The following is a 287,701-nucleotide window of genomic DNA, read 5'->3' as shown; positions in this document are numbered from 1 at the left end:
TATATGTAAAGTAAAGGTAAAAAATAAAAGACATTTTAAACATAAATACAACTTCTTGCGCACTTACTGTCCCAGCACCTTGAAAGGTAATCATTTAAATACATATAAAATGTTATCACTCATACTAGAAACATATTTTTCATGGCTCATCCATTCTATGTTATAATAAATGTGCATTTTAGTTCATGTTCACGTTCACTCAACCCTGTTACCTGAACACATTCACCCCTATAAAATAACTGGAGTACTCCACAAGTCACATGTTCAACAGGAAGTTGCATCATGTGAATTTGTTGATGATCATGTGAAGAAGAAAAGTAGGTTATCACGTTTGTTTTTTTTCTGTATTTCCAGTGATATTGTGATATTGAGTAAAACCGTGTTACCCAAATTATAGATCGAAAGTAAAATATTAATTTGAAAATGCCTTTTAAGTATCAGCATAGCATTAGCATGGATGCTAGTCAACCTACTCAAATTTTGTGTCTTTGCTAATTCTATACTGAAAAACTCAACCCTGGTATTCATTTAAGAGCAAAATGCGGCCAGTATCAACAAAGAAACCTTGTAAAATGAGATATTGTTGCCTGTGATAGAGTAACAGATGTTATATATATAGGTTTCCTTAGATTCCATGTTGAAAAATAAAAATAATTTATTATTATATAAATAAAATTTAATTTGAGAGTTGCAAGGGCTAAATGGCACTGTAGTCATGACAAGACAAAGATATTAAAATGTCCTACTTGGAGAAACAATCGTTTAAGCAATATCTTATGAGCAAGAGTGTTGTTCTACTGTATACCAGCATGGCTGTGATTACCTGCGGCCTTGTGCTGATGTTCAGTACAACAGCACATTTGTTGTATTGCTTTTATACAACAGTTCTATTAATGAGAAACTAATATCAAGTTGACATTTCAGACACAATACGCCCAAATATTTGGTTTACTTTCGCTCCGTCAATGGAAATAGTTCCCAAAGAAGCCATAACTGGATAGAGCATTGCGTGTTGCCATGTCAATGCACAGACTGATTGACAGCCCATAGTATTGTAACCGTAGTAACGGTTTCAGTGTAACAAACTATTGCTAGAGTTGGAATTTTATGTAGCGAACATATACAAGTGGTGTGACACAAACAGTGAGATGTCCAAGTGCTGTTAAACTACATAAATATCAGCACTCTTGAAAAGCCGATCAAATTAGTGGACCGGAACTGACTGTTGTATAAAAACTGTTAAACACATATTTCAATTGATAGATTGAATCAAGAATTATGGAAATAAGGTACAATAAAAAAAAAAATCCACTGTGCCCTACAATGGAAAAACAAAGTAAACACACTAACACTGAAGATGGTGAAAAAATGACCTTAATCTGATCTATGACAGAAAAAAATGAAAATATTGGACTTTGCCTTTCTGTTACAGTACATACTAAGTAAATATTTAGAAAGTCTTTAATGTCCTTATGATATTAGCATTGATGCTTGTTAACCACATTTGTGCATTTACTAATTCTAAGCTAAAAAAGAATTAAAAGACAGTTACTTTCATTTTTATTTAAGAAAAAATTAATTAACAACAACAATAACAAAGAGATTTTAACAAAAAACATTTTGAATGGTTGCAAAATGGTTAAATCTTCATTTCATAAAAGGATTTTCCAAACAACTAAAAAAATTTCAGTTTTATATTAATAAATAATAAATATAACATGATAAATATCACTATATAGTGATTTCTTCAATATCATACCTTTTATTATGCACATAAATGACACAAATGGCATAATATTAAACATCTATTTTACTGTATTCCAGCCTTTATTCATTTGTAACTGCAGCTGATCTAAAGAGACGACATTATAGAGTCTGCTCCCGAGAGTTTGTCTATGTATAAATCTGCAGCAGGCTATCAATTAGCAAAGCATAATGTAGAGATGAAGAGCAATACATCAGCTTCCCTGCTGAGCGTTTTTCTATTCCTGTCTCCTCACTCTGCGCTAGAGTTCCAGGAGCCTGAAGCCACAGCGGGTGTCCCAGCAATTAGTCCCCATGAGATTGAGAAGATCGGGGTAGGTGCCTTACACCTGGATGGACGTCCATTTATTTCTGAAGTGGCGCATGTCATGAAGAAGATGGAGGGTTCTTATGTTTTTGAACTGCGAAAGGTAAAGCGACTAATTGATTTCAGTGTCTGTTTGCAGAACAGACAACATGGCATCAAAAAGCAAAGGCAGTAATTTAGGCTGATGAATGACAACTCCTGTTCGATATTCAGCACACTCATTAGAAACACGTTTTCACGTGCCACCACGTGCAACTCTTTACCTTTCCAAGTCTCTCTCTCTTCCATAGTTTTATATCCAGGAAGCCTATAAACAAATAGCTTGAGTATTGTGATATCATAATGAAAGAGCAGAAAAGGAAACTGGATTGAATTGTTTGCTGAAGCCAACAGTGTGTTTGAACATTGACAGCCATCTGTGAGTGTTCCTTTTCCACTCTGGCTAATGAGCAGCTTGTCTTCAGCGGCCCAGTCCCAGGAGAGACTCTGCAGATGCTGGCCTCAGTACAAACTCCGAAAAAAAAAAAATCCAACAGTCCTTCCAACACACATGCATACAAAATAAACAGCAAGCATACTGCGGAACTGTAGCATCTCCACCCAGGATGAGAGCATGTAAAGATTTGAAGTTGTTGTCAAAAATGGGGGATAGAAGTGGTGTATGGGACTGGATCATGCAGGTATAGAAGGTATACCAGAATGTAGAGCAAGGTGTTAAAGGTGCAATCTGTAATTTTTAAATTTGAACACTTTTTTGTAATATTTGGTGAAGGGTTCCTCATATTGTAGTGGGTTGAAAAAAAAAAAACACCAAAAAAAAAAAAAAATAATAATAATAATCTGCAGCCCCAAATGATGATAATAATTATTTTATTTCATTTTATTTTATTTTATTTTATTGTTGCATGAATCTTGAGATTTGTTCTTTTAGCACACATTTACTTTTTACAGCAGATATTCCTACACTAGAACTAATCAGCATAAAAACATTATTTAAAATAATTATCATTAAAGATGTTTGCATTTCTTATTTACAGACAATCAAGTTTACTTCTTAACTTAATTCTGGTTTAAATCTTAACTTTTCCTAAATTTACACACACACACACACACACACACACATATATATATATGTATGTATGTAATGTATATATATATATATATATATATATATATATATATATATATATATATATATATATATATATATATATGTATGTATGTAATGTGTATATATATATATATATATATATATATATATATATATATATATGAAAACATACACACCCAGTGTATTCCATATCAGCAGACATTTTCAGAATTTTCTAGTCTTTCTTTTTCTGTGATTATGTGAGCTTGGTTTTAGAACTATACAGTATCTCAATCTAATTGCAAAATCACTATATTCATAGGGCACAGTGACAGTTCTCTGTAGCAGGCAGTCAGCCGTTAATTTAGAAAAACTGATAATTCCTGAAGAGCATGAGAGGAACGTGGGTGAGAGTGAGAGAATACTTTACAATAGGACTGCTGCAATCTGTACCACTGATTCAATTATACTGTATGTTTAATTTTGCACAAAGATCACAAGTTAAAAAGTCTATTAAATTGCAAGCTCCCCTGATGCTAAACATATCTATTATCAGCATGTAGGAGGAAATTTGAGAACTTCTCTCCTGAGTGCCTCTTATCCATAATGCACCAGCAGGATCTATTTAAACCCACTCTGTATTCTCGGGTTTATGCTAAATCTGTAGGAATTCTAACAAGCAAGATTTCAGGTTGATTTTAAATTAAGAAAAGGTAATGCCACTTCCATCAGTGTTTACTGTGTATCTTTTCTTGAGCAAAATCTTTCTTAATCATAAATCCCAGGGCTTCATATGCTGAATTAACCTGACTCCATGCAAAATTCATAGAACTTCTGCATGTATGAGAAAATATTATGCATATCTTATAATTATAATTAAGTTAAAATCATTCAATTGTGACATTTTATCTCACATTTGTGTGTTAGTATCTCACAGTTGTGATTTTTTTTTTATCTTGCAGTTGTGTGTTACTGTGACTTCATGCTTCCATTACTCAAAATTATGAGATAAAAGGTCGCACCTGAGTGAAAATAACAAATGAATGATTAAAATTAAAATTACAACTGAATGATAGCAATTGCGAGATAAAAAGAAACAGTTGAGTGATATTAACTCATAACTGTGAGATAAAAAAAATCTTAGTTGAGTGATGTTAACTTGCAGTTACACAATAAAAAAGTTGCAGTTGACTGATATAAACTCGCAATTGTGAGATTAAAAAGTCACAGTTGTGAAATATTATCACACAGATGCAAGATAAAAACAATTGTGTGATATTACGATGCGATTGCAAGAAAAAAGGTCATAGTTAAGTGATATTGACTCGCAATTGCGAGATTAAAAACCCAAAACTGAGTGTTATAGGTCACAATTATGAGACAAAATGTCACAACTGATATTTACTTGCAATTGCGAAATTAAAAAAAAAACACAACTGAGTGATATTAACTCACAAGTGTGAAATAAAAAGTCACAACTGAGTGAGATTAACTTGCAATTACAACATGAGATTAAAAAAAAGTTGTTACTGAGTGATATTAACACGCAATTGTGAGATTAAAAAAAATACTATTGAGTGACATTATGCTGCAATTACGAGTTAATACTTTTTATTTTACAATTGCAACATATCTATTTACATTTACCTTTTTTACATATGTAAAATGTCGCAATTGTGCGATAAATCTGTATAATATTTTCTCATACATGGTGGAAAAGAGCTTCCATACTTCTGACAATCGCAATTGGTTAGATTTAAATCCAAACAAAGTCATAAGAAAAGAAATTGTGCATGTTAATTCTTCCTAATATGCAATCGTTAGAAAAAGATGGCTCTATAATTCATGAAAGAGAACATGTGAAACCATTAACGTACACTTTGCACTGGCATCAAGAGGATTTAAAACCCCATAGCTTCTGTCTCACACCTTCTCACACCTGCTACATTTCCTTATTTGTCTTTCAAAACAAGGAGAAGATGCACAAAATGAGCAATGAAAAAAGCCTTCAAGAAACGGTAACTAATGAGTGCCGAGGGACGGCTTTGTCTTTGAAAGGTGCGGTGAATCCAGAGATGCTTACCCGAGGCTGGCTTGAAGAGCTGATCTCAGTCTGATAAGCCTTGTCTGGATCAATATGGCTGCTGTAAAGGTTAAATGATGCTCAGTAGCATGTTGTTATTGCACTGCGTGATTCAGGGTGAATGATACGGACACTATCTTACAACCACTATTCAGATCTCTTTTGGCTTTATGTCTTGTCTGAAGAGGATCTTGCACTCAATAATTTGTAGGAAGATAATAATACATAAGAATAAATCAAGAATACTCTTTAGACTTAAAGAATTTGTTACAGGTCATAAGGAATAATTCCTGGCAATTCAATTTGTTAGCAATTTCATTAGACTTCATATGATTTTTTTTTTTTTTTTATTCCTACAAATTTGCCTTCCCCATTAAAATTGCCTATTGTTATTTACATTATAGTGCCGTTAAATTCCTGATCCTGATTATTCAGAATAATTGGTTAATTTTCTTTAACAGCAGCTCTGACAGCAATTCTGGCTGTAATTCAAACCACAGGTGTATATTAATATATGCACTCATTGTTGTTCTATAGCAACAACTTACACAAGGGCTTGTATAGCAGATTTAAAAAATGTGTGTAATTATGTGTAAAGTTTTCTGTGAGAAGGTGTTTAACATTTTTGGAAGGAGTCTTCAGTGTCAGTGCTTCGGGTTTCTTGGTAACATGAGTGTTTTTTTTATCTTATTAACATCAGAAGATGAAATCAAAATAAATAAATAACAATACAATTTTTAAAAACAATAAAAAAAAAAAGGCAAACAATCTGGGGGTATAAGAGGAATAAAGGTGGCAGCAGTAACTCCAGTTAATGAAGCCACATCACACCACTTTGTTGCTGATTATTTTTCTATAACAACGAGTGTTTTAATCCTTACTTGATTAATTTTAAAGCAATGCCACTGGGTATTGCTCTTTCCAGTGTGCACATTGTTATTTCCCAATGTATCTTTAGTGTATAACATGGCCTTATCTTCTACTATATGGTACCACTGTACTTAAGAGCACCGTTAATGATGCAAGTTCATGACAACTACATAAGACTGTGTACAAATTGACATGAACCTTTGCAAACATTTATAAACACTATTCCAATATATTCCAGCTGTCACATAAAGACTGCTTTTGTCAGTTTTGATGTTAAATTGACATACAGTAATACTTGAGTCATTAAGAATGTGTTATGACTCTTTATACGACAGCACAAATTAATTCTCGAATCAGAAGGTGTGCATTCATTTTCTATAAGAGCACAGCTCTGACAGTAGTTCTAACATAAATGATTAATGCGCTCGTTCTTATCATTTCTATGGTAACAGCTTGTTCACAGGGACTTATATGGCAGACAATAATACACAGAGCTTTCTGTTAGAAGACGTTTGTGTACCATGTATGGAAGGAGTCCCCAGTGTCAGTGTTTTGTAGCAATTAGTAAGTTTCCCAACACAGGAAAGTCTTCAGGACAGAGGTCAGCTGACAACCTGGGTGTTTTTGTCTTATAAATGACGTTTTTAGCTGCTATAACGTAAGTGATAACAGGAACTAACTTGTCTTGGGGACATTCCATAAGATTAAATGCAACTATAAACAGTTTAATAGTACAGTGTATCATTTAGTGATAAATTAAAAATTGTAATTGTTGGCAGTAAGTAGAATCACATGCTTAAGACCTTGCTGTTATACAAAAATAATTTGTATTATTATTCATACAATAATAAATTAATAAAAAATTTATTCAAGATGTGCCGTTATTGAAAAATAATCACATTGAGGTGGTAACAGTATCTTCACTTGGTGTGTGGCTGCATCACACCATTATGAAATCAAATCATAATTTGCATTTGCGTTTAAAACTGCATACATTTATTTATGAGAAAATCAGTTCGTAATTTTTTCCAAGCAGCTTGAGGGAGTTTTTCACTCACTTCCTTTTAAGTCTGCAGGTAAAATCCAGCCCTGATTCCTCGGCAGTCTCAGTGATTTCTTTTTTTAAAGTCAGAAAAGTGGTCTATTACTTAAAATGATCCATAACAATTCTGTGACATTTAATTTAAAGAATGCTCTTCTAATGACATACTGATACAGTAGGCCTAAAATAGGCATTTCAGACAATTTATATAAGAAATGTATCGTGGCTACGGCCTTTGCACTGTATTCTACATGTAATGTTTGTGTCAGTACTCATGAAGGGCATATATAAGTGTCGTGCAATTTTTTGAACCCTGCACTGCAGTAACTTTCCTAAGTCGTATTTTATACCATGTTTATATCGTATAGACAGACTCGGTGTAGCTTCAACTTCCTGCTTGTTGCTGACATCTGCTTCTGTTGTTGTGGTGCTTGTCTCTTCTTGCCTTGAGGATTAGCAACACCCTGAATTACATAAGTGAGCTAATGAGCAACACACTCCCACACACTTGATACACAAACCCGCACTAGGATCCCTGCGGAGGCAGTGAGAGAGAGAGGGAAAGACAGAGAGAGCACTGAACACACTGGGAATACAAAATCAAGCCATTTGGAGAAACCTCAGAAGCAATCCTGCATATTAGATGATAAATAGCTGACATTGTTGGAATAGAAGATGCCATAGCTGTGTATTAATATTGTAACTGCCTGAAAAACCTTTAATGTGTTCTTCTGATATTATGCAGCCAAATCAAATTCAGGGCTATCCAGCTTTAAGTTTATGAAAGCAAGTGTAATAAATCTACATATTTATTCATTTGGGGCATGAATACACCCTGTACAGGATGCCAAACCATGGCAGGCCTCTCTCTCACACACACACAGACACATACACACACACATATCAACAAGAAAGGTTCTATAATATTCTCAGTGGCGGCTCATCCATAGTGGCAGGTGAGGCAGAGCTCCATCATACATATCAGGTTCATCAAAAGTCCTCATTAACAACTCCATGCAATTTAAATTCCACTGAAATACTCAGCTCACTGCTCCATTTACCACCATAGAGTTATTATTGTACCTAGTAGTCAAAAATGGGAAATAAAACTAGCAGTAATAGAGGCCCACTGGGGCAGGAATCACACTGCTCCATGCTCGGGGGAGAAGCAGTGGACAGGAGAGTTAATGACAGTGTTGCTGGGGTTGTGGTTTTTAAGCCAAATTGGGCAAGTTTAAAAAAATACTCCATTACCACCAAGATCTTGTATTATAGCAAATAATCTGAAATTAAATCTAAAAAATTTGCACAAACAAAGGCAAAGTGTAAGTGCAGACAGTGTGTATACAATGGATAGAACCATTTCGATTGTAAGATATATTGCAAAGATTGGAATAGGGAAAGGGAAATGTGTGTGCACCACAGTGACCTTGTGTACCGTGCAAAGGCTGAGAAAAAAGAAGCAAAACGTGTGTCCCATTTCCAATGACCATATTTTTGGAGGTTAGTTTCAGGTCTTTTGTGTGGTTTTGCAGATGTATTTGAGCTGTTTGATTGTATCCTGGATGACTGTATGGAGATATGGCTATGTCGTTATTAATGTTGGCCTGTCCCATCACAATGTAATGGTCATAAGCTGATGCGGAATAATCTTTTCTATCAATATTTGACATGGATTTGATGAAATCACAGTGAAAAAAAATCATGCCATGTGATATAATCATAATTTCAGGACTTCTGAAAGCAATGGAAAGTATTGAGGCAGCATAATGTAGTACATTATGGGTCATATACACTAGTAGAAGTACTATTTACTGCCATTTTAGTGAGAATTTGCGGCGATCTTTGCGGCTAAATTTTGCATGAAATTAAACACATTCACCTTGCCTAATAAACATAAAGCCAATACAGTAAAAGTATTAAAATAAAAGGTTGGGTATAAGATAGGATTTGCCTACAACATGAATTTTAAGGAGTGTACAACAGAGGAAAACATTAGTAAATATAGCCCTGCATCTATAACCAGACGTTCGGTTTAACCAGTGAAACCATTAAAGTCTATTGCACCATTTGGAAACTATGCAAACCAATTCCGTTACATTTATTTTCTCACTCTAATTTCATTAAAATATGGCATGAAATTTGTTCTCACACAATAATGCCATTGGTCATACATTCATAAAAATGACAGAGTTAGTAGTTATTAGTTATTACAATAGGTCGTTTCATGAATCTCTGCCCGGTATTGTGTGTTTTGAGAACCTCCTAGGCTTGTGTGATATAATGATTTAATCTTGTCTACACAGTATTATACTGCTTAAATTGTCACTGACGTTTACTCTGACCTGCCAACCTTCACACATTTTGTGTAATAGCTCTGAAAATTTAAAATTGTAGTACAGCAGTATGAGTTATCACACAAAAATACAGCAAAAGAGCAGTCTAAAACAGGAGTTAAGCCAATCGACGTATGAATCTGGAATATTTTGTGTAGGTGTTTTGAACTCTCCAAGATTAACTGACACCTGCCTGGAAGCACCTATCTCACATGCTCTAGACAGGACTCGTTGAGTGCCTCTGTTTTCTGTCAACATAAATGGAGAATGATTTGAGTTCATCAATATATGAAATAAGATCTACTAATGTTTGTTTGACTTTGCTAACATTAGACAAGTACATATTTAACATATACCTAACCATATTTATTATGGATGCTAATAAAAAAAAAAAAGTCAGCCAAAAATTGGAAAAGAGCAAGACAAAATTAAGAAAATTTTGAGGTAAAAAAGATTAAATAGGTTGTAGATTAAATACAATGAAGTGAGAAATGGAACATTTTACAAATAATGTTAAAGGTAATGATAATTAGAAAGTGATTAAATATGTTCAGATGCAGATTGAACAGCAGCTAATGACATAGACATTAGACAGCTGATTTGTAAAAGGATTATATCAGAAATGTACTGTTATTTTGTCTTTACTGTTTACTGTGCATTAAAGCAGAATCAACTAAAAATCCACCATCCAGATGAATTTCCAATATTGCCACTGCCACCAAGCAGTTCCTGACTGCACAGTTAGTAATATTATTATTGTTCCCTACTGTACTTTCCATAAACCTGAAATGGTGTAGATACTCTTGTTTTCTTGAAGCTTTCGCTTCTGGATGGTTCAATCGTTAATTATGTTTCTTGTTCTTATGGTAAATAAAAACAAAGCAAGGAGAAATCAACATGGCACAAGCCTACCTAATGTAAGAAAACCTTAATCAAACAAGTCCAAGACCAAGAGGGATTGAGTCGGAGACAAGTCCAAGACCTTAACAGGTGGCTGAGCTTGAGTTAAGACTAAGACCAGGAAAATGTCAGTTCAAGTCAAAACCATTTATACTATACCATGATATAAAATTTTGGTCCTACTACCCACTACTAGCATTATGGCACTTTTAGTATCTGTGCATTGAAGTTCTTACTGAGAATATTCTTTTGCAGTCCTATGGAAATCTCAGAGTCTCCATGCTAAGCCTTTAAAATAGTACGCATTTCAGTTGAAAGAACTGCTTGTGTGATATCTGTTGTCACATGGGGCTTAGTATTTGTAATGACAGTATAATAATTTACAGATGAATGTCAAATATTTAGAATTGCTTGCTAATTAAAATGTGTTCTTGAGTCCTTATCATTGCTATGTAAACCTCTACTGTGAACAACAGTGGGTTTCTATTAACGAAAAAAAAAAAGAGAAACAAAGAATGAAAAGAAAAACATTTGCTTCAATTTGTTAATTGTTTTTCGTGTGTGTATATTTCAGGGAAACTTTATCACAACTGCCTTCTAATTAACAAACATCAGACACATTAGTCTTGCATAGGTAGCAGTTATTAATTAGTGGTCTAAGATGCAGTTAAATTAAAGATGCACGCCCCAATTTACCAACTGACTTCCTCTAATCCTGCAAGATTTGTGAGGGATTTGGTGTACCGCAGAAAGCCAGGCGATCAGGGTGATGAGGTACTAATTAAGCTCTCACTAAAGGCTGCATTCTAGAAGGAACTTATCAAGGATGGCTTTACTGTTGCAATGCATCCTGGGAGGTCATCTCAGAGCCATGGGCACAGTGCTGATCTCCTGCATGGCCTGAAAAAAAAAGATAAACACCCCACATCTAAGTCCCGAAACAGCTACAGATTCAGCTAATTACTGACAGTTAAAGACATTGTGTGCTTGTGAGGGATGATGGATAAAAGAAAGCACCAAGAAGATAGGCAGAATTCTGTCCAGAGAATGATGTGCTCCTGAAACAATCATCAAAGAAACTGCATTTGTGCTGTATTGTGTGAGTACGAATCTTTCATAGACATGCCAAAATGTGTACAGTGCCTTGCATAAGTATTCACCACTCTCACGAACTTTTCCACATTTTGTAGTTTACAAACAAGAACTGAAATGGACTTAATTGGGATTATATGTCATGAATCTATCAAAATCAACTGTGGATGGAGAGGAGGCACGTTGAACAAGCAGGTAACGCGTGGACATTCTCCTGGGAGAGGTAAAGGAAACTAATGACCAGTCTTTGGGTGCAGCGGACATGATCGATCTGCCTCTGGATGGAGCAAATGCCAATAATACAGGAGAGCCTGCTGAAAATACACATAAGTACACTGGCAGTAATAAGACACAGGCGAGAATCATCACATGTTGCCTGCCATTCAACGTGCTGGTCAACTCACCTCCTTTCCGTCTGCAGCTGACGCTCGACCACACCCCTGCTGCCACATTTTCAAATAAAATGAAAAGTAAAACTTGTGATTGCTTATGTATTCACTCCCATTGCTGTGAAACCTAAATTGGTTCCCATCAAGAGTAACATAATTAGTTGAATTTCTCACGATCTCAATATAAATCGCCTAATCCTGGAAGGCCCCAGAGTTTGTTGCCCAAAAACCAAGGAACTATCCAAACAAGGCAAGGACATAGTTCTGGAAAAGTGTCAATCAAGGTTCGATTATAAAAAAAATATCCCAAAATTTGAACATCTCACAGAGCATGATTAATTCCATTATTAAAAATGGAAAGAATATGGCACAACTTCAACTCTGCCTAGAGGATTCATCCACCAAAAGTCAGTGACTGGGTAAGGAAGGCATCAGTCATACAAGCAACCAAGTGAAGCTGGAGAGATCCACAGCTCAGATAGGAGAAGCTGTTCACAGCACAACCATAGCCCAGACACTCCACAAAGCTGGGCTTTACAGAAGAGTGTCGAGAAGAGAGTCATTATTGGGAAAAAAAAGCCACATGAAATCCTGTGTTGGTGACTTAGCAAACATGTGGGAAAAGGTTCTGTGGTTGGATAAGACCAAATTTGAGCCTTCTGGCCTGCAACACTGCTCTTCACGCTGAGAAAACCATCCCCACAGCGAAGCATGGTAGTGACATCATTGAGAATCTGTGGCAAGACTTGAAAATTGCTGTTCACTAACCATCTCCATCCAGGTTGACAGAGCTACAGCAATCTTGCCAAGAGGAACGATCACATATTTGGATCCAGACCTGCAAAGCTGATATAGAAATATTCCAGAAGACTTGCAAATGTAATTGCAGGCAAAGGGGGTTCTACCCTCCACTAACAAATTTTTGTTTAATTAAGCTTTGTGACACAAGAAATATATATTTCACACTTTCAAATGTTAGACACAGTGAGTAAATCAAATGGTAAAAATCACAATTAAGTCATTTTTAATTTATAGCTTGCTAGGTTGGGACAAGAGACATCATGACTTACAACACTGTAGGTATAATCCTTCTCAATGATGGTTAGGAAATGATATCTGCTGTTAGACCATTTAGAATTTTGAACCTATCCAAAAATGTGCTTCTCTTTAACAATAATTCCATTTAATCTAATATCAATCATAGATTTTATAGATAATTTCTGTTATTATCAGTCTAGGTCCATGATTAAACAAAGGAATGACCTTGAGCCAATGCATTTCACTTGTGCCTTTATGTTCCTCCTAGGTACTTTGTATATGTCCATGGTCAAAGCTGTGTGTATTTATAAGAACAAAGTTAAGCATAGAATCATTCCATACACACAATTTACACACTTATAAGTGCATATGCACCACTGATAAATGAGAGCTCAGGTCTATTTTAATCACACGATACCCCATTTTCCAACACGACCCATTAGTAAGTAGTACACCTCCAGGTCCCCAACTGATAATTAAAAAAATAGCTTCTCAGCTATTCTGCTAGAAGTGTATAACAGGATTTATTACATTCTTAATCACAAAGTATGCATGTCAGTTCTCACCATCCCCCAACCCCATGATTCCCTTAATCTACAAATAGTACACAAAAGCATATAGAATAGATAGAATGGGGTCGTGTGTGCATGTGCTCTGAGGTCTGGGCTGTTTTATATCTTCAGTGCAACCAAGCGTGGAGTGTTGCAAATCTCAAAGGGACCTGTGGTGAATGTTATATCTGCCTGTGTATGAATCAAGAGAGACTGAGCAAGAGAGTTAGCATAGTTAAGAAGAAGACGATGCTACACATGAGGGTGGAATTAGAGCAAAGGCGGACCAAAGGGTCCAAAAATCCAAAATCCAAAAGTCCAAAAAAGAGTCCATTACCAGTCTCTGTTATCATATCAGATTTCTTGTTAGTCAAATTTGGCATTAAATATTGAATTCTTCTTTACTAACATAGAATAATTAATAATTAAGTCAAAAGTAGTACTATATATAAAAAACCAATACCACATATTTAAACAACAGCACTGTTGAATTCTCTAATTTGATTGGTCAGAAGATGTCGAATTTTCTATAATTCTGATATTATTGTTTCTATATTGTTTACATTTTTGGAAGGAGCCTTTGGAACAGTCAGATATATATACAGTCAGGTCCATAAATATTGGGACAGTGACACAGTTTTGGTAATTTTGCCTCTTTATACCACCACAGTGGATTTGAAATGAAGCAATCAAGATGTGACTGAAGCGTAGACTTTCAGCTTTAATTCAAGGGGTTTAACAAAAATACTGCATTAACCGTTTAGGAATTACAGCCATTTTTTACAGAGTTCCTCCATTTTCACAGGCTCAAAAGTAATGGGACAATTGACTGATAAGCAGTTTCATGGCCAGCTGTGGCCTGCTTCCTCCTTATATCATGATAAATTAAGGAGATAAAAGATCTGGAGCTGATTCCAAGTGTTGAATTTGCATTTGGTAGCTGTTCATGGGAACTCTCAATATGCCGTCCAAAGAGGTGTTGATGCAAGTGAAGGAGGCCATCATTAGGCTGAAAAACCAAAACAGACCTATCAGAGAGATAGCAGAAACTTTAGGAGGGCCAAATCAACAATTTGGTACATTCTTAAAAAGAAGGAATGCACTGGCGAGCTCAGCAACACCAAAAGGCCTGGGAGACCACAGAAAACAACTAAAGTGGATGATTGCAGAATTCTTTTCTTATTGAAGAACAACCCCTTCACAACATCTAGCCAAGTCAGGAACACTCTGGAGGAGGTAGGCCTATCATTGTCAAAGTCTACAATCAAGAGCCACCTTCATGAATGTAAATACAGACGGTTTACCTCAAGATGCAAACCACTGGTAACACTCAAGAACACAAAGGCCAGATTAGACTTTGCTAAAAAACCTCTAAAAAAAGCCTGACCAGTTCTGATGCAAGATTAACTTGTACCAGAATGATGGGAAGAGAAAAGTATGGAGAAGGAAAGGAAGGGCTCATGATCCAAAGCATACCACATCATCCGTCAAACATGTGGAGGCAGTGTTATGGCATGGGCATGTTTGGCTGCCAATGGAACTGGGTCACTGGGGTTTATTGATAATGTGACTGTTGATAGAAGTAGCAGGATGAATTCTGAAGTGTACAGAGCTATACTTTCTGCTCAGATTCAGTCAAATGCTGCAAAACTGATAGGACAGCGCTTCACAGTACAGATGGATAACAACCCAAAACATACTGTGAAAGCAGCCCAAGAGCTTGGAAATTAAATGTTCTTAAATGGCCGAGTCAGTCACCTGACCTCAACCCATCTGAGCTGCTTTTCACTTACTGAAGACAAATCTGAAGGCAGAATGACCCACAAACAAGCAGCAACTGAAGATGGCTGCAGTAAAGACCTGGCAAATCATCTCAAGGGAGGAAACTCAGCATTTGTTGATGTCCATGGGGTCCAGACTTCAGGTAGTCATTGACTGCAAAGGATTTACCTCCAAGTAATAAAAATAATCCTAATATTTATGATTATATTAGTTTGTCCCATTACTTTTGAGCCTGTGAAAATGGAGGAACTCTGTAAAAAATGGCTGTAATTCCTAAACGGTTAATGCAGTATTTTTGTTAAACCCCTTGAATTAAAGCTGAAAGTCTACGCTTCAGTCACATCTTGACTGCTTCATTTCAAATCCACTGTGGTGGTATAAAGAGGCAAAATTACCAAAACTGTGTCACTGTCCCAATATTTATGGACCTGAACATATATATATATATATATATATATATATATATATATATATATATATATATAATGGACGTTTCATAACATTAAATGTAACTATAACTAAAAATAGCTAAACATTCTGACATTCATTCATTGATAATAAAAAAATTGCTAGCGTTGGCATAATCGCTGTGGTATAAGAGGAATAAAACTTTTTGGGATGTGTGTTTGCAGGAAAATAATCAACTATGGGGTTTAATCAAAACACCCCATTGTTGATTATTTTCCTTTAACAGCATACCCCCAATTGTTTTGTTTTTTTTATGGTCGTTAGTCATTATTGTGTAACAACACCATCAATTATCACTACAGCTGTGTTGAAATTAGTTCCCTAATTAATATATAATGCATTACTTGGGGTGTTTTTTGCCTTTAGACAGTCCAAGCAGGTCAAGTCTTTAAATGATCAAAGGGCACAGCTAAATAAATGCTTGAAAGCATGAACACATCATTGAGACTCACATGCCAGCACCAGCAATTAGCTTTCAGACACAAAACATGAAAGTCCATGTCAAAAGAAGTGCACAAAGCAAACACAAACATGTGTATCAACTTTTTAAGCCAACTACGATTCTGCAAGACATCCTCTCTGTGGCATGGCCATGATCAACAAATGAATGGCCAAAAAAAAAAAAAAAGTCAATTAGTACAAATTTATAGACATTTTCTAAAATGTCTTTGCTTAGAAAATGGCAGCTTTGTAGTTCAAAAAAAAAAAAACAGAGTGTTTTTTTTCATCGGCAGTTGCTTAAATCCTAAAATGAGTACTGCAATCTTCTGGCACAGGCGCACTGTAATGCTTTAAAAACAATTTACCAACTGTCATCGCTGTAATTACAGTAACTAATTACCTTCCTCTGCAAACAAATAGCTTAACGTAATGCTTGGGCCCAATCAATTTTTTTTTTTAAGAAATGCAAAATTCCCAAAGCCAAAAGGGTAGCTTTTTTTTTTTTTTTTTTTTTTGGCAAACCTGAAAAGGAGTCCAGGGAAATAACGCACTTTGTTTTATCCACGCATAATTCCCTGGGAATATCATATCATAAATATTTGCATTCAGTTCTTATCAGGACATTTGCATTTGCCTCTTATCAGTCGGCAAGCCAGGCGCTGGCAGATAGCGAGAACGGCTTCCACGCCATACACCCGTTTCTAATGAGTCACGTCCCGAGCTGATAGCACGTTTTGGCTAGAACTTTATCACCAGAACTAGGAGGTCATTTTCTCCGAGAGTTGGCTCATCACAGAACAGCGTTTTTACTATTTTCTCACTCATCTGACATGTTTAAAAAATGTATTTTAAAAAAAATCATGCTTTTTTTTCAACCAAAGTTACATAGTATTTGTGATACATAGGCCAGCGATGATTAGCATTGCGTCATGATTTTATTTTAGTAAGTTTGCTTTTTTTTTTTTATCAGCACATTATTCCTTGGAAGAAAGTGAAAGAGGAGAGACGAATGGAAAGTCTGAGAAAGGAGAAACAAGAGGCATATCTCAGAAGCATGAACAGGAAAAAGCACCATCCATGCTCGCTTTACTTAGCATACACGTGCAACAGTTTCTGGAGGGGGAAATTAAAGTAATAGTTTGATAACATTTTCAAAAAGGTATTCCACAATAACAATTTCATGGTGCATTGCCGGGTGTAATTATAAATCTGCAATTTTTTTTCTCCAGGACGGCCGGGAGAACACTATGGAGGTCAAGTGAAGAATCCTAGTCAAACGCTCGTCTCATTAGTGCAATCTGTTTTTTATCTGTTAATTATTTCCTTGCAAACTGCTGCGCTGGCTGAGGAACTCATCTTTTGCACCCCAATCATCTTCCCCTCAATAAAAAGGTGCTCTTGCAAATATATATTTATATTTGCATTAATTACAGTGCAATGTGACAAAACATTACGTAGTCTTTTGATGTCACGTAATCAAAAGACTCACAAAAGGGGCCATTTTTCCATTTTTCATATTTACTGGACTTTGTATTTTATTGTCAGTTTTCTAAAATTAAATGCAAAGGATGAATTTACAGTGCATACTTGAGTAAATATGTAAATTTGTCTAAAATGTACAGCACAACAAAAAATGAATATGAGGTACATTTGTACTATAAGAAAGAAAAATTACCACACACCCCTTCTGATACAAATTATGCTTAATTAAAATGCTTAATTCTGCTGTATGTGGTTGATATCACTATTGAATTCTCTCACAGTCTCAATTTATTGATGTCAGTCTTTAAATTTTTGAAATGCAGTGCATAGAAAAGGCTAATCCTGCCTCTGTTAAAAAGCTGCTGAAGGATGGAGTGTTGCAGAGGCGCTTCAGCTCGCCGTGCCGGCCGTCTGCTGATCTACGGCGAGGCCAAACCACCTCAACTGTGTTATTGTCTCTGAATCTTATCTCTGACTATGTTTAAACAGCGAAGCCAAGAAATTCCAGCCCCGGTCCCTCCATCTAGATCATCGCTACAATGAATCACCTCATTTGTCCCATCCTGTTTGGGAAATAAGGTTTGAATCAGGCTGCTTACAGTAAAAGGAAAGAAGGTTTATTTTACACCAAATGGTGGATTAAATCTCTCTGATTAGCCCTTTTTTTATTCGCAGATACTTTTAGCACCAAAGTTCACCTAAAGCAAAGTCGGCGCAAAGCAAAAGTAGCCAGAAAGTAAACAGAATGTATGTCTTTAACGTCCTGTGTCCTTTCCCCTTCAGTGAATTGTCTTTCCCTGGGTGAATTATATTCACTTTTGGTCTGAATTCGGCTTTAGCTGAAAAAGTAGAAAAGTTTTCAGCTGTCTCCTGTAGGTCAAAAAATCTAAAATGCTATAATTAACCATAAATGCTGGCACTTCTGTACTATTTTTACCTCCCTTTATCACACAAATCCACATCAGAACTAACTTGTATCCACCACATACTTGTTAGTTAGCTTGCTAATAACTCATTTACACAATCATAGCCCAATGATAGCTAGCTTGCTTTTGAACTTGGCTACCTATTGTAGTTTCCTAATATTAGCTAGCTTTCTAGCAATGTTGTCTATTGGTTCAGGCAATAGCTAGCTTGATTGATTAACACTTGGTGTTATATACTATTACAGCCTAATGTTATACTGGTTTTTAGATAACTTAGTTTCACTACATTCAAAAGTCAAGCTACTGGTAATCTTAACTAAGCTAACTGGCTACAAAATGCAATGCAGCATTTAGTTAGCTGGCTAGCTAAGGATGTGGATGAATAAAGATGTATCAGTTCTGTCAAGCATGTACATGCATAAAGGTGTTTAAGGGTGCGAATAGGTGCAATTTTTAACATAAAAATAAATTAATAAATAAAAATAAAACATAAAAATCAAATAGTGCATCTCCTATCTGTTTACAACAAAATAATGTATTTGTACTTAGTTCCTAGATCCTAGTAGTTACATTTTGCTTTGGACCTTTACTAGGAGAATATTGGTGCACTCCATATTATACAACTACAGTTCTCATTTATTAATAGGTTTTATTAATATTTAATAATAAATGGGCTTTGTCGTAATTCATTACCCCTTACTTTGCATCCATAAGAGAGCATCTCTGTCAGACCATGTGGGGAAGGTGCATCATTGCCCTTTCTCTCAGAGGGGTTCCTCTGGCCTCCGTGACTCGTACAACTGCTCAAGCACCGGTCGCTTCATTCATCAGTGGCCATTGGCCTGCTGAGCTCACATGCTGAGATGGTGGCTGTCCATTTGGATAGGAGCTCCAGAAACAAGGACGGGAGATGCCATTTTTCAAACATGAATTTTACAGAAATTGCCCTAGCAAAAGTGTATTTGATTTTGATGGTCTTTGCCTCCAGAGTCACAATACGACACCCTTTGGGATTATAGAAAAAGTGAGTAGAGCCAAGATGTGGGAGTTTGGCCTGATACACGTCTCCCTAATATTTTGTATCTCCAGAACGCAGAGTTAACAGGATATTCTTATGCTCCCCAACTACTGATCAGCCTTTCTGCTAATAAGCAAATGTGAAATGCTGAAAGAAAGAACCTCCTCTGTACTATTACAATGTGGAAATATATTGGAAAGACATTATTGAACCAATGTGATCAAAACAAATGCATAGTACACATGAGGGGAAACAAGCAACACAGGTTTTTGCTTTTATTTGTGTTTGCATCCCACCTGTATGTCATGTTATAAGCATAACCCCAAAGACCATTCACTCCACCACCAGCTTTACTGCTCAGTAATTTAATTATAGATGAATCCAATGGTAAACAGCCTAAATATTACTTTATGGTAAACCATTCTTGCATCAACAATTCAGATATTTAGTGATAACATATATATATATATATATATATATATATATATATATATATATATATATATATATATATATATATGATATATTGTATTTGGTGATACATTAGGTCGGGATGCAATATGTGTTTATATATAAAACTATATCACAATATCAAATTGAATCTAGTAATGGAAAGTTAGCTAGCTATGCACTAAGCTAATGTGGGTGAACTACGCAGATTCTAGATGGCAGGGCTTTGTGTACTTGGGACGGGAGACAGGGTCAGAAATTCAATAAATCAGGGCTTGAGAGTGGCGCAACAGATTAGCGCTCAACCTATCATCCGGAGAGCAAGAGTTCAAACACAGATTTTGAATCCCAATAATGCCAATGCCAAAGCCATGCTGTTTGCCCTGTCAATCACAGCAAGGCTAGGCAATTGTGGAACATCTGTGAGAACATGTATGCTGAAAAGGGTGGACAGTGCTTTCCTCGTTGTGTGTTACACTGCCCTGTGATGCAGCATGAGCAGCAGTTTGAAAAGACGTAGTTGGTTCACTTTATTAGTCCATGTCTGGAATCAGAGTGCAATTTATGCTTGAACTTATCTTTCAATTCCTCAAGTTAATGCATTTAATGCAAAACTTCAAGTCTTATTGCCTAGATTGGATAGGTGAGAAAAATCTACACTGTCTTAATTGGTAAGTTGTACCAAGTTGTACCATCCAAGAATGACAGTTTGGCAATTTTGAATTCACAACCTTCACAACCATCAGTAGCCCAAAGCCTTAACTACTGAGCCACACCATAACATAAAATGATTTGTACCATAGAGAACCTGGTACACTTTTATTTACCATGTAGTTGGGCCTGGTACACATCTACGTTCTTCTACCCCATCACTGATTACTTATAATGCAAGCAAACAAATGTAATATTTAGAAAAGTCCCTTTTAAGATGAGTTTAAGTTGTCGAGACCCCTTGATAACCTCAACCAAGACTACATAAACATTCCATATCTCTCTAATGCATGTGGTAAATAATTCCCCAGTGGTAGGTGGTGATGTCTGAATGAATGCAGAATAACTGTTACAGAAATAAAAGGTCAATTAATGTTTTAATTGAATCTTGATAAACTTACTTGAGTTGGCACTTTGATAATAGCTTGCAACCTGTCTTCTGATTTAAGTGTTATCAGTATCAGAACTATAAACCATTATGCCCCAGCAGCCCCTGCTCTCATTCCTACACATAAAATGAACTGATGGAGTGTTTCAAGTGGGGAAATAGTGCATGACATAAAGCAGGGATGGGTTTGGGTGGAGCCACACCGATTAAGTGATTGGAAGTGATCTTGAGTCGCCTGAGTGCTTTCTTCAATCCGGCAGATAGCATCGTTCCGAGACTTTATCTCCCTTCTTGAACTTCTTTTAAACATCTTCCCCCACTGACATCCTCTTTGTTATAAACCGTCTTCCTCCTTTGGCATCCACTTTCATTACTGAGGATTATCTTCAACATCTTCCTCTGTCACTGTTCTGAATGTGTGGCAGGAGTGGTTTAGATTGGACTGTTAGATCTGTCCTCACCTTCCATAGGCCAAACACAGCACAGGAAATACCAAAATATGTATTTATAGTTGAAATAAATAAATTTGACTACGTGGGAGTGGTATGCACTATGGAAAAAGGGGTTGAATGAAGTAGCCTAGTCAGTGATGTAGGGACTAGTCAGGAATGATGGAAAAAAACAGACTCGATTTTCCATATTTTCCTCCTTTCACCTACCCGAAGGAATTCCTTTCCACATGTCTTTTAAAGCTAAATAAACACTGAAATAAAATAAAATCCTTGCACCGTGCCAAAGTGAATTCCATCATGACCATTGCTGTGTGAATGAGCACTTCCTGTGCTGCAGGTTGCACTTCATTACCCAATCCCACACAGCTAGTATAAAGTGGTGTATGCCAGCCTACAGGGCGGATGTTACAGAGGCCAGAGTTGAAAAAACCTCCCAGACGCTGTTGTAGACATACGATCCACTGTTCATATGTATGAGGAGTATAAGGAGTATATGGAGGACACCGCTGACGGACATGAGCTTCCATGCTGCGCACTCTGTCTCACAATCAACAATTTCAAGATTCAAGATTCAATTCAAAGAACTTTATTAATCCCAGGGGGAAATTGCTTAATTTTGAGCCACCAGCTCATCCACATGAGAGCATTTAAGATTTGGTTCTTCCTTAAATAGATTTATTAATTTGCACATTTATTGCCCCAATTTATTTATTTTTGTCATTAATAAATTTAACCTAAAATTGCAATGAAGCTGAAAATGTAATTTGTAACTTGTGTAGGGCTGTTAATTAAGTGCAGTTTGATGCATTCTTTTCCTGTTGTTTATTAAAATTTAACTGCAATAATTTGAAATACAACAACAGTAATAATAATAATAATAATAATAATAATAATAATAACACTGTCCTGAATCAGTGTTATTGACCTGTTTAACTTTAATTATGGAAAAGACAACTAGTTGATTTTTTTTTTTGAATAACTTGTAGACTAGTAAAAAATTAATAGTATGTAGAGATCCCAATGGACATCACATAAACAGCACAGCAGGCTTTTCTTCCCCCAGCAAACTGCAATCCCACAGCAAATATCCCAACCATTCATTCAAACGGAGAAGAGCACGCTGGGGACTTATTTGCATACACTGTATGAAGTGGGGGAAAAAGGGGGTGTCTCAGATGGGCTTTTGATTGATGAGGAAAGAGATGCATAGCGATTTTATTAGACCTGGCTGACATGTGCTTTGTGGAATTTAAAGCAAACAGAGCTTTGTATTAATGCACAGTGAGAAATCTGAACCCTCTCTGCCTTGCCATTGGATCTACTGAGACAGAGAAAGAGAAAGTGATGAAGGAAATCTTAAAAAAAAAAGTCACAAATGTTCAAGAATAGCATATACAGTAAATATGACACTATTAATAAATTAGGTTCAAGGTTCAAGGTTCTTTATTTGTCACATACATATTACATACATGTGATGTAATGTAGTATGTTTTTCCTTAGTGCCTCGTCCCACAGTGCAATAATGATACATAATAAAAACAGAATATAATAAAATAAAATCTAGTAGACTAATTAATGCTATTGCCCCTTCCAAGCCCAGGAATTTTTTATGTTGGAAAGTATGGCATCTTAATCTGAGACATTGCTTGTTTTTTTTTTTTTCATTTTTAAATTGTATCTTGTGTTTATGTCGCTATCTATTTTTTTAGTCCACATTTTCTAACCTCTGATTGTATGCTTAAAGGTGAGTGCTTGTGTTTAAAGGTGGTGGCCTGAATGCTATTCAGAACCCCCTGTGAACTACTCCAAAACAAATTGACATCCTCAGAGGTGATGAAGTACATGGAGGTGATTTGCATGATCTGAATGGGACATCCAGAAAACCATGCACGTGCATAACCCGACTCTGAATACGAGTAACTTTCCCAGAGTAAATATTGATTTATGGTGCTGACACTTTCTGCATAATCACAGTTTCAGTTTCAGGATCCCAGTTTCTGTCACAGAATGACTTTCACTCAGAGATCATTATCATTTTTAAACTACAGATGACTTGCATAGAATTCAATATTGACAGCAAAAAAAGTAATTATACTGGATTATTTTATCTACTGACTCCACATGATGGTTACATTTTGGAGACTAATTCCAAATTGTGGAATTAGAAGTTTGACTTTGCACTGGGGAGGTCACAAAGTGCACCCCGTTTATCAGTTTCCTCCTCCAACTGATTTAGCGCCACAGAAATCCCCTGATCAAGTGCTGCTAATGCTGTGCTCCCTTGATATCACAAAGCCATATTAATTCCAAACTCTTACTGACCTTCAAGAAACAAAACCCGGAATATCAACCGCTGAGCCCGATGATATCTCTGCCGTCTTTTCCGCCCGCAGCCATATTACACAGTGTCTTCAGAGCGCTAAATGTAATCGCAACATTCGTCAAGCAGGTTAAGAGGGAGCTGAGAAAATGAATACACACATCTTTTTTCCTGAAATTTACACGCAGCACATTTCACAGCTGTTTTAATAACCCATCTAAGACCCACGATCTAATCGGCAGGAGCAGCATGAGTAATTAAAGCTGAAATTAATTACTGCCTGTGCTGATATTCTAATAACCGCTTTGGAAGGGGCTTGGAAGGAAGTTGATATTATGTCACCCGCATTTTATCTCCTGCACTGGTGTGCGATTGTCTGTACTTTCAGATTATTCATGTAGCCAGGACGAGCTGAGGAAATGGAAGATAACGAGAGAAGGAAAGAGAACTTTTCTCCCCTCCACCTCCTCCAACTCTCTCCCTCTGACCACGGTGCCCCTCTTGACAGCTCTCAGCTCCCTCTCGCGCTCGTCCCTCCCCCTCTTTCTTTTAACATTCCTTTATCGTGACAGTGTTTATAGAGAGATAGTGCCGAAGCAGCCTAGGCCTTCGGACTGCTTTTGATGGAAATTAGACAATCGTTCATTAGCGAGGGAGATAATGCCTTTCCCTCCCCTCCACTGCTGTCGCCCTGCACTCCCTTTGGGATCTCATTTAACACAGGCAAAAGCTCTCCTTGGTGGAAGTGACTCCAGAGCTTGGGTCCCTCGTTTGAGACAATAACACTGGAAATGTCAGCCTAAGTAGAGAGGAGCAGTGTAGTCAAACTCAGTCTAATAATCAGAGCTGGATCCATGGCCTCTCTGTGTCTTCAGGTTCATCAACATGGTCCCATGATTGGAAATTGGAAATGTTAATTCAATTTGTTAGAATATCTTCCTTGGTATGATATCCAGTAAAACTGCTCTTTCTTGTTGGGATTCTTAATCTAATTATGTTTTATTGAGTTCCATATTGTCAGCAAACAATGGCTTATCATTTTAAGATGGCACATGGCCTTTGACTAAATATGGCTAAACTCTAGGTTTACTGTTGGTTTAACTTGTTCAGGTCTTGTTTTTTGTAGACTCCAAATTCGCATATATGTAAAAATGCAAAGATGCAAGAATTAGTGCAATGAACGGATGGTTAAGATGAGCAAAGCAGACGCAGGAATTTATTGCATTAAATAAAATATATAGAACATGACAGGGTGTGCTGTTGTAGGGAAAAAGATCAATGACATTGAGTTACTGTTAATAATTTTCCAATAACAGCACGTCCCAAACGTGTCATGGCACATGTTTCCTTTTAAACCACAACAATCGGCCAACAATTAGAATTTTCTTTCCTAAAGAACATACTTTTTTTTCACTATTTATTCTTACATTTAATATTGTGAAATGGCCACAAAACAAGTTCATTCGTGTTATCACTTATGCTATAGCAGCTATAAGCAATCATTCCCAATGTACACTTGACAGAAAAAAATGTAATTTGTCAAGTTTCTGAGAAACCACAGAATCTTCTGTCCTGAAGAAAAAATAAATAAATAAACACCTTCTGTCCAATCTGATTCAAGAATGTATAATTTTTTTTATGTAAAACTTCATTTAAGATCAGGCTGATCAAGTGTTCTGTTATATAGTATTGTTTGCAGCCAGATATGAATAAGCTCTAAGCTAGATGCTAGATAGAATTTTTTAAAATAAGAGTGTGTTGATTAAGTTTTTGAGCTTGTCTATTACTATGTACTAAAACTAATATAGTAACAATCTTCGTATTGACACTATTTCCAAACCCCACATCATTAACACCATTAATGAGGAATTTCTTTATGAAATTGTCAGGTTTTTATGACTTCCTTGGTTTTCAAGTGGTAGAAAACCTCAGCCATTCAGTTACTTCTAAAAAAAAAACCCTCTCTCAAAAGTCTGAAAGTTTTCCCACAAACAGCTACTTTCCTTCATCTTTTCTAAGGCGATTTTGACATCCAGAAGATCAAGTGTTTTTGGAGAGAGACAGAAAGGAAGAGGGAGAAAGATAGTAGACTGGGAGATGAGGGCTTAGAATTGAGGCTGGATCAGAGAGAGATGAACACAGTCACTGGAGAATGGCCTGCCCTTTTCCTCTCTCTTTCTCTCTCTCTTTCTCTCTCTCTCTCTCTCTCTCTCTCTCTCTCTCTCTCCCTCTCTCTCTCTCCCTCTCTTGATCACACATTCTGCAGAAAAGTTTTGTGTGCATTAACACAAGCTTGTCAGAACTTGGCAAACCTTCCTGAAGACATTCAGCCATGTCCTGTATGAAACTTGAGATCTTAACTGGCCAGTCTTTGACCTTCAGGACCAAAAGGAATGGCAAAGAAAAGGAGAGATGGTGTGTAAAATGCTGAGTGACACATGTCATTTGTTGAGGGAAACTGTCATAAAAAAGAAAAGTATCAAAGAAAGTCATATAAGGAAAGATAAAATGCCTGAGCTCATGGTTCAAAAACCATCTGGATAGACCATCTGGTGGAAACTGAAACTCTGAAAAATCATAAAAATCTAGATATTAGCTTTAATACTATGTCTTGAGTAAAAGATGTTGCATTTGATGGCATCCATTCAGAAGCTTGGGCTTGTTTAAACATTTTAAATATCATGAGATGTTCAGCAAAGCATAATTTTTGGAGGGATTGCAGAAAAGAGTAGGAATGAATTTTGGAGTTTATCATGAAAATGTGTCTCTATCTCAGATTATCCTCACATCTAGTGTAGGCCTTTTAATGATTCTGTAATCTGAAATCATCTAGATGAATACAAAAAGGACTTTGAGAACCCTTGAGGAGCCCATTTCTCTAAGGGTCATATTCAGCATTGGTAACTTAACTGCAAAAGAAAAGTAAATATTTATGTAGGGAAAGTTCCTGGTATTCAGAGACAGGTTAAGCACAAGCTTAAGTGTCAATTAACAATATGGTTTCCACTCTCAGCTTATAAAATAGCTCTTGATCCAGCACATCCTATTAGTGTGCATTATGTTGGGCACTGACAGTTAATTGCGCACACAATTTAATGAAGCCACGAGATACTAAATTGAGGTCATGAAATCATAATGTCTTTTATCACACTTTTTATGAGTTGTTTTGAGATGTTGAATTACTAAAATAACACCAATGGTTTTGTTAACATGTCCACAGTTTGAAGGATAAGCTGACCAAGCAATACTCAATACTGGCCTCAAGTGGCATTTCATCATATTTTGAGTGTATTTTCAGCCCAAAACATACATTTCAGCATGACATATGGTGGTTATTCAAGCTGACAGACAATGGCCCTGGACATAATACTGCTCCACAAGCAAACTGATGGGCTTAAGTCCAAGGACATAATCGCACATAACTGAGACATTCCTCTGTTTTACGCAAACTACATCCATATTCGTAAGTCTTGCGTAACAGCGTGATTCTGTGGCTACGACTGAGGTCTGAATACTGATGTGTTGTTGTGTCCATTCTCACTTTCCCAATGACTTTTATTGGCGCATGAACTGTGCCCATTGAGCTCATCCAGTGCCAAAACTGCTGGTGCATGCTGGGTAATGGAGGCTCCCTGCTGTGGCTCCACCTTTGCTGTGGCCAGGTTCTGGCCCCCCATTTGTTACCCGCTCAACGAGGTGACTGAAGCCTCCTTGCCTGTCACTGATGGGACAGATGGAGAGGGCACAGAATGTTCTGGAGAGGCGCTGGTAATTAGGGACCAGCAGTGGAGCAGCTTTGGTCAGAGCTGTTTTTCCGTCATAACTGTTTGGCAGTGGGAGGGGGGTACTTTGCCCTCAGGCATTGTTCTTCCTGGAAAGTATGTGCCATGTCCGGCCCAGGCACAGCTCTATTTTTTTTAATCCACAAATGTGTGTCATTATGATATGACATTTTCACGGACCGTCTGCCTTACCCAGCTTGACTCCAGTGTTCCACGTTTGTGGCTGTTTTTTTTTCCGGCTAAAATGAAAGAGATGGATTGAGTTGATTTTGCCACAGAAGACTCCTCCACATGCCTCCGACAGGGAGACAGGATTTAAAATCATCTTTTTGTTTTTATGTTTACAAAGACCAGTCTTTTTTATACTCATTTTTATTTCACCTTGTTTGACTTTTATATTACACAAATCTTATTTCATATAGGAAAGATCATTTGTAATATTGTTCTGTAAATTGAAGTGCATAATGGCATAAGGATTGAGCCGGGATTTGACAAAGAGTCTAGACTGGGGTCCAATCATTTCATGACCAATTTGTATGAATGTGAATAAATGATTTCAATGTGGATGGATTTGGAAAGCTAACTCTACCCCTAACATTAATGAGTCATTTGAATTGTTTCAATTAGCAAGCATGTGACAGTTATAGTTTTAGCTATGCTTTTTGATCAGCATTTTGATCAGCATTTGAATTACACAGAAAGCTCCTGTGGTCAACAATGGACCAAAATGTCCATAGATGTGACATCACACCGTTATGCTTTCTACAATTAGGACTTGTTTCAGTTATAGAGTAGCATCACTGCACATCAGCGAGCGAGCGCTAATTTGCAGTATCCTGGTTGCTTTAATGTTTGATGTTGATTGTCCTGTTAGATTTAACATTTTACGTTAGTGTATCATTTTGTTATGTCTTTATCTGTTGCATTGTGTTTTGTTTTTCTGTTTTTAGTTGTGATCTCAGGTTGTTTTTTTCCTTTAGTTGCCAGTAATGTGGCTGACCCGCTAGCCTGTTACTATGCCGCAAGTGTGAGTTGCCAATAAAAAGAGCAAACGTGCAACTTTAACAATGCTTCATGGCCGTGATTCGTCTGTGCCAATGCCATGAGTTTGACATTGAACAGCCAGGGGTCTTTTATTTATCAAATCGTTGCTAAGCTGTCTAGCCTCTTGTGACATTTTTGACATGGAGTTTCTATGAATGTTCTCCCTGTGTCCACATGGGTTTCCTCCAGGTTGTCCGCTTTTCTCCCACCTTCTAACACATAGTTACCCCTAGGTGTGAATGAGTGTGTGAATGTGTGTATGGAGCCCTGCAATGATCTGGCATGTTTTCAGGGTTAAGATCTGTAATTATTGTGACCTTGACCATGTTAAAGTGATTACTGAAGATATATAACTTAATCTACATATGGAAAAAAAACATTATGGCCAAATTTGAATTCATTCCAGGTTTACAATTGGAAATGAGTTGTCACTGATTAATTCAGTCAGTTCTGTTCTATTGACTGAATTTATTGTATTAATTTCTTTTTATTCGATCATATAAAATTTTTAAAAACGAGGTTTTAGACATCTTTAGGTAAAATAACTGTATTTACTGCTGTGTTAATTAAACTGGCACCTTAAACAATGTGATCTTTGCAGGCAGAAATCCAAGGAAACGTTACTAAGTAAATTTAATTTAGTAAATTAAATTAAAATTACCAAATTTATTAAATTTAAAAAAGTAAATTAAAATTCATAAAAACCCTTTATGCTTACTTAAAACTTCAACAATAAAAATTTTCATTTTGTTTTGGTAAAATTTATTTATAGTTCAGAAAAACTGCCAATAACAAAAAATGTTGTCGGTTTTTTTTTTTTTTTTTTTTTTTGTGTGTGTGTCTTCCAGAATTTAGCCACAGTGATATCCGATGGGTTTATTCAGATTGCAGCACATTTAATATGGACATGGAATCAAACCTGATAGAATGATCCTAGGTTCTTCTGCTACTCACAGTCAGGCCAGGGAGCTACTTCATTTCTCCCAGTGATTAATTACTTTGTCATCCATCAATCTAAAACAGCATGAAATAGCTAGAGAGAGAGAGAGAGAGAGAGAGAGAGAGAGAGGAGCAGGCTGCAGAATGCAGTTGAAATTATAGCACTGCAATGCCCATAGGGCTCATATTAATGAGGGTGCTAGGAAAGTTAACAATTCACATTAAATCCTAATGCATTCTTTAATTAATTAAGTGCTCGTCTATAAACATGCCATTCCGAATCTGGGCTAACAATGGCGTATTAACGATTTATGTTTCAGGCATAACATATTTAAATGTCATTAATATGTTAACAGCATGATAAACATGTGTTCAGCCTCTATTAGCATTAATAGGTGGTGTCTTGAGTAGCGAAGTAATAATTAAGGATGGCAACAATAGCAGATTTCAAAAGCAAATAATAGATTTTTAGGCCATTTTGGCCAAACTTATAAATATATTCTTTATTTTAATGGCTAATTAGATAACAGATAATAACCCTTACAACTGCAACAGCAGAATATCGCATGTGAAAATAAATTAATCATGAAAACCAACATATCATCTGAAAAATCATGTGAAAATAATCATAAAAAATTAATAATAATTTCATGCAAATATAAATGAATTTGGCATAAAGAAAATAATGCATAAAATAAATTAATCATGTGACAAAAAACTTCAAAATAAATGTTTCATCTGTTAAAAATATCACATGGAAATAAATGAGTTGCATCTAAGAATTACATGTGGAAAAATTAATTATTTGAAAAAAAAAAAATCGTGAAAATAAATCATGCGAAAATAAACGAATCGTGAAAACAAAAGAATCATGTGACAAATTATTTGTGGAAAAAAAGAATTATGTGGGAAAAAAATCACATGAAAATAAATGAATCCTATGTAATAATAATAATAATAATAATAATAATAATAATAATAATAATAATAATAATAATAATAATTACATGCAAAAATAAATGAATCAGGTGTAATATTAAATTTAAAAAATCACACGTGGAAAGAATAACGTGAACATAAATGAATCATATGTAAACATATCACGTGACAATAAAAACACGTGAAAATGTGTGAAACGTAATATGGTAATATGTGCAGCGTGTAAAAATCGCATAATCATGTGAGTTTTCTGCATGGGCTTGATTACATCTTCAAGACTGTTATGAGTGAGTGCACTGTATATAGTATAACACTGTATACACATATACGAATGAACATATTGTAAATCTGTAGATATTGTAGTTTAACACATTGATTCTTCAGTAAAAGGTCAGTGTCAGATCACAGACAACAAAGCGGCCTACGCCACCCGGTTGGTCTCATAGTATAAGCAATAATTGTTCATTAACATTTCAGAAGGACATAGTTCAAAGTTACTGAAGGACAGAGTGGATCTGAAATAAGGGTCAGTGCCTCCATGATGTTCATTTCCCACCTACAGCTCAGATTGATCAGCGAGGCTGAGCCAGAACGCTTCTGCACGCGCTCAGTAGGAGTCTGGGGCTTTGACGGGAGCGCTAATCTCTAAGGTGCATTGCCAAAGTACAGAGGAATGAGAAATCAAACGCGGGGAAAAAAAGTTTTAGGGGGAAATTATTTATGGAAAAAACATCCTCGTAAAATTTTGATAAGCCATGTGATGTCATTCCAGTTTTATTCCAATGTGATCGGCTTTATGAAGGATAACATGATAGAGACTTTGGTTGCTTCTCGTTTGAGGCTAATCTCTGTGGAATTATTCTTCTGGGTTCAATTCACAAGAATCATTTATGCAGATCCAGCTGTACGGCTTGGAAGAGTTATTTGGGCAAAATTCTGAAACATTTTCTTGAAATCAGTATAGACTCAGATACAATATTAATTATTGGAATAAATTCAAACATCCAGGAAAAAATCATTAACTTTTCTTTTTTTTTTTTTTTTTAGATATTATCATCCTCTGATAGAAAAGTAGTTTCACTAGTCACACTTTAATGACATGCATCATCTCTAAAACACAAACAAAATGATAAACGAGTTTCTCTTAGTAGGCTTCTCAGCATGATCCAGTTTGAGTCAGAATATTCATGCATGAGAAATTGAAAAATCTGTCTAGTCCTGATTCAACATGAAGGTTGAATTTGGCTTAGAGAGTTTATAGGGGAGGATTCTGGGTAATAGTTTTCTGACACTTTTTCTGACCCAAGCTATAGTCATATTCTTTATTCTAATCAATATTATAATGAGATCATGTGAATAATGTGTTCAATAAAACCACATTTCCTGTTGACATGTAAAAATAAAGGTCAGATACAGATGCAGATGAACATTAAGCGCTTTAGTTAATGTTCACATCAAACATCAAAATAGAAAAAAATGAAAAATGGGAAAAATGCGATCTCAGTGACTTTGATCGTGGTGTGGTTGTTGGTGCCAAACAGTGCTGGTTTGAGTATTTCCAGAACTGCTGGGTTAAAATCTCCTGAGATTTTAATACACAACAGGCTAAAGAGTTTACACACGATGGTGCAAAAATCCAAAACCCCTAGCGAGCGGCAATTCTGAGGGTGGATACACTTTGTTGATGAGAGAGGTCAGAGGACAATGGCTAGACTGGTTTGAGCTGATAGAAAGGCTACAGTAACTCAAATAATCACTCTTTACAACCGTGGTGAGCAGAAAAGCATCTCAGAATGCACAAAACATTGAACAATGAGGTGGACGAGCTGCATCGGATTACATCGGGGTCCAATCTGAGTGGGCACAGGCTCACAGAAACTGGACACTTGACTATTGGAAAAGGAGCAGATGTCATTTGCAAGAACCAGAATCTTCACCTTCTTTTTCTTCATGAATTTGTGTTTCATGCATTGTCTTTCATTCAATATGTTGAATTATGCGCAAAGAATTATTTGCCAGAGTTCTGAGAAAAGCTATAACCCCAAAACGCCGCTTTCACCCTGGCCTGAACTATTCTTAGCTTCTGGCCGTGAGAGACTCAGTCAGCTGTAAGAGCAATGAAGTTTACTCATGAAGTCCATGGCCTCTGCTCTCGAGCCGTCCTCTTCCTCCTCTTCCCCCCTCTTCCTCTTCTTCCTCCTCTTCTGCTGTGCTGTGCAGAGGGAGGTCCTGCTTTCCCCGGCCGCCTGTGGGACCTGCTCCTTGGGCTTTTCATCAGCTGCCGCTTCTCGCCCGGCATGCAGTAATTTCATGGCTCATTGCAGGCGCTGAAAACCTTTGAAACTGCAAATGTTAACTTTTGCCTGGCCCCGAGCCATTTAGGAAGCGATTAATTCGGCAAACAGAAGCGAGTCGGCTTTCTCCTCCCGAGCCAGCGCATCCTACCCATGCTCCTCTTCGATCTGGATTTGCATTGGCAAGATAGAAGTGTAATGACGGCTCCTGTTAATTGTGAGGGTTTTTTTTTTCCCTTTTGCTTAAAGGTGGATGTTAGTAGTTCTATAAGCAGGAGGAGGAGGAGGAGGAGGAGGGGGGAGAAGATGGAGCGAGGAAGTCATGTAAAGTGCAAAACATGGGCAGTTGACTTTCTCCAAATGGTTTTTGGAATGTGAATCATATGAGCTGCCTTTATTGAACAGTTAATTAGCAGTGATGAGAAGGGCTACTTTAAAAATGCACTCGAAAAGAAGGAACTCGGCTACATCAAAGCTTTCTTTCAGAGAAATGTTGTTACACTACCAGCTTTATAACAAGAGTACCAGAGTATATAATAAAAAATAAAAGTAAAAAATATCATCCAACAAACAGTTTGGTTTTGTAATAACAACATGTTTGTTATTAAATAATAATAATAATAATAATAATAATAATAATTATTATTATTATTATTATTAGTAGTAGTAGTAGTAGTAGTAGTAAAAATAACAATAATAACAAAAACAAGAACAATAATAATAATTATTATTATTATTAGCATTTGTTTATTTATTAATTTATTTATTTATTTGATTATTTATAATTTTTCAGAATTATTTTTAATCACGCACTTAACAAAATCATTGGCAGGAGGATTACGTCCATAAGAATTCCACCTTGCTGACTTACAGTTTAAAAGAGAAAGGTTTTTTCTTTCAGTTTCATACAGTGTGAGAGGTATGTTTACAATGTCTTCTCAGCTCCCTCCAATGCAACGACCTTCAATTCCATTACTTGAAATCTCTCAGGAAACTGGAATCAGTGATAAACATCCCTCTGACCTCAACATGGACTAGCGATTGCACTCATTCATTTACAATCATGCAAAAATACTTCAATTGACTTTCCAACCAAACAGCATGTACAGTATATAACTATATAACTATAAATACACGCACCAGTCACTTTAATAGGAACACTGGTACACCTGCTTATTCGTGTTTCAAATCAGTTCTGTCTGTTGATAAGAGAGGTCAGAGTAGAATGACCAGACTGGTTCAAGCTGACAAGAAGGCTACGGTAACTCAAATAACCACTCTTTACAACCGTGGTGAGCAGAAAAGCAGCCAAGAACAGGAATCTGAGGCTACAGTAGGCAAAGGCTCACTGAAACTGGACAGTTGACAACTGGAATAAAAGACATTAACTGAAGCTCTAAACCTGTATCTGAACTAAATAAATAAAATGAAATAAATAAATGTTTATCAGCATTTATTAAAAAGTGCCACATATCAGTCATTACCTCTCTAAACCACACCCCCAAGTGCGACAACAGTATAATTCAGAGAGCATTGCTGTATATTCAGACAATGAAATGCATTAATAAGATGTAAAAAGTCCTTCGGGCAAGCAACCAATATTGCTCTACATTAATAAAGTCAAGAGAGTGCCATTGTTTCTGTAATTAGTGGCTGGTGCTGTAAATGAAGTGTCAGTATTGAAGCACTTCTGTCAACAAACACTTGGTTTATGTCCAACCACAATTGTTCTGTTGTCAAGACTGTATTACACTCCTCAGTGTGTGAAATGTTACATTCCACTTTATTATAATGTGTGACTCTTAACCCTTCTGCACACACACACTCATGATGTAACTTCATTTGTAATAACTCATTGCTTTATTTACATTGTTTAATAAATACAGCTATAGTTCTTTCCAGACCATGAGAATATTTTCTAGTATTTCTAATGTCCAGGTGCTAGTTTCCATGTTTCTGGTCTAGTCCCCTGTTTTGCTTGTTTCCTGTTTCTATTTCAAGGCATGCTTCCTCTGGCTTTGACTAGAGGATTCTGTCTGTATGTTTGGATTTACAAGCATTGAATTTGGATTATTGGATTGGATTGTGGATTTGGGTTGTGTTCAACATTGATAAAGTATCTCGTTGCCACATTATAATACACCATATGGCCAAAAGTTTGTGAACACCTGATCATCACATCATCATATGTGCTTGATGAACATCTCATTCCAGATTTAGTCCCCCTTTGTTCTTATAATAACCTCCACTTTTCTAGGAGGGTGGAGGTCAGTGCTCTGTGCAGGACACTTGAGTTCTTCTACTCCAACCTTGGCGTATTATGTCTTCATGGAGCTCGCTTTGTGCACAGGGGTATTGTCATACCGGAACTGGTTTGGGCCTCTTAGTTCCAGTGAAGAGAATTTGTAATGCTATAGCATACAAAGACATTCTATACAATTGTGCTCTTCAAACTTTGTGGCATCAGTTTAAGGAAGAACCACATATAGGTGTGATAGTCAGTTGTCCATATGGTGTATATATAATAAGATAAAGAATAAAATATATATTTTTGTGGCCTGTCCAGTCACTTGCAGCAACTCTGAACAGTAGATACAATTTTTTTAACCCCTGATTAGATACTTCGTATTTGACGTGAAAAAAAAAATGTTGTGCTGGATCAAGTGCTATTTTATAGGGACGGAAGCCATGTTGTTAAATGTAGACAAATTCGCATTGATTAACATCATAATTACAGCTAGGACTATCCATGCAGCAATATCTTGCCAACATACTTCATTCCTGTTAGATGTTTATTAGAGTGTAGGTGAATTTACAGGGTGATAAAGATCTCTGGTGCTCGACCTCAATATCACACAAGAAAAATTGAAAATTCGGGGACAAAATCACATGTAGCTAAGACACGCCTCTGATTTTGGCACACTCTACCCCAAGCATGTAAGTCTGTAGCTATATCTGAGGTCTGAATACATTGTGGATTCATTTCACTTTGTTGCTTTTAGGACAAAACATCTTGAATGGCATCTCTGGTTTTTGAAAGTAAGTGTGTTCATATTAGAAAAAAAGCTTCCTGTTAGAAAAATTGTTAAGCATGCGGGACTTAATGCATCTGAATATCTCTAGTCTAAATTCAGCCTCAGTATGTCTACAATATGCAGTATTTGCCTACTATTAGATTTTTTTTTATTATTTTTGCCTTTTATTTTTATTTGTATATAAACATATCTGTGCAATCTTTGTGTATTTTTAATTCACTTTTTTATGTTGCCCTATATAGCATTTGATGGTTAACTTTTTAAATTTAATTTGTCATTTTTTCCCCTTTAAATCAATATTTGAATCATTTTTATTTAAAAAATGGGTGATAGTACAACTCTGAATATGGCTAACTATTGAAGAATCAATTTAAAATCATCAACTCCTATCACATTTTAAGATATAGTGGTATGAATGGCTAGGCCTATAATATTCCTTCCTTTATAATTCTCTTTCTCTGAGTTTTCTAAACACTTTGTTTGGAGTGATAGAGAATGAGAGGGAAGTGGAGAGCGAGGGAGTGCAGTTAGCCATGTGAGGCACAGAAGGCATAGGATTGGCCCGCCGTCCCCCCCAGCTGTGCACCTGCATTCTGGCACTCTGCAGCACCAAACCTGACGCGAGAGCTAATTCTCCATCGCCAGCTTCATTAATTTCCCTGCACCAGGACATCCACCGTTTTGACAGCATAACATATAGCAGGTTGTGTTCAAAAACCTGGCTTCGCTCGAGACGGTCCAAAAATAGTGCACAAAAAAACTTTTGTTTGGTTTTATTTTTTTTTTAACCTTAGCGGCACTATCATTTCAGGGTTTTGCGAACAGCAACTTATAGATCCTTTGAGGATATGCTTGTTAACAGACACACATTGATGTACAAGTATGTGCACTCCTCCATGTAGTGGCAAGTTTTTCACGGAGCCTCTTCGACTCCCGCAGACAGATTTTAATGGGAGACAAATTTGCATCACAAGACCGTAACGATGCTTGAGTTTGACAAATGAAAGGGCCCATTTGGGATTTGCTGGGATCTGCCTCACTCGTCATAATGAGCAGAAATTCAACCATTAGGATGCAGCCAGCATAACAAACCGTGCACTTCTGCAATACATTTGAATTAGCTGTTTTTCTCTGTACAGCTAATTCTCATCTACTTGTCAGAACATGTCATTCTCATCAATTCTTTTTTTTTTGGTTTTGAAAATATTTGACAGATTGCTCGTTAGTTTTGCTATCGAAAACAATCCAACAATCTGGTTCTTCATCAAGTCACAACTCAAGAAGAATTGTTACTCCAAAAAGGGATATGTGCTACATAAGTGTATGTACTATATTTCTAGTAGGAATAGTAAAAGAGAGTAAAAGAGTGAAAGAGAGGCTATAAGGGTGAGCCATCGTTCCCATTTTAGGAGCTCAATGGTGGGAAATAGGAGGCCAAGTGCATATGACTCACACATGCACTTCCGTTTTGTGTTTTAACAAGCGAGGGCAGCATGTGGGAAACGGCTGTTTCCTTACCTGGCCGGCCAATAAGCACATCTGCATCCGTTGTTAGTGTGGCCATCCAGCAATCTCCACACCATTAATTGCTCTGGAAGCCACTGAAGTCACGGGCTCAGACACCGGCCAGGCGTCCCTGTGCGCCGCATTTCTTCCCTCCTTATCAGAAAGCTCCCACATGTCCTGGCTCTAAGGCTAAAATAAAAAAAAAGCAGATAATATTGTCTTAATTGCATCCCTGCGACAACTACGTCCGACGGCCAAACGCATCAAATTAAATTTCGTCTTGGTCCAGCGGAAGTGGAGTCGAGGTCTTATATTTCCATTGCAGGTACACCGTGTGATAAACAACGGAACGAAAAGAGTAATTACGGGGGAGGAGGGAGGGAGGAATTACATCAGAAATTAAGGAAGTAGTGAAAGGATTGTTCCTTAAATGAGTTTTGAGAAGAGCATTAAAAAAGGCCATTAACGCCGCACCGAGCAGGTGGTACACTTTGCGGACCAAAACGAAGCAAAACAAATGCAAAACAGATGAACAAGGGAATAAAAAAAATCCTAATCATCTGACTTACTTTTTCTCCATTTCTTTATCAGGCATACATCATATTTTCAGGTAATCACATGCCACTCAAAATGGGGCTTCATTTATTTATATTATTGGGCTTTGTTTGATAAATTAACAACATGTCTGCAGGGTATAGTAACGATTCGTATTCGCATTATGATAAAGCATTTGTATTAATACAAAAATTAGCAGCATTATCGCTATGTCAATCTGCAGGCCAGAATGGAAGCCATTAAGGCTACAGGTGGAAGGTGGAGGAGAACAAAAGCAAGTGGTCTTGACGAGAAAGTGTTGAATATGATAATTGTTTGCGCTATGTTTTAAGAAGGCTATTTGCGTGAACATGGAGAGTGTAATGTATTGCACTAGGTAATGATTAAATATCTGCTCCCGTCACTAGATCTGGAGTTCCCAGTGCTAGCAAAGGTCAATCAGGAATGAACCAGTAGCTGAATGGGTACTGCCCTGACTTAGTACCATTGGATAGATCAGCCTTAACCTGTACACTTCAGTAGGTGCCTAAGATACTGACGCGACACTCAGACCCTCCACCTTCCTCTGGCTACATAAGAAGCCATTTTGTGACATGCAGAATTCCATGTAATGACAAAAATTGCCAAATGGAGGTTCTGTTTCATGGGCTCTCGAGTGGCACCATATTGTCACTTTAAATCCAGATGATGGATTTGATCCAGATGATCATCACATGAGGACATCGCATTAAGGAAGTGCAGCTACAGTGATATTTAATAGTAGGAAAAAACAGTCTCAGATCAGGTTTTGCTGAAAAGGAAAAAAACAAGACCTTCTTTTCTTACTCGGCTTTTCGCAGTTACATTCAGTGTCATTAATGAAAGAGTGAGAAATTTGGAAGGAGTGCAAACTCCAGATGTTCAAATTCCAAAATGCAATGCAGCTGTGGATAATGACACAGTTGAGTTATGGCAGAGACTCGACTTGGTTAGTTAGTGATCTACAAGATGACGAGGATGATGGAGCTGATGGTGATATTAGCATAAAAGTTGAAGCTGTAGAAGCTGGTCTGTTTGAGCAGAATGTTGAAATAAGGAGGCGAGACTAAGCCACATAGTCTAAAAGACTAAGCCACATAGTCAAAAAGACTAAAGTGCTAGGCTAAAGCAAGGGCTAAATCCCACTGGCACCACTGTGAGCAGGTAGTCGAATGGCATTGTAGGTAATGTTGGAAACTGTTAACTAAAGTGAAAATAGACCAGTTTAATGTTGAATAAAGAAATAAATAAATAAAAATAAGTCCCAATAAATCTTGGATGCCATTGAAGATCACATTAATTATAATGATTCATTTTCAAGATGTTCAGAGTGAGGGGGCATGGTGGCTTAGTGGTTCACACTGTTGCCTTGCACCTCCGGGGTTGGGGATTTGAATCCTGCCTTGGCATTTCCAAATTGTCCGTAGTGTGTGAATAGGTATGTGTGTGTGTGCAATTGTGCCCAGTGATGGGTTGGCACCCTGTCCAGGGATAAGCAGTACGGAGAATGGATGGATGTTCAGGGTGGAGTTTTCCTTTAACAATCTATTTGAAAAAATTCCAAGAAGTTAACACTCTTCAGTCAGATTGAGAGGGAGACTTTACTCTCTCCAAAAAGCCCAACTATCAATTGTATGCTGAAAATGGGATTTCTAAATTATATTGATATTTTTGTGACTTTAGTGATTGAACATATCCTTATTCCCTAGCAAGATTTTAACAAGTAACGTGATTCTAAATTCATTTGTCAAGACCATGGACATTTTTTCCAGGTTTATTATTTCTCCTGGTTCCAACCTTGCCTTCCTTCCTTTTTTATTTATTCAGGCTAACGATTGGATGACCTGTGAACACGCTCTCCTGTCTAATATTATTTCCATCTCGAGCTGATCTGAGAGCAGCTGATGTCTTTTCATTGATTCTTTTTCCCCCCAAAAAAATTCAGTCTGTAAACTGAATTCTTAGCTTTAATTTAGAATGCTGGTTCAAATCTTTTCCTCTCATCCACTAGGCACCTCAGAGGCATTTCAAATAATTTATTAGGTTGGACTTACAGAAGCAAACTCCTAAGGCAAGAAAAAACAAAAAGCATCACAAAAAAACGCAATAGTAATTAAGAACATTATCAAGGTAAAGGCTAATTAGAGGCCTTCAGAGCGTCTACACTGATGGCTCTGAAAGCAGGGTTAAGCCTTGGAATTTATTTCCCTCTATTTTTGGGAAAATGTATTAACTTTAATATAAACCTACTATTGTTTGGATTTTGAAATTGATTAGACATTTCATTACAGAAATTAATTAAGTAACCTCTTCAGTGATGGAGTGATTAGAGTGATTAACTCATGAAATGCAATGGTATGTAGTATGCTAGGATTTATAGATTTATAGATTTTTTTTGCCTTTTTTCATTATTTTGGGCAGGTGCAGGTTACAATGCTGAATCTGAAAAATAATATCCTAGTGTGAGAGTTGTTAGACTATAAGATAGAGGAAGACGGAATCAAATTAGAATTTTTTTTTATCAATAACTGTTTCTAACTTGTCATATAAGCTTGTTTGAGTTCTTAGAAACATTCCCACATTCGTCTTCATGACAAATCAGTCCAAGAACTGCTATACAGCTCATATAGCAAAGCAAAATCTCCATCCTATCAGTGCGTGTTACAAAGAATGAGTAGTCACATCACCTATTTTTGAGATTCTTTGACCCCATTAAAATCCAGTTACTGGTCATGCTTGTGGTGATATTTTGAGAACAAATGTTTTAAAAAAAAAAAAAGCTTAAAGAAGAAACCTCTCTAGGAGGTCTCACTTGTCAATAATTTAATAAAGCTGTTCAATGTAAAAAAAAAAAAAATCCATTAAATTTACAGTAAGAAATCTGGCAGCTGTGGTAGAACCATTAATAGCGATAGTTATATGCTATTTAAATAGTTCCCCTGTTGTTTTTTTACAATAACATACAAAAAAAAAACAGCTCCACCGTAAATTAGTTATTGGTATGTATGATATTTATTCATGAAAAGTCCACTGACTTGCAAGTAAAGTTTGTATATACAGTCTGGGCTTGTAAAATTGTGGGTAAAAGTTTGTTTAACACATGATGCAATTCCACTGCTACTTTTGAAAGTAGACAGTATTTTATACAGCTAATATTTTATACAGGTTCACAAATTGTTACAGTAAAAATACCAAGATTGGTTTGTATAACCCCCCATTTTCCTATTTACAGTTTTGTTACTGTTATTTTACTGACATTTTTACAGTGTAAATTTTTTCAGACCAAAATGTAACCTAAAAATTCCCCAACAGATTGAAATGCTTCAGATTGCAAACAATTTACAAATAAATCATCCGTTTGTATCCAGTTTGATAAATGAAGCCCACTGTGTGTAGAGATGTTGAGATGTGGGGAGCAAACTACACAGAATTTAGTTTCATTTGTTAATTAACGTATGCATCTTCACTAAGCACGTCCATGCTATCATGCGAAACAGGGCAAATGTAATGCCATACAATCCAAAGTGGGAAGATAGTCGACCAAAGAACTGATTTCGCAGACCTGAAGTCTGAGGTATGTGAAATTGGATGTGTAATGTGTAAAGGAGATGTAAAATAACTGTTCAGGGGGAAAAGACAATGCATCAAACTTCACTCTTCACCTACTTGACCTGTGTCTATTCAGTGGGGGGTCTAGCTGTCACATGACCTGCAAGCCTGAGTGCATTGGCAGAAAAGGGAAGAAGTAAAGCTTATTTCATGAGCCTGGCTATGAAAAGCAAAAAAAAAAAAAACACTTGAAGTGGGCTGCAATGAGAATAATTAAAAGAGAGGTCAAATTATTTATTACATATCAATCTTAGTGGTAGAGGTGGGCGTGGCTTAATTACACTGGTCCAGAATGTGGCATAGTACAGAGCATTCTGGTCAAAGTTTGATACGCTGATATGCATTGTATTCTTGTGACAGACCATGATTCATCGTATAGAAGGTGTATGCGAACTCTATGAAACTGGCTTGACCTTCTCACTGGCACAGAACTTCAAGCGCTCAAACACTGGGCTTTATACATTTTAAAGCATATTACTCTGATTTTTTTTTCCACAGCTACAATGAAATTAATATGAAAAAGTGTGCTGTTATGAGAGCCCGGATATTCCAGTGGGATTCTGAAGGGGTTTGATGGGTTAATCAGTGAAAATCCACTGAAACTAGACTAAAAATAGCTCACCGGGAAATTTCGCTAGAGAAATTGGAAGGAGAATTTCAGTCCTGTTACACGTGCTGCTCTCAAAAAAAAAAAAAAAAAAAAAAAAAAAAAAGTTTTATGATAAATGAAAATGCTACTATAATAAAGATAAAGCATAGAGATTTCGACAAGCTGCTCTGAAGTAGAACAGGGTTACCTTTATCTCTGTTTCTGTCTCTCTCTCTCTCTCTCTCTCTCTCTCTATGTCTGTCTCTTTCTCTCTGTCTCTCTATCTTTCTCTTTCTCGTTGGGTCCAGATCTGCTGTGAAGCCTAACATGGCTGGTGTCCAAGATCATCACGCCTGAGACCACACAGATGAGGTACAGATAAAAGTTCTCTGGGAATTTATGTGTGTGCACGCATGCGTATACACACACACACACACACACACACACACACACACACGTACAATGACTCCTCAGTGAGGATGATTTGTAGAAGGGGGGTGTTGAGGCACCTGCAGTGGTGACATCAGCTCAGCAGAGATCAGGAGCCTGAAGGCCGGTCTGTCTATCTATCTATCTATCTATCTATCTATCTATCTATCTATCTCTGATATAATCATGTATCACCTGCAGCTCTATGTCCTGCCCAAGGAGGCGGATTTCATCTGTCATCTCCGAGTGTATCACAATAATAATAACCACAGATCTCATTGATGAGAGGCCTCCATTTTCTGTGTGTGTGTGTGTGTGTGTGTGTGTGTGAGAGAGAGAGAGAGAGAGAGAGAGAGACTGTGGATCAAATTCAGCTCTTATTACAAAACCCTGACATCTGAAGTCAAGTGGCCCCTCGGATGCTTTTTTTTCTCCACCTGTTCCATGAGTGAGCATGAAGAAAAACCTACTATCACAATCTTTCCCTCAGAGGACGGCAACATCTTCATGTCTTTCAAACATAACATCTATAATACGCACAGCTACGCAAGTTCAGCCCACATATCTGCATTGTCAAGGGAGCGTGCTTTAATTAGAAAGACTAATCAACCTTAATGTCTTCATATTTAAGGAAGAAGACAGGCATGGGTATTGGTTTAGAGACTTGCTCCTCGTTTGTGTGCAGTCATCGCAGTAACAAACCTTGATGTAGACTGCGATGGCCGCCCACGTATCTGCTAATTGCAGGTCTCTACCCTTGAGCAAAATCGCAGTCACTTACACACAAACACACACACACACACACACGCACACTTGCAATTTGTGGATGCTTTAAATGCACTGCTTAGCATTAAGAATGGATGAAGCGTCTTCATATTTCCTCAGGTTTGCTTTATTTTTGGTCCCAAGCTCAAGCATGAGAACTGATGTTCACCTTTTCGCTCACATAAAACATATTTCCTATTTCCTATTCACATTTCCTATAGACAAAGGTCTTGAAAATTGTGCTAGACTGCACTAGTGAGAACTTTTGATTTCAACAATTAAGCATATTATGATCGAACATGCAATAGATTTCAATAATAATTTTTTTAATAATATATTATTATGTAATAAGTCAATATCAATTATTGATTCATTTTCTGTAACTATTTTTTTCTAATACATTATTGTTTCTATAGTAACAGCTTGTAGTAACAGCAATAAATGGACTTTGTTATTGTTATTGTTGTTGTTATCGTTGTTTAGCGATGAAAAACATACAATTGTTGATATGGTGTAGTTTTTTGTAATGAGATGTTTATTTCACATTTATGGAAGGAGTCTCCAGTGTCAGCAATTTTTGTAAGACTCATACGTTTTCATACATGAGAGAGTCTTCAGGAAAGAGGGATTCTCAATTTGCTATTTTTTTATGTCAAAAGAGGAAAAAAGAAAAGCTGATGAAGGAATGACTGTTTATAGCTGCTATAACATAAGCCATAACAGGAATTAACTTCTTTAGTGGACTTTCCACAACAATAAAGGTAACTATAAATGGATAAAAAGTATGCCATTTTTAAATACATTTTAAAGCTGGAAATTGCTGTGGTATATGAGAAAAACACTTTGAGACATGCTGTAATTGGAAAATAATCGACTTTAGGGTAGTAGCAGTGCATGCGCTTCATGTCGGGCTGCATCGCAGCACTCTGTTGTTGATTATTTTCCTGTAACAGCATGTCCTAATGTGTTTTAAAATTATTAGTCATGTTCTAATGAATATGGTATAAATAACAATATAATGCTTAACAGATTTATTTTATTAAATAAATTTTATTTATTTATTGTTATTTTTAGTCAAACAATGTTGTTCAGGAGAGAGATTATGTGTTTCTATTAACAGTTTAAAAATATTTTAATATGTTATTATTTCTTTAATATTAATACATTTTTTTGAGGGAATTTCCCTTAAAAAATGTAATTTACTGTATGTTTCACCCAAGTTCTATTATTGGAATATCCTTACGTGGTGCAGCGTAATTTAAAGAGGACTATAATACATAGTATAAGATTAGGCTCTTTTTAGAAATTTATAGGTACACCTTTTCCTTCTTTCCTTCATTCCTTCCTTCCTTCCCTCCTTCCTTCCTTCCTTCCTTCCTTCCTTTCCAAAGTTTCCATTATTGTTTTCTGTGAAAAAATTCAGTTTAAAATTTTCTGTTTAAAATTCAGTCCAGCACTTTGCATGAAAATTTTGTCATGTAATTGGATTTAAAAAAAAATAAATAAACAAAAACAAGAAGGAAAAAAAAAAAACAGCATTCAGAGCTGTATCCACAGTGACAGACACAACGAGCAGACAATGTGGCTATAGATTCAGATGTCACCTAGCAACATCAGAGGCTAGATGAGCCAATGTGGAAGGTGCCATTAAAAATGTGAGGGCAAGAACTTGGGTGAGAAGTGTAGCAGATGGCCATCAGGCTGGCCAGATGAGGATGAGCTTACTAGCAGACCAATCTTAGCCCCTGAAGGGGTGATCTGCTCTTTACATTATCTTAATGTTCATTAGTGCTTTACAGATGGGCACAGTGGCAGACTGCATATGCGGCATGGTTTGAAGTTGAAGCAGCAGCATGTTTGAATTGGAAAGCGCAAAAATCACAAAGAATGAAGGCATGCAGACTTCTGTGGAAAATTATGTGTAGGCTTCCTGTTCGACTGTTATGCTGGGAAGAGGAAGTGCACTATTTCATTTAACTCTTTCATATATAGCATCCATGTTTATGGACAGTACATTTAAGGCTGTTTTTAGGGGAAAATATAATGCTACTCACCTCCAAATCACTTGAAACCATTAGAGTAATTTAATATAAATCATTATATAGAATCTCTGATACTGGACACTTGATGATTGGAAAAAATTTTGTTTTTCAGTTATCTTCAGCTGTACGGTTTGGGTGAGCTTGTGCCCTGTGTAGCCTCAGATTCCTTTTCTTGGTTGATGGGAGTGGAATCTGTTGTGGTCTCCTGCTGGAGAAGCCAATTTTCCCCTAGGTTTGACATTCTGAGATGCTTTTCTGCTCACCACGGTTGTAAAGAGCGGTAATTACTCTTACTTACTGCAGGCTTCCTGTCAGATTAAACCAATCTTCTGACCTCTCTCATGTATAAGTCGTTTCCGCCTGCAGAACTGCCACTCGCTGGAGGTTTTTTGTTTTTTGCACCATTCTGTGTAAACTCTAGAGACTGTTGTGAGTGAAAATCCCAGGAGATCAGCAGTTTCTAAAATATTCAACACATTTTTTCAACACAGATCACATTTTTTCCCCTTTCTGATGCTTGGTGTGAAGCTCTTGATCTGTATCGTCATGATTTTATGCATATATATGAATTTTTTAAAATAATAAATATAAAAAAATCAACTGTATCATGCAACAGTCCTAAATTGTGTACATTCTGTATTTTTGTACATGTCAAGAATATTGTTATATTATGTTTAAAAATGATATTTTCCATAATTTTGGTCTTCAATACTATAGACCTGAAAACTTTGCAAGTTCATTGGATGTTTTTGTCCATTTTGTTTACTCATGATATTCCTACACATAGCAATTAATTTATTTTTTAATATAACTGATATTTAGATCAGCTCAAAATTCATTTGATATGCAATTCTTTGTTAAAAAAAAAAAAACAGCTTCACAGTTGCAAAAATGATAGTAGTAGTTTTTTGTAACAAATTCATTTGTATTAAGTTTAATGAAATTATTAGAATTTGAAAATTTTTTTAATTGTACTTTTTTATATAAAGTGTATACATTTAGCCAGAAGGTATCTCCATTCAGCTAGGTGACAGCTAAGTGTTGGTCAAACCAAGGATTCGGGGTTTATCTTCTTTTCCTGGAGATGAAGAAGATTTTGGACTGGAGATAGCGGTAGCTGGAGCTTTGTGGTGGAACGGAGCGCGAGAGGCATGGCCTGATGAGTGGAAATCCCCTACTTTCTAATTAATAGAGGTACACAGGGCCAAGGGATGAGGCGGATCAGGAAAATGACATCAGGAGCGAGATAGCATCACTCATTTCTCTGGCCCATTGTGGCCCCACAGGATCATCTGTAATGAATCACTCAAGCATTCGGCAGACACATTTGAATGGTGGTGGAAAAATTCTTTGTCCGGCAGAGAGTTTTTTCGTTTGATAAAGATCTTCACTCTCTATCCGCCACTCGTTTCGTCTTTTCTCCCGCCTTTTCCTCTTCCACTTCTTGGCTTTTTGTCCCAGAGTTTCCTGATCAAACGAAGAATCAAGGTCTTGGCAACAGGTGCAATCTCGGTGTCTTATTTTCTTTTCTTTCCAAGGACACTCACTTTAAAGTTAGGGGCAGATACAGCAAATATAGGCAAAATGCACAATAACGGTTGTTCTGCTTGACACATATCGGGACAGTCACAGTGTTCTGTGATTTTCTTTTTCAAGAAGTTCAATACGCCCCAGAGAACTAAACCCAAGCCAAGAAACGATATCAGACTTTTTTCTATGACAGCCCCTTCCTTTCTTCCCCATTAATTACAGGAAAAACCCAACATTTAAATGTACCTCGTCTTTATTTTCAGACGAACTGAGAAGGGTTCTTTTCTCCCTGCAGTTGCCACTGATCCGTCAGTCTGTCTGGAGATAGAGACACAGATCTAAGACATTTCAGTAGGAGAGTGTGTGATCAAAGAGTTTGCTGCTTGGGTGAAACCTTCAGGACGTGAACAGGGGATCAGTGGGTTTGGAGGAACAAGAGGGGTAATGCTGATGTTCTTTGAAATCTTTGTGCCAAGGCACAGAACTACAGATTTTTAGGATTTTAGAGTAGAATTTCCCAGTCTAATTATTAATTAAATCTAATTTCATTGCCTTTTCAATGGATGAGGTTGGATCTTCACATTTAACCATTAATAGCAGATTCCAATGGGCACTATCCATAACAATTTCTAAACTTGTTTGAAATCTGAAGAATTTATAAACCTCTGATCTTTAAAAGATTTTTAGTCTAGTCCAGGTCTAGTTTATTATTGAATTCTTCATTATAACAAGCAACACTGTATTTTTATGGAATAGTAATAGAATTATCCTTCACAGAATAACACATTAACTATGACAAACATCCCACGTGTAATACTCTATATTTATGAGGTCTAAGTTTTATGTCCATTGGAAGCCATTTTAAGTTGTGTTTTACCATGTTTTGGGAGATTATTTCCACAATTAATAGGTAGATTACTGAGGTAATATAAGCCAGGATCAATTACCAGTTATTTGACTCTATATAGTGTATGTAAAGCTCAGAGGAGAATGGCCAGACTGGTTTAAACGGACAGAAAGGCTCAAGTAACTCAAATAACCACTCTTTAAGACCGTGGTGAGCAGAAAAGCATCTCAGAACACACAACACATTGAACCTTGAAGTGGGTGGGCTACAAGAGCAGAAGACCATTGGGTTCGAATCCTGCCAGCTAACAACAGGAATCGGAGGCTGTAGCCCATCTACCTCAAGACTTGGCAAGTTGTGCATTTTGAGATGCTTTTCTGCTTACCATGGTTGTAAAGAGTGGTTATTTGAGATAATGTAGAATTCCTGTTGCCTCCAGGCAGTCTGACCATTCTTCTCTAACCTCTCTCATCAACAAGATGTTTCAGCCCAAGGGACCATTGGATGGTCACTGGATGTTTTCTGGGTTTTTTTGTACCATTTTGTGTAAACTCTAAAGACTGTTGTGTGTGAAAATCCCAGGAGATCCGCAGTTTCAGAATACAGTCTGGCACCAATAACCATGCTAAGGTCAAAGCCACTGAGATCACATTTTTACTCAATTCTGCTGTTTGATGCGAACATTAACTGAAGCTCTTGACCTGTATCTGCATGATTTTATGCACTGCACCGCTACCACGTAATTGGCTGATTGGATAATTGCATGCATGAGCAGAGGTAGAGTCCATCATATTAAAGCAATCGGTAAGTGTATATAGATGAAGCAAAAGCTGAGTGAAGTACAAAAAGGTTCTGGAGAAACAGGATGTTCTGGACAAAAGTACTTCATCAGCTGTGCAAGCAAAGTGCTTCAGGGGCTGTAGGAGGTTAAAGCAGTTGATGTTTGAAATAGCTGATGAAGTAACAGTTTTGGTCAATACATGACATTCATTCTATGGAGTTGCCCATTGCCACTGAATCATCTCACCCCAGGAACAGAGCAATGGCTCGAAGGTGATCCACAGCCTGCTCTCTTAGTTTCTCTACTATACAGCTGATTGCATCTCTTTTATACATAGCAAAACTTTAACCTATTGATGCATGCTTTCAAAAACATTTTACTCTGGTTACAAGTCCTCCATTTTTGTAATTATATTACGCTATTCAGATTTCAATACCATCTATTATATTCTTGTTACTAGCCTATTCCTCTAATGGCCAAATACTAAATAAATAAATAAATAAATTTGAACAATATACACCAGTTGTGGGTGTTTTTGGAGATGTATATTTACACAGTTTGCTTTGGTCCTGAGATAATTAGTTCAGCAAAAGAACTAGGTTTTTGAAGCTACAGATGCGTTGATTAGCAGTACATACATATAAAAGTCACTTGTAAAAAAAAAAAAAAAAAAAAAAAAAGGACTCAAATCAAATAGGTTTTTAGCAAGTGACTTTTTGTCCACTACTGAATGCAGTGAATTTCTGACTTAAAAATAATAATAAAAAAATGCTATACTCAAATGTTTGGTTAAAGTCTGTGCCTATTAGACACAAATACAATTGTACAGACGCTCCCTTTGTACCTTTAAATATTAATTTGTTTCAGTTTATATCTCATTTATTGACTGGAAAGGAAAATAAACAGCAGATAAAGTGTTGCAAACATTTATTCCTCATACAGAGGGAGAAATAAAAGAAGTCTATCTGAGCGTTTTAGGGAAGGTTGAATACCTTTGGTGCCATTCCTAAGAAAAGTAAGCGGTAAAACGAACAAAGAGGGGTTTTGTTCTGCACTGCTGCTGCAAAGTTTCCCAATTTGTCTCATGGAAATATGAAATAATCCAGCATGCCCCCTTTTTTTATGCCATTCCCATCAACAGAGAGGAAATGAAGGCTGAACAAAGTCGATCTGTCTGTATCACACACGCTCTGAGGGGATTTACTAAGTCAAGCCATGGACATTAGCTTCAAAGTTTGTGGGGGCGATAAATATGAGCTAAATGAATCAGAGTACATTTCAATAACTAGCAGCAAATAAGGGCAAAGCGCATGCATTCCTGTTATAGCTTTGTTTCAATTTTTTTTTCATTTCGGAGTATTTCAATCCTTCCCAAGGGACGTACATCCAAACGTAAGAAGGTTTCCAGACATCTCCCCCCTCTCTCTCTCTCTCTCTCTCTCTCTGTCTTATTTTCCGTCTCTGTCTCTGTCTCTCTCCCAACCCTTATATCCCAATGCAATTATTTAATATACACCCACTCATAGTCTGTCTATGAGATACGAATATAATTGTATGTTACTTTTTAATTACAGGAAAAAATCTAACTTGTAAGATGATGGGCTGGAAGGTGCCACTGCATTGTTATTTCTCTCCCCTTTCTTCCCCCCCTCCTTCATCCCGGTTTTCTGATTGTGCGAGCCGGGCTCCTTTGCTGAGCGATGATAAGCGGAATTTCCATGTTCTCTGCATAATTAATCCATCTCTGCCTCTCCTCATGCCAACTCCTCCGTTATCGCCCTCACATGCCTGAATTGCAAAAGAATCCTCTCTTCAATTGGAACTTATTGATATGCCGGGAAGGAGGGGAAAAAAAAACTGGAAATCCTCAAAATTTTAAGCCACAGATTGGTAAATGGATTAATTTCGCGGCAATCTCCAGCATCTAACGCGGACAGAGACAGGCAATATGAATTGAAAGTGCCTCCTGTTTCTGGAGTTTTAGTCCCAAATGATAGCGTTTATTGGCATGTTTTTTTTTTTTTTCTCCTCCACAGTCAAAAAAAAAAAAATTACCATTCATTTGCATGGCATAAAATACTTTTATATGGTTTGGAAATTCAGAGGAATTTCTTTCAATGCCTGTCGTTTGGCTGCCTGATAACAACTCCTGCCTCGCACATCTGGCAGCTTTTGATACTGGCTGAAAAGAGAGCCTGAATATTTAATATTTTTATCTGTTTTTCATCGATGGTTTCACCATTAGGGCAGGCAGGCCTATTTTGCATGGAGGCAGGCAGATGTAGATTTATTTCTCTGAGCTGTCTACACTTGGCCTATTCTGATGCATTTTCACTCCTTTTGTGTGTTGGGTATGTATGTGTGTGTGTGTGTGTGTGTGTGTGAGAGAGAGAGAGAGAGAGTGTGTGTGTGTGTGTGTGAGAGAGAGAGAGAGAGTGTGTGTGTGTGTGTGTGTGTGTGTGTGTAGGGTTGCCTCTGCATATGCAGTCACTTAAGCAGTCAGTATTATAAGCATAGCACGAGGCAGGCACAGTTACAGAGAAAAAAAACCACACCTGGAAAATCTACAAATACGATATGATGGATATGTTTACAAAAATGTGACTGCAGGATGGACTGAAATATCTGAAATATTCAGCTTTTTAGAAATGTATACCCAAGTGTTTTATCACAGAATGATATGCTATGATGTGGTATGATATGATATGATGTGAAGCCGGACTAACGTCCATTGCAATGCCATTCTATTTCCTGTTTGATGCAGACATTAGAATAAGAGGCACTGATTATTTGGCAGCTCGGCTATGAAATAGGACATTATGACGTTATTGTTGCATCTGTCATGTGCTGCAGTAACTACTGCGACTATGTAATTAAAACGAGGATGCTCCGGACCGTCCCTGGACCCTTGTGATCTAATAATTATAGATTAATCAACTCGATATTTTGTCTATTCCATTTTTCCCCCTCCCTTGGCAGTCGAAAAGTGAAGATATGGCATAAATTGGATGCAGCTGTATTTCAAGACAATTAATCTGTCAAAACCTGGTGTGCGAACACTATGCACTCAGCATCCATATGCCATGGCCGGGTGATATTGATCGTATATTATTCGCACAAAGCCAAATTGAACAACGCCTCCAAATGATGTTGCCATGCATACATAAATTACCAGGGGAGTATATTACACCCGGTGCCCATGATAGGGAATAACATATAATAACAAGGCATAAAAGGTATTGTCTTGTGTTCTTATAATATTGTCTGTGCTCAGGGGGAAAAGACTTACTGCAGGAATAGAATGGGAGAAAGAGGTGATGGTGTAGATTAGACTGATTAGATTTGACAATGTTAGACTAATAATAATAATAATAATAACAATGATAATAATAATGATAATAGCTGAGCTTTTCTATTCTGCAGGATGCCCCATAAACAGCTGACTAGCCAGCAAAATGCATAATAAACTTATTTTATATTAGAGAAGCATTATACAGTATAAAGAGATATGGCATGTATCTTTGAAATATCCAAATAACTGGAGATTAAGTCCACCTCATTTTACACTGAGAGTAATAGGATAAAAATAAAACTAATTCACATTATTAGTAGAGGAGAAATTAGTCCCTGTCACATTCCATGAGTGTCTTATTTGCACACACATACACACCTCTCATGAGAAGCAACCTCAAGCATATGAATGGGTTTTGGGTGTCTGTTTCCATCAGGATTGTTTGTATTGCTAGTAACTCAGATTAAAAAGTAAGAATGTGTATTTTAAAGTATTCTTACAGCAGAAATAGAAACAATATGGCCTGGGGTAAAGGGACGTCCATTGTAAAATGAATATGAGTATTAGTGTCAACTGTTTCTGCCATCAAGAGCGTCTCAAAGCATGTGTAAATTTCAAATAATATTCTTTATATTGGTAGAATTAGAAGTTGTGTGTTATAGAAAACATTGTACAATAATATTACATAAAATGAAGAGATAGGACAAAGCAGAACTGAATATGACTGTTAATTGATCATGTGACACTTCTCATCATACTGTAGTGTATATCTTTAATCCATTTTTTGCTGGTTTGTTATTATTTATATATTGTCACAAAGCTAATTTTACATTTTAAAAGGCCTAGTCATACAAAATAGCTGACAAAATAGTACTTTATAATTACACTATAATTACAGTGGGGTCCAAAAAATCTGAGACCAAACTGAAAAACTGGGATTTTTTTTTTTTTTCATTTAAAATTGGAAATAAACAGAAGGTTTTAGAATTTTGAAATATTTAAAGCAAAGAATGTAAATGTTCAATATCTTGGATATTTCATATTCAAGATTCTGTACTATTTCTAGGTTCATATTTAAATGTAAGCAAATGTGTGATATTGACCATGTTGACTGCGTTGTACAAAAGGTCAGATTTTCCTCATATCTAATCTCTTCTATTGAAGCATGCGTTCAGACGAAACTCTAATGGATTTGATCTAAAAATAGATCATGATGCTTTACACAAACTTGTGGAGTCCATGCCAGCTCGAGTGCACACTGTTATTAAAGCAAATAGGGAACATACCAAATACTAAAAACTCTGAAATTCATGTAAATATATCAAAGATTCTACTTTGACTCCAGTTGTTGTCAGTAATATAATTTGTAATGAAAATTGTTGTATTAAAATAGAAAAGGATGCAAAATACAAGCATTTTCACTAGACTTTTGGATCCCAATGTATACGTAATAGTTTAAACAAAGTATATCATTTTGGCTTGCAAGAATGTAAAAAGGTGTATATTTCCATCAATATTGCTTGTGTTGCTAATACTTGACATAAAATGTATCCTTAACTATATTTTACAGTTAAAATCAATGGGAAAAGATGTCCTGGGCCAATGGGACATGCATTGTAAACTGAATATGAGCAATCCCAGCACCACCAAGCTGCCACTGATGGGTTCTTCAGCTGCTCAGTTGTATTCTGTCTCAATTGGAAGCTATCTGCCAAATGAGTAAAATGTAAATCTGGATGTAAATTATCAACACTTTTTCTGTCCTCCTTTAGTTTATTACAGTCTACAATCCACCAAGAGGATGTGCCTATTCCCATAAACATTGTTGATACTGGCTGAGATGAAGTTACTTGATAGAGTATAATAGAATACTTTTTTTTTCATAACATAAAGAGATAACAACAAAAGGACATTGCTGAGCAGAACTGAATATAAGCTTTGATTGATCAACTGACATTTCGAGTCAATTCAATTCAATTTTATTTGTATAGAGCTTTTAACAATGGACATTGTCACAAAGCAATTTCATGAGCTACTACACTGTACATTCAGGTGTACTTTATTTCGAAAAGCTTATTTTACAGTTTGGTCATTAAATAGTTAATAATAATTTGACAGATACTTGATAAAAAAAAATGCAACAAAACTACAATTTTAGTGTCACATTCCTTCAATATCTTATTTATGTGTCTAGTTCTTTTAATATTATTTATACTGATAGTAATAGAGACAGAGATGAAATATATTCCATACAGTGTTATAGAGCATACAGTGTTGAATATTGAACTGAATATGAGTATTAACTGATCATGTGACATTTCTCATCCTAAAATATTGTACATACAGGTATATCTTTGATCCTTTTTGAGTTGTTGTATTATTTATATACTGTCAAAAAGCCTGTTTTGCATTTTCAGTCATTCTGAGGTTATAGAGTTTGACAAAATAGTTGTTGTTAATTATAACTTGATATTACCTGATGAAGGTATAGTGTCATTATTCAACAAAGCTCTGATTTTATATAATATATTTCATATACATTTCCTAAGCATGTATCTATATTTCTATTAATATTGTCGTACTACAGTGTTCATATGGAAACATCTTTGATCATTTTTTAGTTGATTTATTATTTATATTTTGTCTAAAAGCTACTTTACTGAGATTCTGAGAGGTCATACTGAGAATAATAGATATAGTCGTTAATTATAATGATGCCTAAACTATAATTAGATCAAAGGTATATTAATCATTTTGGTACAAATAGTGTTTAAAGGATAGTCTTTTGAAATATGCAACAAAATTGTAACAATAAAAATTTTAGTGTTTGTCAGATTCTCTCAAAATCCCACTTATACCTGCCATCAGCATGTAAATGGGTTTTGGGTCTCTATTTTCATCAATATTGTTTAGATATTTTGAATCTAATTTATTATCGAGTACATTATACAGCTTTCAATGAGACCTCCATTGTCTTATTGACTGAACATGAGCATTAATTGGTCATGTGACAGGCTTCTTGTTCTATAACAGTGTATTACTCATGCTGGGATTATAAAGGTAGACTAATTAATTACCATTCATTATAATTACACCATAATTAGACCAAATAATTTGCTCATTGTAATTGAATCGCTACTTGACACCATGTAGTTCTTTCCGCTGTTTTAGTTGTAGTTCCTTGTTCGATTAAGAACGTGGTGTGTGGTAGACGAGCGGAGCAGACTGCACATCACACATTGTTACAGATGACATTGATCAGATGGCGACGCGTTCAAGAGAGAAACTTCACACTCCACTCAGATAACACAATCAAATTAACAAACGCATCCATCTGGTACGAGTCACTGAAAAATGACAACATAAAGTGCATACTGAAGTACATTCACTTTTGTTTTATTTTATGTATCAAATGGTTATTTTGGCAGTATGACATCAACATTACCTCCTCTTCGTTTTTATGACGTTTTATATCTCAAAATCATTGCGGAATTTTTAATTTGAGCTTTTAGTAAAGTAATAAAGCATAAATATGAAGGTAAAGTGTTTTGTATTTGCTCCTAGACATTTAAATCTTTCGAAACAACACGCAAAAAAAAGTTAAGAAAGGTTAAGGTTGTTGTTAGGGACAAGGTTATGTTATGATTTCTTTGTACATTTGTATGAAATGATATGAAATCAAGTTCAATATGCAAATTTCAGGAGATCACACCTTACATGTGATTATATGTTTTTCAAGGGATTATGAGAATAATATGTAAAAAAAAAAGTACTATAAAATTACCATTATTTTACTGGCGTTAGAGTTGATCTGTAGCTCAAAGCCTCTACCACTGAGACACCACTTTCCTAAACTAGACTTACATAGAGACATCCATCTCTACCGCTGAATTAACTCGCATGACTAGACGAATTTCAGTGCTTCACTAATACTTCAAGGTTTTTTTATTAGCATATAAACTTAAACTCAAAGGCTTTGTGTTTGTAATCCATCCACTAATTTACAGATGCTGACAAAATGTTTGCCGTTCTCACTCCTGCCAAGAAGTAGTAATGGCAGAAAAACACTTTTTCTTTTCCATTAACGATACTGAAACCCAGCATTAGCCGATATCTATACCCATCTGATATTTTTTCTTTAAAAACTACCAAGCTTTCAAATGTTTTTTCAATTAAATCAATATTCACAGGAAAAAATAAATAGCTAACACACAAACATGTTCACTAACACTTAAAACTAAAGATGGCATGATATCACTTTTTCTTTTCCAATAATGATAATGATACTAAAATCTATCAATACCCATCCAATAGTATTTTCTTTAAAGCTTTTATTTTTTAAATCTGATAAGGTCTTTTGCTCATAATAAAGTATAAATATCTTAACAATTGTCTTTATATGTCAACATTTCCAGTTCCAAAAAAAAAAAAACTTTTTCAAGTCCAATTTCAGTCATTTTTCAAAAACTTTTTCAAGTCCATTTGTTACAGGATTTAATTTTTTTTCCCCTCCAATATCCAAGCAACTATTTTTTTTATTTTTTTTGCTAGTATTGGCCTGATACAGATCCTGGGTATGAGATTAGTATCATCTCTACCTGAAATATTTGCCATCCCACAATGCATTTTGTGTTCTAGTGTTGTACTGTAAACGAATGCACTGCTCTATTTGCCCAATCGTTCATAGTACAATCCTGTAAAAATAATAAAACAGTATTTTGCTGTAGAACACTGTAAATTTATAGCATTTGTTGTACAGCGTGTGATCACAAAGTGCATTTCAACATGTTATGCCCTGAATTTGCCATCATGTAAACAATACGGTCTCATACATGATTAACATTTGTAAAGAAAAAAAAAAGAATTATTCATGTGAGAAAATCAAATGTGAAAATGTGAAACATTCAAAAATAAATGACTCATTTGAATCATATTTGAAAATAAAAACATATGCACTACTACGTGTGAAAAGGTTTGAATGTGTCTTTTTCATGATAAGGTCATGTGACTTTTCTGTAATGGAGGCTCTGTGTCCTAAAAAAGTTAAGAATATTGATAGAGAGAGAGATAGAGAGAGAGAGAGTTCAATGCGATGCTCGCTCTACCATTTAGTGATGGTCTATGTACTGTGGCGCTTTTGGGAATCTCAGACTAGCCAAAATTGCACTTTTTTCTGATTTGATTCCTCTCACTACGAAGACACAGAAAATCCCTTTCTATCCCTTTCTAAAAAGAAAATTATAACTAACACTGGAATTAGCTACTAAGAGCTACATTTTTTTATTAGGACATTTAAACAGAAAGGTTATAACAAGTAGGGATTTGCGAATCTCAAAAGGCAGAAGAGAAACAAGGCGACGGGACTGGATGTGAACGATGAGGAACGGAGAAAAGGAGCAAAGGAGATGAGGAAAAGAGAAGAGGGATGAGTGGTTGTGTGGATGGCCAGCGGGTTGGCACGGCGTGGCGCGGCTTGGCAGGCTGGGTGGCGGAGCGGGCACGCTCTCAGACATCTGTTTGCGCTCGGCTGCTGCCGACGCCATCGGAAAAGGGGGGGAGCTGTCGCAGCCATGACCAGCGGGAACGTGGCACGCCGATAATGCCCTCCTGCAAGCCGATGCCGCTGTGATGCCAGTGCGCCTCTCTGCGTAGTGTACCTTACGTTGGCATGGCACCTCAAAGCAAACCGGGGAGCAAAAGATTGGGAGAGGAGTTCAAGGCGAGCCACAGGGCTCCATTTTAGGACATTTTTTGTTGTTGTTTTGCTCAGTGCTGAAGCTTTGAGTCTTTTTGCTCTCTCTATCTCTATCTCTATTCCTATCTATTTTAATTTATTTTTTTTATTCATCTTCACCATTAGACCTTGAGTTGAGTCTGCCTCAGAGCAGACGGGCAGGCGTGGATGGCCTTGACACGGCCCACTCCTCCAGCTGTCTGTGTGACACCATACACACACACACACACACACACACACACTCATCCTCTCTCTACCTCTGTCCTCACCACCCCTGGATGGACGCCAGTCCCCTAATGCCAGTTGGTGCGCCCATCGTACAGCGTGACAGCAAATGGCAGATCTTCAAGGCATTCTGCTGATGCTGCTCTTAAGCCAGGATGGCAGAGTCTGATTTTCACATGATTGCCTTCTGCGTTGGACGGACAACAACACGCTAATCCTGCCGTTACAACATGATCTCATGCAGAATTTGAAGGATTTATAAAGGGAGCTGGGTAAGGAATCGAACACGCTGTTATAGGAAAATAATCAACTCTTGCATCATTTTCCTATACTGGCATGTTCTGAAATGTTTTATTCCTCTTATACCACAGCATCATGCCAGTGATTACTTATTAAAGAACAACACGTCATACTTTTTATCCATTTATTGTTACGTTTAATGTTGTTGAACATCCACGAAACAGATTAGTTTCCGTTATTGGTTTTGTTATAACAGCTATAAACATTGCATCATTGCATCCCTACCCTCTTGTTGTTCTCTCTTTCTTAAAGCTAATAATAGGAAAATAATATATGAGTTACATAATTTACATAATCGTTACACATTTGAGAAACCGCAAACTTTCCACCGAAGACTTTCTCCATTGCAGAATACATAAAGGAACGACCTTACAGTAAACCTGATACTGTCTGATGTCTTCTTTTTAACATATAGTTACAGAAATCCTCACCAGAGCGACATATAGATGTTCTTTTTTTTATCCATTTATTGTTATGCAGAGCATCTGCCGCACAAGTCCCGGTGTAAGTTGTTACTATAGAAACAATAGCGTATTAGAACTTCATGCAGCCATCTATTGCTGCAATAGGAAATTAATCAACACTTTGTGACCAATCGGATGTGAGAATTTAATAGTGCTTAGATGTATAGGTATAATAAGTCACAAGAAATGCTTTCGGGACCTCTATTTTAAGTATCAGATGGTGTAATGGCACAATACAACGCTTTTACAGCTCATACACAATTTTTAACAGCAAGGGGCTTCGTTCTTTGAAAAACAGAACAGCACGCCTTTAGTAGCAAAGTATCAGAATGAAATTGTGCATGAAACAGAGTCACATTGGATTGGCAGTACTCAAAAATAAACAAACAAATAAAACAAATAGTGCGCCCCCTATTTGTAGCGTGTTAACAAACGCCGTCTTTGTCCTCCAAGCTTTATACTCACGCGTGAAAGTAAAAAACTCCTGCTTGGGTGACATTTTTGTCGTGTACCATCTCAACCAGATGCTCGGTTAACCTTTCTGACAAGCTTTCTAAAAAACAAACAAGCAAACAAACAAACAAACAAATGACGCCCCCTACCTTCAAGTCTAGATAACACCAGCTTTAAATCCGAATACAGACCCAGATACAAATAACTGAAGTGCTAAACAAATACAGATACACTGTTACACCGCTACTGTATTTAAATATGACTTAGCACTACTAATGAATTCATCACTGCAATAAATTCTCCCATGTTTCCCCGTTTGAAATTTCGCCCCCACACACACTGACACTGCAAACACACACTGTATGTTCTTTAGATTACCACAGGAGTGAACTGCATGCTACTGATTTCCCCAGCGATGGGAACAGTATCATGTTAATTATTTCAACCATCTGGTCCAGCCCATGGTACAGGCATCCTCCACCCCAAACAGATTTGTACCTGTCAGGCCCGGTGGCCATGGAAATAAAGTCCAACTCGTCCTGAGGGATTTAACGAGGGGGGTGAAAATGACTCTGGATCTTATACAACTGGACACGGGGCCGATTTAAAGAACAACAATTGGTACTAAATGAACTGAAAATGAATCAGTTGTATTTGATGCAGTGATGAAGAATTATTCTAAACTAACTGGGAGAGAGAGAGAGTGTGTTCAATGTGATGCTCGCTCAACCGTTTAACAGTGATGTTTGTGCTGCGGTGCTTTTTTGGGGAAACTCAGGTTGGAGCTCCCAAAAAAAAAATTTAAATAAAAAATAATGAGAATAATGATGGTGTATTTATTAGAAATAACCTTGAACTCACATGGTAAAAATAAAAATATAAAATAAATTCTAAATATATAAATATAAATACATAATAATATATTTATTATTATTATTATTATTATTATTATTATTATTATTATTAATAATAATAATAACCATAATAATATATTTATATTTTTATTATAATACAAAAATATCAAAAACTTAAAAAGGTTACAGAATGATTTTAAAAATTATATCAATAAAATAAAAATATAAACAAAGTATATAAAAATATAAAAACAATTGCTGACCACACCCCTCATCCTAACATTAACCATTTTCCATAAGAACTACCTTTACACAAAATACCGTAAAGCTTTTCCTGCACCAATATTACCACAACAGCTGTGGATTTTTAATATATTTTTTTATTCTAATTCACCAGCTGTGAAATCCCAATGTTTCCTTTGTCCATATGTGCATCACACCACTATTATAAGACTTACGAAATTATAAAAACTCTTATAGACCATGGATTCATTTCATGCAGCTGTGAAAAACAAAATGCAACAGAATGTTCGGAGATAAACACTGAATAAAACATCTCTGGTTATTTCTGATGCTTTATGAAATTATGTAGCCTTTTACATATGGCTCCTCCGTCTCACCCTGCAATTATATCTCACCCAGCAGAACCCTTTGATTCAATTATTGATTGCTTCAAGAAGACGTGAGTTTTCCTATAGCGAATTTAGAGGCCAGAAATGTGGCTTCTAGCATGTGGTCCGACCTTGAGCGATGGAGAAAAGAGGGCAGGGGGTGAAAAAATATAGCCTGGAGTGAGTTCATTCATTTAGAAGCATTTTATAATATATATCACGGTGCATTTTGATAACTTGAAATAGAAAGATCGTGTCCATCCTGATCTTCTAGTATATATATTTCAGCAGCTATCCATGCAATCTACATACAGTAAAATGGCTGATATTTACCATAAACAGTACTTTGTACATTTCCTCTTTCAGGTGGCTGGGGTACATTTAGAGAAAATAAGCTATACTGAGGCTAATTTGATTCAGAGTTCAGCAAAGATAAGATGTGAGGCTTTTAATTGATATTGCATTTTCAGAAGGTATAGCAGATATGGCTTAAGCTGTGATTTCAGCTGTGACCCAGTACCTCATTTTCAATCTGAAAAGAAAGAAGACATTTTGTGACTTTAATCATATTCCTCCTTTTGTGCTGCTGAATTCTTGAATCTGATTGGTCAATAGGTGTTGATTAATTTTTAATAACTGCGTTCCTAACCTACCCTGACTCATTCACAAGGAATCCACTTATACGGATCTGAGGCTATTACTAAACAAATTCAAAAATGTTTTGTTATATAGCAAAGAAAAACATCTGATGGTTGATATAATGAAGATTTCTGTAAGGAGATGTTTGTTTCACATGTGGAGAAGGAGTCTCCAGTGTCAGTGCTTTGTAAAGTCATCAGGAAATTCTCCAATTTCCTTTTTGTCTTATTACCTTGAAGAAAGAGAGAGAGAGAGAAAAAAGAAATGCTGGTGAGGGAAAGACTGTTTATAGCTACTATAATGTAAGCCATAACACGAACAAACTTGTTTCAAGGATGTTCCATAACATTAAATGTAACTATTAATGGTTAAAAAGTATGACATGTTATTGACTATTAAAACAAAATTGTGACTGCTGGCAAATTGTTGTGGTATAAGAAGAATAAAATACTTCGGGACATGCTGTTATTGGAAAATAACCAACTTGAGGGTAGTAACACTGATTATGATATTGTTGATGATTTGCCTATAACAGCATGTTTCATTCCTTACTTAAACAATGGACTATTGAAGGTGCTGAACATAAAAGCTATTTCAAATCAAGAATGTAGTGAAGAATATATGTAGTGGCCATACGTACAGTATAGATCATGTAGATGTATTATGAAAACTAAAGACAGCTGCTTCAGTGAATGTGTTTTGGGTTTTCCAACCACAGCTGTATTCGGGAGTTTTGTTAGTGAGAAATTTTCATATTGTTAAAAGTCAATCATGGAACAAAAACTTGGATGAATAGTTATGAAAAGTTAAACAAAAGTGCATGGGGTGTGATCATATGATTTTTTTTATGACGTCTGGTTGAATCAAATCCAAAATGCTGCATTCGACTAAACATTTCCAACCTCCCTCCAACTAGGAAAAAATAAAGAAAACACTGCCTTAACTTGGAATTCCTACTTAGAAACTTGGCACGGTCTTCTCATCCCTGAGTTCAGCAAGTGACATCAAATCAGATGGCTGCTCACACTATGAACAGTAAACAAAGTAGCACTTCTATCTAACAAAAGATGAATATTGAGCCATCCATGTTTTTTCTCCACATTGTAGTTTGAACACATGGAGGTTAAAAAAAAAACACAATTCTGTCGAATACAGCAAAAGCTGTTGCTCATTATCGTTGTAAATTTTCTGTGAAAACAAATAGAAAACAGTGAAAAGAAAATGAGAACGACTTTTTAAAAAACAAAGCAATATATAATTTTTGTGCTACAATGCTTTGGGGAAATCTCCGACTTGCAACTAAAATTTGTAGCAATATTTAGGGGGCCAAGCACCCGAAAGTGCATAGGCACCCTATTGTTATTTTGTTATTCTACCTTTTTTCCTTCTTCTTCTTCGACTTCTTCTTCTGGCTAAGGTGTCTGTGGTAGTCCATAGAACTGTTTAGTAAAAAGTTGTGAAATTACACACAGATTGGGAAGGGTCTAAGGAACACTTTGACCAAATTTGGGCCAAGTGCTCCCAACATACTAGCACCACTACTGGGTAAAATTTTGGCCTAAAGTGGAAGTGCATTTGTGTATCTCAGCAATGCATCTATGTATCATGATGAAACTTAGTATCTTCAGGACCATGCCCTGAATGTACCCAAGAAGTTTCATGACTGTGCCACCTTGTGGTCAAGAACTATAAAAACTTTCATTTTTTTCCTTATATCATTTGAAGAATTTGTGCTAAATTCACAGTTCATTTTTCCCATAATTGCCTGGAGTATGCTGAAGTGAATGCACACCAACATCTGAAATTCAAGGGTACTTTCTGTCGACCATCTTGGATTCTGTTAAAACAGTTTTTTTCTTCGCTACTCCTCCTACAAATTTTGTCCAATCATCACCCAATTTGGCATATGTCATCTTCAGAGTAAGCCTCATAAACGGTATTAAAAGATTTTTGATTACTCCAAACAGTTTGTCCATAATGGACCAACGAATCTGACAGCAAAGCCACCAAACAGGAAGTGAGGCTGTATCTCAGCAACGACTTTGTGCGCTGACATAAAACTTGGTAGGCATCTTCAGGACCATGACCTGAGGCTGTGCAACATATTTCGTGCCAGCGTCACCTACTGGTCAAAAGTAACAATAACATGCTAAAAAATGCTTACATCTAACTGCCATTTTTGCTACTCCTAATCCAAATTTTGTCTAGTCTTCACCAATTTTGGCTCACATCATCTTAAGACCTGTCTGAACAACAGCTATCAAAGAATATTGATATTCAAACCGTTTTCCTGTAACGTGCTGGCAAATGCAAAAAACAGAATGTGAGGGTGTATCTCAGCAATGTATCTACTTGTAATCATAAAACTTGATAAGTATGTTCATGACTATGCTGTAAATGTACCCGAGACGTTTCATGACTGTGCCACCTGGTGGTCAAGAACTGTAACAACTTTTCATTTGAAGAGTTTGTGCTAAATTCACAGTTCTTTTTTCCTATAATGTCAGCAACAACCTTGCACACTTACACAAATCTTGGTAGGCATCTTCAGGACCATGCCCTGAGGTCATACATCAAATTTTGAGACGGCGCCACTTATTGGTCGAAAGTTACAATAACATGCCTAAAATGCTTCCATCTAACTGCAATTTTTGTTACTCCTCCTCCAAATTTTGTCCAATCTTCACCAAATTTGGCATCATATTGAGACCTGTCTAGGAAAAAAAGCCCAGACTGATGAGAAAAAACACAAATACCTTAGATGTTTTTAAATTGCAAGAAGAAAAAAAAAATTGGTCATTTCAGTAGCAATCACAACCAAAGGTCAAAGTAGCAAAAGACAACTTCACAGGCTATGGCAGTAGTGGCAGATGCAGCAGCAATGCCACCCTGCTGCCCATTTGTTCATCTAGACCATTCCTCCTACAATCAGAGAATTCCACCACTGTCAGTGGTCAAAGCTTACATATCATGGGCGAACCTACAAATCACTCTCAAATCCTTTTGCCTAAAGTTATGGCTCTGCTTTTCTGTGATTGTTTAGGCGACAATTGTAGCACGTCTGTAATTGGGTGGCTCACCGAGTCTGGGTGCTTGGCCCCCGAAATTGCTGCTTGCAGCTTTAATTAGTTTTAGGTTAGTTCTCCTGCATCCTGTTGTCCTTGGAGTTGGAAAATTCAATTCGATTCAGTTCAATTTCATTTGTCATAGTAGCTTTACAGAAATCCAGATGTAGATTCAGATCCCTAATGAGCAAGCCAGATGGGACAGCGGAGAGGAAAAAAACTCCCTGAGATGACGAGAGGAAGAAACCTTGAGAGGAAGCAGCTTCAACACGGAGGCCATGCTCTTCTGGGTAACACCAGATGATGGTGATATTATAAATTAAGGTGTAGAAGAGTGCACCACTAAATTTTGTATAAATTGTGAATGAGTCCTGGGATGAGCACAGGGCAGTCTTTATGATTACATCAGCAGTTCTTGGGTACAAATCTGCAGTCTCCAGGTGAGATTATCCGCTGAAGCATGGGTGAAACTTGGGTATAAAGTGTTTCTGGGGTTCCAGCACCAAACTCAAGGCAATTCGGTTGAAGATTGAAGTTCAATTTGAAGTTGGACAAACACCAAACTCAAACCACGGACAGCAAACGGAATCTGTTTCTGTTACTTTTAGATCCTGTAGCTAAAAAGAAAAAGAGAAATAGAAAGAGAGAGAGACAGAGAAAAAGAGGCTGAGAGACTTCACCTCATGCCAGCTTGTTATGGGTAGGGGAGGCTGAGGCAGACTGGCGCAAGGCAGATAAAAGCCTTCCTCAAGGTGCAGCACTGTTGACTAGTTTTAACCCCTCGAAATTATGCTGTCGTTTCCCCACTCTGTTCCAAAGTCCCGGAATTGGGTTACAAGATAATTTCACAGGCGACTTGCTCGTCTTACTTGGCAGTTCAACTGGCTAATTGAAGGAGGCGATTTCCAGGCCCTGCCACTGTTTAAGGAATGATACTTAAAATCTGAGTAATGACGATAAAAGGGATTTGCCGTGACGTGGATGTTGCCGGATTTCTTCGACTATATATGAGGCCAAACATGGAGTCTTCAGTCTGTGTGTGTGTGTGTGTGTGTGTGTGGGAGAAACAAAATGAACTTTTTTTGCCAAATTCTTGCAAAAGTTTGGTGTTGCCAGTTTGAGGACCAAAATGGTTTTGCATCATGATGCAGACATTCTAAATGTTAATACGTTATTCATTACACTTCGCTAGCCAACTGTGTATATATATATATATATATATATATATATATATATATATATATATATATATATATACACAGTTGGCTAGCGAAGTCAACTTATATATATATATATATATATATATATATATATATATATATATATATATATATATATATATATATATCTTTAAAATACTCGTAAAACAAATCTCTAAAAACAAATTTGCTTTAATATAATGAAACCTTTCTATAGATGAAATTAGTGACTATAAAGAGCAGTGAACATTAAAAGAAAGAAAGTGTGGCCACATTTTGTTTTTCAAAATCAATTTTCTTAGGTACTCTGTTATGTAGTTTTAAGTTTTATCAGAAAATCATTTGCTTTGAATTCTGAGAACTGCTGTAGCACTTTTGTAGACTTTCATTTATACGTCTCTGTTTTTATCTGAAAAGTGATCAATAATCCGCCTGTTTAATGGCAAAACCTTTGTAACATTTTTTTTTCTTTTGGAAAATGTATTTTTGAAATTATTGCAGATTATTCCAAATGATTTCTAAATTCCAAATTATTTTATTTAGAAATGAATTTGGATCTAAAATGTGTACACATTAATACAGAAGGCAACAACTGAAGATCTAAAACAAAATGTATTTAATTTTGGACAGGATGTTGTACCAGGAAGGACATTCAGACCATCTGAGCAAATTCTTATAACTTTAGTTTTCTCATAAGACCATGCATGTTGTTGTTGTTGTTGTTGTTGTTGTTGCTGTTGTTTTTATTAGGTTAATGGTTCTCAAATGTTTTATAGCCAGGGACCCCTTTTACTATAAAATAAATTCCACAGACCTCCTCAGTAAGGATTTATTTCATGAACATTATTCAAATTTGACAAATAATATTTTTGGAGCCTTTCTATTCCTGATAGAGCAAATTAGATCGATTTTGGTGCTTGGACCCCTAAATATAATAACATTGCTAATGTGGCTTGTGATTTTCACCACTGCAATAAATAAAAATAAATAAATAAATAAATCACAGACCCTATAGCTTTGCTTCACAGACCCCTGGGAGGGGTGAGAACCACTGTTTTAGATAATGGTGATGAAAATATGTAATATGATATAGTTTATGTAAAAATACTGTAACAATAAAAAGGACACTCCATTAGTTATTCACTTAATTATTAATGACTATTAAAGTCCAGTATGAAAATGAAAATATCTTTTCAGCAAAGCTCAAAAATGGAGCCATTGCTCTTCTCACTCATAGATGCAATAAAACACACGTTAGAACGACTCTTACCTTTCATCAGAGCTCTTTTCCTAATCATGTTCCTAAGTAGGAATGACATTTTCCTTTCCTTCCTGTGGATAAACTCTGACAAGTTATTAACAAGTATTTCATACACAGTAAGGTGAGTAAAATCTGTGTCATGATACTTCATAGAAATGTGCACATTTATCTTTAAAAAGAAAAGAAAATATTCTCACAGTGCAAAAGTTCTGAGATTTGGACTGAGGGATCATTGCTGATTTTTCGACTGTTGTAAAAAAAAAAAAAAGTAACACTTTGAATAATTCTTTTCTAGTTCATTCTACAGAAATGGCACTTTTGTAAAGCCAAAATCACCTCCACCGAATGTAATTATAGCACATTTTTATCTATCTATCTATCTATCTATCTATTTAATCATCTATGTCTATTAGTCAGCTGTGTTTTTCAGTCATTACATGGTGCCTTCCCCCTTCTTCTTTTTATGGACAGTGCAAAAGTTTTTATTAAAGTTTTGAATAAATAAATAAATAAATAAATAACAAGTATTCTTTTCTTGATAATTCTCCAATTAATCTGTAATCACATACACCAAACCTAATTTTAGACTATTCATTCAAGTTATTTCTAGATCTGTGCATGCTCTTGAGGTTTATTTATTTATTTATTTGTTTGTTTGTTTGTTCGTTCATATGTTCATTCATTCATTTGTTCACTCGTTTATTTAAACATGTATATTTCTATCAGACAGCTGTGCCTTCTTTCTTCTCCTTTTTATTGACAATGTGAATGCTCTTTATCAAGGTTTTGAATAAATTAACAAAATAATAATTATTATTATTTTCTTGAGGATTCTTTCTTTATTTATTTATTGACACATTTGTTTGCATGTTTGTTTGTTTGTATTAGTCAGCTGTGGTGTTTAGATGTTATATGGTGCCTTCTGCCTAGTCCTTTTTCACTGACAGTGTGAGTGGTGTTCTTAAGGGTTAAACAAACAAACAAACAAACAAACAACAATAATCCATTTCTTGATGACTCTACAGTAATTATGCTTTCTGGACTATCTATCTATCTATCTATCTATCTATCTGTTTGGCTACCTGTCTGTCTAGCTACCTGTCTTATCTATCTATCTATCTATCTATCTATCTGTCTGTCTAAACCTGCACGTGTGTTAGTCAGTTGTGTTTTTTCAGCTGTTATATGGTGCCTTCTGTCTAGCCTTTAGCTCAGTGTGAATGATGTTAATGTTATACATAATAAACAAACAAACAAACAAATAGTCTAACCGTGACAGCAGTTTATCTACAGCTATCAGAATAACTATTTCAAGTCTGCGTGTGACACTTATGTTATAAATAGTGTGTTGGGATAAACGAGCAGTGTGAGAACAGTGAGCAGTGATTTGTTAGCTTTTGAGCAATAAGCAGATGCACCAGCTTCGAACTCGATAATCAACTTGGACCGCACGCGCAGTTAAGTGAAGTTCGCCTACGGTGCCCGGCGAGGCCCAAACCTTATCTTCAAAAACAAAACCGCGAAACGCCTTCACCTCCTCAGTCAGTTCCGGCGAAGCGGCGCACCGTGCAGCCTCACCTCACAGAGAGAGAGAGAGAGAGAGAGAGAGAAAGAAAGAGAGAGAGAGAGAGAGACAGAGAGAGAGAGAGAGGGAGGAGGAGAGGCAAAAGAAGAAACAGTGCGCACAGCACACACACACGCCGTCACTCGTTTCCCCTCCCGCTCTTCTCCAGCGACTCTCCGGCTCTTGGATGCACCGTCGCCCGGCTCTGTGGCACTGTTAGACCCGGCTTCACAGCAGCCATGTCCCGCAGAAAGCAGAGCAACCCGCGGCAAATTAAACGTAAGTGCCTCCTGTTCCTCATGTTTCATAATCCGAGCTCGCTTTATCTGAGACACAAAAGTTGGTTAGATAAAAACGTAAAACAAGAAAAAAACAAAGCGGACAAGTTGCTGAGTGCTGGAGTCGGCAGGTGCAGCTGTGTTGTTGTTGTTGTTGTTGTTTTATTATGATTGATTTGTTTGTTTCTTTTCCTCAGCTATGTGGACTACAGCTGAAAGAGCACACTACACTGCTGCTGAGTAGTGCTGTAGAAATAACACTCTGCGTACTCTTTAGTACAGTAGTGTGCGAGTTCAGCTGATCATGTCACAGTCCAAAAATACAGGCTCCATTTGGTTGTTTTTTTATTTTATTATTTTTTTTAATATACTCTTTTAAAGAGGGATTTATGCTGGACACATTGAGTTGGAAGTGTAGTAGTGGTCACGTGCTGTGGACACTTCTGGAGAAAATGTCATAAAATATATAAATAAATCTATAGTAAGATGAAGAACTGTATCTCTCACACACACACACACACACACACAGAATCATATCATTGAGAGATATCATTTCAACAACCATGATAATAATGGGAATAATTACATTAATAATAATAATAATAATAATAATAATAATAATAATAACAATGATGATAATGATGATAATAATGATGATGATAATAATAATAATAATAATAATGATACACATGTGAATTAATTATGTGTATTATATGATGAATCGGGAATACAACACAAATATAATTAGTGTAATTATTATTAGTATTATTATTTTTGCTATAATGTTTGTTATAGCAATTAAAATTGAACAGTAATAATGTTTTTCCTATTATTATTATTATTATTATTATTATTATTATTATTACATGACAGCCAGATTGTATTCCCAACCCCTCCTGTATTTATTTATTTATTTTTTTGTGTGTATTTCTGGTTGGTTTTGCACTATACAATAAATGTGAAACTATCATTCATGTATTATTTCCATGAATAATATATGAATTTATATTATTTAGCATTTTGTGTCTTAGAGCAATCTTCTGAAACGATCGGAACGATTGCATGAAAATGCATAAACACCGCCGTGAGATGTTCAGATGATTGTTTTTGCAGCGTGGGCAGCTGGTTATGAAAACTAAACTCAGATATTAATGCGATAAGGCTGGATTCAAAATGTCAGACTAGTTTATTTAGGGCGTAGTAATGGACGTAGGTTTGGGATATAGTAACTGATTGGCGAGATTAGTGTAATTAGTGCATGTTGTCATGTGTGATGCAAGGGCCTTGAGGTGTGTGTGGGTGTGTGTGTGTGTGTGTGTGTGGGTGTGTGTGTGTTCTGAATTGTTTTGAGGGACAGGGTAAACTCTCCTGTAGGACTACTTGACTGTCCTCTCCTTGATCGTGTTACAGTAGTCTTGAAAGCTGTGTATCTGTGTGTGTGTGTGTGTGTGTGTAAGTTTGCTTTGTACTGATTAACTTCTGTGTTTGCATTCAGACACGTTTCCAGTCAGAATGGATTCTGTGTACTTATTTGTTTCAACAGTTCATGTAAACGACGTGCGATTTTCTGTGATAACTGCGAGCGATCATGGTTATCATGAGTGTGAAAAAAAGTTCAGGCTTTAATTCCTCATATAGTGAACGTTACATCCGGCTCGATTCACATCTAGAAAATGTTTTTGTTTGGTTTTTTTGTTTGGTCAGCGATACAGTGATTGTATTTGATTGTGCTGTAAATATTGACAGTGTATTTGCAGATTATTAATCTGCAAATATCGCTCATACAACTAGACCGGACGCATAGACACTCTTGCTGACGCTGTTCTTTTGACATGAAGCTTGGTTCTGTACTACTTGCCAGGCATGAGCAGTTTGTAGGAAATCTTTACAGTAACAGCTTAGATTCGGAATAAGAGACGAGCCGCTCGTGTACAGCAAGAACATGCGCTTGCTTTGTAACGTCCATCTAGTCTGTCTTTCTGATACCATTGTAAGCAATTTCACTGTTAAACGCGTTTGGGAAGATGAGGTGTAAAGAATAAAGGGCAGTTTTGTCATGCAGTGATGTATAGTGTGACTAACACACACACACACACACACACACACAGTGTAAGAGGGTCGTACAGCATGCGAAATCTGAAATAAAGAAGGTATAATTTCACAGCAGTGGAAAGTCACCGCTGCAGAATCATCCTGAAGGACAAAAAAAAATAACATAACCCCAACACCCACCTCATCCCGAGCTCCCTCCCTCCTTCCCACAACTTTCAGGCCGCCCGTTATCTAAAATTGTGATTCATGCAGCATTTTAATATTTTGCTTATTCCCATCCCTGGGGCTGCTCTCCGAGCGCCGATAAAAAGGAGATGGCGAAAGAGCGCCATTAATTTGCTCCGATGGCCGGCGCGATAGAAGGCGATAATGGGAAAGATAGGAGCTGCCAGATATACCATCAGAGGCCCCCCGATTATTACCATTAAAATTCCGGGCTGGCAATCTGCAGCCGCCTGATAATTCACCCCTCTCCGTTTCCACCACTTTGGATGATAAGGCAAAAAATAGTCACTCAGCGCTCCTTGATTAGCTTGCCTGGATTTTCCGATAATACCATGATAAATTATGTTTTTTCTTTTTTTCATCGCACCTGTTTTTCGGCATCTGATTTCTTTTCTGTCTCTGACTGTTATACATAATTTATAGAATGGCATTAATTAATAAGAATTATTTGTTTAAATAGACTTTTTCTCTTATTAAAATAGCTGATCTAGTGATCTAATGATCATTTCCCTGTTTTACTGTTTTGTAATAACAAACTGAAAACATAACACAATGGAAAAATATGAATTTTCAAACGTGATCGAATAAAATCACTAGGGAATAAAAATAGTCACCCTACTGTTACCCAAATGCCACATATAAATGCGAGGAAACTTTTCGTTTTAAAGGAAAACACACAGGTTAATCTTTACACCGAATAATTTTCTTCTGAATCTGCTAAGAAGCAGCTTTCACTGATAAAAAGTTCAGCGTAAATCGACGTTTCTCAATTTCTCAAATTCTCAAATTCCCAAATTCCTTCCATCATTTACTAGCCAAAACATAATCGCTAACTGTTAACTTGTGTGTGTTTGTGTGCGTGTGTTTGTGTGCGTGTGTTTGTGTGTCTGTCTGTCTATGTGTTAATGTGCAACATCGCCCCCATCGCTTCCTGTATTGTATTGCAAGTCTTCACAAACACTAATTTGATCAAGTAAACGCATAGCTGGTGCATTAGCTTCTTCGTTACTGTTTTGTTTCAGAATAAGACTGTATCAGATTTGGGATCCAGATGTGTACAGATGTTGTTTTAGCCTGATTTTATGCCAGAAAGCATCAAAAAATTTTTTAAAAAATGTGGATTAATGGAGACTCTGTGTGACACAGATACACCGGGTTCATAGTTTTGTATGGCTTTGTGGAATTAATGATATACAGGAGCAGTGAAGATGGGATTTGTATGGATTTTGTAAAAACGTGCCTGTCTATGGAGCGAAAAGGAAGACAGAGACTTGTAGAGACGATTCAAAACGTCCCATTTTCATCTCGTACGCTGACAGTTAGACGTGTATACGAGGTGGAACGTTACGAGTACCAGCGTATGAAGAATATACATGTACACGTAGATTTACACCACAGCGCTGCCGAATTCTCAACTCTGATTGGTCGATAGTTGTTCGTTTAATTTTCCAAAACCGCAATGCAGATCACAGGTTTATATTAATGCACTTGTTCTAATACGTTATCGTTTCTATAGTAACTGTTATCTCGGCGTAATCTAAGCCTAAACATGAACAGATAGAGAAAACGCTGTCGACAAACAAAAACGTATAATTGTTGCTACATTTATGGAAGGAGTCTCCAGTGTTAGTGAGTTTTCTTGGTGATATGACAAGCTGTGAGAAAAGAGAGGCGTGTAAAGGAACGACTGTTTACAGCTGACGTTCATCAAACATTAAATGTTAGAGAAGGCACGATACCACTTTTTCTTTTCCACTACTGATAATGACACTAAAACTCTGAATATCTGATATCATTTTCTGTAGAAACTACTAAGCTTTAAAATGTTTTTTTTTTTTTTTTTTTTTTTTGTTCCTGAAGCACTTCACAAATCACTTACATTGTAAATATAATATAAAAGTATAAAGTAGAATTATCATCAAATCAATCAATCAAAAAAAACGGTGGAGTCTGTTCGTATTGTAAACATTTCCGGTTTTAAAAGAAATTCCTTTTCCAAATCTAATTGCCGTTTGTTACAGGATTTAACGTATTCTCCAAAATCCAATCCACCGTTTTTTGCTGACATCGACTCGATTTCGATGACAGGCGTCGGACCAGCGCCATCTCTAAGTAAATGTAACTATAAACGGATGAAAAGTACGATGTCATTCGTTAGCATGTAAACAAATATTGTTAGCACTGGTAAATGGTTGTGGAATAAGTGGAAGAAACACTTCAGGAAAGGAAACTAATCATCGTTGGCACGGCAATGTCACGTCCTGTAGTGTTTCATTCCTTACGTAATTGCTCTCAGCGTTCTCTGCTAGTCACAGCTCTTGTTATGTGACATGTTTAACCTTCGAACATTTGACTTACTGACCCAAGTTTTATAGGAAAAAAAGATTAGCAAATTTAGAATTAAATTTCATCATGAAGTCCTGCTCTTTTACTTCGATTCTTATCGATTCTTTGAGCACTTGTTTGGATTAATTACTCATGAGTCATAAGTTAAAAAAAAAAAGTGCTTATCTATCTATCTATCTATCTATCTATCTATCTATCTATCTATCTATCTATCTATCTATCTATCTATCTATCTATCTATCTATCTATCTCTCTATCTATCTATAATTGAATATAACACCGGTCATTTCTCTGCAATCATTCCTTGTTTATTTAATAAACCTTGACTAATAAAGAATTATTTAATTGTCAGTTAATTATTTATTAATGTAATTATTTTTAAATGCTTGGTAATATGGCGATATAAAATCGCTATCATGATAAATTATGCCACGATATCGATGTCACGTTTCGGAGATATTACAAATATTGCGATATCTTTTTAGAACTTTCGAAAAATAATCACAAACTCTCTTTGGAAGCATCTGATTTGTCTCACCTGACTCTCTTAAGTTACAGACTGTAATTCGTTTATTAATTTTTTTTTATTCCCTTTCAGTCTACAGTAATTTATTTTTTGCAGACAACATTTTTTTAATAACTGCAACACTGCTGTTTTGGTGCCATAGTTTAATAGCAAAACTGCATATCGTGATACCTATTGTATATCGTAAAAGTATCGCGATATGATATTTTGATCGTATCGCGGAAGTGTTGTGATTTCTTTTTTTTTTTTTCCCATATTTTATATGTTTTTATATATTTTCCCTTTTTTATATCATTTTTAGATTTAATAAGTGCACACGACGCACTGATAGATCAGACAGTTGAGTAATTAATTGGAAAATAGCTTAGGAGTCAGATTAATATATGATCACATATATTATTCACACACACACACACACACACACACACACACACACACACACACACTGCAGTTCTAAATGTTCTATCACAGTCATTTTACAGAATGCGCAGAATCTCATGCAGCTGATGGAAGATATGGGTGCAGTGCAGTGAAGTAGTGCAGCGCAGTCTGAGCTCCTCCCTCGTGGTAATGGCATGTGTAATAGGCTGTCACTCCGACTTCATAGCGTCCACGCTGTACCGCACGAGCCGATGATGTCACACCGGAGCGCAACCAGGCCTGTCAGCTCACACTCAGATCTCTGCATGGGATTTATCACACACAACTCCCAACACCACTGCCAGAGTGTTGCTGACTCGGCTGCCAACATGTCATTGTATGTGTGTGTGTTTATGGTACTTATTGTAATGGATGGATTCCTATGTCAGAACGGGTCGCATAATAGTGTCAGTCTGTGTGTGTGTGTGTTCATGCAACGTTGCCATGTTCGAAGTGCGTAAAATGACTCGTCCTAATAAATTGGCCAGGATCCTGCAGGACGTATTTGCATTTTTCTATTTTTCCCTCTTCAATTGAACTGACATCAGTTTCAAATCTATCTAGGGCTTTTAAATCTATAAATGATTATTTTCCTGAGTATTTTATGAGTATTTTACAATTTAAATTTATACTCACACTAATGTGATACGTGTATTTATTCGAAGTTTTACTCATTACATAGGTGCGGATGGTACGGCAAAAATATATCACGATTCTCCAAGGCGTTTGTGCTGTACACGATATGTATCACGATGTATAGGTTTACTTGCAAACCTACAGCAGTATAGTAGCTTTGGTGTTGTTAAAAAAAAAAAAAAAAAAAAAAAAAAAGATAAAAAAATGTAAACTTTTTTATTATTAATATAAAAAAAAGTTTTTTGAAAAGGAGAAAAATATTTAATATATTAGAATTAAATATATTTAATATGATACATAAATAATTAGTTATTATATTGTTATTTTATTTATTTAATTAATTTTATTTTTGAATTTTGTAAATAAAAAATGTTAGCATTACATCAGCTGCTTTTAGTGAGTTTATTATTATTTAATAAAAATACCTATTACAATATCCAGAACATCCCAGAAAAGTGTATCGTGACATCATTTTTCATGATATTATGATATTATTTTGTCATATCATAATGTTTGTTGATTGGTTGAGTGTATATATGCTGTGATTGGATGGAGTGACGTGGAGTAACGCGTTAGTAAAAGGTCGTCTCGCTATCTGACCCAGTGGAAAAAACAAGCAAACCCAACATCGTGGAATGAACTACACTAAGTCAATGGGAGAAATGTTTCAGAAAATCACAGATAAATGTTCCACAAGTGCCACATGATGTGTAAAGAGTCACGCACGAAGCGCGCTCCGAAATTTTTTTTTTTTTAACAAATAAACAAGACTGCGAGTGATGCGGGTTGTGCTTTCTGAACATATTTTGCTAATTTTGTGAATTAGCAAATCTCATTTTATTTATTAGTGGACCTGTTTTTATATTTGTGAATGACTCAGTGTTTATTTTATTTGTGGATCTTGTGGAACTATTTATTTGCACCCCCATAGTATTATGTTTTTTTTTTTAAAAATTGAGATTATGAGATGACGTTGCTTTTTTTTAAAAAAAATAAATGTTGCACTTATGTCGCTATAAAATGAAAAGAGATGATGTGAATTGATCAGAACATGAGGTTCTGTGATTAAATTCCCATCTGAACTAACTCAGCATCTGGTCCTCAGAGAAAGCGCCTCGTTTGACCACAGATCGTGCTTAAGTGGTGCTTCCTACACCGACGATGATTCTTCCATCTCGATTTATGTCACACCAAGTGTGCTCGCTCCGTGCCAACTTTCCCAGTGGCATCTGCTGACATCCAGCGCCGGCTCAGCTCTCACTCGGGAAGCGCCGTCTTCCTCCGTGTCTGTGTGCTCGAAAGCCGCCATATTATCCTATGCAAATGAGCTATGCAAATGAGCTATGCAAATGCAAGCGGAGCGATATCAAGACAATTTGTCATTTTTTTATCTCCTCGCCTATTCATTCAAGATTATTTGTTTTTATTGTTATTATTATCGCCGGCCGCCTGCTCTGCAGTGATGGCACGTCCGGTCGGAAAAACTGAACGATCGTGAGCGGTGTATTTCATAGGGGACAGCATCGCGGCACGCAGCGCCAACTGACGCACGTTTCCTGCGCTGGAAAATTTGATGCGTGTTAGAAACATGTCCACAGCGTGCATTTCTCTCGTTCGTTTTCCCAAAAAAAAAGAACAGAGGGTGATGGGCAGCGGGTGCTGCTTTCAAAAGGTGATAGAGGTCACTTCCGGCCATAGTTTCCACTTTATCTTCCTTTTTCCTGAATTCGGCTGTAAAGAATTCTGTGAGTCAAAATCCTCGCACAATATCCTCAGCTCTATTTATAGCCCTGCTTCTATTTGCTCACCATCAATCATCAGACATTTTCATGAGCATCTAACACGTTCATAACATTCATAATGCATTATACATGTTATTTATTTATGGAAATGCATAAATCATTTGTAACGCCGATTGCTATGTAGTGTTTTTAACACATTATAATGCTAGCAGCAAAGAAATTTCAATCGGAATAGTCCATTATTCATTGTTTATTGCTGTATGTCTGTTAATAACAACAGTATACATTCACCATCCTATACACCCAGCCAATCATGTTGCAGCAACAGAATTCATAAAATCATGCAGGTATAGGTCAAGAGCTTCAGGTAATGTTCACATCAAGCATCAGACGTCATCCAGTGAGCAGCAGTTCTGCAGGCAGTAATGCCTTGTTGATGAAAGATAAGAGGAGGATGGTCAGACTGGTTCAAGCTGACAGGAAGGCTACGGTGACTCAAATAGCCACTCTTTACATCCGTAGTGAGCAGAAAAGCAGCCAAGAATGCACAGAACCATGAGGCATATGGAAGAAACAACAACAGAAGCTGTCATCGGGTTTCATTCCTGTCAGCCAAGAACAGGACTCTGAAGCTGTAGTTGGCACAGGTTCACCAAAACTTAACAGATTGGAGAAAAATGTCTTCTGGTCTTCTGGTGTGGTTTAGTCTGCTTTAGTCTGCTTTAACTAAAAAGCAGAAAAGCTTTCAGATCTCTTTGACTGGTTAAACAAAGAGGAGCTGCTTATTATTAGGATTAAATTATTACCTCACTGTTTTTTTTTTTTTTTTTCATTTTTTATTTTTTGCTGTTACTTGGTGTATCAATGTACACTAGGTTTTGTAGTAAACTAGGATTTCTGTTTTGTTTTTTTTTGTTTTTTTCCTCATTGCCTGCTATGATTTTCTTGTTAGCAATGTTGGAACAGATCAATCGTGATTCGGTATCATTACGTATGTGGTATGTGTTTGCTTCCAGAATATACAGGAACGTTTTCAAGCTTCTCTGGTGTCTATGAAGATAGCATTAGCTCAGAGACTAGGAGTCTCAGTCCACTCAGCAGAGTGTTTACAGGCTTCACATAACAACTGACCATGTGAGTTGTAATAGTCATTTCCTCGGCCATAGACTTGGCGGACATTGTTGTTTTGTTCTGGGCTTTGATGTTTTGTTTGGCTGTGACTTTGACGTGTCAGACTGGAACAGAGGAAACTACTGCATTTGCATGTCGCTAGCACCAGCTATGTCTAAGTGTTTAATACCAAACTAGTAAGTCTTTTTTTTTTTCTTTTTTTTAACAATTTATTGCTATTATATTTGTACAAATTCCATGAAATTCTTTGCAGTCCTGTAAAGAAGAAAGCGTCCTACGTCTCTTTCATCTTTTTTCATCATGGCTTTAGCATTATTTCCCACATACAAACCATAAGTATGTGATTGTCAAGATCAGACAACAGGCACAACCGCGTTTAAGAATCCACATTTAAGCGTGTCATATCAGAGATCCGCACCGCGCCGCCGGCACCAATTGACTTTCAGCCTCCCGGTTAACAGCCTCGTCTCGTGCTCCAGCTGATCAATATTGGTATTAATTAATCAGCACTATCGGGCCTTGCGATCTGGTCCAGTGCCTTGTAACATCAGCGAAATATCAATAAGTAGAGTGGACTTCTGCGATCGCCATGGCAACTTCATCTCTCAGGTCAAAGTAAGTTTATCGTATCTTGCGGCAAACTGCTTAGGAATCTAGCTTACACTCCGAGATCATCGATTGCTGTTTTTGTTACGCTCTCATCACCCCATCGTTGTTTTACGAGCTGGGAAAAAGAGATCACGACGGAGATCTAAGTGAGATTTAAATATCGACATTAGAGGAAAGGCCTGGAGTGGAGCTCCGGCTCAAGTACGTCCTTTTAAAACCAGAACAAAGCTCAGATTATTGGAGCGTAATCTCCAAGAAGGCACTCAACTGTGTTTTTTCATGGAATATATGAAAGCGATGTACTGTAGTGCATCTGAGAATATTAATGATGAAGAATGATTTCCTGAATCTGATTTGGTTTGCACACAATTAAGAGTTTTTTTTGTTTCATCTCAGTCCTTCTGGGGCACACATTAAAGGTTCTACACTAAATGGCCAAAGGTTTGTGGACACCTGATCATCCCATTCCAGATTTACTCCCCCTTTGCTGTTATAATACCCTCCACTCTTCCGGGAAGGCTTTCCACTAGATTTTGGAGCGTGGCTGTGGGGATTTGTGAGTATTAGTGAGGTCAGGTACTGATATTGGGTGAGGAGGTCTGGGGTGCAGTCGGTGTTCCAGTTCATCCCAAAGGTGTTCACTGGGGTTGAGGTCAGGGCTCTGTGTAGGACACTCAAGTTCTTCCACACCAACCTTGGAAAACCATGTCTTCATGGACCTCGCTTGTGCAAAGGGTATTGTCATGCTGGAACAGGTTTGGGCCTCTTGGTTCCAGTGAAGGGAAATTGTAATGCTACAGCATACAAAGGCATCCTGTACAATTCTGTGCCAACTTTGTGGGAACAGTTTGGGGAAGAACCACATATGGGTGTGATGCTCAGGTGTCCACATACATTGGCCATATAACGTATGTTGACGTCTAGAGTGTTTCCCTATCAGAACGTAAAACATCTTATGACATCATTCATATGATGTCCTAAGTGCCACAGTTTTTGATACTCAGGTCTGTTGTTTCAGTTTCAGATCTCCTCCCCTTGGATTTCTGCTTTGGGTTCTCCGTTTTCCTCCCAGTACCCAAAAACATGGATGGATTGGCGAATCTAGATTGCCCCAAGGTGTGAATGAGTATGCGCATGATACCCTGTGATAGATTGGCATCCCATCCAAGGTGTATTCCTGCCTTACAGCCAGTATTCCCATGATCCACTATGTCCCTGACCAGGATAAAGCACTTACTAAAGATGAATGAATTGAATGACATTTGAAGAAAATGTATAAACGGTAACTCCGCCCCTAATCTCTAACCTTAACTTTTCCACACGCACTGAATTGTTACAAATTGGGACTTGACTTGGGTTGACATCGTGGCATTTCTTTATTTTTACTTTTGCTCGTTATTATCAGTGTTATTAGTCACCTTGTCCTCAATTTGTATAGAAAGTTACGACATGTGGTGGGGTTACGGGGTGGAGTTAACTTTTCTGATGACCTCATTCAAATGAAACCCAAAAAAAAAGGACTGTATAAAACTTTGTGCTGCATTTGACTAAAGGTTGCAATTTCCGACCTCTGACTTTTGTTTCATCAAAACAAAACAAAACAAAACAAAAAAACACCGCAGCTTCTAATTCCTACTTGCAAACGGTCTCCTCAATCCTGAGTTCAGCAAGTGACAGCAAATTAACAGCATGAGCAGTGAACAAAGCACTAGCACTTCTTCATACAACATACAGACATATTCGCTTGTTAAATCTATTACACTGACTATGCAGATCACTGGAGGCGTCTGTGGTCCATGGAATATGACATAGTTCTGACTTCCGAGGTCTGTTTTTTTTGTGCAAAAATAAAAACATACAGAAAATTAATGTTCTCCTAAAATGCTAGTTGACTTTGGGATTATTGCAAAAACATGTTTGAAGCTTCACTCTTTAGAGGTGCTAATGTTCATACATAGAACACAGATTTTGAAAAATGAAAATATTATCATATTATTATTAAATCATTTGAATTTCAGAGTTGTTAAAGTCTTGGATGTTTAAGAGTGAATTTAGCTTCTCTGAACACTTTCATTCATATGAACTCCAACAAAAATCATTCCTGTTTGTTAGAATTGTGGGTGATTTGGCGAAAGATTGCGGTGTCTACGAACTTACCGAATAAATGAATTTAATATGAGCAGTTTAGTCAGTTTAAGCTCATTTTTGCAAATGTCACTGGTGCTCTTGTGATATTCTCCAACTGTATCCTTAGCGAAGATTTGTGCTTGCAAGTTTAAGTCGTTACTCTTCATCCAAGCTGTTGATAGATTAAAGAGGCATGTAGCATATTCACGAGACGGAAAACATCCTGTATAGTCTGACTGTGTGACTTCTGAATTAGCAGTCTCGCCATAATTTAGCTTTATTTCTCAAATGGAGTTAAAACGTCGATGAGTAACTGCAGAAATGAAACCACGGTGAATAATGTATGAAAACTCACCATGTGATGACACCAGAGCAAATCTCGTTCTCTTTTCTCTTGCTGTCTGTCTCCGACATCATCATATTCCTCGTCATCCTTAGAGGAAGAGAGAGGAACACTTTTTTTTTTTTTCCCCTCCCGCTGCTCCTCTGCCTCGGGGACACACTCGCCTCGTTTAACATTGCAAGTTTGGCCCCAGCCGAATGGAGAGAGAGTGAAAGGGGGCCAGTGCATAAGCGCGTGCGCACACACACGCACACACACACACACACACACACACACACACACATGCAATTCAATCATTACACTTGCACATCCCCTTTCACCTTGCCCAGGCTGTGCAGATATGACTCAATTAAGCGTGTTTGGTTAGCCTACAATGCTTGCGGTCACAGTGAAAGTGTGTGTGTATGTGCGTGTGAGCATATGTGTGTGTTTATCAACCATTTTTATCAACCAGAATCTTCGCATGTAATGAATATGGATAATGGGTCATGGGCTGATTTAGCTCACGGCTCCACCTGCCTAAATACACACCATGCTTATTCTCTCTCTCTCTCTCTCTCTCTCACACACACACACACACACACACACACACACACACACACACACACACACACACACACTCTGTTTCATCCATACTTTTACATTTAATAGCACATATGTTTCCATCCAAATGTTACATTTCCATAAAAATTATTAGCCTTACTATTTTTAATAGTATATATATTTAATAGTATAATCATATATTTATTAAATCCTTCTAGAGTGATTAGGAGGTTTTGTCACATTCTTTTAAGATGTAGAAAGAACTTGAAATCCGATTAGGAAATTTGTGTCATTATTGAACATGAAACAGGTAGGAGTTATTGCATCGTAAAGTAAAGGAGCCAATCAGGTGCCAGTATGCAAATGCAGGACATGCAACTCTGCTATACCAGGTGTGTATGCGTGGTTGGATGGGGCGTTTAGAGAACGCAGATTGCCAAAGTGATGTAATAAAATGAAAATTCTTGGTTGAAACCAAAAGTGAAATTCAAGGCTCTCTGTAATAAAAAAAAAAAAACTGTAACTGCAGTTACTATTTTCAAACACTTTTACTCTTTCAGCCAAAAAGTTAAAGTGTGATTTTTAGGGCTAAAACACAGTGACGAAAAAAAGGACAAAAGGGCAAAAAGTATTTGCATCAAAACATTATTGTATTTAATAGTAAAAAAAAAAAAAAATCCTAAAAATGCTCTCTTATGTTCAAATTCAAACATTACTGTATTTAATAGTGAAAAAAAATCTTAAAAAAGCTCAATATGTTATTTAATAAATTTCACATTAAATGAAAGCGAGCTTGAAACCCCCACTCTGCTGCAGCGTGTGAAGTTTTGCTCTTTACAGAGTTTTGAACAAATCCATAATGTTTAAGACATTACCCTGATGATGACGCTGCGAAAATGATATTAAAATGGAAAAAGCATGAAACCCTCTCTATCGAAAAAAGAAAAAAAAACCCATAGGTGCTGTAGGAGGATTAAACGACAAGCCTCTCAGCTTGATTTGTACATAAGACTGCATCTTAACACCAGGCTGGAAAATTCCACATGACAAAGCAAGTAAATAAACCAACGTTTTACGTCAGGAAGGTTAGCAGAGCTGTACACACTTCAGAACGGGGATTTAGGAATGTTTTGCCAGATCATTTCACTAACACTTCGGGATAAATAAGGACTAGCACACGTGCTGGTGTAGGAAAATCATCAAGGACTGGGAGATGCATCTTTGAGTTTACTTTTTTTTTCAATCACAGCATGTCCGCGTATACCACAAAGATTTTATTTTAGTTCTAGTAAACACTAGTGAATACTTTTTATCCGTTTATAGCTACGTTAAACTTTGTGTTGTGGAACTTTCATGGAGTTAGCATTTAACTTTAAACAGTCGCTCCCTCACCAGCCTCTATCGTTTTTTTGCGATTTGAGAAACCGCAAATCCCTTTGTCCAATCAAAGTTACAGCTTTACCTCACTGACACTGGAGACTCCTTCCAGGAAATTTGAAATTTTCACCAAACAATTACGGACTTTTTAAATCCGTTTTTAATAACACATTAACGTAAACCCGTGATTTGCATTACAGTTGGAACTATTGTCAGAGCTGCTGTTATAGAAAATAAATCAACGCCTTCTGACCAATCAGGTTTGAGAATTTAAACTTTATTTATTTACAAAAATATAAGCGACAGTAAATCAATTTCTGTTCTACATACTGTCTATCCATAGATCATTTTAGTTTATTTACCTCACGGCTTATTCAATCTGATTTTATCACAACAAAGGACTTCATTTGGATCATTCACTTTCAATATTTTATCCCTAAACGAAAGTGTTTATTTGAATATGAAGCTTTTGCGAGTGTGCTGTGCTGAGTAGTGACGTTCATGTTGTTATGCATCATCAAGATATACTTCGCTGTATATCTGAAAAATGCTTACAATGCATTGCACTGTAAATTACAAAGAATAATGAGTGCAGTCAGAATGATTTATGAATCATAGGAAGTGTTCACAGGACCTGAAAGTTGTATGAAGTTGCAAGTTTTTTTTTTTTTTTTTTTTTTTTCCGAAGAAGTTCTTCCTTAAGCCACGGGAAGAGCAGAACAACTGGGTCAGGTGATAAGAAGGAAGAGCTGCAAAAGCCTGGCGATAAAAAACGCTAAGGCCTGACTGATTGATGCTTGGTTCTCCCCTTCATCACACACACACACACACACACACACATACAGACGTTTGACAGTTCTTTCGGGATCTGATGATGCTCAGATTGAAGCGGAGAGGAAACGAAGCAAATAAGAAGGACACGAAGGTCACAGACGTCTATCTTCCTCCCTCGATTTTTCTCTCGCCGTCACTCAGGGAGCAGACTGTGGCAATGCGCACCGCCGAACAGGTTACAGTGCCAGCAGATGTTTTACAACATCAGCCATATTTCATTTCCCCTGGTCGCACGTGTACGGAGGTTGGTTGTGGAAGCGTTCTGTGTGTGCTTTGATTTTACCTCCTGATAAGTCTACATATTCTGAAGGCACATCATCCTCATAGGACTGGGAAATATCATATCATGATATAAGATTGATGTCATGATAAATTGTGATTTTTTTTTTTAGATTTTTCTTTTAATAGTAAAGACAAACTCTGATTGGAAGCAGCTGATTTTATGTTAAAATTTTGTACCTTTAAAATTGTAAAACATTTGTAAAATTGAATTCATTCTTTTTGTTCTCCGATATCAGCATGCTCTTTTTTTTTTTTTCTTTCTTTTTTTTTTTTTTTTTTTTTTGAAGAAAATGCACAAATATAATACCAAGGATTGGTATCAGTCTGATATTCCCAACAAAATTTTGAAAAAAATTTAAAAGAGCTCTCTGATATCAGACAACAAAAAGAATGAATCCAATCCGACCCTGTAACAAATGGAAACGATTGGTATTAGGTTTGGAATTTTTATTTATTTATTTTTTTTTTTGAAATGGAAATGTTTGCATACATATACATGGACTTGATTGGTTTTTTTTTAATTGATTTTTGTTATATTTATAATTTATTATATTTAATTTATTATAATTTTTTATATTTGCAGTGTAAATGACTTTTGTGTGAAAGCTTATGGTTTTTCGCTCTGTATTTTTTTCCCAGGATTTTTTAAAAGCTTCAGTTAAAAAAATAATTGTCCAATCAGATTCGAGCATTCAGCAGCACTGCGGTATAAATTATCACATACGTGTTATTTCTGCACCTGAACGTAGAATGCAAGTGTCAGCTTGGTTACTTAAAAAAAAAAAACAAACACGATGTCAATGTTATGAATTATTATCAGTTATTGCTTTGATATTGATTGTACCGAAAATTCAAAAATGTGCTCCGTACCATTTCCCTGAAGATGATTTTGTCACACAATACATTTCTTAAATGTAATGTTTTGCAATCATTCAGTTCGAAAAACCGTATAGTGCAAGAAAAATACTTTATCGACACACAGAACTTTGTTCTCATCCTTCGCCTTGAGTTGTCAATTTAACAGATAGAATAAAAGAAGCAAATTATCGCAAGGCAGCAGCTCAGAAGTCCCTCTTTTCTCTAAGTGGAACATATTAAATGGCCGCATCATCTGGTTTTTAGCACCTTAGAATCAAAATCTATTCAAAAGGCGCCATTATCTCAGAGAAAGACAGTATCCAGCGTCGTTCTCCCAGACGTGAATTGGACTTTATCATTAAAGAAAAAAAAAAAAAACCTTTCTTCACAGAGTTAGTCAATCAAAGAAAGTTTGATAGAGAAACGTTTGTAAAAGTGTCTTAAGGTGTTCGTCATTATGGCTGCCGAGGTCAACGATGAGCTACGCTCGTGAAAGCGACGCAGTGAATAGACCGGAAATTAGCGACTTGTAGAACGGTGCACTTTCCTCTGGATCATCTTCCCAAATGTACCCTCATATGATTGCAGCTCTGTTTGGATATGAACACGTCTATCTTTGTTTAAAGTGGCGTTTCATCTCCACAGCTTATTCTCCGAGCTTATCAGACTTCTCGCCTTGCTCGCTGTTTTCTTTTGCGACAATGCAATTTTTAAAAAAAATTTCGCCCATATTTATATGCTTTAGGATTCTGTTTCTGAGATTGCGTCTCCGAATTGAAGTTCAAAGCCTCTTCAGTTCACTTATGAGATATGGTGTGACTGAGAGAATGGCCCTTTGTTCTTTGACAGTCTTTGAGAAGTGTTGTATGTGTGTGGAGTTTTTTTTTTTTTAATCGATTTCTTGATATGCAATGTGCTAATCCAACTCCAGGAAAGAACACCAGAGCGATGCTGGTACGTAAACAATGGTTCATTCAAGGAAATGTTGGATTATTGACGCTCTTGGCAGTGACAAAGTTGTTTATTCGTGGCTCTCAGTCTGAAAAAGGGTTTTAAAAAGAAAATAATACTACAGTAAAAAAAAAAAAGTTAGCAGTAGCGTGAATTATCAGTGTTGCAGTGAAGTTTGTTGTAATGTTTCGTAATGTTGTGTGTGCATTTTGGAAGCACATTTGGCCAATTTCTGCTCGAAGAAAAATATCTGCCACTAACAGAATTAGGCTGAAACATTAAAGAAAGGGATTGCATTAAAAAAAAAAAACAGCTAGCTACAGCTAACTTCCACCATTTTACATATTTATCATATCATAAGAGAAGCTGCAGCAGAGCTTTGTGTCTAAATGTATATAGTGCGTTTGTTCTGACATCAGTTCTGCCTGTAAGGCAAATTACATTTGAAAACAGTCACATGATCATTATTAATGAAAAACTGATTAAAAACTAAAAAGGAAAGTGATTTTATGTTGTTGTTGTTTTGACAAGGTATTAAAGGTAGCCTCAAAGTTTTGATATCAAATGTAACATCACAAGTTTGTGTTAAAGCTCCAAGTAAACTCGATACACTCTAAACTTAACCACGTTTTGTTTTTTGTGTTTTTCCTCTCCCTAACATTGATCAGCGTAGCAGCAGTCAGTTTCCTGAGTCCAGGATCCTAGCACAGCACGTTTAGCTTTGTAAGGAAGGCCTGAGCAAAAGCCTAGCTCCAGGCCTTTTCCACACTCACTGGATTAGAAGTGGCCTGCTTTTGCAGAAAAGAAACACACACACACACACACATATATGAGTATGTACACACTTGGACACACACCGGTGTGAAATCAGCTGCCCGCTCCGCCTAAGACTAAAACCTCACTGCGGCCATCTGTGAAATCCTCCTGCTCTGTGTCTAAGTGGAGCTTAGATATCAATAATAGAGAGAGAAAGAGAGAGGGAGAGAGAGGGAGAGAGAGGGAGAGGGAGAGAGTTTTGGGGACATAGACTAAGCCTGTGAATTTGTCCATTTTTAGGTTCATGTGTAGGAGTGTTTATAGACTGGAAGCAACGTTACGTCAACAAGAACCGTTTCTTTTACATTATTAACTAACACTAATACAGCTAATGCTAATACTAGTACTAGTACAGCGAATCAGTGTTTTAGCTCATGGAAAATGAAAATTTTATAGGAAAATTTATTACATACAGTCCATTTTATTAGGTACACTTGTACAAACTGCTCATTCTCGCAAATAATCCAGTCAGCCAATCATATGGCAGCAGATATGCAAAATCACCTTGTTGATGAGAGAGGTCAGAGGAGAAGATTGGTTCGAGCTGAAAGGAAGGCTACAGTAAATCAAATAATCACTCTTTACAACCGTGGTGAGCAGAAAAGCATCTCAGAACGCACAATATGCCAAACCTTGACGTGGAAGCGAGGATATAGTTGGCACAGGCTCACTGAAACTGGTCAGTTTTCTTTTTTTTTAGCTTTTTTTTCTAGTCTTTTATCTGTGGTACCATATGATTGGATAATTGCATACATGAGCAGATGTACAGGTGTTCCTAAAATAATGGTCAGTAAGTCATATTCGATTTGTTTCTGCACATCAGAGTGCCGTCAGAGGTTAATAGGGACTTAATAAGGATCAAATTTTTATGATAAATGTACCAGAAAAGTTTTTTTTTTTTTTTTATGTGATTCAATTTTAATTCACAATTCAATTGAATTTTATTTGTATAATGCTTTTAACAATGGCCATTGTCAGTGTTTTACAGAATTATATGAATTCATGACATAATTATCTGAATTCGTGACAGTTTTAAACTTATAAATTTATAAATTTATTCTTGATGACCAAGCCAGAGGTGACAATGGCAAGGAAGAGGAACCAGACTCAAAAGGGAAGCCATCTCCATCTTTGTGGCAACGAGGAGTGCAATCACAAATAACTTCCACTTATAACCGTGTATGCCATAGAAGAACAATTTTTGGTTTCCTAAAGAACCTTTTGATTGATGGATCTTTAAGCATTTTCGCTAGTGCCACAGAGAATCCCATCATAAATGTTATGATTTTGTAGTAGCATTTAACAAAAATGGTTGAGCGAATCATAGAGAGAAAGGATCTTTGGGGAGTTGAGAACAGTTCCTCTGTAGTGTTGCTCTAAGGAACCATTTCTGCCACCGAGGTTTGTAAATATTACAATAGATTTTGGAATAGAAGACATGATTTCAGAGATGAGGAGCAGGTTATGAGTTTAAGAATTGGATTGGATCTACTGACTATTGGGCTAGTTTTCTGAAGTAGACCTGGCAACCCTATGTGTACATTAACCTTTAAGCTCATTACCTTAGAGGAAATCTTTTGGATAATTTTTTTTTTTGTTTTTTTTTTTTGTTTGTTTTTTTTTAAGGAATGTAGGAATACATGATAGTTTTGACATTGTGGGAATGATTTTGGGGTAACCAACCAAACGTTCCCACAATGTCAAAACTGTTTGAATTCCTGTGGTTTCGTGGTGACAAAGAGCTAAATACAATCCCTCAAGCTCACACACACACACACACACACACACACACACTCTTGAAAGCATTCATTCACTTCAGCCAAGCTGTCTGTTTCTTTCTGATTCATGATTCAGTGAAGCACTGCAAGTCGATTCACTGAATCCGAACAGATTTTTTTTTTTTTCGCTGTTGTATAATGAACTGCACACAAGAATCAGTTAATGAGAGTATCTCATAATGATGAATAATTAATGCTGTCATAATAACAGCATTTCTCCTATTTCATTTAAAATGGTGGAATTTAATGAAGCGAATTAAATGAAATTTGATTTTATCACAGAGATATCATTATGTGATCTCTTGTGGTTGTTTTTATTTTTTTATTATTTTTTTTTTTAAAGGAGAGGCTTACTTGGGATCTAGAAAAAAAATATTGTTTTCTAATAAAGCTAACTCTCAGCTCACGCAGCTCCAAATTTGAAAGTCAATGCTAGCTCCTAGCTGAATGCTCAAGTGGACAAATTGGTCTCTCTCAATCAGTAAATGACGAACTTCATCCCCTCCGCTCTTCCTCCTCTCTCTCTCTCTCTCTCTCTCTATCTATCTATCTCTCTCTCTTTCCCTCTCTCTCTTTTTGGTTTTTGGGGTCGAGGCACGAGAATAATGTCTGGTGATTGTGCAGTGCTTCGAAGGGCCAGTGCATCATCTCCATGGTCGCCTCGCTCATCAGCGATGGAGCGTTGATTGCTTTTTGATACCCCTCCAACATGGACTGGCTCCTGCATACATTAGCCAATTACATCGCCGGCTGCAGTTTGCAAGTGGGTGTATGTAACACACACCCTTTCTCCTTAGCACAGAACTGATTCAGAGCAGCCTGTCAGTTCTCTGTGTCTGTGTGTGTGTGTGTGTGTGGTTGCGGCCTTGTTCAGTAACCCACATAGCAGAAACGATTCCACACACACTCATTTTTACTGCGGCGTCTCGTAGACTGAGCGTTCAACGATACATTCATACATAATTTAAGTATGTAGTAAAATACAATCTCAAGTAGCTACAGTTATTTCCGAAATAATGTACAATATTCTGGTAAAAACTGCATGCTTTTTTGTGTTTTCAGTCAGTGGAATCCATACGATCCAAATTCTAAGAAATGTTAAGGACGATTAAGGTTGCAGTGCAGGATGAGGATGATTAGCATCACTTTACATCCTCGTGTTGTCTCAAGGATTTTTTTCCTTGCCCCTATTGTGCCTGGTTTGCTCATTAGGGATGTAGATCTACATCCAGATTTCTGTAAAGTTCTCTAGAGTTTACGCAGAATGGTGCTGAAAACAAAAAATATCCAATGAGTGTCAGTTCTGCATGCAGAAACGCCCAATTGAGAGGTCAGAGGAGAATAGCCAAACTGGTTCGAGCTGAGAGGAAGGTTAGGGTAACTCAAATAACAACACTTTGCAACCGTGGTGAGCAGAAAAGCATCTCAGAACGCATTACATGTTGAATCTTGAGGCTTCAAGAGCAGTCAAGAGAAATCTGAGACTGTTCAGGCGAAGAACAGGGGGGAAAAAATCTTCACCTGTCCTGTTCAGCTGATTGGATAATTACACGAATGAGCAGGTAAGTTTAACTCGCACACTTTCTCTTGCTCATTGGCTTGTTCTTAATGGTTGATGATGTCACTCAACCTATCACCTATTCCCTTTAGCCAACCTTAAAGAGCTGCAACATTATCACTCCTGTTTGGAGGTAGGAAATTCTGCATTTTGAGAAATTCATCGATAGCGCACTTGGGTCCTGTAAAAATTTGGAATCACGCCATCAGCTCTAACATGAATGGCTGACCAATGGGAGGCTGAGATTGCTCATGAATACAGATACATTCGGGATTTCTCACTGAGTCCACTATGCAAACGAGCTTCTTAGAGATGATAGGTGTGGCTCAGGGGAGCTGATTTAGTTAATGAAGCTTCACAAACGAGTCAACAATATCAGATTGTGTTAGTAACCCCAAAGCAGGACTTTACAGAGTGTCACCCTTGCAGATTCATAAGGATCAGAATCTTTTGTTTGGCGAGTACAAGGAGTTCGTCTTGGTGTTGAATATTCACCAATATAAAAACTGACAAAATTAAAGTTTAATTGTCTTGCTACTTCATTAGTATAAACACATTAGGGTTCCTCTTGCTTGTTTTGGTTGCTTGAATTGATTATTTAAAAAAAAAAAAAAAAAAACATTTATCTGGACACAGTTTCCCAAAGACGCCATAATGTTAAGATCATAGTAACTGATACAGAGAGAGAGAGAGAGAGAGAGAGTTTGTGATGCTCTCTCTACCATTTAACAGTGACCTTTTGCTGTAATGCTTCTGGGAAATTCAACCCTAAACAACAAAAAGTTTCTTTTATTGTATTAAAATTTAGAGCTTTTATAGAGCTTTCTGTAGGTTATTCACAACTCATAACTGGTTTATTCAATACCCGTGCAATAATTATTCTACTTTATATAATATATTTAATATTTAATAAATATAATTAATATAAATATATTAAATATATAATATACTTAATATATAAGTATGTTTGTGTAACACCTTCTATACTTCTATACAACGACTGGATGGGGAAAAAATAGTGTGCAGCAAAGAAGAAGCTTAACTAGAAATCACACTCTGTTTCTCTGTCTAATCTTGACATTGATCATAATTCCAATAAAATGTTTTTCCCAACTTTTTTTTTTTTTTTTTTTCTTCATAGAACTAGACCAAGTCCAGAAAAGACTTCCAGTGGCATTTCTGTGGTCATACTTTACTGAATATCATTTCAGATAAGAATGTAATCCTTTCGGCTAGATGATGTATATTGACCAGCATCTTTTTCTTATCAATAATAGCGCACAGGGCTGGAGAGCTTTAAAGTAGTGTGGGTTTGTGTGTGTGTGTGTGTGTGTGTGTGTGTGTGTGTGTGTGTGTGTGTGTGTGTGTGTGTGGTGTTTAGTTCTGATCAGTCGACATGAGCCTTACACACTCTATAGGATTAACCTGAACCAAACTTAATATCTTCTGTAAGTGTATTATCACAACTCAGAATGTTAGAGCGAGTTTTCAGTAGTGTCTTTTTTTTTTTTTTTTTTCTTAGATAACCTGTTTGGAATTGTATCTCCTTCTTCTTTTTTTTCTCTGCAGCCTTTGATTTGTGAGTGTTTACAGTATGAAGTCTAAGCCTGAAGCTGTTTGGATGGGGCAGAGATTATCAAATAAAAAGAAAAGGCAGAAATCCAAGACTGGCTTTTATAGATTTGGCCTCCTCTGATGTCTGATTTTGTGATTTTTTTTCTTTTTGCAAAAGTGAAAGTCACCCTTACATTCAACCTTTATTTAACTAAGAAATAAACCAATGGGGTGTGTTGTTCTAGGAAAATAATCAACAGCATAGTGGTACCGAATTGTTTAATTCCTCTTACACTACAGCAGTTTGCAATACTTAAGACTTTTTATCTGTTTACGGCTGTGTTTAATGTCATGGAACGTCCATGAAGCATGCTAGTGTGTGTTATCTCTTTGTTATAGCAGCTATAAACACTCGTTCTCTCAGCAGTCTCTCTTTTTTCTTTCTTTTAAAGTTAATAAGACAAAAATAAATTAAATTACAGAGAAGCTGCAAAGCCTGCTACCCAGAGCACTTTCTCATGTCGGAAACCTTTAAGCTAGAACTGTTACACACCACTGACACTGGAGACTCCTTCCAAAAATGCTAAATAAACATCTCATCAGAAAAAGTCACCATATTACCAATTACACTTTAAAAAAATTATTTAGTTTTTATGATGAATAGTTTTTATGATAACTTTACACCAAGTCCCTGTGTAAGTTGTTGCTATAGAAACAATAGCATATTGGAACAAGCATATTAATATAAACTACTGTCTTGAGCTGTGCTGTGATGGAAAATTAATCAACACTCTCTGACTAATCAGAATCAAGCATTTTGTGGTATAATTGAGCAAATAACATATATTCCAATAAATCTATATTGTTCTCATTTTATGTTCATAAAAATACATTATTTAACATGGAGAAGGAACGTTAAATAATTGTAAACTTTTAACAGATTTAAAGGTTTCATCCATGGCCAGGAGTCAAGAGAGCAAAATTGGCTGTGCTGTCTGGGTGGGAGAGATGGTGTACTCTCTCTCTCTCTCTCTCTCTCTCTCTCTCTCTCTCTCTCTCTCTCTCTCTCTCTCTCTCTCTCTCTCCCCTCTGTCATTCACAGCGACACTAGCCAATCGTAGGTGTCCATGAGCTTCTGTATGTTGAAGAGGGCAGACAGGGCTTTCCTCCTAGTCTGTTACACTGCCCTGTGATGCAGCATGAGCAGCAGTTTGAAAAGATGTGTTTGACTGGAATTCATGTGTCTCAGAGGAAGCACATGATAGCCTTCATCCTCAAACCTTGGTAGCTGTCGTGTGATAGGTGAAAGCTGGCTGGTGGGTGGGAATTGACCATGACCAAATTAGGGGGAAAATCTGTTAGTTTGTCATTATAAATAAAAAAAAAAATGTGATGTGTCCATGATATGTTATAAAAGTTTGTGATATTATTATTATTATTATTATTATTATTAAATTTCTTGTGCTCATTTCAATTTTTAATCCCTACTGCTTTTACACAAACTCCAGTTGCCTGAAACAGAGCTGCGGCTTTTTAATAAGAATAAAAAGGAGACTGTCATTTTCTGTTCGAGAAGATGTTGTTCATGTTCTGGCTGCACAGGCCAGATTGAATCGAGCGCTTTTCAAAGCAGCAGTCCCTGAGGCTTTCTCTCTGCATCCGCACTCCGTCTCAATCTGTGTGAAGACATTAGCGACACCGTGCCTCCTCATGCGAAACCGTGTTTGCTTGACTAGCAGTTTCAGTTAACTTATTGCTACAAGACATCTGGCTAATCTCTCAAAATCAAGAAAAGCTCCTGAGCAGTTTATTTAATGAGCATCAACATAAATTGGACACATGCGTTTGAGTGCACCAGACCAAGACGAACACGCGAAGAAAGAAATGTTATGGAGCTGAACACAGCTGAATTAGTTGTTGTTGTAGATGCTTTAAACTCAGAGGTAGAATTTCTTTAGCACAACATGATGCACTGAATATTGAGCTTTTGTGTTCGGCACACTAAGGAGGATTTTTTAAACCAAAAGTTACTAACTATAATATTAAAAGCTTTTTCTGATAAACCTGAAAACAATAGTAAAATATTTTAAAAGTAATTTTTTTTTTACTTTGAATCAAATCAATTTCTACCAGTCAGTTCGTAATCATTTTTTAATTAGAAATAAATCTCAGAAAAGTGCCCTGTCACATAATTTATTATAACATCAATATAAGTATTTTATTTTTTTTTAACTTTTACTAAAAGTGAAACAATAATAAAAGGGTGTTTTTTGTTTCTTGTTTCTTTTCTTTTTTTAAATTGGATTTAATATTTAATATTTTTTTTAAAGAATTTGAATATATTCCAGAAAAGCACAAATATTATTATATACATATATTTGTATATAATAATAATAATTATTATTATTATCATCATCCTCCTCATCATCATTATTATTATTATTATATTCAAATAGTTTGTTATTGTATCAATATGAGTACAAGTATTTTTTAATGGGATTCAACATTTCTAATAAACCTGGGGAAAAAATTAAATAATGAAAAATTATTTAAGTACAAAATTTTAACATCAAATCAATTCTTCCTTTCAGTGTGTAATCATTTAAAAAATATATATGGCATAATTTACCATTGATCTAAGTATCTAAGCTCTAAATTTTTTTAAACAATACTTAAAAGCTTATTTTTAATGCGGTTCAATTTCTCTAATAAATCTGCAGATGTCCTCTCTGCCACTCTGTCACACTATCACCATTATCTCTTCCCAAAGTGCAGTGCAAAGCGTTTTTGCGAGGCGATTTCTAAGAACTTTGCTAAGTAGTGCACAGTAACTCCCCTGCTAGCATCACATCATGCTCGACAGAAAATGCTAGTTAGACTCAAATATCTTTTATGCATGGTGTGAAAACAAAACAGCACATCCTGTAGCCAAAACATCAGCTAACAACTTGCTGACTTTCTGTTGATTAGAAACTTTGTTCGAAGAGAATGCATTCATAAACTCCCTCTTATCTAGCACTCAGCTAGCAAATTAGTTCACCATACGTTATTACATTACACTAGCTACCACTTTTTAGCCTAGTCGATTTCCAGGCAACCAAAACGTGTGCACATGAGAGAGATAGCTAAAGAATTTATGATTTGTCCACCCCTCAAGGGAGTCCCGTTTCAGCTAAAACGCTCCTGATCATTCCGGGCTGGCCGTTTATCACATGACTATATCATCTGGTCGTTTTTTGGGTTCTTTTGGAAGGATGTGTTAAGATCAGTGCTGTTTCACACACTGGGTCAGTTTTAGTCAAATGTGAATGTGTGTGTGTGTGTGTGTGTGTGTGTGAAAGTGACTCTATCTTATAAAAAAAGGGGACAAGACAGATGTCTGAGTCGAGAGAGAGGTTCTGCTGATGTGTCATGTCACCCCTAACACACAAAAGGAAGCTGAGGATGAAGCTAAATTATGCCCTGAAAACTATTTTTAACCTTGTTGTTTGTCAGTATTTAGCTTTAGATCCATGACAAAAAAAAAAAAAATCCATAATCTGAATTGCTTGGATTGCTCAACTTCTAGTTCTTCTCCAAACATCTTCTTTATATATAGCATATTTTTATTTTCTGCTTTCTTTCACTACAAATTTTCATATGAGAGGAATGCCAAAGCTTGCTACAGCATCACTTACGAAAGGTGAATTTTTTGTTTAGATGTACAAAATAGAGCCCTAGATATGCTACATACCTCGCTGCAAACATCCCCTGCTTTTAAAGATCATTCTTACTTCAAGATGAGCAAATTAAATATTTTTTCCTTCCCTGTCACATTTAATTTTTATCTTATAGAAAAGTATTACTCCAACATCACGTGAATATCATTTACGTTAGTTAATTACGCTACATAACATACATGTTAAATAATCCGTTATGTACTGTAGGTTACGTAAGTTTAAGTAAGTTGTTTCTTTGTAATAAAATAATGGATCAGGTGACCCTACACTGAATGAATAGAACTTAATTCAAATAAGTTAATCAAATTAATAGCGAAATGTAGTAAGCAAAGGTAGCTAGGTAAAGTTTGCGGAGAAAATTAGCCAACTTATGTGTCGTAACTTACGTTTTTACACGGATACTTAGGAGGGTGTAAATTTCAATCTTTAATTTCAATTCTTAAGACTTCTGAATGATTCAGTATTTGACAATACCACTGAATCTGATATGATACAATGCAATTTTGATTCATAAGGCAACGATTCGATATTTGCTGATACCACTGAATCTGCTAGGACACAATATGATTTCGATTCATAAGACAATTATTTGATATTTGATATACCACTGAATCTGATATGATGTGATTTCGATTCTTAAGGTAATGATTCAATATTTGATAATATCACTAAATCTGCTATGATATGATACAATCCAGTGCCATTTAGTAGCCTTTTGATTCATATGTGACCATCTTTGTTCAGAATCTGATGTAGGCCTAACGTTAATTAGAAGGACCATTTTAAAAGTATCAGAGTGATGGGAAATCAGCAAATCATCTCGCTATCATCTATTTACATCTATTTACATTGGTTTAAAATCGGAATTATTTTGTACACATCAGTTGTCTTTCTTTTTTATTAGAATCAGTTTACGAATGTTGCCTCGATTCATTTCAATTGTTGCTATTTAAGTCGATTCATCGATCCAAATCATCCGATCGTTACGCATCCAGATACTTAAACACGAAACGTTTCATTAACACCACTGCTACCATTATTCTGAATTTACCACATTTTAAACGTTTAGATCTGTGGTGTTGTCCAGCTAATTTACTTTCTCCATGGTTTTCAATCACTCCTAATTGAAATGTAAGTCTGGTCATGTGACGTGTTTGAAAGAGCAGGACAGTCCTTTTTTTCCCATCATGTCGGTTTCATAAACATCTCCAGCCGTCGAATTGGAGTAATTCCCTGAACTCCATGTTCAGCCCCAGCGTTTACACACAGCCCATCCCTCTGGATCAGCTCGTCCCGTTGTCACGCTCTGCCATTGTTCCAGCGCTCGGTAAAGAGAGAAGGAGGGGGGAGAGAGTGACATTATCCTTGCCGTCTTTGATGGCGTCTCGTGTTTTGACGCTGGGTAATCTGCCTGCCTAATCTCCTGAGCTGATAGAAATAAACAAACGAGAGCAGAGGGAAAAAAAAGTGCATGAGCTGAACAGAGGGAGGATTATGGTAATTTGGTAGGATAAGTAGAGGTGTTTAAAACATGCCTGTTTTAATAAGGAAGACAGACGCCTAGGGAGTACACGTCTTTGCTTGAAATTGTTATTTCCGAATGTATGTTTGGATATTTTATTAATATTCTGACATGTTTTGGTAAGGTTAAAGCAAAAATTCCCATTTTGGCATTTCAGATGCCACCAGGTTCTCCTGTGAGGCAGGGTCACAAAAAAAAAAAAAAACGGATGACAATTTTCCTAAACTTGATTCTCCATCCAATTTTTTCTGGAAACTCGGGAAAATCAATTACGAGGCTGTGGCCGAAATGAAAGCAGAGGCACCGTGCGACTTAAAAGTGCGCCTTTGACTGGATGCATTACAAAGGAAAAAATGATATCGCCGCATACCTGAACCTCCGAAGGCTGACGCTTTGAAACGGTCCAGGCTGGCACGTTCGGCGGGCGACGACGGCGCAGCCCGCGGGTCCGAACGCTCCTGGGCCCCGGCCCATCTGCTGGGCGCTCCGAAGCCATGCCATCCGAAGAAAGACCTATGGGCTTGGCAGCACATGTGGGCACACGGTATTGAACGCAGCCCAGCTACCCAATCTACATGACTACGCTTCTAACCAAATAGCTTTGAAATTTTTTTTTTCCTCCATTTGTTATTTCTGCATTTTTGCATTTAAAAAAGTTTTTAGAAACCTGATTTTTTTTTCCTGCTTTCTCAAGGCTATGAACATCATTACTGCAAAAACCGGCTCCAGAAGCCAAGTTCTGTTTTTTTTTTTTTTTTTCCCAACACAAAGCAGAGTGAGACGATACAAAACTTAAAAGCTGTCTCTCATCCGGACTGCTTTAGTCGCTGGAGGGAGAGACAGAGGGCACAGGGGTAGTCTTTCAACCTCATTCTTGTGAGGCCAGAGAGCTCGGCCTCCTTTCTCACCCACAGGTAGAAGTCTCCTTCTGCCAGGACATATCTTTTGTCTTCCATTATCTTTAATTTTTTTTTTTCCGGATTATTCGAAACGCTTGGATTTCTCGCCCTTCCTCCGTCTTTCTCTCTCACCTTTACTTCAGCAGCTCTTTTGATATCCATTTAGATTGGAGCTTCATTTGAAAAGGCTCAGACAATGGAGTGACTTCTAATTAAGAGCAGCAGCATCTGGCCTCTGGCACGCTATCCCGTTGTTCCATCTATTTTGCTGGGGAGAATTCATTTGTTTCTTAATTAAGAAAAACACCAATAGCGTGAAAAATCTGCTTATGTTACCTGAATCCTAATTAGTTAAATAGTGGAAGAGAAGAGTTGAGGGCTATTAAAAAAAAGAAAAACATTCCAGTAGCCCTAGAAATGAACTCAGCCCTGATAAATATGAACTAACTAGCCTCGCATAAATCGACAGTCGCGAGCAGCGAGTGCGCCGTCATTATGGCTAAGACAATATGCAAACTATCTTCAAAGAAATCAAATTGCTGGAATGTTTTCATTTGCATGTATTAACCATTAACATAATGAGGAGAAGTGACATTGGACCCGGATTGCGTGTCTGTTTGGATTGATAACTCTGCCGCATCTGGGGGGGAAAGAAGAGAGCGGATGCTAGTCAACTCGGTGTTGAACTGTCAGAGTGAGTGTGTGTGAGTGTGAGTGTGTGTGTGTGTGTGTGTGTGGAGCCTTGAAACCAAACCTGCAGCAGTGTTGAAATGGTGCCATCTCTTCCCAACAGCTATCCCCAAACAGGAAGCGACTACCAAAAGGGGGAACATGGGACCTCTAGACAGACAGACACACACACACACACACACACATATATATATATACACACACACATGTATATACCCACACAAAAAGACTTATCTGTTCTATAGTGTGGCCCACATTGCACCGAAGTGGGCGTGCAGCCAAAATGACTATGGTTTATGTAGCGCACACCGAACTGCCTTAATATTCGAAACCATTTTCCCTCGTGCCGCGTGCTGTTGCAGGCAGGATCAGCCTCCGAGGTCAAATGATTCAATTAAGTGTCTGTTTATGACTGATACCAAAGCCGGGTGGCGTCTCCTACTTATCACCTTTTTTGCAGATCGGTGTTGTCCCAGAATGCCACGCGAGAGATTTGCCGAGGCTGTAATTAAAATGGCACGGAGACATATTTGACGTAGGGGCTAACAAGCAGGAGACAAATATGATGGGGAGGCTAAGAAGGAGGAGGAAGGGCTGCGGGATCGAAAATAGCAACACTGCTGTCAGCCAATTAGAGAGGAATGAAGTTTGAGGGTGTGCACCAGAGCTATTCAGCTACAATTTGTAAAGTTATATAGAATTTCAGATAAGCAACTAACATGAGCAAATGGTGACACCAGGTACCTTTTAATGCGATGTTTTGTTTCGTGCTGGCACTTCACGGTAACACTACTGACTAGAGGCATAGACTCTGAACAGATGAGATGCTTCTATTTTAAATTTGACAGCAGAATACATACATAGCCTACACAAGCCCTGCTGGCAGTTTCCTAATTAGACAAGCAAACAAAGTATGAAAGTCTAAAGCTAATGTTTCTAGCCTTGTAGCTAGTCTCTGGTCTGATGAGATGACTTCAGCTAAATAATTTACATAAATGCATGTGATTGGATGAACCGCAAAACAGAGACTCTGCTACTGAAGCGGAGCTGGTTAATGTTTTCAGAAAATGGCTGAAAAATGCTTCTGCTGAAATATGCCGCATTTGATGAGAGATCGTAACCCATCTCAACCTCTGTAACTCCTTGTAACTCCTACTCGGGAACTCGGGATGGGCCCCAGAGCTCAGCAAGTGACATCTAATCAACATGGTTGCACTGCAAGAACAGTAAACACTTTACCTTTAAATGAGCTTTTCTGTATGTACTTGCTACGTATTTGCATTAGATCAATCAACATACAGAATGTTTGCTTGTTAAAGCTGTAACCCCGGCTATACGGTTCGCTGTTCTGAGGAAGAAAATATACATGACTCATCACAGTTAGCTGGCTAGCTTGTTGCTAACAAAAGACAAACATGGAGGTGTCCATGTTTTGTTTTTCCCACTTTGTAGCTCTAACGAGGTAACAGAGGTCGAAAAAATGACATAATTCCAAGTTCCGACTTCCCACTTCAGAGGTAAGTTGAACGCAGCAATGCTTTGAAATACCGGCATTTGACGACCCCTGGCGTATAGGATACAGCTTACAGGGTGCGGGTGTCAGTACATGAAGGAACTTTAGGGCCTAGTGGTGGTACACCCCTGAGATATACCAACCATAGTAGATGCTTCCTCATGCGAACAGCTTCGTCCCACATCTTTGTTGTGGTATTCCCAAGCTCTTCAGCATGACCAAAAGGTTTACCTTGCTCAAAATCGACAATCTTGATGAATGAACGTTTGGGATTTTTCACTCAAGTCATTTTGAAGCTAACTGCAGTGCCATGTCGCGGTTCATGGTGGCTAACAGGCTAAGCGAGGGCTGGGCACAGTGTGTGGCACTGTGCTGCTGTTGGTGCCCAAAGCTGGCCTCCTGCTGTGACTGCATTTGATGCCTGACTGGCAGCAGGAACTGGCACATGTTCCTTGTGTCTCATGGCAACAGTACCTTTCACCGACAGAGCTGGAAACATGTGACTTTATCAAAAGGAGAAAAAAAAAACTCAAAATAATGTATGGCAATGAAAGCAGCAATGAGAAAAGGGAGAAACAACGTTGTCACTGTTTTCGTCTGAATGTTTTCCATATATCTGTGGAGGAAAAAAAAAAAAGCAAAATCGTAAACCAGTTGATTGGAATAATGAGGGAATCTCGTCTCTGTCTCTTTTATTTGCTCTCTCCTGAATCGAGTCTTAGCCGTCTGATACGTGAATATTAAAGGGTGGTTCGAGCTCATCTGCAAATGTGATTTGCACATATCACGCTCCCGCAGTCGTCGCGGCTTCTTCATCGCAAAGCTTTTCCGAAACAGAGTTTGTGGAAGGGGGTTGGGGGAGGCACGTTTTGGGGGGGGCGGTGTCTATGATGCACATATGGCTTTGCTGTTGATGTATTCCAGCCTTGACCTAATTTAAATCCCTGCCAACCAGCTCATATGCATACCATACGTTTGCGAAATTAAAGAGCACAAACCTGGCATCTCCTCACCGAGACAGGTATAAACAGCGCTGTTGTCACAACGCACCGGCAGTAAATACGATAATCGGGGCGCAAAAAATAATTTGGCCATCATTTTGATGCCTGGGATGCCTCTGGGGAACGCCCCGCCGGAGGAGGATGCCCATTCGCATGCCGCACACGGAGAGATATAATTACGGCTGCCCGTCTTTGTTCCTGCCCGGCTTGCTCGAACCGCGCTAGTAATTTGCTTGTAATACGGAGGTGTTTTGTAAAAGGGAGGGTGTGATATTTAGGTTGGAGTATTCTCAGTGGGACTGAGCGATACGATTGTAATGGACGCTTTTGTCCCAGAGCTGTGTGCTGTAACAAATATAGCAAGGCATACTGTGAAGCATGCAAATGCAACAGTGGTACTTAGATTATTAATGCCATTATTGGAAATAATAATAATAATAATAATAATAATAACAATAGAATAATAAGCTTGTATTAAAAATATGTACACAATTAAAAACAGCAACAATAACATCATCATTATTATTATTATTATTGTTGTTATTATTATTATTGTTATTATTATTATTATTTAATCAGCTGGTTATTATTAATAAGAGTATGTTTGTTATATTAATTGCCCTGCTGATGGTACTTGACATAAAAAGCTGACATAGAGCACCAGCACAGTGGTGAAGTGGATTAGGTTATAATCTTTCGTGCACTGAAGTGCAGCTAAAGGTGTTGAGTAGGTAACAGTATAGCTCCTTGAGTGCGTGTGTGTGTGTGTGTGTGTGTGTGTGTGTGTGTGTGTGTGCTGTCAGGTTGAGGTAGAAGCTGTCAGGTTGAGGTAGAAGCAGGATTGCCATCTCTGGAGGACTCTTTTGACAGAGGCCCTCTCCCCTCTGCTCTGTCGAAAGGTCAGTGCTCCATCAGTGCTTCTTCTCTCTTACTGCTACACACACACACACACACGAACGAACGAGAGGGGGACTGTTGCATTTCACTTTAAATCCCCAACCTAAATCAAGTTTTAATAATCATTGCACTGTTTAATCAGTAGTTATATCCCAGTGTGCCGTGTACTGTATGAAAGGTAATAAAGCGGAATTTCTCCCAGGCTACATGCCTTTCTAATCATCTGCTTCACTCATTTATCCTTAAAGTAACTTCATTCCGGTTCATTTATGTACACAGTGAATCTTTCTTTCACACACTGAAATCTGTTTTGGCAAAGTGAATTGAGTTAGCCGTGAGGAAGGCGAACACAATGTGATTGTTCAGTTTAGACTGAAAGTTCAGTTAGCAGCCATCAGACTTGTGTATCTCATGGTATCAGTGTGCTTCCGTCTTTTCTGAGCTGTTTCTGTAATCATTTTTATCATTGATCCATATATCTCTTGACTGTCTGTGAAAATGTTCTAATCTCTGTCTAGTAACTAAATCTAGAGATGGCACGATACCACGTTTTCTTTTCCCATACTGATACCGATACCCAAACCTTGAGTATCAGCCGATACCGATACCCATCTGATATTGTTTTCTTTAAAAACTACTACACTGCAAAAAAAAAAATGTCATCTAAGCTGTGAAAATATCTTGAATATAGTCAAATTTGTCCAGTATTTCTTATTATGCGATTACAATAAAGCAAATATAAGGTCATTAAACCTATTTCTGGACATCATTACTTTCAAGCTTGTGGTTTTCTTAATAAAACAGATAATTTTGCTTCTTGTCAGAAATAAATGATTAAAATGATTAAAATGATCTGCCAATAGAACAAGACTATTTCCTGCTTAAAATGAGTACAAATGGCTTGAAATAGGTTTAATCTTATATTTGGTTTACTGTAATCTTATAAAAGGAAATACTAGATAAATATGACGATATTCAAGGTATTGCACTGGATAAGATGTCATTTTTTTTGCAGTGTAAGCGTTAAACTCTTTCACACAAAAATCGCTTACTTTGTAAGAATAAATGTAATAAAAATCAATCCTAAAGATAAAAGAATAAAACAGTCAAGTATCTTTATATGTAAATAATACATTTCTTTTTTCAAATCCAATTCCAATCTTCGCCATCTGTTACAGGATCTGATATCTGATATGTTTTCTCTGATATCCAATCCATATCCACACTGAGTATCGGACTGTTCCTTCTCTACTTAAAACTGCTTCCATTAGTTCCATTAATACATGTATAATATATAATATATAATACTTACTTATTGTATGATGGAACATATTTTACAATAAATATGAAAATATATTTTATATTACCACCCCAAGTCAATTTTTCCCAAAAAACAAATAAAAAGAAAAAACTGATTGAAATCCATTATAAAAATTCTTCAGGGTTATTGTAGGAGCTGAGTTAGTTAGCTTTTAGTATGACTATGTATAATATTAAAAAAAAAAGTTTAAAAAAGCATTATAAAATCCCCAGCTTGATGTGTCATGTAATATTAAAAAGGCCATGTCTTTATTCCAGTCTATTAGCTCGCAGTAATTTCTGAACTACACACTTCACCATATTGCTGAGTTTAACAGTTATAACTGAACTTATTAGCTAACGCTTTAAAGGTTCCATTAACTAGCATTTTCTGGATAATTTAACATCATCAATCCATCAACTACAGAATTACTAAACTATAAGTGACTTCAACAACGTCATTATTGTTTGTATTTATTACATTTTGATATAATAAAATACACGCACTCACCAATATCATCCATCAGTGATAATGTGCGCAATAAGAAATAATTCATTAAGGTTTAACAGGAACTAGCATGTTTAGTGGGCATTCCACAACATTAACGGGTAACAATAAATGGATAAAAAGTATGACGTGCTGTTAAAATAACAAATAAAAAATTGTAATTGTTGACAAATTTCTGCCAAGACTTCATAGGAAAATAATCAACACACCACCCCAATCACTGATCATTTTTCTATAACCTCATGCCCTCATATGTTTTATTCATTACTTACATTAATGTTACTGAACTAAACTTTGTTTACTGCAGATGTTTAGACAGATGTCTGTTAATAATACTTTGCTACTTTTGTTGTATGTATTGTTTATTAATTCTGAAGTTTGTAAATAATGTTATTTGAGGTAATGTTAATGTAAAGCGTTACCCTTTATTATAAAAAAAAAAAAAATCCAGCACAATCGCTTTCACTCGTTAGATTTGTTATGAATATTTCGTGTCACGCATTAAGTCGGATTTAAGAATCTACTCTAAAACTTTACAATCAAGTAATAACACGGTGAAACTCTGACTATGCCGACTCTGTCAGAACTCTGATCTGTCGCTGGAAGTTCCATGAGGTCAGATCAAGAATGAAGAAAGAAAGCAAGTGAGAGAGAGAGAGAAAGAGAGATGAATCCCCCCATCCCTGTGTCACACTTTGAAAGGACAGCACTTTGAATGTCATTCGACAATTTCCTTTTAATTAGAACCAATTTACAGAAAGATGCCCAGTAGCTAATCTTTACAGGATAATTAACTTCTATTTTCTTTACTTTTAATTAAAAAGTGGAAAAGATTTCTCCGATCCATAAAGAATCACTCTTTTGAAATGTTCATCAGACTTTGGCGCTTTCTCTTTGCCAGGGGTAATATTTAGATCTTATCCATATCCTCTGTTCCCTCCGACTCAGACGACTCCGCTTCTTTTTTTTTTTTTTTTTTTTTTTTTGGCAAAGGGGGGTATTAAGAAGCGGAACTATCAATAGTAGAAATAAGAAGCGGAGAAGCAAATTAGAATTGAATTAAAGAGGAATTTATTGCGAAAGAAACTCGGAAGCGAAATTGCCGTGTCAGATATATCCCTAATGGAAGAATAATATACTGTATGCTACAGGGTGTCCCAAAAGTCTCTATACATGGGGGACTATGTTCGCCAGCAGCATGTCAGATGTGACTTCGTCAGTGGATGTTCGACGCCATGTTTCCCGTTAAAGTCCATCGCAACCTTGCGACAGCTTCCCGATTCACCCATGAGAATGATTTCAGTACGTTCTTCTTTTGTCAAATGCATTCTGAAAGGCTAGCTGAAAGAAAAAAGAACATAATATATACTAAATATGAAACATTTTGGAAGACATTTTGCTAAAAAGGAGTGGTTGATATGACACTAATCATAATCTGAAACTCTTATTAATATGAAATTTGATTGTATAGTGTTGTAAGAGGACGAGTGAGGATTAACCTGTGTTTAATCGGGATTAATACAAGCGAAGTGGCGTAAATGTGACACGGAAGATTTCATTTTTTTAATCATTAAAGCTATAATCAGTGATTTTGGAATGTTTCATCCAAAGCCATGCCCAAAATGCTAAATCGGAAAATAGACACACCTCCTTGTCCTGATTCGTGGAAATTTTGGTGGATCACATCATTTCCTGTTTACAAAGCTGTCAAATATTATAAAACATAAACAATAGTCAAAATCACCGATCACACCATTAACACCCACCATCTTGAACAGTTTTTTTTCTTTCCATAAATGATTCAAAGTAAGCTTTTCAGTAGGTTCTGAACAACAAACAATCATACTGATGGTCCAAATTGGCTCTCAAGTGAGAGCAGGAGCTAATAAGAGCTCGCACCTGAGCTTCGGAGAGCATGGACGCTGTTGAACATTTGGAGGACGACCCCGGGCCTTTAATAGACGCCTGCGACTGCCAGTTTGGGTGGCAGCGCACGCGTGTGTGTGTGTGTGTGTGTGTGTGTGCAGAAAGTAAAAGCAATGCAGGACATAGAGAGCCTGGCATCTGCCGAGGCCCAAAGGCACGCTCAGAGGAGCCTCCAGATTTTTAATGACCTAGTGAAATGCCAGCCGCGCTTTCATGCCACTCCAATTTGGAGGCGCTGGACATGGAAAGCACACACATGCGTCTTTAATACACACATGGACGCTGGACAAATTGTGAGTTTGGAAACTCCAAGCACATCAGAGTTTGCTGTGTGCGCGCATGTTTGTGTGTGTGCGTGCGTGTTTGTGTTTTTGTGTGTGTGTGTGTGTGTGTGTGTGTGCATGATTCGCTACAGTAATTCTAATGATCTGTTGTTTGTGATGATGACCTGCATTAGCAGTTAAATCTTTTAATCAGGGATCTTTGCCTTTAATGGACGCATCCAGCAAACATGACCTAATTAAGATTTAACTCTGCATTTTTGCCTTCATTAACCGTTAGTATAATGATGAAAACTCACAAATACACACATGCACGCACCCCTATCACACACACACACAATCACACACACAATCACACACTTCCACTCATTTTCGATTAACAGAGACATTTAGGGCAATGTTTCTGTAGAACTGAATGTTTCACATAATTATTTAATTTAATTTAATGTATGCTGAATTATATAGTTTATAATGTTATATAATAATTGTTGTACATTCAATAATAATAATTAAAAATATAATATAATAAATCCTATATACTGTACATTTTTAAATGTATTTGTTTATTTGGAATTGTGCTACACTGCATATCAAATTAATTTATTTGATTCCTGCCATTCATGAGATTTCAGCTGTTATTTCCTAGAGAGTCGTTCGCCCTTGTATAAGTGTGTGTGTGTGTGTGTGTGTGTGTGTGCGAGATTTTACACACAGGTTTCTAAAACATTGTGTTGCTTGTAAGTACCCAAGCGCAGGAACGCAGCCATTTCTAATCGCCAGAATTACATTGCTTAGCAACCAGAAGATCAAGTTAAACAATACGAGCGCTTATTCTCAGGCCTGGACTGCGCACACACACACACACACACACACACACACACACACACACACACACACATGGGCAAACCAGATTCAGCCTCATCAGCTGTCAGCTCCACAGATGGCCTTTTACTTTGGCCTGCTGTCGTAACATTAGCTTCACATTTCTTTAATCACTGCGCAGAAGTGGATGAACAGACAAACAATAAAAATACAAATGAAATACAACGGAAAGGTTCTGAAAGTCGGAACAGCTTCACTTTAACGTATAAATCCTGGGTTATGTGTTTTATTGTAGCGATGTGGACCGAGTTTAGGATTGGATCGGTGATGATGTGTAGTGTGGATTTATCCTGAGCTTCTGGAGGCAGTCGAGCTCTGAGAAGTGGCGAGAGGAGGAAGAGCCAATCCTCTTTTCCTCCAGTCTTCCTTTTCTTCAGTGGAAAGGAAGAAAGGCTGGAGAAATGCAGGAATTCTAGGAGCTTGAGTGTTCGAAACAAAATCCTATTCTCCATTCCTATTTTCCTCCAGTCCTGACGTGCACCTTTCATCCAGTTCTTTCCTCCAGTCCTCTTTTTTTTCTCCAGTCTGCTTTTCCTCCAGTCCTCTTTCTTTCTTTCCACTGGAAGATAGGAAGGTTGGATTCCGTGAGCTCCTTTTCTCCAGTACTACTTACCTCTATTATTTCTTACCTCCTCTCCTTCTTTGTGTCAGTCCTTCTTTCTGTCAGTCCTTTTTTCCATTCCTTCTTTCACCGGTCTTCTTTTCCTCTATTTTGCCTTTGTGCCATTCCTTTTTTTTCTCCATTCCTTCTTTCCTCTAGTCTTCCTTGTCTCCAGAACTTCTTTCCTGAGCACTGAATGGAGGAATGGAGAAAAGGAGGAATGGAGAAAAGAAAAAATGAAGGAACGGATGCTGTCTTGAACTTCCTAGAATCCAGTATTCCTTTCCTTTATTCCTCCTTTTCTGTAATCCTCCAAACCTCTCCTCTTTTTTTTTCCCTTAATTCCTTCTTTCTGATGGTCTTGATTTCCTCCATTCCTTCTGTCCTCCAATACTTGTTTTCTCCAAGCCTTGATAGTTTTTTTTGTTTGTTTTTTTTTGTTACAAATTTTATACATTTTCTAAGAATGTCTAAAATTACCTACCTTGATAGGGTTGATAAGTATTCTTTACTTCCTAAAGAGACTCTACTTTAAACCTTTTCTGTAGGGGATTCACTCAGAGAGGGTTTTCATTTTCGTCTCTTCACGGGGATCTTTTGTACTTTCTTTTGGTACACGCTTGAATGTTAGCACTTACACCAATCTTCCACAAGCTGTTTGTCTGTTCCTCTGTTGTAGGGTCATAAATAAAACCTTTAAGGGTTCCCCCAGAGGCACAAACAAGAACTACACACAAAGGTTGGAGTAAGTGCTAATATTCTTTAACAAAGCCTTTAACAAAGCCAAGGTACCAAAAGGAAGTAGGATGTTTATGGAATATTAATGAAAAAAAAAAAACAGCATGACAAGGTACATATTAGTGTTTTAGAACGGAAACAAATCTTGGCTGAAATGTGTATTTGGTGTGTGATTGTATGGAGGACTGCAGTATGTGTGTGTGTGTGTGTGTGTGTGTGCATATGCGCCAACCTGGACCTTCTAACACCATGCCAGTCTCTGCCTTGGCACAAAAGGATCCTGGAACGACTGATGCCAGGTCGAACGTCCCTATAGGCATGCGAGGAGCATTTCGCATTCATGTTGGGTCTCAGGTGCTGGGCACGCATTTCACTCCCCTCTGGCCAAGCTCGCTCCCGATTTCAATAGCATGGAGAGATTAAAATAATAATAATAAAATAAAAAAGCAGCGTAGGTGGGAGCGAAACGATTTTTTCCGCTCGTAGAGATCGGTCTCTTTGTTCCGTCCGATTCAATTATTTCCGCCCTAATTAGGGGACGTAACAGAGACCTGGTTTGAGACGACGACACCACTGTGCCTCCTGCTGATAAAGTGCACTATCGCCATCAAACCACCGACCACATACACACACCTTCCACAAACCTGCATCATACATTCTGCTCTAGTTTTAATTTGATATCATTTAGACGTTGTGCTGTCTGCTGTGGAAGTTATCAGTGAAGTAATATATCTGTAATGAATTTAAATACGATGCCTGCCATTTCCCAAAGAGCAAGCGTTAACCATTATGACTCTTTGAAAAGGATTTCCGGAAATTTCCGGTTCTGCAATGATTTTTCCAGCATGAAACTTGTCAGGAATTTAAAAGTCCCAATCTACTTTCACGATTAGCTTCTTCCTCTTAAAGGAAAACTCCACACTGAGCGACTCTTCATATTTAACACGTGATCTTCAGTATCGTCCAATATTTCTTTTATAATAAAGTTAATGTTTTTCATTTAAACTTATTTCATTGACCCGTTGGTTTGTTTTAATTTTGGTTAACAGTTTCCTACATGCTGGTAGTGGTGCCAGTGGGATTTAGCCCTAAAGCGAGTGATGCAGCAGCACTTTAGTCTTTTAGTCTGTCAAACTCTCTCACCTCCTCATCTGTACACTCGGCTCAAACAGATCAGCTTGTAAAGTTATAACCTTCGTTCTAGTACGCCGTCCACAGCTGTAGATCACTAGCTAGCTGAACTCTGCTGTGCAACTTGTGTATCTATTGCATACTGGAAATTTTGAGTACAACGTTTGCTCTACATTATATCTACTTTGGATTTCTTATTAATATAACGTGGAACGTCGCTGGAAAATGGTAGAATACAGCACCAAGCACCACATTATCCCCGGAATTGCTAAACACATCAGAAATATTTGAATATAAACACATTTAATGTGTTTCAGAGTAGAGTTATCATTAAGTTATCATGTACTTTCTACCAGCTGAATAAAACCGAGTGATGCTGGGCTTTTCAGCTGGAAGATTTCTGAATGATTATCATTTTGTACTGTTTTCTTCGTAGTGATTGATGGCAGTTAATTTTTTTGTTAATTACACTGTGCTTGCAGACGTGCCATCATAAATGACAGTACGGCTAATTTTAAGCCAAATGCAGTAGTTGTAGAGCTTCAGTACAGATTTGACAGCATTCGAACCAATAACAGTGGCAAAATTCATGCCCCAGAAAAGGAGGGGTCTGGTCTTATCCAGAAAAGGCCGAGGTGCCTCCAGGTTTTCAGTCCAACCGAGCCAACCATGAGCCACACCTACTAACTGATTGAAGGCCAAGATCAGCCAGTTAAACCATGGATGTCCAATCTTATCCTTTGAGTATAAGATCCATCCATCCCTTAAAAATAGAAAACAGTCCCTAAATGATTTGCGAAGCTTTCCTACACTCATTACAACTGCTATCGTTGAAATGGAGATGCCATCATCAGTCATTAGTGTTAAAACAAGGATTATGATCACTGTTACATTCAGGAAGGTCTAGCTTGTGATTCCACATGTGTGCACACACACACACCTGGCATCAGGAGAATCTGCAAAGAAATGACTTTCGGATCATGTACTGTGGCAACAGTAAACTCAGTTGAGCTCTCAAGGAGATCCAAGGATCACCAGTCCTCCCATTGTGTGCTACCTAACACCTCACACTAAAAAAAAAATCCTTCCCTGGCTGAGTGTGACATTCAGAAAAGATGTAGGTTAGAAGGTGTGAAATTATTGCAGGCGTGTCCATGCTGTGTAGGAAGGCTCTTAAATATTAACTTATCAACACCTAAAAGAGTGTCACTATGACATTTAATGTTCTGGTAAATCTGTTTCATATCTTCAAATTGATTATCAGCAGTCGCAGTATTGCTGAAGTGAATTTTACTAGGTTTGACATCTGCACCTCGCTCAGCTTCACAAACCCATTCCCTTCCACAAGCTGTGTGTGTGTGTGTGTGTGTGTGTGTGTGTGTGTGTGTGTGTGCGCGTATGTGGTTAGACACATTTTCCCTCTACCCTGACAACCAGGTCGAGCTTCAGTGATCCTCGCTTCGATACGATTCCTGATGCTTATCGACAGCTTTAGCATATTGAGACGTAGCGAGCCCTCTCTCTTCATCCTTACCTTCCTGCGATTCAGGAATGGCCCGGGCTGCGATACGATCACAAACCCAGCATCCTAATTTAAAGTGGCGCACTCCAGCGCTACGCAGCATGTCTACTGGAGATCGCCACACTAATTCTTTTCATGTAAGCCCAGTTCCTGTGCACTACAAAGGGATCATTAATGAAAAGAGCAGGGTGATTTTTTTTTTTTCTTTTTTCTTCACCGTGCCTCTCGTTCAGGAAGAAAGTGCACACTCTCGGAGGGGTTTGAACCACAATAATTACTCGATTAAGTAGAGCATGTGGCAGTAGAACAAACAGAAATGAACTCTGGGGACACGTGTGTTGTGAGAGACCTTTGACCTCACTTCATTTGTAAGAGAAAATGTTCAGATGTAGCAAGGAGTGATTACTGTGAAAGGGAAGTGATGATTCATCGATTCTGAATGAAATAAGAAAAGGCATGACTTCTGTGCTTCATTCAGGGTGAAGGAGGTGTGGTCTCTGTGCTTCAGTCAGGGTGAAGGAGGTGTGGCCTCTGCTTTAGTCAGGGTGAAGGAGGTGTGGCCTCTATACTTTAGTCAGGGTGAAGGAGGTGTGGCCTCTGTGCTTCAGTGAGGGTGAAAGAGGTGTGGCCTCTATACTTCAGTGAGGGTGAAAGAGGTGTGGCCTCTGCTTTAGTCAGGGTGAAGGAGGTGTGGCCTCTATACTTTAGTCAGGGTGAAGGAGGTGTGGCCTCTGTACTTCAGTGAGGGTGAAAGAGGTGTGGCCTCTGCTTTAGTCAGGGTGAAGGAGGTGTCGCCTCTATACTTTAGTCAGGGTGAAGGAGGTGTGGCCTCTGTACTTCAGTGAGGGTGAAAGAGGTGTGGCCTCTGCTTTAGTCAGGGTGAAGGAGGTGTGGCCTCTGTACTTTAGTCAGAGTGAAGGAGGTGTGGCCTCTTTGCCTGTGAATCCCAATAAAGTAGGCGTGGCCTCTGTGCTTTAGTATTGAACCTTTGGTACGTGTACATGAGATGAGATGATCATATAAACACACACACACACACACACACACACACACTGGCAGTCATGCTGAAAATGTGCAACACAAAAGATATTTTTTTCTTTTGGGGGCAGAAACATTATATATTCAAATGCACTATGATATTTTTTTTTCTTCCCTCTGCCTTAATACAACTCAGGTAGCCGTAATTCCATCAGAACAGGATTGCTGCAAAACAGTAATATGCAAATACAGAAATGTACGGCTACAAGCAAAACGCTAAATCATTTAGATTTAGAGAAATAATATTGCACATAGGGGGGAAAAAATTAATCACACAGAAAAGTGTCTCCTTTCAGATTGCAGCGCTGTATTACCCAAAGGCATGGTATGTAAATGGAAAAATCAACATTGTACCCTGTGATAAGGTGAACAAATTAATAAAAGTATTTTCTTCCCCGTTGCTGTGCTAATGTTGGTGTGAAAAGTCAGGAGGCAGCGAGCGAAAAACTTTCCCTCAGACACATTGTTCCGGCGTTTAGAGTATCGGCACTGGGTTCAAAGCTGTTTTTTTTTTTTTATGCCGTGAGCTGCCGTGAGTTTCTGCTCATGCATACACACGTTAGAGTCATGTAATTTAGGTGCGTGTGTTTGAAGCTTAAATTTAGGTACAAGCAGGTTGCACTCATGCGTACACATATTAAATATTTTGTAAGTGTATGTGCATGTTCATGTGAGAGTGTGATTAAATTGTGTTGAAGAAATGGTACAGTGTAAAATCAGATGTACACAATTCCCTTCATAATCCAAATTTAGTAAAGATACTTTGTTTTCTGGCAAGTCTATCTCACCTAAAATAGACCACCTCATAAAAGTTCCACCTCAAATTCTGTTCACATTGATTTCTTCAGTAATTTCATGCACACACACACACACACACACACACACACTTGCTGATGTATTTTAGGACACAGTTTGACTTACTGAACAAAAATCCACCATGTAACTACGTTTTTTTGGATGGAATCTCGGACAAGTTAAATCACTTTTTCCTTGACACACAGGTCATTCCTCCTTCTAGGTCCATTCAAAAAGAGGACTTTGGGCTTTGCAGTTTCGTGGTAACATCACAAATTGTGTTGTTATTATTATTATTATTATTATTATTATTATTATTATTATTATTATTATTGTTGTTATTTTTATTTATTTATATATTTATTGTCTTAGTAACCTCAAGAGAGAATACACCAGAGCCTAGTGAGGGAACGACTGTTTATATTTGTTAAAGCAAAAACCGGAGCTAACTTGTTTTACTGACAATCCACAACATTAAATGTATAAACAGTTAAAAATATATATATCATTAATTATTAAATTAGAATTGGGAATGGTTGTCAAATTTCTGTAACATGAGGAATAAAACACTTCAGCACATGCTGTTATGGGAAAGGGTGGTAACAATAACTCCACTTCATGACACACCAGCTTGGTTCTGATTATTTTCCTACAACAGCACACACCCAAGTGTTTTATTTCTCATATAGTATAGTTCCATTTTGAGCTCAGTTTCTTCAATTTTTTGATTTTGTACTCAAATCCCATTTAGTAGATACAAACTATTGCTGCTATTTTACTGAGTAATAAATGAAAGCAGATTTAAAATAAAGATAAAAATCTTAGCCTGTATTTATGGAAAAGATTTGGGGTGGCCTAGACTTCTATTAATAATCAGTGAAAAACTAAAGAAGTAAATATCGGACATTTTAACTAATCGACTACGTTTGGGTTGAGTCTAAATTTTTAAATGTGATTATTATTTTCTTTAATATGGATATTTAAAAATGTGTGTGCCTCTGTAGTTATAAGCAGGTTGTGCACATGCATGTGCACATTAAGCTACAGTAGCGCGTGTGTGTGTGTGTGTGTGTGTGTGTGTGTGTGTGTGTGTGTGTGAGTCATCAGCTGCAGGCACGATGAGATGAACCATGTGTGATGTAGCTCCACTGCAGTTGCTACTCAACCACAATGCTGTTATGCTTGATTTGGATTAAAAAATATATAGCTTCAGCTGCTTCAGTACTTTCTATTTTTAATACTGAATCACTTTTGTGGTTTGGTAAAGATTCATGTAGCTTCATCATTAGGATTAGTTTAATGTCTGCACTATTTTAGCAGGAAATATATAAAAGTGTTAGCCTTTAGTGGTATATCTGAATAAAATATTTACCTTATAACCAGAGCAAGAGACCCTGATTTATGATATAGCAAGCTATTACCAAATTTTAGCAATAATCCTGAATCCTACAGTACACATGCTGGTCCTAATGAAGCTAATCGTTGGAATGTAGCTGGAGTTTTGTAGTGTGGTTTAAAAAAAATGGAGATTTACTAATCGTTTCTTCACAGAGAGTGTATGAAGAGTGTGTGACCGTTCTCTGCGTGTGTTTAGGTCCCCTCGACGATGGTCTGGAAGAGGAAGAGGAGGAATGTGTGTCCGAGGGGAACGAGCTTGCGGCTAAAGAAGAGTTCTCAGCTGAGGAGAACTTCACGACGGACTTTGAGACAGAAAACCTCGGCTGCGAGGACATGGAGTACTTCTGCGCTAAAGGTCAGAGAGTAAAAAAGTGCTGAGTCAGAGTCGGATTTTAAAGGGAGCATGTTATCATTTTATGGAATGCTAGTTGGAAGGAGTTAGGATCATTTGTTGTGCGGATGACTGTTAGAGGGAAAGGTTTTAGTTATTTTTCACCTAAAAATGCTAAAGAGTGTAAAAGTGAAAGATTACTATTGCAGACCAGTTATCATTCTGTTCATTTTTAGGATTAGTGGTTAGCGACATAGACTTAGTCCCATACTGTCCATATTCCTGAGAGAACTCTACTTAAGTCTTTTTTTTTTAATCTGCACTTTCCTTGACTTTTTTTTGCCTAATTCTTTTGACTGTTACTACATTTCAAAAGAAAAATCTCTACATTTTCTCTACAAGTCTATAATATTATCTGCTTACTGCTACATACTGTACAGGTTTTAGCTATTATCATTCAGCTAGTTTGTAATGACAGATTTATTATCATGCTAACTAACATTTGAGAGAATGAAAATAAGAAACAAGGAATGTTGGAAAACATTAGCTAATCCTATCTATGAAATCCAAATTTTATGAGATATTTGAAGTTAATATTACCTCTCACATTGATCTGTGTGCTGCTACATACGAGGTTTGTCTGTTAGCATTCAGTTGGTATTGACAGAGTTATCATGCTAGCTAATGTTGGAAGATTGAAGATGTTGTTAGTCAGCCTTAGCTAATGTCTACTCAAGTTCCTTGGTGAAAGGGACACTAATTTACCATCAGTAACAGATATCTTTTTTTTGTTCTGTGAATTTTCTTGTACTTTTACTCATACTTTTGAATAAATTGAAGCACAAGAAAAGAGAACTGGAAAAATACCAGGGATAGAAAATGCAGACTGAAGTAGATACAACGTAACAAAAGCAAGGGAATTTAAAAATGAAAAATTAACAAGCCTACTATGATTTGAGAAACTCTGAAATAAACATCTAATCTGAGTCTAGTATGTTGTTGTTCTTCATCTTTCTTAGGATATTTCCAGCATATTGCTGCATGAATAGACCTAGTTTAAATTACATTAATCTCTACAATCTCTGCTCTTTTGAGGACAAATCAACTCTGAATGCAGCCTAGTGAGATTAATTGTGACGCATATTTTGGTCAAGTGAAAGTTTCATTCCAAATTTGTGCTAAAAATGTAACAAAATTGTAAGAAATCATAGTTTTATTACCAAGATTATGTTCAAGCCAGTTTGACCTAAGATGATTTTGGGGTATATTTCCATTTAATTGCTAAACATTAAGATAAAATTAAGTATTTTTAAAAATTAAATCAATTTTAAAAATAAATAAAATCTGGTATGAATGGATGAATATGATGATATCACTATATCGATATCATTATAAATTATATCAGTTTCACTTTTCTGCAATATTTTTGGGTATTGAGATAATATTTTGTAATTTTTTTGTTTGTTTTGTACTGTTTTAAAATGGTAAAATATTAACAATTTTACAGATTTTTTCCCCTTCTTTTCAGTGCTGGTTTATTTTTGTAGACATTAAATAGAAGTAGATAGAATCATCAGACTCATTTGAAAAGGTTTATTTTTAAATAGTGTTTTGCTATCAGTTTTTTTTTTTTTTTTAGCAAACCAATGGTTTTCCGAGTGGCTCAATAGAAAAGCGCCTGTCCTATTGTACAGAGATTGCGGGTCATCCATGGCTGAGAGTCCAAGAGAGCAAAATTGGCTGTGCTTTCTGGGTGGGAGAGATGAAATACTCTCCCTTCCCTATAAATCACAGAGACACTAGCTAATCATGGGCATCTGTGAGTTCATGTATGCAGAAGAGGGCAGATAGCACATTCCTCCGTGTGTGTTACGCCGCCCTGTGACGCAGCGTGATCAGCAGTTTTAAAGATGCAGTTGGCTGGCTTCACGTATCTCAGAGGAAGCACATGAGAGTCTTCACACTCCCAGATTGGTAGCTGTCGTATGATAGGGGAGACCTAACTGTTGAGTGGGAATTGACCAAGGGGGAAAAAAGTAAACCTAAATATCGATTCTTCAAATATGGTGATATGATATATTTTGTCATATTATCCATCTCTAGTGAATAGGATACCATTTCATCCATTACTTACTTACACTGTATGTAAGTAAAGGACACTAGTCAAGGCCACTGCTCTCCAACATCGGGTCATTTCTTTTTTGGCTTGTTTTGGAAGGACTTTTGGACCAAAGTCCGGGCATACACACTTCTGACAGAACCTCTGTGTCCAAGTGTGTAGCCAAAGGGTATGATATCTAATCCCTGTATCTGAGGACAGTCAGAAAGCTGGCTATCCCTTACATCTTACTGTAGCCAGCTTCTGCCATGAGGTTTTGGGGAATGTTGCTAAACTTCCATCAAATGCACCATGGCTATGCACACACATAAAAACAAAGGCAGCCAATCAGTTCACTTGTTCTTTGAACTCTGTTTCAATTAGGCTGCCGTTCTTTTCCTTCTATTTATTTCGTTTTTGGTCACATCATACCACCAAAGCTTGCTTGAAGTTACAGAGCTGTCAACCAGACAACCCCCTCCACACACACACACACGCACACACACACACGCACACACGCACACACATACACCTACTCTCCACCCCAGGTGTACCCGACTTCACTCGCCACCCATCACCAGGAATTTGACTTTTTAATCAGCAGCTTGTGCTTTGAATCAGCCCTGGCCTTCAAAAGACGAGTGTTTTTTTGAATTACGCTTCTGTCACGCTGTTTTAAAAACCATTGTGCCTAGTGGGATTTTTACACAGGGCATGTCTTTGAAAAACATTATCCTTTTATGTTTTCTGTTAGCTATGCACACTAATAATCGTTTCCCTTTGTTGTTAAAGAGAAAGAAAACAGCAGGTAAGTGGGGGAATGTTAATAGTGATGACATTGCCATTGTTTAATTTCAAGGTTAAATAAGGTTTGTGTTTTTGTGCCTGTAATTTAACGTCAAAGAGGCATTGGAAATTTGGCAATAATACTAAATACAAAAATAATCATATGTACTGGGCATAAAACAAGTCTAATTAACAAATAATTAGCAAAAAAGAAACAAAAAACATACTTGCGCATCAGAGTTAATGTACATTTTCAAAGTATTTATTTATTCATTTTAAGGCTTAATTTTCAGTAAATATACTGAACCTATGCAGTTCAGGGATAGACAAATAATAAATTCCTGGCGTTCTCTCTCTCCCCTGTCAATCACTGCGACACTAGAGCTCATGTATGCGGAAGAGGGCGGATAGCGCTTTCTACCGAGTGTGCTGTGATGCAGCATGTGCAGCAATTTGTAAAGATATGGTTGGCTGGCTTCACATGTCTCAGAGGAAGCTTGTGATAGCTTTTACCCTCCCCGGTTGGAGGTTGTCATATGATAGCTGGTGGGTGGGAATTGGCAGGTGACCAAATTGGGCAGAAAAATGGGGGAAAAGAAAAGAAAAACTCCAAACAAACAATAAAAACGACCAGGAAATTATGAAAAGAAACACTGGACTTGATGTCTAAATGTTTACAGTGGACATGATGAAGTAGGTTTATAGGAACACTGCAAAAGGCATGGTTTCATTACAGAGGAAAGCTAGTGTAAGAAAGTCCATTATTCTTGAATTTACTGTAAGTAGCAAAGACCCACATCATAACATTTTTTTAAACTGACTTCAGAGTGTGTCACATTTAGCTTTTGATAGCTCCTTTTTCTTGCATGAGGTTTAACAAAAATCTTTAACTTTCGAATGGCTGTGCACAAACTGTAACCAGCACTGGCCGAAAGTTCTAACTATTCCATTTAGCAGGTACTTAAGTAATCTTGGCCTTGTCATAGTCCGACCACGTACGTCAGATTTCCCAGTTCTTCTCCTATCTTCTCTAATTCTATAAGCCCCCCATTTTCCTATCGCAGTTCTCTAATTCTCCAAATGTCCCCTCCTTATTTAGTAAGAAGTGCATGCTCATCAGGTGTAGCCATTTTTTCCTCTTGATCCTCTTCTCTATTAGATCTCTTTTAAAAGTCATTTAGCCCTGAGTCGAAATGGCTTAAATATACCCCACTTATGCCAGAGCGGCGAGAATTAAAAGCGAACGCAATCCCAGCATTAAACGGTTTACGCGTGTTATTCCACCCTTATATGAAGACAGAAGAAGGGCCCTCTTGATTAAGTGAACCCTCTCCAAAGTGACGGCGTGTTGTAATTAGTGCTGAATTGAACGTCTCCTTTCAATAGGAGCCACTCTTCCCTGGGCCTTTATCAGTCCCAGTGACTGTAGAGGAGAATAAGGTCTCCAGTGAGCAAGCTTCCATCGAGCTCTTAACAGAGTAACTGAGAATCTGTGTAGACCCAAAATGGGCTTGTCATGGGGAAACCTAAACCCTCAAAAGTTTCAGTGCATAATAGGTCTTAAAAGCTCGAAGTCCAAAGAACGAAGCTGTCAAGTTCATTAGCATAGCCACGCTCTTATTAGTGCTGCAAAGTCGCAAAGCCTCTTATAGTTATGAAAGGTCAAGAAATTGAATGGCTCTAGAGGTTCCTTAACGTGTTAAGGTGGAAAGGGGTGGACTTCAGGAAAACTGTTGCACCTTGAAGCACTTGACTTGGCTTGACTAAAAAACTGTGACCTTTTTCCTGGTCAGTGGTGCCTTATTTTCTATGGCTTACCACACAAGCAAAAGAAACTGTATAGTGGACAAGTAGACGTAGTATTGATATGTTATTATATATAGCTGACATTATTCTAAGTAAGTACAAGTAATTGTCATATTTACTAGTCTACTTGTTGGAATACATGCTCCAAATGAGACTATTAAAACTTGATGAATCACAAGTTTACAACATGACCATGCTGCTTGAAATTCCATCACAAAAGTTATAAGGCCCAGAAAAGTGGTCATGAACCTAATTCTGTGTCTCTAGGAAAGAACTAATCCAAAATCGAACAAGGAAAAAGAGGAAGTAGGCATAAGAGAAAGGAAACATCTGCAGCAGTTGATATGGAACTGAAGATCTAAAACAGTAATGGTGAATCAGCGCATAGACATCTAAGACATCATGTAGGGTCAGCCGTCAGGGCGCTGTTTATATCATAAAAGGCAGTGTTATCCAGAATTCCCCTCGGAGCTCTAATAAACACTATTTTCTAGTTTGGCTTCCTTTTAAGGCACTATAGGTAAATAGGGTAATTTTTTAAAACAATAGATATCACAATTACTTTTTGCCTGTTGAATGTTGGTATTCTTACAAGTATGTTTTACCTTTTTAAATGTATATATGCAAATGAGGCTTTATTTAATTAAGTACACAGAAATTTATATACCTAATAACACCGAATGGATGATGTTAGAATTAAAGTATTAAGTTTATTGTGAAGATGCTCTCGGGAGAAATTTTTGTACAGAACAGTTTGTTCAAAATTATTTTCTTTGGTATTTTCATGATTAAAACAACATTCACTGTTACATATTTTATGCAGTTTTTTGGTATAAAATCAAACCTTCAAAAAACCTTCAAAGCCTCCAAAGTTGCTAAGTTTCACATAACACAGTGGTGGACAAAAATGGTGAATCAAACATTTATCTGTAGAATTTTATATTTTACTGTTAATAATCACTTAAGGAGAAGACATGTTGTAGATGCAATTTATCCAAAAATCTAAGAAAAATGATTGATATGAACAAAATCTGTTTCCACCTGTGGTGTCTTGCCTTTACATTTACAAGACGGCAAACGACAGTGTCTCTTGGCATTGCTAACACTGCCCCCAAAATATCATAATAAGGAGTATAAATCTATCTCAAAAAAGTAAAGCCAGCACATCAGTCATCACCTTTTCCAAGCAGCATTTGTACAAAGGAGAGAGACTGTGGAGAGCTCCTTTCCGAGTGACCACTTTAACTATCTGGAGAGTGTTTCGGCTCCAGTGGAGCCACTGCGTAGTCATGTACCATGAAATGGTCGAGGGGCTCCAGTCAATGGCTTCACACGTAATGGTATTGAAACAGCATAGTTCGGTGTGAAATGAAGTGTCTGCCACTGAATAGATTGAGCTGAGCAAAGGGATGTGAATAAACATGAGATGGAGAGCAGGGACCAATTGAGACAGCCATACACAGACACCAGAAGGAGAGGGAAAATGGGGAAAAAAAGGGACCCGAATACTCCATAGACATGACCTTGCCTTTCCTTTGATGATTAACGAACCTGTCTTCAAATAAGGACCTGGCTGGGCATGGTCGATTCCATGTTTATGGACAGTGAAAGGTGCAACAAGACACCAAGTTGGACATCAGAATTTACAATCTCTTGTCACATCCTTGTCTATAATTTTAAAATGGTGTTTTATTTCCTGGATGTCATCTTTTTTATAGCAACTGTGAAATTTCACCTTCCTTCTATAGATGAGTGGAAAACCACAAAAGTCAGACAGATTCCCGATCCATCAGTTTCACAGAGTACAACTGACTTAAAAGGAATTATGTCTTGGTTGAGTTCAGCTGCATCAGACCAAAAATTCTCAAGTAGAAGCTTTTTGGCATTAGGATCAAGCCTGACAATAAACCTGGTTCTCAAGAAGACTTGGCTGCTTGAGTTATTTTAGTTAGGCAATTATAGTCAACCAATATGCAAAGAAGGGGTCACTCCAAAGCTTATGCCAAACACTGGTCCCATGGTTCTCAAAGTGTTGTCCAGGAACTCCCAAAGGTCTGTGAATTATATCCAGGGGGTCTACATATTTTAAATTTGGTGGTGGAAATCACAACCCACTATTATCATAATTAATAATATTGCAATAGTTATTAGCTTATTTGACTGGTCACTTGAAATGAATTGGTTTAATCAAAACCTCAAGAACTCGGCAATAAAAATGGAGAATTCAGGGAGACAAAAATGCCAATAAGTAACCAAAATATTATTGTACATATTTAATTCTAGAGCCTAATATTTGAATAGTTGTATAATGTTCTTAAAATAAAAATGTATTGAGCAGGTCCATGGATTTATTTTCTTTTTTTTTTTTAAAGTTAACATGCTTTAAGTTAAAGGGGTCCCATGATCCAAACCTCTGTTAGACAACAAAAGAAACACTTCAAGGTGTCGTGAAAGAAACTGCAAGACTTTGTAAGGAAACATTTAAACAAACACAGATTGACCTGATGGTCTATTAGAGGAAAGGTCCAGCAAGGACCAAATGGTTCTATAGCACCATGAGCTGATTTTATAACAAATTCAAACAAACAAGTGTGATGTGGTTGGACATTGTTCAATTCCATACAAAATAACTTGTAAGAAAACTTGTATGTGATTTGGTATAACTTTGCCTCTACTCCTAAGCTGTTAATACTACCAGAGCCAGGTCTTTTTGCACATTTTCCCTCACACCACCAGAATCTCTCCAACCTTCGGCTTTTGGTAACCAGCAAACAAAGAGTTGAAATCATTTACTCTTTGTTTATGCTATTTCCGAGCTAATTAGGATCATGCCTACCAGACAGATCCCTTCAGCACCTTCTTCCAATAGCAGATGTTAACAAAGAGCAGACAAAAGTAGAGATCCGAGCATGTGGTGGTTGGAAATTTGTGTGAAATACAGTTTGCCAAGCCATCACTTGGAGTTGGAGGAGGAAATTAATCATTAATGTTTGTTAAGAATGGCAATCTAAATGAGACAGATCTCTGTGCTCCCAGGCTGCATCTCGAGGAAAGAGATCGAGCAGGCTGAGCCCAAAACCCAACAGAACTGGCAGAGTCTGTAATGACAGTGAATTTATAGCTCTCTAAGGAGACAGAAACAAGATCTTTCACTAATTGTTTCTCTCCACCAGGGTGTTTGGTAAGATTTTGCAGGGTTTTCAGTGCCTCTTTTGCTTTTTTTTTTTTTTTATCCAGTGATGGCATTTGAAATTTGTTTGGGATCAGTTCAGCAGAGACGTGTGCACCAAAATTTAGCTAAGGGTGAAATGTGAGTTGGAGGACTAGTTGGGTTGATTTGAATTCCAAGATTCTGAAGTTTTGTAGTTTCTATCCATGATCACCATTGTTGGAATAGAAAAAGAATGATGATGAAGAAGAAGCCTCAAGTAATGACCCCCTGGTAATTGAGACATTAGGAGAAACTGTCAATATTTAATTGCATCTTTCCTTGAAAAGTGACCCTACCATTACTGCATTCATTGTAGCCATGGACATTATGAGAGGAATCTCTCTTTCTCAACATCTGTCTGCCTCAGTTTGTTCCGGATTAGGAGGCTCAGATCTCCTTAAAATCTGCGGATTGACATTTTCAAGGGCTGCGCTGGTGGAGGCAGTGCTGAGAGGGAGGTGGGGGGGAAGCCAATATGACTTTGTTTCTACCTTGCTGGAGGAGGCATTTGTGTAAATCGCCTGTAAGCTTATTGACCTGTGTAACATTATGCTGGGGAGAATGTCCGATTCGCATGGACAAGCACACACAATCATGACATTCTCTGTCTTCTATTGTTTGGCCTCCTTTATTCATACACTCCTACTGTAGGCAAACAGCACTCATCTTTTTTGCAAATGGACTTCTAGCTGAAATGAGTACTTCTATCTATAAGGCACCAAACAATACCGCTTCTGCTCAAAGCTCTCCATGGCTTTTCAACATTTAAGAAGTTGACTTGATGCCAACAAGGTTGCAGATTCTTCTTAGCCTTCTATGTTTAGCAGTCTATTAAATTAGTACATCTGCACCGTCTTCCCAAGCCAACTCCTACTATATTCTAGGAAACCCTCATCAAGCCAGGCGACATTGTTCTCTCAGAGGTTGCCGTTCAGCGATTGTGTTTAAAATGCATTGCAAACAGCGCTAGATAGAAGGCAGAAAATCCTTAATCACCTCTTAATTAAGGAATCATCTTGTAGCTTCATTTCCTGCGCAGTAATTAAACAGTTGCAATACGTTTCGTTACAGGGCTTACATGTTCGCCCCAGATCAAGGTAGTGCTTTTAATGTTATCTCCTTGGCTTTCTCTTTCTCTCACTTGCTCTCTCTCCCCCTCTTCCCTCTCTTGCTGCTTAGTAGAGGAACTGTTGATACTTGCCTTTGTTATCCTCATCATTATACATGAGGAGTATGTGAAGGAGGTAATCTGGGCCTGACAGTACAAATAGTCATGGGGAGTAATAGGAAAGGAATGGGAAAAAAGAATGAAGCTGTGGCCTGAGTAGGAGCTTGCATAAGAGAAATCTAGGTCACAGTGACCTCGTGTTCAGTAACTAGGACATCACTGCGCACTTCTCGTGCCTGGCAGTCCAGAGCCAGCCAGGAAGACGCGATCCTTTTTGGCCGCGTTTACTCGCAGCCTTTGAAGTGAGCCGTGTCTTAACTGGCTTACGGCCAGCATGGCGAGGGACTTCGATCTGTAGATTAACCCGTCCGAACGGGCTCATATTTTAATGCTGAGCACCACCAAGGCCGTTCCAGAGTGTTAGAAAGGTCACTTCCACATCCTGTGCCATTCCACTGCTCCACAGCAAGAGAGAGGAAACATGAGGGGCTAGCGTGAAAGAGATCTTCATTACGAAACAGCACTGTTAAAGGAGATGAGCAGGCTTTCTTATCAGCAGTGACAGTCGATCTGGTTTCCTTCTGCTGTAAATCTTATCAGTTGTTGTTATACAGAAAATCTCGGCTGGAGACGCATCTGCTTCCAGTGGGGGTTTTTGTCCATGGATGATCACATAAACATGCAGTTTTTTTTTTACAAGATACAAAAAAGTATAGTTACAAGTAGCTAAACGACTAATGTAACCCAAATCAAAACAATTAACTAGATTTCAAAAAGGATGTAGTTTTATATTCATTATGTGGTTAACTGTTTTGACCAAACAGTAAAGCATGGTGATCAAAACTATTTGCTTTATTGACCTCTTCTTACATTTGGTGTAAGCTTTATTATTGTTAGAGATTATTCATATGATTAGGGTGCTATCTTTCTAAGGGAATATTTTCTGAATGTTTCTATGTAAGCAATATTTATGGAAGTGTTTCTTGATGAAATCACCTTCATAAGCCAAACGTCTTTCATGTCATGCCCAGACAGTGAAGTGTGGTGTATGCTGTGATAGTGTGGCTTGGTTCAACCATGAAGAACCCTGAATTTGAACCCTAATTTAAGGAACTATGGTGCATTTGACTAGAGGTCGTAACTTGTAATTCCATATCTCCAAGAAAATTCCAAAGACTCAACTCAAAATCCCCACTTTGGAACTCAGGGTGGTCTTCTCAACTACAAGTTCCTCTGAGTGCAGAGAGTGATGTCAAATCAACATGTCTGCCAACAGCATCAGACGTAAACAAAGTAGCACTTCTTACCTTTAAATGAATTCACTGTATATCCAAGTATTTGCTTTAACACAACCCCCCCAACCAACACACACACACACACACACACACACATACTTTGTATCTCGAATGCACAGAGGTTGAAAATGACGTCATTCCGAGCTCCCACTTCCCATTTCTGGAGTAAGTCAAACGCAGCAATAGATCCACAAAAGCCCTTGATGTGCTTGGAGATCCTCCTTATTTCACAATGACTTAATGAATCATTAATTACTATTCTTATGTGAAAGTTCTCTCATATAACTATAAAAAATACTTGTTGTTAAATGTTTATTAGATAACTTGACCCAGGTACAAAAACTGAACACAGACCAAACATCAAGGTAAATAAAAATAACTTCTTGGATTTTAGTGACTGCTTTTCCTCCTATGGTATTTCATCTGTACCGGAAAGCTTCTCTTAATCACTGGCCTAAGGTTGGCTGATGTACAGTCACTTTAAAGATATGGAGGATGGAGCTAGAACTCAACGTGCCCCCACTTAGAAAGGGACCGTAGCCAGAACAGCCATGTGGGGGAGGTTCTGCTTTCAGATACAGCATATGGCTAGAGCGATAAAGAGAGAAAAATCAGCCATACATCTGTTTTTTAATCTCATCTTTACCCATCATTGCATATCATTTTTTCTTTTTTTGGAAGAGGCAGAAAAAGTTGCTAAGGAGGAAAATTGCTCAAACTATTTTTGTCCTGTTATCACTTACATTATAGTAGCTATAAACAGTTGTTCTCTTACTTTCTCTAGAAGTCAAAAATGCTGCTTTGTTACCGAGAAACAAATTGCGGGAAAAAAAAAGCCCTGATGATTTTCCTGTGGTGGAAAACTTAAATTACAAATTTAGCTCTGTTACACAGCACTGACACTAGAGACTCCTTCCACAAATGCTAAAACATCTTCTTCTAGAAAAGAAATCACCATATAAACAAATACATGTTTTTCTTTCTTAAAGAAGGTTTTTTAATCCATTTATTATTAGCCTTAGATTATGTGTAGCGTCCACCATGTAATCCCTGTGAATCAGCTGTTACTATAGAAATGCTAACATATTAGAACAAGCACATTAATAATAATAAAAAGCCGGTGATTTGAATTACAGCCAGCACTACTATCAGAGTTGCTGTTATACATCAGTACTTTCTGACCAATCAGATTTGAGACTTGGTGTAACTAAAATATATGGCATTACAGCAAACGAGTATTAACTGAATAAGATGAATGAGGTTTTGATACATGACGAAAATAAAACTATTCACACTTTCATGAACCGTTCGCAGGAATACATAATGTTGCTGCATTAGATGTTTGCTAATGATTTTGTAATAGTAGATATCAGTCCTGGGTTTTAGGAAACAGTGATGCGTAATCATATAGCTAAATCTCATCACCCCATGGCAAGCATTGTAACAATGAATCTAAGTGGCAGTCTCTAGCTTGCTTTGGGCTGCTCAACACCTGCATGCCAACACACAGGAGCGCACACACATACACACACACACACACACACTCAGATCAAACAGTAATAAATAGTCAGTTCTTTCTCCACACCTTCCCATATCCTCCTATACCAGTGGGGTTTCCTTTCTCCTGCTCTCTCCTGGGATCGCCATACAGTCACACAGCCACGAAACATATTCACTGAGTCACTGGAGATGTCCAAAGCTCTTCTGTAAGAACAATAGACTATTTTAAGCTAGAAGACACATTAGCGTGGGTCCCTCAGATATTTTGGAATGCTTCAGTGTGCGGTATAAGAGTAAACGGAGTTCATTATTTACGTAAGGAATATTATATAAGGAACACTTGAGGGGCATGCGTTACTATCCTAAAATGGATTATTTTCTTATAACAGCATGTTCCGAAATGGTTTATTCTTCTTTTTCATTTATTAATGAAAATTAACGAAAAGTGACACTTTTTTTTCACCCATTTATAGTCATCTATAATGTTGCTGAACATCTGCAAAACAAGATTGTCACTTATAGCAGCTATAAACATCCCCTCATTGTCCCCTCAGCAGCCTTTTTTCTTTCTAGAAGTGACGTCATGCTTGGCATGTTACAAAGAAACCAGAACACACAAAGTCCTCTGTCCTGTGGAAAACGTACTGACTGTTACAAAGCACTGACACTTGAGACTCTGTCCATAAATATAAAATAAACACCTCCTTACACAATAGTTATAATCCAATGATTATATGCTTTCTTTGTTAAATAACACATTTGTTTATCTGTTTATTATTAAACTTATAACATGTAGATCTTCTGCCATACCAGTTTGTGTGAATGACCTGCTACTATAGAAACAATAATGTATTAGAACAAATGCATTAATGTAAAAGTGTGATCTAAATTGCAGCCAGAGCTTCTGTAAGAGCTGTGGTTATTTGAGATCAGATTTGCGAATAGACCATCAGTGTAACTCAGTTGGTACATTGGTCAAGAGTATTGAAAATTAAGAAAAATCAAATTACTGAGCTGAAATTGAAATTAATATACCTATATATGTGCATATTTAGATTTGATTTGCTTAATTGTTTTAAATTAGTGTGAGGTTTCTTTTTTTAACAATAACGCATTCTAACATGCTTCTAATAAGTCGTTGATTTTTACTTAATTAGTTCATTATTATTAAGAAGATTTACAAAAGTGTTTTTTTTTTCCTCAGAAATTAGACATTTCTTAGAGAATTGCATTTTCAGAACTAATTTCCGAATGAATAACATTATTTAGTAATGAACTTTTCAGAATGTACTATGTATTACCTGTATTATCTCTACTTTAACCTGAGAGCATCCAACCATATGTTCAAAAATATACATAGAGGAAATCAAAGGGTGGGCATACTTTTTTATTTTATTTATTTATTTATTTATTTTAACTAACATCTGTGAGTGAAACACGAAAAACATTTCTTGAACTATTGTAACCCTTAGCTCTACCTAAATATGACAAAATTAGTTTTGTCCTCATTTCAGTTGAGTATCTAATGCTTCAGGTGAATCATGGATTCTAGTTAATTAATACATGGTTAATTACCATGTCTATTATCTTAATAGCCCTTCAGAAATGTTTCAATAGCTGTAAAAGGAAATACATGTAACGTACTGTCTCTTTTCATATTCTAGGTGAAGAGACCAGCAACAGAGAGATAGGGGATACAGACATGGAAGGACAGAATGACAAGACCAGACCTCCCCCTCTGGAAACAGAAGAGTGGGACGGTCCAAGTAAGTGTCCTGAAGAGAAATGATGTGAATTTTGCAAATCATGTAGTATGTGCAGTGAAATCATACAGAGAATTGTTATGATACTGAAGAATTCATACTGATACCAATTTCAGTCCCAATGCCAATATGATCCTTGATCGAATTTTTTAAAAGTTATATATTTAATAATAAAATATTTTTGTGTCATATACTGCACACATCTATTGGTAAAAGACATCCCACTGTACATTAAACAGTACTCTAACCTGGCTTGCTATTAATTTTCTATTGCAGTAGCTATGCTAGCATCAACTAAGACACTCTTTTTTTTAATCTTAACATCACAACATTGACTCAGAATTAAACAAAACAAGTGAACAAACCCAAAGCATGCAGGCTTGAAGGTCTCGGATCATTTCGCTCTCGCTATCTGGCAAGGTTTGGATGACATCAGATTGTCCCTGGCCTTCCTTCAAGCATTTAGCCCATTAGCTAACGGCTAGTAATCACTTGTAAGCAGCCCATTATGACACAGTTTAAATGAATCCATCTGGGATCAGGGGATTTAAGCCATTCAATAGCAGGGCATCTAAAGATATCCTTGACAAGGTAAAACTCTTCAGCAGAAGCTTTTAATGAGCGCTAAAATTAGCCATCTTCAGCTGCACTCATATAACTCATATAAGCCTTGCTATTGTTGCACCTTTTAGATAAATTAAAGGAAAAACCAATATGAAGTGTCTTAGTAAGGTGTTGGACCATCACCAAAACAGTTTCAATACAACTCAACATACATTCTACAAGTCTCTGGAACCAAAAAAACAAAGGTATTTAGATGATGGTCACTCCAAAATCTTTCATAGGTGTTCAGTTAGGTTGGGATCTGAATACTGTGAAGGCCATAGCATATCGTTTTTCTCCAAATCAAATAATTCAGTGAGCCCTCATTCCCTGTAGATGGGGCCGGGGTCATCCTAGAAGAAACCACGCCCATCTGGATGTTTCATCACAGGATAAAGGTGATCATCCAGAAAAACTTTGTATTGATTTGCAGCAGCGCTTCACACTAAGGGGACAAGTAGAGCCAAACCATGCCAGCAAAATAAATAAATGCCCCCCAACACCATTTTTTCCCCTTTAATTTGTCCCTATGTGTACATGATTATAAAAAGGTCTTTAGCAATTCAAGGCTAGTTGAGAATAATTAATCTTGCAACTAATCTTGAAAACAATTTCACAGAATTTTGACTGTATGAACATTGATCTACCTTTAGTAAAATGACTCTTTTCGTATGCCCAGGTGGCTAAATGGAGAGAGGTCTGTAGAAATTCTGACACTAAATGCTCCAGTGATCCAACAAGCGTCCTAAATTGGACTAAATTGCATTTTGAGAGAACCTTGTATAGACCATTGGAATGATGGACTTAAATTAACTTATTATCGCCAATGAATTATAAGAGAAGTTAGCAGGGTTGAATGGAACGGATTAAATGGCTTTGCTCCAAAGCTTTATTGCATGTGTGTGCTTTCACATGGACTGTGCTTCCCCAACAGAAAGCTTACGCACACACAAAAACATATTTATCGTTTCTTCTTGAAGAATCTCATTTTACCATGCAGATTTTCCCCCCTTACTTTCTCAGAGGGTTTGAAGAAAAAAATAGTTCTATCTTGTTTTTTTCCCCCCTCTCTATCTTCTTAAAAGTCACTTCATCAAAGTGATGGATAATGCATCGAACAAGATAGCAACAGCAGCAATTATTGCTCGCCAGTGGCGTCACATTGCTGGTCGCACCAAATATGATTCGCCTTTTAATGCATATGACCTCCAGAATTTATTGCAGGTATATACAGTTATAAAAGGAAAAAAAGTGGATTTCGGCAAGTTGGTGCTGGGAAGCCCCCTGGGGTGTGTATTTTACGCTGACAGTGAATCAGTGTTATCAGCCCCCATCAGATAATGCATTTATCATTAAATTTCACATTTGCATTTCAATCTGAGGAAGGAAATGAGCATTGGCAGCACACGATAAGAGCACAGGCGACGGCTGGTAATAAAGCATCACTCCGATCATGCGTCAGGCTAGGCTGAGGGGGTCAGGCCCACAACTACAGAGGCCAGCGAGAGGAAAGAGAAAAAGGAAGAATCATCACGTCCAGAGCAGGGCAACTGCAAAAACTAGTTTTTCAAAGAAAGACAGATGGATGGGGTGGGTGGGAGTTGGGTAGGTACTACAGAAATATGGAAATATGGAGAGTAGAAGCATAGAACAGTTGATTTAGCCTCTTACATACATTTTGATGTTTAAGTACGGAAGGAGCAGATGGAAATATGGCATAGTTTGAAGCTAGAAAAAAGGGCAGGAAAGTAAAATTGAAATAGTAAACTGCCACATCCAGGTAAGAACTGCGAAAACAACTGTGATTAGCAGATTTCATGTCTAGGCTATTCGTTTTTTTATTCGTAGCTGCCTGGTGGATAAATAGGCTCAACAAACAGAAAAAACAAAACAAAACAAAACCCCTTACTCCTTACTGACCTTTGCAAAACAAACATCTTCTTTTGATATGTAGCCTGTGTTTAAACAATGCGTTTAATGGTGATTCGATTCTCAGTGCTGTAACTATAGCTTAAACTCCTCATTCCAAATCCAACAGCATGCTGCACTACACAAATCAGTCGACAGTAAATCGGTTTTTGCTACGCGGATTAAGAAACATACATCATTGACAGACGACCATTTCAGAATCAGGAACATGCAGGTATGAGGAAATCGAGCAAAATAAAGTGCAGTGCAAAGCCATCATATAACTCCTGTCAGCATTTCAACAGTTCCATTGTGGTTAAACATAGCATGAGAAAATAAAGACACTAGCTAAACTCAAATAGCAAACAGTAACAAAATTATAATAATAATAATAATGTTTTACATCTAAGGCAAAACATGGCATCTTGTAGGTGAAACAACTTACTGACATTTGTTTTAGGGTGGAAAAACCTTGATCATATATCCATTTGTTTCCCTTAATCTGCATTAATGCACTTAACTAGCTAACTAGCTCGCCATATGTTACTACATTACACTAGCGGTCACTTTTTGGGCTAGTCAGTTAGGTTTCCTGGTACTGGGTAGCATGTTGGAGGTTACACGTGCCCAGTGCGATATGTCCACCCCTGGGTAGATCACTTTTGCACTGGTGCAGTTGAATCCAAGTTTACTTGTAGTGTAACTCAGTCCTCCATTTTTAGGTGGCCCTGAGAATCCCTTTGTAGACCTTTTACTTCGTAGACCTTTTACTCTCAACCAAATGTACCAATATCTCAGTGCAAATAGCCTCAAGTATGAAAACATCCTAAGCCTAGGCTTAATCTCTGTTTGGAAAACCTACTCAGGCACTATAACATACTGGCCTTGCTTTACAAAATAGCAGAATCCTAAGATGACAGCTTTATTATCAATTTGAACCTTGTCTCTGGCAGTTAGGATAACTGTTACACTGTTATATTTTTCAAAAAGTGGGCCCAGTGTCTGCAAGCAGCTGTACTGACTGTTATCACAGCCACAGGGCCAGAGAGTTATTTTAAACTAATTTGTCAAATTCGTTTCAATTTGGACACGATTATTTCGCTGATAGTGCAGATGCTTGTCCACATTACTGATAACCTTGTCGCATTACCCTGATAAGATCTCGTCTGCATACCCACAACACAGCAGCCCCCCTTTTCATCTGCAAACATTAGTGCCACAGACCAGCGGAGGATGTTACCTGCCCACAGTTTTGGTGAGAATAGAATGGAAATGAGACTTTCTATTGTTCCCCAACAGAAAATGGCCCTTTCTGCATAGAGGAAATTTCAGAAAATGACAAAATTGTCTTTCACACAGGAGTACAGTGTATGGGCATTCATCTCGGTGCGTAATAACCAAATTTACTTGCACATCGCGTCTCTGCTGAAAGAACATTTCCCCCTTTTCATCTTTCCTATTGTGCTGAAAAAGTCAGATGAGCATGTTATAATTTGAATAAAGTGGAAAATCAGACAATCAAATATGAACATCTGAAATGACATGACTTCCTGTGCAAAGCGATTAAAAGCAAATTTATTTAGTTTGAGACAGTCTATCCTGTTATCACTTCCTTTTGTGAGCATTCAGATCCCAGCGAGCTTCAGTTCCTTTTGTTATTCCTTGGCTTAAGTTAGACCAGGTGCGATTACGATCGGCAAAAGATAATTCTTAATCACTTTCCAGAAGGCTATCTGAATGGGATGTATAATGGCCATTACATCTAAAAGAGGGAGGCTTTCTTAATGAAGTGACTTTGACCAAGTCCACCTGCTGTGAAGAATCCATTAAAACCCACACTGCAATTTGTCTTTGGTACTAAAAAACAACCAAAGCCTCTCATCGCTCTAATTGAACTTCTTCTATAATCACTTTATCATTATGAATGTTGTCTTTTCTACTTTGCTTTGAATTCTTCAGGGTTCTATTCCAGTGTTCTTTCAAAAATTACTTCTGTTGTGAAACCATGTAAGATACGGTTCCAAAGGGAATGCTGTTGCTTTGAGAACATCCCTATTATGCGATGTAGACTCGTAGAACACCCACTTAGCTCTCGCCGAAGATGTTAGCTTATCTACTTGCCGATCTCACACTCTATTTCGCCTTGTTATGGATGTTTGCAGATTCATGTATATTGGTGGCGATAGCTTGTACAGCAATTTGCTAATTATCATGGACTTCTTTGATACATATCTTGACATACTCCTCAAGGCAGAAATAAAGTGGGGAAGGGGAGGGTGGTAATGAACTGCTGATCATGCTAATCTCCAATGAAAAGCCTTGAAAGTCAAGTACAGTACAGAAATTACACTAATAAGTTCTCACTATTAAAAAAATATCACTTTGGTCAACGGACTTCCCATTGTAAAGTAACAACGGCACATTTAAGGTGCATTCACAAGCTCTTGCTTGCTGAAGTTGCTTGAATTTCAGAGTTCCTGGTTTGACCCTGAGCTTGGGTTACTGACTGTGTGGAGTGTCACATGGATACCCCATGTCCAAGTGGATTTCCTCTAGGTTCTCCAGTTTCCTCCCACCTGTAGGGATGGAATGGCTCTGCTAAATTGATGCTTGTAGTGAATGAGTGTGTTTGCATGGTGCCCTCCAATGGACTGGCATCCCGCTTTATGTCCAGTGGTCCGGGGATAGGCCCAGATAAACAAGATAAAGTGGCTACTGAAGATGAATGAATGAAAATCTATTGTCAAATCAAATGAGTGCATATGAGTCCATGAGGGCAAAACAAGACTAATTGAGAGAGAATAAAGCATGGTACACTCTCATTGTACCATGCAATAGGATTTGGCCCTTTATGAACAGTTGGATTTAGAAAAATGGCTTTTCTATGTTTTATTCTCCTAAAAATTAATTTTGAATGGTCAAGGTATCTGGATCATCCAGCAAGCATTGAGTAACCCACACCTAGAGCTTATCACCCCGCAGCCAGATCTCTGAGCCTTACAAACCTCTGAGTTGATGAATTTGTGGCCCATAGAGTCTGTCGGGTCTGGCCTGACTCATCTGTATGTGCCAACTGGGCACTAGCCATTGGCTTTGGCCTGGTAGAGAGAAAAAAGAGCCAGGGAGTATCCTTGGATTTGCATCCAGTCGCTTAGCTCCTACCAATCAGGAAGCATCTACCACACCAAAAAAAATCCCCCCACTTCATGCAGTTCTCCAATAAGTCTAGACCACAACGGCCTGACCCCTCATCACATACATGCAACAATAGCCACCTCAGCTTTTAACACACACACGTCCTGCTAAGTGAATTTGTGGAGCAGATGGCAGCGATGGTTGCACCAGGTGCCTCCACAATTGTTTGCGTTCACCTCACTTCTATTTATATCACGCCGAAAACAGCCGGGCATAAATATTTGCAGAGAGCCGCTGGGACCTTTGATTTTCGAAAGGATGATCCATGCGCCAGTTGCTTCATCCTACCCCAGCAACAAACAGATGGCACTTAGTGGGTCGATGCCTCTAGCATGTAATTCATGTTGAGATTTTGGGAGATGACATGATGGGGCAGGAGGACTAGTAGACCTTCCTTTAATTGCGTAGTTCCTCTCTAGAATACAGCTAAACCAGCAAGTTGCCAGTTGTCTCAAGTTGTCGCTAGTCAGTTTTGAGTCTATCTGTAAGATTTTCCAAGGGACTGCTGTCAACAGATGGAATTAAGCAAGCAACTTCAAGGATCTCTCTAGATACCTCTTCAAGATACATCTGCTCCGTGACCAAAGAAACCAAGAGCCTGGGAAGATTTTCTTTTTTTTCATCCCCCATTCTCGATTTGGCTATTTTTCCCCCTCTAATTATTCGCAAAAGTCTGTTAAGTCAGGGTGTCGTCAGAGGGGAACGTGTGGCCCAGATGCAGATTAGAGACTCCTGGAGATGAGGGTGTAAAAAAGGATTTAATGGTAGGATGGATTAGAGAAATCCTTGTAACAATGTTAAATAATTATAGTTCCAGCTGAGATCAAAGCGCCATTGATTGAACCCCTCAAGCCTTTAGCACGTAGAGAGAGTGAGGGACGGAGAGCGACGTGGAGGAGGGGGAAGACGAGGAGAGCGAGAGAGCGCAAAAAAGTCTTGGAAAGCAAAGATTGGTAAAGTGCCGATCAGCCTGGTCGAGATCCGCAGTGAGAGGCCCGATGATAATGCCACAACTCATAAGCGAAGGTTGTCAGAGCCGCTTCCACTGATACCTAAAGCGTTTTAAGGCGACTTATAGACAGGGATTTATAGCCAGGGATTTTAATGTATGCAAAGCGGCAAGTCGGAATGTAGGCTTTCGCTCTGAACTTGTTTATTTCCTGTGTAATCAGGAAGCAGTGACATGGCTCACTGCCACTCATTCACCCAGTGAGAGCGTCTCCTTCATAGCATTCTGTCATCTTTATTTGAAGCTTTTTTGGCTACTCATGTGAGGATAGCATTTATTGTGCCAGTTTAGAGTACCATGACAAAAGAGTATAGTATTTACTGTGAATCAGCATACTGTACATGATATAATGATGCAAAATGCCTTCTGAATTATAATATTCTCAGGTGGTCTTAAGTGCAACATGCAGTAAGCAAAAGTACAACTAATTATGAACAAAAAACGGGATAAAATAAATGCCTTTGAATGCCTGTATATGAACTTGCATCGTATACTTTTTACTCATTCTTCTATAAAGAATAACAGGTACTTCTTTCTCAAGAATATTTTTTAGAGGAACGCACACGCTCAAAATATGGCACAGTGTCTGACTGGGGCAATGAAATATGCAACAAGAGATTAGACAAATCACTCGGCTCGCCGTCTTAAAGTGCCCTGATTCAAATTTAGCCACTGATCCGATACACTAAGAGGCTTTAAGAGAAAACTTCATGCTTGTTAGTTACAGAAGCAATCTGAAATACAGCTAATGCACTCTGAAGGCACTAAACGCAGCCGCAATTATAATCGAAACAAAGGTGCCACTATTCTACTTCATCACAAAGCAGTGCATTAAGATACAGTGTGAGTGTGAGTAGCGAACTTTGAAAGCTATTTATAACTAAGGAACTCTGTAGCACTCGGACTAGTTTTGTTAGCTTTGTACTAGACCAAATAGTGCAATGTTACGTCTGTCTTGATTTTTGTTGTCAACAAGGTAACATGTGATTAGTTCAAGAGAAACCTTCTACTGCTAAATATGATAGAGATATTTAACACAGTCAGGTATCTTAAGGGATTTCTGCAGGAGGTTTTTGTACTAGGTGATTAGCATCTGGCTAATACTATAGAGACCTCACATGTTTTTCTCATGCTGTGGCTGTTTGAAGATTGGAGACTGGTTGACGTTGTAATGGGATGAAGGTTTATAGTGTGTGCTTAGCAAACATGTAGAGATAGAGCACGGGTGGACACAATAGCCTGGCCTCCTACATAGACAAGTAGATTTAAAAAAAAATATATATCAGAAAAAGGAAAACCTTACTCTTTACCGACTTTTGCAAACCAAATAGACACTAACAAAACTCAGGTAACATCTTTTAAATGCAATGCATGGACAGAACACCACATCTTATAGCTGCAATTTCGGCCAACGACTTGCTACCTTAAAAACGTTGTTAGAATAGGATAAACTGATACATTTATCTGTTTCCTAAGTCTATATTAATGCACTTAACTAGCTAACTAGCTGATCATATCTTATTACAGTATGTTAGCTATCACATTTTATTCCAATTTTTGGAGAACAAAAACATGGGACTGGGCGGCATACTTTAGCTTTTTCTTACCTGGTGAGCTAGCTAATGCTAATATATATTTATAATATATATTTGTTCCCTGCATAGCGAAACGTTTTTACGAGAAGATAAATAAAAACAGGGTAAGGTAAACTTAGCAATGCTAATTTAGCAAAAACCTGAAATTATAATCTAATTCACTTTATTTCAAAGGAAATTCTGTGCTGTATTTTTGAAATTAAAATGATAGATGCAAATAGAATGCAATTATAAAATACAATTCAAGTGTACAACCTTAACCCTTGAAACTCCCAAGAGCCTTTTGGTGGGTCTAGACTTATATATTCCTCACTCTTGTAGCTATATGACGTTCAAGTATTTTTATTATAGTTGCTGGATAATTCATAGTATTTATTGAATACTATGTTTTAGGATGAATAACTGAATAATGATTGAATAAACATGGGGCTTTAAGGCAGGCCCTGTCAAGTGGATATGGACCTAGCCAAGAATTTCAGCGGACCAAACTGAGCAGTTGAAAAATACTGTAGCAGAACCGATCAAAAAATGGATTTTGATTCGTATTTTGATAGATTTTTTAAATTCATGTGCTCTCTCTGGTCTGACCAGTGAAGTTTCAACATGGCTTGTTAAAAAAAAAAAGACATCTACTTCATCAAGAGAATGAGAAGTATGTTTTTACTCTCTGCTTCTAGTCATCTCATCTGTTCAGTGTCCAAGGCTCTAGTGAAAAGTGTTAAAAATTGTGAAGTTCCAGTGTGAAATATTACAAACCCTAACCATATCAATGGCTATGAAGTAATCCCTAATGGTAAAGCGTTAAAAGGTAATGGTTGTCACCATTCAGTGATGTTAGTTGCTTATCTGGATATTTGGAAGCAAGGAATTTTTACCTGGATCTTCACACATTTTAGGAATACTGTAGAGTTTTTCAACTTGATGTTTATCCACGACAATGATGATTACCATAGACAAGAATTTGTCAATTCATAATGATATTTAATCTAGATGTGTTGCATTTAACATATGTCTAATTGTAACTCCTTCACTCCACCCAACTTCATCTATGGGAATTTAAAAAAATGGATGGGGAGATAAGGGGAAATTTGAGGACGAATGGAAGAAACACATTGAAGGAATTTCTTTGTGGCTTTTCTAAAGGATGCTTTAGCCGCAGAGTGAATAAACATATTGGGTTATTAATCACCGTTACTATCTTTAACATCTAAATGACAATTGATAATAATAGCAATAATAATCAACAATAAGGAGTAATAACGGTAGACGTGGTAAAGAAGTGTGTGTGTGTGTGTGTGTGTGTTGCGGTATTCAATTATGCAGTTTCCATTGGCATATTAATCATCTTTTCACCAAACACGCCGGTGTTAATTAAAGCAAAGCGCGGATAAAGACGTGTTGCCGGATCATCACTCTGTTTATCACTGCTCACACAGCCGCAGTTAAGTAAATTCAGCCCGCAAGAGGAATTTCAATGCCTTGTCCCACCATGTTTGGTAATCTGCATATGCGTGTGTATGTGTGTTATTGAATGAAAGAGAAAGAACAGATTTTTTGTGAGCACATACAGCTACCTGCTGTGCTGGACGAGTCTGTAAGTAGCCGAGAGAGAATGAACATGGGACTAAAAGCAAAAACGAGAGACAGAGCATGAGCATGTTAGTAATTTTTGCATAGTCTAGTGGCAGATCTGGAAAGAGAAGTCCAGCCCACTGGCAGAAAGACGAATTGTGCCGTAATTAGTAGCAAAAGACCGATGAGGCGTCCTGCTTTATCACTCGAGAGAGAGAGAAATGGCTCTGAACCTAAGTGTGTGACTCAGCCTGCCTGCTGTCAGAATAAACACAATCTGAAATAGATATTCAGCTTATTGTTTATCTATTTATCCTCATTTATACAAGCAGAATTCCCACAAATACACTGCAGGGAAGACATCTTTTCCTGTTCACTGATATTCAACTTTTGGGAATTCTATTTAGGTGAATTGAGATGAATGGTTTTGGTATTGGTTTAGAAATAGCTACGGCACTCAAGTACTTACAAAAGCAGCACAATAAATGTATGAATGCATGGAGGTTTAATTTTTCAATCCAGCAAATTTATCAACTGGATTTTACATCCAGTACAATACAACAAAAAGAAAAAACCTTCTGAATGGTTACAGTCGCATAAAGTGGTTTGATTGGTTGTGAATTTAGGGGTGGGGCAGTGGCACAGTGTGGAGGATTGGTGTCCATTATTCTTGGAAAAAGCCATACCATCAGCTAGCTAACTACACATAACTGCTGACACAACTGAGCAAAATAAAGTACAGTGCGAGTTTTGAAGTGTAAAGTTATAGTAGAGTCTTATGACTTTACTACTACTTGTAAAATGTTCGGTGACTAATAATCTGAAGACACTAAACTCGAGTTGAGAGAACAGCCAAAATGTTAGCCAAATACTTGCTGCTATAATGCTTTGTTAAGGATATAAATTAGATCAGTATATACTTGTATAGAGCCATCGCGAGATTAAACTGCTTCTGCCCGGGAATTAAAGTCTTGAGCTGTGGAAAATGACCAGAATGCATTTCCCTAGTAGCTGGGCATGGTGGCCATCTTGGCACCTCTCCTGAGCAGTTAGTTTCAGTTATTTGCCATCGTGTACAGATCGACAAAATGACGTTCCAAACACGGATTTGAAATGGCTGTTACAATGTGATGGAAACGTTGTAAATAATGTCTAACGTTATTTTCAGGTTATAGTGACAAAATCCAACAGCCAGTGTTCTTAATGCTTAAAGTTTCCTGATCAGGAAGTGTCAAAGTTATTTCTTCTGTTTTCATATAAATAATTGGTTAATGATATAGCATTATTTTTCACAATATTGAAGGTATGACATTTTTGACTGTATTTTATGGTATTTTATTTTCAAAAGCAACTGAGGTCTACCTTTTCGAATATCCTCCGTAATCGCTTGCCTAGCTAGTTCTTAAATAAGCAAAAAGATTACTAACACTATCGAGATTCTATACTATCTATTTTTTTTAACCAAGGCGTGTCCTCACGTTTGTAAACTTACAGGTTGCATACTTCTGGTCAGTGCTGGAGGTAGGTCGTTTTAGGTAGCAGTCAGTATCAACATAAATGACTGAACCAAAACAATGTGAAATGTTGGGTTTGGGGTTGTAATGTCAAACAGACTCCAGGACACAACCGCATTAGGTTTAGGTTTGTTTTGTTTTCTGGTTTTTAACTCCCGTATCATGGAGGAAAAACCTTAAAGCTGACAGATTTATTCAATTCTAGACTTTAAATTTAAAATTTTAAAATCATCCATTCCACTGCCACTTAAACAAATTGTGTGTGAAGTGATCGACGTGGGAAGAACAATTTATAAAAATAGACATTAACGGAGTAGAATATAGATTTGGTTATATAAACAAACATGACATTAGTGAATATTTAGAGGCATGTTGGCATTTAATCACAAGATCACTGAAAGCATTCTGGTTTTTCTAATAATTTGTTTAAATAACTGAGACAATAACTTTGTACCAGAAGACTGATTTGGCCTTTGCACTGATTTTTAATATTTAATGCCAAAAAATACTGTTGATGAAGGTATTGCAAAAAATGCATAGTTTTACGTGAATCTGTAGCAGTATTCCTGATTTGTAATCCTAAAATAGGAGAAAGAAGAAAATAGTGAGCAGAGGAGTGTGTGCGTGGAGCTCTCGTCTCTTTTCCCTTCCTCTCCACCTCTCTCTGTCTCTAGTCTTCTCTCTGAGGAGGTGAGTGAAGTGAGGATGATGCAGAAAGTCGGTGTAGAGAAGAAAAGAAAGGGTTACAGCTGAAGAGGAGGAGGAATGTGTGGGCACGGCGCTCTCTTCTTCCTTCTCTCTCCTTTTCCATCTCTACCTCCTGACTTTATCAGCAGCTGCACTTACAGGAGATCTTCGTGGTTTGAAGCACCCGGCTGCATCCGCTGTCTTCTGTCTTTCTCGCCACACTCACACTCGACCCACACACACACACACACACACACACACACACACATACTCCTGCAGACGCTCACGCACACTATCACGCACTCGTACTAACGTCCTTTTTCCTCGAATCGTTTTTTTTTTTTTTTTTTTTTTTCTTTTTGCAGTGTTAGCTCGTTAAGCAGAATGCGGCACAGGAGGCAGAGGCATTTCGAAGATGCAAGAAAGAGAGGGGAAAAGTGGAAAAGAGAGAGGGGGAAAAAGAAGAAGAGAAGAAGAAGAGAGAGAGTCGGAAAAAAGGTCCACGTAACAATGCCGGGGAAAAATCAGAACATTTTCCAGCGAAAGATGGGCCATTTCCAAATCCTTGTGCCCTATCAGACAAATTAAAGTAAATCAAGCATGAAATGAAGCAGGAGAGCCTGGAGATAAGGCTCCTTTAAGTCGTTTCCAGATTAGGATAGAGAGAGAGAGAGAGAGAGAGAGAGAGAGAGAGAGGTGCATCTGCTCGCCGCCAGCCGAGGAGGCTAGTTTCCCATTTCACAATAGCAGCCTGTGTATAGGATTACTTTCCCCTGTCAGTGACATGAGGGGAGCAGGGAAGGAAACACACACACAAACACACTGCACTCACGCTCGCGAACATATCCTTAAATGTTTCATCTCCAACTACTTCTCCCACGTTTTTTGGCAGGAGATAGATGATAGCATCCGGCGGAGGTTACGGACGTTTCAGTGACAGTTGATGTTTGGCAGAGGGTGAAGGAGGAAACTCTACAAAGAAAACTAAAGAAGTCATAATGCAGGCTTTTAGTTCACCTCACAATCACGTTTACTGCACTCTACTACAGCGCAACATCCCAAATATGATGGATGGATGCACTTATAGATACTTAAATACAGCCTCGTTGCTTCATTTGTCACACTGAACTATATGTATATAGTGGCGTCCAAACATTTCAGCCCATTACCAACTACTGTTTTTATTCTGTCAGAGTATAATCAGCTTATAATCATTTATTTAAGAACCTTTCAGCGTGCCTAAGGACACTGTACAGATACATCACAGAACATAAATGTGTGTAATAATAATAATAATATAAGTAATGGAAAAGATATACAAAGAACAAAACATAAATACATGTTTTTATATTTATGCATTTTATATTATGGACATGGCAAGCATCATCGTCATCAGAGTGGAAAGATATGACGTACATCAAAGTCCTTTTAGTAGACTATGTCCACTTGGCGGCCATTTTGGCAACTCACTGTGGCGGTTATTTTCAGCTATTTTCAGTCACGCGCCAGAAATGGATCAACAAGATGACCTTTCAGACACGGATTTGAAATGACTGTTAAAACCTGACAAAAATGGTGCAAATAACATGTGAACTGATGATTTGTTCTAAACAGATATGAATACAGTAAATACAGATACGAATAGGAGATGCAAACAGGAGTTTGCTGTTTTCTTTGTTTGGTTGTTCGTTGTAAGGAAAACTTGCTAGAGATGAGGTTGAGATTAGAGGTGTGCATCAGTCCAGGGATCCTGTGGAATGCGAAAACAAAGAGGTTTTTGCATTCGTGTGAGCAAGAGATGACGTATGAAGATTACGAAACAAAGAAAGAGCACATTCTTTAATGTGAACGTGCTCCGTAAGTATTCATTCATTTATCCTTAGTAACTGCCTGGTCAGGGTCAAGATGGTTTAAAAAAATTTTATACTATATTTAGGGAAACAAATTTGTTAGAAAAATTCGCAGGCAGGTGCGATAAATAATAATTGTGCAATTAGGATTAAAATTTTTTTTTCCCTTAATTCCTTCCAGTTTAGGCCACGCCTTCTTCGATTGTAAATCCAGATACAGAAACGGATATTTGGAGCACTAAACAAATACAGATAAAGATTACATATATATTATATATAATATAATATATATTCACATTATTGAAGGTATTACAGTATTTATACTGCATATACTGTGCAATGATACAAGACATATACTGTTTTTTAATATACATTTTTATATATAACTTATAAAATGTTATGTAATAATAGTATGGATGTAGTAAAAATGCTAATAAACTTTAAAGAAAGAAAAGGGATAGAGGCAATGATATTAACACTAAAAGAAAGAAGAATGCATGTTTATATAACTAAGATAAATAGAAAAGCACAATAAGACAGATGCATTTGAGTCACTGAGTGAGTGGAAAAGTGACATGGAAAAGGTAAGTTTTAGTTGCGTTTGAAAATGCATTATGTACGTAATGAGTTGATACTTCTTGTTTATGAATACATTAATCCAGCAGCTAGTCATTTTTAGCTGTGCAGAATATGGCCTTATATAGTATATCATTGAAACACTACCACATGCCTTTAAAGGTGCAGTTTGTAACTTGTAAAAGTGGCTCTATACCTGCAATAGTTCTAGAAACTTAAAACCATCCTCGAAAAAAATGTGATTTGCAATATAGTAACGCAGTGGATATTGCTATTTTCTTTGTTTTCCGGCTTCTGTTTACATTTTTCTGGCCCAGAAATGAGCTCCGCCCTCAGCCTCAGCAATTTACCTGCTGGACATTGCACAAAGATTAAAAACATATCTGGACCCTTTACACTTTGCCTGCTGGGATTGAAGGTTTTGTATCTCTGCACTGTGAACTTTTCAGAGGTTGCCTAGTGATTAGGAGCATGACCTTGACCTTTCAAGACCCCGCCTTAGGTTTAGCCCCTCTATCAACCTCATCTCCAGCCGTTTAAAAACTCCTCTCGGAAAAAAAAGTGGGGTTTTAATGCTGCCTTTATCCTAAACTGGATGAGAGGAAGAGAAAGAGAGGAGGAAAAAATCCTTAATCCATCTTATCTGTTGACTGTCAAACTGCTGGGGCTAAGACCTCGTCACAAAAGACAACTAGGTCAGGAGAGACAGGATTGGACTGGAGAGCTGGAGAAGCTGTAATTGGCTGGAGAGGAAGGATGAAGAGAGGCTAATGACATGCTGGAGTTAAACCGCACCTGTAAATACCGAGAAAATGTCACCAATGACAAACTACAACATGCAGAAAAACTCTGAATTCACCAGCAAGAAGTGGATCATTAAGCTAATCATTATTATTATTATTATTATTATTATTATTATTATTATTTCTAAACAATAAAATGCTTGTTATAATGAAAGTGATAACACAAGCTAACTTGTTTTTAATTATTATTCATTGTTGCTATTATTTATATGATTTAATATCATCATTAAATGATAATAATACATAATAATAAACAAGTTAGTTCATTATCACTTTCATTATGACATTATTATTATTATTATTATTATTATTGTTGTTGTTGTTGTTGTTGTTGATAAATAATACAAATGTTGTTTTGCAGACATTCCACAATTTCACATTCCACTACGTTAAATGTAACTGTAAATGTATAAAACATGCAATTCGTCATTATTTAATAAATTAAACATTGATATCATTTGGCAAATTGCTGTGTAAGAGGAATAAATCACCTTCAAGATTGTAACAATAACTCCACATTGCAACAGGCCACAACGCACCACCCCAGTGTTGATTATTTTCCTACAGCAGCACAGCCCCAAGTGTTTTATTTCTTACGTAATATAGATTCAAAACACACAACCTCAAATTCATGGACAAAAAAAAAAAAAAATGGGATATTTGGAAATTCATAAGAATTTGCCAATTCATATGAAAGGTTAGTATGAAAGTTAGTATGAAGTTGTGTACCAGTTGGGGAAAATTGTGAACATGTTTACCAGAACTTATAAGAAACTAGTACAGCATTTTACTCAGTTGATTATATAAGACTATTCAGATAAATCACTGCTGTAGAATCATTTCAGTGTTAATTCATAATTGTGTCTTCATAATTCTCTTCTTAGTTGCCTTTTGGATCCTATTGTTGTAGTATGCATAATGGTTCTTAACAACTCTCTGAATAGCGTTTATAAATGTTTAATAATTGTTTGTGAAGCACCTTTATATTACCATCTATACATCTTTATGGTTTACTTCTCCAGGCTCTGCTCTTTTGAAGCTTCAGTTTGACTCAATCATTTTGTAGCTGAAATCAGATGTACAGTCGCAGCAAATCGAAATGCATGTGCACTTCTTCCTAATACATATACACACTGTTAGTCATTTGTGCTGACAGCTGAGAAGAATTATATCCCTCACAAGCACTCTGAATATGTTACACTTCTCCGATAGTCAAATTTGTCGGTGGGGAATGACTGCCTGTCCTCTAGATGACGCTTCCGATAACGTGTCTCGCTTTTGCTCTCATTTTTTTCCATCGGCATTGTGACGGCCCGGGCGAGATGAACGCTTTTGGAGATTGTTGTCGGGATGTCTTTGCCGAGGCTTTGATCAAAATGAACTCAAGGAAAACAGGCAGATTTCATTTTGTTTAGCAGCATTTATGCCAGATTATATAAAGGAAGCTTTTTACATTTCTCCTGCTTCAGCAAATACACACATAAATGTAAACATGTTGAATGCTGTACAGTTGTAGTAGGTCAATGATTCATGAGACAAACAGCAAGATAAAGAAACCAATTTTTACATACCTGCTACTTAAATGTGCTCATAACCTCTAAAAGAATAAGCAAAGGAAAAAAAAACATAATGGGTCATGCTGCTATAGGAATATAATCAACAGTGTGATGCCAGTTACCAGAAGTGTCTTATTCCTTGTATACCTCGGCAATCTGCAAATCTGAACAATATACATCGAAACAAAGTTAGTTGCTGTACAGCCACTATAAACAATCTTCCTGTCACCAGCATCTCTTTTCTTTTTCCCCTCTTGAGATTAATAAGACAATAATTCAGCTTGTCATTTTACTCTGACCTAGTCCTCTGACCTAAAGACCGGAAAACTTAACATCACAGCTTTACCTCTAACTGTTACAAAGCTCTAACATTGGAGACTCCTTCCAAAATGCTTACAGAAAATTTCTCCATTTCAACAATTCAGCCTTTTTTAAATCTGTTTATATGGAGATCTATGTATACATTGCTACTATAGAAACAGTAACGTACGCTGTTATAGAAAATGAAACAACTCTTTACGACTAATCAGAATTGAGAATTCAACAGCACTGTGGTATAGTCACGATGATCAAACTCACATTAATGGTATTGCAGACCCTCCAAATGATCCTGTGCCAAGGTGTACTCATTTTTAGATATGATCATGTAGTTCCTTCTCAAGTAAAGGTGAAACTGATGGCCAGGATATGATGTTACTATATAAAGAACACATTTTCACAGCTAACTAGCCAGTTAAATGTTTTGCATCTTAAACAAACCAGTTGTTAGTATTAGTTTGTTCGTTTGTTTGTTTGTTTTTTCTCCGAATATTGTATTGTCATTACAAGAGTAAGTCTAGTGGTTGCTCGTTCAGTGTTCTGCCAATTTATAGTAAATAATTAGCTAAGTGAATGAGCAATTTGAACATGGCAGCCATCCACGTGTGTTTTTATTGGCTCATGCCTCCATGATTTGTGACTTTCCCAGGTTTATCTTCATCCACTTAAACTCTTCATGCAGCAGCACAGACTGCTTTCGCTAGCAAATTAATTTTTGCTTTTTTGTGTCCTTTTGCATTCAAAAGAATGTTCACATTTTATTCAGTCAGTTAATACTCTCATTCACTACACAAAATAAACAAAATAATGTCTTAAATCCTTTCCCAATATTGCTAGACCATCCAAAGGAAGTCGTGCCGCCTTTTACAAATGGATCGGATGGTCAAAACTTCCTCTCCAAAGAATGAAATTTGAGTCCAGCAGAAGGATTTTGTCAGAGATAGTGAGCATAAAGGAAAAAGAGGGCTGGGGTGAGAGAGGGAGAGAGAGAGAGGCGGAGAGAGAGGTGGAGAGAGAGAGACAGAGGGAGAAAGAGAGCGAGGTAAAAAGGTCCTCCTGTGTTTTAACACAAGTGTCTGAACAGGAGATAATGGCGAGACTGTGGGATATAAATGATGCATTTGCTTCTCTCGGCCCCGATAATGGTGGTTTTGGGGAAAGGGGGGGAAAGTTCATCGCTCTCTTATCAAAGCGCTCTGACATTTCTCCTTCAGCTGTAAAATTTCATATCGCATATCTCTCTTTTTTTCGAGCTCGAAGGCCCTTTTTGTGGAGCAATACGCCACATTCCATTTCTGCCCCATATGCTTTGGCCGGTATATTAATTTAGGGCCCTGTTTGGCCCCACTGTAGTGATATTCCCGATAGCTCGAACACCACTTTCACTTTTCTTATGACTCTCATGGCTTTTAGAAACTGCTAGATATCTGTGGGGTGTTTATAACACACTGCTGTAGCATTTAGATTTGGTTCTTGTGTTCAGTTATTTAAGAAAAACCTTACAATTAATATTGTCAGGGGTTCGCAAATGTTTTGCAGTCCTTTTAACTCTAGAAATAAAAAAAAAAACATGGGCCCACTCAGTACAGAATTATTTTATAAACATAATATTTTATGAAGTACTCAAATTAAGGATGGGCAATGTGGTGAAAATATCACGATTCTTAAAGACATTTCTATGATACACGATATGTATCACAATATATAGGCTTGCTAACTTCTACAGAAATAGACGTTATCTCTGGATGATGGGGTGAATGCTTTTCTGTTGCCTCACTCAGAAGCCAACATACGTATTAATTGTTCGTTTAAATTTTAACGAAATACACCATTCATGAAATATCAGTTAAGGGAAACTTGATGTAAAGCGTTACCAAGCAATCAACAGGAGTCCTATCTTCAACCCTCTAATTTGAGTTGATTGTTATGGTCTTGAGGTTCTTGTGTGAATTTGATCTTGCAGTTCTTCACATATGACATATCTGTGCTTCTATCTTTTGGGACTTTCTCCAGCAAAAAGGACAGAATGGCAATCCACACTGTCAGAAAAAAATGTACCTTTGCTTGCCGGGGTGGTATCATCAAGGGTACATCTTTTGTCCCTTTAGTATGTCGTTTTTTTATCTAGGAAGGTGCATGTGGTGTACCTTTAATTAGCTTTTAAAGAAAAGCTTTAAGGATACATCAGTGGTCCTTAAGGTCCAAATATGTACCTTAAATTATTTTTAAAGATATAAAGATACATACTAAAGGTACAGAAGGTGTCCCCTTGATGATACCACCCTAGGGACAACTACAGTATTCTGAGAATGTGTTGTCCAGTTTGCTTCTGCTCCTTTATGACTACAACCACCATACTTGTTTGGAAATCTATAAACAGTGTACAGCCTGCCTGTGTGATTATTGTAGGACATGTAGGTCATTCTGAAAATATTTTTATAGCACATTATCACACTGCTTGTATAACTGTATAGATGGGATAATAAAAAATTGACGACTCCTCGCAAACCATTTCACCATTAATTATGAAGCAGACAGATGCCTATGTGGAGCATCTTTTTGAGGGTGCTATCGAGAAGAGGATCTGCCCCCAAACAAAAGGGACATTCATGCCTCTGCCAAGTATCTGCAGGGGCAGGCCTCCGAGAGGAGCGACAGATGATGATCTTATCAAGGGAGGAGGGGAGCGATGGAGGGATTTAGGGGTGGACCAGAGAGCTTGCTCTTTGGTCAAATTGTCAGCTGCTCTTTGCCAGGATCGTGGCATTTTTGTACTAGGTGAAGAGAGACCTGGAGTGGTGGAGCCTTGTGATGCATGCACAAATGTAAAGGGTTGGAAAATGATGTACAGTAGACACCGTATATCAACATTATGTTTAAGAGTTTGTAGAGTGGTTTATTAGAAATATATATTTTTTTTACAAATAAATGACACATACATAGCTTGACCACAGCACACTCATTCCATTTATACAGCACAGTCTTACTTCAAGGGTTGTTTGGATGGTTAAAGGTACAAGCTTTCTAAAAGGGTTTGACCTGAAATATTTCCTAAAAGGGAAAACTTCTAGCATAGGGATCAAGACTGTCTAGGGCAGTAGATAGAACTTTTTTTTCTTTTCCTACATTTACCCCAGCAACAGTTTTTCACCTTGTGAAACTCTACATTGATGTCTAGTGCATGTTCCTATCTTGTGTTACTGTCAGATTTCTTCTTGCTAAATATGAAGAGGTTTTGCCCAGAAATATAAATTTTGAGGGGAAATTTTGAGTACATCACTGTCTACCAGTATCAGAAAACATTGACATAGTCCTTGCTGCAGAAGCAAAAGTCCAGGGGGTTTAGCTGGACCTGATCAAACTCTTCTTATGAGCCTAACCCCAACCCTAACCCACGAGATGCTCACCATCAAACACACTGGATACACTCCAGACTAAAACTCACTGAGTAGTCTCCAACACCTGGACTTGGATTGCATCAGGTCCGACTCCACCTCTCAGACTTTTGGTTAGATTCTGCCCAGGTACAGGAAACTGCATCAGATCTGACTCCACCAATGGGACTTTTGGTTCAACTCCGACCAGGTACGAGGAGTTGCATCGGGTCTGACTCCACACTCCGGACTTTTGGTTTGACTCCACCCAGGTACGAGGAGCTGCATCAGGTCTGACTAATCTCTGGAACCATAAACCATGGATACTTTAATAGTGAGGGAGATGGACACTTACAACCATCCCTGGTAGTCATAACACTGCTTAGTTTCTCATTTGTAAAAAGTTAAACTCTCCTCAACTTTTTCATGGAGTTCATTCCACCCAATTGTCGCCAAAAATTGCCCACGCTCACTGAAAATGAATGACTTCTGGCCGCTTTGTTGTGTCGTGTCTCTGCTGGTTTGAATGCTGGCATAAAAAAATATGTACAGATAAAATATGGTCCTCTGTAAAAAGGATCAACTCAAGAAAAAATAATTACCATGTTAAATCTGTTAAGACCACTATATTAAAGAGATCTTTACTATCTGTATTCAGAATTTTTAAGAATTCGAATAAAAATCACAATTATTAACCTTTATTCAGAGTTTCGAAAAAGGTGTGACCATCAACCATCAACCCCCTGCACTAGATTTAGCCATTCCTAGCTTGGCTTGTTTGCGAGATGGTGTTGAATCAGTAGAATATCATTCCTATAACCACTCGAAGAGCCCAAAGAAAATATCTCAGAAAAAACGCCCTTCAGATTGTAGCTCTAAATGGTCCACCAGTCAGAGTGAGCAATCTTGTCACAACTATTTCTGACCTCAGCGATCCAGTGGCCTATGCCACATCATTCTTCACGGGCTCACGAGCTTACATCTCCAAACATGCAGACACACACAGCTCTGACCGCACATGCTGGAGATAAGACGCCGTTGGATGACACCACTGTTTATCCCCTCGCAGTGTATCTGGAATGGTGATGGCTGTCTGGAAAGCGCCAGCATTTTCCCATCCTTTCCATGATGGATCAGTGTGGATATTTTCCTGCCGTATATCTCGATCTCATTATCCATAAAGAGACGACATCTAAGCGCTGGTGGCAAATGGAGGGATGAAGGGAGGTGTTGATTATGCGTCCCAGGGGCTGGCCGTGATAGTGGAGTCTCTCCTCTCGGGTTTGTTTCGAATCCACAACAGCTGGGAGGAAGCGGCCTTGGAACGGCCCACAAACAACTGGCAGACGATCACAATCCAACTCCAAATACCCTCCTGCCACATGCACAGCTCCAAACAGATGCATGGACACACACCAACTGCAGCAAGGACTGCGCTGAAAGTGTCAAGCGGAGGCAAAATGGAGCGTGTGTGTGTCTTTTAAGGCCAGGAGGTCTTATCAGAGTAGGGACACACTTGCAATCAGTGTGTGTAGAGAGGTTTTGTGTATGTATTTTCATGAAAATGATGAAATCTTGCAATTGTCTTGCAAGATTATCAGAAGCAGTAAAATCAAAAGAGATGCTAAGTAGTGAACAGAACCCTACTTCTGATAGCTGTGTTTTGTACACTAAGGTACAGATTGCTATACTAAGCTTGACTAATCCTTACAGATTTAAAGATTCATATCTCTGATGACTGATAACCCTGTCATAAGTTTGTCATTCATTTGACAAGAACACAACACTACAGTAGACCAATGCTTTCCATATATTCTATGCTGCTATATTACCTATATAAAATCAAATGGGTTTTAGTGTGGAGTCAGCCATTATACATTATATTGAACATTATATAACACTTTTAATCCAGAAGACATTGACCAGGGGTGTCCTATGTTATCCACAAAGGGCCAGTGTAGGTGCAGGTTTTCATTCCAATCAAGCAGGAACCACACCTGATTCCACCTGTTTAATCAGTTGACTTGGCTTTCAATAGACACAGTTGTGGCTTTTGCTTGGTTGGAATGAAAGCCTGCATCCACACCAGCCCTTTCCAGATAAGATTGGACACCCCTGACATTGACTTTCAACAACCGCATATAGAGAGCCACTCACAAAAACAATACAACATGATAATTAGCAAATCAGCCAGTGGACCAACAACCTTACGTAGTCAACTACATGGCTGATTCCCATAGTTAAACCAGGCTAGTTCAAATCTGTGATTATTAGGGAAACCTGTAGGAATGTAGTTGCAGTGTAACTTACTGAAGCGCCAATGCTAACAGAGACTAATCAGCTAATGCCAATTTTTCTTTATCTACAAAGACCTTAAAACATGGCTGGTTAGTTTGGTGACCTACTTAATGAATCTCCCAGATCATACTGTCAGCGTAGACGTCAGTCATTTACATATGATGGCAAGCTCGTAAGCGACCTGTTGGGTATGTGTCGTTATCAAGGCGGCTGTGATATTTAGCAAACAAGTCACCTTATGCACAAGCAAGGGAATGCTGGTGAATTTCCATACAAGCAAGCCGACAAGGCCGAGTGTTGGTGATACATGGCTGATATTTAAAGAGAGAAAAACGCCCTAGAGTAGGTCAGTATAAAGTTCAGGGCTCACGTCGGTCCTTCAGCCTAACAAAGAGCGTGCAAAATGAGCACGAAGGCAGATGCTACAGTATTTACTACAGATCTTATAGAGTGGTACACTGTCTGATTTTAGTTTGAGAGTAGCTAATGGTATCCTTCATGATCTTTCACTACTTAGCAGTTGATTGCCCTCTGACAAGGAATAAATTAGTGATTTTAATAATAATTATGGAAAAAATGGTGCCAAGACCCGGAAGAAGATGTTTGAGGATACTCGGATGGCTCAGGAGGACAAAGAAGAGCTAAACGGGGTCAGCAGAGAAGTAATATCACAACTTAGTTCATTCTGATCTGGCCCGGAAGCATACACTTGAGCCGCATATGTCTACTCCCCTTCCATTCCTTCCAAACAGACCCTCATGATACAGAGATGCCGTTATCATAACTGTTTGATTAATCGCCTTCCTAAAAAAGTAAACTAAATCAGCCTGATAAGATAGCGAGGCTCGGGGAGCTAGCGGAGCGTTAGCTGCAGCACAGCTAATTAAGGCTGAGATCTGTACAGTTCTAACAAGAGGCCTTGGCCCCTTCCTGGAAAAACAGAAATAGACCCCGTAGAGGCAGCCAGAAAGCCTGTAATGTCTCAGTGAGGCTTTATCGGCGAGAGGGAGGCGCTCGTTCAGGAGAGGTTAGCATCCTGTCGCTTCGATAAAGTCCATCTGATGGAGAGCAGCTATGAGAACAGGTGGACACAGCGTGGAGTTTGTGTCATACACACTCACTCTGTCTCACATGGCTAAGGAAAGAGGCCCATTACAAGAATTATCAAGAATTTCACAGCATGTACTTAGATAGTCAATCTTAACGGTTGTATAGTGATTAGCATATGAAAGAGGAAAAGTGATCCCAGATCAAGCCTAATCTTTAATCAGGACAAGTGCACATGGACCATGTGATCTGTGACTTGATAAGTTGTTCTCATTCTGATTCCTGATTCCGCTACAAAGAAAAAGCAAAAATAAATGCCAATTTGTGGAATTATATTAAACAAGATTCAATCATTCTATACTACTAAGTCAAAAAGTTAGCTTTTTAATATATAAATATTTATATTTTTATTGTGTTTGGAAATAAATCTGTGTTCACGTCATAGCTGTGGAAACCAAAGTCACTAGCACACAACTCTAATGCTATGGTGGAAGGGAGTCAAATTTGCACATGCGCAGTACAGCTTAGTTTTTCTTCCAGCCGCAATAGCCGTCCCTGCTGCCATCGTTGCTGCCAAGTTCCTATTAACACACAAAACAATGAACATTGTGTGTTATAACTACAGGTTACTATATTGAAGAAATTTGATGCATTGCAACAGTTTGAACATGAAGAACATTGAAGCAAACCGGATGATGTTCAGATTTTATTTCTATTTCATAGTTGATTTTTCTCAAACTAAAACAGTTGACTTATTGTACTTTTAATTGTTGTATTCATAAGCAATGTGCATCAGTTCACTGTAATTTATTGGATGTTTTTAACTGATACACCCTGCAGTGTGGTAGGAAGGTTTGAAAAAGTGTGGTCCTTTTTTCGAGACCTGTAAAAGTATAGAAATTCAGAAAATGTTTTGGAAAAAGTATGGATATAAACAAAAGATACTATGTGGGTTTAGTTTATTTGACAACACAAAGCAAGATTACATCTCAGCTTGTTCATAAAGTTATTGACTTATTTCTGTTGTGGTCCTTGACTGTGGAAGCACGGTTTGATCCTGAGATTGAGTTACTGTTTTGTGGAGTATCCCATATTCTCCCAGGGTTCATCAGGGTTTCCTCCAGGTTCTCCGGTTTCCTTGTCCTAAATCTATTCCAGTAGGTGGATTGGCAACTTTAAATTACCCCTAGGTGTGAATGAGTGTGTGCATGGTGTTTCATGATGGATATCCCATTCCAAGTGTATTCCTCAGTTATTCCGAGTGTTCCAAGGATAGGCTCCGGATCTAAGATAGTGTAGTTACTGAAGGTGAATGAATGACTGACATTTTTTTCTGTCTTTATGAGAGTTCCTCACCTTTTGGAATAGGAAATTTAATAAAAAACCTGGAAAAGGAAGGGTCTGAATTTTTCTCTGTAAGAACCCTGTTTAAATTTATACTTTTCACTTTTAGTAAGAAAATTCCTGTTATTCTTGTGTATTAGGACATATTATGACGGCTGTAACTGACCCAGAGTTCTGCTTTGTCTCACAGGAGAACTAGACCTGCTGAACAAAGATGGCGAGCGGCGGGTTCAGAGTCGTCAGCAGCTTCCCGTAGGGACCACGTGGGGGCCGTTCGATGGCAAGATCGAGATGAGCAATGATGGAACAAACCTGGTACATTCCTGTTTTTCCCTTTCCAATTTCCACCAACTGCACAAATACTGATTTAAATCCAGATATGCTAAGCCATTTTAGGTGCAATAAGGATACAAAAAAAAAAAAAAACATGCGTATTATGTTGTGAACCTGCTGCATGAACCTAAACGTGTGGTTTATACACTATGTACATGGCAACACACATAAGTTATGCATTTGAAGTCATAGTTACATATTCAATTTAAGAAAAGTTTGGAAAAGTAAAACTGATCACTTTTGCATGGATTTGTCTCAGCCTCTTAAAACCAGACATACTATGTAACGTGTGGAACCATACACACAAAACCTCTTCACATGCTTGGAGAGAATGTGACAGAGATGGAGAAACCACTTTTTTTTTTCTTTTCAAAGAGCAGTCAATTCATGCCCTTATTTTACCTAATTAATCAAAATAACCAGTGCATCATTTCTGTAATATAATTGTGAAATGAGAAATTGCTCCAAACACCTAAGTCTTATGAAGGAAAAAATTATAGTTTACTATTTATCCACTCTACGTTTTTCTTTTAAATGGGTCAAATGCCATATTTGTATTTATATGCTCCTAATTCCTTGGTTTCCAAATGTCAGACTTGTTCACTGCCAGACTCCTGTTATTTTTCCTCAAAGTTCCCTCATTTCCTATTTCTGCTTTCTAGAAAGTTCCCAGCACGGGAACATTTGAGCCAGTTATGCCGATTTAATGAAGAGAGAGCACGAGAGGGAGAGAAATGAAAACCTCCCATGACATTTGAGCACAAACCAAACACATGGCTGCGACTGTCTCTGAGTCAAATTGGCCTCCAACAGAAGCCTTTGAAGTGGCTCTATTTTAACCATTTAATCTGCATATTTTATGACTAAGTGCTTTAATTGGTGAATGTTGAGTGGAGGCCAAGCCTCGATTGAATGAAATTATGATCTGTTATGTTTGATGGTAATTTTCAGAACGGCTCAACAAAAAGCAGTTAGTGTTAAGTTTCCTTTAACTATTTAAAATGGTGGAGAGAGACAGAGAGAGACAGAGAGAGACAGAGAGAGACAGAGAGAGAGAGAGAGAGAGAGAGCATGTTGACCCTGCTCATCTGTAGTCCTTTAGGCTTTAGCATTTCTTTTGAATGTGGATTAATTAAGAACCACTTATTAAAAATGGTAACGAATCCCAAATTTGTCCTGGTATGAAACATAAGGAAGTGGCCATGTGGAGTTTGGCCTCTGAGGCGTTGTTCTCGGGGATTACTTCAATATATTTTGAATGATTTTTTGAATGATTATGATTTTATTCAATCATTTCCCTTAACACTTAGCATTTTTTTTCATGGACCTAAATCAGTTTTAATTTAAATTATGCTGTTACTCTGTTACTGTTCAATAACGTTAAACATTTGGGGCAGGAATGGAATCTGATGTGACATTCTGCTGTTGTAGGCCGTCCGCCTCAAGATCAATGTGTTGTGCATTTTGAGATGCTTTTCTGTGTGGCACATCTGTAAACAGTGGTTATTTGAGTTACCAAAGCCTTCCTGTGAGCTCAAACCAGCCTGGCCATTCTCCTCTGAGCTCTCTCTCATCAACAAAGTGTTTCTGCCTGCAGAACTGTCACTCGCTGGGTGTTTTTTGTTTTTAGCTCCATTCTCTGTAAACTCTACAGGTTCTTTTGTGTGAAAATCTCAGGAGATCAGCAGTTTCTGAAATACGCAAACCAGCCCATCTGGCACCAACAAATATATCACGATTAATCACATTTTTTGTTCATTTTTGATGTGAACATTAACTAAAGCCCTTGACTTGTATCAGCATCATTTTATGCATTGCACTGCTGCCACATGATTGGCTGATTTGGACAATTACATGAATGTGCAGGAGTATAGGTGTTCCTAGTGAGGTGAACACTGAGTGTATATCAATATTATTTCTGTTGCATTTGATCATTTGATAAATATTACTATACAGTACCAGTCAAATCTTCCTCTGTCAAGGTTTTCTTTATTTTTACTACTTTCCTCATTTTGCAATAATAGTAAAGATATTTATACATTGACTGATAAACCACAGCTGTGTAAAATCTGATTAAAATGTCTTTAAGATCATGAAAACCCTAAATTAAGTGAAATGAATTAGTTAATGTCCAAATTTTTCTGACTTGTACTGTATACCACAATAAGCACTGTATTATATCTGAAGTCAAAAAAAGTGACGAGCTTCAGTATGACCCCTGAAGGTATGGATGGTAAAAATAAAATGAGATGATCACAGAGATCAGCCATTCTTGCACATCATGCAATCTTATCTGCCCGTTTTTCTGAATTTCTAAGCCATTTCGAAGAACGTGTGACCCTGACTGCTTTTAAATCAGACTGCCATTCCAAATGCATTTGATTGAAACCACTGAGGTAACCAGGCGATATCGACTCGACTCTGGTGGTTGGTGGTACATGAACCGTCACCTCACTATCTCTTTGTCCTAATATCACCTGATAATCAGAATGTGATTGCTCATTCACGTGAAGACGGGAGGTTGTGGGTTCAGTTTGAACGGATCGGATGCAGTCTCAGTAGATGTCTGAGCAGGTATTGAGGCTCGAGCAGGCCAGCAGTGAGGCTCTGAGTCTGATGGATGGGGAAGGAGGGATGTGGGTCGAAGCACAGAGAGTGCATTAATGTAGCCTCCTTAGACTGTGATGAAATTGGAGAGACAGAGACATTAGAGCCAGAGAGAGAGAGAGAGTTCATAAGTAAAAAAGTATCATATGAAAAAAGTACATGAATGCAGATATAAGAATATGAATATTCTCACAATATCTACAATAAAGTTAGAAGTATGGTATATTGTAATGTGGTAACCCAAACAAATGTGATTTCTGTTTTGAGGGTTTTTTGGTTTTGTTTTGTTTTTTTTGTTTTTTTTTTTAAAAAGTTGGAGTTAGGCAATATTCTGGAAGTACTCTTGATATCCCTGGCATCCTTTGTATGTGCAATATCGTAAAAGTTACGTATCGTAAAACAGGACAGGACGTGTTGTTATGAAAAAATAATCAACGACTAAGTGGCGTGATGGTGTGTTACAACCCCAAAGTTGATTATTTTCCAATAACAGCACATACCAAAGTGGTTTATTCCTCTTATACCACAGTACTTTGCCAGTGCTAACAGTTTGTACTCATTAAAGAAGATATGTCATGAATCATTCATAGTTACATGTAAAAAATTTTAAAAAATGCAGCTTGTTACTGAAAAAGCACAAAGTGCAAATCCTCCAATCTGAAGACTTAAAGGAACAGCTCTGCCTCTGACTGTTACAAAGCACTGACACTGGAGACTCCTTCCAAAAATGTTAAATAAGCATCTGCTCATAGAAAACGTAACCGTATCAACAATTATACACCTTTTAAAAATCCGTTAATGTGGATCGTTTGTCATACAATTCGAGCGCATTAATATAAACCAATGATTTGGATATGAATATCTTGAGTAATATCTGGTTTGATGCCTGACATTTCTCTTATTATATTGTCATATTCAGCTTTATTGTTACTGTTGATATGGTGTGTATCAATACTCCTCTGCTTTTACTTTATTACTGTCAGTTTCATTACTCTTGATTTTGGCAATCTTATAATCAATGCTGTCAGGCCTTTAAAGTTAATGTGAATTAAAGTGAATGGAACTGAATAGAGAGAGAGAACAGAAAGACAGTGTGACAAACAGGGTGAGAGAAAGTCATGGAGAAAGAGAGCGTGAAAGAGAGAAATAGACTGAAAGAGGTAGAGGAAGGGAAGGTGGCGGACGGAGAAAGACTGAGGGCATCTGAAGGTTTTGATGAAGTGAGCAGAGGCCAGGCGGATGCTTGGAGTTTGCTGTGGTCCCAGCAAAGCGTGACATTGTGTGTGTCAGGGTGTTCGCGGGTGGGTAAATGATCCGTTCAAATGATTTATGAGTCAGTGAGTCACTGCTCACAAATGTTCCAGTTATTGATTTAATACAGTGAAGTGTTTACTGTGATGCTGTTAGAAAAGGACTGTAAGGTAGTGCTTCCTGCCTATCATATAGCATATTTAAAGTAAATCATTCACATTGTTTACCAATCTTTTATTCAAATAAGACTATTTATCTACTATTGTGTCACTCACAAAATTTCACTTAATTTCACTTCTTTCAATTCATTCATTCATTCATTCATTCATTCATTCTTAAACCATAATGTAGAATAGTGCCATTTTCCAAATTATATAAGATGGATACCTAAACAAAAACAAGAAATCAAGCTAATAAAATATGAATAAAACAATAACTAATATGTTTTCAATTACAGAAAGCTAGGTTGGGGACAAAACTTCAATATATAAAATAGCTGAAAGGTGGAAAAAAAAACTGACCATAATTTCTTTCTCCACAAAAAAGAAAAAAATGAAGAAAATGAAGATTTCCACCAAAGCTCAGTAGAAATCCAGATTCTATGAATATGCAAATTGGAAATTCCCCCAACCACCCTCTTCTTTGGGTAAACTGGTATTGTAAAGCCTACATTACATACTGGAAGCTGACTGGCTCTTACATTTTATGACACATTACCACTTGTCTGTCATATGTTCAAGAATTTTTAAGTAATTAATTGGTTTTACTAGGAATGAATCCTCGTAAAAGAATTTAAAAGGGTGACTATACGCTCATCTGAAGTTCAGCAATCTAAAGTCCAACATCAACCTGGTTTAAATTGAGCATATGTGGAGAAAGGTGTCTAGGATTTCTGCTGAAAATGTTGCTCTTGGGAATAAAATGTCTGCTTTTTGTGTACTCAGCACACATTAAGTCCTCGTACAGACCTTTTCACTTGAGCGCTCTTGCTCAGTCTTTTCCTCTCCATCTCACTCTCCGCATCTCCCTTTTTTCTGTTCTCTCCAGCTGTCTGTCTCTCTCATATCCCACAGATCAATTAGGTCATTAGAGCCCAATTACGCAGCAGGCCTTGTCCAGGTGAGGCACCAGCTCTCTCTCCTCTCTCTCTCTCTCTCTCTCTCTCACTCTCTCTCTCTCTCACTCACTCACTCACTCTCACTCACACACACACACACATACACACATACACAAACACACATATACACACACCCCTCTCAAATTAACACAAATTAATGATGACACTGGGATATAAATGTCTGCTGAGCAGTGGTCGGTATGCCAGTCCGGGTCGAAGTTATCGAGTAGCAGGTGTCTCCATCACGGTAATTACCAGGCCTGGACTTACTGTGGCTCTCCTGCCCGGTGTCTGATTTAAGTGTCCATAATTGATTTGGAAGCAGACTAATAATGGAACCCGTTTTTAGGAGGGACCTCTAAAATGGCCATTAGTGTGGCTTTCAGGCTCAATGTGGCGCTAATGAACGAACACGGTGCTAATTATACTCTGAAAGCTGGGATCTGTTGTTGAAAAGCGCGTCCTGTTTTCTGTATTCCAAAGGTTAGGAAGTAAAACGTACCTCCATCAGTGCTGTGGTGTGCATTACCTGCATGGAGCGTTCAGGAGAGGAAAAATGACAAGATACTGTCTTCATTTCCAGTGAGAGGGAGGGAGAGTGCGAACGAGAGCCTTTTATTCCGTAATGTAGCGGGAGGTTAGATGCGGAGGGCAAGAACAGGAGGAATTCTTCAAGCTGTCACTCCTCCATTTATCACCTCCCTCTCTCCTCACCACTCCCTCTGACAGGCTCATTGTTCGTGGCCCAAAGTTGAACAAGTATCGGCGTGGCCCATTTTGTTTATTTATTTATCCCCCCACCCCCCATACCAAAATTATATTTTTCTTCTTGTCATTACTTCATTAATCAGGAGCCTGAACTTCTGAAAAATGTTTTGTTTAGGAGGCTGCAATCTGTTTAGCAGTGCAGGGATATATGTGTGTGTGTGTGTGTGTGTATATGTGCGATACAGTGTGTGTGTGTGTGTGTGTGTGTGTGTTGTTAATCTGTGCCTGTGGCAGGTTTCCCCTCCGAAACGCAGCACTAAGCAGCGGTATCGCGCGCCTATTGTTGTAGCCTCTGTCATAGCAAGGAGAGCCTGATGCAGGCCTGGACTGGCCTGATAAGGAAAGAGTATTCAACATGGCTGGAAAGGAGAATCAGTGGGACTTGAGAGTGGAGTGTGGATGGAGCACACACACATGCACACATGCTCACACACACTCTGAAATGCATGCACACCCACGTTCTTTCTTATATCACTCACACATGCCGGACCAATTATTTACAGTTACATCTAATTATAAATGTATGCGGTATTTATATCCTCATAACTAAGGAACTATCTAAGCAGAGACAAGCCAAAGCAGTAAATCTTTTTTACATATTTCCATCAGCTTATACTTTATCAGTCTAGAAATCTCCCCTGTCAGTGGCTGGTAATGCAGTCTGGTATCAGGCAGTAACAGGATTTTAATTCCATGTTGGGCACACAAATGATTTTGGCGTCCAGAATGTGGCTTTATCTAATGAAATATTAGGCGGCGAACCAATTTGTGATTGCATGCTTCAATTACTTGGTTGGGCTTTGCCCCAATCGCCAGGCTGGGGCCACCTCAGATGGCTCAAATGGTAATGATCTTGCTATTTTTTCAGAAACATTGCTATTCATTTTGTTGCAAAAATGCCAGAGTGCCCAGTTAAACAAAACTTATCTCCATGATGCAACTTAGTGTCAGGTTTTAGATCCAAAACAACAAAAACTATATACACTGAGCATTGGTTATTGGTTATTCAAAAAATAAATCACCACACCACAAGTTGGATGACGATTCTAGATCTAAAATCAGCCTACCACTGAACATCGAGGCTGCTTAAGAAGACTTCTTTAAAATATGCCTCTCAGCTTCCTGGACAATCCAGCTCCAGAGGGATATAGCGGAGCAGGGTCATGACCTTGCAGAGGAGGGGTATATGGGATGCATTGTTCTTTTTTCATCTCTAAAGGTCCCCTCTCAGTGAGACGACAGGGTTGTGTTCATCGCACACAGCGTTTCCCAGGGCTACAGCTGAGCAGCGCTTAGATAATACATAGTCGACTTCATCTACAAGTGAACCTGACATTCAGTCCCCCCCCCACCACCCCACCTCTCTTTTTTTTATTTCCTCCATCAGCTCAGACAGGCAAGCAGATACAGCACCGGGGACGATAAGCAGAAGCGCATTGTGACTCAAGTGACGGCAACGTAGCTTGGCACGATTGCAGGAAATGATGTGATCGTATTTACCATGTCTCCAAATGCAGTGCGATGACTTGAGTCGAAGTTTGTGAATGCCACCCGCTGATACATGCTACAAAAATGTCATTCAGTGATGTCTTTTTTCCCCAGTTCTGGGGTGTAACACTCTAAATAGCGATGTTTATTTACTGTTTGAGCTTTTTTTTTTTTTTTTTACTCAGAGTCTAATATTTGGCTAGGTTCCTTAAGAATTTTGCTCAAAGCATGATCTTTACAATTTGTTAGACAAGCACCTGGTGAGACAGCAAGTTCAAGCTGATTTCAGGTCAGAGAAATGCCAGCAAGAGGAGGAAATCTCAGGAGTGTGCTGGTTTGAGAGCAGGACAGAGAGGGAAACTTGTGGGTGTTCTCCAATTATGGATATGCTAATGAGATGGGAAGTTCCCTGAAGTAGGCTGGGCTGGTCTGATCTAACTGGCCAGAGATATTTCAAGGTTCATCTTCAGTAAGCACTTTATCCTGGTCAGGGCTGCAGTGGATCCCAAGCCTACCTCAGAATATTTGGTGCAAGGTGGGAATACACCCTCAATGGCACACCAGTCCATTAGGAGGGCACCATATGAACAGTCCTTCACGCCTAGGGGCAGTTTAGTATAGCCAATCCACCAGCATGTTTTTGGGAGGTGGGAGGAAATTGGACATCCCAGAGGAAACCAACATGGGCACAACAAGGGAAACTCCAAACAGAGGGTTCTTTACCTGAGTTCAAGTTCGAACCAGGGACCGTGAAGCTGTGAGGCAGCAATATTACCCTCTGTGCCATCATGCTGCCCTTCTAGGTAGCCCTGATAAGGAAGTATTTAGTATGAGATTTTTTGGAACAGAATGTCTCTCAGGTTAGGAATAGTTGGAGATGGCCTAAAAGAAATGTGATGCAAATTAAGTTACCATGTTTATCTAAACACCTTCAATTTCCTGAGACACCTTCATCCCTAAATCATCAGATTTAACCTTTGGAACATAGAAAATTTTTTGTCCCATATACGAAGATTTGCAATAGTATCATGGGTAGCTTCAAGTGTTTTGAAATCAAGGACCATTTGGTGATCTTCAGGACATTAATCCGCTTTAATCAGGACACGATCAGCAAGACTGTACACAGTATTTTCTCCCTTGGTTTGTACAAGGAGATCTTGCCAAAGGTGTGGCCATACACCAATAAACTCTACAGCAAACATAGCCGAGTGTGATTGAGAGGGGTATGAGCGGCACCAGCTGCTTTGCCATCTGTCACTGTCAAGGCTCCCTTTATGGGACACCGAAGCATCTTCCTGGAAAAAGCAGCCGAGATAATCCGCAATTGTTCTTGTTCGCAAACACGAGTCCCCCATTGGAATTCCACATTACACTCCGAGAGCGAGCTAATTGGTAGTGAAGCGAGTGAAGTGGGCGAGGTGGCTGGCTGACCCATTCACACACAAACACACACATTTTTAAGTATCAGTAACTGTTTGTGACATTTGAAATTTGGCAGTCCTCTTTAAAAGACCATGTGGTTATGTTGAATGCATTTCCTTTGGTTCTGATTTTTTTTTTTTGTCAATTTGAAATATTCTACAGTGGCATTTGAGTTTAAGCTTGTTTTCAAATGCAATGTATAATTCATAACATGACTCGTGTCCCTGTCTTAGATCTGACACTTAAATCTCATGGTGTCCCTCTGTGTCTTGTTGGCTGAGATATCAAGCTTTAACCTTGCTTCTTTCCAAAAAAAGAGGCTAGCCCTTATACCCTACCCCCATCATGCCCTGGTGCCTCTCAGCCATCTCCAAGCACAAACTTGGTTGTATTTTCAACCTTCTCTAAAACTTGTGGTCATCCATCCACTCTCCCCTTTTTTTGGATGCCAATGATCCTACCATCTCATCACTCCAGATGGAGAAACAGCACCGAATGAAAGTATTCAGTGTGAAAATCATGATTATTTTCCTGCTCGCACGGTCATCTGGTGCGCTATCGCAGACGGTTGTCTCATGGGATTAAAACGCCCTATAGGGGCCAGAGAAGAGGATGTCTGGACAGCGTCTGGTCGTTTATCCCGGTGGTCTAGCACATCTTGTCTACAAGGCTGTCAAATATATACAGGAATATTTGGCTGCAAGAGTCGTTGATAAACTTAATTGAGTAACAAAGAAAACAGTGAACCCTTCTTCTAGCACCCAACGTTCGGAAGACTCATTGATAATGGAGTTCAAGTCTAATGCATCAGCAGGTGGCAAGTTCATCCTCGCTATCTTTTAGCAGTACCTCTGAGTAAATACTGCCTCTCTTCAAAGTGGATTTGTGATGACTTCTCGCTCAAAGGTTTGGCCTTAAAAATCATGGCATGCATCTAGTGCAGCCCTTCTGAGATTATGCAAATGGAAGCCTCTGCAACAAAGGTAGCAAAGTTCACATCCAGTGCTGTCTTGAGCTTGGTTAAGTAATATCTTTGGCATCCACTGGATTTTACCAGGCAGAGCATTGCAAAGTGTTTTAATAACCTCTTCTCAAAAGTTACACTTCTCAGAACTTGTAAAGAATTTTTAAAAGGTCACTTCGAAAACATCAGAGAATTCAGGCAGAATAAGAATTCATGAACCAAAGTAACCAGTTCCTTCAATACCACAGTTCTGTTGGTCAGAAGGCGTTGATTAGGTTTCTGTAACAGCAGATCTGACAGTAGTTCCGACAAGTTGTATAGTAACAACGTGCATGGGGACTTGTATGGCATAAGGTCCACTTAAACAGTTAAAATAAATGTGTGTAATTATTGATACAGTGAAGTTTTCTGTGAGGAGACATTTATTTCATATTTTTGGAAGGAGTCTCCAGTGGTCAGTGCTCGTAACGGTAAAGATTTTCAACACGGGACGGAGAGATTTGAGTCTTATTACCTTCAAGGGGGAAAAAATGACAACTTATTCTTTAATAATAAAAAAATGTAATCATTGGCAAATTGCTGTGGGTATAAGAGGAATAAAACACATCAGAACCCCTTGTTATTGTAAAATAATCAACTTGTGGTGGTAACAGTAACTCAGCTATCTGTCAAGCTGCATCACACCACCCTAAACCCTACTGCATTCACTATATAGGTCAAACACCATCTTCATCACGGTATTCATAACTGTATCCACTACGTATTGTGGTGTAATGTGGACTTTCCAGGGAAATGAACCCAGGCCTCGGCAGCGAGAGCACTGAGCCTAACCACTAGTCCTCCAGGGACCCATATTGCTCAACTTTTAATAATAATAATAAAATTCAAATAATTTTAAATGGGATTGTTTGGATCTGAACAGACTGAGAGGAAGAACTCTAAGATATGACTCCTATTTACAGACAGACAGACAGACAGACAGTTCAGTCAGTCGTCGTCATTCAAAAAAGTCAGTCGTCGTCATTCAAAAATAGTTTATATAATAATGATGGCATTTTTGCAATAAAAAACCAGTAATAAAGTTAAAAAATAGTTCAGTATGTGTTAAAATCAGTATTGCACATCTAAATTTCTCACAAGATAACTGTCCAAATAATTCTAGTACATTTGAAGCAATTGTGCTTCAGATGTAATAGTGAGTAGTAGTGTGTGTGTGTGTGCGTGCGTGTGTGCGCGTGCGTGTGTGAGTGCATGTATGTGTGTGTGTGAGAGAGAGAGAGAGAGAGAGAGAGAGAGTGAGAGGGAGGTGTGGTCCTGAAGGCAAGCTAAGCTTGCAGTAAACTGGATGACTTTAGACTTGGAGCATACTTCTACGCCTCAAGCTTTGGGAGAATCTAAGATACATGGAATTGGCTGCCACACACACACACACCTCGCTCCTTCCCTTTGTGCTCGCTCTCTTCTTTTTATTCATTGACACATACTTTATTGGTTGTCTTGCATTTCAGGAAGGAAAATGCAGACAGATAACCAATAAGCTGAAAAGATAGTCGCTCAAGGTCAGATAAAGGCTATTTAATGTTGTTACAATGGTGTTTGTGGAACGGACTCGGGACAAAAGCCGAGTCACTCTCCTGCATTTAGTGAAGAAATCACACATTATCGACAGATTGCTGATGTGCTCTTTACATTAATCCTTTACTTCAGTGTCAATATCTACTGTTGACACGGCAAAGTATGTTATTTAGGCCAACATAAAGCTTTTCACGGACTGAATCAGCATGCAATCAAATGGGCTTTTTTTTTTTTTTTTTTTTTACAAAAAAAGATGATTTCAAATCAATATACAGCATGCTGTCCCTGTAGTTACTGCGAGTGCTAGAAAATAATGACTTGTGGGAACCTTAATGGGTGTTCCTTAAAAGATTGGCGGCAGCGGGCGCGCGGGCGATTCTGAATTTTATCGATTTCAAAAGAAAAAGTCAATTTAACAAAGTTGAAAAGAAAAAGCCAGGGGGAGGAGGGAAGTGGAGGAGGGGGAGAAAGCATTCTTTTTCACTCAAGCAGTAAACTAAGTACGGCGCAGCGCGGCAGAGATTTCTCCCCCCCCCTCCCCCCCCCCCCCTTCTCCCATTATCTCCCACCTCACATTTGCTCTTAGGCAAGCAGTTTAAAAAGCCAAAGCGATTGAGCCAGTGATCCAATTTGAAATGCAGAAATGATTAGAGCAGCTTGCCTCATTTCATATCGAAAAAATTCTCTGATTTATGACAGGGCAGCCGCCAAGATCTATCTCCAAAGGGAATTAGCGTGCAATTTCTTCTTGCATATTTCTGTTATTTAGCCTCCCAATAGCAGATGCTGGCATGGAAAAAAATATAAAAAATAAAAAAAAGGCACCAAGGAGGTATCTTTTCATTTTAGGCGATGAAACCACTGCCATTTTAAATGAGGGGAAAAAGCGAAAAAGGAATGACAGAGCCGAGATGTGGCAATATTTCATAAACAGATAGCGATTTTGAAATATGGACCTTTTATTTAGCATATGAAACAGTAAATAAAAAGGGGGAGATTAAAAAAAAATCAGAGCTACTTTTGCTGTTTTTAATATTCAACCCATGATTGCTTCTGTGTTATATATGTAGGCCTATATAACAGGACAGAAACATTTCTTTTTTTAATTTTTTTTTTATTCTTCCTTCCTGCTGTAAGTCATCCATGCCGCAGGCCAGAGGAAATATTAATATGCGGCGATAACGAGAGCTAGAGGTAAATCTGCCTTAATGAAATTTCCAGTTGACCACATGCAATTTGTTTCATCATAGCGAACAACTAATTGCACAGGGTGTTATCGAGGTGTGTGAGGGCGCTTAAGGTTGTAAACACACATCTTAGGACAGGTCGGGTCCCTAACAAGGACATGCACACCTCTCCCCCAAACACTCACCTTACACACACGTTGAAGAAGAAGGCGAGGTTCCTTCTGGAACAGGACCAGGTTTAGACCAGGACACGGTGTGTCTGTGCTTTTTTTTCTTTTTCTTCCCCAAGTCAGTTATTTCTGGGCAGATTTCTGAACAATGGCTTAGGCTTTATTGTGTAAAGTCCATTATTATTACTGTATTATTAAAAGTAAATGATTGAAATAACTCTTACTGAAGCGATTTATATTCGTTTAGGATTTTGTGAAGGGTTTATATATTAACAGTAATTAATTGAAAAAAAAAGTATTAAAAACATTCCAAATTTATAAAGTGTCACATTATTTTCAGAAGATTATGAGACATTATTGAGGCCCAGATCAACTGTAGTAGCGGTTTCAGTGTAGTATTGCATACTGTACTTATGCAGTATGTGTGTGTATGTGTGTGTGTGTGTGTGTATGTGTATAAATGCTATATATATATATATATATGTATGTATATACACACACACACACACAGTATGTAAAATGTAATGTGACTAATGCTCGTGTTTTTTACCCAGAGAAAACTAAATAAATAACGTCTACTCTAATAACGTTTACTCTAATAATACTAATTATGGAATTAGACACTAGTCCATTACAGACACACACACATATGTTCACACACTCATAAAACAGAGAACTATTTTCCTAAAGTTTCTTAACTCTTTTTTTTTTAAATACTAATAAATCAACTTTTTCAACTTTGGTCCCCTTAGCAGAATCATAAAACACTGTTAATCATGACCTTGTTGGGACCCGATAAGGAAATATAACGAAAACTATACACACACCACGGTATATAACAAACTGAATTTTGAAAAAATGGCACAACAATCCTAAAACATAAAACAGGTAATGTTGGTAATAAAACAATAATGACTTTTCCACAATTAAAAACAGCTGTAAATGTAATATTGATTGATATTTGATTAATAATTGTGCAGCTTAACTTTTTTTGTTTTGCTTTTATTTGTTTTGTTTTGCTTCGTTTAATTTGTTTCTTTTTGTGGTGTTTTGCTTTGATGAATTTTGGTTTTGCTTTGCTTTGCCATGCTTCACTTTGTTTCTTTTTTCTGGTGCTTTGATTTGCGTTGATTTGATTGCTTTTGTCTAGTTTATGTCTTGTTTTGTTTTTATGTACACAACCAATTTTCTGCTATTTTCTTATTTTAACACTCCCTCCATCTCCTCCTTTTTACATGTAGTCACAGTCTGAAACTGTTATAGCCTCAACAGCCATGATGTTGAATCAGAAATTTCATTATTTTTGGAAAAAGTTATTGTTTTTCTTGATTTTAAACTAAGAAAATGCCTATGTAACCTAGCACTGATGTTGCTAACTGAAAATTATAACAGTGAATATTAGCTTTTTATAGTACGACTTTAAAGGTTAAAACAAACTGCTGTTCTTTATAAAGAAAGAGAGGAAAAGAAAACAGCAGTAAACTCTTCAATCATCACGTTTCAGTCAATACCTCAATTCACATTTAACCAAGAGAAGATAGAACAATTCTTGTGTTATTGTCTGTTTATTATGGATCTTTTGTCCATAACTAAAAAGGTAAACAGTTAGAGATAAAACCATGTGGAAAGAAAAAAGGGAGGGAAAATATACTGGGAAGCAATATACTTTCCAGTCGCCTCCCGGATTGATTTGTGGCGACCTGGAGAGCAAACATCTGCACCAAAAAGGCTCCTGGGTGTCATGAAGGTCAGCAGTGCTATCATTAGCCCAGTAGAAGTCACGGACACCGAGAGCGTTACCGTTTTCTTTCTTCCCCTCACCTCCTTCAGCTGATCAGAGGATCACCGTATCAAGGGCGGATTAGCGGCGATTTGGGATTTGCGCAATCGGTTAATTTATTGCAGCGAAGGCAGGTCTCTTTCATCTACAGCAACATTTAATCAGAGTCGGGCACACAGGCTATTACAGGTTCCTGTGCTGCCATCAGCTCCATCACAATCCCCCCTGAAATTTCCAAATTATCTGGAACTGGCTTTGGCTTCCCCATAATAAAAAAAACATTAGAGCCTATTCCTGATAGGAGCTTTGCGCTTTTCGCACCGGGCCAATTATAAATAGTGTGCTCCGCGAACAAGATGGGGAGGGGGAGGAGAGGAGAGGAGAAGGAAAGAAGAGAGGAAGTAAAAAAATATCGGATGTGAAAGGGGAACTTTATCGGCAGCCCCGGCTCTCGCGTTCTGATCCAAATCCGAGCGGCTGAAAATTTATATTAGATCTTATCACGCGAGCCTAAGTCGGGGAAAAATCAATAGAGGTTATCTTTTATGTCGCAGCGACTTGTGGAAATATTGATTTTCATTTTATAGCGAATTTGGAGCATCGGTTGGTAATCACTGGGCCGCTGACTTCACTGTTTCGCCCACTGTATCTCTTACACGGCAAGCAGCAACCGAGCCGAGATGAAAAACGAGAGAACATTGAGACTAGGGGGAGGAGAGAGAAGTTGGGAGGGGGGCTACACACACACACACACACACACACACACACACACACACACACACACACAGGTATCTAGCTATGAAACTCACTGCCACTACTGTGAGTGTTTAAATCTCTAAAAACATTCTCAGTGCATACACATTCACAGTCCACATTCATTCTGCAAATCTGTTGTGTCTTTAATTTTTATAGAACTGCATATAGGACTTCAGCTCAATGCTGATTCAACACCCCCCCATTTTCTCCCCAGTTTGGTCTCCTGCCAATTCCCACTCATCAACCAGCTCTCCCCTACCATACGAAAGCTATCCACCAGCTAAAGCCAGCCATCCTCATGCTACGTCACAGGGCGGCACTCGTAGGAAAGCGCTATCCACCCTCTTCTGCATACATGAGCTTACAGACACCCTTATTTATTCTCTTTTAAAATGGAGTACATCTGTTTACTGACTACATACTGAATATTGAATATCTGAATACTCCTACAAATACAGATACGAATAGGAGGAGCACTGTTTGTTTGTTTGCTTATTTATTTATTTATTTATTTATTTATTCTACCTTTTTTTTTTTCTTCAATAGTCAGTGGATTGGTCCGGTAGCCTGACCTACTTTAGTCACTGTCTTACCGAGTTCCAAACTAAAACCATATTTCTACCATATTTCTACCATATTTCTATACAAACTGGCTCAAAATGTTTTGTACAACTGTTTTTAACCTGTATTTTACTGTAAACTTTACAGGTAATGTTTTAAACAGGTGCTTTTTTATATATAAATATATATACAACTTTATTTTTCTTTTTTTATATTTATATTTCAGGCAGATAGTATGAGAAATGGTAAAGGAAACAACTGTGCTTTACTAACATGAGTTAGTGAAGAGTTAGTGTATTATGTAAGCGTTTGAACCATGGTTTTAAATGTTTAAATTTAAATATTTAACATTTTTTATTGTTATGTTAAAAAAAACATTTTTATGTTATTAAAAACACTATATTTTAACCATTTTCCCCTTTTAATCTTCAATCTCAGTAGTGTTTAGACTTTAAGTTAGCTCTGTACAGCACTTGGTCAATGAAAGCTTTTTTTTTTTTTTTTTTTAAACTGCTATATAAATCAGTTTGCCTTGACTACATTTGGGACTCACTGATCAGAATGCACATTGTGATGAAATCAAGTATTTACTAAATATATGGAGTATGCAGTCATGACAATGTAATGTGAACAACAGCATTACATTTTACATCATATCCCATTCCACTGAAGTAATGTAACAGTTCCATACACTCAGACGAGTTGAAAAAAAAAAAAAAAGTGCTAGCAAAAGTAATGGTGTCTCATGAGAGAGTCTCCTATGGAAATATGGCACCGGCGAGAGACAGCCGAGCCGGCACACCACCCATTTTCTGTTAGCTAAACCATTTCAGCGGTGCTCTAATGAAGGAGAGCCTGAGGGTTGGCAAGTAATGGCCTAGAAAGCCTGACATTTTGCCTGCCAGTAATAGCAATAGCTACTGTAACAGCAGTGCAGCTCAGCAATGATGTACTCCAGGCTCTCATTGCCCTTTGTAAGGAGGGTGGAAATGCCATTTGGAAAAAAAAAAAATACAAATTGAATAAAAATCAAGTGGAGAATAAATACAACAGCCAGGCAGCCACAGTGGCCCTGTGTCCACATCAGGGCACGTGGAGAGTAATGCCCCCTATTTCACTACTTTTGATTTAGAGAAATAACTTCAAGCTCAACCTAGGCGCCCGAGAAGAAAAACGATATTGCACATTCAGAATAACTCGCCGGTGCATTACGGCACCTAACCTCCGCCGCCCTTTGAAATGGAGACCGATTCTTTAAATTCTTCCCGGCCCGCAGAGCCGATAAGCAATTGGACAACGTGCCCAAAGTTCACCTCGGCTTTCTCTTCTCCGCCGAAAGCCATCTGCATTCTTTCCGTAATTTTCCCAGCCACCTGAGATCAGCGGCTAATCGGGAGTGATCTGACACCGGGATCGCGGTGCAAAATATTTTCCCATAATTCTCAGCTCTTGTAAAAGGCTGGTGCATCCTGTAAGGCCCTGAAAAGTCTCAGGGAGAAAAAAAAAAAAAAAAAAGCTCCAAATGCCACGTGAGGGATCCTTGTTTTTCGCTCTTCTGGCATTACAAAAAGCGTTTGTGTTTATAGCTGGATGCCAGTTGAGCATATCATGCTCTTAATAATGTGCTCCCTAATCACCTCCGAAGTAAGTTAATGCCTTGCGTATTTTGTGTGTGTGTGTGTTATCTCTCCTCCTACAGAAAAGCAAGGCCCCAGTCCCAGTGGTTTTGAGCTCAGGCCCCAGGTGGCTGCTGGATGTGACTTGGCAAGGAGCAGAAGACAACAAAAACAACTGCGTGGTGTACAGCAAAGGTAAGATCCCAGGTTTATCACTCCACCCCACACACACACCCACCCACACACACACACACACACACACACACACACACACACACACACACCACTTGTTTTCTCTTTTTGTTCCATCTTGCACATTTAAAACACAACACCTAGACAGTGCATGGTACAATATTTTTATTTTTAAGATTTTAAGATTAAATCCCTTTTAAACATTTTGAGAAGGATGTTGTTTTTGAAAATGACTAAAATTTCTTACAATGTCAGTATTTATCACGTTGTTGTAAGCTGAAAGTATGTAGTGTGAGAGGATGGCTGCGAGGAAAGGTGGCATGCTGAGCCAAAATTAGATAGTTGTTTTTTTTGGTTTATTTCTGGTCAGCGATGCCGTGTTTGTCTGTGCGTTTGATAGCTGTTGTGTATGATAGCGTTAGGAACATGCTAGGAGTGGCAGCAGAGACAGCAATGTAACATGTTTACAATAGTAGCCGATTATACAGTAGTCAGGGCAGTAGGCAGCTTTTTTGTACTGTAAAATCCATTATAGAATCGAACTCCAGTTTCTACCACAGCTAGCTTGATCATGGCTGAGAAACTGAAGTTGCTGTAGTATAATATAGGGCAAGTCCAGAGGGAGGGGGTTGCAAACTTTTTGGGGAGCAGCCAGACACACAAGTGATGAGAACCACTGGAGTAAGGAACTTGATTGGGTGAAAAAAAAAATGAACTGGTAGATGGTAACAGATGGACATGCATTTTAATTGGTATTTTGAATATGTCAGCATTGAGGTAACTATCTGATCATACACTATGACTAACCATGACAACCGTAACAAGCCTAGATGAGACACACATATAGTCACGTGTGGTGGCCTGGGAAAACCGTACACATGGTGAAATTTTGACATGTTCTACTATCTATAGTTCTGAAAACTTTCCTGAACTGAAATATGTTTTTCTTTTGCATCTCGACCACAAGTAAAGTCCGAGCATTGTAAAGTCGGCTTACCACCAAAAGTGAAATGAAAGCAAACTGCATAAAGATTTCATTCATATCATTCACAGACATGATGATAGATTATAAAAACTGAATTGATTAGGCTTGTGTTCAATTTGCTGCAGCACATAACTATGTACAACTTGATCAAAGTAAGGAAATCACACTTAGCTAGCAAGGTTTTAAACAAGTTTTTGCAGACTGACTGTTTTCACTCCCAAATTTTACCCAGTATGATGATCTTAGCAGGAAGTTGGGTTAAGCAAGATTAGAAAACATTTCCATGTCTTTTCAGAGAAATATGTTTATGGATTCTTATGGCTAGGGTGTCAAAATGTTATAGGCAAAAAAAAGAATAAATAAATCACCAAAAACTGTCACACGCATATCTTTTTTATAAGTATTGTTTCAGGTAAATATCAGTTTGATACCTTACAGATATAAAGCTAAAAAAAAAAGCACACATGATTTAATAACAAAGGTTTTATGGACATTTTTAATTTTAATTAAATATTTAATTTGCAGTCTGCTTGCATTGTATGTTATCCAGCAGAAACATTTTAATATCTTTATAGCAGCATGGCAACACAACCTACCCATGCTGTCAAAACATAACAAAGTTGCAGCAATGAGATCCGAGGCTCCCTGTCATCTCACATTTACATTGTACTGTGTGTGGGTGACTCGCAGTGCGCTCCATTGTTGCAGATCGCGGCACATTGACACTACAATTTTAAAGCTTTACATGAAGCTCCAGATAAGTAGTCTGATGAAGATGGGTGACATTTGAAAAAAAATAAATAAATAAAACAGTACATAAATGGTGATTTGTGAAGGATAGCTCAGCTCAACTCGGGTTCTGAAATGGAGTGAACAAGCGGGATTTGCAATTGGCGGATTTTCAGCCTAGTGGTTCTCGTCGGCTAATCACTAGACTGCACTGGGGGAGTTATCCTCTTACCCGGCTACTTAACTTTGTGCTCTTTATCAGCTGAATCATTAAAGTTTTGATAAGCTGTTAAAGACGATTACGTGTAATCTTTTTTACCAGGAGACCAACTATATGAAACAAAAAAGGGGGCTAATAACAAGATTCTAGAGCTAAGGGCTGTATGATTTTGGCTCTATCACAGCCTTCTTTCTAAACAAAAGTGAAGGTTCCTGATGTATAGCATAAACTCGGTACAGTTTGTAGTGAATAATTTGTTGCTCATACTTACATCAGCTCACAGGGATGACTTTTATGTGCATACAGTCTGTGGTTAGTAATACATAACCAAGGCCAAGCTGAAGTCTGGGTTATATAGAAAATGCCCTGGTAATGAATGTATCCCAGCGACCTGTGTGGCATCATTCATTATAAATGGGTGAGAATGATTCCCCTTTGGGTTGCTTCAAGCAACCAGGACAGGCTTCGACCTATATATAGAACACTGCAGGCTAATAACTACAGCAAGCAGGCAAAATCCAGTCTGCTATTGGGTCATGCTACATTTACAGGAAAAGTGTTAGACTTGTGTCTTGAGTGTCAAAATTTCTATAATTTAGTCTAAATCTTTTTGTGGCATCTCATATACAGTATTTTTAGGTTCTGTCTGGTACTGTATGTTATAGAATGAGTATTTACTGCACCTCGGTTTGCAAGTGGTGTCATTTGTTTTACATTAGCCTCACAGTGAGGCTTCATCCAGGCAGCACTAAACCTCTCCACTTCATCGCCATAACTCATTATCCACCTGCAAGTGCCACAATGCCCCATCTACACACTCCAGCAGCTTCTTTCAGCTCCCACACACTCCCCACACTACTCTCATTAAACACAAGCAGCCCTTTTTTCGCACGGAAACACTACAGACGAACATGCTAACGCGGCTAACAGCGAGTGAAAGCTGATGGAGGCAAGGTAGCGTTGGACATTTGCGTGATGTTAATTAGCTCCCGCTTGCTCACATTCACTGTTGATACTTCTGGGTGAAGTCTTGCTTTGAGAAGCAGACAGAAATCATTGTTTGTCGAATTTATTAGCATCAAAAAGGTACGGCTTGCATTTTTTTAAGGACCTGATCAAATGCGTACTGTATGTACTAATAATAAATGGATTAAAAACATGCTGTTATTTGACAAAGAAAAACCTGTACTTGTTGACACAGTGAAGTTTTCTGTCAGGAGATGTTTACTTAACATTCATGGAAGGAGTCTTCAGTGTCAGCAATTTGCAGCAGTCTGCCAGGACAAGACAAGCATTTTCTGTCTTATTAAATTCAAGAGAGAAAAAAAAAAAGGCTGGTGAGGGAATGACTGGTTATAGCTGATATAACATAGGAACTAGCTTGTTTTGTGACATTCCACATTAAATGTAACTATAATGGATAAAAAGTATGATGCATAGTTTAATAAAATATTTTTAAAAATGTAATTGTTGGCTATTTGCTGTGATAAGAGGAATAAATGACATTGGGGGTATGCCGTTATAGGAAAATAATCAATTTTGGGGTGGCAACTTACGCTTTACATTACCCCGTTGTTGATTATTTGCCTATAACAGCATTGTGTTTTATTCCTTACTTGAGTTATTTGTAGTCAGACTAATAAAAGGCTTATTATGTTGATAACTTTTTATGCTATAGCTCTTTAAAAAAAAACATAGTAAAAATTTGCAACATACCCCACTATTTAATAGATCTCTATTTCTAAACCTTTCTCAAAACTGCTCATATTGGATTAAAAAGTTTCAGCCAAACACTAAAAGCCAAGTCAGGCTAAAACACAGAAGGGAAAACTGCTCACGAAAAGGGGCATATTTTAATTGTTTTTCGCCTGAACCTCCCCTTTGAGCGTCACGGTGGCGAAGTGTGAGGAGGTGCCTGGGTTATTATCTGCTATCTGCAAAGCCAGGCAAACTGTGAGTGCGTAATAACCAAACAACAGAACACAATGTCAAAAATTCATTATCAGTGTATTAAAACTTAGTCGTACCCTGAAGGGGTCCCCGTCGCAGTGCAGAGCGCCGCCGTAATTATGTTTAATTAAAACACAACAGAGATCAACAGAATCGTTTTCATTAGGAAATTATTAATGATTCTGTCGCAACAATAATTGATTGCGCTGAGCCAGGCAGTAAGTGCGCACGGTCAGGGTTGGTGTGACTGGAGGAGAGGGAGCGAGAAGAAAGAGGAGGAGGGGGAGAAGATTGAGAGACAGACAGAGAGAGAGAGAGAGAGAGAGAGAGTGAGTGTGTGAGGTAATGTGTTTAAGAAGTGACTGTCTGAATTGGAAATGGCTCCCTACTACTAATATTGTTGCAATAAATACATTATAGATTAGTGCAGTACAAAGTGCACTCACTATATGTCACCCTACCTCTTCAGACTTAGCATAGGTAAGTCATCTTATTAAAAGCTTATTTTAAGGTGTCCATGTGAATTGGGTCAAGACTTCCTCCTGGAAAAACCGGTCCCATGTCTGAAAGGATAAAGATAAGTCAGGAATAAAATATGAAGTTACTGTTACCACCATGTAGATGATTATTTTCCAATAACAGCATGTCCTGATGTGTTTTATTCCTCTTACACCACAACAATTTGTCAATGATTTTTTTTTTTATTAATTAAAGAATGACACATAGTTCTTTTTATCTGTTATAGTTATGTTTAAATGGCCACGAAATGACTTCCTGTTATCACTTATCACTTATATCAGCTATAAGCATATCAGCTCATTCCTTCGGAGAAAAAAAGCCTTGTTTTTCTCTCTTTCTCGAATTTAATAAGACATAAGACATGCAGCTTGTTATGTTACTAAAAATGATAATTAAAAAAAAAAAAACACTGACACTAGAGACTCCTTCCAAAAATGCTAAATAAATTTTTTTTTTAGTTTTCTAACTAACTAAATAAAGTTTTCTAACTAACTAAATAAAGTTTTCCTTACAGAAAATTAATCAACCATCAACCATATCAACAGTTACATCTTATTAAGTTGTTTATGTGGAGCGTCCATCATACATGTGTGCAAGTTGTTACTATACATAGAAACGATAATATAATATAATATAAACTTTAATATAAAGCTTGTCTGAGCTGCAAGACCAATCAGAAGTGGGAATTCAGAACGGCGCTGTGCTTTTTTCTAGAATTTGTATTTGCTTATTAAAAAAGAAGATGAAGTGCCCATCTAATCTAGTTGTGCTGTTTTTTTTTTTTTTTTTTTTGTAATGCCACAAACTCGATTGACCACATAAGTACAAAGTGCTCAGTATGAATAGATCAGTGCGTTCTCACCAGACCTTTCTGTTGAATGTGAAAAATCTCCTTTCATCAATGGAATATCGTGAATATCGTGAAAAATGATTTGATGAGGTTTCAGTATGAGGAATGTGGACATGGATTTTGGAAGAAGTGTTTTTGGTTAGAACTTGTGAGGTTTGTAACGTGTGTGTAGCTGTGTGGAAATGTGCTACTACAGAAAAGGTGTTTTTGCAGTTGAGAATCACCTTCATACAGAAATATGGACATTCAAGCACAATCTCTATCTCACACATGCACACACAGTATTACAATTCTATTTTTGAGGGGTATGTCCATCGATTTGTGTATAGATACATACAGTATTACAGCTACATAATACCTAAAGATGACCTCAATCCTAAATGCCATAACATTCATAGTTCAAAAATCTGTAACTTGTATGACTCTATGCTCTATGTACATACTTTTAACAATTTATTGCTACAACTTGTAGAAATTGTCTTGTAGTCCTACTCTATGTGCATAGATTTGGCAATATGTAACTACAACTTGTATAAATTTTATTTCAGCCCCATTCTATATGCATAGTTTTTATCATTTGTAGCTAAAACTTAAAAAAAAAAAAAAAACAATTCCGCCCCATTCGACATGTGTATTTTTGACAATTTGTAGGTACAACTTGTAGAAATTTTCTTTCAGCCCTGCTCTCTATGGATAGTTTTGATAAGCTATAGCTACAACTTGTACTTTTTTTTTTCAGACCTGATCTTTGTGCATATTTTTTGACAATTTGTAGCTACAACTTGTAGAAATTTTCTTTCAGCCCTGCTCTCTATGGATAGTTTTGATAAGTTATAGCTACAACTTGTAGGGTTTTTTTCAGACCTGATATTTGTGCATATTTTTGACAATTTGTAGTTACAACTTGTAGAATTTCTTTCAGCTCCAATCTATGTGCATAGTTTTGACAAGTTATAGCTACAACCTGTAGAATTTTTTTCAGCCCCTCTCTATTTATGTAGTTTTTAATCATTTGTAGCTACAACTTATACATTTTTACTGTATGTGCGTAGTTTTGACAATTTGTCTCTACAGCTTGAAGAAATTTTCTTTCAGCCCTGCTCTGTGCGCATAGTTTTGACAAGTTATAGCTACAACTTACAGAATTTATTTTCAACCCCAATCTATGTATGTAGTTTTAACAATTTACAGCTACTAGTTGTAGAAATTGTCTTTTAGCTAGACTCTGTGCATAGTGTTGACAAGTTATAGCTAATTACTAATTACTAAGCTGAATTTTTTTCAGCCCTATTCTATGTGCGTAGCTTTTATAATTTGTAGCTACAACTTGTGTATTTTTTTCTGCCCCACCCTATGTGCATAGTTTGTAGCTACACCTTGTAGAATTTTTTAAGGCCCACTTTATGTGTGTAGTTTTAACAAATTTTTAAAAATGATCTGACTTTGATTTGACGAAGTTTTTTGTCATTTTTGTTTTTACAACTACGCTCCTTCCATTTTAGGCAGAGAATTTATTTAATTGAACAATGTAATGAATAATTAAAGCTTTTGTTCACACTTTAGATTCATGAAACAATTATTAAAAGTTTGCTTTTAATACTTATTCACCAGGTTCTTATTTGGATTTTCTGTTCTGTTTCAAAAGGTCTAGTACATACATTCTTGCACCTGTAGATAGTTCTGTGAAGCACTCTAATATCACTTACACAAGGCTGTAAATGTGCTGAATAATAGGGCAAAATATGCTTATTTCATACAGTGTAACACACCATACAGTGTAACACACTATCAAAATATTTAATACCAAGAAATTTTATGCTAGGATTTTTTTGTAGTTCTTCAAAATGAAGTTGAACTACACTGCACACAAATAAAACATAACATCGCTGCAGCAAAGTGTGAGGCATTTTCACTCCTCCTGAAGCTGATGTTTTGTTTTAGGGGAGTTTGAGAAAATTTCATGAAAAATTACTTGGTTAAAGTCGTGCTTATGCAGTTATTTACACTGATTTTTTTATTCAAATACAAAACTGTATGTTTGCCCCCCCTCTAATAAGTGTAGGTGTGCAAGTTCCCCTTTTGCTCCATTTCTGAGTCGCCTATGGTTAGTGCTATAAAGACTTAGAACGAGATAGAAAAGCTGAGAGAGAGAGAGAGAGAGGGAGTGAGGGAGTAGCGTGTAAAGATCAAGCAGGGTCCTGCTGCTGCCATTAATTATGATCCTATTGTGTAGCACAGGGGCTAATAAGAGTGATGTAAAGCACCCCAGCGGCATCCTAATCAGCCCTGTGAAGTACCTGCAACCTGGAGTGCCACAGCTTTGTGTGTGTGTGTGTGTGTGTGTGTGTGTGTGTGTGTGTGTGTGTGTGTGTGTGTGTGTGTAGCGTGTAGTGTGTGTATATGTATAGTGTGTGTGGAGTCCATCCTTTAAAGGCCTGCGTGGGCGCGATGATTTAACCCAGCATAATTATATAATCGATGGTGAGAAATGCTTGTGTATCGATTGGCACGCTCTGTGTCAATGTGGGAGCAGGAGCTTTTAACAGAACACACACACACATACACACACACACATCCACCCCCATACAAACGCTCTGGTAATGGGTAATAGATCAGCAAAAAGAAAAATATATATCAGTCCTTCCCTTGAGCTTTCAAGGTTGCATTAGGACTTATATAAGATCTCCGCTTTCCATTTTCGAACGCCCTAATCGTTACATTTTAATTCTGCTTTGTGCACGACACTATCTTCCTAACATTTTGTAATTTTTCACACTTCAGTTCTACATGCAATTGTGTGTTTAAAGAGCAAAGATAGAGACTCTAAATCAGGAAAATCCGCCCACGTTCTCCTTCTGTGACTCATTTTTTATTTTTTTTTAAAAGTGCATTATGGTGGTTATCTCCCAGCATATTTGGAGATCAGGATAAGTGGATTTAGGACCTTTTTTTTTTCCAACTGGTCGATTTTCACTCCACACGGCGCCCACAATAGAGAATTTGTAATAAATAATTAATCTGCAAAAGCTAATGTGATTATATGCTGTTTTGATAGTGCTTAGAGCCCAATGTGTATATAGAGTATAAAAAATTGATTAAATGTGGAGGTCTGGTGTTAGAAAGCTGAATGAAGGGCTTACAGGTAAGCTCTCCTTGTTAATTTCTTAAAATCACAGACAAAATCTTCAGATAATCTATATAATGTATCAGAAATAAGGCTGGATTTATTCGAATTAGCATATAGTCAAGACTATTATTAGACCATTTTTGAATGAAGTAACATTGCTATGATCTAAATGCATCTGTACTTACAAGACAATATGTAGCACTTATTATATTTGATGTAAATAAAATGGCTTAAAATATCAACATATATAATATTTGAACATATAAAGTCGACCAAACTTGTTTTGAGAATTTTTCACAAAAGAAAAAAAGGACACAAAAGAGACTTCACTTAGTCCCTCATCAATAAATTCAGATTCTACAAATATGCTAATTAGAAACACCCCCATAAATACAAATCCCCGCCCCCTTTCCCTGTTAAACCAGTGAAACAAGAGGAAAAGCAATTTTTTCATGTCATTTGCATATGCATTTGCATATTGATCCTGATAGGCTCTTATATATTATGATACAATTACCATTATGTTGCATTTTCTTTATAAATTTACCTCAGAAAAAAAAATTGTACAAATTCAAACTTAATGTGGTCGGATTTCATGTGAATGAAATCAGAAGAAACGCTACAAACCCTTACCATGAAAGTCAGGCAACATTTGTTTACTAAAATCTTAAGTCAGTGAAATGCACTTTGTTTCTCTGACACTATAGATATCGCACTTTACGCCATAGTTTATTTTATTTTGTCACCAATCTACCTTTTTAATTTGTAGGAAAAAAAGAAAAATAGCGTGTCCTTCTGCCTCATCCACTGCTGCCCTATAAGTTTCATCCACCATATTGGTTATTGATGTAAAAATGGATGATTTTAGTATATTTTGGCTCTGATACGATGCACCAGTCTGACTTTATGGATTAATATGTTTAATTATAGTGTATATATTTGTGTTTGTGTTGAAAATGGGACTATGTACTACATACAGACACCAAAAGGGCCACATCATTAGGACTGGATTTGTATTATAACGGCAGCTGTGATTATGGTTTCAGGATGCTGTGTCTCTACCAATGTGTGCATGTGAGAGAGAAAAAGAGAAAGACACACACTTGTGACCTCTCCGAGGAGGTGTGACGGGACATGGAGTGCAGCCTTGCTGTAGGTACACGAAACGGGATGACAGAGTGTGTCTGCTTACCTAGACAGCACCATCCATCCTCGTATGTGTGTGCGCTTGTGTACAGAGAGGGATGTTATACTATCTGTATACTACCGCTTCTCTCTCCTTTTCACTTTCTACAGTAGGTCGTTCTTCTCAGCTACCGTTGCTGTTCGGGCTAAGGAAGTGATGGAAGCAACATGAGGACACACCCTGTCCTGTGAAACAGAGAGAGAGAGAGAGAGAGAGAGAGAGAGAGAGAGGGAGGGGGAGCAGTGAAGAAGAAGAGAGAGATCCATCTGTCCAGTCTCTGTGAATGGCGCCATAACGTGGCTATAATGCTCTCATAAACTTTACACGCCAGAGGTCATCATGGCTTATTGAGGATCGTGAAAATTTACAGTAGATGAACTCATGCAGCTATTGATGAGCCCAAGAATCACCTACAGTCTCACCAAAGGACATGACAATTTAATGGTTTTTAATTTTAGAGCCCTCTGCTGCCTACGAGACGATATGACAGTTGTAAATGCAGTTAAAAACATTGGCAAGTCTCCGCCCATTTAATGAAACTACATATGCCTGAGGAGATTTGCCCTTCCCAGATACAGTTCATACCCAAGACTCTCCTTTGCAAGAAATTTCCTTATCCTTGTGTGGATAATCTCACCTGCAGACTGTAGATTCGTACCCGAGAGCTGTTGGAATCGTAAAGACTGTCCCGTGCTCATCCCAGGACTCTTATTCACAGTCTGCACACACGTAGTACTGTTTGCCTTCACTTCTCCACCTGTACGCTGTAATAATTTATAATCAAACTATCTGGTGTCACCCAGAAGATGATGACTTCCAGTTTAAATCTGATTCCCCTCAAGGGAATTTCTTCCTTGCCACTGTCGCCTCTACGCTTGCTCATTAGGGATCTAAATGTATATTCAATTAAAAGTACTATACCTAGAAAATTGAATGGAATTGAAGATGGAGCTCATTCCTGGGCTAGAAAACAACTTCTTTGCGTGGGAGTATTACAAATCACAAATTTGGATTTGGAAATTATATTAATATTATAGTTGTAGGTCCAATTTTAAAAATGACAAACCACCTTTAAATGAACAAATGACCAATTAAAAAATTATTTATTTAGTTATTTATTTATTTATTTTGGAAACACTTTTGTCTCAGAGTAAGATGTGACACTGCACTGTATGACTCATTTAGTAATATTAATTTAGATACTGTAAATTTTAATATAATTCTTTGAAAAACCTGGGAGAGCTTAAGCCTTTCATACATTCATTTTTTAAAATATATCCATATTTTTAGATTGTTTTTTTTTAAATTTATCATTACTTAAAATATAGATCATATGAATTTTGATTGTTTTAATTACTTATTTAATAAAAATAAATGAATTGTCCATGTGTATGAAGAGCATTATACCTTTAAAAAAAAAAAAAAAAAAAAAACAGAATTTGGAAAAAAATCTTTTATTTGGAAAAAAATTTAGAAAAATCTAGAATTTGGGAAAAAAAGTTTTAAAAAAGCTAATGTGTTTGTTGGATTCTGGTAAAAAAAAAAAAAAATTACTTAAGTTGGGACTTTGGGGTTTGTGTAGAAGGTTTGAAAAGATATACCAGAGACACTGAGAATGGCAAACAGTCTAGAGAGCAATGGAAATCAGGATATTTTTATAGTAAGTCCTTTGGAGCTGATTTATATCTTATATTTTGCTAAAAAGATCCTTATAAGCATGGATACTATGCATGAAAGGGTTAAATTAGGAACAATGCATGTCTCCCTTGTTGTCTGTTACAAGCCTTCTATATTTTTCACCACATTTTACAAATACCAAGAAATCATTTGATTAATCAGTGCTATACAGATGGTATACCATAAGCCATGCTTAAAACTGGACTGTAAGCGTGTATCAGGGAAAACTGCGACAGCCGCATACACACTGTGCTGTTACTAATTAGAGAATTAGGCTTAAATACGTTAATTCAATGCATGCACAACATATGAATGATCACATAGGGTTCCTGACTCTTAGCACGAACACAAGAAAAGCACAGAGTCTCGCAGCAACACACCGTCCTTGGTTTCTCTTCTTGTTAATTAGCACATCGTATCTCTCTACTTTTGTTTGCTTTGGCGTTTTGGGTTTCTGACATGATTCCTGCATGTACAATACATATCTGTGAGAGCTTGTCCACTCTTTAGGGCTCAAGTTGATTGAAAACCGGTTGAGAAGACAAAAAAAATAGATGACGACAAATCAAACCACCGCAAGGCACTCTCAAGGTTTCAGCTAAAACCTATTCAGCAGAGAGAGAGAGAGAGAGAGAGCAGTGAAAAATATATATACACTCTATCCTGTCAGAGGGCTTTTGGCTTATCTTGAGTGACTGTCAGGGCTGGAAATATCAGGGAACAGACAGAAATATATAAAATTAATAAGCTGCTGGGTGTTGTCGGGAGTTATGATGCTTCCATAAATCCTGGTTTGATCAGAGCGGACAAGGCTTAAATCCAGCGCTCCCGAACGTGCAACAGCAAGTGTTTTTGGCCCTGGATTTTTCTTCACCCAGCGAGATAGAAGCCCTTAGCTGGCAAAATAAGATTTATCATCCAGCCGCTTTCCTTTCATGACTGACAAATCGGAGAAAGCTGGGAGCGAGTTGGCAGCCGTTGCTACCTTTAATGGAAGGGCAACGGCTCAACAAGGTGAAACCAGGGCCAAACAGAGAGAGGAAAAAAGATATGTGGGGAAAAAAAAGGAAGAAAAGAAAAGAAATTGTTAGTGAATTATCAGTTCTTCCTGTCTGAGAAAAGGTCGTGCTTTTTTGGTTTCTTTGTTTGTTTCTCAGAGCAAAAAGATGGATGATGTCCAAGTCATATTTCACGTCATGTATGAGGTAGTAAGTGAGCACACACGAAACATTTATCACCTCCGTTCTCCATTTGTTTTTTGTTTTTTTTAAATATAGGGCATCCTCTATGATGATTTTATGTGATGTGCATGCTTGCGATCATGTGTGTGTGTCGTCACTCTACATACAGTAGATGCACTTCCGTCAGCAAGCCAAGCTCATAAAAGAAGGTGCAGTTGTCAGCAGAAGAAAGAAAAATGACAAGATTGTCACAATAGTATTGTTCACCGGACCACATCGAGGCGACGTAATTCCAATTTCAGAGTCGCATTGAGAAAGGGCCGTGCTAGCACAAATAGTCTCGGTAAAAAATAGCACATGGCAACATGAACCTATTCACAGCAGAGCGAAAAATAATAATGCAAAACATTTATTTCATTGATGCGCTCCAAAATGCACCCCAATGCCTCTCTGATAAAAGTGAATAGCAGATCAGGACTTTAAAACTGGGGAAAAAATGGAGAGAGGGAGGCTTTAATTACAGCTCTGGCTACATGAAGGCGGTTGTAGAAGGCTGGCTGAACACTTCTCGTGAAACGCCTTCGCTTTCTACGATGTAATTGAATTAGAGGCTTGACGCCTGAAACGCTGGTTTCGATGGTAAGCTGAAGTTGGGCCTGCTACGTGTTATATTCACTGATGGATTTCTCATAGCTGAGCTATTTCAGCACCTCAGAAGGCCCGGGTGTGTGTTCGCCTGTGGCTCTTCCGCCATGAATTATTCAAAGAGGGACCAGCTTCACAAAGTGGTCATGAAGGAGGCCAATTCTGCTCTCTGGGAAACAGATTAACGGCGATTTTCTGCCAAGAGAGGCTGCAAAGTTGAAGGGGCATCGACATCAGAAAAGCTTTAATGTACTGCTAGTTTTTTTTTTAACCACCACGTTTTTTTATAGCCATATGTCGTGCAAACATCCTGCCTGCTGGTTGAGCTGAAACTTATAGACCTCAGTGAATTTAAAGTCACTGAAAGTCTATTGGCTTTTAATCAAGAGGTTGTAAGTGCCTAAATTAATAATATCAGGTTTGCTGACTGTTGTCTTTATATGAATTTTTATGTTGCATTTGGAGCTATATGCTGCTAGTTCTGCTTTCATAAAGAGATTTAGCTCTCAAAGGCAGGAATTACATTAAGTAATGATAAAAAATTATGCTTAGATGCTTAATAATCACAAAAGTTAGGGTATTACACACGATTCGGTGTAATACAATAAGATGAGGGTCAATATTGTGTAGCTAGTATAAGCTATAAAGAGGGTCAGGCACAGAGAATGTGGTGCAGAGACCACACCTCCTTCATTAGAATGTGGCACAGTAGCCACACCTCCTTAATTTGAATATGGCAAAGGGGCCACACTTCCTTCATTAGAATGTGGTACAGAGGCCACACCTCCTTCATTAGAATGTGGCACAGAAGCCACACCTCCTTCGTTAGAGTGTGGAACAGAAGGCACACCTTCTTTATTAGAATATGGCAAAGGGGCCACACCTGTTTCATTAGAATGTGGTACAGAGGCCACACCTCCTTCATTAGAATGTGGTACAGAGGCCACACCTCCTTCATTAGAATGTGGTACAGAGGCCACACCTCCTTCATTAGAATGTGGTACAGAGGCCACACCTCCTTCATTAGAATGTGGTACAGATTGAGTGTGGAACAGAAGGCACACCTCCTTAATTAGAATATGGCAAAGGGGCCACACTTCCTTCATTAGAATGTGGTACAGAGGCCACACCTCCTTCATTAGAATGTGGTACAGAGGCCACACCTCCTTCATTAGAATGTCACACAGAAGCTACACCTCCTTCAATTGGACTGACAGGCACAGAGGCCACACCTACATCACTCAGACTGACAGGCACAGAGGCCACACCCCCTTCACTTCAATTTGGTACAGAGGCCACACCTCCTTCACTAGAATGTGACACAGAGGCCACAGCTCTTTAACTTGGACTGACTGGCACACAGGCTATGCCCCTTCACTAAACTATGTCGGTACAGTGTGTATTACATAAACACTCCTGCAGTGTGGTTTAATAAGATGGAGCTGTGGAATGTTCTGGAGCTGCACACAAACCTTTCAGACCGATAAGCCATTAGCTTTCTATTTAAAGTATGTATTACACAACTACAGTGTGGTTAGCAGTGATGGTAAAACAGTCGTGTGTGTGTGTGTGTGCAACCTAACCTTCACCCGGCTGGTATCAGTGTGGGTAGATCTGAGCTTGCTGACCCATCCCAGGCCATACAGGAGAGGAAACTCTCTAGACATGAAGGAGTGTTGGGTCTTTGCCCAGCCTGGGAGTACACAACCGTGTGTGTGTGTGTGTGTGTGTGTGTGTGTGCGTGCTTTATACTATCACAGAGTGTGTCATGGAACGCCTACTGGTTATGCAGAGAAGGTTCAAAGACGCTCCTGCATTCCAGGAGAGGAGGAACAACCACACACACACACACACACACAAACACACACACACACACACACGCTCTCTCTCTTTCTCTCTCTCTCTCGATAAGAATGACAAGCTGAAGTGGGGAGCCCGATGCCGAGCTCGGCGAGATCAGCTCCTTCTTTCGATCCAAAAATAACAGGCCTGACTTCATTTTAAAGATTAAGAGTGTGTTTAAAACACTTATCTCACTGGATTGGAGAGGCAGTGAGACCTGAATTAGATATAACACATTATACATTATAATAATACTATTAATTGTGCTTTTTCTCATTGTCATCAGTTTGGCCTCATTTTTTCATCTTATCTCCAGTTTCGGCTGTGTCAGCACCAAAGGGGGCGATGCTTTAAGTGGATTTTATCCATTAAATCAGGATGAATGAATAAGAAATGGATATTATTTCATGGTTGTAAATGTGGTAGAATGTTGGCTGGGAAAAGCTTTTCTTCAGTGTCTGGGGACCGCATGCATGCAAGTTATGTCCTTACCCTGAAACTATGACTGAAGATTTGTATTGAAAAGCGAAATACAATAAAGTTCTCACAATAATTTAGCTAATAATAGTTTGAAAAAATATGTACAGTAGGGTAAAACTAAACAAAATGGCACCTAGTTCAACTAAACACAATTCATTTAGTGTAAAATTAACAATATTAAATATATTTGAGTATCTCGATCAAATGTCCTTTTTCTCCATATATTTCATTCAGTTGGGAAAAAACACCTGATATTGACTAAATTAATGCAGTCTATTTATTTGTTATTGTTCCTACTACTAGTCTTACAATTTTAGTGATTGTTAAGAGTTTATAGTTTATAGAATCATGTTTGATTTTAAAGAGCAACTGTATATTTGAGTAGCTTCGCTCTCATAACTATGATCACTCCCATAAGACAGATATTAGTGTTGTCCTGTTTCACCTGATTAAGGCTTAAGCCTACATTCCCCACACGGGAGACCATTTGATTATATTTACCTTTAATTGCCAAAGGGGCCGCTCTCCACCAATTAGCCAGCATTAGCCATTAAGTACAGGCAGGCCGCTTGTGTTTACACACAGCAATCAGGGGGCCTCACGGATTCACTCTCGACTTTTGTTTTCTCCAAAAGATGTCCTGCTTTGTCACTTAGAAAGTCCGAAGCCTTGAAGAAACGGCGTAAGGACCCTCGATGCGAGTCATCTCTGTGAAGTGGCATCATCATCATGCTTGAAGAATTTCTGTTTAATGTACTGTAATGTGGAATTCAGCGGGGACGCGTTTAATTGAGTTTTACACGAACCAGTTGGGAGTAGCACTGGAAGCTAGGTGATGTCGAGGTTTTTAATCTCTCCTGCGCCACGGAGAGGCTTGTTGACGGAGTGGTTCTTTCTCTTTTCTGCGGGGAGGGGGAGAGGGTAGGAAAGAGAGAGAGTGTGAGAGTGTGAGAGAGAGAGACGAAGAAGCGATACATGTGTGGATAAAACCAATTGGCAACCCTCAAAGGGAGTGGGGTTGATAAGGCAAATCCTGCACTTGTAGGGAAATAAAAGAATCCGACTGTTCATTAAAGGGAGAAACAAAACAGGCGATTGAGAAGGCAAGCAGGCCGCCTGGTGGACGAAAGAGAGAGGAAGAGACAGAAACATCCTGTCAGAGCGAAAGATTGCAAAATAATAAAGAGAATTAATAAGATAGTGTCAAATAGGGTTTTTTTTCGTGTCCTTAACAAAATTAGGAATGATGGACCACAATTATCTTAGAGAAGGGAATGGCGTTAGCTTACACACACTTCTAATTATGAGAGATAACCTCGGCTTGGAGCTCTCTTTCATCTCTACACTCCATCCTCCACACTTACTGAGCAGAGCTAGCACTGAGGTTGAACTCAAAGCCTTTTCTCTACACACTGAATATGCTATTTGGTTATTTGGTTGTCGTCTTGCATGGATTGTGTAAGATTTATAGTTCCAGTCTGAGATGCTCTATCTCTGAAGAGTTTCAGAATTATAGTACACATAGCTTCTTACACTGAAAAAGTATACTTATAGTCACTGGATTGAAGAAGCTTATAGCATTAAAAGTTCCGATTGATGCTCATAGTGAATAAATGAGGCTTCTGGTTGGTCTTTTGCCTTGTCAATCAAATATCTGTTTTTGGCAACATCGACAAAACGTTTCAGACCATCTAGCTGGAAGTTCAGGTCTACGTTACATAATTTTCTACCACAATGCTGTTGAATTCTCGAATTTGATTGGTCAGAAGCTGTCGAATCGTTTCCTCTAACAGTACACAAATCCCAGGTTTATTATATTAACTCATTTCTTCTAATACGTAATCGTTTCTACCGTAACAGCTAATTCACAGGGACGGATGCTCCGCATAATGTTATTTAACAAAGCAATGTGTATAATTATTGATACGGTGACGTTTTCTGTAAGGAGACTATTTAACATTAATGGAAGGAGTCTCCAGTGTCAGCACTTCGTAAGTCATTTTTTTCCGTACAGAAGAATTTGAAGAAGTTTCTCTGTAACATGACAAGCTGTGTTTTTTCTTATTATTTTAAAGACAGAGAAAAAAAGAGAAGCTGCTGAAGGTACTGGTGGTTTATAGCCGTTATAACGTAAATGATAACAAGTAACATAACGTAACTTGTTTGCAGACATTCCACGACATTAACTACTAACTATAATTGGATAAAACATGTCCGACATAACGTCACTCTTTAGTTCATTTAAAAAATGTAAGCACTGGCAAATTCCTGTGGTATAAAAGGAATAAAACACTTCAGGACCTGCATTGTGCCATAACACATCATTGATTATTTTCCTACACACACCATTGTGTTTAATTTCTTACGCAGAACTTACTTGTTTAGATGGCATACTGTATTACAGATTTGGGGTGTGATGCATATTGTTATACTGAGAGGGAATTATTTCAAGGCTTTGTACATCCTTTCAAATATGCTACAAGAGTTTTTAGACAAAGAATGCTGGTTAAAGAAAAAAAAACATAGAAAGAAATTAGATCCAAGTAGCATAATGTTCATAACATCTCAATAACATAATCGCAAGGGTGGCGTCGCGACATTGTTTTGATCACTGCTACTGCACAGGCTTTCTTTTTGTTTAGACAAATATCAAGACGCTGCAGTGAGGACGTTTTCCCAATTAGCAAACAAGTTGCAAATGACGTAAATTGTGTCAGCGTTTGTGTTAAGCATTTCTACACTGTTTTGACAAACAACCCCTAAGATGTATGTTTTAAAAATATATTCCAGACACGCATATTTTACGCGCATTGTTTCTGCAGTGTATCTGCAAAAATCTTCCTCTTTGAAACTCCTGAAAACTGTAATGTTACAAAAGTACAGTTAGCAAAGGACCGTGAATTTTTTTACTGAGAAAAAAATTTCAGAAAAGGAAAAAAGTCACTTCTTTCTAAATTGTGTATGTTTCATGGGCACTTCACCTCTGGCCAGGTCGCAGAGCTCCCTTACCCGAGCATAGCCTCATTAATGAAGTTTCAAACCTCTCAGGCTTAAGGTGATACCCTGAAATAAAGCCCTAATGAAAGGCCACTCGGGGGAGCATAGGGGAAAAAAACGAGGGCGAGAAGGGAACAGGGGTGAGGAAGAGGAGTGCAGAACGAATAACAACCCCTCCCCGAGTAATCAGCCCTCACGCCATTGGCTGCATGAGAGGTTCCAGGGCTTGTTGTTTTTTTTTTCCAGGGAAAATAAAGCCATTCATCAAGACATCAATAAAAATATGGGGCTCAGATTATTATAGTGTTTGAATAGCGTCCGGCCCCGCTCGTAAATAATGGCCACCTCTGCTCGAATTAATTAGAATTAGAATGCAGATAATGCGCGTGCTCTTTTTATTGCCGGGACCTGAATCAATTTTACAGTCTTATTCAGACCCCGAGCAAGGTCAGGCAAAGTTGTTGGGACGAATCTGCACCTTGTAAAACAATATTTCTACGATCAGCATCCACTGTGCAGGTTAGGGTAAGAAATGAAGAGATATATTAGCTATCAGAGTGTCTGTAGTAGGATTTTTTTGGTGTAATTTCGGAGATAACCATGAAGGGCACCTTGGCTCGGAATAATATTTTACAGATAATTCGATTACGGTTGTTTTCATTAAACCTTTATCATCCATATTAACACGTTAACCTAACTTTGTTTAGGCATTTGTGTGATATTTAGATCTACATCCTTTGCTTTTTTCTTCCCTTCCCTAAAGTTTAGTGAACATTTGAATTTTGACTATCAACTGCATGCCTTTCCACCATTTCTCTCTATCTCTTTCGCTTTTTCCACTCTCTCTCTCGGAGTAAAGCTGTCAGATGAGACAACAATAGAGCTATTCCGCTTCTCTGCAATACCTTTGTAGTTCCTCCAATACTTTAGAGAATGGATTTAACATGGCTTTGCCTGGTTCAGGCGACAAAGTCCCCAAATCTTCCTATCTCCTCACCTCATTTCCATTTTTGACGCTAGTGCAGGATCGTGTTTTTCCCCCTCTGACTCCCGACTGACTAGATTTCCTTCTTTCCAGTAGCAGTGACGGTCATAAATCTTGTTTGTCTATTAAGCTTTCATAAATAAGCCTATAATCTAAACAACAAACAGTGAAATCATAATTAGCACAATTAGCTCTAGACATAACACACCACTTTTTTTTTTGTTAACATGATACCATGATAACGCACCAGTTTTTCTTCATCGCTAGCAGCGAGATGAAACTCCTCGCACTGTACTGAACTGAAATTGCGTGGTTTTTTTTTTTTTTTCTACTGAGCGTTTCGGTGACCCTGAAGGTCCCACAAATGAGCGCATCTGTCGCTTAATTACATGTTTTCTCGCTCCTTGTTGAACTCTGTACCTCCGTTAGTTCTGCGGCTGAATCTTGATTATGATTTCTGTGATACAGTATAAAAGATGCCAGGATTTCAGAGGAACATAGCAAGGATTAATCGCTGCCACAGATGCGGTTTTCTTCCTTCGGTTTCTTTACCCTACCACATTTATAAGGCAGATTTAGCAATGGCTAATCTGTATTTTTTTTTTTTTTTAGCAGATTTTTAGTATCCAGGTTATTAAAGGATTGAGGCATGAGCTATATAGCTATATAAATATATTGCTCCTTTATATATATATATAAATATAAAAAGGAGCAACCTTCTGTTCGGCAGCACCAATACCCACAATCCTCCCTGAAAAGTGCCTCAAGCTTTCTCTGTGCTGTTCCTAAATGGCCTGAACTTTGCTGGAATATTCTAGACTGCCAGACTCACCTGTCTTAAAAGTTTGCAGCACCTGTCAGCTGTCAAGTGGCCGGGGATTTCTCCATGGGTCTTACGCTGGTCTTTCATATCATGGCTCATTAAAGCGCAGCCTGGGCGATGGGCGTATTTACATATGGGCTAGCAGGAGGTTTTAATTTGCACTGGTACGGAGCATGACCGGAACTGAAGAGCACGCTGCCACAAAATGACTTTTCCTCACTCGAGACACACACACACACACACACACACACACACACGCACACACACACACACCTTGTTCCCCGCTCCGCTTAGAAAACACCAAGCTGGGTCTAATTGCCTGAGCTGGGGCACAAAAGATGGAGACGGTGAACCTTTTCCGCGGTACCCTGGAGGCCGAGTCTGCTCCGTTCGCCTGCTTCCTCAGTGGTCCTGGGGATTCTTCTGAGATTTTATTTTACGGCATATGCCTTCATCATTAACCCTTTCAAAAATGTCTGGAATTCTCCTTTTTAAAATTATTTTACACTACATCTCTAAGCTTTTCATACTTTCTGGAGTTCTGACAGCTTTTGCTTTTGGTGTTAAGTGCAGAAGAACTCATACCAATAATAATAATTGGATTCATAACCAGATGTTGGGGTGTCTACACTGGCTAATAGAAGGGTAACACCTTAGGCTGTATAGGGTTCTTTAAGGGTTCTTTGGATAAGTAAGGGATATTAACAAGCTTCTTTAATAGGTTCTACTGAGAAGCCTATACAGCCTGTTGTGTGAATGTTCTAATATCCAGGCTAGATATCCCCAACATCTGGTTTATGAATGCAATTATTGTTATTATTAAAAACAACTTCTGTATTTAACACAAAAAAAGCAAATTATGTCTCAAGAACAGTGTAAAATGTACAAGATACATACATACAGATGTACAAGGTTCTTTAAGTGTCCTTTGAATAGTAAAAGGATCTTAGCTTCCTAAAAGGGCCCTACCTGAAACCCTTTTTGTTATTGGGTTCTACGTAGAAACCTCAGGAGTTCCCCTCTAGAATCCTTCTACATTTCCAGATTTACTGTTATAAGTCAGTATTACCAGTACTGTTTTGCAGACCGAGTCTTCTCATCGCTTGTTTCAAAGGTTAATATTTGTTGAAAGCAAGACTGCTCTTAAAGCTGCATCATCAAGTAGCCATGTGTCAACATCCATCATGTACATTTTATCCCTCTCCATCCTTCTGACGACCACAACACTGCCCACATACCATGCACACACACCCGCATCCTGCCACCAATCTCCAGTGACGTGCTTGGCCCACAACTCGGCTCTCGCTCCTCTCCGTGCCGTAGCGGCGCTCCATCAGATCTGGTGTCTTTGGGGCGGACCAAAAGCAGCGGAGATTTTTTGGAAAGCATATTGTCTCGTTCCACCATCTGTGCACGAGGAGAAGATGGTGGGAGAGGCGCCCGTTCTCCGTCTGCGGATCTGGACTGCAGCACTGCAAAGTGAACCTGAGACTAGGCTGCCCACGAGAGCTTAGCACCATCGATTCGCACGTCCGCCAAACTCTACCATCACCGTACCAGAATGCAGCCATTTGGGCTCTTCGCAAATCAGGCTGGTGCTGTCTCTGCTGGAAGTGAGTGGATTCTCTGAGGCATCGCCTTATGTTCAGATTTTTTACTATCCTGTCAGAAACATTGTATGGCAAGATGTTGTATGGGGTTGGATGTTTTTTTTCCCTTTCTTTGCAGGTTGCCTGCATACAGGTCTCAACATCATTGTGCTGTCCTCAAGTGTGTACACTAAGGTTGTCCTAACTGATGGGTCTCTCTGTATTTTCTTCATGCTTTTGAGTAGGAAACTGTATAAATGCAATTGGAGTACAAGATTGGTTGTGTGTGTGTTTTAGCAATATCCTCATCCCATGTAGGCTGGCGGCTGGTTCAGCTGCTCCTTGGCTGGGATGCTAATACAGAGCAGATTGGTGCAGATCTGCAGCCCTTGTTGTTTGATCTTTCCTCCTCGCCCAGCACACGCTGGCACCTTCCACCCCTGCCTCTCCGCATGGCGCAGGCAGAACTGGCATGGCCTCAACCCGCCTGCCAGCTTTCTTCTTCTTCTTCTTCTTCTTCTTCTTCTTCTCCTTCTTCTTCGTCGTCTTCTCTCTTAGTCTCTTGGTTACCCCCCTCCCTTCTTCTGCCATGCCATACTTGTTCCCTTGTGGTTGTGAATTTACAAGAGCTAAGCTAGTCTAATCACAACAGGAGTCTTCAAATTTGCACAGGAAAAAGGAATGCCATATGTTCACCTTGACATCTGAGGTTTTACTTCACATTAACATTCTGGTACACGAGGAAGCCCTTTCTGAAATCTTTTCATTTTTATTCCATGATATATCAGATCCTAATCTTCTCATAACTAACTTAAATACAGAGAAGAAAGCAGTAGTGATACTAAAGGAGGCAACCCTCAAAAAGAAGGTACAAAACTGAAACATTGCTTGTCAGTGTTGTGGAATCACCTCAAGAACCTTGAAATTTTATTATGTATCTTTTATGTGTGAAAATTTTTTATGCATACCATACCTAAGGACCGTGGTACCCTATAGGAGCACTACTAAGTGCACTCCATTCACCTTACCATGTTTCTGATTCTGATTGAGAGTACGCTGTGCAAGCTTGTTTCGCAAGAGTCTTTGGTCATTTGGTCATCGGGTTCGCTGGCTGCCAGTTGTGGCAACGGAGCTCCAATGGCCCTGAGTTTGAACAGCAGTTTCTCTCACCTTGATTCACGATGTGTGTCTGCCAGTCATTGATTGGGTGCAGCACCTGATCACTTTTGACATATCAACTACTTTCTTCCGTGGCAGGGAAGTTTGCTCTGCTGTGGTTCTTTAACTCTCAATCTGTGCCGTTGGGTGCCTTCATTCCAGTCCAGTCTTGGGTTGGCTGTTCTCATATTATTGGCTGTGAGGATCCATGGTGCTGTGTTGGGAGCGGTGGTGCCTGGTACTGTGTTCGTCTGGGCTGTGAGGGGAGTGTCCAGCACCGCTGTGATTCAATCTCAGCAACAGCTTGTCTGCTTTTTTGCCTGTTTGTTTTTATTATTCTTGTCTCTATGTGGTTTTTTTCTTTCATTTTTTCTAATTGTTAAGTGGCCTTGGGTGGACAAAGGCAGTTTAGCTCCCTCTTTTCAAAACATGAATGGTAAAAAATGGTACATCAAAACCTAAGGATGCACTATACCAGATTTTTAGAGCCTGAAATAGTTGCCTTCTTGAGTCAGTCATGACCTTCAAATTAAATTGGTCTTTTAAATACTCAATTATTGGAGGTTTTCATGAAGCTAGCTTCTTGCAGAAAGTCATATTGGGCAAGTTTTATTTGGCTTGTTTTCTCAAAGAAATCTCATTCAGTTGCCTCATCCTTTTTTCCTCCCAATGGGAGTTTTTCTGTCAAGACAGTAGGAAAAACCTATGCCTAATTGATAATAACAGAGCTTTACAGTGTCTAAGCCCCAATCTACACACTCTCTTCTCTTTTTTCTCTCTTATACACAGTCTCTGCTATCTCTCCACATCTGCCTCTTATCTTACTCAGTGTTAACCTCTTCATTTCAGACCAGCGGCGTATGCACGATCCTAATCTCCCACCTATTCTTTCCTCGACGCACAGATCTCAGCGGATGAGACAATACGCAGCAACCTCAGCTAATGAGCCGTGCCCGTACCTTTTATTTTTTTCCTGTTTAAAGACTCACAATGAGAGAATCACAGAGCTTTGAAAGCAAGAGGATGTGGCTTTTTATAAGAGAAAGTGAGCACAGCGTGGACTTGGCGCTGAAAGTTAGAGCTGACGCTGATGAGAAGGCTGATTGTGCAGGATATCACTGATGAGCCCCTTTGTTTAGCCGAGGTACATTTAACACTCATTTTACCCAGCTAGGAAAAAGCAACAGAATGAGGGTGTGAGTGTAATGTGGTAGTATCTGGTGTGTGTTGTCTTGTCTACTCAGTCTTACAGCCCTGTCTGTAGGTGTGAAATCAAGCGGGACCTCATTTGCACAAATCTACGCTTTACCTAAGTGTGTATACTGTACGCGAGTGTACACGTATCTGGTGCTGAACAGCTACATTACTCTTCCAGCATCCTAGGAAACATATGGAGGGCTCCAAGTCACTGCATGAATTCCCAAATAGAGCGCTACAAAGCAGCATGCTAAGTGCATATCACATGATATATATCTCCTAATATCTCATTAGTAGCTAGGAGAGGTCGCCTTCAGGCTGATTGGGCTCAAGCGAGGCCGGATCTGAGCCACCTGCCAGTTATTAAACAGCATTTGTGTATAATGTCAGTGTTTGGTGGCATGCAATGCTTTTATAGCTTGGTGAGCATCCTCTATGGCTTATTCATAACTTTTCATTATCGTCTCGTATTACTGCTCTTTCTCTTACAAAAAGACACAAAACCAAGGAAGTGAAGACAAAGACTCTTAACAACCTTTAATTTTAACCTCTTGCCATTTTCCTATAAGAGCACGCCAGGTTGTGGTTAATTCTTTACATAGGGGATAATTTAGTACTGTATACCTGGGGAAAAAGTGTCTTTCTTTCACTATCTTTGCATGGTGAAGAGGAGATGTGATGCTTTCTGCATCCTGTGTTGGTGAATGGGGAGGATTTAATATTCACATCCACTGTGTTCAAGGGCAGGGTTGAAGTTTATTAGAAAATGGCTGCACCTGCTGCTAATCTGTTGCTTGAGGAATTAAAATTGAGGTGCTACTTTTACAGGCGGAAACCGCAAGGAAACGATGATGTTTGACCAAGGAGGTGAGAATACAGTGTGTCCAGTCCACTCAGATTTACAGTCTGAAATTTCCTTTCCACATCTGGAAGAATTGTGAAGCAGAGCCCCACATGCCCCATTACAGTACACCCTTATTGCATGAACTGTGGCTCGGCTTTTCCCTCTTTCTGTCTAAAAGTGAGGAACTAACAGATGCCTCAGAGCGGTGATTTGGGAGATTTAGAGAGTGTGAGAAGGGTGTAATACAGGCCTCTGATGGACTCGGTGTGATAGGAGGTCCATGTTAAGAGGCAGGGGATAAGAGGCTATGACATTCATGCTGTAAGGTTAAGGTGTCGCGCACCACTATTACTGGATCAATACTTCTCAGTTTTGTACTTATCTCTGGCCCGATGCTTAGCAGCTTTTCTGGACACACACCAGGGACTCGGAGAAGAACTCACCTTCTGGCTGTCTCTCTATGTCTCTCTGTCTCTTTCTTGCTCACACTGTCTTTCTTTCTTTCTTTCTTTCTTTCTTTCTGTGAGACACCTTAAAGTTGCACTGAAAGACTAAATAATAAAACATTTCTGTTACTTGCCACTCAGAGGATATTCTCTAAAAAGCTCTAAAAGGATTGCTTTAATATAGATAAATGGAAGTTAAAGCTCAGACGGTGAAAAGGTGAGGTTTTGTTGTGTTAGAGGATAACTCAGACACCTTAGAAACCACGCTGCGTGTTTTAGCTACAGACGAGAGACACCTATTGTATTTACAAACTAGCCACAGAGAGTCCTGGTCATGGCTGTCGTTTGATTTTACTTAAGGTGGGGAAAAAAAAACATGTTGTGACTTAAAATGGGTGAAAAACGCTCATCTTCCCCAGCGGAGTGTTTGCCTACTTTTAAGTCTTTCATTAAACTTCTGAAGCCAGAGTTAATCCTTGCTTCACCATGCAACAAAAAATTGGATTCAACAATTAAAAAGAGGAAAGAAGAAGAAGGGGAAAAAAAGAGAACGGAGCAAGGCTGATCGCTCCATATTCATATTCTGATGCAGGCGTTATCACTTAAAAGGCTTTCTAATTACAACAGCAAGACAAAAACTGCTTGGATTCCTTCCAGACGCGCAAAATGATAAAGTAAGCTCGCTCTCACTGCCGGGCGCTTAATCTCGCCCAAGCACCTTGGAGCGTCATCTCCCAAACACATGCCACTGAATGTGGAAATGCCATTTGGAGATGCAGGTGTGACATTTGATAAGAAACTTATGGATTAAATATGTTGGACTAATGAGGAACCCAGCTAGCCCATCAGGGCAAACTGTTGGCTCGGATTGTGCGCCAGGCGATAACATTCCTCCACGCAAAACTCCAAATTCATTATTAATAAACAGCCGCAGTCTCTCTCACTCATGCTCACGCTTGCTCGCTCTCTCAGGCGGACGAGTGAGAGATGTTGCTTCTCATCAGGAGTGAGAAGAAAACCCAGAGGGAGGGAGTTAGAGTGAACAACATATTTAATTTTAAATTTTTTTTTTTTTTTTTTTTTTTTTTTTTTTTTTTTTGGGAGACAGAAGTTTGGATAATATTTTGAAGGTTTTCATTCACCAGTGTTCACTTACACAGATCTTTTAAACTACTGAGAATAAAAAGACCAGAAACAAACTGGTCTGGTCTGAGATATTGTTATTGGTCCAGTTTAAAGTAGCTCTGGTCACCACAGATGATGTTTGGGACATTATTAACTTCCGATCTCTGGCCGTCTTATTAACATCCCACAATATCCCTGCTTTTAAACCAAAACTTTTAAAACATGTCCATGCTGATGAACAAAAAAAACTTCCTAATAGGAATTGGCCTAATGGGTTCCACTTACTGTTTTCCCATTAGTATCTAATGATCTAATGGTTAATAGATTATGTAAATACCCTATACTAAGGTTTATTTTCCTGGGAGATGCCCATTTAATTGTTTTATTTATTTATTTATTTTTTCAGATCTTGAGACATTACAGCAAATCAGTTATATATGTTTTTTTTAATTATTATTTAAAATGCCTGGGACATGGCAGAGGTTTTACTTATTTGTTCTAGCTCTCTGTGTGTCAGTCTGTCTACTAAAAAGATTCTGAAATGCCTAAGACATTACAGCCTGCTAGAACATGTTAATGTTTGTATGATTGTTTGTTTCAATGGGGACCTTTTTAAAAGGTTTTCTTTAGAATCCCTGTGACATTTCACCATGTCAGAAATTTAAATGTATTACATTTTTATTTTTACTCAGTAAGGACATCTTTTTAAACATTTCTCTTTAAAATCCTTGGGACATTACAACATGTCAGAAATTTTATTAGATTTTTTTTTTAATCTGTGCAGACGTCTTTTTAAATGTTTTTGTTAAAATGCCTGAAATGTCAGAAATGTTATTTTATTTGATTTTATTTTTGAATCTGTGTGGATGTCTTTGGGATTTTTTTTTTTTTTTTTTTTTTTTTGAATGCCTGGGACATTACAGCATGTCAGAAATGGTGTCAGTGTTTTGTGCTTCACTAAGCCAACAGTGTGAAGTGCTGAGCCCTGGCTTGACATTTAGAGTGATTTAGAGCAGACTACAGCAGCATTAAAGGCGTAGTACGTCAAAGGCTCTTTAATGAGGTGTGTGGGGCATCATTTCACCCCTGATGAAGTCGACACATCCAGCCATCAGCCTGTGTGTGTGTGTGTGTGTGTGTAGGTCCAAAGCCCACCCTCCACCTTCATCCCTGTGTGTGTGAGGTTGCTTTCTCAGAAGAAGGCCGGATTGGAGCGGATTCTGCGAAGAGTGTCAGTGTAAAGCAGCTTAGTTTAGCCAGGCAGCGGCGTGGCACTGACTGACACCGCTTTGTTTCTCGGTCCAGTAACCGTCCGGAAATATCCCATATTCAAACCGAGCCTCGCAATTTAGCAAGGAGAGTTTTAAGTATGCAGTGATTTACACTTCTTCAAATTCAGGTCCACGGATGTGGAGAGAAGAAATATCATTCACGTCACCTCGAGGTCTGGGTTACAAAAAAAATGAATATTCAAGCAGCTTTAAGTAGCGCATATATTATCTGGCAAATAAAAACATAGGTAATTGTCTTTCCTCTTTTCCCCACTCTTTGTTTTAGCATGTGCAAATAAAGGTTGTGGGTGTCGTGACGCTGTTGAGGCAGAGCTTTATGATGGTAATGAAGCGGCGCAGTGTGTGCGATCGGCGCGAGTCGGCTCCGAGGAACAAGCGATAACGAACAAGTGACAGCAGCCCTCGACCGTGCCAGTGGTCAATTACAAAGACAATTGAACGTCCGGCGTGTGAGCCATCCTGACAGTATGGCACACCACACACATCCACTGATACGCTGAGTGTGTGTGTTTTGCCCATGCATGTGCGCGTGTGTGTGTGTAGTTATTTAAGAGCATCTCTACCTGCCATCTCATGAAGTCCACTTTAAAACTTTCCTCTCCTAGCTAGTTTGTTTTTTTTTGTGACTATGTGCTCTTGATATTCAGCTTTCGACCTTGGCTTCGAGAAAGGCACCAACTTATTCGTTTTTATTATTAATTATTATCACGAGCCTCACAAAAGTGCAATCCCATGCTGCGACACCACCAAGTAACACATTCATATTCATAAGTGAGCTGGAGAATTTATTTCTTTGCCCTACTTCATGTGCCTAAGTATCACAGTGTCTCCATGTGGTCATGCTAATGTATTCAGCAGGGGTGTGTATGTGTGGCTCTGTGGATCTTATGAGACTGTATCACGCAAGTCTCAATAGATGATAAACAAACTGATGTATGGTAGGAAGAGTACATTCAAAACAGCCAACTATTCATTACATGCTTTTTATTTATTTGGCAGATTATTTTATTTAGAGCGAATTACAAGTGATACAAGTTATACATCCTCAGGTGGGAACACCTACGGTTTAGCTGTAGCAGTTATGATTTTTGACATGACACCTGAAAATAACGCTTTTCTGAGTTTTCAGCTAAAGCAAACTAAATGCAACTAAAATTCATCCAGCAGGGGAAAAAAATCACAGAAGGGGAAAGGGCACGGGACATGCAAGCCAGATATTTGCATTTGCTTCTGGTAGCAGTAACTTTGGCTTCATGCCAACTTTCTCTTGGTGAACTTTGAACTGTGAATTTACACGTCTGTGTCTTGTGAGCCAATAGAAAACAAGAAGGCGGGACTGCCATCGCTTTGGTCAGTAAAAAAAAAGGAGGAGCTGCTAATTATTTAAAAGCGGTCATGCTGGGATTTTGCTGTGCTGCTTTCCTACTTTCCTAGCTGTCTCGTCTGTTGACATCCACTGCTTTCTTGAAATTCTTCACAATTCTTCATTCTTCAATTCTTCATCTGGCTAGGATTTTTTTTTTTTGTTAGCAATGTTGACACTTCTACATACTAAATGTGTAATATGCCACAAACTTGCCATGCTTTTTATTAAAAGAATCAAATGTATTTTCGTAATTTTTTCTTAATTAATATAATTAATTTTTATTGAAAAAAACTTTTTTATTATTTAATTTTTATTGAAAAAAACATGTTTGCTCAACTGAACTTCATCAAATTAGTTTCATGTTTTTAGAGAAAACTGGTTATTTAAAAAACATAGTCAACTGATATAGTAACTTTTTAAACTGTTACATAAAACTTCTACATTTGACTCAATACCTTTTCGTATGACGTCATTAGTAGGATATTGAACGAGATCTCCTTGCTCCTGAACAATACAGAGCTATGCTGTTATGTCAACTTAATGTCTTGTTATTTTGACTTAGATTGTAGGCTCTTAAATATTATCAATAAGACTAATTTATTGCATAAATTAGTGGAGTTATGGTATAGGTTATCAAATAAATAAGTATCTCAAATTCAAATGGTCAAAATGGCCGCTGTGTCCATTATAGCATTCCATCAGTTTAACTGATAGGAGTCAAAACCTCGACCATACCTGAACACATTTAAGTAAATTATATATCATTAGATGTTTTTGTGTAACAGAAGCAACATCTGGCTTACTTACTATCTGTGAAACAGTGTTTGGAATAAGAATTCTAAATTATAATATTCAATGAATAATATTCGATAAATTACTTTATATAATATGTTGAAATAACAAAAAAAAAAAAGTTAAGTCGAAATAGTGAGATATTAAAGTTATTAACTACCTACTATCTTTAAATAATTAGATATTAAGTCAAAATAACACCCTACCTTTAAATAATGAGTTATTAAGTAAAAATGAGATCTTGAATTAACAAGTTATTAAGTCGAAATAATGACATATTAAGTCAAAATATTAAGCTTTAAATAAAAAGTTTAAATAAGTTAAGTTGAAATGATGAAATATTACATGATAATAATGAGATAATATCTTGAATTAACGAGTTATAAATTAGAAATAACGAGTTATTAAGTAAAAAAAAAAATCCAGTGAGTTCATTTGAAATAATGAGATATTAAGTCAAAATAACAAGCTATCTTTAAATAAGTTATTAAGTCCAAATAATGAGATAATATCTTGAATTAAATAATTAATGACCTATTAATTTGAAATAGTGAGATATTCAGTCAATAACAACATAATAGCTTATCGTGAATAAACAAGTTATTAAGTTGAGATATTACTTGGGAAATAATGATATATAGCTTTTTCTTTTTTTTTTTTAACAACTTAAAAAAAACCAGCGGTTCAGGGCTTTACAAATGTATCAGAAGTTTGGGAGGACACGACTTCTTCACTAGTCCTCCTCAGTCTATACTCTAGTTAGCAGTGTTTCAGTGTTATGTACACGGACACAGCACTAACAGAAAGAAAACACAGTCTGAGCTGTACACCTTTACCTCTGCGCCTCCGCTAGAGGAATAAAAGCCATTCCAACAGCGGAGTTTCATCTCCTTGGGCCCACACCTCGGCTAATCTCTCCCCAAGAACATTTCCACTCCAGTTCCTCCCCACTCCAGACATATTTGCTCTCGCCAGCCACTCGTGTCCCCGTTAAGATTTAAACAGCAAACAGAGAGCGGAGCGGAGATAACCTGCTCCTGGACCCACTCCACTCCCCCGACATTATTTTAGAAGAGCAGATCCGAGCTCTCGGACGCCGCCGCAGCGCGATTATCTGCCACGATCCCCTCTCTCAGACGCAGCAGTCATTCATTCATTCATCCTCAACACAAGCACACGTGCACACTCTGAGACGGAGGTGCAGAGGCAGGCTAATGCCGCGTGTGATTGCTGGGTCATGAGGAGGGAGTGCAGGAATAGAGGAACATCGCAGCAGCAAAAAGATGCAACTTTATAGTTTCTGATTTCCTTCTGAGACACTGCTGTCAGATCTGTGCTACATCACACTACGCAAAATCAACAACATTGCACTAACATTGGTCGGCTAATATTTTGTGCATTTTAATGTATCATTTGATTTTTCGGGTGATTCTACGATTGTCTTGTGCACGTTTACTTACAACATAAGTAAAATTAACAGCACTGTCCTAATCCACTAAGTGCACGTTACCTTCAAATATAATCATTAAAATACTTTGAATGTCTTATTGTTTTCACAGTAGTTTATGAATCCATCATGTCTCATCCATGAGAGGTTATTAAAAAAATGCAACCCTGTTACCTGAACACATTCACCCCTTTGAAATATTCCACAAATCACATTTAACAGGAAGTCGCATCATATGAATTTCTTGAAGATCATGCGAAGAAGAAAAGCAACCTCTCTTTTTCCCTTTATTTTCATGATATGATATTGTGATATTGACTGGTGAGGTCACTTTGAAAGTGTAACCCTGTAACCCAAATTATAGACTGACAGTAAAGTAAATGTCCTTAATATCATCAAGCTAGTTATGGTTATGATACGGTAGTTAACCATATTTTGTGTATTTGCTAATTCTATGCAAAAAAAAAAAAAAAACTCAACCCTGTTAATCATTTAAGAGCAAAATGCAACCTGTCAGTAAAGAAACTTTGTTTAAAAAAAAAAAAACTTTTTAGCTTAAAAAATTGTTAGCTGAGATAAGTTGATTTCTTAGTTTAATTTAGTAGTTTAGCATTAAAATAAAGTTTAATTTTTAAGAAATATAAAGGCTAAACAGCACTGCAGTCATGGAAACCCATTTTAATCTTGCCATGTTGATTTTTCTCCAGCATTCCTACGATCACACATATTTATTCTTCTTTCATTAACCTTCTACAGCACGTAATTAGCTAAGCACTCGTAATGAACACATTTACCTCGACCTGTTTTGGTTTCCCTCTCTGACTTTGCCCCCTATCATCACCTGAAACAGGAGGTCGAGCTTTCCAATAATGCAACCCTCCTAACGCAGCTGCCTGCATCAAATACGATGTATATTAACACCGGCGCTGCGACTCGGCGCTGTCAGGCTTCTGTTCCAGAGTGCCGACCCCCGCCCCTTGTTTTGATACAGCCGTAATTTAAAGACCCATCTTAATTGACTTATTTTTTTGCACGTGCCTCTTGCGAGTGAGTGCAGCGCTGCTTTATTGGGCCACACACAATGTAGCCGCTTCAATTTTACCATTCATAATGAATGCACAGGCTCCATTCAAATGCAGCCATAAGCACACAGCAGATAAGAATTTAATTAAATGTAGATTAAAACCAAACAGGAAAACACACTCGCTGATAATTTTTTTATCACCTCCCCTGGTCATATTCTTCCACACACACATACACACACACACACACACACACACACATGCAATACAAACACTCACACACATTCAGTTCATTTTTTGGGAGTCTCAGGGCATTTTGGTCTTTACAGTGTCCAAATGTTAAACTCAAATGAAGTTATAGTCATGATGGTTTATAGGTGCTATATATACAAATATGTTCAGTCCTCATTCATTACTGAAGCCATGATTTTGTTTCACCAGCTTCTTCTGTATGAGATCATTCTCTCCGTTGCAGACCAAATTTTTTTATTTACATATTTAAAGGAATAATCTAGCAGGTTTTACCCTCTTCTCTCAAATTAGCTCACAAATTGTCATGCATTTTTCTGTAAGGATTCAAGAAGGCAAAGGGGTTTTTTTGACACTTGTTGACTCGTAATAGCAAAATTACACAAATCGTGGAATTTTGAAGAATCTTTTGTGACATGCATTTGAGCGTTTCAATTAATTCGACCAGCTGTTTGGCAAAACATTAAAATAATTAAAAATGATAGCGATGACTCGGCTGAGACCTCCAAAGGTGCAGTAAGCTCTTTTTCTGGATGAAGACGGGGGAAATCGCTTACCATCTGCTCCATTTGTTTAGAGGAATCATTTGTGTGTTTGTGAAAAATGAACACAAATATAACAAACATCAGTAGCTAATTACACACCCAAAAATGGCTTCCTCAAACAAACAGAGTGAACTCATTTCTTTTTCAATTTTTTTTTAAAGATAGCACCATATGACTAAAATTTGAAGGACTATCAACAAAAAAATATGGGGTTTTTTTGCCACTTTTCCATCTCAATTACTGCAGACATGTTTGAGAGGATTTAGATTTCAGAGTCAGTGCTGTTTCTCCTTCCAGGATGGTTAGAGAGATAGAGAAAGAGAGCTTGAGTGATGGTCAAGTTTCTGGATTGGGCTGAAATGGACACACACACACACACACACACACACACAATTGGCACCTCACATGGCAGTGCCTCTGTTGCCACTGCAGAGCTCGAGCTCTCTCTCTCTCTCTCTCTCTCTCTCTCTCTCCATGGCCTCTCTGTTCTGCTCTATTACCCCCGCATAAGCCTCGCGCCTTTTCCTGCGGGGAGAGGAGCAATTTCCTGTCGCCACGCGTTTGATCAAGTGCTAAAACCCGCGCGATCAACACAGGGACAGATGTCGGCTCCAGATGGCCGCGCCGCACCACCCGGGGCAGCCGAGGGTCTGTGCCAGGATGGCAGAACGGCAGTGGGTGAGGGCAGCGGGCACCCTCCCTCCGCTCCAGTCCGACAAATGCAATTAAGCCCTTTAGCCACCGGTTACCCGCTCAGGCCGGCACCGCGCGTCAGAGGGCGTGATTAGTGTCCACTACAAGCAATATGTGAAATTACAGCAGGCACAGAAGCAGGGCATGATGGGACAGCTCAGGGGAAGGCAGGTGAAGGGCTGAACTGGGGCATTTCGGGCTTGTTTTGGAGCACTTTGGGGTATTTCTCGGGGTGGATAAGGGAATAAGAGTGATCGCTTGATTCACCATCACACCTTCATCGTCTCGACCAGTTCCAGATTGACAGATCGTGCCAACATCTGTCAGCTGGGCTCTTTTTGGAGTGTTTCTGTGACAAGGAGTCGAGTTGCCATTTTATCCCCCTCATCATTTCTGAACGCCAGATCGTGCCAGTGCAGGCTGAGCCGACGTCTTTGTCAGCTCTGCTCCTTCGATTAGCCCAAGTTGTGGCGATCTGTCATCTTCCAAAATGGCTGACAGATGCATCAATCTGCCGCTTTCTGTCTCCCACTGACGCCAAAACGCCCAGGCGGACCTTTTCCAGCGATTTTTTTTTTTTTCAGGCCTCCCATTTGCAAGAGGGCAGCGTTCCACGAGCCCATGTGGCCGGCAGACACAGCCATGTTGGAGGAAGGCTGTTAGGCTCACCTGCTCCCCGGAGTGAGGCATGCTGGGTAGGGGGATGCGGGCCACCGGGCACAGCTGGGGGTCCGGCGCAGAGCTCCTACTGCTGCCGCCGGCATTCTCATGTCCCATTAATGCGGCTGGTCAAAGTGGGCAAAAGGGGTGTGTATAGAGTGTGTGTGTGTGTATGTATGTGCACTGAGTGTGCCTCTCAGCAGGGGCCTCGGTAAACACATGTCGATTGGCCGCAACCAGTTTAGGGAAAAAAGAGAAAGCCATAGCAACTGTGGTTTTTTTTTTTTCATGGAGAAAGTGTGTGTGTATGTGTGTGTGTGTGTGTGTGTGTGTGGGGCTGCTGGGCCTCTGAGTCACACACACCTAACCTGAGGTTATGGCACAGTCATTAGGAACATGTGCTGGCATTATTGTTACTGTGTGTTGTTAACACAGTGTTACAGAAAAAAAAAGCTGGAAATCACACATTAGAAATGATCACAGCAGACAACATTCCACTGATTTTATGTTTTAATGCTGAATGATGTGGAAAAGATATAGAATTTTGAATATTTCATTTGTGTGGCTGTATTTTTGCATTGTGTTGCACCCACTTCACTATAAATGAATAATGTATCCATCATAGCAAAATTAATGTAACGCTTTCAACTGCGTACCAGCTCCAGTGTGTCCTAGATTTGTTTGTTTTTATGGATTTAAGTTCTTGTGTCCAGAAAGTGTATTTTCAGCATTTGAGTGACATATAAAGTGCTAATTGATGTGTAAAAATGGTTTCTAGTAATTCACATATTACGGCTCTTTATTTCATCAGTGGCAGCAAATATCATTTTCAGTCAGCTATGAAAAGAGCCGCTCGCATCTCGAGGGACTTATCACAGAAACGGCGTTTAATTATAAGGAAGAATATCTCATTTTTAATATTCTGAATCATTTCCTTTATCAGATGGGAAGTGGAAGCTGGATCGTTTTCTAAGCTGTAATTGTGTACCTATGTGCGTCTGGGTGTGTGTGTGGGAATTATAGAGACTGAGAGAATTCTTTTCAAAGAGAAAAGATGGAAGGAAATAGTTGAAAGATGTAGTCACGCTTCTGCCTTGTGCTTCTCCCTCAAAGACCTTTCATTTCTGGATTATGACATGCTGGTAAATATAAAAAATATTTCCCCTTTAAATGTGTATTTGGATCATAATGTTTGTCACATGATGCAGAATTATTATTGCAAATTTTGTCTTTTTTTCACTAAGTCAGATAACTAATATTAATATAAATATATCTGAATATGACCTTTAAGAGTGAAATCCGTTACAAAATGTGTACAGATGTTTTTTTTTTCTGTCAGTTATTCTACCCAGCATTAAGGATTTACTGAAAAAGGAGAACATTCAGAGTAGTATGAGAAGAGTGCCCCCTGTTGGTTAAAAACACAGCAAACCCTAAATGATCTGTTTCTACACATCAATACCACTCATTTCGCAATGTCTAATTTGTCCAAGTATACTCAGATGAAGCCAGTTAGTGCCAGACACTCAATACTTCTGAATCATTGTAGGTTTTTTTTTTTTCCTTCCAGTCTGAGCATTGGATGAGGATGACTTATAGATGTCAAGGTCTTTAAAAAAAACTTTCAGAAAGCTTTGCATTCACTATACAGCTCTGGACGTGGAGTTTCATGTGAAGTCTCAGTTCAGTTCTTTACTTTAGCATTGAAATCAAGGCCAAAGGCTTTTAATCGCACCAGCGTTCATGCTTTATCTTTTTACAGGAAGCTGCATCATATAACAAACCACTGCTGTTGGTCACAATGGTCGGCTTATGGCAAATGTTTTTGAAGCTTTTTTCTTATAATTGTCATAAGGTACAGGATAAATGTTTGTTTATGATGTGTAGATTAACAAGTCATTAGGGATGGAACAAAAATAACTGATTGTTCATAGTTTCTGCATCAATTTTAACCATTTTGCCAAACCATTTTAATATAGTTATATACAGTAAAATACGCTCTAAATACACTAAAATGCACCATGTACACTAAAATACACTTAGTAAATACACTCACCAGCCACTTAAGAGGAATACATGTAGACCTGCCCTTTCATGCATTTATCCAAACAGTCAATGATGCAGCAACAGTGCAATGCATTTAAAAAAAAAATTGTATAGACTTTTTTCCAAATCTGTCACCAACTGTCCAGCTTGGCTGACCCATTATAGCTTCAGATTCCTGTTCTTGGCTGATAGGAGTAGAACCTGATATGGTCACCTGCCTTAAGGTTTGACATGTTGTGCATTCGGAGATGCTTTTCTGCTCACCACAGTTGTACAGAGTGGTTACCCTAGTCGTCCCGTCAGCTCTTCAATAAGGTATTTCCGCCTACAGAACTGGATGTTGTTTTGTTTTTCGCACTATTCTGTGTAAACCCTAGAGACTGCTGTGCATGAAAATCCCAGGAGATCAGCAGTTTCTGAGATTACACTGTCGGAAATCACAGACCAGTATGATCGAGTCACTATATTTATTATTGTCTTATAGTTATTAGACTATTTGACTGGTGACTTGAATTGTATGGGTTTCATCCAAACCAACTCAAAAACAAGCAGTATATAAATAATATCAACTTGAATCTCGGGGTAATTTTGATAAAAATGAATTCTGAGTGTAAAGTTAAAGAATAAAAAGCTGCATGGCTTCGGTATATATCCAAAACATCACTGTACACATTTAAAAAAATGTGTGTAATATTTGAATAGATGGACTGTCGTTGTAAAAGTAATCCAGTGCTAAATGGGGACTGTGGGATTTTATTTTACAGCTGGCTACAAAAACGTTGGTTTTTTTAAAAGTGTAAATCAAAATCCATTCAAACCATCAGTGAGTTCTACAGCTAAGATGCGTGCACAAAGTTTTCCATGTATTATTAAAAACAAAAAGTCCATATTCATTACACATTTAACTGGTTTTGGCATCGGATTGAATGTAGGAATGCATAAGAGTTGAAAATACACTTGCTCTTGTTTTTATGGTAATGTGTTTGTAATGGTATTTATTTATTTATATGTTTGTTTGTTTATTTATTTCTTTATTACATTTAATTAACTTTATTTCTGTTTAACCCGGGAACTCGCGTTGAGAGACAAATCTCTTTTTTCAAGCGCGCTCTGGTCAAGAAGGCAGCGCAAGAGTTACCACAAACTACATTCACACACAAGACAATCTTAAAAAAAAAAAAACGTTTATTTACCAAATTCAGATCTCACAGACAGAACACCAGAATAAACCTGACTATATGAACGTAAAATTGTGTGATGCTTTTTGTCTGCAATAATACAAGTAGATATGAAGGAAGTTGACAAAGGAACAAAAAATGGACAAAAAGTTGACGGAAATACTCCAGATTATTTGTCTTAAAGATCACAGTGATGTTATTGAAGCATGTCTGCACAAAATATCACCAAATCTGAAAACGGATTAAAAGGGAGCTTTAAAAAGTATTAAATGCAGGTAACACTTTATATTACAGTTCCCATAACTGGCATTAATTAACATCAACAAAGCATCAGTACCATTAGCAATTAATAAAGCATATGGGCAAATAATCAATGCCTGCCTTAACCAATGTTCATACCATTAGTGAGTAAAATTACACCAGTATATTAATGAACATGTTGTTAATTAAACTGTGAGTGGCAAAATTAAGAAGTGAAGCTGAAAAGCATGTTTTTCACCAGAGTTCAGGACCATTTCACCAGAGTTCATCAACATTAGGGACACACTGTAATTTAATTATTGCAAATTTATCTGGATTATTTTTAGTCATGAATTGGATAAACAGCCAGTTCAGGTGTATTTTGTTAACATTTAAACTACATGTCAGTTAATGTACATTGTTATTTTCTTACCATTGCTTACAATTTATTCATGAAGTTAAGAGTTACATAATTTCTAGAACAGAGGCAGTAAACAGAGTTTATATTTGTGTGTTGTGGTGTTTGGGCCCCTGTTCCAGCTTCTGCTGCAGTCATTTGTCGGGACAGATGGATGAAACAAAAGCTGATGCGCCTAACTACAAGTTTTACAGCAAACTATTAAAGTCCTGCGCTGTTTATCCACAAACATTTGAATACCTGTCTTCAGGCCAGTTTAATTATCCTCCCCCTTCTGTCCGTCCCTCGACACTTTGTTGTCTCCCAGCAAGAGAGAGAGAGAGAGTGAGATTTGTTTCTGTTTTCATTAAGATATGACTGCAATGCTGAAATGGCGTGACTGTATTTCAGCACTTCCACAAAGTAGCTCGGCTCTTCTTCGTTCGCACGAGGTCTTTCTCCTGCAAAGTCAAAGCAATTAAAGGGGCCTGTGATGGCTGCTTTTGAAATCTCAGCGCCTCGATACGTGCACTCCTGTGATTCGGTTCGATTCATCATTACGGAGCACTTAGATGTGTAATTCCGTCATTTACATCTTCCGTCCTTTCATGTCCACCTCTTTAACGGTACGTTTAAAGCCATTATTAGGCTGCGAACAGCAAGTACGAGCGGCAAAGCCCCTGATTCAGGAGCGACGAGAGCCACTGCACGGTATACTGAGGGAATGTAGAGGCGGTTTTTAATTATCTGGACTTGGTACAGGATGCCGGGGGTTTTTGATTGTTTAAATGAAGCAGCTGGTTTATTGTCTCCGCTTAATTCCTCCATTGTTTTTGGAATATGTCAGACTTCTTTATTCTTTTATCAGGTGCGCTGCAGGAGGAGGAACACAATAGCCTTCATAGCGGCTGCGCTGGCCACCGCACAAAGGCTCTGGGCAAAAAAGCACCCCAGGCCAGGCGCAAATTACACTTTTCTCCAGCTCAGCTCTGTCGTCTCCTTCATATATGTGCTCTTCTGCTTAACAGTGTACCTCTGACATACATATAAACACAGAAGAGCTTAAATAATACCACACCTAATAATGATAGCACTCTCAATTCCACACGCTGTGAGTGGGCTTAAGAATCAGTTCATGTAATTCTGTGTCACTGTGGTCACTGAGGGCTGCTGTGATACATACAGAAACATCACTGAAACCATGTGACCTACCATGAACAGTCTTAAGTCTTACATGCATCACACATTTCCTGCATTTTGACTGAGATCGGTTTGATTTCTTCTGGGCTTTTCCGAACACACAACAGTATTTTGATCTTTTTTATGGATGAATTATAGACCTTTTCGGTGTAGTAAAGTACAAATAACAACTTCATCGATAATATAAATATCTAGTCATCCTTCTGTGATCTACCTTTGATATATCTATACATCACAGATCAGTAGTAGTAAAGTATTAAACACTCTTATTTAACTATGCATTAAATATTGAAAGCAAAGACACAATTTTATCCCTATATATCAACTTCCAAATTGTAGCAGTTATATAAATTTATAGTTAATATATTTTCCAGAATGCTAAATTCATCCCTAACATTACACATTGAGCTTCTTTAGAGGATGCAGTTCGTCCAAGTGAAAAACATCGCTGCAGCAGTTTCACAGCAGGTTTTTTTTTTTTTTTTTTTTTTTTGCAAGTGGTGGTGTTTTGAGACTATTTCAAAATAAAACATAAAAACCAAGTTCTAGTATGCAAAGGCAGGACATATAACAATGAAGAGGGTGGGGCATGCCGTGTTAGGGACATTTCTAATCTGCATATTCATCAAATCTGGATTCATTTATGAAGGGTAAAGTGTCTCTAATCATTTATTATTCAATTCAGAAAAAATTCTTCAAAACAAGATTTGGGGAATTTAATGTCTCCGTCTTACAACAACCACTAATCCTCTAATACTTCCAAAAATATTTTGGAAGAAACAAAAAACTGCAAGCCCAAGTGAGTTTTTGACAACAGATCACTTCAGGAAAGTCTTTTTTTTTTTTTTTTGCTCCCGCTGCGTTCGTGATGAGCTCTTAATGAAACGTTTCTGCGCTTTCAGGAGGTTTGACTGGTGTTGAGTTGCTCTCCCTGTGGCAGGTGACAGTTCAGATGTGCGCTGATGTTAACTGCTGCTGAGTGCAGTGGGAGTTCTGTTATTTTAATTAGAAGATAAGGATTGAGAGAGTCTCTCCAGGCAGTGTGTGGTGACGGTGACAGGATCCAGCTGATGATGAGGATGAATATGATTCACCCACTGATACACATGCTCATACGTTCTCTCCAGTTTTATGATGCGAGAGTCATGTTTCAATTCGGAACTAAATATAAACTAACAAACATAACGCACAACGCCATTGCAGTTGCAAAACACACATGAGTTTACGTAGTGACCTCACTTCAGGTTACTTTATTATAAACATTTGTAATGGACGCAGCAATCACACTGGTGGAGCTGCTCTTGCTAATGCCTCCCTCCACCCTGTTTCCTGAGCCAACAGCTGGACGGGAATCACAGGTCCTCCTTCATTCTGACGCTCTGTCGGAGTGTTTGCACGTCTCTGAAAGCTAACAGCGTGCTTTAATTAATTGTCCAGCTTTCCCTTTGAAACAATGTCCTAATTCTGCCATTTAGCACCAGCATATCATAGTTTGTTGTTATCTCGGCAGCCAGATTTTGGTAAATAGTCATATTAAAAACTTTAATCTCCTGAATGGAAAATGAAGAGCGGCTGAAAGCCCTGTCATGTGCAGTGATAAATATTATCTGAGCTTAAACCTTCCCTCTTATCCGCTCCCCCTCCCTCTCTCTGCTGTCGCTCTCTATTCTTCTAAGTTAATAAATATGTTCATAACACTACAGTAGAACGTTTCAACTAAAAAAAACCCAGAAGCTCTAGAAGTACTACACACCTTTTTTTTTTCTTGGTGGAGTAGTACTTGCATGACACAGTATGCAGCTTATGCACGTCTTATGCAACTTCTTTGTGCTCATTAAACTTTATCAATTAAACTTCACTTATCTCAAAAGCCAAAGAGTGCAACAATGCTCATTGTAAAACTTTAGATAACTGGGTAAATTTGTAATTTTTATTTGATTCCTTATTTTTTTTCTTAACCTTCTACCATCTAAATCCCAAACAGGACTTCTGGTGTGTCAGTTAATACCGGAAAGTTCAAAAGACCTACACAACTGTCACTCATTCCAGATTCATATGTTGATTTAATCATGTGACATTTTTATTTGGGGGGTGAGGGGATACTCTGATGTTAAAATTCTGAGCTCATACACAAAATGCTAATTGTACACACCCCTCTTGTGTGTCATGATTTAGCACAATAATTGCCATCAGAACATACACTAAACATTGCATTCATATGTCTCCTCGGTCCACAGCAGTATGCACTTTGAACAAATGTAAATGGATGTTAAATACATGCATTTTGTGTTTTTTATGTCTGATAGGTGGCCAGCTATGGTGCACTACCACTAAGAACATAATGGAAGGCGAGGAGCTAGTGGCATTTGTGGTGGACTTTGACTCTCGGCTGCATTCGGTCAATCACATGTCCCTGAGCGAGGGCATGTACCCAGCACGTCTTCTAGACACCATCCAGCTCTTACCACAGCAAGCCGCCATGGCGTCCATTCTCCCCACCGCCATAGTTAACAGTAAGGGCACAAACACTAAATCCTGCTAAATAAACATCAACATCTCCACACTGTAAAAGTGCTGTACATACAGACCAAACGAAAATGGCGATGGACTCAATCACATCGTACACTAATAAAGTCATAGAACTGCTTCCTGCAGTAAATTTGGCTGCTAAGGTGTTGCATATGGACACTCACCTGTTCGCTGGCTGTGTTTGCCAGTATTTTGGCCAGCTGAGCCAACTCGGCCCTCATTACGTACACACACCTATGAAAAGCAATTTGCCGCATGTGTCAGTTATCCATACATTAACCTCTGCACCAGGGATGCAGGGATAAACATAACTGACCTTCAGTGTAGTTTACAACAAACATTCTTTCCAATATGTTAATCGCAGAAATTCAAGCCATGTGTAAACACGGTTGGTTGACTTAATAAAGGCTATCGAGGGTTCAGTGTGACAGGAAGGCTACTACTAGCAGATGGTGCCCTGTTTTAGTTTGCCCTTGAGGTAAGGGCACCAACTTACTGGCATCATTTTAAGCTGCTGTGCCATTTCAAGTTCAGTACAAGTACCTGACAAAACTGTTCAATAGAATATCTAGCTGAAAAATAATGCCAGCTAGTATGGGCCAAGTAGTACAGTAATAAAATACATAATACTAAGGAACAGGATCAATAAGAAGTCATTAATTATCTGCAATTTTTTTTTAGCTTTCTAATCAAGCAAACTTCCATTAACTTAAGCTGAATACAAAAAAAATTACATAGTACGGTGTAGTTTGTGTAACTGAACCTATGCTCATTATAGTGACATTGCTATGTCTTTCAGAGGACATCTTCCCTTGTAAGGCTTGTGGAATCTGGTTCAGAAGTGAGAGGAACCTGCAGGCTCATCTGATGTACTATTGCAGTGGGCGGCAGAGGGACCCTGACAGTGTACCTGAGGAGAATGAAGTGAACCCCCATCAGACCCCCAGCATCTGTCCTTTCCCACAATGCAACAAGAGCTTCGGTACTCCTCGTGCCCTTGAAATGCACCTGAACACACACAGTGGTGAGTGGACATCCTAAGTAAAGCTACTGCAGGCAAAAGAAGAAATAGATTAGGTATTCTTTGTTATACACATTGGGCTTCATAGTCCATAGCATAAAGTACTAAATAACTCAATTAATCAGCCAACTGAGTTTTCATCCAGTCTAATATCAGGAGGATGGGGGGAAGGTTTTGCATAATGCAAGATAGTATTTTGACTGCTGTAACGTGAGGGCACCAAATCTAATATCTACCTTTTGTCTTCCTCAGGTGTCAAAATGGAAGAGACACTCCCCCCTGGCACCAGCTTGAAATGCACAATCTGCAACTACACAGCGGATTCTCTCATTACATTCCAGCACCATATCCTCACTCACCTATCACAGGCGGCCTTCAGATGCAATCACTGCCATATCAGCTTCCAGAACCACAGGGAACTCTTGCAGCATCAGGACTTACACAGCCACTCCAGCAAGATCCACAGGGAGAGCGACAACGAGCAATCACCACGGGGGACAGAAGAAAGTCTGCAGACCCGAACAGAGCTAGCTGCCAGGAAGGACGTTGTCATGCAGAGCCCCAAAACTGTGGCCAACAAGGACAGTGCCCCTGACGGAGAGCTGGAAAGAACCGAGAAAAAGCTTATGCTTGGACTTCAGAAAGGAGAAGGTCACCCGGGTGCCAAGGCCAGTTTCTCTTACACCAGGATCAAGTCAGAGCCTTCCAGTCCCAGACTGGCCTCCTCACCAGTTCAGCACAACATGGGGCCTACATTTCCCATGGGCCCATTCCTGTCACAGTTTGCATTCTCCCAAGACATTTCAGTAGTGCCCCAAGCATCTGAGATTTTAGCCAAAATGTCAGAACTTGTGCATCGCAGACTACGCCATGGAGGGAACAGTTACCCACCAGTCATCTATAGTCCTCTGATGCCAAAAGGGGCAACCTGCTTTGAGTGTAACATAACTTTCAATAATCTGGACAACTACCTTGTCCATAAAAAGCACTACTGCAATAGTCGCTGGCAGCACATGGCAAAGTCTCCTGATTTCTCCACTGTTTCAGACAAGGTGACAGACTCTGTGAGTCCAAACAGTGGTCACAGTTCAGTAGGGTTGCTTGCTGGATGCCACCCACCAGAGACTGATCATCTAATGCCATCAGCATGCTTGAATTCCTCTGTTTTGGACATTATTAATTCCAGTGGTAAAGTGCCTGATAAAGACCTCAGTGGACAGGTGAAAAAGGTCACCACACCAACAGGTGTTGAAGACAGACTCAGTGGTAAGCAGGCTGAAGTCAAAAGTCCAAACACATCCTTAGGGGATGGTGAGAATGATCCAAACAAAACCACTTGTGAGGCCTGCAACATCACCTTCAGTCGTCACGAAACTTACATGGTCCACAAGCAGTATTACTGTGCCACGCGCCATGACCCACCAATGAAGCGCATGTCTGCTAACAAGGTGCCCGCCATGCAGAGAACCATGAGGACACGCAAACGCAGGAAGATGTATGAAATGTGCCTGCCAGACCAGGAACAGAGACAGCCACTAGGGCCACAGCCTGGATTTCTGGGTGTTCCCACTCTGGGAAATCCCTGTACATCCCAAGAAACTGTGGAAGGCCTGGCTGACCGTTTCCATCCGCGCTGTGACGTTTTTCCAGGGATGGTCCCGAAACACCTTGAGGCTTCTCTTACAGTCACAAAATCCATCCTAGCTCCCAAAAGCAATGCCATTACTGATACGCAAGAACTGGATGCACCAATCGATCTTAGCAAAAAATGCTCGCTAGTCTCCGACAAGACATGTAACTCACCCAAAAGACTCTTGGACTATCATGAATGCACAGTTTGCAAGATAAGTTTTAACAAGGTGGAGAATTACTTAGCTCATAAACAGAACTTTTGCCCAGTTACAGCTGCTCAGCACAATGAGATTGGTGGCATGGACCAGTCTGCGTTTCCAAGCATGAAGATTGAAGGCACTAATCCTGAAGACATATTTGACAAGAGTTCTGTGAAATCTGAGAAAAATGGTGGCACCAAGGTGACGGTGCAAAACGGCAGTCTGTTCCCTCCACACCTTGGACCTGTGCCAGAGCTAAAGACTTTCAGTGACCCTCAGCTCCTGCCCTCCAAAGAGGTGTTTTTGCCACACGGCCTTTACCCTGGAGCAATAAAAAAGATTAAAACAACTGAGCCAATATCGCCATATTTTGGGATAAAGCCTAGTGATTTCCTGGCAGGAGGCATGGTTAAACAGGGTGAACCCAGTGACCAAGAGCAGGGTACTAACGGAGCAACTGAAGAAGGCAAAGAGCAACCGGCAGCCAATGGCTGCCCTCAACCTGGCAAAGACCCACTGCCCCTGCTCCCGAAAAACAGGGGAATGGTCATTGTCAATGGTGGGCACAAAGTGGATGACAGCCAATCATCAATACCCACTCAGCAAGAGAACCAGCCCAACAACGCATCACCAACAGACGGGCAAACATCTCCCACATGGGGCTCCGAGAACCCCCCAGATCCTAACGGCAACACATCACCCACATCTAAATCGCCAGTTGAGGATGCGCCACCTGTTGTGGCCAAAGGCATAAATGGTTCGGCTCAGCCAGCTGGAAGCGGCAAGTACTGCCGCCTCTGTGACATCCAGTTCAATAACTTATCAAACTTTATCACTCACAAGAAGTTCTATTGCTCGTCACATGCTGCCGAGCACGTGAAATGAAATCTTACTCTCCCGCCACCTCTCCTTCCTCCTCCTTCTCTCTTTTTCGCTACACTGTCGTGTCTGGAATAGTGCATCATGCAGTTTTATATGCTGCTTGTGGACAATCAAGAGCTTCATCTTTCATTTTTCATCGAGACTTTGATGCAAAACTTTTGTCAAGAAAAAGATTCCATGTGTAATATTGGTGCCACTTTCACCTTTATTTATTTTACAATCAGTATTATTAGGAGTAGTTAACCTTAATTTAAACACAAAGGAAATTTATATCAGAGTTGTTTGTAATGTTATTGTATAGTCATTCTTGTGTAGCAATCATTGTTTACACTGTATTGTAGGTTCAACAAGATGATAGACAATACAAAACAAAATGCATTTTAGACACAAAAATAGCTACTGAAGCACTTGTGCATTCTTATTTGCTGTAAGTTTTTTTTTTTGTATATGCCTAAATGTCATTTGCAGTACTCATGACTTCTCAGCCTTAAACACGGTTTGAAGGGAAAACCAGGCACAACTCTGCATCTCATGTTTTGGCATATACAGTACATCCAGCTTTGCATATGTATGTAGCTGTTGGTCTGTCTTTTTTCTTTCTTTCTTTCTTTTTTGTATTTTTTTTTTTACTCAGATGTGGGTGTTTTCATCAGGATGGCAGCATTCTTGTATAGTACTTGTATTTCAGTTTGCAATCCATTTTGGTCTCCCTTTTTAAAAATTTGCTCTCAATGCAATACTTTGTAAAAAACAAAAAAAAAAAAAAAAAAAAAAAGGACATTACTGAAAGCAGTATTAGGAGAATGGGAACATGGCAGATATTTCTAACTCCTTAAGAACAACAATTGTACGAAGGTAATTTTATTGATGTTACTTAACAAAAGGGGTGGGAGAGGATTTTTGGGGGGGATGCTGTAAAAAAAAAAAAAAAAGATCATTCCAATGTCCTTATAATGGAAAAAAAAAATTAATATTTCTTAAAAATGTTGTTGCTATGCATGTATATGGATGGAATAAAATTCCAGAGCTGTTGGAAATTTTTATTTTGATGTGGTGTCAATTAAACCTTAATCCTCAGGATAAACTTGATGTCTTTGTTTTCTTTGAATAAATATATTCATGAATGAGATAAACAAAGGTTTTTCCCACAAATCGCAGCAAACATTTGACACACAAAGTTGAAAGATATAACTAATCAAATGCTTAAAAAAAGTCATATTTTGTCAGTTTTGGATGTTGTAAAAAATATATATCTCTCCAGAAACAATGCGATGATGCAGCACAGCTGTGAATGTAAATCATTTCCAAACAGGAAACACGGTGGTGTTCGGAAGGCAGTTGAACAGGATCTCATTGCCTCATTGCATGTTTGGTTTGCCTCTTTGACACGAGCTCCAGTAAATGTTTGCTTACCGATGACGCGTTTTTAGAGATCATGTGACGGTCCGCCCCCTGAATGTGAATGAGCTTGGCCTGAGGGTACACTCGCTTTAAACACTTCCTCTGCACATCAGCAAAAACCTGACACACACAAAAGACAAATAATGAGGACCTCATCTAGTTACAAAACATCCCTTGTTTAACTTATATGTCCTGTTGACCCAGACAGTCTCTGTGGACAGATCTATTTAAAATGCCTAAAATGTATTTCAAGTATCAGCAGTGTATACAATAATGACACAAATACACAAATTCTCTTCACATGCTTGGGGCTCAAATTAGAGACGACGCAAAGGATTTTTAATCATTTAGTTCATTATAGATTCTGAGCCAATCAAAGGATTGAGTAGATGACACTCACTTGGTTGAGATGAGCAGGGAGCTGTTCGTCAAATGAGTCCCCAACGATAACGCTCAATGATATTCTGCTAGATAGCAGCTTGAATTTGGAGATCTCTCTGGAAAAAAAGGAATGAAACATGACAAATCAATGAGGGAAAAAAAGGGTATTGGTCTGAGTCCCAGTCACCGAATGCTGAAAGGAAAATCAATAGCAGCCCATATGTGTGAGTGTGTGTGTGTGTGTGTGTGTGTGTTTGTTTTACCTGACTTGAGACGCGCTCTCGTTCAGGAAGTAGTGCTCGTCCACGGCGCTGCTCTGATGAGCCGGGTTACTCAAGAGGTATTTCTGATCAGAGGAAAGAGGAGAGCAGGATTACACTATCAGGAGACGAAGCTAACGGTTTGCATTAAATTCTACAGAGAATCAGTTAAAATACACAGCTCTTGTTTGAGTTAATAACTCTAGTTCTAGCATCAACCCACTATTTATAATATTACATTCTACACCACAGTCCATTTTGTCTCCATGGACAGGGGACACACAGGTGAAAGATGAGAGTCATGGAGAGTGCAAAAGTTTGTATCGCTCACGGTTTTTAAAAGGGGAAAAAGGGGAAAATTTGGGGGGAGGGGGGCTTCTATCTCTATTTTACAATTTACAGAGTCCTCCAGAATTATTGGCACCCTTTGCACAAAAATGAATATATATAAAAAGATTATATTTAGCAAAAAGCGATATTTAGAGATCAAATATACAGGGATTTTTCTTTTGTCTCCAGTTTGATGTGATGTCGACCGTGTAGAGAATAACATCACTGAGGAGGACGATTTGCTTCCTTCTAGAAATCAACGCTTAAAATTAGCAAAACTGTTAATAGAACAAGACTATTTCAAGCTTCAAATAGGAAAAATGGCTAGAAATCAGTTTTAAAAGCTTAGATTTGGTTTACTGTAATCTTATAACAGTAATAAATAAATATATTAAAAAAAATAAATAATAAATACTAGCTAAATTTGACTATATGCAGGATATTTCTGCAAGATATCTTTTTTATGTTTTTCTAACTTGATTTTCCACTAAATAGTTTCCACTCCCGTTGTTTGAGTGGAAAATTTGAATAACTGAGTATAATATTTATTTTACACAATCATTTAAATTCATAATCATTTCAAATACAAAGTCATTTAACATATTGATGTTGTTATTACTACCATGAATACTTCACAGGAGAAGAAAACTACGCAAAGTATAAACGGCAAAGTAGTGTCAACAATCACAATAAATTAGATCTGTTTATAAGCTGAATTCAAGTAGTCTACTGCCAGTTTGAATAAGTAAACTGAATCATCCCCACTAGAGCGTTTAAGTCCAGAGATCCCATGTCCTGACATTTGTAAAGATAACACAGAGCTTTATTCACACACCCTTTACACGAGCGTTTTGTGAGCAACATCATAACAATGGGGTCAGCTGAATTGTCACATTTGTGAAGAACAATTCAAAGAGATGGCAAATAAAAGAGTCGACTGGCACAAAACCATGGAGAAATCATTACGTGCAATTCCATTGCTTTATCTTTCTCAGGTAGAGGAGACAAGCACATACATGTGGTTAAAAAAAAAGTGGCTCAGCGTGGCAGCTAGTATGTTATAAATATGTAATAAAATAATTTGAGTCCTGATACTGATGATGTATGTTATAAATTCACTGCAACCCTCATTTCATATCCAATGGCAGCTTAAGGTCGCCCTTTCCTCTCTTATCCATATCAGAAAACTTTCCGACATTTAGTCTCCTTGCTTTTGTTTGTTTGTTTATTAGACATTTAAATTATAGAGAGAATGTTTGCGCAGATACAACAAATGAGATTGAGGGAAGAAAACAACATGGCTTCACTTTTGCAGGTGTTATGCATTAATTATTTTTAGCTTGCTTTAAAAAAATAAAATAAAAACATTTTTTTAAATCATTCGACTCAGGTCAGCTTTCGACTGATGTCACAAATAGGAACCAGCAGCCGTTTGAGAGGTGGAAGGGACTTATGCAAAAAAAAAAAAAAAAAAAAATCTAATAAGTGATTTGCATATTCCCGGCCACACGTTAACTTGCATGAAATTGGGTGGAACTAGAGCGGAGAAGAGGCGCCTAGCTCAAGCATGGACGAGCTCGCTTCGCGTCCTGACCTCAGAGACCCTGTCTGAAGACGTCTGGAAAGGGGGAAAAAAGGGAAACGAAATAGGATACAGCGCCCGGGCCCGTCCCCCGTGCACGCACAATCGCATCAGAGCAAAGTTGTTAAGCTCAGTTTGATGGCTGCTCTTTTTTTTTTTTTAAACCGCTTTTCTCACCTACTCCAGAGACCATTAAAGCACAGCAGCGTGGAGGAGGTTTTCTGTAAATAATTGACACTAGAGCGCCACCATGTGGTCACTTTGGTGAAGTGCAAAAAAGGAAAAGAAAAACATAACATCCACTCCTAGAACAAGTGAGTCTCTGCTACGATTAGTGTGAGCATGAATCTGAATCTTCAGTCTGGAGTGAACCTAATACATGAAAAAATGTTTGAAAATCATAAGTAAATTAAAAAAAAACAGTCAAAAGTCAATTAGCACTGTGACAATATGGAGATCAGAGGTTCTGGGATTATTTCAGCCAGGAGCCCCTTTTACAGGAGGGGAAAAACCACCAACTTCATTTCAAAATGGTAGTTTTTTTTTGTTTCGTTTTTATTTTAATCCTATACACTGCTTATGTGAAGAAGTGAATTTTTTATAGATATATGTCACAATTATGAACAACATTTACTTCAAGTGAGCTAGCAGATGAGTGCTCTGTCAGCTTATCCTTCAAATCATGGGCTCTTTTTTTTAGAGAGAGAGAGAGAGCTCATCAATGGGAAAAAAAAGTAATGATCTTGGGCATTTCTACTCAACCTCAGAGGTGTGAACTACATGCAAGTGATTTGAATAATCTGAATGCAGAGCCCAGAAAAACCATATAAGCACCTGTGTAACCAAACCCTGAATACACATCACTTTCCCCATATAAATATTAATGTAAATTTTGGACTCAGGTTCTTGTGTTTGACTCATTTATTCAGACCACCAAGCCCTGAAAAATGTAACACAGTAGAAGTAACACAAGACTGTGTTCTGTCATCAGCTCTGAATCTCATTACATTATATATATAGTCAGTGTAGTGTATATTCTATAACCTGTTCTCAGATATAATCTATAATCAACAGCCTCTCAAATAAAGTCTAACCAACTTGCTTTGTTAGTATGCATTCAAAATGACCCAGCTGACTGTGTGTGTGTGTGTGTGTGTGTGGCTTTACCTGACGTTGGAGCAGTTCTCCTGAGACATTGTCTCCAATGAAACTCGGCTCCAGCAGCCGCAGGATGAGGAGAAGACGACTCACACCAGTGGCTGCAGAGAGCTGCATCATCTGTAATGAGGGCACCAGGTGTGTGTACCTGAAACACACACACACACACACACACACACACACACACACACACACACACACACATACTCAATGAACTGTCTGTCCCATTAACATATCATTTTTTTTTTCATTTATTATTCACCTTTATACCACAGCACTGTTTAATTCTCAAATCTGATTGGTCAGAAGGCATTGATTAATTTTCTAGAACAGCAGCTCTTACAGCAGTCCGAGTGGCAAGGTTTACATTAATGCACTCGTTCAAATAAACTATAGTTTCTGTAGTAATGTGTGTAATTGCTCATATGCCCATCTTTGGAAGGAGTCTCCAGCGTCAGGCTGTATTTTTGTCCTATTAACGTCAAGAGAGAGGAAAACAGAGAGGCTGGTGAAGGAACAACAATGTATAGCTGTCATAACATAAGTGATAACAAGAACAAACTTCTTTCTTGGTCATTCCACAACAACAAATGTAACTATAAATGGATAAGTATAATGTGTCATTTTTTAATGAATAATAAAAACACAAGCTCTAGCAATCCATCATTGGATTGGATCACAAAATGGGTTAAATCCAATCAGGCCAGTATATGAGTTTAGAGGCATTATGTTCAGTAACCGAGAAACCGACTCAAGATAGTCGCTATGATATTTATTAACCTAATTTAAATCTGAAAAGATGTACTAAGCCATCTTTTAAATCATCTCTAGAAAGCACAGGGGCAGACGAGAAACAGAACACATTAGGAGAAAGAGAGGAGGTGAGAAGAAAACTCAGGAGGCAACACTGGTCTCAGCTCACTGGTGCTATGTATTGGCTAGTCTCAACCTACAGAATCCAATCAATAACAAGAAAGAAACACACGCTTACACACACACATTACACAGAAACACTTACACGAGAGATTTATCACAAACCATAAAACAGCTGACTTTGCTCTTTGCTGCAATTGAGCATGGTGCTATGGCTGAACTGCGTATTGATGAAATCAATAGTAAAGTGGCTGTAGGCAGTGCGTTTAATCCTGGTCCTAGAGCCATTAGTGGCTTTCTAAAGCTCATGAAGTTAAACAAGCAGCTCAGCAAACAAAAAAGAGGCAAACGTCAAAGTTTGTTGGCTGAGCTGCTTGTTTAACTTCATGAATGGTTTCTGAGGTAGGTGCGTTGCAGGAAGCCACTAATGGATACTCTAGCACCAGGATTAAACACACTGCCTACAGCCACTTAACTACTGATTTCATCAATACGCAGTTCAGCCGTAGCACCATGCTCGAGCATCATGTATTTAACCAGCTACAAGCTCAGTGTCATTCAATCGCCATGTCCATATAATTACACCGTCCAATCAAAAGCACAAAAAAAGCTCTGCAATGAATAAAATACTAAACTGCCAATGTGTGATGCTTTAATTTATACCACAGATTGATTCTGATTGGTCAGAAGCAGTGCTAGCTGCAAGGGTTACATTAATGCACTCATTCTAATACGTGATTGTTGCTATAGTAACAACTTACACAGGAACGTCTATAGCAGGCGTTCCACATAAACGTGTGTAATTGTTGATATGGTGACGTTTTCTGTGAGGAGATATTTATTTAACATTTTGGAAGGAGTCTCCAGTGTCAGAGCTTTGTAACAAGGGCTGTTCTTGTAAGTTTTTAGAATCAGAAGTTAAAACTTCTCGGCAGTCCGAAAGTTCTATAAAACTTATGACACAGCGATAACCTGACACTTTCAAATTCGTTCTCCGACCCAAACAGGTCTCTGCCTTTCACGCACATAAACATTCCCACAGCAAATTAAAGACGGCCGCTCTGACATTCATCCTTCTTCACCATCTCTCCGTCCATTCCCAAACCTATTTCTGTTCCCAATTTAGATTCCTCTTCACCTTTCTTCAAAGAATTCTTTGCTCGTTTGACACCTTTTCACCCGGACACGTTTTCCTTTCCTCGCCACCAAAAAGCACATTCTGTGTCAAACCTCGAAGCTTTGATTTGGCGTCAAATCGGTCCGCCGGCATTGACATTTTATTTCGAGGTCTTCGGTTCACTTCCATTCATTTTTTTTTTTTTTATTCTGCCCAGGAGGTCTGGATTATGCATGGGAAGGCATGCGTGTCAAAGGGCAATTTAGCGAGGGAAAAGACAGGCCCGATTGGTGGGATGAATTAAACAGATAACAGCGAAGCGCCTCGCCAATGTCAGTTATTTTCCGAGCTACTCCTCTTTTCTCTCTCCCTCTCTCCTTTGGTAGTGATGGAGGTGATGAAATGAGGTCGAGGCTGTGCACTTTCTGCTCTTTGACTTTCCCATCTGGATTAGTGCAGGATGAATGAAGTCTGTTGCTCTTGTAGGGAGCAGGCGCATGACCCACTGTCGGAATGTCACACACTCTCTCGCTCACACACACCGAGTCTGATCATCCTCAGAACTGATAAGAACCCTTCAAAATTTGCATGGGCTCCTTCCCTCCCTCCTCGCTCGCTCTTCACAGGAAGAAACTACAGATAACAGGACACAGTCCAGTTTAACAGAATACTTTTCACGACTAGACAATAATTCAGGGGTTCTCAACTTTTTTGGCTATTTTATAAGCTCGAAAATTCTCATGATTCTACTGTATATGATCACGAAGTTTGTTAATCCAATGAGATGCTCCTTCCTATGCTCTGTGGCAGTAGAACTTTCATGAAGTTGCTAATGCAGTAGGCTAATGATAGAAATATTGCCCTTGCAGTTCAGATTATGGGCATATACTGCAAAATATAGCATGAATATTTTATTTTATAGTATTTCCAGTCACCATGAAGGTGCCATGCAAAAATAGACTTATTTTTATTTTAAATCTTCTCTGAGCTTCCATTAACATGCGAGCACTGCTGTGGTCTGGTGTAAAATGGGCTTAAGTGGAACTCCAGATTGTAATAATAATAATAATAATAATAATAATAATAACCTAAGAGTTTTAATTAGCATTAAATATTCCATACACTAAAACAGCAAGTGAAAATATCATGAATAAAGGAAAAGTTATCTAATATTTTCCATTATGAGACTAATATCAAACAAATATAAGACCATTAAGCCTATTTCTAGACATATGTATTAATTTCACTTTTGACATTGTCTTATTCTATTGCCAGAAAATTTTGCTTCTTTCTAGAAATAATCACTTGATATAAGCAAAATTATCTGCCAAGACCATTTTTAGCTTTGAAATAAGTAAAAAAAAATAAAAAAAAAATCTAGAAATAAGATTAATAATCTTATATCTGTTTAAAAAACTACCTATAGACATATTAGTTGAATTTATCTACATTCAAGATATTTTTTACTTATACTAAGATCTCATTTTGCACTCTAAATCAGGTTTATATGCAAATAAAGACTTTATAAATAATGTAGTAGTCTCTTGAGGCAGATTTCTAAGCTTTTCGTCTCTAAACCTAGCCAAAAATTTTGCCTGACATTACAAACGGTTAACATCATGTACTCACCACTAACTCTTCCAAACCAAACTATCTGACAACTTTTGATGATGTGATGCTGTGAAACATTTTAAATTTCAATTAGGTGCACAGGGATGGATCTAAAGAGAAGAGTAGAGAGTCAATCAGATTGTAGCCTTTAAGATTCTGAAGCTTGTGGCCAGAAAAGTGTACAATAAGTACAGTGAGCCATGGGAAGAGTGTCTGAGGCCGACACTATGACAGCACTAAAGCAAAACCACTGAAAAAGTTGTGGTTAATGTATCAAGCAATGATCACATGACTCGTTTAAACATACTCCTGACCCAATAGCAGGGTACTATAGTATGATTTTACCATAAAGAACCACTAATGCCTATGTAATATCTGTTAAATATTTCTTAAGTTCTATTGCATAATAGAAAAAGGATCAGAAGTGACAAAATTTTAGATTTTAAAAATTTAGATTTAGAAATTTAGAGATTCAGATGGCTCTTATATTTCATCACCAATAACTTCAATGAAGATTTTCGGTTCCTTGTTCCTTTAAAAAGAATCTGGCAAACCTGCTGCAGTGACACTCAAATTAAACTGAATCAATTAAATTAAATGAAATTAAATCAATTTTTACCTAATTAAATGAACATTTTAAGAAAGATTGAGGAATATCATTTGACAAAATTGCATCAGTTTCTGGAACAGAAGTGTCACACTTTCATATCAAGCCCTAACACACCATCTACATCCTTAATAAAGGCACTGAAAATGCAGTGGAACTCTTGCACATTCAACAGTAGGGGGCAGTCATGATCCACCCTACGCCATTCCTTCATGAAACAGGACCTTCAGTCTTCCCCTGAGTGACTCGGAGTCAATACTATAGATTAGACTGAGGTAAATACACTAGGGCTGCTACAGGCCTGCTTCATTAGCCAAGACTGGCAAGAGTAGCTACAGCTCTGGCGGTGCTAATTACTATTAATTGGCATCCTAGATTCCCTGGGAAATCCCCAGGGAGCATCTACTTCCTGCACTTAATAATTTATGCTAACGAATGTGTGGATTTGTGTGATGTGACACATGGCAAGACTTCTGATAAGTTTCAGAAGAGCAAAGGACAAAAAAGAGAGCAAGTGAGGTTTAAATGCCGTAATGCTTTAAATAAATAAAATTATGAGACCGATATATTACTTGCTGTGAGTAGTGTCAAAGTGTCATAGCTGTTCTGTCATACACACACACACCCACACACACACACACACACCTTTCTGTTAGAGTGGCAGAAGTTTCTTTCTCTCTACAGTCCTGTTCAGTGTCCAATCTCAGCCCAGATTTCCCAGAGGACTTCAGCCAGTGGCATGAACAGAACAGCTCAGGTGTGTGTGTGTGTGTGTGTGTGTGTGTGTAGGTGTGTGTCTGTCTGACTGGTCTCACACAACTCTATTATTGGTTACCAAAAAAAAAAAAAAACGAAACTCAGAAACTCAAAAATGCATTACAATAGTGCACTAATCTCAAGAACAGATCAGCTTTTAGATTGATAATTATGTTCAGAGCAAAATCAATTTCCCAAAGAAGCCAGCATTAACATTTATTCCACACAGGTTGATGAATCCATCTGCTGAATCAAACTTTCAAAGCTAAAACACTAAAATTCCACGATGAATCCTCGATTCAGCTGATTAGTTTTCTATAACAGCAGTTCTGAAAATAGTTCCAACACAGAAACACAGTGAAGGTTTAGTGCTTTGCGGTTTTTCAGCGTAACAAGCCATGATTTTTTGTTTGTTTTGTTTAGTTAATTTCAAGAGAGAGGAAAAAAGAGAAGCTGGTTCAAAAACAGCTGTTTATAGTTGCTATAATATAAGGCATAATATGAACTAATTTGTCTTACAGACATTCCACAACATCACATGTTAAACTATAAACTGAAAAAAGTACAAGGTGTTGTTCTTTAATTAACAAAAAATTTAATTTGTGGCAAATTGCTGTCATATAAGAGGAAGAAAACACTCAAGGATGTACTGTTATGGGAATATAATCAGGCTCTCTCACATCACCACGCTGTTGATTATTTTCCTATAACAGAACTCTCAATCGTGCTTTACTCCTTAGTTCATTAGAGCCCACTAAAAGGTTTGTTGGAACAACAGCAAACACTCCATAAACGTCAGTTTTTATTAGCAACATTAGCGTCAGAGTCTGATTTAGCAACATGACTGAAATAAACAGCCAGATCCTGACAGGAGCTGCATGTGTTATTGCTTTTCTTATGATAATATCCGGCTAGCTGTGACTGTTTCACTTCCAAGCCAATTCTCACTGCTGATTTAAGTCTTCACATGGACTTTTCACACTTGGACCTGGACTTGGCTTGTTAATTTCCTATTAGCTTCACTGTAGTTACTGAATAATTCATAGTAGTTACTGAATATTATGCTTCAAATTAATAATAAGCTGTTTAACCCTCTGTCAAAATGGTTTCCAATATTCAAAATTCTTTGTGACACTAAAAATCTGTCAATTAATTAAGGAAAAAAAAACACAACAAGGCATGTTGTAGTAGGAAAACAATCAAAAGCCGGATGGTGTGAAGTGGCCCAATTACGGTTACAACCCCAAAGTTAAATATATTTCTGATCCCTGCACATCCTGAGCTGTTTTATTCCTCTTATACCTTAACAATTTTACACTTTTTATATTACATTTATTAATTAATGAATGACCCATCATACTTTTAACAGTTTATAGTTACATTTAATGTTGCAGAACCTATACAAAACAAGTTAGCTCCTGTTTTCACTTACATTACAGCAGCTATAAATAATTGTTCCCTCACCAGCTTCTCTTTTTCTCTCTTGTTGTTTAGAAGACAAAAAAAAACCACAGCATGTCACATTACCGAGAAATCAGGAAAGCACAAAGTCTTCGCTTTCTGGAGACTCCTTCCAAAAATGTTAAACATCTCCTTAAAGAAAGCTTCACCATATCAACAATTACACCAATTAATTCGTTTATGATGAGTCGTAGATTATGAGCAGCATCTGCCAGGCAAATCATGTGATTGAGTTGTTAGTATAGAAACATGAACATATTAGCACAAGTGCATTAACATAGACCTGGGATTTGCCTCAGTGCTGTTATAGAAAATGAATCAACACCTTCTGACCAATCAGATTTGAGAATTCAACAGCGCTGTGGTATAATAATCAGTAACACTCAATAAATTCTAGAAAAATACTGTACACCCACATAAAAGTACAATGTAATCAGAAGCTACAAATTACATTTAGAAGTTGCTTGTTTAGTTGAAAGTTTAGCACAGAAGCTATAATTAACAGTAATAACATGCTAAAATGAAAATACATTGGGATGGCCTTTATTCATAAGTAAATATAAGCAAATCTGGTCCCTGCAGTGAAATTAGTTTTTTGTTATATAATGTTACATAATGAAATGTTAAGATAGGTCTGGTGGATTATATAGTAATAATGTGGTATTGCATGAATGTCATTTTCCATGTAATGTTCTCCTGATTTGATAGTTCAAGGAAATCAGATGTTGATATAGTAGGATGCCTAGATTGTGTTGTTTAACAGAAATACTAAAACTTTTGGAATAATCACAATTTTCCTCAGTTATTTTCTCTAATGTGTCAGATCAGATATCATGTTTACCAGAAAAAAAAAAGGTTCCTTAAAGGAGAACTATGACTGCCATCTCTTCAAATTGGCCATGTACTTACTGTAATATATACAGTGCATAGATATGTGTTTATTTATAGCCACATATTTTATCACAGGAAAGTATTACATAAGAAGTTTAACTATTTTCTCTGTTAACTATTATGATGCCTGTTCAATGCTACTATGTCAGATAATCCCTTAAGATATGGGCTGGAAACAGATGACCTAATGCAAGAACAATGACATTAATTTTATGGTTAATAAACAATAACCTGCTATGTTTCTAGTCCATCATATGATTGAATTTTTTTATTAAAAAAATTTTTTTAAACATCTTTCCATATGCCTGCATAGATTTTTGAATGAGAAGCTTCCAAAACTTCCCACTTGCTGCCTTCCAGGTCATCAGGTAAAGTCACTTGTAAAGTGAAGGGTTAGAGATCAAAGCCAGCACAGGACACTGAGTTTGGCTGATTCAATGGTCCAGTCAATACTATGAGTGTGAAGTAAGGTGCAAGAGCATGCTGGGTAAACACAGGAAGCTTCAGGAATCAATATGGCTTTGAAGGCCATGGTCTAGGTTTTATTAGCTCACACACTGGGCCAGAGGAAAAGAGCCACAGTGGTAACCAAATCCATATGACCTTTACTAGTCATTGTAGTAAAGGTAAAAACATTGTATACAGTCAGCTGCATAATTGTTGGCACCCTTGGTAAAGGATGGGTTTAAAAAAGGTTTGCCGTTAAGTTTCAGCTCACAGTGAAAATATGAGAGAATTCTGAACCTTTAATTGAAGTAAACTGGTTCCAAAAAATAAAAATCATTGGTACCATTTAGTTAGCATTTTTCTCACTTTTTGTAAAACCTCCCATTGCCAACATAACAGTTTTCTCCTACAATGCTTAATGAGATTTGAGAACACAGACCAAGGAACCTGAGACAAAGCCTCAATACCAAATGTCTTCAGATCTTCCAGGATTCTCTCCTATGGACTCTCCTTTTCAGCTCATCCCACAAGTTTCCAGTGGAGCTTCAGTCAGGGAACCGGGATGGCCATGTCAAAAACATGGTGATCATTGACCTTTTTTTTTTGTGGACATAGGTATATGAATCATCTAGACATAGATATTGAATCATTGTCCTTGGAAGATCCAATCACAACCCAGTTGTATCTTTTGGGTAACCGGATTTTCATTCATGGTACTTGATGTAGTCCATGATGCCAACAAGGTTCCCAGATCCTCCACCATATGTAACAGCAAGGATTAGGCTCTCTGCTGTATAACCAAACCAACCATGAGTTTTGTTGACAAAAAAACTCATCTGACCACAGAACCTGGCTCCATTCGAAGTTCCAGAAGTGTCTAATGAACTCCACACACTTCTGTTTGTGGTTACATGAAAGAAAAGACCTTTCTCCAGGCACAAGTTTCAAATAGTTTGTTGGCATTGGGCTGGAGTCTGATTGTAGACTGTAATTGTAGACATGGTGACCCCAAAATACTGCCCTCTTCTACAAATGTCCAACCAGGATCCAGGAGACATTAATCATCCTCCTCACTGTGTATGGGCCAAAATACAGGCGTGTCTATTCCAGGAAGGTTCATTACAGCTCCAGTTGTTTTAAAATTCTTAATGATTGCAATGGACCACATTTGATTAGTATCAGTAGATCTGTATCTGTATTGACACGGTATTGATAAGAGTCACCAATTTGCCATTTTTAAATATGATACAGTAAACTACCATCTGCCATGTATGAGCTTTTCCTGGTAATACAACCATAGTCAAAAAAAACCAACAAAAATAGAACGAAATTTATACTGAACTGATGAACACCACACACACACACACACACACACACACACACACACACACACACACACATTGTTAAACCGCTACTGACAAGACAGATGTTCTAGAGGATTCTGAGCCATATGGAAATCTGCCCTATAGAATTGCCCTGTTTTCTGTCTCCTCCCCTTTCATGTGTATGTGAGACATCTCTGGAGGTGACATCTCGTTTCAGCACGAGGCACCCTTAGCGAGCGTGTCTCTCATGTGGAAATACTGTCTCTGCTGTCTTCCTCAGCTGCTGCATATCATCCATTTATCTCAGAGACACCAAGCCCAATTAAAATGAAATCGGAAATTTGCAGCCATTCCAGACACCAAAACACACAAAAAAAATATTTTGGTGAAACGTAGCAGTCGGTGTTCTTAAAGAGATATGTTTGTATCGCAAACAAAAATGTGTATTTTAGTCATATATTTCAAAAGGTAAAATAAGCATTTCTTTCACTGCAATGTGCTTTTCACTGGTCTCCCTTCCAAAACTCTTACAAGATTACTATATGTTCAAAATTCATTAGATAAGTATTACATTCATGCACAACAAATGAACTCCGTCCTTTATAACCCATGCTGGCTACTGGTTACAGCTCACACTCAGTTCAAAATTCTTCTTCTGACCTTTAAAGCACTTTATAACCATGCCCATCAATAGCTGACTGAAATACTCCATTCGATTCTCCTCCCTGGGTGGCGGAATCATTCAGCTTCTTAAAATCGCAGTTAAAATCGACCTTTTTTTATAGCTCTATCCCAGTTTCTCTGCTGAGATGTAGTCTACCTATCAAAACACCTCTGTGCTAGCACCCAAGATAATATGTGTAGTATATTTAGTTTTTTGATGGTTTGTAGTTTTTGCAGTGGAAACATCCAAATTAAGAAAAAAAAAACATTGGTGTCAGAAAAGCTGGTTTGAGTATTTCAGAAACTGTTGTTCTCCTGGGATTATCACACACACAGTCTCTAGAGTTTACCCAGAATGGTGGGAGAAACAAAAAACATCCACTGTGTGGCAGTTTTGCAGGAGGAAACACCTTGCTGATGAGAGAGGTCCGAGGAGAATGGACAGGAAAGCTACGGTAACTCAAATAACCACTTTTTACAAACATGGTGAGCAGAAAAGCATCTCAAAATGAACAATACGTCGAACCTTGAAGGTGGATAGGCTACAACACATCAACGCATTCTACTCCTCTCAGCCAAGAACAGGAATCTGAGGCTTCAGTCGGCACAGGCTCACCCAAACTGGATAGTCGAAGATTGGAAAAACATCATCTGGACACACTGTGCTGATGCCACATGATTGGATTATTGAGCACATGTACAGGTGGTCCTGTTAAAGTGTATGGTGAGTGTATGTATCACAAAATAAATTTTTGCTGAAGTTTTGGTAATATAGTGCTAAAATCGGTCACTACAGGTTCTGATTTTTTTTTATATATAATTTTGGACGAAAATAAGTATTTCAAGAAGAAAAGGAAAAAATGTAAATTAATTGGTATAAAAATAGTTTTTAATGTGAGTAATTCAGTGAGTAATCAAGGAGTTACAATGTATCATGATGTTATTATATCACAATATCGATATTTTATATTATCGTATTGCCCAGACTAGCGTATAAAGAGGTTGCATCTTGCACTATAAATGGCTCATCTTTGTTTTTGTTTTTTTCAGTTTTATTAAAATATCCTTGTATATTCTAAAAACACTATATTTTACATTTTATATGCACTAACTCCCTTTTTTAGTTTTTGTTTAGCTGTTTTTTTGTATAGCTATTAAAAATACTGTCCTTGAAAATGTCAAAATGCAAAAAAAGAAAATGCTTTCTTATAAAAAAAGTTCAAGTCAATCAATAAATTAGTCAGTGTGTTGTATCTCGGTTGCATTTGTAGCTCCATTACACAGTGCACGACTGACAGGTATCGAATGTCTCCTTAATTCATCTTTAATGTAAGGAGCCAACTCTACTTAACGCCTCCATAAGTAACAAAATCTGTTACACAACTCCATGTAAGCTATATTAACTTAAGTCGTAAGTTAATATCCCCGGCATTTATTTTGCCATGCCTAAGTAATTGAATTGCATCTCTGGCGTTTTATACTTGCCGGGCTGAGGGCCTATTAATCACAGGGTAATTGGACACACATCGCAGTTAAACGCTGCTGCTCCACTTTCAGTCACATATAAATTAAAGCGTTCTGCATTATTCATTCTTTATCTGACTGAACCCCAATTGTGTTACATAACTGCAGGAAAAATAACAGCGGCTGGAGGTTATGAATCAGGATGTGTGGGGAGATGGCTCACATGAGATTACTCGCACAGTGCCATGGAGCAAATCTCTCATATATCTTCATTATTTCAGAATCATGCTGCGAAAGCAGCTAACGCTCTCCTGATCCTTACAAAAATACCGGTCCATAGAGGTGTAAAGGAGATCAGAATATAGTGACCATTTGAAACTACACGACTGACTTGGATGTATTCTACTGTAAATAGCTATTTACTGTATTATTTAGATTTATACCATGGCAAATCTGATTGGTCAGGTGGTGTTGATTAATTTTCTAAAGCAAATCACACAATTATTGCATCGTGTATCACGATTATTGATTGTATCGCGTATCAATTATTGTATCATGTATCACGATTACTGTATTATTCATGTGTTAATATTATTGTATTTTATGTATACATGATTATTTTATGTACTTTATCAATTTTATACTTACACAGGCACTTGTCTGGCAGATACTCAACATAAACATGGAATTTTCTGTGAGGAAATGTTTAGTTAGCATTTTTGGAAGTCATCTCCAGTGTCAGTGCTTTGTAACAGTCAGTAAGGTTTCCAACATAAGAAAATCTTCAGGGTAGAAGTGCTTTTGTGGCGTCTCTTTAACATGAAAAGCTACATTTTTTGTTTTATTAACTTCATGAAAGAGAAAAAAGAGAGGGTGGTGAGGGAACAATTGTTTATAGGTGTTATAATTTTCATAATGTTGTGGAACTTGTTTCGTAGATGCTCCACAACATGAAAGGTAACTTCGAGGAGATAAAAAAAAATCATGTGTCATTCTTTAAAAAAAGAAAAAGAAAAAAATTGTGAACTGTGGTATAAAATTAAAAAAAAAAACTTCAGAATATGATGCAACTGGTAAATAATCAACTTCAAAGGGATGACATCTCACTACTTCATGTCACACCACCTTACTGTTTATTATTTTCCCATAACAGCACACCCCATCATGTTTATTCCTTACATAAATTGTGTTCAGTTATTGAATACTGAATATCAGGTATTTTTATGGGCTTTGTGGGTGAAGGTTGGAATATGGTGGCTTTTTGTCCAGTCCTACATTAAAACAGAACTGTAATAAAATTCTGATGGAACAAAATCTGAAAAAAAAAAAACATAATTTATGGAGAAAAAAAATCTCCATAATCTAGTTATCTCCAGATTTCCCAATCCTAATTTTCCTCATAGACAAAATGTGTAGCAATCACATAGTTGGCTATAAAATAGTATCAATGCAATAAAGTACACAGGTCTGGCCTTTAACTTACTTGAGACAGCAAGGATTTTGCTAGCTAGTTATCTAGAGCAAACAGAAAGGAGGTGCATTTGCTAATTGTACTAGCTGGGTGAAGTGCTTTAATATTCAAAATATGGGGTGTGGAATTAGTTCAAATAAAAGGTGCTGTTTGAAAATTTAAAAGTGTTTCTTGACCTGTGACAATCATATAATCATAAAGTCACTTACAAAAAACTGAAAAACTGTGATTTATAATGTTACCATGCACTAGACCTAGCTAGTTTCTTCATTTTAGGATTCTGTTTATATTTTTTCTGGCCCTGAAATTGGCCCTGGAGTTGGAACAGAGTTGCTTAGTCCTGCCCCTTTTCCTTAAAACGCAGCTTATGAGCCATGAATAGTTTCAACAAAGGAGTGGGGTTAGCTGAAGGGATGTAGAAAGCAATGTATTTTTTTGTGCCTGGCACTAAACATTAATGAATGCTCCTTTAAAAGCTTTTTTTTATATAAGATGATAAATTTATAGGTAGATCGAAGGCAGTCTGCTTTAAATTTCTAATGACAGGCAAAACCGTGGAATAGAGTGAATAATGTGCTGTAGATTTCTGCTGACTCTGACTCTGAGAATGATTTGTGCTCTGATATGAATTAAGGACAGCTTCTAACACTCCCTGACCTTTGATTAATTGGGCTCTGTATTAAAGTGATGAACAGCAGAACACTGTCAATGTGTAGTCTCCCATCTCTCCCACTCCTCCCTCTCTCTCTCTCGCTCTCTCTCTCGCTCTCTCTCTCGCTCTCTCTCTCGCTCTCTCTCTCGCTCTCTCTCTCGCTCTCGCTCTCGATGACTCACCAGTACTGCTGCCACGTCTCCTCTTCAAAGACGTCCTCTGGAATGGGATTGATCAGCACCAAGTCCGACACTTGCCTGGACAAACAGAGACAGAGACTGGTTAATGTGTTTGTGTTCAGCATGGAAAAACAACAGAAAAGACAGCACAAGTACAAGCACAAGCAGTCTCTGAGCACCAAGGCTGAGGCGTAGCCCATCTCCACACCATTCCACCTTTAATGCATATCGGGTCAGTGGCATCCTGGGTGCAATATTTTCATTTCGCAGATGCTACAGAGCCATCACAGCTTAATTTACAGGGTTAACGGCTTCACATTGGCGCTGATGAAGTGTTAAATCTGTCAGAGGGAGGGTGTGGGGATAAAATCACGCTGAGATAGAAGAGGGATTTATGTCGCACCGCTTAAGCCCCCAGCTAAGATTGGTGAGAGCTTGGCAGATATCTGACCTCAGAATGGCAGGTCAGTGTGAATAGCATTAAAAGCAATACTTCACCTAGTCTATATCTACCACATCTGTAGTGTATGTGTGATTACCACAGACAAGAATTATGACATGATTCCCTAGGCTGGAAAAAATACAGAGTTTGTAACCAAGATGGCGCCCACCTCGGCAGATGTCTTTGCACGCTCTTGAATTTACTCAAAACTCATTTATAGTGGAGGTTTAAGGCCAGTTAATTCTGTCAGTAAATGCTGGTTTTTCTAAAACAGGGGGACACATTGTGGTTGTGTGTTCACAGTAGTCAATATCCTACAAAATCTTGTAACTCAAGAGTAATGTTGGAAAAACATCGCCTGGTCTTTTTTCAATCATTCAGCCAGTAGCTTCAGATTCCTGTTCTTGACAGACAGGAGTGGAATGATCTGATGTGGTCTTCTGCTTTTGTAGACCATCCATCACAAGGTTCAACACGTGGTGTGTTCTGAGATGCTTTTCTGCTCACCACGACTGTAAAGAGTGGTTATTTGAGTTACCATAGCCTTCCTGTCAGTTTAAACCAGTCTGGTCATTCTCCTCAGAACTCTATCATCTAAAAGGGCGTTTCTGCCCTTTTTCTGCAGAACTTCTGCTTAATGAATGTTTTTAGTTTTTCGCACCATTCTGTGTAAACTTTAGAGACTGTTGTGTTTAAAAATCCCAGGAAATCAGCAGTTTCAAACCAATGTGTATGGACATCACATTTTTCCCTATTCTGATGTTTGTTGTGAATATTAAATAAAACTCTTGTCCTGTATCTGCATGATTTTCTGCATTGTACTGCTGCCACCTGATTAGCGGATTGGACAATTGCATGAATGAGCAGTACTACAGGTGTTCCTATTAAAATGATCGGTGCGTGTATACATCAGGACCCAGAACACCATGTAACTCTATTGTGCACGTAAGTGCCTGCTAGTTTCTCAGCTCTGCTTAAAAGCACAGCTTGGATTTTGAAATATATGTTGTTACATATTCGGCCTCTGAGGCCATGTTTAATAGAAATGTTCAACCACTGAAATGACTTCTGGCAAATAAGACTAAAATGACACAATTTAACTGCAAGACATGGAATTAAATTACGCGTAAACATTTCCTCAAACAGTGCAACTTTTTTGTCCATTATGTTTTTAAAGCTTTATGGTTTATAGTACTGTCATCAAGCAAAGGGAATTAAGGTACTGAGAAGGATGCACGCTGTGAAATGCTGTTAAATTCTGCAAAAAATCCATCTTGCGAGGACACCGGTTTCCAAAAATGGTGTTTAGGTTGACTGTACCAAAAGAAATACACAGCTAGTGATAGTGTATGCTTTGACCTTCTTGCTAGAAGAAGAAGCAAGACTACGATGCACCAGAGAAATGAGAAATGAAGTGTTTTTTTGGTGGATGCTGACGCAATCTTAATTACATCTGAGAAACAGACAGAGGACAGAAATGTGAGTTACTTAAGCCAAAAAGCTAATCTCATATAAGACAAGAACTTACGCGTCATAGATGTGAGTATAAAACCTGCCGTTCAGCGCGCCCAGTTCTGAGCCAACCAGAATGAAGGGCGTGGCTATCTCAGCAGCCTTGACCAACCGGTGGAGGTCGTCCACCATCCTGATGGCAAAAAGAGAAGAGGAAAAGATAGACATGCAGGTCAATGTGTCGCAGTCAACACACTGCAGAATGAGTGGAGGATCAACAAAGCGCATGATGCCCCATTCATCACCAGGCGGTATTACGACATGTGGATCTGTGGACCCTTGACCGTTTCAGGCATTAGCACAGCGTTCAGCTCTGTCCGTGTCCATTACACAGACGACAGAACGAGGTCGAGCACGAGCATGAGCGTATAATTATAATAATTAACAACATGCATGAGGGGACAGGGGGTCAGAGATCATTAGAGCTGATGGTGTTAAGCAGAGAGGAGACATGGAGAATGTAGGCGTGTAACTGACGGAGCATATGTAAGGAAGAAAACATGACAGGGCGTGCTGTTATAGGCAAATAATCAACAACGGGGTGGTGTGAGCAGAGTTACAATTACCTTTTCAGAGTTGATTATTTTCCCAAAATGTTTTACTCCTCTTTTACTAAGGCAATTTGCCAACAATTTTTTATTTATTAAAGAACTGTATGTTGTCATTTTTATCCATTTATAATGTTTAATGTTGTGGAATGTCCAAATTAAAAAAAACTTCATTATAACAGCTATAATTAATCTTTCCCTCACCAGCTACTCTTTTTTTCTTTCCAGAAGTTAATAAGACAAAAAAATACAGCTTGTTATGCAATAGAGACTTTCCCATGTCAGAAAAGCGCCGTTACAAGTGCTGACACTGAAGATTCCTTCCAAAACTGTTCAAATAAACATCTCCTCATAGAAAACTTCACCATATCACAGATTATACACATTTATGTGTAGAAACTATAGCGTATTTGAATTAGCACATTAATATAAACCCTGCAGTCGGCACTACTGTCAGAGCTGCTGTTATAGAAAATTAATCACCATCTGACCAATCAGAATCAAGCATTCAACAGCGTGGTGGTATAAAAGTAATTATTACATGTTATTTGCCATCTCAATTTCCAGTGTATGTCTGCTATTGTACCATATTCAAACAACTCGGACATTTTTTTTAATACATCCCTGATTCAGGCCACATGACAAACTCCGAGAGAAAGTAAGAAGTTATTCTGTGCTTCTAGAAATCCCACAAGCACACTGATCTCTGAAGGAAGGTGTTTGCTTATGTGCATTTTCCTTAAAAAAAGCTAAAATGTAAGATCCCTGATGTCAATATGAGAGCTGAGGAATGCACAAGTCGGCATAAACTGCGTCATCCATTTTATGGCTGCTCACCTGGGTTGCCTCTGCTAACAAATCAAAGCAGCACCCAAATAAAGAAGTCTCACGGCGGCGGACTGAAGAAGCATCCGTCAAAGTGCCTGCTTTCGGCCGCTTATTGAATTCTAAGAAGGAAATTGATTGCTCGCATCAGGAGCTGCCAGTTTGCCGCCCAGACATGAGGGTTACCGCGTGTACTGCTACGAGATAAGAGCAAGCAATCATGTAGGACGATCACAAGCTTCATCGTGGCTGGCTATCACGCCAAGGGCATGCCCTTGTGTGGGTGGTGAAAGGCTGTGTGCACGAGAGAACGAATGAGTTCCTCCGCTGTGCAACACACTTACTGTGAAATTACTGACTGTGCCAGGAAACAGGACACAGCTGCACAACAGCTGCCTGCTTTATCCTGACAGAGAACAGTGATTAACACATTAGTGTTTATGGAAGGAGTCTCCAGTGTCAGCGTTAAAGCTGCTCATTTAAAATATCCACCACTGGAAGACAATCTGCGTTTTCGTCTTATTAACTTAATAAGAAAACAGACAACAATTGTTCATAGCTGCTATAATGCAAGTGAGAACTTGTTTCACGGACATTCCAAATGATTAAATGTAACTATAAATGGATAAAAAGTATAAGATGTGTCATGCTTTTTTTTCATTTATAGTTACATTTAATGTTGTGGAAGTTACTTGTTTCAAGGATGTTCCACTCATTAAACATAAATATGAACAGATAAAAAAAAAGTGTGTGTCGTTCTTTAATAAATAAAACATTTTTTGGAAAATTGCTGTGGTATAAGAGGAATAAAACATATATTTTGCTGTATTTGCTGTTATTGGAAAATACTGATCACACATTTTCCTGCTACGTTACTTTTTTCTTTATTTGCTTACATATAAAACTATATAATCGAAGGACATGCATGTTCATACAGCTAGTCAATAAACATTTTATAATTTTTTTCAAAACAAGTTAGAACTTGTATAATATTTATGAAAATATTCGTGATAACACAATCCGTCTTCTGTTACTTAATAGCTTCATTACAATAACCCTGCCAATGTAGAAAGGTGGAACATATGAAAAATGATATGGAATGGGTTAAAAAAGGAAAGAAGAAATACAGGAAACATTATACATCTGAGTACCTTCCAGTGGTTGATGGTCTCCACACTTTCTCCATGCCTGTAGTGTCATTCTGCAGAGCTCTCCTGCTAAAGCCCAGGCCCACTCGGTCATAGGCACAAACCTGAAAGAGTAGGAAAAAAACCTACCTCAAAACCACAAAACAGTCACACTCGGAAAGATCTGCACTAGGGATCGTATGTTGCTGTCATAGCTGTTGGTGCCAAGCATGTTGTTCTGAAACTGCAGAGGTTTTCTTACGCACAACACAATCTAGCGTTATCAGAGAATGGTGCGAAAAACAAAAAACATCCAGTGAGCCAGCACAATGGAGAAATGTTTTAGACTACCTAAATGAAAACATACAGGTTTACTGACCTTTAAGATAGAAATTATATCATTTTTGTTACAGGGTGCACAGATTGTACACGCTGTTAATGAAGCTTAAGTTGCATTAAGCCACGTTACGTTTCCTAAAAACAGGAAGCTGGATATAAACAAATTCATTAGTAAATCATCCGCAGGAACTTTTACACAAGAAATGTGATATTCATGAAAATCCAGTTAGTTCAAGAAAAAAAGAAAACGTGAGTGTGTGTACATTTACTTATAAGGAGACTCACTAAGGTGAACCTCGACTGACCATGTTCAAATTGTATAATGAGTTGCCGCAAGTTTATACAGAGGTTACACTAACATGTTTAAATCACTTATTTATTTCAACTGAAAGGTCTGCGAAACTCGATCACTTCATATTAATGACTTGAAAGAAAGAATGCAATCAAAAACAGATCCATAAATTAAAAGGAATAAGACTAGAATATGAATACTCCATATAGAAGGAGTTAGTGTTAGTGTGTGTTTATGGCAGATGACTCGCTGCAGTGGCTGAGCTGCATTAGTGGAAGATTTAGCACATGTCGCACTTATGAGGCACTCTTTCACCGTTTAGTTGTCATTTTGTCGTTCTCGGCTTTCTGTGAGCTTTGCTATTTATGGAGTTCTGTGTGCGTCACTAAATGTAAATCAGTTGTGCCATGAATGTGCTGATTTGCTGTATTTCATGGCATTTATTAATATAGGGACGAGAGTACGAAAAAAATCAATGTTACTGAAGCTTTTGCAAACCTGGCAGGAATTTTTGTTAGGTTTGGCCTATGAAAAAAACATTTACACACAACTTTACATAAGGATTGATAAATGAGGCCCATTTCTCACACCTCACTACCATTCAGCAAGAACTAATAAATAATATGCCTATAGGTATTTTAGCTTGCCAGGACTCATCAGAGTAACTGATGGAATTTGACATGATAGATACAAGAAAATGAACAAGTGTGTGTGAATGGTGAGATTTTACAGATAACCATAGAAACTCGTTCTCTCTCTCTTTAACCAGAGAATGTCAGAATTGACCACAATCGCTCAATTACAGCATGATACTGTTATAAAATGCTGAAGGAAGTGCATTCATAAATGCTGATCCTACTCATTGCTGAGTAATGACCAGGTCCTCCTCTGAGCTGTGAGTAATTTTAGCCATAAGAACACTTTTAGTGCAATTCTAATGATAATATGGGCCCAATCTACATCTGTGAACATCTGTTGAAAGTAGTGAAAATACAGTAGAAGAGCTAAAACTTTTAGGCCAGGAATTTAGCTTGGACTGCAACTCGCTCCACCACATTATTCAGCACACTGCGCTGAGATAGTGCCATCTTTCGGGGTAACGCTTGCCAACTCCTGGCATTCAGAGCTCATTATATCCCAGTATGGGACTAAAGATGGTCCAGCTACCCAGAGTGCTCGGTTACATCACCTGACACATGCTTCTGCAGCTCTGAGATCCTGTGGAGCTTCATTAAACAGCATATTCACTCGAATTAACAGAGCTAGTCATTTTGCCACATCCTGACTGATGCTTCTAATATCAGTCACTGACCTCAGGAAAAATTAAGGGCATGCGTCAGATTTCATTCAGACCTCTGTGCCTTTTTAAGTTATACTTTAGAAACATCAGGTATACATCAGAGAATCTGCAAAAATAGTATGATGTTTAGACAAGATATTGTAGCTTATTAGATTTTAGGATGTACAGCACAGGATAGCACAGGATTTAGTGTATGTAGAGATTTTAGCCGACTTATTAAACAGATTGATCAACCAGGGCTGTGTTTTCCAAAGGATTTGTATCATTACATACTTCGTTATCTTATGAATTAGGAAATTTCTTCCAACACTTAACTAAAGTGGTCATTAAATTTACTTATAAATTATCTATCGGCTATACTTACTTCTTTATTTTGGATCATGCCTGCAGTTTTGCCTCTAATATAATATATATTATACAACGGTTAGTTCTGGTCCACTGATTTGATTGGTCGAGCAGCGGTCCATGAATGCTAATATTTAGTATAACCACACTGGGACATTTCACTGTGTGTATCACTCCACTCGTCATTTATTTTCACCACATAAAATTCCACTTCCTAGTTCAAAACGATTACTACAGTAGTGTTAGCAACATCATCAGTGGAGATGGCAAATGATAATTTTCACAAATATAACTTTTAGCTCATCAGATGATGATGAAATAGAAGAAGGGACACCAGTTTCACCGGAAGCACATTTCAAGAGAAAGCACAAATCAATTTGAGCTGGATAGCCAGCTATCTGACGGGCTATCAGTGAATACGTCTTCTTCAGGATGTACTTCCACTAGTGGAGCCAAAATAAGCAGGACATTTGGCCATATTGTGTCAGAAATGTCACTTACTCGATATTAATTTCTTGTTTATGTTGTATAAAAGCAATATCACACTTGCAGTTATGCATTATACTAAATATTGGCACATAAATATTGGCACTGTGATTACCTACGCTGAATCGATATTCACTATAACTGCACGCTTGCTCGTGCGATATTGCTTAAATATAAGCCTGTAATATTTATGCTTTCAAATTCACTCTTCTTTTAATGAATAGAATTGGCTCTAATCATTAAGCAAGTGCAATCACCCACATTATGACTCAACCTGTCAAAGCAATCATGTATTGTTCGCCTGAATCAAGAAATGATCTGTAATGATGATGAAAGCTGTCCAACGCTTGAATCAAAGAAGATGAAAGCATCCTACACAAAATCGAGATGTTTGCTGTGATCAAATATAAACTCCTCTAAGCCTTCTCAGTGATGTGACGTCAATTTAGAAATACTGACTCCTGGTCTGGTGCAGGAGGAACTGGGAGAAAGCATTCCCAAATTACAAAACTACTGCCAGTCAAAAGTTTCTGAACAGCTGGTATTAACATTTTTGAAAACTTTAAGAAATGGGTTAAAGTAAAATACTTTGAATTGAAAAATCTAAGTGTACTGACTAAACTGAGCAGCACAACAGCACCATATAACTCTGCAGCTAGAACAATGCACAGCTACATCGTGGTTCATGGTTAAACGTGTGAAGAGAAAATAAAGATACTCACCAGATTTGACTGAGGATCTTTTAGGTGCGATGCGAGGACAGATGCCCATACAGTCATTGGTATTAATGCACTTAACTAGCCAACTAGCTCGCTATTCGTTATTTTATTATGTTTGCTACCATTTTTTAACCCAGTCCGTTTCCGAGCAACCAAAACATAGAACTGGGCAGCACACTCGAGCTTTCACTTGCCTGGTGGGCTAGCTAACAAAATTTATGATTTATAATACTGGTTTCACTGTTTGATATTCTCAGAATATTTTGAACAAAATTTAAATGAAGCAGAATTATGACTGAAAAGACAATGTGCATTTTGTCTGTATAAAACTGCGAATAAATTTAAAAATTGCTAGGACCAGAGGTTTCATATTGTAAACAAAACGTACTACACGTTCAGATAAATAAATGTATAAATTCATAAATTCTCCAAAAAAATAAAAAAATATCATTTGAATAATCAAAGTGTGAACTGGGGATTGAAAATGACTGAAATATAATGAGCTCTGGTAGTGGCTGAGTTGTAATTTTAACTGGAAATAGAGCTCCAAAGTCGGCTAAAATGCCTGATTTCCTCTTTTTAATTTTAAACTAGTTATAACATGGTGCATGTCAGTTGTTGCAATCCGAAGTTATTGGGCTATCAGCCAGTTCACTAGTGCAAATGATTCCCATCTTGGTAATGGCGCAGGCTCTCCACGAAAGAAAGCGATCATGTGACCATACTGCACTCTATATGTTTATGGGTTGCAAAGATAAGGACCTCTAGTGTTCAAACAGTGCTGATATCACACATTTCCACAATGCACACTGGCAGATTTTTGCATTGCCATGTATTGTTATACCATTATTATCCACTCCTGGTATCAACTATAAGACAAATAAAAGCATATAGTACCTTGTTTTCACTAAACAAGAGCACTTGCCCCATAGGTATTAGTTATCTAGATAATTTATGGAGTTTAAGTTTGTTCCATATTTAATTTCCAATAGTGGCTAAATTGTAATGAAACATACAAAAAAAATCAACATTATATTGTGCACATTTAATTGGCGCAGTACGTTTGGTGAAATTAATGAAATAGCTGCTGCATGTCCCTGCTGTTGAAATAAATAATAAGTGATGACATTAGCACTAGGATATAACGAGGCATACTTGTACCAATTCGGAGTGCATCATTATCCTGAGGCCACTACGCTTTACCTTAGAGATGGTCTTAATCTTCACATCTTCCTCCTCTATACCGGGGGTCCCATTACACACTGTACACACACTGCTGAAGCAAGCAGAACATTCTGGCTTTTCAAGCTTCCCCTATGCCACAAGCAATTTCAAAGAACAAAAACACTTCATGTTCAGAACCACAGGGTAGTATAGCTCGTTACATAAGCACTTCTCCAGAACGCCACTTCGGCTGCAAGTTGGAATTTCCAATGAATAAGGAACGCATATCCAAGCAATGTGTAATGAGGCTCACTGTGGAGAGCAACCAGCTTCTCTGCGCAAACACAAACTCATTATCAAATTGCACACCTCAGTAGGCGACCCTTTCAAAGTCAGTCATCTGATTCAACTTGCCTTTGTGGTTTGTGAAACACTCTCTTGCACATGATGCCAAATATCAGATGACATACCAGTTGGAGCGTCAAGCATCACTGGAAAGGAAAGCAAAATAAAGGTGGTTAAGGTCACGGAGACGATGCAGCAGTGGACAATCAGTGCGCATTTAAATCTTATGAGAATTTGAAATATACGGATGGTGTGCTCATGTGCTCTAGGAGTGCAACATAATGCCACTGTATCTGTTTATATCCGTATCTGTATCCAGATTTAAACCCAAAGTGGGCGTGGCAGCACTGTCATTGTAACAGTTCCTCAACCTCAGCTACATCACTCGAGTTCATACTTGATCTCAAATAGAGATGTGCACAGAACTGTTTTATTTTTTAAATCCTACTCACGCAAATATTATGCTTGTTTGTAGCCACCTGCGATATTTCGTAACAAATTTATTTGGTTTTATTTCCCAATATATAAACAAACTAGTAGCCTAATTTAAACTACTGTGAATGATTGAATGCTGTTAATGGATCAAATATGTCTTTCTCTCTTTAATCAAAGTAAAACCCTCTCACATTTTTCCCCCAGTCCTGATGCACACCTCTAGTCTTATTTACATGCACTGTTAGGCTTTCAGTAAGCTTTCTTTTATAAAAAAAAAAAAAAAAAAAAAAAAAAAAAAAAAAAAAAAAAAGTGCTCCTCCTATTTGTATCTTTTCATTATGAATAATGGATTTTGATTCGGTTGCATCCCTAATGTGCTCTAATATCCTGTTTTTTAAAAACATAGCACTAAGGCTATAGGAATAAATCATACAATTTATGAGGGAAAAAAAAAACAATAATCTTGCATTTTTGATCCAGACAAAAAAAAAATTCAAAACAGTTCAGTCAAATTCATAGATTTATATATTTGATAGATTGGTTTGTATATGGAGAACATTTACTTGGGGACTAAAGTTAGACAAATCTAAGAAAAATATAATTTTATATATGTGAAATCTGCTGATTTATAGCCAGAGGTGTCAACTTTATATCATGTTTTATTTATAAAGTAATTCAGTATTAAATACATTATTGCAAATATATTCTATATTTACTCATTTCCAGATGGATGCTTTTGCTACTTTTTAAATCTCCAGCTTTTATTTGATTCCTAAGGTTTACCTAAGGGTATATTCTGTATCATTCTAATATAATGACCCTTTGTTCAGATTCAGTCATCACGGCTCTAATCAGAGCTTCACAATATGAATATGAAAAAATATGAATAATCATATGAAATAAATGAAAAAAAAAAACAACATATTGTGATTATGTTGCTACACCCTGCAATCATGATGTTGCTGTTCTTCTTTCGGCTGCTCCCGTTAGGGGTCGCCAAAGCATCTCCATTACGGAAATACAGTTTATGATCCGCATACTTGATTTGGCACAGTTTTTACGCCGGATGCCCTTCCTGACGCAACGCTCCCATTTATCAGGGCTTGGGAGCGGCACTGAGACTGCACTAGCTCCTGCAACCCCAGTGGCTGGGTTTGGCGCCCGATGTGAGGTTCAAACCCAAATAAAGAGTCTCGTGCTCTACTGACTGAGCTAGGCGAGCACTACCCTGCAATCATGATATGCCTTGAAAATATAAAAAGGAAGAAAACATGACCAGGAGGGTGTATAGAAAAATACTGAGCCGGTGTGATGTGGCTCAAAGTGAACCAGTGTTACTGTTACCACCCCAAAGTTGATTATTTTCCAATAACAGCACATTCCGTAAGGTTTTATTCCACTTACACAACAGCAATCTGCCAACGAATACAATTTTTTAATATAATGAACAAGCTTTTTATGTGTTTATAGGTGCATATAATGTTGTGGATCTTCTGCAAAACAAGTTTAACAACTATAAACATTAATTCCCTCCCCAGCTGCACTTTTTTCTCTTTCTTGAAATTGAAAAGAAAGAGGTTACAGCTTTACCTCAGACACTGACACTGGAGACTCCTTCCATAAATGCTAAATAAACAGCTCCTCACAGAAAACTTTGTCTTATCAAAAATACATACTCAACTTATTTAGTAGATCAGAGATGGTTAGAATGTTCACAGTACACAATAAACAACTGCGATTGGTTAGGGGGCTCATTTGCATATTCCACAGTTTTGTACTGCAAAAGCAAAAATTCCAGTCAAGTCCTACTGAATACGTCAAAGTATAAGCAATCTGTGAATGAGTTCTTACCAACTGGTTCTCCTTGGCCTTTGCAGATGAGGCTGATCTTCTGGCCCAAGCCTATATCTATCAACTGTGCATCTAGAAGAAAGGAACACACATTTAAAGAAAGAACATTTATGGAGACTATACTCCTGCAGGTACATACTGCAGCGATAAAAATGATTTATTTTATCTATTCCAAGAGATATGATACCAGTTTTACAGCAAAGGCACTAAAAAGAAGATTCTTCTATGCATCAGGATCAAATACAATTTCATTTTCAGTGTCAAGACATATTTATAGTAATGGCCATAACATTAATAACATAATTGTACATATGGTCTTAATTAAATAGGGAAGCTGTGGGTCAAAGCTGTGTTTTTCCTATCTGAAAGCTTAAAGAAAATTAATATGCATGAGTATTGTATATACAGTACTATGTAAAAGTCATTTTTATATACCTTTCGTCTTATGTGCTTAGTTTACACTTACTGCATTAGAGTGTCAGGAAAAAAAAAGTAATTTTGTACACCCATTTACATTTACAGTCATATAAATATAAAACGCCCAGCTATATACAGTCATATTTCTGCTTCTGTCAGGTTTCATTCTTTCTGTATTTCAACTTCATACAATTGAGTGCAAATGTGTGCAGCCCCATAGTTTCTGTGTAAGGAAAAAAAGGAAATGTATCTATATTTCACAATTTATCTACAATACAAACAGATTTCCAAGATTAAAATAAAATTGAAGGTAAAACGCGAGACAGCAATGCTTAACATTAACTGAAAACAGTCTGAAAAGAACCAAAAGCAGGAAGTGGAAGCTGGTCTGAAGAAGACGCTGTATGACATGTGTCAGTGACATTTTAACAGAGACACCAGGAAGAATATGGGTTAAAATATAACAACTGAGAGGATTCAAAACTGCAAAACACAAAAGAGCTTGGAGGCAGGTATAAAGGCAAACTCTGGGCATGCAGATTGGGATGTGGCTGTGTTCAAAATGAACCAATCACATTCAATCTCATGTTCAAAAGTAATTATCATACAGCTGTCATAAATGACATTATTCTGATTAACCCCAAATAAAGACCAGCTGTTTCCGTAGGATTTTTTTCTTGGTTTCATCCGACTGCTGAAGCCATGGTCTGCAAAGAGCTTATAAACCACGCATGGTATCTCACTTGTTGAAAAGGATCGATCAGAAGAGAGGTATAAAAGAATTTCCAAAATATTAGATGTATCATGGAACACTGTAAAGGCCATCATCAACAAATAGAGACAATGGAGCACTACAGAGACATCACCAAAAATAGGACGTCCCTCAAAAATGTATAAAAGTACAAAACAAAAACTTACCAGGGAGGCTACCAAAAGACTTACAGCAACATTAAAGGAGCTGCAGGAATATCTGACAAGTACTGATTACTCTCTGCATGTGACAACAATCTCTCATTCTTAACATGTCATTCTTCACATGTCTGGGCTATGGGGTAGGGTGGCTAGACAGAAGCCCTTTCTCACAAAAAACACCCAAGCCCAACTAAATCACCCCAAACCCTGTGGCAAAATGTGTTACGGTCTGATGAGACCAATTCCAAAAGTTATAATAATTCCATAATTCCAAAAAAAAAAGCACATCAATAAAAGAACACTATACTCACGGTGAAGCATGGTGGTGGCAGCATCGTGCTTTATGGCTGCTTTTCTTCAGCCAGAACTAGGGGCTTTCATGAATAGCTACAAATCCTAGCCAATTTTAATGCAAAACCTTCAGGTGTCTACTAGTAAGCTGAAGATGAAATGGAATTTCACCTTTCAGCATGACAATGACCCAAAGCATACATCCAAATCAACAAAGGAATGGCTTATCCAAAAGAAGATCAATTTTCACTTTAATTTTTATACATTGTAATTTCACATTGAGGGTGGAAAAGTTTCTGACATGATTTATCTCAGTTTCATTTTTTTACATCACAAAAACCTGCCATTTTAACAGGGGTGTGTAGACCTTTTATATCCATTGTATACATATGGTGATATATTTTTAACATATCATATCAGTTAAAATTTCAAGCCAATACAAGTTTCCTTCTTTTCTATTCTTCTTCCAGACATACACGCACCCTGTATTCTGTTCATCTGTGAATGTAAAACATTACCTCTTGGTCTGAGCTCTTGTTCTTCTCTCTGAAGCGAGGCATAATTAAGGAAAGGTGGTACGAAAAGGACGAGGAGGAGAATTTTCCCGAAAAATGACACAGTCGTCCAGCAGCTCCTCCTCTCCTGCTGCTGTTTCACAGAAAGAGGCTCTTCTGCTGCCTGCACCTAAAAATAGTCCATTTTACAAATTTAACAGATTAACCAAAATTCACTTGACAGTGAAATTAAGTGAAACTCAGAGCCAAGAAATAATGGTTTCATTTAGTGAGTGCTGCAGCCATAATACACAATATACAAGATATAGCCATGCACATGAATTAAACAGAATTTTATATTGAAAAGAGAATAAATATTAGCTAAAGGAAAACTCCACCCTGAACAACAATATTTAAAATTAACGGCGCCCAGGATTTATTTTGTGATGAAATTAAAGAAGTTGAAACTTCTTTCATCAACATTTGGTCTACTTTTACTTTAGTTAACGGTTTCCTACATTTCCCACAATGCCTTTCGTCTACCTGCTCATGCTCATAGTGGTGCCAATGGGATTCATCCCTTGCTTCATCTCTACCTGAAGAGAGTGACGCAGCAGCGCTTTAGTCAACACCATCATGCTTGTCATCTCGTAGATCGCTAACTAGCCGAGCAACCACTGTAACTCTACTGCACTGTATAGCTGCATTGCATTCTGGGACTTTGAGTCCAGTGTTTCCTCACTACTTCTACACTGGATTTCTTATTAACATGGCGATGAACGTAACTGAAAGGTTAATGAGGGAAGATGATTGTTTTTAGGAGCTACCAACAAAACCTGACCGTTAGGCCTTATAATATTTGAGATCAGTGAAATTTTTTCTCCTATTAAACTCCATTGTAACTGCACTAGTAATGTCACCCTGTGACGTCAGAGCAGCATATAACTGCTAACTTCTCACAGGAATAACAAAAATGCAACACCAACCAACAAATTAGCACCAGAAGCTCTAAACAGGTCAGAAATATTTCTACATAAATATAATTAATGTGTTTCAGAGTGGACTTTTCCTTTAATGTTATGTTGACAAGTGAGTTGGTGGCAGAAGCAGCAGAACTGCCTTGATAGCTTATTGCTAAAGTTACATATTACTCACTACAGCTTTAACTGTAAGCTGGTAGAAACAATAAATATTAACATAAACAAACATTATATAGAATTTATGATGAATTACTGGGCATTAGACAAAATAAAATAGGTAAAACTTTGTATTTATTAGGTCATTAAATAGTAAATTGGCTCTAGCCAGCATAAGTTTCAGGCGTTTATATAGACTACTGTATATTACAATGTCTGATAACAAATGCCTCTCTGTTATCACGTAGTGAACTACATAGGGTGCACCAGCGGTTATTTCACATCCTGTATGTGCCACCTATATAGAGAGCACGGAGACACTTGGGATGCAACCCATCCGCACCAGATACAGATTATTAACCCGGGCAACATTAGCATTGCGAGTGAAAGATGAATTATATTACAGACGAAAGCCAAAATGTACAACCTTCTTTCTCTCAGACTGAACATTTCCAGCGGTTTCATGGCCACCTGCTCTCCTGCGCGCCATGTGAACAACACAAACTTAAATTCACCTGAGAATAAGCGTGAATGAATGAGTGAAGCGGAAGAACAGGGAAACTTCCTCAAACAAGTCACACGGTAGCCGACGAGGGACAAAACGCGTTTTATTATAAGTAAATTCACATTTCACAGGAATAAAGGCTTGATTTTTTTCAGCGCCCAAAGCCATTTCTTCACACAGCAGCCTTCAGAATCTCAACTTTAAATTAAAGGTGAACGAAAATAACTATTATGGACAAATTTTTGTTTTTCTGGTTTTGTAAATCTTGGATTTTATTTCTTTCTGTTTTATCTGTGCTCCCATGACAGAATAGATTATAGAATAAATAAATAAATAAATAAATAAATAAATAAAATTATTATTATTATTATTATTATTATTATTATTATTATTATTATTATTATTAATTAATATATTATAAAATAAATAAATAAATTAATTAATTAATTAATAATTATTATTGTTGTTGTTGCTGCTGCTGTTATTAACTAATAATGCAAAAAATAATTATTATTACTATCATTATAATTATTATTATTATTATTAGTAGTAGTAGTAGTAGAGTTATAATCAGAGGTTTATATTAATGTGCTCATATATCGAATATGTTATCATCACTGTAATACATTTCATTCACAGGGACTTGTATGGTGGATGCTTCATATTATCTAAGACTAATAAAAAAAGGATTTAAGAATGTGTTGTTATTTATCAAAGAAAAACATTTGATTGTTGACATGGTGAAGTTTTCTGTCTCCACTGTGATGGGAGAGTCTTCAGGACAGTGGACTTTGCGTTTCTCTGTAACACAGAAAGCTAGGGTTTTGTGTCTTTTTAACCTTAAGAGAGAAAATGACTCGTTTAAGGGGCAACTGTTTATGGTTCCTTTTTATGTGACATTAAGTAAAACTACAAATAGATAAAAAGTATGACGTTTCATTCTTTACTTAATAATAACTAACAAATCGCAGTGGTATAAAAGAAATAAAGACTTCAGGACATGCTGTTACAGGAAAATAATGAAGCATCACATCACTCCATTGTTGATTATTTTCCTATAACAGCTCACCTTGTCATGCTTCTTCATCCACCCTTGCAAATACTTCCTAGACGCCATGATGAGACAGCTGGACAGACTGCAGGACTAAAGCACTGCTGCATCACTTTCTTTAGGTAGAGATGAAGCAAATTCCCATTGCACGACTTTCAGCAGGGAGTCCGTCGGCATTGTGGGTAATGAAGGAAACCATTAACCAAAATTAAGATTGTTTTGTTTAAACAAAATACAAATTAATTAATAATATTATAATAAAATAAAGCTTGCACTCCATGGAAGATCAAATGTTAATTCTAAAGATTAATATGCAAGTGGTTGAGGGTGGATTTTTCCTTTAACCGCTGAAGGACGAGTGAAATCTGTTGTGGATGGGAAATCTATAGGCTGCTGTTGCAGTTTTAATCATGTATACATTGCTAATGTTTCTTTCCTCCCTGGTAATTGAAGTAAATTGGCAATGTTATAAAATCTTGCCTGTAGTACTGCAATGCTCTGCGCATACACATTGAATTCCTGCCTTTCAGAACAGCATCAACTTTTCCCATCTCTTCCTGTCTGCCTGATAGTTAAATTATTAAACCTTTTAATAACAGCCACTCCGTACAGAAGACCTGTGAAATGAAATGAAATTCTGAAATGAAATTCTGTGTATCCACGTAATTATGTAAAAAAGTAAATCAGGCATGGAGGATAAGACTCCTCACTGTGTGTGAAATAAGATGTGTAATTGCGTGCGATCAAAAATCCCTGCTTCCAGGATAGCAAACCCAGAACACTGCAGAATGGAAGAAGATAATCTCAGCCTGTCAATCACGCAGCAACATTACCGCATCCGTCTTTGATATCACAGTGTAAGTCATCTCGGGTGCTTTGAAAGGAACCCCAGAAAGTGTAAAGTAAATACATCAAACGGCCACGGGGCTAGAGCGGCACAGTAATTCATTGCTGTAATTAAAAGGAGGCAGGCAGATAGGAGTGATGAATGGCAGTTATTGACTCAACTGTCAGGCGGCGTGGGTGTATGATATTTTTAAACATGGGAGCTGAGACCCAGTGGAGAGTTAGGTTTCCTGAAACGGGAGGAAATGTGGAGAGCTTATCCTCCTCCAGCTGTTCCAGTTCAGGCAAATTAAATTATGAGATGGCTCTGCAGTTCAACTTCAGTATTGTTGAATCTAGTTGTGTATACTGTATATGCGGGGGTTTTCTTTAAAGCAGAAGAAAACATCTCCTGGTCTTTTTCCAGTCTTCAACTGTCCAGTTTTAGTGAACCTGTACCCACTGTAGCCTCAGATTCCTATTCTTGGCTGACAGGAGTGGAGCCTGATGTGGTTTGATTTACCGTAGCCTTCCTGTCAGCTCGAACCAGTCTGGCCATTCTCCTCTGACCTCTCTCATCAACAAGGCGTTTCCACCCACAGAACTGCCACTCACTGCAAGAGTTTTGCTTTTTGCACCATTCTGTATAAACTCCTGAGAATGGTCAGATCAGCAGTTTCTGAAATACTCAAACAAGCCCATATGACACCAACAACCAGTCACTGAGATTACATTTTTTTTCCTCATACTGATGTTGAATGGATAATTGCATGAACTAGAAGGTGTTCCTAATAAAGTGGATGGTGAGTGTATGAATCCATTACCACCCATTCTATATTTGGACTGTTAAAGCCCCTAAGAAAGGGATAAAAGGAAAAAGAAAATCCATTAGAAAAGGGGAGAAAAGCTACAGATGAGAGAGAAAACATAAACAGAAGAGACTTTCACATTAAAGAAAAAAGAAACTAAATTTGAGAAAAGAGGATAAAAAGAAAAGGCAAACAAGAAATATTATTGGTCTTTCTAAACCAGAGTAAAAACATTAACTAAATAAAATTTCAGTATCTGGAACAGTCTATATCTGCTGTATTACTGTACATATCCACCGAATTAAAACTAAACATTGTGCTCCTCATTTTCTCCATAAATGTTCCATTAAAAATTCTCCATAACAATTTCTCACAGAAAATAAATGAAAAATCTCTACTTACTCACTATTTTATCCTTTTTTTCTAAGAGGCACAGTGGCACAGCAGGTGGTTCCCTGGAGGACTAGTGGTTAGGCCACGGCTGCCACGACTCGGGTTTGATTGCTGTTGCCTCACAGCTTTTGGGTCTGGGGTTCAATCCTGAGCTCCTGTTACTGTCTGTATGAAGTTTTGCATATTTTCACAAAGTTCATGTGGGTTTCCTCTGGGATCTCAATTTTCAATTAAAAGGGGGATTGGTGTGTAGGTGTGAGCTAGGGTGATAGTGTGTGTGTGTGTGTTTGTGTGTGTCATCCTAATCCAATCAAATCTAAATAGACACGTGGTGTTTACCCTGGACAGGGTCGTGGTGGATCCAGAGCCTACACGTGGAACACTGGGCGCAAGGCAGGAATACAACCTGGATGGAAAACTAGCATTTTTGGAAGGTGAGAGGAAACCAGAAAACCCAGAGAAAGATGGAGCGTCTTAGAGTCAGTCGGCACGTGCAGGTAGTGCTCCTGTGTAAAGGTGTCGATGAAGTGCTGAAAGGCAGAGTGAAAGAGACGGTTAGTATAATAGAGATTCAAATGCCACATCTGTCATCTCTGTTTGTTTTGAATGCAACTCTTTTCCATCCTGACTGATCTGCTGGTGAAATTAGCGCCCTTCAGCCTCACTCATGGGCACACATGCATTTGTTTTTGTTCAGTGTGCTGACCTTGGAGCTGAATCGCCTCCAAAGCGAGTAAATACACTTTCAGTTTGGAAAAGATGTTAAAACATCTCAAGGAGATTTGCTTTTCTCCCTTACCTCTAATTTCATCAATTTCAAACCTGCCATTCCTTTGCTGAATTATTTGTGTTTGTTATGATGTTCTGTTTATTCAGTCTTTCACAGGAAAGAGAAAATGACAAATTGAGAGTTGGAATTCAATTGAAGATATATAAGCACACATTTTACAACCCAGCAAGCAATAAAACATACTCTTGCACACCAACACAACCTACACTTACCCCCAAAAAATCTACAAAAACTACTCTTACCCCCCTCAACCCACCCACAAAACCTACACTTACCCACCCTAACCCCACTCACAAACATACCCTTACCCCCCTCAATCCACTCACTAAAACTACCCTTACCCCACTCAACCCACTCACAAAACCTACCTATGCCCACCCTCAAATCACTCACAAAATCTACCCTTACCCCCATCAACCCACTCACAAAACCTACCCATGCCCACCCTCAAACCACTCACAAAACCTACCCATGCCCACCCTCAAATCACTCACAAAATCTACCCTTACCCCACTCAACCCACTCACAAAACCTACCTATGCCCACCCTCAAACCACTCACAAAACCTACCCATGCCCACCCTCAAACCACTCACAAAACCTACCTATGCCCACCCTCAAACCACTCACAAAACCTACCCTTACCCCACTCAACCCACTCACAAAACCTACCCATGCCCACCCTCAAACCACTCACAAAACCTACCCTTACCCCACTCAACCCACTCACAAAACCTACCTATGCCCACCCTCAAACCACTCACAAAACCTACCCTTACCCCACTCAACCCACTCACAAAACCTACCCATGCCCACCCTCAAACCACTTACAAAATCTACCCTTACCCCCTCAGCCCACTCACAAACCCTACGCTTACCCCCCTCAACCCACTCACAAAACCTACCCTCACCCCCATCAACCCATTCACAAAACCTACCCTTACCCCCATCAACCCACTCACAAAACCTACCTTTACCCCCCTCAACCCACTCACAAACCCTACGCTTACCCCCCTCAACCCACTCACAAACCCTACGCTTACCCCCCTCAACCCACTCACAAAACCTACCCTTACCCCCTTCAACCCACCCACAAAACCTACCCTTACCCCCCTCAACCCACCCACAAAACCTACCCTTACCCCCCTCAACCCACTCACAAATCTTACCCTTACCCCACTTAACCCACTCACAAACCCTACACTTACCCCCCTCAACCCACCCACAAAACCTACCCTTACCCCCCTCAGCCCACTCACAAAACTTCCCCTTACCCCCCTTAACCCACTCACAAAACCCATAAAACCTACCTTTATCCCCTTCAACTCATGAAACCCACCTTTACCCCCCGAACACGCCCGTCAAGCCCACCCATAAAATAAAATTAAATTAAATTAAAAACTTAATATTAAAAAATATATATACTAAAACACTAAAATAAGTTGGATTAAGGTTAAAAATTCCACCCCAGTGAAAACATCATTATAACAGTGGAATCATCTGACTTCCCATCTTGCTCTGTATTTACATATTGCAGAAGATCCGGACAATCATACTATTCACAAAGTCGCAATCTCTTCTACTCCCTGAAGAACTGGGGCTGTTTTATTTTTGTTTTGGAGATGTTTTATTTTTATGACTTATGGTCAAGAACTGGCTCTCTGGTACCTGATGTAGATGGGTTGAAATCATGAGCCGCTCTGTTTCCATATAGGATATTGATTTGCGATAATTACTCTTGAGAAATGAACTCCACAACCTGCTTGAGGGAAATGAGCAAGGTAGAAGTGTAAAATGGGCATGTCACCCAGCTGTTGTGATAAATTGCTTGCTTTCTATACAAATGGTTGTTTTGAGTTCAACCAGTGATTCTGGTTAACAGTAGTCTTAAACCACACCTTCAGTGGTGATTGTCCATCAAAATCAGCATTTTGGTAAGGAATACACTGGATCAGGAAATTATTTGAGGCATTTGAATTTAATTAGTTTTATTATCACAGCTGTAAGGTCATTACATATTCACCAGTTACAGTAAAAGAGCGCACTGTAAAATTAAACGGAGGAACAAAACCCAAGAGTTCATTCTTCCTAATATAAGTAAATGACACTATAAAGTGTCAAGAACCAAGAGCCCAATTCACTATTGAGATAGATAGATATACTGAACAAAAATATGAATATAAATGATTTTCTGAATGGAAATCTGTCAACGGAATGAATTCATTGGGCTCTTATGTATTGATTTTAACAGGTTTGGGAATATAAATATTGGGGACTCAAGAAAGAGTTTTACATTTGGACAATTATTTATGCTGATAGTTCGGGATAAGACTTCATCACACACCATTCCAGTCGCTGCATTACTTATATACTGTATTCGTACCTTGTTGTCTATTGTACTGTTACTTTTTCACAGTGATTATCTTGTACCACATTGCTCACCCTTTTCTATTATATATACAATATGGCACCAAGGCCTTGGAGGACACTATTTTGTTCTACATGTATATACATAGCTAGAATTACAATAAAACTCTCTACTTTACTCTTACAATAGCATATGCACTAATTGAGAGCATCCCAGAGATGCTCAATGGGTGGTATGTCTGGTGAGGATACAAGCCATACAAGCCACAAGAGCTAGGACATTTTGAGCTGTCAGGAAGTGTGTGTACAGATCCCTGCGATACACAGCCGTGCATTGCCGTGCTGAAAGGTGAGGTGATGGCGGTGGATGAAAGATACGACAATGAGTCCCAGGATCTTATTACAGTATCTCTATGCATTCAAATTGCTGTTGATGAAATGCACTTGGGTTGGTTGTGTATAGGATATCTGAATTGCATGCCATCTGCCTAGTACAGCTAGATTCGAGATTCATCTATGAAGAAGCTCTGATAAGCACTTTGAGCATGCAAATGACCTTCCTTATGATATACAGTAGATAGTAGAGATGTAACCAAATGTAAATACTTTATTTGGAATGAATAGATAATGTGTTCTAAACAGATACAAATACAGATATGAGTTTTTTTTTTGTTTTTTTTTTTTAGAAAGCTTGCCAGAAAGGTTCACTGGGCATCTGGTTGAGAATAGAGGTGTGCATCAGGACTGGGATCCTGCAGGCTGCAGCAAAAAAGTAACTCAAGCAGGAAGTTTTTCCTTTTTTGTGGGCGCAAGTGAGCTGTCAGATATGAAACTTGCAGGAAAAAGAAAGACTAAATTCACTAACATGAATATGCAGTGCTCTTACAACTTCCTTAGTAACTACTTGGTCAAGGTTGTGGAAGTTTCAATTAGGCTACTAATAGTTTGTTTATATTTTGGTAAATAAAATGAAGTAGATTTGTTAGAAAATATTACACCCACTTCAGGTTTAAATCGAAATATAGATAAAGATGCATATATTTGGAGCATGAAACAGCTACAGATACAGTGGCATAGTGAGTATCTACAGAGGAATGAAACACAACAGACAACCACTTACTCAATGCATCGATACTCCACCTACATAAATCTGTCAGGCCTCGTGTTCAGGAGAATGGTGGATACATTTTTCATGAATAATTTAATGGGATACAAACACTGGCAGATGCTGTATTCATTATCCAGATTTTAAAACGCCACATTCCAAGTGAAATTTGGTTGAATACAGCAACAAGTGGACTATATTAGAAATTTAAATGGTGGTTTATGTTCGAGTGAATTTGAACTCTACTTGAGAGGGTGTGAAGTCAAAGCCAAACTTATGCGATGATATTATTGATTATTGTCTACTAAGTCATTTTTCTCTGGTGACTTATTAAACATTTTCTTTCATGGTAATTCAGGTGGCATTTTGAGAAGTCCATTTGCTATTTTTATTTTAAGCTGGCACTTGCTTTCATCCGAAGCAAGTGAGCCAGAATCCAATTCCAGCCTAAATCTAAGCAGTTGAGTGTTAAAGGCTTTGCTCAAAAGCCCAACTCAACCTCCCATCATTAACACAGAAACTTAAGCCTCCATATTTGGTCAGATTACGAGCTAAACCTTTTAGAAACTCAATAAAGTCCATTGCCCTTTGACCAATATGAGCAATATTGACTATGTACTGATCAATAGATTAAGTCTATTCATGCATGTCTCAAGGCAAATTAATATCAAAGTAAAGCAAAGATTGAATTCTTAAAGCATTTGACTTGTTTACTTTGAGCTGAATCTATAAGGACACATTCGACAGAGATGCACAGTGCCTCATGAGAGGATATGTGTAGCCTGTCTTCCATTATTTACACGTCAGATGTCCTCGACATGCTCGGCCGTTGGCATCCATGCTTGTCATTTGTTGTCAGATTTGTCGTTCACAGCTCCAAGCTTTGCACAGATTGAGGATGAGGCATTCAGGGCTGCAAGTCCACCACAATTTCAGAAAATATTATCAATCATATTCTGTACACTACCCAGCAATACATGCCCCACTGAGCTAGGCCATCTGTTTAGACTTTACAGCAATACATTTGTAAAATTATATTCATTTCTTTGCTTTACTTTGATATCGCTCTGCAATGTAGCACACTCAGGGCAGAATTTAGCCCTTTAGAGGATGTTACACTACAATGAAAAAAGGATGAATGAAGTGAAATCACTCATTAAATACCTGATGCTGACTGGGGTTCCTACATCTATACAGCTTTATCCTTGTTTCATTCTCTACATGCATATGGACTTCCTCTTTTCTCTGCTTATGAATAAACATCTGATGAGTAATATTTTAAGCTTAAACATATAGGGGCTTTTTATTGCTGTATTCTAACACTATATTTTTCCAAACATAAAAAGTTTTCAGTTCATAAGGCGGCACTGTGTGTAATTCGGTTACTGAAGATTAATGAATCAAGCATTAGGTATTAATGAATTAATTAAGTTGTAAGACAATTTCTTCTGGTTGTAAGACAAATTCTTTCTTCTAAGACTTCACAACGAGACACACCAGAGAATAAGTAGACAAACTAATCAGGAGAAAGCAACACATAACAGGTGAAGACAATGTGATAACAAACCAATGACAGGACACGAACAGAAACAAGACTAGAACCAAAACAAGACACATGGTGCACTTGGTGCCTGTCACCACTGGAACTGTGACTTGAAGGCAGAAACCGTGACATTGGTGAAGCCTCCCATGGGGAAACTGACAGCACCAAGCTTCATCCAGTAATGTCAAACAAGACTGTAGACACTTGTAGAGCATAGTATAATCATGCATCCTCTTAATGGTAAATTTTCCCAGTAATTGAGTATGTTTATTGATAGTATGTTTACTTATGTATTTTTAGATCCGATATACAATATAGCTTACATATCAACAACTATCTGTCACTTCTATTTTAAATACTATTTAGGAGTATCAATAATTTTGCCACATATTTTTGAGTGTAGAAACTATTGTTATTTTAAAAAAGAAATAACTTTAATAGAGTTAACATAAGTAGTTGTTCCAATTCTTTGAGTACACGATTTCAATAATAGTGTGTAATATTTCATTTCATACAGTCATTCTTGCTCATTCTCATGAAGGAGGCCAATAATTTTAGTGCTTACTGTATATCACCAAATATGCGAGGACAAGTAACTTTAATAGCTTCCTGCTTTTACAAAGAAAGGTACTGATTTAAAAAAAAAAATCTACAGGAAGAACTATCAGGAACAAATCAAAGCCAGAACACTACTGCATGCTTTTCTGAGGTGACAGCATGAGATGTAGCAGTAATTGAGATAACATAAGAGCACATGAAAACCCATTTCCTGTTCGTATGTCTGTTCATCAGATACGCCTGGTTAACAGGAAAACATCTCTGCAGAGGTTGCGTTCTATCAGAGCAAGGCATCGTCAGCCACTGATGTTCATATATGCCCCAAGCTGATTTCTTGCCAATATTATTTTGTCCTCAACATGCATGTGGCATTTTTTTTCTCATAGAAAAAGGGAAGTACTTTCTCCAATTTTTTGATGTGGAAAACCAGAAAGAACAGAGTGGTTCAGATCTTCATAGGTGATGAACAGTTGTATTTGTTTGTGTTTTAAAACACATATCAGATTTCATTTGACCTTTGATCATTTTGGAAGTGTGTGTCTTCAATAAGTATTCACCCCCTTGAACTTTTCCACATTTTGTATTGTTATGATCTAATTGGGATCATATGTCACGAAAATACACAAAATCGACCATAATATCAAAGTGGGACCAAAAATCAATACAGTTTGCATTTTTTTTTTTCCAGATAAAGAATGCAAAAATTGTGATCTCTTAAGTATTCACTCCCCCTTGCTGGTAAGCCCTTAAATTAGTTCTGGCGCAGCCGGTTGCCATCAGAAGTGACATAATTATTTGATACGTGGCCATTAGTCAGAAAGGCAACTGAGAGGCCAAGGAGCTGTAACTCTGAAGGAGCTGGAGAGATCCACAACTCAGATAGGAAGAGCTGTTCAGAAGAGAGTCATCTCCCAGAAGCAAAAGCCAAAAGGCGTGTTTGATGCTCAGCTAACATGGAAAAATATTCTCTGGTCTAAAGAAACCAAAACTGAACTTTTTTTCATTGGTACAATGCGTTACATTTGGCAGAAACCCAGCCCAGCTCATCACCCTGAGAACAACATCCCTATGTTGAAGCATGGTGGTGGAAGCATCATGATCAGCATTACTCTCTGTTTGTTGGTTTAGAGATTTCACAATAGTGGGGGTGTATATTCATGCTATCACCACTTTTATAGGTTATGTACAGTCGTCACATATAATCCCAATTAAGTCCATTTCAGTTCGCTAATACAAGGAACTAAATACGTGATCCGTTTTTTTTTTTTATTTATACAAGACATTTTGGAAAGTTGGAAAATGGTAATTACCATAATTTCAACATGACATACACTGGATTACCAGGAGAAGCAGGTTGGGCATGTCAGGTTTGTGGTATTTTAGATGTGCATATTCATTAAATCTGATTTTTTATGAATATAATAGCATAGACTCTAAAAACAGTATGCCTTTTTCTGTTGTCTACTGTTTTGTGTAAATTCTAAGACAAACAATTTGAATTCAATTGAGAAAAAATTCTATGGTCAGATTTTACGTAATATTAATCGTCATTGATTTTCTTTTACATTTAGTGGACTGTGGAAACCTATTGAGGATCAGTTCATACAAATATATCCTCCATGGGTTACTCTCAGACCACACTGGAAATATTTCACACTAGAAATGTTCAAATACTTATGTACTGTTGTGTTAAAAATGAAATTCATGAGAAAGGCTAGAAATGGGAAACACTGGCACATTTGCACAGCTATACCAAGTAACAAAGTAATTGTACAAATTGAGATTTGTTTTCATGTAAGACTTTAGACTTTTACTTAATTTCAGAAGAAAAATCTGTACTTTCTACTCACTCCATTTTCAAACATCACTACATTTCTCAATAATCGTATATTTGTAAAGTCATGAGATGGCTTTTTAGCATCAGACAGCTTCAAAAAGAACATTAGATAATGACAATAAGACCTAATATCCAATCACTGTAATCTATCAGTTGCTACGTATGCTGTTGTTAGTTATTCTTAGCTAATGTTTTCCCATATTCTTTGGGTAAAGGATCACTAAATGACCGTCAGTAACCCTTGTGCTTTATAGTTATTCTAAGCAGCTTATAGAGAGGAACATCATTCACTGATTTATTATGCCTTTCCTGCCTAGCCTGACATTTGAGAACACGGGCTCCTTGTCTGATTCAAATGCCATCTGTGTTTTTTAATAGTTTTCAAAAAGTGTAATATGAAGAAAAATGACGAGCATCAGTGTCTGTCCAATGAATCCGAGGCAGAAGCAGTGAAGTGCTCAGGTGGTGCCCTTCCTGAAGGTCATCTCTTTTGGCTAATGTTGGCATCCTTTTGCTTCTTCATCTCTCCTGTACTGTCACTGATAATGTTGTTCTCACAGGGTAGAATAAAGGTAGGATTCATGTGGATAAAGGAGGATAAGGACACCTCGGCTGCACCTGCAGTTTTACATGCAAATGTCACTTGCACATGATCGAGCACAGCCAGTGTGACGAGGTGCTAGGATGTAAATAAATAATAGGGAATATTTGTCAAGGAGGTTGGAAAAAATGTGCAAAGTTTCTTTAGAAAGTATTTTATCAGCTGTGAAAGACAAGGTACTCAAAAATGCTAACACTTCTAAGAAACAACATGCACTAGTGAGGGCCATTTAGCATGATTCATTTGAATAATGCAAGCTCAACCTTTGCTAACGTTCAATGATTAGCACTTTTGGGTGAAGTCTCTCTCTTTAAATTCCATCCATCCAGTGACACACTGACTTACATAAGCAGCCTGTCAGCAGGTTCATATGACAGCATCAGACTCCACACAGCGCTCATCGATTTCCATCTCTGGCCACTGACACTCCCGATCAATCAATGTGCTAACAAGTCTTCATCTCTGATCCGAAAAATGTGGCACTTTCAGCTCTACTTCCACTTCTTGACAACTGAGAGGAGGGTGTGCATTCACACGTGCATTCACATGTCATGATGCTTCTGAGAAATGGTTGGATTTGTGTTTGGAGATTGGTGTTCTGGTCTAGTGTCAGTTGAGGAGAAAATATTAACAGAAACCATTTCATTCTGTTTGAATATACCAGGAATGGGATGCCAGTCCGTGACTGGGCACCACGTATACACACCTAGGGGGAACTCTTGCTGCATTTGCAGAGAAGTTGCAACTTGTAATTCCCTGGCTACAACTGGTAAAAGCCACTGAAAACACCCCCTCAACTTGAAATTTCATCTCGTCAACTTGGGGTAGTATTCTTTCTTACAGAGTGACGTCAAATCATCATGGCCGCGTACACTGTGAACAGTGTAAAGTCTCCCTTCGCTACTTTTAAATTAGTTTATATATTGTATTAGTATATATATATATGTATATATAGTATTGGTTTTAGATCAGTTAATATACAGGCACAGTACTTGGTTAAATACATAACACTGAAGTGAAGTGAAGTGAAGTGAAGTGTGGCCAAGTATGGTGACCCATACTAGGAATTTGTGCTCTGCATTTAACCCATCCAAGTGCACACACACAGTAGTGAACACACACACACCGTGAACACACACCCAGAGCAGTGGGCAGCCTTTTTTGCTGTGGCGCCCGGGGAGCAGTTGGGGGTTCGGTGCCTTGCTCAAGGGTCTCACCTCAGTCGTGGTGTGAGGAGAGGGCGCTGGTCATTCACTCCCCCCACCTACAATCCCTGCCGGACCCGAGACTCGAACCCATAACCTTCAGGTTCACCTTCGGGTTGCAAGTCCAAGTCTCTAACCATTAGGCCACGACTGCCCCCTTAGGCCACGACTGCCCCAGTCAATTTTTATTGACTATAAAAATCACTGTTTTTAGAAGATAATCATCAACGTTAGAGTTATCATTAATGTTAGCTGGCTAGCTTGTTGCTAATGATACTCGCTATTGTTAGGGGCTAGCTTGTTGCTAAGTTACTCGCTGTTGTCCACTATTGTTGCTGTACTACAATTTCAGTCCAAAATGTTGCACGCATGTTTGAAGTACAGTAGATATAGTAGATAGAGTAAAGATAGAGTAGAGTAGAACAGCACCAATGAGCTTTACATCTCTGACAGAGCAAACAAAAGACACAATTTCATGGAGGTGTCCATGGTTTTTTTTTCCCACTTGGCACATCGAACGTTATTACAACTTGCAAATTACCACGTACAAGGTACCACAAATGTAGCATTAAAGTCACCAATCCACCAACCAGCATGTTTTTGGGAATTTGGAGGAAACCAGAGAACCCGGAGTAAAACCCACTCTGACATGAAGAACGTGCAAAACTCCAGTCAGACGGTAATCCGAACTTAGGACAGAACCCTGGAGCTGTGAGGCTGCAACACTATCCGCTGCACCACCGTGCCGCCTCAGGGATTTCATCAAGACTATTTCATTTAGCCTGAATGTTGTATGATATATGGAAATGATATATGGAAGGCAGACTGAATTAAGTGAAAAAAAAAAATTATAAATTTATTTTTTATAAATTGCCTGAGGAGGTATTGATTCAGAGCCAGACATATAAATATATTCAAAAACCTCTCATACATAGTCTCGTACATAGAATGATAATATTTAATACAGCATCACTATGATTATTAAAGATCTACAAGGACAATTAAAAACTACAAACCACACCTTGAAGGAGAACGATGCAAAATGGTACAGCAGTTAGCTTAAAAACTGCATTTGCTGTGAAACTCCCTTTCCTATGGCAATGTTGCTGACAATGATATGTAGATAATATTTATGTTTAAAATGTGTAAGGGAATCACTCAGTGCCTTGGGTGTGCTATTTTGCATGCAGTAATTTCCTCCTGAAAGCAAACTTTGGAGCGAGAAAACAATTTATTATTTGTGTGACCCTTAACAGTTTCTCATTCTCATTCATAAGCTTAATGCCCATAGCACCACTGTCTCAAATCACATCCCAGGGAAATGTGTTTATGTGCTTATGAACTGTAAGTGTCTCGAATGTCATATCGGCTAGTCTTTATGGTCACTTTTACATGTGGAAGTGTTCACAAATATTAAAAACGATGTATTATGTAAGGAATAAAACATGACACAAGGGGCTGTTATAGGAAAATGAGCAACAGTGGGGTCATGAGATGCAGAGTTACTGTTAATGTCCTGAAGTGGACTATTTTCCTATAACATTCCCAACGTGTTTTATTCCACAGCACTTTAGCACTTTGCCTGTGTGTGTGTGTGTGTGTGTGTGTGTATATATATATATATATATATATATATATATATATATATATATACACACAGACATTTTATCCATTTATAGTTAAGATTAATCTTGCAGAAGTCCACAAAACAAGTTGTCACTTACAGTAAAACCCTCACTAGTCTCTCTTTTTCTTTCTCTTGAAGTTAATAAGACAAAAAAAACCCACAGCTTTTCATTTTACCACTAAACCTGAAAATGTGAAGTCCTCTGTCCTGAAAGCTTTCCCAATTTTTTCCATCTCACAGGAAACATTACCATATCACTGGTTTTTAATTTGTTTACTGTAGGTAAAATGTCTCTGTATGTTACTATAGATGTTCTAAAACCTTTGTATAATGTAAATCTACATTATACATATACATATACAGGACATATATACATATTTTTACTTATATAAATATAGATTGTTTGCGTCATCGATGATACAAGTTTAACTCTGGAGGTTAAATGATAAGCTCAGAATCATATTGATGATTAAGGAATGTTCGAGGACATTTTCCTGAACCTTTTATCAATGCATGTCCTTGCTTTTAGAGATTCTTCGTCTTTGTTAAATACTCTGTGTTTAGTTATCAGAGCTGAGGACATTTTCTGGACTGGATCACCATAGCAACCAGGTACAGCTGTGTAGTTAGATAATGCGTCATATCTGAAGATAATAAGGCAAAGAATCAGGATGTTTGTCGTTGATGATCTTGTAGTTTGTAGTTTATGATATGGATATGACAGACTACTGTGATTAATTCTACACTTTTTTCAGTCAAGCGGAGGTCAATATTTATAGAACGTTGACCAATTGCATGTTACATATAAAGATATTTAAACCAAACATAGGAACAAAAGAGTGTTGAATAAAACTATGTAACACAGTCAAGTTGAGCAATTGGATGGAAGGATATTACAGCACTAACTCATTTATTTTTTTTAGTTATTTAATTTTATATACTTTACAAAGTATTTTAAAGTGTAGTACATTGGAACTGCTCTTGTCACTTTGTTATAATTTGGCTTAAGAAATTATTGCTACCCTTCATGAAAATTAGCAAAAATGCTGTCTACCTATCTAAATCCATCTACATCTATCTACCTATCTATCTAAATCCATCTACATCTATCTACCTATCTATCTATATCCATCTACATCTATCCACCTATCTATCTATATCCATCTACATCTATCTACCTATCTATCTATCTATCTATCTATCTATCTATTGCTCCAATACCAAATAATACCAAAGATAGCATCCTAATCCAGACACAGATACTCTGAAAAAAAAATTGTGTATTAAAAAGGGGAAGTTTGCAATTTCTGCAGTAAGAACTTGCAAACATAGATATCAAGAATTATATGTGAATTAATATCAACAGTAGATAGCTTGCTGCTTCACAGCTCCAAGGTTCACGGTTCAAGCCTGTGCTCTGGTTAAAGTCTGTGAGAAGTTTTGCATGTTCTCCCCATGTCCATGTTGGCTTCCTCCAGGTTCTCCTCCATGGTTCCCGGTGGATGTATTGGCGTCCCATCAAGGGTGTTGTGGTGTGTATTCCTACCTCCAGTACTACCTCCACTACTACCCTGAATAGAATGAATGAATGAATGACTTTATTGAACTTATGAAGCTGATATTTTCCAAAATCCTTTCCAAATTTTTCAAAATTTGCCATCTCCAGTTTTATAATACTGCCTTGGTCATGCTCAAGGGTTTAATTGGGCTGGAGGACATAAGAGCAAAGCACTGGCACATCTGGTTTGTGGGAATGACAAACTGGCACATCTGTTTTGTGTGAATGGCATGTAGAAGTGAGCAATTATTTGATGAAAATGTAAATTGTAAACATCTAACACAATCTTCTTGTAAAATCTGTTTAACTATATGATGTGTTCGATTCACAGTTTGGCTAGTGTGCAAGAATTTCTAATGCAGCTTTAGGCTTCTTTATGATTATTTCCACATTTTGAGACTTTTACTTGCTGGTAAAAACCTGTGTGGTGCTCACCTGTGTGTGTGTGTGTGTGTGTGTGTGTGCGTGTGTGTGTGAGAGAGAGAGAGTACAGGTGCACATCACACACAGGTGAAGGTATTACACCATTAATATTATTGTGTATTAATTAATATCAACAAATGTTTTTTCAGGTCATTAAAAAATACTGCAGGATTTTTAAAACATGAATGGCTTCAGGATTCATGTCATACTTTTTTTTTCCATGATATACTCTGACAAAAAAAAAAATATTTTTAATAATTCATTTCAAACTCAAACCTATAAAAATACAGTCGCATCATTGTTACAGAAATACAAATAGGTTTTAAGCACTTAAATAAGTGCTTCCTGTATGAAAACAAAGGCAAAAAAGTCGAGATATACCAGAATGCTGAATGCTGGTATGTTCCAAGCCTCCCCCTTTTCCTACACAGATGGTACAGTCTATACTGAGAAGGTCAAATTACTCTGCACGTCGCGCGCGTCCGGTGAAGCTGCGGCTCCTGTCAGAGGAACCGGCGCGGGACAGGCGGCTTTCCTCAGCATGGACTGAACGTAAGTAGCGACATTTTCCGCCTCTTTTACTCCTTGTGTGTGTTGAAAACGATGGCGAGCTCGTCCAGTGGAAGTTCGGCTGCTGAAACTCGTGAACAGTCACACCGTGGGACAGTAACGGATCAGCTCGCGCGCTGTGCACCTGAATGACACGCAGGTATAATAACACACAGCTCGTGCTCGGTTTCATCATCCTCAACTTTCCACTAGAGCTTTTTCACTGGCTTCATCTGGCTACAGCTGAAGTCTGAGCTCATTTATTGCAGCTTTGGAAGTTTTCAGACGGCATTAGGTTTTCTTTTTTATGCAAGAGTCATATCACTGGAAAGAGTTGAGCTTCTCAGGTATCAACATATTTAAAGTTCTTTTAGTTTTAGTGTCTGTAATATTGTATTGGATATATATACATGCATATATGTATATGTAAATGTATACACACACACACACATGTATGTATGTATGTATGTATAAATGTGTATATATATGTGTGTGTGTGTATGTATGTATGTGTATATATATATATATATATATAGACAGACACACACACATGCACACATATATATGTGTATATATATGTATTTATATAGTTACACATGGTGGCTTACTGGTTAGCAGTGTTGCCTCGCACCTCCAGGGTTGGTGGTTCGAGTCCTGCCTCTGCCCTGTGTGCGCTGGACTTGCATGATCTCCGGGGTTTCCTACAGGTACTCCGGTTTCCTCCCCTAGTCCAAAGACATGCACTGTAAGCTGATTGGCGTTTCCAAATTGTCTGTAGTGTGTGAATGTGAGCGTGTGCTCGATTGTACCGTGTGATGGGTTGGCAGTCTGTCCAGGGTGTGCCCCGCCTTGTGCCCCGAGTTCCCTGGGATAGGCTCTGCGATATATATATATATATATATATATATATATATATATATATATATATATATATATATATGAATATGTTATTGGGAATGAACAATGTTCTCAACAAATACAAACACAGATATGAATAGGAGGCACACTATTAGAAAGATTACTAGAAATGTTTACATGCCATCTGGTCAAGACTAGAGGTGTGCATCGAGACTGGGTGCAAAAATAAATTCGCATAGGCAAGATAGTTTTATATCAATGCAGCCATGAACAAATACTCAGATATGAAGCTTATGAGACAAACGTTCATTAATATTAACATGAACATGCAGTGCAATACATTTGCTACCATTTACTTTACTACTCAATCTGTTCTCTGTGTATTTGTATGAGTTAATTTATGCATTTTATTCTTCACAAACATTAGGATAGCTGGATATTGTTGGCACACTAGCTGCAACATGGAGAAATGAATATACACCGAGGCTAGCAGATGGCCCAGATGACTCACTCCCGCCTGATATAATCAAGTTTGAAATACATAAATACTGGGACACTCAGACACCTCCAATTAGTCACAAGTTCTCTAGGTAAACAACTTCACAACTGGATAACAATACACCAAATTAGAAAGGAAATAAATGCCTTACTGGTTCAAGAAGAATATAACTTTAAGTCCAGAATCTCTTTTCTTGTTACAGTAGGATATTTTCTCTTTGTTTGCATTCTCTTGCTCTCTCACTCTTTCCGTCCTGATTGGCTGCAACTCCTACCAGTCACTGTATATTCGGACTTCTTTTGTGCCTGAAGTTTGGGCATGATGATGTTTGACATACCCCTGAAACAGTGCTCACTGGACAAACAAAGACCACATTCATTAGCATGAACATGCGGCGCATGATGCATTTACAGGGTAACTGCCTGGTCAGGATGGCTGTGGTTTAAACTAGCTACTAATTTGTTTATATTTTGGAAAATAAAACCAGTTATTTTTGTTTTAGAGACCTATTATGAACTCAAGTGATGTAGCTGAGGTTGAGGAACTGTCATAGCTGTCATAGAATTCACAGAATATACTGACAGTGCTGGCATTTCTACATCTAACCTGATACAGATACATTTATTGTCATTGCATTACACTCACGTATCACAGAATATGAGGCTCCTGCCGTTATAAAAGCTGCAATCCTGTTAAAGTGTGTAGCATCTTTAGACATTTTAAGATTTTATTTATATTATAATAGCTATATTATTGTAGTGGGCTAACTTGATTGAATGATAAATTGCCCGTCGGTGTGAACGAGTGTGCTTTGTTTCCTGTGATGGACTGGCATTTCGTTCAGGGTGAATCCATACGTCATGCTGAGTATACCCGGAATAGGCTCCGGATGCACCACAACCCTGACAAGGATAAAGCGGTTAATGAAAATGAGTGAGGTTGAGGCTCCTGTGATTATAATAGCTATAAATAACATGTTAGGGATTTCTGAGCATCCTTTAGTTATAATATCTATAGAGTTTGGTAGTATAATATCTTTAGTAACATACTGAAGAGGTTTTAGAAAGCTTAAGTAATAATGACAACAGTGTAAAAGTGGATAGGGTTTCTGTAGGTATAAGTGTAATATATAGAGGAAGGTTGATCAGCTGCTCTGAATGAAGAGGATTCCCACTCCATTTGGTTAGGACATCACGGTTCGTAATTAGATTTGGGAATAAACGCAGCCGAGCTGACACGCAGATCAACAACTGATATTATATTGCATGAAGATCATGGTTATAGCTGCTGGATGTATGACTTTGCCCTTTCTGGGTACAAAACACAAGTCAAAACACATTCCGAGTAAAGTCAAAGCTGTATTCTGAACCGAATAAGTGCATTAAGTAGTGTGCCTAAGTAGTAATGCTGACAGACTGTTAAGTACGCTAGTGTGCGGTTCAGCACATGCCCAGAGTTTTTGCATCTCTAAGGATATAATAATCTACTGCTGTTTCCTCAGTATAACAGAGGCATTGTGAGAATTAGAAAAAAAAACTTTACTGTGCACATCAGAGTGACTGAGTAGCAGGTAAAAGAGCAAAACCCTTGCTTGCTCTGCTGTAATCCTTCAGCGCACTGCTGTGTTGGCTCGTGTCTCACCTTGCGCTGCTGTGTAAGCTCTTTCCCTGTGGCCTCGGAGGCTGACAGTGTAGAACCAGCCTACAAAGTCTATACAACGCAGTTGCACTCAATCAGAGGGCGTGGCCATCAACCAACTTGGATAGTTCGTGATTTATGAGATATCAAGTACGACTTTGATCGAGGATGGTGATATTAGTGTGGAAGTTAAAGCTTTGAAATGTTTGAATAAAACATTAATTGATTTTTTTTTCTTATAAAATAGCACTTGATCCAGCATATCCTATTATTTTGCATTTTATATTTTTATATCGTAGCTTCATTAGGTTAACTGTTGTAGCACAATATAAAAATATAGCGCTACGATATACTAAATCAAGTTCATGAAATTGTAAACAATTGCACAGAACTTAATCCCATATTTCTAATGTACGAAGTGAGTAAATAAACAAACATCTGGTATGAACCAGATGTGAAAGCACCAGCATGAACACAGAAATAGCACCACCGCTGCCCTGAGGATTCACTCTCAGATTATTAACAGACAGAAGGAGGATTTAGATATTCATATATTTAAGTGGGTGCAGTTTATAAAAACGTCACTGGTGCCCGAAGCCCTGGTTGTTCAGTGCTAAAAATAATGGTTTTTCCCTTTTTATAGTGTCTGTGTATGGAGCAGTTTAAGCAGGATGAGCATCTGCCAAGGCAAATACGTCATAAGTGAATCTCGTGTGACTAATAAAACCCAATCAGATTCTGATCTTTGTAAACCTGATCTGTCCTCTTATGTGGACATTCAGCCTAACTGATTCACTTTATGAGAAAGCCTTAATTAAAATGCCTCTTTCCTGTTAGGCAGATGTTGATTTATGGGTGGAAGTAGTGCATGTGGAAAGATGGCTACTAAATGAAGCCACAAATAGATCTGGTACGTGACTTTAATACATTCAGTACATCCAATTTTGAAAATCTAATAATTTTTTTGTTTTTTCATGAAGTGTAATGAAGGTAATGGTTGGTTCCATGTCTGCATGGGTTTCCGTCCTGGTTCTCCAATTTCCTCCCACTTCCCAAAAACATGCAGGTTGGTGGATTGGCTATGCTAAATTGCCCCTAGGTGTGTGTGTGTGTGTGTGTGTGTTGCTCTGCGATGGACTGGCGTCTTGTACAGGGTTACTGAAGACAAAGGAATGGATGCCTACAGAGTTGTTTGTTATAGATACATACATAGAAGATAATTATTGTTTTGGATGTGAAATCATATGGACACATGGGGCTGTATTCAGAGTTGGATAATTAAGTCCAAAAGTTGTAAAGTTGTGTCAGTATTTACACAGGGAAAGTTGTTTGTATTCAGAGATGATTTACACATGCATTTAAGCCGATTTCAGAAAGTGTCTAACCGCTGTCTTTAAACATAAGTGCTTGCCTTTAAACCCAGAAGAAAAAAAAAATCAGGGATAGAAAATCTTGACTGAAGAGAAGAAGGAAGTAACTTTTTTTCGTTGCTATCAAACGTAACACAATGAATTACTTGCTTTTATTACATAAACGCAAGAGACAATTTAAAAATGAAAAATAGAATAAGACTAATATGATATATGAACAAAATAATGGCAAGTGTTAAAATAAACAGGAGTCTATTGTAGTACGTGGCTAATATATTGCAGCACGAATAGTCCTACTTGTAATTATCACATTAATCACTGCAAAATTTGGTTTAATTTAACAATATGGCTTCCACCATCATTATTTGGCAGCTTATAAAATAGCACTTGATCCAGCAAGTTATTTGCGTTATGCATAATTATATCATGCTTTCACAGTTAACTTAATGAGTCGATAGTAATGAGATTACAGTAATTACAACAATAAAACACACACATACAACAAGCTATAAATTTAAAAGACTAGATAAATAACATGAGACTTTATTGAAACCAAAATGTCTCTTTTTAAAAATGTGATATTTTGGTTTAATATAGATGCTGATACAGTTCTTCACATGTCAGAGATGTCAGTTACTCAATATTAATTTCTTGTTTATAGAACTGCTGTATAAAAGCAATATCACTCTCGCAATCGTGCGGATTACCTTCGGCACATCACAGCCGTGCCAATATTCAGTAGAACCACACTCTTGCTCGTACAATATTGCTTAATTATTGTATGAAACAACTGATATAGGAATTAAGGATTCAGAAATCAATCAACCAACACTACACATGACTGAGTCTATACTTTATAAATCATAAAATAAACCTCGCAGTCAAAGAGTCCTTAATCTCCAAAGCTGCATGCATTATTTATCACTTAGAGCACTTCCCTGTCACTTTATTGTGTTACGCTGATCAGTGATATTCATATTGTATAAATCATGCCATACTTCATGTAATAGTTTTACTCAGTTTTCATTAGGAATCCTAAAGCTCAGTCACACTGAAACAATTACCAGGAAGTAGTGACGGTGTGAATGGTGTAACACAATACTTATAAATGGATGTTTATGTTTTTGAGTCAGAAATTGGTGGAATCCGGGCCTTAAGAGAAAGTTATATGTGATTATGTGCATAACTTCATACTAGGTAGATCATATACTGTATGTTAGCTTCTGTTATAGGATAGCGCTATGGAATTCTTGGATCAGAATTGATCAGATTGGTCAAATCACATGTTTTATATTAATGCACTCTTCATAATATGGTATTGTTTCAGCTCACTCGCGGGGACTTGTGTGGTGGATGCTCCTCATAATATAAGATTAAAAACATGCCGGTTTTCAACAAGGAAAAATGTATCATCGTTGATATTTTGTGTTATCGCAAACTTCAGGGTCGTAACTAGCTAACACGTTATTGACTGTTTTCCTATAACATGACTCGTAAGTGTTTTATTCCATACTTAATATATTTGATAAAGAATCTTCTGCTTAATTTTGCATTTCCATGTGGTGTTTGAGTGTACTATTTATCACCGCATCTCTGAGATCCATTGATAAGCCAAAATACAAAAAAACACAACTGGTGCAGGATTGTGAGACATCGCTGTAGTTGATTACAAACCTTCCTCTCTTTCTGAACTCAGTAACCTTCTGTTCCTTCACTTCCAACTTAGCTAGCATGACTTTTGATCTTTCTTTCTTTTCTAAGCTCTCCTGCTATAAACAGTGATGCATCCGTGGATGTTAACTGTGTAGCTTCTGGCAATTCCATGGACAACTTGTCTGTGATTTTTAGCATCACAATTTTTTCCATCCCCAGCAGCCTTGACTAGTGAAGTCGAAAGTTTGAGAGCAGCATTTTTACAGGACAGTAAACATGACTTGAGAGTTGCGTCAGGATTAGAGAGGGATTTGCACACTAAGCTCCAATCACCCAAGCCTCTGATGCCCTGGGTCACTGCATCCTAATTGCCTCCTACATATATAATAGGCCTATATGAAAATGTGCACTTGGTTGGAGCAGGCAAGCCAAAATGTATACCAATTCCATGAGCACTTTCCTACCTCAGTGTGTGTATGATCAGGATAAACCTGGTCTTTTTCTGAGCTTCTTTGTCTTATACTGGGAGTCTGACATAAGGACTGTGGTTTGGTCTTCCACTATGTTAGCAGGCTTAAATTCATGGAGGAATGGAGAAACACTGAATGAAGCCGATGAGACAGGATTTTGTGCAGCCAGATGGTATGTTTGTTTGTCATAGATTTAACTTATTTATTGCAATATAATATTCCAACTTCCTTGCCTCCAAACCAAAAATGCTTACATTCTCCCTGCTAATGAAAGCTGGCAGGTAGCCATTTTGTGAACAAACCACAAAACTTTCATTAACCTGAACATTCTGTTCACTGGTAAGTAGTATTCTGTTAGACATTATAGAAATGCAATTGGTAAATGTATTTTATGTCAATTATGCCAATCCATCACAGGACACAGTTGGACACACACTCACACACCCATTCACACACTATGGACAATTTAGAGATGCCAATCAGCCTTCAACACATGTCTTTGAACTGGGGGAAACCCCCAAGGCACAGGGAGAAACGTAAACTCCACGCATACAGGGCAAGACATACAAGGCAGTTGTGCTAACCACTAAGCCACTGTGCCCCATACCAATCAGCCATACCATTAAAACCACTGACAGGTGAAGTGAATAACATTGACTGTCTCATTACGATGGCACTTGTCAAAGGGTGGGATATATTAGGCAGCAAGTGAATAGTCAGTTCTCGAAGTTGTTGTGTTGGCAGCAGGAAAAATTGGCAAGCATAAGGTTCTGAGCAACTTTGACAAGGGCCAGATTGCAATGGCTAGATGACTTGGACAGAGTATCTCCAAAATGGCAGGTCTCGTGGGGTGTTCCTGGTATGCAGTGGTTAGAATCTACCAAAAGTGATCCAAGGAAGGACAACCGGTGAACCAGCGACATAGTCATGGGCGCCCAAGGCTCACTGATGTGCATGGGGAGCGAAGGCTGTCTCGTCTGGTCTGATCCCACAGAAGAGCTACTGTAGCACAAATTGCTGAAAAAGTTAATTCTGGCTATGATACAAAGGTGTCAGAAAGCACAATGCATCGCAGCTTGCTGCGTATGGGGCTCCGTAGCCGCAGACCAGTCCGAGTGCCCATGCTGACCCCTGTCCACCGCCGAAAGCACCTACAATGGGCATGTGAGCATCTAAACTGGACCATGGAGCAAAGTGGCCTTGTCTGATGTATCATGTGGACTGCTGAGTGCGTGTGCGTCACTTACCGTGGGAAGAGATGGAACCAGGATGCACTATGGGAAGTAGGCAAGCCGGCAGAGGCAGTGTGATGCTCTGGGCAATGTTCTGCAGGAAAACCTTGGGTCCTGGCATGTGGATGTTACTTTGACATGTACCACCTTCCTAAACATTGTTGCAGACCAAGTACAGTCCTTCATGGCAGTGGCATTTCCTAATGGCAGTGGTCTCTTTCCAGGATAATGCACTCTGCCACACTGCAAAAATTTTTCAGGAATGGTTTAAGGAATACGACAAAGAGGTCATGGTGTTGACTTGGCCTCCAAATTCCCCAGATCTCAATCCGATCGAACATCTGTGGGATGTGCTGGACAAACAAGTCCGATCCATGGAAGCCCCACCTCGCAACTTACAGGACTTAAAGGCTCTGCTGCTAACGTCTTGGTGCCAGATACCACAGCATACCTTCAGAGGTGTGGTTTTAATTTTATGGCTGATCAGTGTATATTTGCTTGTTTGTTTCTTGTATACAAATCATTTGTTAACACTTTTCCTTGTGTCACAGGTAAACATCTGAACTAGGGCTAGGCAAAATGATATAATAAGCCTTTATTTCTCCCATATTCATTATAGTACAGTGGAATTCTTTTTTCACATAGGAAGTTGGGGTCAGAGTGCAGGGTCAGCACCCCGGAACAGGTAAGGTTAAGGGCCTTGCTCAAGGGCCCAACAGTGGTAGCTTGGTAGTGCTGGGGCCTGAACCCCTGGTACAGTAATGTTGCTTTTTATTTATTTATTTATTTATTTTTATTTATTTTTTAAATAACAGTGCCAATCTCACAGTGACAACATAGCGTGTAATATATATTTCACATACTTTGTATGTACATTTTATTTTCCCTAATTTCCATATTTTCCCTTCTTTTTCAGTGTTAAATAATTTACTTTTGTAAAGAGTAAATAAAAGTATTTTTAAAATGTAACATACTGTTTTACTGATACTGTTTGTTAGCAAGCCTATAAATCTTGATACATATTGTGTACATTAGTATCATGATATGATCTTTTTGTCATATTGCCCACCCATAATCTGAACGTACAGTATAACGTTTACATAAAAGTCATTTTCTAACATAAGTTAGAGATAATGTTTCATAAACATGTAATGTTTTGTGTTTAGTAGTGTTTCACTTTTAGTACAAATTTTAAATTGGATATTTTTAACTCAAAGGAATATCAGGGCTAATGTTTTTCATGTATTAGTATTCTAGGCTGAAGGTTTCCTTTCCATATTCTGATATTCAGCATAACCACTGTTTATATACACGTTTCTGTGTGTCAGTTTTACCGACATGAACCTGGTTTCTGCTCGCCTGTCAGCAAAGCTCCAGATGAGATTAAGCCTCTTGGAACAAAGTCGTGCAGGAGAACACTGCCACGAGAAGTATTTGTCTCTGTCAGCAAAATATTATTTGGTGGAATGAGTCAGCGGAATGAATTCTTGCCCTTGTCTCTTCGTATTGCAGTCGAGCCAACAGTGTCCAGAGTTGCTCAACACTGTAGGCTCTTTACTGCTGTTTTGCTGACTCCGTCTCCTCTGACTATCTATTTTGGACAGCACTTCTGCCTGCCTAATAACCAGCTAAGGGCCACTGAATTTACTGAATTTTTTTATCAGGACTTTCCATGCAGAAAAGTTGGGAAAGAAGTCTTATAATCTGTGTTGGTCAAATATCCAATTTTTAAATACCCCCAAAAGTGAAATAATGACAAAAATTATTTTTAGTACAGTAAAAATGAGAAATCTTTAGGTATGTTCGACCTGAGAGTGAAATAAAAGAAGAAATAAAAGCAAGATAACAAGGAGCTTCATTTATCAATCTTGTAGTAAAGTTGTGTGTAAACTTTTTTGTAAAAATTGTCACCACATTTACAAAAGTTTTGGTAATGCTGCTTTTCTTCATGCTCACCTGTGTATTTTGATAAATCAGCCGTAATTTACCAAGCACATTCACGGCACAGCTGATTTGCATTTAGTGGCACCCATAAATCTCTCTCTCTCTCTCTATCTATCTATCTATCTATCCACAAACTCATAAAGGTTGATGAATGAGGCCCACATGGTGAAAGTCACATCACACATACCCATAAGCTAGGGAAGGGGGTTTATATTTGTTTATTTCCAGCAATAGTACTCTATTGCTAATAATTAAACTAAAAATGGAGGTTGGTAAAATTAATTTTATGACCGATTTGCTATAAGATAACAAGATATAATGTGGGTGAATTCAACACCCATTGCTGAGTATTCAATCTGAGAAGAGCAGCTCTTAACAGTACTTCCTCCATTATCAACCTAACAGCCTCTGCAACCTCTCATACAAAAACAGCTGTGGCATTGATATGCTTCCTAGTGGAAATCCCACTCCTCTATGTCTTAAGAAGTGCACTTAATAATTAATTGCAACAAGTGTGTCTGCGCAGGAGTAACAATGTATTGTAATGAATATCTGGATCAGCTCTTACTGACTCCACTCCCACTGTTTTGGCTCTCATATGACATGGCGACTCTTGGGTGCTGTTTACCAGCAGTCAGTATCTTTTAGTCCTGATCTATTAAAATAAACACATCTTTGATCATTCTTTTTTCTCCTAATTTGGTCAATTCTAACATGTGCATCCTCCAAGACATGTAAAGCCAGCCAACCACAACTTTTCGAACTGCTGCTTGAGCTGCATCAATGGCCAGCGTTAAAAAACACTTGGGGGAAAGCACTATCAACCCTCTTCCACATACATGAGCTCATGATTGGATAGTGTCACTGTGATTGACAGGGGCAAGATATTATGTGATCCCTCCCATCCAGAGAGCACAGCCAATTTTGCTACCTTGGTTCCCAGACACAGCATCACCAGTATTCAAACTCGCAATCTCTTCAAGTCACGTCAAGTAGATCTTTATTGTCATCACAGCCATATACAATGTGCAGTACACAGTGAGATGACATAAAGTTTCTCCTGGACTCAAGGGGCAAGATACCTGTATCACCAACACAGTGTTGACAGGACTGCAACAGGAATAGGAAGCATGCAGGGAGGGGGTATAGGTAACAGTGGGGGTGCATACAAAGACAGGCATTAGAGTATAAATACTCCAATCACAAAAAAGAACATTTAACATAAGAAGGCATTACAGTAAACAGGGTCCAAAGCTGTAACTAGAATGCATTTAGGAAAAGGGTCAGTGCAGTAATGCTTGTAAAAGAAATATGAGATGTAAGACGTTTAATGTGACAGTGCAGTACTGTAATGAATTAGTACAATCAAAGTGTCTGTGTGCTGTGAACAGTATGTCAGTGCAATAAATGAATAAAGTGTCATGTGCAAAGTGGCAATTATTGATTTAAAGTGTCTGTCCAGTAGGGCAGAGGGTGTTACTTGGATCCTAGGGTGATGTGTGTAGAGAAGGGCAGCACAGTGTTCAGGAGTCTGACAGCCTGGGGGTAGAAGCTGTTACCCAGTCTGGCAGTCCTTGAGTGGACACTGCAGAGCCTCCTGCCAGATGGCAGAGGGGCAGATAGGATTTGTAGGAGGGTTGGGAGGGATAGACGTAGAGACATAGGACGTAGAGGAGCGTTGATGATGCGTTCAGCTGTCCGCACTATCCTCCTTAGGGTATTGCGATCAGAGATTCCCAAACCAGACAGTGATGCAGCTGGTCAGGACACTCTCTCTGGGAGCTCAGTGCAGGACTCCCTGAAGTCAACAATCATCTCTTTTGTTTTATCAGCATTCAGACAGATTGTTATTCTTGGCCCAGCCTGTGAGCCATTCTACCTCCTCTCTATATGATGTCTTGTCACTGTCATTTATGAGGCTGACTACTGTGGTGTCATGAGCAAACTTGACAATGTGGTTTCAACTGGATCAGTCATGGGATTGGGCAAGCAGACACTCCTGACGATAAGGCAAATGCTTTTTTTTTTCAAATGTTTTTTTTTTTTAAACAAGCCATGCCAGTCAGACCAGAGAGGGTAAATAAATGAATATGAAATGAAATCTCACCCATCTCTGACCTAATGTCTCTCTCCTAGACTAGGCAGACTCTAGTCCAATGAGCTGCCTTCAGCTAAAAAAATGTACATAAATGCATGTATTTGGCCTCAACCGAAGCCGCGCTGGTTCTTCTTTAGGAAACCAAAGATTTTTTTCATAAGTTTATCAGCTCTGCTACAGTTTTTTTCTTCTGAGTTTGGCTGAAATACTTGGCTGCAAGATTTGGCTGCAAATCGACAACTACTGATATACAGGAATCCCGGAAAGAAATATGTGTTGGACACAAGTTCAGATATAAGGAGCTACAAAGGGTAAGAGACAACAACAAAGCTATAATCCTGTCAGACCTCCAGATCCACATGGATAAGTACTGGTGAACCAACCAGACATCATAATAATAGTGAAGAAGCAGATAACAGTAGTGTGATGATTAAAAGCTATGCAGTGATGGCTCAGTGGTTAAGGCTTTGGTTTTATTGATCAGAGATCCAGAAATCCAGTCCCAACACTGCCAAGACTTCACCTGCTCAACTCAGCCTCACTTTGGATAAACATGTCTGCCAAACGAGTAAATGTAGATGTTGAGATCTCAATTGACAGCAACATCCGCAGAAAGAAATACAAGAAGCTATACCATTGACTGAAAGAGGAAATAGAGTGGATGTGGAAGGTTAAAGCCAAGGTTGTTCTATTGGTGGTCTTGCTCATACACCCATTGGATTAATTGAAAATTTTTCTATAGGATTTCTAAGGGAGACTTCCATCTAATGTCTGAATAAAACATTTAATCCCATAGGACTTACAGAAATTCTATATTGCTGCTACATTGATAATTTTAGGCTTTATGCCTGAAATCTCTGCTTGCCAGAATGGATATTGGCGATAAAATGGAGTTATGCAACAAACCCAAATCTACCACATGTACATAATGTAATTTATGTATGTATAATGGAAGGTACTGAGCCAATAAAACAAATCTTTGATTTAGGACCACCTGTTTCATCTCAAAATCATATATTTGTATTGTTTAAAGTTATAATATTACAAAAAGCTGTATTATTAAAAATAAAAACTATGGACATACAGTATATGCAAATAGACTGTTACAGACTATTTAATGTCCTTTTCACAAATCAGGAGATGAAAAGATTCTTATTTTGCCCTGATAGCCTAATATTAAAAATGTAATCTTATAATATTATGACTTTATGAAAAAAAAAATCCTTATAGCATCATGCTATTATTTTCTTTTTCAAAATATTGTACGTTTATATAATGTAAGCTCAGTTGTTAACTTTAGAATTGGTATTAAGTGAACACAATTTTTTTTATATTATATATGTGGATAAATGATATTATTACTTGTTGCTTACACTGATTAAAATGTTAAAATGTTACACTGCAAATTTTACACTGTTACCAGATGTGAATTTCATTGTACAGATACACCAAAGAAGAAATGACACTGATTTACATTTTATACTCTGATTTGTTCATACTCAATTTTTTTTTAAGAAGAAAAGCCTATAGTGTTAAAGGCATGTATGAAGATATTATTCTTAACTCATATCACAGAATTGTTGTAAATGTTGCCAGATGATTGGGGAGAAACAATAGAAGAAATGTCCGCAGCGTCCGAGACAGAAAAGAGAGGATTTTACATCCTCAGCTGGACAAACCTAATGATCCATGCAGTAGACTAAGATTCATGGACACTCAGTGAACCTCACTGATTTAATTAGGGACAATTATGTGCATTCTGGCTTTAGCTAATGCGGAATGAAATTTTTCATGCCTGTCCGATTATCTTGGTTGCTATCATGGACAGTTAGCTCCAAGCCCAGTAGCTTCATCTTCTATTACCATGGACTTGAGTTGTGCTTCTTCTGACAGGGCAGCATTAATTATACACTGACTCTTATTGTATTGTTTCAGAACTATTTCATTAACCCTTTACTTCATCTCATTTAGGCTCTCACCTCTTTAGCATTCCCTTACTTTTTGATTAAAGTAGTCAAAAAGTGTTTGAGGTTTCTGTTAGTAAAGTGATTGGCCAAACAGAAGTATACATTTAGTTGTACATTGGCAGTGATTACATTTCTTAATTAGTTAATTAGAACAACTCAGAATTTTTATCTGATTATTGTTACATTTAAAGTTGTGGAAAAACTTCTCATATCACCAGCCTCTCTTCTTCCTCTTTTTTGAAGTTAATAAGACAAAAACCCACAGCTTGTTATTTTTACAGAGAAACAAGAACACTCAAGTCCTCTGTCCTGAAGATTTTCCCACTGTAACATTTTGACTGTTACAAAGTGCTGACAGTGGAGACTCCTTCCTTAAATGTGAAATAAACATCTCCTTGCAGAAACCTCAGCATATCAACAACTTTTTTTTGTTTGTTTGTTAAATAACATTAGGGTTTTTTTTTGTTTGTTTTTTCATTTGTCATATTAAAATGAGTATATTAACATAAACCTCTGATTTGCTTTGTAGCCAGAACTACTGTGTGAGCCGTGCTGTTATAGAAAATTAATCCACATTCTGACCAATCAGAATCAAGAATTCAACAGCACTATGTCATAAGTACAACCTGTGTTAGATACTGTAAGTAACAACATATCAAGCTATTGTATTGTCTAATTCAGTCCAGGGTGGTCACATCGTGTACAATATTGCAAATTGTGTTATTGATAGTTGTATTTTTTTATACCAATACTTCCAAGCAGATATGCTAAAATTTTAATTAGATAAAATGTTTGAGGATAAAGACTGTGCTAATTGTTCCCAATCATCTTTCGTTTACTGTCAGCTTCATTCATTCTGGCTGAATTATTCCTTCAGGATGAAAACAAAGCTCTATTCATTTTAATGAATGTGACTTTGAGAGTTTGTCAGAGGGTCTGCTTTAATTGGAGGCTTGTTTGAAAGAAGCCATCAACTGACTTCATGTCATTTTTGCTTTAACTACAAGGTGGTATGGCATATAATGGAAAAAGAGGTCTGGCATCTCGCTACAATGAAAATGTCCTCCGCAGCAGTTGAGACTGGCATGCTATGCTATTAGCTCTTTTTCTTTCCCTGTTGATGTTTTCCCGCCTCATATATTTGCTAGATGTAAATTATGATTTGATATGTGATTTCTATTATATCAGTAACTGACAAAATAACAGTGTACAATGTTTACAGCTGTATGCAATATATAGCTTAGTATATATTTGATTTAGTCAAATACCTTAAAATGTATCTAGTCATTAAGAATCATGTTATGCTGTACTTGTAGCACAATCTGTGTTAGATAAGTGCACACAAAGTATAATAACCTAATCTAAAAAAAATCTACTTTATTATTTTGTTACTGTCAATAAAATGGTTTGAAAGTTTGACACTATTACGGTAGTTTTTAGCTCAGTTTGTGGTAGATACATGGGCCTGATGGCTGACAACCAGAGATATGTATAAACAGTGGGCTAAACGCATGCATTTACAGCTTACTCTTGCCTGTTGTCATTTGTAAATCAATGAGCAATTTGATTGCAAAGCAGTAAACTGGAGCGTCACTGAGGTCCAGATCAGTGCAAAGCAGGTTATACTGATAATTTTGACAAATAGCCAAGATTAGTTTTATAGCACTGCCAAGCAACCAATAACATTTAATGACTGATATCTTGTGTGTGCTGCACAGGAATTGGTTGCCTATCCAACATTGATTCATTCATCATGTCTTCGGTGCCATATAGTTATTGCTTTATTTCTGTAGCCTGCCTCCAAGAACACCAACCTGGAAGTCTGGATATAGCAGTTTGAAAAGCTTTTGGTCCAACAAGTTCAGTTCTTGTTGCATGGTTGGCTTGGGTTTGGAAGTTAAAATTAACTTTACATGATTGATTCAGCGGCAGATTTTGCCGTGACCAAAATATCATATCACGATTCTCAAGGTATTTCTGTGACTCAAGATCTACCAGTCTATTTTCATAACACCAAACCACATCTTTGTGAAATAATGTTCCATCTTATCTATTTGATTATAGCAGCATGTGTTTCTCATATTCATCCTTGTTCTTCCTCTGTGAAAGTGAGTTTTGGAGTGCCATATTCCTTGGCAACTTTTGCTTCAGTATCACCAACATTAACCATCTGGTTAACCATTACAGCCAGGTCTAAGCTGTACTGACTTCTCAGGATGAGAGAACAAATATTCACACCATCCTGTGAATGTAGGCGGTAAATGCATCTTGTTTTAAAAGGTGGCCTATAAACATTTCGTAGTTCATTTAACCATTTGTAAATCCTATCTGGTGAAGTAGTGTACACTGTATGGCCAAATGTTTGACCATGACCATCATATGTGGGCCTTCCCGAAACTGTTGCCACAAATTTGGAAGCACACAATTGTACAGAATGTCTTTGTATGCTGTAGCATTACAATTTCCCTTCACTGTAACTAAGGGGCCAAACCTATTCCAGCATGACAGTGCTCCTGTGCACAAAGGGAGGTCCATAAAGACATGCTTTGACAAGGTTGGAGTGGAAGAACGCAAGTGGCCTGCACAGAGCCCTGACATCAACCCCACCAAATACCACTGGGATGAATTGAAATGCCGACTACGCGCCAGGCCTCTTTGCCCAACATCATTGACTGACCTCACTAATGCTCTTGTGGGCAAATCCCCACAGCCACATTTCACATGGAGGTTATTTTAACAGCGAAGGAGGACTAATCTGTAATAGGATGTTCAAAAAACACATCTGGATGTGATGGTCAGGTGTCCACAAACTTTAAGTGTATTTACAAAGACATGCTTCATTGTTGAAGTGGTTATGGTGTTCTTGCTCTTCCTTTGGCTACTCCTTTATCTCAACAGTTGCATCAGCGTTTTCAAGTTTGGTGGTGATTGGTGCTCAAGAGTATTTTTCCAGCTCCATCATCACCTGGATTTGAATTCTGATTGTCGGTGCCAGCACCAGCATTGCTCTGAGATATATTTTGCTATATCTTCTGCATACATGAGCTCACAGATGTCCACGATTAGATAGTGTTGCTGTGAATGATAAGGGACAGAGAATGCCATCCTTACCATCCAGAGAGCGTGGCCAGTTTTGCTATCTTGGACTCCCAGCCGCAGATGGCTGTGGCATCATTGGGATTCAAGCTCAGAACGTTTTCTGTTAATCCACTCATGAACCTTCAATTTTTTGTTTTGTTTTTGAGTAAATTCTACCCACTTCAATTAATTGGCTGTGACGTCACTTCTATGGTTCTGACTCTTAAGCTTGCTTGAACTCATAGATTGGGTTTTTGAAATTGCAGTGTTGCTGACAGCTTTTGCATGGACACCCTCTTTGTGGTTCCCAAATCTTTTTCACATTGGACTCAGTCAGGAGTGCTTTGTATTTTTCTACCCCCTTCAACCAATTAGCCATGACCTCATTTCTCATCTCACCTGTATGGTTCAAAGCTTCCTCAGGTTTACTAATTATAGTTTGTCTCCTTTGAAGTTGCTCTTCGACCTCATACTCCTACAGCCGTAAATACAGCATCTTAAACAATACTTGCAGATATTCCTTCTACTTTACAAACTACATATCCATTGCCATCTAAGTCTTACCCATGATTAATCTACTATGTCCTAACTATTGTTCTCAAATCTTGACCACATTTCTCTTGAAGCCATTGCTCATATCAAAGTAAATTGCAACTTATCCAAAATTTCTGTCATAAATACATGATTGATTGACTTGATTCTACATTTATCTACGTTTCATTTCTTAACTTTATTAACTACTGGAAGCCATATATCAACATCATCATGAGGGTACATAACATATCCTGATGGGACAGTACTCACAATAAGTGCTGATCCCGAGGATGAGAATCACAACAGCCCACATGCGAGATCAGGACACTTGTCTGTCTTGTTACCTGCTGGGTCTGTCCACTCTGTAGCCAGTCGTCCTTCATACACCTCAGAAGTCCATGGGTGGATTTGGACCTGATCCAGTTTCCCCTACCTGAGAAGAGTTGAAGCAAAAGTGCAGGGGGTGGTGACAGCTCAGTGTGTTTCAGGCTGTGTTTATTGTGTTTGTGTTGTACTGCATCTCGTGGGTTATGTTTAGGGGTTAGGCTTTTAGGATGACTTGGATCAAGTCCAGCTCCACCCCCTGGACTTGTGGTTCAGCAGCGAGGCTCTCACTTGTCCAGATAAGGGAGTATGCACAGACCCTGGGAATGAATGGACTTTAAAATGACTCCCACACACTTTTTTGCAGTCCCTGGGTGCCAAAGCTGACCCAAAGGAAAGGGTACATTACTCTGCTGATTTAAAAGTGGAGAAATCTTCTGTATTCCACATTGAAATGCAGAAATGCATCTATCAGATCTATGGTTACAATCAAATCAGGTTTGTTCACCTCTCGAATTATGTGTAGTGCCTGAAATACCATTTGATTTAAGAAGACTTTTAAGGCTATATTTAGGCTTCTTAGATCCAGAATGAGGTGGATTCTACCTCCTTATTTTGTATCAGAATGTATATTTTATACAGTCTGGCACTCTATTGCCATTTTTTGTAGTAGGGACTCCAATTCTGTACAGTCAGTATAGCCATTTGTTTTGGGACTATTGAGGGGCAGACCCATGTGTTTGGTGGTGGTTGATGATAAAACTGTTAAAGACCATCTATTTTCAAGTAGGAATGCCTAAATTTTGGTGACACATGCCCTGAAAGCACGCCCTGATCTCACACCAACCAACTGTAATGTTCTGTGGTTGTAGTGTAGTGTTTTTATGGTGGCACCAACATTGCCTGAGTTATATATCCTGCATATTTCCATCCATCTGCTGTTGTGTTGACTTTGCCTGAATAATGTGATGGATATATATGTTTAGTTTGTGATTGATTCAGTCTTTTAGAGCTATTCAAAACAAATTGGTAATGGTCACTTCCATGCACAGACCTCAATGAGTCCCCATTGGGCTCATTCAGATTTCCTGTGTTAATTCAATGCAGTTCAGTTTTATTTGTACAGCACATTTAACAATGGACATTGTCACAAAGCAGCTTTACAGAAATAAATAGATTCAAATTAAATTAAACCAAAATAAATTGTAAATATGTAAATGTATCCCTAATGAGCAAGCCAGAGGGGATGGTGGCAAGAAAAAACTCCCTGAGACAAAATGAGGAAGAAACTTAAGAGGAACCAGACTCAAAAGGGAACCCATCCTCATCTGGGTGCTAACGGATAGTGCAGTTATAAATAAATCCCTTCTATAACTGTGTACTATATGGACAAATAGTGCAATTGTGTAACCAGTAAATTCATTACAGTTTTCACTGATGGAGTCCTGAGTACAAAGCTGCTCATGGCAACCGCAGCCCCAAAGCCACCACAGCAATCGCAGTCCCAAGCCATCACAGTACAACTCCCCATATGAGATCCCCAAGCCATTTCCACAGCCCCCAAGTGGCACCATTCCCAGCAATCCCACTAATCTTCAGGCCCCCTCTAACCAGAAGTAGGGCATCAGGATGGAAAAGTCCTTGAATGAAGGACATATCAGATATTAAACTGATAAGAACAGATACTACACTTGATCTTAGTCAAAAGGCCGAGAAGCGATTTACAGTGTTTTACATTGCAAGTGTTGCGTGATCAGGCTGCACATTTGAGCACATCATGAAAGACTCATTTAACTGAATAGCCTTAAATAATTCCAGTCACTGAAAAGTCTCACAAACCAAGAAACACATTTGCTAATTCAAAATCCAATTCATGGTTTAGACAGAAGGAGGTGACTATCTAGTGCCTCTCAGTGCTGTGTGCCAAAGACATCTTTGGGTACTTGGGTTACCAGTCTCCAGCAGTGGCGTTTGTGCTCATCAACTTATCTTCTCATCTGCATTAACAATCCCAGTGGTCTACCCCACCGATCTAAACACTGTCTCTCAGCATCCATCCTTGAATCCCTGTTTTGAGAGTAATTTTCCATAATGGTTCAGAATTTTAAAAGCATGTCAGTGGCCTGTTAGG

At 38.0% G+C, this 287,701-nt stretch overlaps 3 protein-coding genes and 1 pseudogene across 5 annotated transcripts in view; 2 read left to right on the top strand and 2 right to left on the bottom strand.

The window, feature by feature from the left end:
- The first annotated feature begins 68,247 nt into the window (after nt 1-68,247).
- On the top strand, nt 68,248-216,594 carry zfpm2a (zinc finger protein, FOG family member 2a). Its single transcript, XM_026924617.3, has 8 exons — nt 68,248-68,544; nt 113,808-113,966; nt 127,471-127,572; nt 153,009-153,133; nt 170,497-170,608; nt 212,594-212,800; nt 213,616-213,840; nt 214,090-216,594. The coding sequence occupies exons 1-8, from the start codon at nt 68,505-68,507 to the stop codon at nt 216,552-216,554; spliced, it is 3,435 nt and encodes a 1,144-aa protein (XP_026780418.1). The 5' UTR covers nt 68,248-68,504; the 3' UTR covers nt 216,555-216,594.
- Nucleotides 216,595-216,939: 345 nt separating this feature from the next.
- On the bottom strand, nt 216,940-250,741 carry si:dkey-122a22.2 (uncharacterized). Of its 2 annotated transcripts, XM_034298143.2 has the most exons (12): nt 250,588-250,741; nt 249,049-249,214; nt 246,911-246,982; nt 244,694-244,770; nt 239,659-239,759; nt 237,151-237,267; nt 235,184-235,258; nt 221,673-221,811; nt 218,597-218,679; nt 218,353-218,449; nt 217,965-218,072; nt 216,940-217,463 (listed from the first exon to the last, which is right to left on the bottom strand). In XM_034298143.2, exons 1-12 carry the CDS (start codon nt 250,648-250,650, stop codon nt 217,422-217,424), a joined length of 1,140 nt encoding a protein of 379 aa, XP_034154034.1. In that variant the 5' UTR covers nt 250,651-250,741; the 3' UTR covers nt 216,940-217,421. The 2 variants fall into 2 exon arrangements, with proteins under 2 accessions (XP_034154034.1, XP_026780420.1); XM_026924619.3 differs by lacking the exon at nt 216,940-217,463 and having other exon boundaries at nt 217,507-218,072.
- A 17,044-nt stretch (nt 250,742-267,785) lies between these two features.
- The window catches only part of oxr1a (oxidation resistance 1a), a 177,440-nt gene continuing 157,524 nt past the window's right edge, over nt 267,786-287,701 (top strand). For both annotated transcript variants that reach the window (XM_026924549.3, XM_026924547.3), the window contains exon 1: nt 267,786-267,908. The gene's annotated coding sequence lies outside the window, so the exon portion shown is untranslated. The remainder of the gene's footprint in view (nt 267,909-287,701) is intronic.
- LOC113533109 (uncharacterized) lies at nt 287,182-287,291 on the bottom strand (annotated as a pseudogene).

This window comes from Pangasianodon hypophthalmus, chromosome 22 (assembly GCF_027358585.1).
Source record: "Pangasianodon hypophthalmus isolate fPanHyp1 chromosome 22, fPanHyp1.pri, whole genome shotgun sequence".
Lineage (NCBI taxonomy): Eukaryota > Metazoa > Chordata > Actinopteri > Siluriformes > Pangasiidae > Pangasianodon > Pangasianodon hypophthalmus.
The sequence above is the reverse complement of the archived record's forward strand: the minus strand, read 5'-3'. Positions and strand labels throughout refer to the sequence as shown.

Excerpts from the sequence above, each read along its gene's own strand:
- zfpm2a (XM_026924617.3), top strand. The coding sequence starts at position 68,505 with ATGTCCCGCAGAAAGCAGAGCAACCCGCGGCAAATTAAAC. Across the intron at positions 170,609-212,593 it reads CTGCGTGGTGTACAGCAAAG|GTGGCCAGCTATGGTGCACT; the intron begins GTAAGATCCCAG and ends TATGTCTGATAG. Across the intron at positions 213,841-214,089 it reads GCACCTGAACACACACAGTG|GTGTCAAAATGGAAGAGACA; the intron begins GTGAGTGGACAT and ends TGTCTTCCTCAG.
- si:dkey-122a22.2 (XM_026924619.3), bottom strand. The coding sequence starts at position 250,650 with ATGGCGCGCAGGAGAGCAGGTGGCCATGAAACCGCTGGAAATGTTCAG. Across the intron at positions 237,268-239,658 it reads AGACCATCAACCACTGGAAG|GATGGTGGACGACCTCCACC; the intron begins GTACTCAGATGT and ends TTTTGCCATCAG. Across the intron at positions 218,680-221,672 it reads GAGAACTGCTCCAACGTCAG|AAATACCTCTTGAGTAACCC; the intron begins GTAAAGCCACAC and ends TCCTCTGATCAG.